Raw genomic sequence first — 288,358 nt, forward strand, 5'->3', positions numbered from 1 at the left:
CAGTAAGGTCTATTTAAAAGCATCCAAAAAGCACGATGTCATGGACCTTTAAGTCTTGCATCGCTGAAATACGTTGGCCAACCTACTAACATTATTTAAACAGCAAAAGAGGCTGACAGCGAAGCTACATTACGATTTTTTAATTTATTTATTTTTTGGCAAATATAAATGCTGATACCGATAGATTGGGAAATGCCTAAGATCTATCCGCCAATATATCGGTCAGGCTCTAGTATGTAGATCCTGTTACCCAAGCCACAGCAATAATGAAAAAACGTGTCAAACTAGTCTTAGGAGATCCCGATCTTTATTAGGAATCAGTGGGCTCGGGGCAGTGAGCCACAGACAGGGTAGGGAAGAAGAAAAGTACCAAGAGACAGACCAACACATTGTTGGTTGTGTATAGAGTTATTTGACTACTATAGTAAAAGTTCAACTGATTTGGTTTCATTCCAAAATGCTTCACATATTAGATAATGTTCATATTAGAAAATGTTATCTGGTTGATAACTATATGGAAACAAAGATGACACGGTCTCATAAACATAGCCTTTTGCAGGACATTATACTTTACAAGTTAAATACAACCCTAAACGGTTTGGTTCTCATAAAAAGTCGTTCTCTAGCTGGTGCTCAGTGTTTTTAAAAGGCTCCAGCTAAGCTTATCTTGCATTAAAAAAAAAAACATTCCTAAAGTCTGGTAGAGCCATTCATGGGCATTATGACTCTACTATGAATACTGTATGGAATTTGTCAAGTTTGCCATATTGTAGCTTTGACAACAATTATTTTCTTCAACAGCTTGCCTTCACAGGGAGACTTGTTTGGCAGGAAACAATGTGAATCGGTGTGTGTACACAGAAAAGGTTCATTTACATTAACTGGAGTGTGGACCAGGCTGTTATGGGGACAGGGAAGTACCTGTTAGTTTCACGTTAATCAGAAGAACAATGGCAGGTCGGCAGTGAGAGACTGAAGCAGATCAGGCCGGTTTCATCAAAGCACCGCATAGCAACATGTCCTAGTTCTACTGCCACATATGGATTTTCCCAGGAATTCCACTTTGCAGTAGGTAAGAAATGAACTCGTGTTGGGAAACAAGTTAGCAGTAAATGACAGTGAACGCTGCACGCCTTTCGTCACACTGTTTGATCTACAGTGAGCTCATCTCTGGGCAGGATAAGGTAGCACACTATTTACCTTTGATAGCATATTACAGTGGCCTATTGATTCTACTCACACAGGCCCATTCAGCAGCTCAGTCTACCTAAAGAGGTTCTCTCTGTACAATATGCCATACCAAATGCCCTTCACTTAAAAAAAAGAAAGAAAAAAGGTGTTCACTCTCAGTTTCATCCCACGGTTCAGTGATGTCATCAAATTCCCAGCATATCAACCAAAGCCATCTCAGTTGAGAAGGGAGTCAATGGAGGAAGAAATGTGCATAAACATGCCAGGACAAGACAATAACAACCTCAAGAGAAGGCGGCTCGACCAGCAGAGCTGCTACATGGCCGGCGTCTGTCAACGGCGTAGCCAGCATAGTGCTTCAGAGGGAAATGCCTGGCATTCAAACCATGCTTCTGATCAAGTGCAATCAGCAGCTACGCTGGCCCTCGCTGCCAGACAGGAAATAAAAGGCATAATAATAATAATAATCAGCCCCTTGCTGACTGACATCTAATCATAGTCAAAGTATAGACAGATTCATATTTATGGTGTCAATACATGCTGCAATACATTTAAAAAAAAAAAAACGTCACACAGGTAGAGCAGAACCTGTTTTACAGCAGCTGGTAACTGATAGAACTGGCATGCAACATGGTTTGATCACAAAAAGCTTGCTCACACAAAACACACACCCCCACAGCTGATATGAGGTCAAATAAAAAACTGACAGTGTACGGCCTGACACCTCTGTGATCTTGAGCGGGTCATCATTGAGCTATTCTTGGTTGTGGTGGCGGAAATGAGTCCTCTCAACTCAGCATAGGATAGTGTGCGGGTTAGGGCGTGATTTGTGTCAGGTCAGTGCAGTGAGAGGGGACGGGGGGGGGGACGGGGGGGGGGGGGGGGGCACGGGAGCAGCACGAAGCAGAACCCATCAGGTGTGCTGCATGCCAACACCTGGCGAAGAAGACCAAGCACTGGACAACACGTGTGAAATAGAAGGACGTATCTGGACAGAAGAATGCAGCTAACAAGACAGAGCAGTAGGAGGAGTCTGTCAGCAAACAAACGCTTCCTTCCACTGTCCCTAACAAAAACACACAGGAGATCTTGTCAGTTTTGGGTGTGGCAGGCAGGATATCGCATCTCCCACCAACTCACTCCCTCTTTCCTGTAATCAGAACCAGGGAGACGCAGGAGAAGAGGAGGGGTGATCAGGACGTTTCCCACTAGTCAAGCTTAGATTATCACTGACAGTGGAAAGCATTAGGCATATTGCAATTGATTTACAGGACTTTAAAGAAGCCCCCTTGCTCAGTTTCTGTGCTGCCTTCCCCAAAACATGTCCATGTGGGCAAAAACATAATTCCTTTCAAAACGTTTGTTTTAATGCATCACTGTGAACTGTAGTTGGAACCGCAGAAAAATCACAATTCACACTGTCAACGAGATGTAGTACCCCCATCATGTCTGACCAACAGAGTCCAGAACAGCTTCCAGGGTTTTCCTTACCATTATAAGTCTCAGGTGCAGCACCCGAGCTTAATGAATGTGAACTGTGGCAAAGAGCAGAGAGGAAAAAATTTTTTTTGAAAAAAGCATGCAATTAATAAAAAAAACTTCTCTCAGGTCTTGTGATTGTATTTGGACTTCTGTAACAAGTTTGCTCTCTGAATGCTATTTATTTATTTATTTATTTATTTATTATCTGCACTAGCTTTCCCAATGTTTTAGACACATATCTGATCTCATGAAACGGCGTATGTATGACACGCCAATTTGTTTTTAAGACGCATACTTAGCCTGTTTATCAACCCCGTTTGGCCTCCATATACTTAAATTACCTCGCATGTAACTTTTAACCGTAGCGAGTAGTATGAAAGGGCGAAAATCTGCGTAAAACCCAGGACTTTTACCCAGGAGACCGGGGATCGTGTCCCGTGTGTCATGTTTCCTAAACTCAAGAATCGCTTTCTTCTTGCAATAACACGCCAAGTGGCGTACATGAAATTGTCCGCTGTATTGAGTGTGAACATACACACAGATAGCTCCAAATGTTTTGGGGAACACGCCACTTGGCTTAAGAAAGTGGGTGCGAATGTTTATGCAAAGTCATGATGTCATGTTGGATATGGTGATAAAAATGGTCCAAAATTAGGTTGAATTGCATGTTTTCTTTATTGAAAAACATCACATTCTCGAGGAAAGAACCCAAAACCTTTCCACTAAATTATGCGCACCTAGGTCTTCAATGAACCTGGGGAAAACACTGGCTTCTGCAGGATAGCACTGATGGTGAGGGGGGTGTCCGAGCTCTGATGTTACGGATCAGGTCCCCGATTCCCCGGTGACTGGCTATGTCAGCGTTTGCTTGGATTGATAAAAAACTAGTGCTGGCAGTTAAACGCGTCATCAACGGCGTTAACGCAAACCCTTTTTAACAGCATCAATTTTTTTTTAATCGCAAGACTAACGTTCTTTTTGGCCTAGAAAACACCATGCGGGGCACTAGAGGCGGAGCACCATGCGGGGCACTAGAGGCGGAGCCCCATGCGGGGCACTAGAGGCGGAGCCCCATGCGGGGCACTAGAGGCAGAGCCCCATGCGGGGCACTAGAGGTGGAGCCCCATGCGGGGCACTAGAGGCGGAGCCCCATGCGGGGCACTAGAGGCAAAGCACCATGAGGGGCACTAGAGGCAGAGCACCATGCGGGGCACCAGAGGCAGAGCACCATGCGGGGCACCAGAGGCAGAGCACCATGCGGGGCACCAGAGGCAGAGCACCATGCGGGGCACCAGAGGCAGAGCACCATGCGGGGCACCAGAGGCAGCGGGCACTAGAGGTGGCGCACCATTTGGGGCACCAGAGGCGTAGCAACATGCTGGGCACCAGAGGCAGAGCACCATGCGGGGCACCAGAGGCTGAGCAACATGCGGGGCACCAGAGGCTGAGCACCATGCGGGGCACCAGAGGCTGAGCACCATGCGGGGCACCAGAGGCAGAGCACCATGCGGGGCACCAGAGGCAGAGCACCATGCGGGGCACCAGAGGCGGTGTTGAGGAACTCTTTTGCGGCTCAACACATCTACTAAACGCCACTGAAGTGACCGGGCTGTGACGGAGGTCTGTAGCGGCTTCAACAACTAGCATCCGCCGCTCTGTAGCATGGAGCTCCTCTTCGCTTTTTACCGCTACTTCACACGAAGGAGCTTGGTATGCTTCATTCTAGAGACCATGGGATGTTAATGTACGTTACTCACCAACAGGGGAAAATACAGGTAAGGTTGCAGAATAACGCTAAAATGATTTGAACTTTTAGTGAGGAACAAGTAAATTACCTGTATATGTGGAAACAGCTTTATCTCACGCATCCGTTTTGTTGTTGAATATATAGCAATAACATTTAGAATAGGTAAAAATGTGCAACTAATCGTGATTAATTGCAAGTTAACTATGACATTATCCAATTACATATTTTAATTGTTTGATAGCACTAATAAAAACCATAAGGTTCTTGTGAATATTGTCTTTTTTCATTAAGATTTCAAAATATACACTTACTGTGAGTGTCACCAGACAGAGTCTATCGCATTTTGAATGTGGAAAAAGAAACGTGAAAGATGTTGCTCCCAAACCACTCCTTGTCTTTAGGCTCTACATATCCAAAATATACACAGTCACCTGTCTCTCTGGGTATTTGCATGAATAATTGGCAAAATGCATGGGGGAGGGAAATAGAAGCATAAAAGAAATAATTGCCAAAGTATATGCACAGACACATTAGTCTCTATGTATGATCCTGCTACATTAAGAGTAGCTTTCTGTATTTATTTATTCTCATTTTTTGGGAGATTTGTGATAATTCATTTCATGCGTAACACACTCACATTTTCATGAGGTTTATGCTGTAAAGCCTGGTGAGCAACAGGACATCCTAAATCATTTCTACTTCCTATACCATCCCATTAGCGGACCACAGAAAAGGCTTATTTTCCCGCCAGCTAATGTGTTGCACATTGGGAGAGGTGAAACAGGAATCAAGTTAACAGTTAACAGCGCCGAACACAGCGTGACAGTCTGAACCAAATGCTCCGTTTGAAGTTAACAAGCAAGGTCTCGGGACATCTAACCGGTGCAAGGTTATAGAATCAACTTTCCTGTTGAAAAAATTGTTCAAAATCTGTCAACACTAACCATCTTGCATTGTTTGTACAACCAAGACTGGTATAACAAAAAAATCCTGCTTTTTCTCAAGCCTACTCCTCTAGAATAAAAGTGCTTGCCCCTCATTTGGGAGTGGCCATTATTTTGCCTCCATAACAGTCACAGGTGGACTTTACCATGCAGATGTAGTAGCACTAAATCTACTGAGAACAAAGGCTTTTTGTTTGGCTAGTCTTGATGCAGGTGGAGTTGGAAGGACAAGGCCTGTGTCCTTCAGTATCCTATCCAGTCCTAGGGGACTTTTTTTCTACCTGTGCTCAACAGTATTCAACTTTTGCCGGTCAAAGTTAATCATACTTTGATTTAAAAGAGATGGACGACTAAAAAATGTTAACGGTTTATTGGGTTGACACACGATGACTCACATGTTTAGTCACACATTTGAGTATTACAACTAAGCTAATTAAGAGTTAGCTGTAGCTTGATGTAGTTGAATGGGTACAATGTGAGTAGGGCTACGTAATGTAAATGTCTTTTTATTCTACGGGTTGTCATTTTGTTGTGAATTTACCTGAAACTAGCCAAACCGGTCAAAAGGCTTCTTCCTCATATATACACTCACACCCCCCTCCCCAACACACACAGATTACTCACGCTTGAAACCAGACCGTTGACTCAAAAGGGCTTACTAATGTACCTGCTGGGGAGACACACCTTGCTTAAGTTATACGTTTCCGTAATTATGCAACACTGCCAGGCAACTACTTCTCACCTGGGTACACACACCGAAACGCCACGGTTTGTTCGGTACGACTGACAGAATAGGTTACACCACTTTACTATAACACGATACTTTTCGCTACTGGACTCGTGCCTTAAAGCTAAATGAACGGCTTCAAGTTGCCATCATTATACCCAGGTGTGTGCTAACGCCTAACGTTACTTAGGCTAGTTGACGTAGTTCTCTGGGCACATTATTTACTGTTAATTTCCAGTATCCAGCGGTTAGCAAACCAGAAGACGCTTATCTAAACACTTGTACTTATCAGTGTTCGTACAGGAAAGAAAATGTCTTTAATGTTGGCCTCTTTTTTTTTTAGAACATGAATGACGAGTTGTTTCAAGTCATTCAGACAATATGGTAACGTTAAGGTACAGTCGGCATGACTGAAATTGAACAAGAAAACTATTAATGCACAGTTCAAGCTGTAAAACATAACGTTTGTGTGTTAGTGACCCCCCACGCATGCGTTTTGTCGGTGATATATGTCTATGAGATAGATTAGCCAGTGAGCAATTGGAAGAATTATGTCCAGCTAAACTAGCAACTTTAGTTAGCTTGAGTTAGAGCCGTTCAGGGGTCGAAGAAAAAAATTGGTAGCTGTGATGAACACGGTAACGTTAGTTTAACTGTTAGACAACTGGCTCGCAAGCAAGGAAACACCTGTGGGCGCCAGCTCCCAACCCCCTGTTTAAAAACAGCCTCCTCAGGTGTCCCCGTTACAGCCTGATGAGTCCACCCTGGCCTGTCGGGGGTTAGTTGGCAAGAGCCTCCCCTCATAAAGTGGAAAAAATTCCCAGACCGAAAGGGTACCCCCGGCCCAAAGCGACGCGATTGCCGAGAAATTCCAAGGGCCCCGGAAAAAAAAATAAAACTGGGACTGCCTGGTGCTTTCTTTTTTTTCCACCGCTGTGGTGGTAGCCTCGGTGTTTCCTGCTAGGCCAAACTTCACTGTTTTGCTAACTCCTCCCTTGTGATGCATTCAATGCCTTCAGAAAACCCCAAAACCGAATTTATAAATCCCGCCCCACTTCTATTCCCACATCGTCCATAAATCGGTGTTTTTTCACCATCATTCTATCTGAAAATATACCTACTATTCATATTTTTAGAGAAATTAAGCCGAACATGTTTGAGTATCCCGTTCTGTGTGATCTTTAAACTTGTCTAACCATCTCTGTTTTGGCCAGCATTTTAAAAGCAGCATCCTGGCAATAGCAACCACAATAGAAAACAGTGCGACATTACTACTTTTTATTCACATACAAAATTTAAAAATTTTGACGACATTATATCTGCTGTCCTATATCTTTCATTCATTTTGAACAGAGGGCCGCGATAAATATAAACAATTTGGGAAAAAGACTTTCCCCTTTAAAAAAAACCAAAAAGTAAGGGGATTTCTTCTTATCTGAAAAAAAACCCGTTCCTAAAAAAAACTTCCCAAATGATTTAAAGACCCCCCCCCCTAGTGTATTTTTGAGTTTATCGGAAATTTGGTAAATGGGATAATTTTCAAAAAACCCATATTTTTTTCTGGGCCCTTTTCTTTTCAAATGTTGTAGAGCGCTCCGTTTTAGCTACAGAGCTTCTTTCCTCTTTTTTGCAAGTCACACTATGCAGTCCTAAAAGGACACTACCATCAAAGCAGAGTATGAGGGCCCTGACAGTACCTAGGTAAGGACTACTAGCCAGTCAGAAGCAGAGTATGAGGGGCCCTGACAGTATCTAGGTAAGGACTACTAGCCAGTCAGGAGCAGAGTATGAGGGCCCTGACAGTACCTAGGTAAGGACTACTAGCCAGTCAGAAGCAGAGTATGAGGGCCCTGACAGTACCTAGGTAAGGACTACTAGCCAGTCAGAAGCAGAATATGAGGGTGTGCCCTGACAGTACCTAGGTAAGGACTACTAGCCAGTCAGGAGCAGAGTATGAGGGCCCTGACAGTACCTAGGTAAGGACTACTAGCCAGTCAGAAGCAGAGTATGAGGGCCCTGACAGTCTCTAGGTAAGGACTACTAGCCAGTCAGAAGCAGAGTATGAGGGCCCTGACAGTCTATAGGTAAGGACTACTAGCCAGTCAGAAGCAGAGAATGAGGGTTTGCCCTGACAGTACCTAGGTAAGGACTACTAGCCAGTCAGAAGTGATTCCACTTTTTTTTTTGACAAGCTGGCAAACAGGTCCGTTCCGTGGTCGTGTGGCGTGCTGTTGTTTACCTTTGTAAATTACGGGGCAAGGTGGAGGTCGGGGGTGTGGCCTTGACCAACTGCCACTTTAGTCGTTTGAAAGCTATGATGTCTCTCTCTCATGGGGGGGTCAAATTCTCTTGGCGTGCAAAGCAGAGAAAGGCAAGGTAACCTTTCCAGACCGGCCCATCTGAGCTTTCATTTTCTCAAAGGCAGAGCAGGATACCCAGGGTTTACACCTATCACCATTTCTAGCCACTGGGGGGCCATAGGCAGGCTGGGGGAACTCATATTAATGTTAAAAACCTCATGAAGTGACATTTTCATGCCATGGGACCTTTAAGTTTAGCACTTGAGTAAACATACAGTACTTAGTTACATTCTGTGTTTGATTGACCCTCCTATCTGTTGTGTTGTCTTATGTAAGGGGGGGGGGGGGGTAACTTAAACCTTCAGTATGAGCTGTGCAGTAGCAGTTTAGTATGTCTAATTTACCGACATTCATTGTCATAAATGTGCAGAGTGTGGTGCATTTTTGGCCACTATCAGGCTGAAGAACTTCAAATCAAGCTGACAAAAAACACACTCCTGATATTTTATTGCCCTACAATTTTTAGTTTATTGTATTTACTAGTGACCATGTACAATTTTAAACATAAGTGTTATCATTTGATGCACTGTACCACAGGCAAATTTACATCTGCAGTCCCCTGGCAGGGCCCAATAAAAAAAACACAAACACCAAGAAAAATGAATGTTCAGCTGCTGTGTTTGTCTGCTGTTTGCCTCTGAGCAGGTAGTGTACAGTGGATTTATTACAGCCTTTTCTGTTGAAACCAGGTGCCTGCTGGTGTTGGATATAGGTTAATAAAAAAGAAGCCAGAAGAGGCTAAAAGAGCTGCGTGGAGCTGCAGAGTTGGTGATAGTTCTCTCTGTGTTTATCACTCCAGAGAACCTTTTCACAGTACACATGTTCATAACAAAAAACTAATTTAAGAATAATTCCATTTAAAAAGTCTCACATTTTCTTTACTTGATTTATTCCCAAAAGAAGCCTGTATTTTCACAGTACACGTTCAGTCAGAATTATACAAACAGTTGCTACATGTTTTCTAGAAGATGATAAAGTATTGCATTAATGAAACAAACAAAATAATCTGACAATACAAATGTTACCAGACGTCAATGTTTTACTGTGAAGGCACTTTTCCCACATTGACAGAATGCTTTTCAATCAGCTCCAGTATGCATATCAGCAGATCATTTTAACTTGAATAGGGAAAATGAAGAAGAAACATCAGAGAGAAATGCCTGTAAAGAGGAATTAATCAGTGATACAGCAGAGATGTGTTGCCAGAGGTCAGGGCAGACTGAGAGCCCGAGCGCCCTCTGAAGGAGTTGTGACATAGAACGTCGGAGTTCCACTGTATCGCTCCTGTTACGGAAAGGACACACACGCACACGCACACGCACACGCACACGCACACGCGCCACACACACACACACACACACACACACACACACACACACACACACACACACACACACACACACACACACACACACACACACACACACACACACACACACACACACACACACACACACACACACACACACACACACACAGTAAATAAAACCACCATGGTAACTGTCAACTAGAGACGGTTCAATACACTTTTTAGCTTCCCGATACGATAACTGAACTTGTGTATCGGCCGATATCGGGTTAAGACATAGACATATTTTATTATGTTTTAACAGTTGTATATTAATAGCCCTGTATGGGTGTGATATGGTTGCTATCGTTGTTGTTAAACTCTTTGTCAGGGTTTCTACACGTTTCACCAAGTCAAAGCTAAGACTTTTTAAGAACTTTCTAAGACCTTCATGAATGAAATTTAAGGCCTACCTATATCACAACATCAAAAAAAAAAAAAAAGTCAGAGTTCGGTAACAGCAAGTACGTTTAAATGCACACCAGTGTGACAATATTCCAAATTTGATCATTTTCACAGTACTTCCCAGTTGGATATTCCAAATAAAGCCTTTTTCAGAACATAGCATTTTCTGATTAAGACATGTGGGTATCCTAGTATTATTCTGGTTTTAGAGGCATTCTTTGGACATGTAGACAGCTCCTTCAGAATCTGCGTCTCAGTCAGGGTTGGACTAGCCTAGAAATCTAGACGCACCCAGCGGTGCTCTGGTTGGTTGTAGCGCTATCCTATTGCGTGCAGAGGGAATTTGAATGACAACCGTTTATCCCGCCCCTCGGATTGAGCCCTGAAAGACCTGTAAACATTCTGGTTCCTTCATGAAATTAATTCCAAATCCTTGCTGTTCTCCAGGAGGACCGCCACTACAGTGCATTTAGAATAGAACATTTCCATAATACGCAACTATGTTTGAAAGCCCATTATATTACCTTTTATGTTTATTCTGTCCATTAGATATTGTGTGTAATTTTAGTTTTGGCTTTTTCCCCCCTTTCTTCTCTTTCATTAATTGTACCCTCTTTTTGTTTTAATTGGAGTATGCATTGAGGAGTGCCAAGATTAAGCCCCTCTCTCCATCACATCTTTTACTGATTATGTTTATGTTAATATGTAGTATTTATATATGTGTAAACCGATAAACTAAACTAAAGGCAATCCCTTTAACAGATAGATGAAGCCAACAATGTTTTAGATATCAAGGCTGAGAAGGTCTGTTACATCTAAATGTTACATGTAAATGTCAATATGTGTATATGACGTGTCAGCACTTGTAAATTGAACACAGCTTATTATTTACTGTTTTGGTAAACTCTAAGACAGAAAACAGGACACGGAGACCACAGAAAAATGGCATTATCCGTATCATTTTGCTTTCCAGATTAAAAGGTTAAACCTAACTCCAACTAACTAACTGGAGAAGTGGATCAGTTGTGATTAAAGAGAGCCAAACCACAGTTCTTTAATTTGGCGTGTACTTTAGCCCAGAGCTCAGCACTTGACAAGCCGAAGCGAGGTGCAGTTGAGAATTTCCGTGGGGTCGGGCGTCACCAGATCAACCTTAAACCCTTCAGCCAGAGACACCTTCAGCAGCTCCTCCACAAACCCCTGCATGTCGGTGATATCACACGGGTTCCGGTGCACGTTCACGATGTCATCCAACTGTGTGAGCTCGGTGTTGGAGACAGCGAGCCCCTGGTACCGCTGCTTGTCGTACTGGTCCTGTGGGAGTTCGTCGGGCCTTGGCACCCACTCCAGCTTCAGCCTGTTCTGCCTTGGATTGCATGGATGGGGGCTAGTGAGACCCCGCGATGTTCTGTAGGAGAAGTGCTCACAAATAAGGGCCAGGAAGGCTCCCCAGGTACAAAAGAGGTCAACGGTGAAGGCGCGCACAGAGCATGTGCGAAGCTCATAGTTTTCGGGCCCATGGCGCAAGTTAAAGTGGAGAACGCGAACCTGGAATGAGAGGGCAGAATATGCTGACAACACATTCTGCAGAGTGTACACAAACAAAGAACCGGTCTGTCCATGTCTCTGAAAGTGCAAGCTGACACACAAAATCTGTGAAAAGATAAGCACAGCTTATCCTCCACCTGATTCAATTGTCATACCTGGGCCCCTTATATGCTACCACGGTTCCCTTCAATCCTTTTTTAATGTACTTTTAAGTAATGTTTTTTAAACTACAGATACAGTGGGGAAGCTTGGTTGGAAACATAGATGTAGTCATATTTTCAACCAGACTCGGCATCAACAGGTTTGCTGTCCTTCGGTGGCCGCCATGTTGAATGTAAACAAAAAGTTGCTTGCCGTCGATCATTGGCCGTAGATTCTCTATAGTCATCGTGTTAAACCCCCCAATAGCGCGCCAGGTAGATAAGCCACTTTGTGATTGGTTCCCGCAAATTTGTAAGCAGGATAGAAAAATGTAAAGGTTACAGCCTGAGCTGCAGGGAAAAATCAAACCGCCGGCAGATCGGTCTAATCCATAGTCAATATTTAATCTTAATTAGAACTCAAACAATGGGCCTCATGCAAAAACATTTTCTTATTCTTATCCAAAATCTTTTTTGTTTAAGGTTTGCTTGTACAAATGTTCCATTCACCAAACATTCTTAACTGGACAAATGTCTTGTAAATCCCCAGTTTCACCCTCCTGTGATTTCATAATTTGCATAATCCTGGCCCTCTATGTTGCAATTTAACACTACCAGTTCCATTCAGCTTGGTAAGATTTTTGTGAATGAAACTTTACCCCAGGATCTGCTGTCAGGAATCAGCTGAATGAAAACAGAAGAAGTTTATCGATTCTTATGACAACGGTACAATATTTACTGATATCACAAAGTCTCCCACAATACAACGTCAATTTTGAAAACAAACTACACTTGATTGAATTGACGCTGTGTTCCCAGAGCAGCGCTGTACTGTGGGGGGACAGGAATAAAGAGGGACGGGAACATTATACAGTGGATGATGTCAGCTGTTATAATGAATTGGTTATGTTCCCCTGTCAGCGACCTGCATAAAGGCCCTGAGGCAGCTGTCGGAGTGAGAGGGTTTTTGTCTGTTCATGATGACAGATCAACCTGCTCCCTCCCAACTCGTAAAACACAAACGCTTGGGCAGTGGGTCTCAGCGTAAGACACCGACGCAAACATCTCCCTTTAGTGTCTGTATGGAACGCACCGGGCAGAGCAGCAGCTCGTCCACGGCACTGTTAGTTGAAGTAGCGTTAAAAGAGACAATGGTAGTGAGTCCTGCATTGAGGATTGTTTGGTGCCCCTACCAGGAGGTTTTAGCCAACCCCAAAGGAAAATCCCCAGTACCAAAAGGATAAGAATTGAGAATTCAAATTCAAATCCTCTCTAAATGTGTTAAAGAGCAATTCACCAAACAACCATTAAACAAGTATGACATAATTGAATATGAGAGCTAATCTCAGTCCAGACTCTGGCTGTACTGGACTCTCCTGATGATTTCTTTAAACAATAATATTATTTTAACCAGTTTTGTTAATTGGGGTTTCATTTACTCAAGCATCTATGTTTATCAAATTGTCAGAAATAACAATGCAAATGCATCAATTTCTGTCAAATAAGGTAAGAGACTCATTGACCTTTACTGTACACATCAAAAAGTGACACCAAGAGTCCCAATCAGCATCTCTCTCTATATGCACACACGCACGCACGCTCTTTCACTCCCCCCCACAGATTTTATCCTGTGGGTCTGAGGATTGAAGCGGTGACCTCCCAGTCACAAGCTAGTTTCTTTAACATCTAAGCCACCACTCACTAAAGGAGATTTTTTGCATCAATAACAAAAGCCAAAGGCACCTGACCAAGCGTTGCTTTTTTGACGCGATGGAGTGAGAATGTGTTGATCTGGACCACTCGTGAACTTTGGATGTACTTGCTTGTCGCAACAAGTTATCTTAAAGTACTTATACGTGCCACTGTAGGACACATTTGTGGTTCTTCCATGAGGCCCATTGACTTGATTGATTACCAAAATGATACATTTCTATAACTAAAAAAAAAACATACCTTGGAATCAAAATTAACCATTATCATGGCTCCTAGCGGCCCTCCTCTAAGGCTGAGAGGCATTAACGCCTCATAGCGGCACATCTCCTCCAGCAGGGGGCGTATCTGGAAGAAATCCACCTCTCTGCGCAGCAGGGCCAGCTCTGAGAAGCCATCCGGCAGGTCCAGGGAGCTGGAGCGCAGGTAGTTCAGAATGTACCTGAACACTTTACCATCACGGTCTATGAAAACATTCCCTCGGTTATCTCTAAGTACGGGGATTTGTCCCGTGAACATGGCACCCAGCATTGAGTCTCGGCAGCGGGTCAGAGTGTCCAGGGTTGTAGTGTAAATTTCTCCACCGACGTTCAATGACACCGGGTCCTGGAGGGAGTTCCTGTTGCTGTTGTCGTCCAGTGAGTTGAGGTTCAGCATCTTGGTAGCAAAGCCTGTGGCTTTTTTAGGATCCTGTGAAACCTTCTCTGAAGTTGTTATTGGGAGGACAAGGATCCTTCTGCTCTGCTCAGGAATGCTGAGGACTGAGGGGCTGTGGAAGTGCTTCTTTTGTTTCCAAGTGAGACTTGTTTTCTCTTGACAGTTAGCAAGCCACAGCAGTAGTAGCCAGGATACGGCCAAGTTAGGAAAGATGCGAGGAACTCTGCCAAGTCCGTTTCCAAAGCTGAAGATTTATAAACCAAAGTTTTAAACATATAAGGCTGATGCTCTTTTCCTTCTAATTGTTGCCAAGCAAAGATGTCATCCTTATAAATGCTGGCGTTTCCCAAGATTTTTCTGCAGTTGATTTGACATCTTTGTTGATGTGTCTTCAGTAGGATTCTGAGTCAGCTAACAGCAGGCCTACAGTCTGACTGCGCTAAAGCTGAAAGACAGCAGGGCCACAGTGACCAGACCGGCATGCTAAAACTGGACACTTCTGGCTCCGCGAGCTCGCTGTTATTCTCAACACACACACACACACACACACACACACACACACACACACACACACACACACACACACACACCACACACACACACACACACACACACACACACACACACACACACACACACACACACCACACACACACACACACACACACACACACACACACACACACACACACACACACACACACACACACACACACAACACACACACACACACACACACACACACACACCACACACACACACACACACACACACACACACACACACAACACCTTGACACGGGGGACTGGGCAATTTGTCAGAAATGTACCCCTTAAAGTGACAGACAGAAGACTGAGCTGCGCTTTTATCCCCCTGAGAACAAATGAACAATGTCCTCAGAAAACTTTTCATTACAAATACCCTTCGGAATGCAAAGATTTTCCAGGGAACAGAATCGTGAAAAACAGAAAAGGTAATTTCCCGACTAAATGGCAGCAAAAGTGACTTTGTTGCAGCGGCTGTATTATGTTGCAGGATGAGAATAATAAAGCTGAATAAATAAGAAGTCCATTAATAGTACAAATACAAACATGATGATATTAAATATGATTTTAACTAAAAGCAGTAGAGTGAGGTGAAAAAAAACAACAACACAGGCATATACAGTGTGAGAGGAAAGGTTTCAGAGATTTTAAAGATCATGTGTTCACAGTCTGAAGCATCAAGGAAATGTCTGATGAAAAACATGTCGCCCTTTCCTCATTTTTTCAGACTGACCTCATGTAATGGCGTATGTATGACACGTCAATTTGTATGCCATTATTGAGTGTTATCAAGACGCATAATCGCTTTTTAGCGTGTTTAACAACAACGTTTGGCCTACTTTGACTTACAATACCTTGCGATTGTGTGGGAATTTACGCCATAGCTAGTAGTATGAAAGTAGGCTTATCTACTGTGGAATTATGGAGAAAATACAGCATACCCAACATGTCCCTAGCTACTGTGAAATTATGGAGAAAAGCCAGACAGAAATGAATAAGTTCCAGAAAAACACAGGACTTTCACCCAGCAGACCGGTGATCGTGTTCCTTGTGTCACGTTTCCTATTAAGGAAACCCCGTTCATCTCAAAAGTCCTCTCTTGACATAGCTCAAAACAAATCACGCTCAATCTTGGTTTTACTGGCAGCTAAGTTGCGAGCTAAGAAGATGTTGAGGAGGCAACTTTGGTTAAGTGAAGGTGTATTTCCATCTATTTTGGTGAAAGCTAGTTAGCTAGCTAGTTTCCCTCATGGAACATTTTTTTTTTACAACTGAATACATATAGATGAGGTTTACTCCCAGTAGGACAGCATACATTTATACCTTCAACAGTGCGTTTACATGCAGTCATACTTGGGATCAGGCAATACCCCGATCGCTCAAACGCCATGTAAACACCATTCATGCCCCACTGGTTAAAGAGAATATTAATAATAATAATAATAACAATAATGCTTTTCCACACTGTGATAACAGTGTGTGAATGAAGCCTTTAGTTTTTAAATTGTACTAATTTAGTGGCCAGTTGGCTGGTTAATTAGCTAGCTTGCCGGATAAATGGCTCATTGGCATAGATCAACCAGAAGAAAAAGCCTTATTCTGAACAGATGTATGTTGTCAGAGCGCCACCTACTGTACACGGGGTGGAGTTACTCTGTCATTCTTCTCCGCATATGTATACGGACAGAACTGGTAAACCTGGCTGTGCGCGTATAGGCACTGACAGCATATCTGTTTGCATTTACCAGCTTTTTTTCAACTTTATTTGTTGATGATAATCCTGATAATTTACATACAGTACACATGATCTCTACAGTATACAGTGTCTGCATGCATGAAGGTGTGTGTGTGTGTGTGTGTGTGTTTTAACCTGTATATGGAGTATAGTCCTGTCAATAGCATGGGCCTGTAGCAAAGTCACAGTGCATCCACCGAATCCTCCACCGGTCATCCGGCTGCCAAACACCCCCTCCACCTCCATGGCTGCACACACCAGCTCATCCAGCTCCCTGCAGCTCACCTCATACAAGTCTCTGAAACGCGGACATCAAGGGGTTTTTAAACATTGTTTCTATTCATTTTTCATTGCAATTACAATTTTAAAACAACCATTAACCTCATTTTCCAAATGAGAGCTACAGTCCAGTAGAGCAGTATAGTCCAGTATAGTATAGCAAAATCAATACATTTCTATTCTGGCGGTTTCAGATTCAGATTTATGGAAACAACAGCAGCAAAATTATCCTAGGGTCAAGTGGCATGTTCCCAGACAAGATGAACATAGTTTTATTGATCACCTCCCACCAGAATGTTTTCATTTTGTCACACTCCCAGACACTCCTTTAGCCTCACTGCATTTAAAAACAAAGGTCAGGTATATTACTGTTGTATTTATTCAATTTAACAGGAGTTGTGGATGTCTGCAACAGCCAACTACAGAACTTCAAGTTACCACAATCTGTCCTAAACAGTGACTCAGGGTTAAACAGATATGATACTAATCCCCTTGTGTATGTGATACACAAGTAAAGTATAAATCTAAAGTATTTCTGATTCTGATACAGCTGCTTTAACATTACCTGAGGGAGTTGTGGCTCTCCACCATTAGCTTGCCAAACTCTTTGTAGGCTCCTCTCTTCAGGGCCTCCGCAGCTCGGACAGTTCTTTCTATCTCCTCAATCACATGACGAGCTCTTCGACAGGTTACATCATCCAGTCGGTCCCTTGCCTCTGAAATGACAGGGAAGGTCAAAACCTCACGCTACTTCAGGCTTCAATGGGCTTAACCCTTGTGTTGTCTGCCTGTCAACCATGAAAAAAACGTTATCCCTTTCTCTGACATTTTTGTCACTTTTTCAATGTTGTGGGTTCTTTTTTTATGTTTTTTCCAAAGTCATTTGATGTTTCTTATGTTGACATTTTCCGTTTATTTCAAAGGGCCATTTTTTTGTGATGAAAAAACAAAAAATTGGTCAAATTTGAACCGAGGACAACACAAGGGTTAAATAGTATTGGATGTTAGGGTTAGAAATTTAAATGAAGAGACCCTTGTTCATAAGGCTGATTATCCCTCCTGTTGTCCTTGGATAAAATTTGACACTTTTACAAAGTTTCTATATCAAAAATATGAGTTTCTTTCCATGAAATTGTCCAAAAATAACCAGGACAGCTCCATTCACAAAAACAGTCTTTGAATATGCACCAACATACGTCCCTCTGATTTTAAGCATTAGTCAAAATAATTTATAATTTCTGGGTTTTCATGAATACGTAAGTGTAAAACTAGCGGTAATTAGTTGGATTGAAGTTGGCTAGGAAGATGTAACACAGAATTGGGTGATAAACTTTATGCTTTAAAGTCAGGCGAAACAGACCGGATCAATTTCAACCACGGCTGATGTGAAGACAACACGAGCTCTAAACAAGCACCGGTATCTCTCATACATCATTGCTGCTTTTCACCAAAGGTGTAATCTGTGTTTAAAATAAATACATGAATCCTTTCTGATCACTGTGGGGTTCTAATTAGCTGCTAGGCCTGAACGATGAATCTAATTCCAAGTCCACATCGCATCGGTTATTTAAAAATCCAATATATCGGCCGATATTTACTTCGCCCGGACCACTCAGCCGCATGGAAAGCATCATGGACACGGGTCAGCTTGTGCTACAAAAAAACGCAGTGTCCGTCATCTGGAAACATTTTGGCATCAGAAAAGATGATTTAGAACAATATCAATTCATGCATCATCATCTCAATTTTATCAGAACACGAAGGCCCGGCCCACATAAGAGAGCCGTTCATATGTTGACTTTATCCATTGTTGTGTTGGTTGTACAGTAGAAGGGCATCAACGAAGCAATCCCAGAAGTGGAACGTTGTGGATATACTGTAGACTAGATTACATGTGATATATCTTGGAGAATGGATTATTTAAACCCAGCCCAACTAGAGGCTTAAGCTGATTTTCTGCCTACATCTAAAAAAGAAAATAACATTAAAAGTTTTTAATGAGGTCTTTATAATCAGTCATCACTGGGACAGAACAAGCCGTACGTCACACAAGATGAAAGGGCAGAAAAAAAGAAAGGTCAAGACAGGATTACATCAATGGAGTGGATCAGCAAAGGATTATAAAAAACATAATGTTCCCACCCTCCAAATCCTTCATGGTGGCATCTCTGAGGCTGTCTTTCCCCAGGATGGAGGCAGCCTCCTCACACTGTCTGCGTCTCATGGGGTACTCACTGCCAGTCAGAGAGTGTTTCACGTTGGAGTTGGTGATGAGAATGACCAGGCCTGGATCTGCCAGAGGGACAGGGGTGGCCTCCAGGGACCTGAGGCAAACCACAAAGAAGCACAAGATTGACAATGTTGGATGTAAATCAGGGTTTGTCCTTGCTCAGACTGGTCCATTCTGGGGGGGACTTTGCACGGCAGTCGGCATGAGTCCACGTACAGTAGAGGAAAATGGTCTGTGTTACCTTATTTGACAGAAGTCTATGCATTTACTTGTTATTTCTGACAATTTGATAAACAAAATGTACGTTACGCTAGGGCCAAGCGATTAATCGTTTTTAAATCAAAATCAATTTCAATGAATGCGATTAGCCAATCGTAGATTGACCGCGATTGATTGAATGTGAATATTTAGGTAAATGTTTAAAACCAATACTAATATTTGGTTAGCTAAAAATATGATATATCAGCCAATATATATATTTTTTAATATCCGGAAACACGAAACAAAACCTAAACAGATTTCCCTAACATTAGTTATTTATGAGTTCTCACTAAAATAATATAACAATTTGTTTTGTTATGTAACAGAGGAACACACACAAACCCACGCACACACACGCGCGCACACACACACCCACGCACACGCACACAAACACGCACACAGCGCAGCAGGCAGAGGCGGCGAAGAGAGAGATACCCTTTTCTCTTCAAGAGACTTGTTTAATTATGACATTGGCTATATAAATTAGATTTAGTATTTATTTCATACTTTTGTTGGTGTATTTGTTTTCTGCTTTTAACGCTATGAAGACCTTAGCCCTCCTACCAGTTCCTATTATTCCTATAACAGCTAAAGACGAGACAAAACAGTCATCTGGATTCAACCGAAGACTGCTGGATTAATCTACTCCCACTACCTGCAGTCAATGAGCAAAGCGTGGCCCTCCCTGCCGAGAACAGACACAAACTGATCCATAATGCCACAGGGTACACCAGCATGAGTGTGTTCTGCCTTCTGACAGGCCACTGCTTTGGACACCTTGTCTCCGTCATCTGAAAGATAAAGAAAGATGAAGAGTAAATACCAAAACTCCAGGCTCGTATTATAGCTGATGATCAAACTAAATAGTTATAGAAACAAAGCTTTAGGCTCTAATTAAGCGGCATTATGTCAACACTAATACATGTTGATCCATTGCCTCCTTGGCCTTTGTCATCTATAGAACAGCTGACTACTCATTTTAGTACAGCCGCTATTTTAATTGTATTCATTTTTTTCTAATAAAATATTTTGATTTAGAAGTTGTGATGCACTATGCATGAACCTGGTTGTAATTTTGTTTGGTGTAACAGATGGTTTAACATTATTTATTCCCTTTTTATTATTATTATAGTCACTGTATTTATAGGATAAATGCTGGAATAATGTTATATATTATAGGTATTGAGCATGTGTGTGTAATTCAGGCCTGTGTGTAATGTGTGTAATAACAGTGTGTTAACTGTAATTTACCCTTGTGGGATACATTATTTATATTATTAATTATTGCTGGAAATTCCTATCTATGTTCCTCGCATAAAGATATAGAGCAGTGTGGATGGTGTTCTATGTTATGACATGATTTATGTGTTACGCGGTGAATATTAATCTTTGAAAAAAACAAACAAATCGCAAATCGAATCATAATTGCAATATCTGGCTGTGACTATTCTGTTGAGCCCCAGCACAGACCCACAATTCCATACAGAATATTAGAGTCGGACTGTAATCCGATTCTGACCTGGCTGGAGTTGCTGCAGGAATGTATAGAAAGCCACCTCCAGTGAGGCAGAGCTGGACAGACCTCCTCCCAGGGGGACACTGCTGGCTATCACCGCCCTGAAACCTGGTACAGGAGGAGCTGAAGCACAGACACAGTACACGATGAATAAATATCCTGTGGTGTCCACCCGAGGCGGGTGGGAGAAAAAAAACTAAAAAATCAATTCAGAATTGATTTATTTTTCCCAATGAATGACCTAAATAGTTTCTGTTTATACGGTACAGCTGACGGCAACTTCATCCTATCCCTTACCAGCAAAACGGAGCAAAAGCAGTTCTACAGTTCTTTATAAAGGAAATAAATGTCACCATAAATGTGACTGACTGACATGTAATCTATATCGATGGCGTTCCACCTCTGGGATAGCTCCGGTGCCGGCGGAAATTCTTCAGTATGTCTGTCACCTTCCTGTTTCTTTGTGTTGGCGTTCTAACCTCAGGTGGATTTCTGAGGACTATGGTTACCTGGTCCTGAGATCTCTGCAGGGTAAATCCAGACAGCTAGCTAGACTATCTGTCAAATCTGAGGACTATGGTTACCTGGTCCTCAGATCTCTGCAGGGTAAATCCAGACAGCTAGCTAGACTATCTGTCCAATCTGAGGACTATGGTTACCTGGTCCTCAGATCTCTGCAGGGTAAATCCAGACAGCTAGCTAGACTATCTGTCCAATCGGAGGACTATGGTTACCTGGTCCTCAGATTTCTGCAGGGTAAATCCAGACAGCTAGCTGGACTATCTGTCCAATCTGAGGACTATGATTACCTGGTCCTCAGATCTCTGCAGGGTAAATCCAGACAGCTAGCTAGACTATCTGTCCAATCTGAGGACTATGGTTACCTGGTTCTCAGATCTCAGCAGGGTAAATCCAGACAGCTAGCTAGACTATCTGTCCAATCTGAGGACTACGGTTACCTGGTTCTCAGATCTCAGCAGGGTAAATCCAGACAGCTAGCTAGACTATCTGTCCAATCTGAGGACTATGGTTACCTGGTCCTCAGATCTCTGCAGGGTAAATCCAGACAGCTAGCGAGACTATCTGTTTTTGTTCCTCGACTAAAGCAACTTTTGAACGTACACGTGTTCCTTCCCAGAGCAGGTTTTTCTCCCATCCCGGGAATGCTGTGTGGACTAGCCAGACCCTCCTCTGTAGCGCTGTGGAGGAAGGTCTGGCAAAGCGAGACTATCCGACATGTGATGCGCATTCTTTGAAAAAAAAAACAATGTTTTTAGAAATGTCTCATGATATATTGTCTCTAGAAGTGCATTATTCAACTTTTGTTTTTGTTAAAGAAGGAAAAAAAAAAATCGCAATACAATACTAACGAAACCTCAACCGGGGTACGGTGCCTTGCTCAAGAACACCTGGCAGTGCCCAGGAAGTGAAGCGGCATCTCTCCAACTACCAATCCACACTTTGGTCCGTAAGGGGACTTGAACCGGCGACCCTCCAGTTCCCAACCCAAATCTCTACAGACTGAGCTACTGCCACCCCTTTTTTTTGTGTTAATCCTGTATTTGCATGATACCACTTCATTTGGCATACCACAGCACCTATGTAGAAATGGTCCTGTAGCTCATCACTGACGTACGTTTTATCAGAATTATTGGCGTTCTAATTGACAAATTCAGTGTTTTCCCCTCCATGATGGTCCAGAATGATGTTAACATGTAAAGTCAACACAGTAGAATAACAGTTTTTTTAAATGGGGTAAAAGGGTGCCAGGTACCCCTAAAGCTCTGATCCTAGAATCGCCCCAGATTGTAATACCTAAAAAACATAAATCCCAGGTAATGTTTTTATAGCTATGGATGCAGTCATTATTTAATTGTTTACCCCTGTAATGCTGTATCACACCCTTCACATAGTTTGCCCAGCTGGGTAACCCTGGAGACAGCGCTGATCCATAACTGGGCAGGCTGAAGTCCACCCTCCGAGGCTCATCAGCATCCTCTGTTGCTGTTACCACGGTAACATCCTGGCCAGAGGTTTGACTCCCTACCACCACAGTCACCAGGGGCAGCGCCTGGCTCACCAAACACAAAACACATGCAGCTGGGTGGTTATCCCTTCCCTCTATGTCAGAGAGGAAATACACACCTTAAAAGACAGGAAGTATAATGTTTTCTGCTTATCCCTTATATGTGGAACTAATAGTCCACGTGCCAATCTTCAACTTCTGCACTTGTTTAAGTGACCCACCAAAAGTACGGAAGACAATTAGGGCCACACGTGGACATTTATCTGAGTTCTGAGTTAACAGTCAGAATTCTGAGGATAAAGTAGTTTTATTTCAAAAACAACAGGTTGCATCCATAATCGCATACTCTGCACTACATCCTCAACATGTATACTATTGTTCAACATACTTTTGGGTAAATAAACAGTAGTGTGTATCTTTTTTTGGACGCACTTAGCTGTCATTTTCAACATCCCGTCCTGAGAGCCTCCTTGACGTTGAAGACATGTAACCACGGTAACCCCTGCCAACCTCCGCTGTAGCAGCATCATCAGATAACGGTTACATTACTGAAAGATGGGAATTAATAGACCAAAAAGTCATTTAAATATGTAAAAATGTAATTTAGAGCTGATTTGGTTCCTCTCCATTTGTCTGCTATGAACGTGTTCTTTACTACCGCATTGCATTGTGGGATATTAGGCCGCCGCAGTGTCCAGTCATAGCCTGTCTACGGAGCCTGTTCACTCCTTATTAAGAAGTCCCATTGTACCAAATTTGGTAAAAAGGGTGGAACTGCAACCAGTTTAGAAGACAGAAGTTTCCAGAGAGTGTAAGTTCTCCTCTTGTGGACATTGTCTGGTCCAGTATTACATACTGTAATATTTTACCGGAAATATTATGCAAATCAGGTACTTTTGTAACGTACTGCTTACATACTGTTTTAGCCTTCTAAATAGCATGTTAGTGTGGAATTTCAAATTTTGACTTTAACCTCACAATTCTGAAATTTCTCTCTGAATTCTGACTTGTGAACTCTGAACTCAAATACCTTTTGTCACCATAATTTCACCGTAATTGTCTTCCGTATCAAACAGGAGATGAAACTTAATATTTTAAAACTACTATGCTATTGTTACAGAGCAGGCCAGTCAGTGAGTAGGGCTGCATGATATGAAGAAATTATCAAATTTCAATTATTTTGACTGATATTGCAATTGTAATAGGATTCACGGTATTGGCGGGAATGGTCATTTTTGTATCATTATTCTCATTTTCATTAAAAAATATTAAATTCTGAAAAAATGAAAATCATTTATAGGATAGGAGGTCTGTAGGACAAAATATGTAAGCCGGGACATCTCAGCACCACAATAGTAATTCAGAATGGGTTGACACATACCTTACCTTTAACAAAAATTTGGATATAGCAGTCCTCCATATTGCGATTTCAATAAAATTGCAATTCATTGTGCAGCTCTATCAGTGAGTTGTTAACCCGAAATTTGGGTTTCTTTCAAACATATTGTCAAAGAAAAACAAAGTTGATGGTTCCATACAATGCTCTTCACAAGTTAATTAAATACTACTCTAACAAAATGTGGGTGTTATATTCAATTTTATAGCATTTAAGCAAAAAAAATATGTTAAACGAATGTTGAAAATATTGACTAAAAAAGCTTTAAAAATGCAAACAAAACGACAAAAATGTCGGGGTAAAGCAACAAAACATCGTAAAAAGTGACAAAAAACTCGGGAAAAGTGTCGAAAGAAAGAAAAGAATGTTGTACATTTTGACCCAAAAAAGACTAAAAGTGGCTAAAAGTCGACGGGAAGGTTAACATGTTGTGTCGTAATAACCATAGACTGTATATTATTAATATTAACAGTCTATGGTAATAACAACCCTACCAACAAGCATTACATTCAAACATAAAAGTGCCAGGTGTTTAAACCATATACCGTTAACATACAGTCTATTGAACGAGGTTTTGTGCTGAGTCATGACTTTACCATTGGAAGAACGTATCCCTGGTTGTAGTCGGTGTGCTCCCCTATCAGGTTGACTCTTCCGGGAGCACACACCGCCACCCGCGGAGCCTCTTCCCCGAACACCTGCACGTACAGACGGCGAGCAGCCGCCACGAGCTCGGCTACACTCGGACAGGAACTAGCCATGGAGCAGCAAGTTTGAAAACGGAGTTTATCAATGAAACATGCGCGCGAAACCCGCCCAAATATTTTAGGGAACTTACACGCTACCAAAACGCTAAGAAGCGGTTATATACACAATAGACAGGTTATTGTTATTATGACTAGAGACAGTTAGAGATTTTGACATGTCAGGAGATCTTTACTTCCTGGAGTTTTGGTTCAACTCATTTGATGATAGGCTCTGATTGGAGGGGAGACGTCACATGACACTATTGTCCACGTGAGTTTTCAAAAAGATAAAAAGAAAAGCATCGATGAATCACTTAAATCTTACCCCTAGCCTACTTTGGAGTGAGATGTTCATAAACGGCACTTGTTTCCATAAATGAACAGGATGAGACTAACAGTTTTAAGTGGAGTGGGTACGAGCAGTTGGATTAAAGTGTGGAGAAGCAAAGGGAGTGACTAGTGTGACTGAATGCGATTATGAAAGCAGTTGGACTGGACAGGTGGAATCAGTCAAAATGAATAAATCACAAAGAAGACGATCGTGTTGGTCAGCACTTTGATTTCTTTTACTGTTGTACATACAGTAGTATTTCTGGTTTAATAAATACCATTTAATACATGAATAATTGCAATGCACAAAATATATAATTCCTACAAAATAAAGCCTGAGCAGCACCATACGGGGACAGGGGCAATGACCAGATTTTTAGGTGGGGTGGCACAGGGGGTCCCAATAACCAGGGGCATAATGGATAGGATAGAACAACATGATGTAATTTTACTAAATAAAACATCACATTCACTATTAGTGTCACATGTTTTCATTTAAGTCAAATTGTACATCCAATATATATTGTAACAAATCACATTTCTATAGGCTCAGTCTGCTACCTTATTAATTGGTAATGTGACAAAAATGATCAATCATTGGAAAATTGGCAGATCAGGCAGCCCATGATAGTGCTGTGATCTAATGGAAATCACATGTCAGAATGACAGCACTCTGGCCCAATGGATTGCCCCCCCCCCCCCCCCCCCCCTTCTAGCCCCTCCCCTGTACAGTGACCTTTTTACAGAATCCTCATTATCATCAAGGCATGCTTTGGAAAGACAGTCAAAAAATAACAATATGTCATTCAGTCAGTGCACAGCCTCTTCGACATGCTACAGCAGTGGGTTTTTAATACTAGAAATCCAGCAAGAAAAGTAGGATCGAGAGAGGGTGATTTGGATTTTTTATACAAAATAAATATCTTTGGCAATACAAAATAATAGATATCTGCTACATCTTGATTCAGTCTTAAGAAATGATCTAAAAAGGCAAAAAAAGGGAACATACGGGAGCTGTGACAGAGCTGGGAGGCTAACCCCCAATTTTCACGGACTGCGGATCGGCTCCGTCCCAGCTCCACAGACCTTGATCCCACAGCTGTAAAATTTAAAAGTGTCATCTTGGCCTGGGTGTTACATCTGTGAGTCACTGTCATGTTTAACAGCTACATAGTTAAGCGACCAAAGAACAAGAGGCAAAGGGAAATGACAATGGCTACATCTACTGGCTGTTTGGCAGAGCTGCATTCATAAAATCCAGTGCATAAGTACATTAAAGAATGCTATTAGAGCTAAAAAGATACCTAGGCTGGGAGTCCAGCTAATATAAATACAGGACAGTTGATGCAAAAAACAAATATATATATATTTATAAGTGCATAGAGTACATCACAGAGGCTTAGTCCTGTGACACTATTCACAGACTTTGTGGCAGCTTTTGTAAAAAAAAAAAAGTTGCAATACAAGTTGCAATGTCTTTTGTATTTATATTGCAATGAAGTTGCGAGAGACAGTGAAAATCGCAAAAGAAAGTTGTGATTTTCTTGGTTTACTTCTTTAAAAATAGAATAATAATAGCGCAGAATAACAATCCTCTTGGCTGAGTTTTCCTAGTAACCAAACCAAAAAGGCTCAGGATGCTGCAAATGTTGGTATAATATGAAAATGGTTGGTGGATTTCAGACAAAAAAAATTACAATTTATTGAACTAATAAAATTTGTGAATTTGTAAACATACAGTATGTGTCAGTAGCTTGTTGACCTTGTTAATTTCCTATCCTGGCCTAAGCTGGGACACACATTCATACGGTTTGATAAAGTACTTCTTGGACATTAACTTTTCATTGCACTTATAATAACGAGCGTAGCTCTCTTTAATTTAGGTCATCCTATACAGCTCCCGTAACTGAGCAGCAGACGGCCGACTGGAACCAGCAGCAGCTTTCACTGACTCCAGCGACTCGAGTGAAAAACGTTACAGCGTTCATTGATGTTAAAATGTATACAGGTGTAAAGGACGGTCTGAAATGGATTTGGTATACGTGAAATGTTCGAGTCACACACGTCTCGTCTTCATATTAGAAACAAGGAAATGAATTTGGTGACGTCCGTGTGACGTCAACCTGCTCTCACTCCCGTTTGGTCATTGGCTCTCAGAGTTACATACCGCTGGGACTGCTGGGATTGGTTGAAGACGCGGGACACTACGGGACACTACTTCAAATTTGCAGGAAAGTTGCGGTGATTGGTCAAACCAAATTCACAGCGATTGGTTGAATTTGTGTTTATTGTCTTAATCGCGACATCGTGAAATCCTGGAGGGACGGATTAACCGTCAGGATGCCTTTTCTGTGGCCATCGTGGAGGTAATTAACAGAGAAGTCTCTAAAAGAGCATCCTGTGTTCTAAACACAAGTTAACACTTGCTTTGAGTGGGCCTAGCCACTTCTGCTTGAACAGATCATTCCAATACTTTTCAATGAGTAAAGCTGCAGTGCGTAGTTTCTGTCTCCCCCATGAGGAACTCTAAGTAATGACAATAAAATCCACGTGATACAAGCCTTCCGTGATCGCGCACCACCCCCACCCCTTCTCCACGCAGTTGCCAAAGGAGGACACGGAGGATTAAAAAAACCATAATGGACTCTTCAGAAGAGGTAATTATCAGCAAATGTCATTGCATAACGCTAGTTGTTGACCATTACCATACTGAGAAATCCAGACAGAGTTGTGTGGAGCTGATGGTCTTAATTAGCTTTGTATCAACTCATTTGGCAATGGCTTGAATGTAACGGATGTTCATTAACATAAAGTTCCAAACTTAAGCTTTAAATTATTGTGTTACCGTCATTACACAGAGATCACCTTTCATAAATAGGACACTTCAGATTCCTCCTACGGAGTAATCCTTTCTACACTGTAAGTGCATAAAGAAGCCACAAAGGCACTTTCATTTCCACTTTCACTGGACGTTAAATATCAATCCCTATTCTGAGGCCAGGGTCAGGTTTAGCGTCAGGATCTTGCGTTAGGCTTGTGAAGGAGCAGGCTTTACCCAGCTGGTAGTCCCCCCCAATGGGCTCCTCGCCTTGCATGCCCGACCGCTCCTTCTTCACACCATTCTTGCTATCAAACTCTGCAGTGATCTCAGCCAGCGTCTTGCCTTTAGTCTCTGGTAAGGTGAGCCCCAAAAACACAGCGGACACCAAACACACGGCCAAGAACGGCAGGAAGCAGAAGTCCCCCAGGCTTCTGACGATGAAGGGGAACAGCATGCCCACCAAGAACAGGCCGATCCACATACATGAGCCAGCTACCATGTACGCTGCCGGCCGCGCCGCCTGGTCAAAGATCTCAGCGGGTAAGATCCCCGTCACCCCTGCAGGGCCCAAGCCAAAGCTGAGAATGTAGGCGAACACACATGCCATACTGAGGTAGGCCATCTGGAGGTTTAGCGCAACGGTGAAGACTACAGTCCAGATGCACATAAGAGAGTACCCTCCCACAAGAAGGTACCTGCGTCCCACACGTTCAATCAGCAGATTACTCAGAATAGAGGCAATTAGCTCAGATGCCCCGGTGCCTATGGTGATGTATTGGATTTTCGCTGGAGGAATCCCTGCTGCGAGAAAGATGTAGTAAGCGTAGAAGTAGATGGAGTCATTGCCGCAGAGCATCATGGCACTGCTGGCTGCCATGACCGTTCTGAGCTGGCAACGCAGGTCGGGGTCTTTAAACAGGGTCCAGGGCCTCTTGGCTGAAGCTGTGGATCCAGAACCCAAGGCTGCAGATTTTTGCTGCTGCTGCTCCTGTAGCATCTCCTCCATCTCCAAGACCGGCGCTTCCCCACCCCGAAGCCGTCCAAGCGCCCGGACACACGCTTCCCTGTCCCCCCTGTCGATGAGAAGGTATCTGGGGCTTTCGGGGAACCAGGGTAGGGTCAGGAGCTGGATCAACCCTGGCAAAGCGTTACTAGCAAGTAAGTAGGGCCAAAGAGGCTCTGTGCCCAACAGCTCGGTCAGTCCCACAATCTGACCCAAGACGATCCCAAATGCAGTGAAAACAGCAGAGGAAAAAGCCACAGCACCCCGGAGGTGTTTGGGCGCGCTTTCCCCAAAGTACATAGGCTGGACGTTCATACTGACGCCCGAGTTGATCCCCACCAGGAAACGAGCAAAGAGGATCATCTCAACGGATTTTGCCACCCTGGAGGCCAGCACCAACACAGCACCAACAAACAGGAAAGAGTTGTTCAGAAGCAGCGAGTTCTTCCTGCCAAAGCGGACGGCCAGAGGCCCTGCTAGCAGAGCTCCTAGCAGACCGCCCAGGGAGAAGGCAGACACAATCAGAGTCCACATTAAAGTGACCTGAGGGGCCTCCAAGCTGATGCCCCAGCGCTCCATGTAGGTCTCATTGATGAAGCTCTGGATGTAGCTGGTAGGGGCGTTGATAATTGAGATGTTGTAGCCATACTGGAAGGTCCCTCCAATGGCAGCAGAGCAAACGGCCAAAGCAAGTGTCCTGTCACCGCCTGAGGGTTTGCTGGGTTCTTCTGGCTCCTCTGTGGAGTTCATCTGAAGCTAGGCTATCCCAGAGGGCGGAGAAAGCGCGTGTGTCCTTTCCTCTGCGTCCTACTGGCACTTCATGTCCCCTACACGCACTACAGTCAGCGTTAGCTTAACAGATAACTTTCTTGTTTAAATATATGACATTTGGACTCTCTGGTATTCTGTAACCAAGCTAGCGTTTCGCTGTCCTACGGGAAAGGGAAAATTGATGTCTAAAAGCCGGTATTAAATGTGTATTTCTTTTCCCTCAGCTTACTTGTCAGGCAATCTGCTTGATTGACACAGCCACAACAACCGAGCAAATTGAAAACACCAAGCCAGTGGTAAATTGTTGCCTATATTTAATATTACCATTAAACATTAAGATGAGATTGCACGGTCTACATAACTAACCAAAACGGGAAAACATAGCCTGGCAGACCATGCTGAGGAAATAAAATTACGCTTTCGCATGACTGTGCGTGCGTACGTCCTTTTTGTACCGTCTTTTGATTGGTTTACATCGAAGCAAAAACATTACGTCATTTCTATGCGACTGTCACTGTCGCGAGTAGGTGGAAAGATGTGAGTAAACGTTCTCTTAATACATCACTGCTTACTTAAAATTGACACATTTCTATGTTTTAAATAGCAACGCTTTAACGTCAGAGTCGTACTACAGTATGTTGTTTTTCACCATGCGCATCTGAATGTCAGCACAACGTAATAAGACAATATTAGCTTACTAGCTAATGCTAACATGGACAAGTGCATGTTAAGCTAACGATTACCGTTGTATCGTCTTTAATCCGCTTCGAGTGGATTGTTGTAGCATTTGGAGTTAGAGGAACCGCTTGAAGAAAATGCACAGCTGTATAGTCGAAATAAATGATGCAATAGTTAATTTTTGTTGTGCAAAGTGTTTACTTGACGTATAATAGTTTATTTATGGGACAAGTGAAGTTCTGGCGTTGCAATTTTGAAGATGACTAAATAGTCAGTTTGGAAGATTTGATGGTAAGACAGGTAGATAGCCTTTATTATTAGACTCATGGTCCATAAAATACAACACTATACATTAGTTACCCACACATCTATTCTTGCATTTTACGCATGAAAGTGTCAGATTTCAAAGTGTTGTCTAGATGTAACGATTATGGATGTAACGGTAAACCGCGATAAACATGTTGACATTAACAATTACCGGTTCCATTTAAAATATGGTTATTCTCGCGGTGTGTTACTACGGTGTTAAAGCCGTGTTTAACCCTTCAGGCGCACAGCTTAGCCTACAAAATAGGCGTTTCATGAAGTTGGTTTCATGGCCAGAAGGAGGAGATGACATTTGATGTTAAAAGTGGCACTTTTGATAAGGGTTTGCCTATAATTTTGTAATATAATGAACACTGTTACACTAGTTCAGCTTGTTTCGGCCTATCAGTTTTAAAACACTTTTAAAAATACCACGATAATACCGAAAACTGGGATCATTTTGGTCACCACAAGCGTTACATACAAATGTCTCAAATCCTGACGTTGTTCTCCTCCCTCAGGGCGCCTTCCCCAACAAAGAGAAAGGAGGATGATAAGAGTAAACAGCGAGTTAAGGAGAAGTCGGGAGCTACGAAAGAAGGAGCTGACAAAGACCGGGGCAGGGAGAAGAAACGCACCCGGCGCAGCGCGTCCAGCCAGAGCAGCAGGTCAGACGCCGCTCACGCAGACTACCACTAGATGCTGAACTGGTTCCAGTTTGCTGGTTCCCTGTTCTATTGGATGAAAAGGAAATGTTAGGCAAAAGGTGGTCTAATTGTGAATATCCAGATACTAACTAACCCTAACATCACAAAAGACACCGAGAGATCTTTTTGTGTTAGTTGAAAGAAAATGTCAGTAGAAAACTGCACTTGCTTTCATTTTTTTTTAATTCAACAAGCAATTTGTTGTATTTTAGCAGAATACTGAAAGCATTAGAGAGGCAGAACTGAGTACATTTTAATGTACTCGTATATTTTCATATAAACAGACCTTCTCTGTATTGTGTTCTATGTTCTGACTTTGACACAAGGTCAGAGTAGTGGAAATAAGGTGTATCCATCTTATTTATGGATGGACCCAACAGAAATTGGTTCAGCCTATGGCTGGGCAATATCAATATTATATCAATATCGATATAGGAGACTAGACATTGTGTTCGATATGGGATATCGTAATATTGTAATATGACACAAGTGTTGTCATTTCCTGGTTTTACAGGCTTTGTTCCAGTAAAGTGATGCTATTTTCTAAACTTACCAGAGTCAATTTAAAACCCTGGTCCTTACTTAGAGCCCTGCACGGTAAAGTTCCTCCCTACATCTCTGACTTAATACAGCTTCGTACTCCCACCCGTAGTCCGAGGCCAATAGGTCAGAGGCTTCCAAGCAGGGGCTCCTAGGCTGTGGGATGTCTTGCCTCCCTCTCTACGTTGTGTGAATTCTGTTGAATCTTTTAAAAAGCAATTGACGACTCTGCAATTAAAGCAGGCTTTATAGTTAGTTAAGGGGTTTGTATGTTTAGTTTTCTATTTTGTATTTAAATTTTCTTGTATTTTAATTTGTTGTATTGTATTACATTTTAATGTGAAGCAGTGTGTGATTTTGATCTGTGAAAGGTGCTATTCAGATAAACTTTACTTACTTACTTACTTCAGCCACTTGTTCCCATCCTATAATGTGGTCTCGTTAAGGTCCAGCTCCAGCAGCAGCTCCGGCTCCAGCTCCGGCTCGTCCAGCGGCTCCAGCTCCTCGGCCTCCAGCCACTCGGGCTCCTCCAGCCCCCGCTCCTCTTCCTCCTCCTCGTCCTCCTCACCCAGCCCTAGCCGCCAGCGGCACAACAACAGACGACGCTCGCGCTCCAAGTACGCGATGAGTCACTGCGACTTGTTTTTTAGAAAAATTAAGCAAGTAGTGAATCTTTAGAATTTATTCTTGTATAGCTGAGGAACGTATGAGTGTCTCACACTGCAGTCAGGGAACACTAGGAAATGTTCCTGATAAGAGTATCTTGTTATGGACTATGATCTTAAAGGTGTAAATGTCACTCTAGGTCAAAATCAGCAAAGAAGGATGACCGGGACCGACGGCGTAGGAGCCCCACACCCAAACCCACCAAGGTCTACCTGGGCCGGCTGACCAGAAATGTTATCAAGGTGAATGCTTTTACTACGGAGCCTCAGGCACATGTCTTTGAGCCGGTTGCTCGTAGAGATGCTGCTGCTTCTTTGCTGACTAACGTTTTTGTTTTCTTAAAGTAAAGGGAGTTAGCAGCCCAGCAACTTCAGCACAAGCTCACAAAGTTAAGGGGGGCTGGCTTTAAAGTGGACCAGCTATTTTCATTTAAGTGACAAGTTGCTCCTCCAAGTTTTGCTTTAGTGATCCCTCCCACACTGCAACCGACAACCACTTAGCTTTATGCAAATACTTGTGTGATGATGTCACTGATATGCAAATGAGCAAATTATGTCATGTGCACTCTAAACCCCAATGGAAAACCCTCTCTGATATTAGGAAATAACATTTTTTACTCACACATATAGCGTTAGTTACCAAAACCTGGCGCTAAAATGGCCCCGGTGCCTAAACGTCCGGTATCTACTGGACTGAACAGCAATGTGGATTTCGGTGCCCCTCAAATGCCTGCGCTTCTCTGCTCCGAAACAGACGTTGCTTGCAACAGAAGCATTGCTACATGTGACGCTAGTTAGCCTTCTACTTGGCAGCAGGTAACGTTTGTTTGCTGTTAGCCAGCAGCTGTATAAAATTGTGATTTAATAGTGCAGCCCTACTTGACAGGTGTAGTTGAGACGGGTGTGGCCCCTGCTCCCAAACCCCAAGTTAACTTCATAACTAGGAGCTGAAATGTTGTCTACCTCCTGTAAAAAGAAGCTAATGAGTATCCTGTTTCTATAAATGTGTCTAGATGTTTCAAAAGCGTTCTCTGCTGTGCCCTTCGCAGGAACACATCCAGGAGATCTTCTCCACTTATGGCAAGATCAAGATGATTGACATGCCGGTGAACCGCGTGCACCCTAACCTGTCCAAAGGCTACGCCTACGTGGAGTTTGAGACACCCGAGGAGGCGGAGAAAGCCCTGAAACACATGGACGGAGGTAAGCGCATTCACATTAACATGGAAGATTGAAAGTGAATAGATTGCATAAACGTTGTTTTTGAGCAATTAGGTAAGATGGATTAATAATTGTATAAGGCACTGTTGATGATAGGGCTGGGACGGTGATGCTTTGTCCCGATTCGATTCTTTCATACATGGGTGCTGATTGGATTTGTTTTGCTATTTTTATTCATTGCAATTCTAGACATCATATATCATGAGACATTTCTGAAAACTAATTGTTTTCAAAGAAGAATGCAATCTCAGTCAGTCAGTCTGACAATTATTTCATTTGTAAAGAAAGCACATAACATGTATTTTCTGCATTTTCTTTTTCCGCTTTGTTTTGCCAGGAACAGATGTGATGTGTGATGTGTTGGCACAGAAAATATGTAGGAAAAATAAAAATGTCCTTTCTAGTGAAAGGAATTGATTTAAAAAAAACATTGCAACAAAAAAAATCATGATACATATGAATTTTGGCTCAGCTCAGTTTACTTGTGCTCTGTTATTTCTGCATAACAGATCGTTGATAAGTGTAATAGGCCGTCACCACGGAAAGAGTTCTGAGCTCTATCTGTCTGGATTTGCCCTGCAGAGATTTACTCCTCAAAAATCCACCGGAGTTTAAAATGCCAACACAAAGAAAGCGGAAGGTGACGGACATCGGAAAACTGACTAAAAATTAAATTTAAATGGGACTGTGAACCAAAATAAGACAACAGATTGTAGTTCCTGTATTCATAACCAAAGCAGTAATTTCAGTAATACCGTTTCAATGAGGGAAAATTTGAAAAATGAATGGACTTCTTTTCAATTATGTCAAAAGGCCAACTCTTCAGTATTCTCCATTTCCTGGATGGTTTTTCTTCCAGGTCAGATCGATGGTCAGGAGATCACCGTCACAGCTGTGCTGGCTCCCACGGTGCGCCCTCCCCCCCGCCGGCTGTCCCCTCCCCGCAGGATGCCTCCCCCTCCACCAATGTGGCGACGCACTCCGCCACGGATGAGGAGAAGGTAAGCAGTGCGGTGTGAGCCCCGGGGCTGGGAATGGGGTAGCAGGGCTTGGTTTCGGGACCAATGAATGCAGACGATCCATTGGCTGATAGTTGTGGTTGTTGGGCTGGGCGTTACGCACTTTTTAAGGTACATCGATCAGGGCTACCCAATAGATTGTTTTTTTATTGTTAACTGTTTATATGCAGTGTTGTAATGTAAAAAGTACAAAAACTTTGCTTCTGTACTACTGTATCTGTACTTTTACTCCACTACATTTTCCCTAAGCATCTGAGTTACTCGTTGCTACAAAATAAAATCAGAAGTAATATGTTACACTGGAAAAAGGGTTAATTTTTGGGGAATAATTGCTCCCAAATTGCCAAGATAATGCAGGCTCCATTTCAGTTGGTGACCTAATGCCAAAACTAAAGAAGAAGAGGATGAACCACAATAACTGATAGTGTCATGGAAGCACCTGCTGCAGGTTCTGCTGCCATGGTAACAGACGACGCCCACCCCGACGACAGTGGTGATGAAGATAACACCTTTGGCCATAAAGTTCATAATGAAAGTTGTTTTACTTTTAATACTTTTAATTTCATTACCGAAAATTACTTTTGACACTGAAGTACAGTAAATATCAGAGACCTTTACCCAAGTAGTATTTTAAAAGGAGACTCTACCTTCTAGCAAAAGTCATTTTCTGGTTTTTTATGGATGTAGTTGGATGTTGCGACCCATTTCTTCCGTAAAGCCGTGCCGTTGCTTGCATGTCTCACTCTCTCCGGGCCTGCCCGCTCCCACTCGCTCACTGGCTCTCCTGCAGCATGGAGGGGACACAGAGCTGGTCCGCACTGCTGACATTTGCCTACATTTCCAGTTGTTATTTGCACAGCTGCATATTTCCCTTAGCCAAAGAGGATTGTACCAGTGTTTCTGCTGCGGCGAGAAATGTGACCTAAGACAAGATTACCATAGTTTATAAAAATGCAGCATAGTGACGAAACTCCGATCCCTAGGACCTGCCGATGAGCAGTTGAACCCTTGGACCTGCACTGGATCCAGTCACTGGGAGTAGAGACTCCACTCTGCAGTGTAGTGGCACACCTCACTGATAAACCAGAGCACTGTACGCTGGCAGTTGGTTTTATGATCAAAGAGGTTTTGTATCACACACTTAAGTCCATCGCACGCTACCTCACTCTCGTCTTTAAACTCCGTTCAGCCAAAAAATATGATTTTACCATCTGATTTTTGGTCCATATTGCCCAGCCCTAGTTGCTATGCTATTCAAACTATAATTGTAAAATGTGCGTTGTCCCCCCCCCCTTTGTTCTTTCTAATCTGTTTTCTCACTCCCTCTTATTGTCTTTCACTGTCCCCCACTGTAGGTCTCGGTCTCCACGGCGGCGCTCTCCAGTCCGCCGCAGGTCTCGATCCCCTGGTCGCCGCCGGCATCGGTCACGCTCTAGTTCCAACTCCTCCCGCTAGGGAAATAGGACTCCCTCCCCCTGCCCCCCCTTTCCTTTTCTCCTCTCTGGATCTGCTCTGCTGCTGTGTTCTATTGATCAGTGTGACCAAACCTTCCGGTTAATTATGAGCCACACTGTTATGGGTTTTAGCCAAAACAGGTGAATGGAAATCCACTTTCCTGTTTTAGGCACCCACCGTTACATGCTGACGTCATGTAACTCCCAGAATCCAGTCTGCGCTGTGTTCCGGTTTCACCGCCAGCAATCGCGCCCACTCAAAACGATGCTCCTGATTCCACTCTCCGCTGCACTAGAAATACCCAGGGGGCCTGTCTTTGACAGAGTCGCAGGGTGTTGCATAGGCCGGGCAGGAAGTAGAATCAATTTTCAAAATAAACAGCCTGTGCAGACTCCCCATCGGATGACTACACTGTTTCTTTAGACAACTAAAACACAGCCACAGATGTTTGATCCGTGTTGTTCTGAGCTGGACTACATGGAAGAAACAATTTAACTACGTAGACTACTTACTTTTATGGTAGAAGCACACACCTTCAGGGAAAATAACCCACACTGCTAAATCTGCGAGTCGGGCAGGCAAAATGCTCCACTTCCGAGACGCTCACGCTGTAGTACAGTATGAGGCATGGCTGACGACGGAACAGAAACACGGCGCAGACGGGGGGGAAATTCCGGGATTGTCATGAGCACATCATCAACTGGGATCACACAAGGGATTCTAGTGTCTGTGTTGTCATCTCAACCAGTAAATTGACAAATTACATTTAAAGTAAAGTAATCCCACAGTATAATACGGCCATCAGTGGTCTGGCAGGGGCCCAGATGTTCCTCCAGTGTAATGAATCACTATTACTGGCTGACAGATTTTAGATGGTGCTACTTGTCTTAATTTAGGTTTAAATCAGTGTACTAGGCTTTAAAACAATCTCCTCTGTAACCCTACTCTTAATTTGATCCTCCATTATCACTTCTCAGAGTAAACTACAAAGGCAGCTATACAAGTGAGTCCCATTAAGTTAAACACCAGTTAGCAGTGTGCATCTGCTTAATAGAAATCTGAAAATACAGTCATTATTGTATGGTCAGTAGATAAGGGTCAGAGGGTTATCGCACGGATTACTTAGCGCATCAGGATTTTACACTTTAAATCGTCCAGATGTTTGTGGTTTTAGTCTAACTGTGTCTTCATTTTTGGTTTTCTCCCAAATCATATTCATAGATGACTAAATGGCTGGGATTAAAGTTATGGCGTGACAATAAAGTTCATGATTTGAACTGTAAAAAAACAAACATATTTGTCTTTTTGTGACTCTAATACATTACACTAGTTTTAAGTGTGTGCGTGTGTGCTTTATGCTAGGCTAAGCTAACCAGCTACCGGCTGTAGCATCATATTTAGCTCACAGATACAAGCGTTTTTTATCAAACTCTGCGGCAAGTCATTGAATAAGCCTATTACCCCGAACAAATTATTTTCACGTTTAGGAAAATACCTGATCTAGGTTCAGTTATAAATTGAAAAACAACACTCTCAATTTGTGTCTGGATAGTGCTAAAATGCTAAATTCGAGACGCTCAACAGGACCTTGAAAGTTGTTAAACACACAATCTGCCCGACTCTCACCAACGTAACGTGAGGTCTTCTGACTGTGTTCTAGGACTTTATTAGGCGCCTTCACTGAACACACCTAAAGGGTGAGAAAAAAGATACACCTTTTGAGTAACCCCCCAGACACAGCGGGTTTTCCAGTTTTGGGAATAAAGAGGCGGGGGCCCCCCCACTTATCTTCAAGGAGGGAGCCCGGCCCAAAATAAAACAGCGGCTGTTTTCCTTTTTTCACGCCGTGGCCTCTTTAACCGGACTTTCTCCCTGAAAACCCAAACCCTTCATGTTATTCACTGCCCTTTTGGGATTTTTGGGCTCCCCAGAATGGGGTTTTTTATTTTTACTTAAAAATTTTTACTGACAAGAAACCCGTTTTTGGACCAGGGTTTTCTCCTCATTGGGGACTGTTCAAATGTTTTACCACCTGTTTAACAAGGTGATGTGGTCGGGCTCTCAGTCTGTACGGGGAAATAGCATCAGAAAGGCCCTATACATAAAACAATAAATACCATTCAAAAAGAACATGCTATATCTAAAAAATGAAAATGCGTTTTTTGCTTTCTTTTTGTATTTCTGAGCATAGGACAATGAAACAATTTTTTTAAAGGGGTGGGGGTAAAATACCAAAAAAAAGTAAAAAAAAATTTTAGAAAACAACCCGCAAAAAAGAGATTGATAATATATCTGTTTGCGGTGTCCCCCGTGTTACCGTCCAACGGGCCGGGGCCCACCAGACCCCACCCCCCTGCCAGGGACCCCAACAACGCCCCCTTTAAGAACCTGTCCACCCCTGTTTTCTCAAAAAAAAACCGCTCTCTTTGAAAAAATACCCATACGGAAAACGTTTTCTCAACAGCTTATTTTGTGGTGTTGAGCGGTATGCGCCCTCAGCGGTCCCAGCTAAAAAACAAGAGGCGTGAACAGAGCGAGGGGCCCAGAAACCCGGAAAAACCCAAAGATTTAGACTTTCTTTTTGCCCTTTTTGGGGAATTAAAATTCCAGCAGCATTTTAGAAAGAAAAAAAAAGGAAAAAGACAGTAAAAAGCAAAAAAATCTATAAAAAAATAAGAACGTTTCAAAAAGAAAAAAAGACTATCTTTATTATAAAATGTCATGTTGACCGGTTAATGATTAAGTGACCGGTTTTAATAGGTTTCTTTTTTGGGAATACATTTTTTCTTTCTTGCTGAGGGTACATGAGAAGATCAATACAAGAGCTGCACAGATTAATCAATTGGTTGTCAACTATTAAAATAATCGCCAACTATTTTAATAATTGGTTTGAGTCATTTTTAAAAAAAAATAAAGTCAAATTCTCTGATTCCAGCTTCTTTAATGTGAATAGTTTCTTCCCTCACTTTGACAGGAAACGTAATGTCTTTGAGTTGTGGACAAAACGAGACATTTGAGGATTTCATCTTTAGCTGAAGGGAAACACCGATCCACGTTTTATAGATCAGACAACAGATCAATTAATTGAGAAAATAATCAACAGATCAATCGGCATTGAAAATAATCGTTAGTTGCAGCCCTAATCAGTGTCTATGTCTAATGTTGTGTGTTGTGTCTCTTACCTGTCTTTTCACCCCTAAAGCCTTCGCACTAAGACTGATGAGCGGTGTGTGGACCCGAGAGCCCCGTGGCTCCAACCAAGACTCCGCAAGTTAGAGGAGGTAAGTCCGATTTCACAGCTTGTTCCTAATAATAATTCATGTTTTCATTTTCATTTTGTGATACCCTATAAAATAAGACTTCTAACTTAACTTTTCTTTAACCCCAGAGAGGAATATGTTGCCAAGACCTTTGGCAGCCACAAGGAAGATAACGCATCATGAGCTCCTATGCAGAAATATATACTAAATAAATAACATTTTCTTTCTTTTCTTTTTTCAAACAATTAAAATCAAATGATATAATCAAATGACCAATTAGTTACCCTTCTGAAAAAGGGAACTACCCTTATGAAAAAGGGTAACTAATCATTCGTTACTCTTTCAAAAACAGTAACTAATCATTAATTTTTCTTTTTTTATGTGTACCTTATTGTAAAGTGTTACCGTTAACAATGTCTTTGAAGGAATCTGAACTGTCTTCATAACCACGTATCTGATTGGCTTTTTACATATATCATAACAAAGACTTAAGACTGGTGACCCAACTAATCTAAATGTCCCATTGGCTGATTTTTGTGTGGATGTATATGATTGGTTGCCTTTTATATTTTTAGTTCTTTTTCTGCTCCATACCTACCCTATTTGAGTGGTTTTTGTAATGTTCTTTGTAAACGTATTGGTCTACCAATAAAGTTTTTCTGCATACTGCAAGTGTAACTTGAGTTTTAACTCTTCAGTATATACATATTTTACAGTAACCAGGTCCCAACAGTACATGTACATGAATTGATGATGTGTTCATTAGATATAACTTACTTGTCACAAACAAGCATTTTTTACCAACAACCCCCTAAAGGGAGGGAGCACTGACAGTCATTATGTAACCTCTCTAAACAGACAGCTGTGTTCCTCTTGTTCTGGTCTGCGGGGGTGTACATGTCCCCGCACATTGGCCTCATTTATACCGAGCACTTTTCCTCTGGCAAGCCAGACCTTCACTGTTTACTTCACTGACCAGTGTTGGATTATTGGCTCTCCAGAATAAGGTTATTTATTATTTACTATAATCAGATTTCTACTGTACAGAGAAGAGCATTTTGGGACCCAGGATGCCTTTCTCCTTTCACTATGGACTGTCTCTAATGTGTTTAACCATCCTGCTTACACAAGGTGAGTGTGGTCTGTCTCTTTCTATCGCATAATTATACAATCAAATTGAGCCTGGATAAAACATATTTTTTGGCATTTAGGACTTTAGGGGGAAGAGAGAGTGAATGACGTACAGGAGGGTGCAGCAGGTCGGAAATCAAACCTACAGCCTCTGCGTTGAGGACGTAGTCTCTATTTATAGGCACAAGCAGATATGGGGGGAGGGGGACTAGCAACATATACAATTTAGTTTGTTCTAAAAACATGTTCAGCCTGAAATCATCTTTAAAACTATGATTCTGTTTTGTGTTCATGTAGTGTGTCCTCAGTGTTACTTGCCTCGGCCCAGGAGTCCACCAGGACCCCGCCCCCGCTGCTGCATGGACGCCAACAACGCCACCATTAAGGAACCTGTCCACGCCTGCTTTGTACACAGGGAACACACGTCTCCTCTTTGTAAAATACACGCATACATGTAAGACGTATTCTCACACAAGCTTTATTATGTGTGTGTGTTGAGTCAGGTAGTGTGTCCTACAGCTGGTCCCGAGCTGACAAACAAGAGGGACGTGAACGAGAGCGAGGGGCCAGCAGAAACCTCGGCACAACACCAATAGTTCAACATTTTGGGAAATCCACGTATTTGCTCTCTTGCCGAGATTTACATGAGAAGATCAATACAAGAGCTGCACGGACTAATCAATTAGTTGTCTACAGTGAGGAAAATAAGTATTTGAACACCCTGCTATTTTGCAAGTTCTCCCACTTAGAAATCATGGAGGGTCTGAAATTGTCCTCGTAGGTGCATGTCCACTGTGAGAGACATAATCTAAAAAAAAAAAATCCAGAAAACACAATGTATGATTTTTTTTTAACTATTAATTTGTATGATACAGCTGCAAATAAGTATTTGAACACCTGTCTATCAGCTAGAACTCTGACCCTCAAAGACCTGCTAGTCTGCCTTCAAAATGTCCCCCCCCCCCCCCCCCCCCACTCCATTTATTATCCTAAATTAGATGCACCTGTTTGAGGACGTAGCTGCATAAAGACACCTGTCCCCCCCATACAATCAGTAAGAATCCAACTACTAACATGGCCGAGACCAAAGAGCTGTCCAAAGACACTAGAGACTAAATTGTCCATCCTCCACAAGGCTGGACAGGGCTACGGGGACATGTCCAAGCAGCTAACACGGGGTGTGTTTCAACCGAACCAGGAAAGAAAATATGCCTCTGCACTCAATTGGACAGACCTACAACCAAAAAGAGCAACGGAGTATGTGACGTAGGCCAGCTGATAAAATAAACATCTTTCCGATCGACGAGTGCCTTGATCGCGGTTCTCTGTTCCTCATTTGAAATGAATGCGCTGTCGATATCTTCTATATCTTCTATAACAGATGCAATGGCAGAATCTACACATGTCAAGTCTCCAGCGGCAGCCATCTTTGTTGTAAACGAATTCAACCCAAGCGCCCTTTGGTGACGGGGTTGATTATGTTACTGTTGATCATCTGTCCATCATCGTATAAAGCCCGGCCTGACAATCTGATTGGTCCGAACAGCTCTGGTTCGAGCATTGCTCCACAACGGATCACGTCCAGGCCGAACCTCCTGACCCCAGATGTTGTGGGCGGGGATAAGTTTGACCCGCATCCAGGCTACCAAACAACTACTCAATTGAGAAAAATAATCAGCAATGAAAAAAACAGTTAGTTGCAGCCCTAATCAGTGTCTATGTCTAATGTTGTGTGTTGTGTCTCTTACCTGTCTTTTCACCCCTAAAGGCCTTCGCACATAAGACTGATGAGCGGTGTGTGGACCCGAGAGCCCCGTGGCTCCACCAAGACTCCGCAATTTAGAGGCCGTAAGTCCATTTTCACACCTTGTTCCTATAATATTCATGTTTTCATTGTCTTAATTGTGATAACCCTATAAATAAGACTTCTAACTTAACTTTTTTCTTTAAACACCGAGAGAAATATGTTGCCAAGACCTTTGGCAGCACCAGGAAGATACCGATCATGACTCCTATGCAGAACTATATATACTAATAACAACATTTCTTTCTTTTTCTTTTTTCAAACAATAAAATCAATGATAAAAAATCCCAACGGTCCTAATGGCATGTGCATTGTAACAATCAATTGATGACTCTGATTAAGGCTCAAACCAAAACGTGTTGGTCTAACAATAAAGTTGTACTTCATACTGGTGTTACTGGAGTTTAACCTCTTCTGTATATAGAAAATAAAATATAAAAATTCGTTGAGTTTTCTGTGTTCAGTAAATATAATTTACACAAGAAAGCGGTGGACTTCAATCATTTTACGATGCCATCAGCTTGCATTTTAATATTGACCAATGCACCTCACCACATCTGTCTGGCACAGGCGTCAGCAACCTTCACATTCAAATGAGAGATTTTCGGCAAAATTTATGTGGAGCCGCAAAAAATATTTCGATGAAGCCTATTCAGTGCAATTTCATTTAAAGTGTCAAATTATGACAATAGAGTTGCTGTGCTCTGTTTTGTGCAGCAGTTCTGAAAGTTCACTCTCTTTCTTTCATCCCCAGCTGGATACTTTTTGAGCAAATGCTCTGTTCTGGAAATGTCTTTCAATATTACATTTTTGGATTTGGAATCCATAACTTGTCTGGTGTAAACTCAAGATCGCCATTGCTGTTTGGGGCAACAACAAAAAAAGTGGCCAGGGGTATGTGTAGCTCATGAGACCAGGTTGCCATGGGCTTGACACTATTTTAACATATTTTAGCATATATATGGAAATAAATATATATAATTTTATTACCCTCAATGGAGATGTACAATCTGACTTTGGGCCTACAATAATGACTCATTAATTAATTTCCTATAAAGTCCTAATATATTGCCTCAATTGGACAGATGTCTATCTAGCTTGTCCCTGGATTTACCCTGCAGAGATCGGAGGACCAGGTACCATAGTCCTCAAGATTGACAGATAGTCTAGCTAGCTGTCTGGATTTACCCTGCGAGATCGGAGGACCATGTACCTAGTCCTCAGATTTGACAGATAGTCTAGCTAGCTGTCTGGATTTACCCTGCAAGATCGGAGGACCAGTACCATAGTCCTCAGATTGGACAGATAGTCTAGCTAGCTGTCTGGATACCCTGCAGAGATCTGAGGCCAGGTAACCAATCCCTCAGATTGGACAGATAGTCTAGCTAGCTGTCTGGATTTTAACCCTGCAGAGATCTAGGACCAGTAACCATATCCTCAATTGGACCGATCGTCCTATCTAGCTGTCTGATTCCCTGCAGAGATCTGAGGACCAGGTACCCCTAGTCCTAGATTGGCCCTATATTCTATTACCTGTCTGGCTTTACCCTGCAGATATCTGAGGACAAGTAACCATAGTCTTCAGATTGAGACATATAGTCTAGCTAGCTGTCTGGATTTACCCTGCCGAGATCTGAGGACCAGTACCATAGTCCTCAGATTGGACAGATAGTCTAGCTCGCTGTCTGATTTACCCTGCAGAGATCTGGGGACCAGGTAACCATAGTCCTAGAGTTGGACGATAGTCCTAGCTAGCTGTCCTGGATTTAACCCTGGCAGAGATCTGAGGACCAGGTACCCATAGCCTCAGAGTTGACAGATAGTCTACTAGCTGTCTGGATTTACCCTGCAGAGAGATCTGAGGACCAGGTAACCATAGTCTTCAGATTGGACAATAGTCTAGCTACTGTCTGGTTTAACCCTGCGAGATCTGGGACCAGGTAACCCATAGTCCTCAGATTGGACAGATATCTAGCTAGCTGTCTTGGATTTAACCCTGCAGATGATCTGGGACCAGTAACCATAGGTCCTCAGATTGGGACAGATCAGTCTAGCTAGCTGTCTGTATTTACCCTGCGAGTCCTGCGGACCGGGGTAACCATAGTCCTCAGATTGGACGATAGTTTTGCTAGCTTTTTGTTTTTCCCCGCAGAGATCTGAGGACCGGGTAACCATATCCTCAGATTGGACATGGCTAGCTTCTGGTTTCCCCTGCAGGATGGGGAACCGGGAAAACCCATATCCTCAATTGGACAATACCCCTAGCTACTTTTCTGGTTTTACCCGCAGAATCTGGGGACCAGGAAACCCATAGTCCCATATTGGACAGTATTCTAGCAGTTTTGGGGTTTTACCCTGAAAAGAACCCTAGGACCGGTAACCAAGTCCTCAATTGGACAATATCTAGCTAGCTGTCGGGTTTTCCCCTTTGCAGAGTTTCCTGGGGACCAAAAACCATGCCCCCTTAAAATTTGGACAGATAGTTTTGCTAGCTGCCCGGGATTTCCCCCGCAGAGATTGAGGACCGGGTACCATTCCTAAATTTGGACAGATAGCCCGGCAAAGCTTCTGTTTTACCCTGAAAGGATCGGGGGCCCAGGAAACCATAGTCCTCAGATTGGACAGATAGTCTAGCTAGCTGTCGGGGATTTAACCCTGCGAGATCTGGGACCAGGAAACCCCATAGTCCTAAATTTGGCCAATATTCTGCTACGGGCCTGGTTTTACCCTGCAGAGATCTGAGGACCGGGAAACCATAGTCCTCAGATTGGACAGATGTTTTCCCTAGCTTTTCGGGATTTACCCTGCAAGATCTGGGGACCAGGAAACCCATACTTCAGAAATCCCCCTTTAATTTTAAAATTTCCCCAACACGGGAAAAAAGCAGAAGGTGACGGCACCGGGTAGGTTTCCTGCCAAGTGGAATGCCTTTGGATCGGTTATACTTTCAGGGGATTATGAATAAAAGTAAAACCATGATTTTTTATCCTTTCTAATAGTATCGGGCCCTACATCTGCCGGGTTTCCCTCTCTTTTGCCGCATGTGTTTTCTGAAAATTCCTTTTTTGTCTGATCTTTCTAAAAATGCCAAATTTTTGAGACGCAAAACAAAAATTTTTTGAAACTTTTTTGAACACACAATCTGCCCGCCTCTCACCAATGTAATTGTGGGGATCTGCCTTTTTTTCGGGTTTGGGAATTTGGGTTTGTCGAATTGAACCTACCCAACTAAACTAACTTTTTTATTTTGCCTTTTTTCAACTTTGGGAATTTTCTGTCCCTTATTAAAGTAAAAAAAGGTTTAAATTTTTAAATACAAACCTTAAATTTTCACACCCCAACCTTTTTAAAACACAACCCAACCGGATTTTTGCAGGCGGGGCGCTTTTGGGTTTATTCTGTCCCCCCTCCCCCCCCCAATCCGATATTTTTTCCGGGTTTTACTTTCTACTCTTTTTTACTTTTTTTTTTTTTTCTTATCCTTGAGCACCCCTTCCCTCTGTCCATAACAGGGTTCACCCAAATGTTTGTTCGTGATTTTCCACTCACTCTTCATTTTCCCTATTTTCCACATCTCCACTTCCTGCCCGGGAGACCTACGTACCTGGAACTACGGGTTTTAATCCAACCAAGTAACTTTTTACTTCAGTCCTGTATTAAAGTAAAAATGTTGAGGTCTTATACTTGGGGTTTTTTCATGCCCTTTCTATTTCTATTTCTGCTACTTTTCGGGGAATTATGTACTTTCTACTACTTAACCCAAAAAATTTTTAGTTACTAATATTACATGATAAATGTGTGCACAAAAAACACGGGGCATTTCCCTAAAAAAACCATAATTTAATATAAAAATCAAATACCCAACCACAAAACCCCCCCCGGAAACCCAAATTTTCCCCGCGGGAAAAATTTTTTAAAATTTAAACCAAAGGCTGGTAAATTTCCCCAGCCCCCTTCAGGCTAAAACGGGAAGTGCCAAAAAACCCGGGGGGTCCCGTTCCGATTCAATAAAATCTAATCGGGACCCCATATCAGACCGAAAGATACTTTATCTAAACAGATTTAGTCTTTTTGACTTCAAAATTCACATCACCCCACAACGTGTTTTCTGGACAAATGAGTTTTTAAATCAGACAAAAAAGGGGTTTAAAAATTTCCCTCTAAATTCGAAAACAATAAAGTTTATCAAAAACATCATTTTTAGTCGATTGGCCAATCGCTGTTAAATGGGCTGAGGGGGCCCGGCGTTTCCCAGCATCTCGGGGTCCGCCTTGGCCCCCGCAGTGGGCAGCTCGTTCGGATGACCAGGCCCGGGCGCAAAAACGATCCCCCCGGGGCGATCGGCCCCTTTGGGCATTTTTTAAATTTTTTTTTAAATCGGGGGGTTTTTTTATTGCTTTCGTTTTAATTTAAAGGCATTTCTACCCTTTTCACAATAAAACCCCGGCTTAAATTCATGGGGTCTTTTGCGGGGGAAGGAAACTCAAAAAACACCCATTTGGAACGGGAAACTGTACTGGGATTAACGCCATCCTAAAACTATCGAACCCCCGATTAAATCTACTTCACAGTTTATTTTTAAATCAAAAATTTATTCACAAAATTTCCATCCCCAGAAAAATACATTTGATCATATTACATGGGTTTTGCACAATTCTTCTCTGTGCCCTTTAAAATTTTCTCTAAGGCCCACCAAAACCCCCGGGTCCTCTTTGGAGCCATCCCTGGGCCCCACACTCCCAGCAGCCCCTTTTGGGCTTATTAATATTTTTTTGTAGGACCTGTTTGACTAAAAAACAAAAATTTTTGATATGTTTCACCCGACCCCACCCCTCGCCGTTTGGGCCCGGCGGCTGTGGTGGAGTAGCGGGTCACGGTTTAGGGTCTCTGTGTGCTTGGCTGGGAGGAGGATCCATCAGGTCTTTGAAACCCAGTTTGGCCAGGGGCTCCTTGGCCATCAGCTGACTGGAAAACACAACATAACAAGGAGACTATGGAGAAATGATGAAAAATGACAATTCTTGTTAAAAGGTAGGTCTTCATTATTCACTGTTGATTATTTTCCCGATTAATCAAGTACTTGTACCAAGTACTTGATTAATCGATTATCCAAATAGTGGGTGATTCATTTAATAGCTATCAACTAATTGATTCATCTTTGGAGCTCCATTTAAAAGAATTATTAGAGTGTGTTTAACTTTACAGAGTCACCACATCAGTATTATAAGAGGTGTATTAGGCTTTATTTTTAATGAGGTATTTACTTGTCCATGCGACATTCCAGGTAGTCTTTGGACTGCAGTCGGCACTTGGAGTTGTCGAAGCTGTTGTCTCTCAGGCATTTCATGAACCTCTCCTTGAAGGCTTTACACTCTCCTGAAAAGACACAACTCAGCATGAAGGTCCAGCCACGGATCATAGAGCATTAGACATTATTGCATGGCATTAGGGCTTTTCGATTATGAGGAAAATTATAATCACAATGACTTTTGTAAAAATGTTGCCTTTTTCATCAACAGTGAAAATGCTGTCAACTGTGAAACAACCCTTAACCCTCATGTTGTCCTCGGGTCAACTTGACCCGTTTTCCTACATCAATGTTCCTTTTAATTACACAAAACAGGATTCCACACAACGCTCTTTGGCAAGTACAAATATCTACTTTCATTAATTTTGGGGCGTCTTATTCAATTTTAATAGCATTTGGAGAAAATAACTGAAGTGGTTTTGAAATAGTGTTGAGTAAAAGTTGACATATTCCAGTCTGTGATTATCCATCAACATCCATTCCTTTAATTTTAGTCTGAATTATTCCTAATTTCTGCTTTTCTAACTCAAACATTAGGTATCATTTCCTATAAGTGAGGTTTATTGACCATAAATTCCAAAAATAACTATACAATTTCAAATAAGTTAGTGTTTTGTAGTGTTAAAAATGGCAAAAATCATTGAAAAAAGTGTTGAAAAATGGGACAAAACCTTAAGAAAAGTTAAAAACATCGATACAAAGTGTTGACTTTCCATTTTGACGGGAAGACAACACAAGGGTTAATACTTTTTATTCAGAACACAAGAGTTTACTTGCAAAACGTAATGTGCAAAATAATGTTTGGAGTCATTTGCAACGTTCTCTAAAGGTTGCAACGTTAAGATAACCCAAAACTAACGTTCCCAGAACGTTAAGAAAACTTTCCAATCAACTAACACACAACCAATACACAACCAAACCAAACCTTCAGGAAACGTTCCCGCAACCAAAAACTAACGTTCTCAGAACGTTAAGAAAACTTTCCAATCAACCAACACACAACCAATACACAACCAAACCAAACCTTCAGGAAACGTTCCCGCCACCAAAACCGAACGTTTCCAGAACGTTCTGGGTACCAAGCTGGGATGTAAATAAACAGTAATTTAGCCTCGTAAAATAGACTTCATTCAAAGTCGACAGAAACTAAATAAAACTATAAAAAGCCATTTTGGGTCGTCTTTCCACTTTTCCAACCATCACAATCTTACTTTTGGTTGAAATTAATACACAGTTTACCGATTTACGTGTGAAAATATATTGGCTCGAGCCACCCTAAAAGTGCTGTTTTTTTAAATGGAGTCTGGTGGGATTAGCGCTAGCTGTTAGCAAACAGTAGGCTGTATCAGCTCGAGTGTGCGCCTGTCATGTCCTGTAACGTTAGCTTTATTCCATTGTCGTCATAGTCTCACAGAACTGAGCAGTACACTGTAACGTTAACTCTAGCTATATTCTCAAAATTAAAATTAAAAGCACTATGCCTCCAAACTAATGTTATCAAGTGTGTTAACCTACAGTAGCCTACAGTCCATTTAAACTACAGCGGGGCAAACATGGCTGTCTGTGTCTTATCTCACCGAAATGATCCAGAGGGAACGAGCCTTTATCCGGAGCCCGAGGTTTAAAACTCTTCGTGCCGAAATTCATGGCGTTAGACATGATTTATTGGCTTTTAATTTTTGTTTGTAAAGCTGCGAGTCTTCTACAAACTAGGACGGCAACAGTCGCGTAAATATGACGTATTGTTTCAAGGCCGACCACTCCGCAAACAGACATCACTAGTCGATTAAATCGCCTTGATGATCCAAAATGATTGAAAGTCCCAATAACTTCACAAAGAAATGCAAATCGCCACCAAACATAACATTAGCTCGGTATAATTTACTAAATACTAATTGAATCGAACTTAATTGTGTTCTTTAGAAAGTAATAATCACACATGACACTTTTATTGTCCTAAATACCCTTAAATGGACTTCTGCAAACATTGTGACTCAATAATGAAATAATAACTATGCATGAAGGTTATGATATAAGGTAAACATGTACATTATGACATCATATGGCCCAATGATGATAATGATGCACCTTGATAGCCTAATATAATATATAGGCTACTAATTTTGTTTAGATTTAAAAATAATAGGCCTCTCATATATTTCCCCTACTGTGCATGAATTCAGTCTGAAATGATTTCTTGTTCATAGGCCTATTTTAAGTTTAGCACGGGTTATGGGTATGTCTAAATGTAGGCCTGTAGACCTATTGTTAAATAATTAAATGTGTTCTGGGAGTCCACCGCTGGATGTCTCACTTTCATAACATATGACAAGGGGTGGAGGGTGGAGAAGACAGGAGGGAGGGAGGAGGTGATGGTCGTGTAGTCTAGGCAGAGAGAGAGAGAGAGAGAGGAGAGAGAGAGAGAGAGAGAGAGAGAGAGAGAGAGAGAGAGAGAGAGACCGGCACCGGCTCGTTCAGTCTCTCCCTCTCCCCTTCAGACCGGAGGGGACAGACAGGTGATCGAGCCGTCCGTCTGGGTGTCTGATGTTCTTGGGGACGCTTCCTCCCACCGCGGCGAGGCTGGACGGATAGAGTCACCATGGCACTGGAACCGGAGGGGAACAACCGGCTCCTGCAGGACGTGCTGGCGAGACCGGGCAACGAAACGTGCGCGGACTGCGGCAATCCAGGTAAGGAACCCCCCCAGCCGACCCCGTGGTCTGATGCCGCCTGTGCATGCAGCTGCAGCTGCCCTAATGCATGTAAGATGCTGTGATTAGGGCGGGGGGAAAGGGGGCCAAATTGGTGCTTCAAAACCCAACAAGTCTGAGAGAATTTGGTCCCGATATGATGACAAAGGCCTGGCAGGACACATCTACCTGGAAGCTCCCATTTTTGCAGGTCTAATGCGCCCTAAGAGACTGGACTCTGGACTCTGGACTCAGTCTGGACCATAAAACACTCCTATGTGTGGCTGTATTTGTGAGGGTGCACAGACATGCTAACTATCCCCTTCACAGCCATTAGTGTGTGTGTGTGTGTGTGTGTGTGTGTGTGTGTGTGTGTGTGTCATCATGTTCTACACTGTCAGCAACACAGCTTGCTCAGTAATCATTGGTGTGTGTGTGTGTGTGTGTGTGTGTGCATTTTTGTTTTACACGTTTGTTTTTTCATTTACTATTTGGTTTAACAGGGTTATGAATTCTTTCTATTATATTTTTCTATTAAGCAGCTTCATCCTTTTCTTTATCTCTCCACCCCCACCACTCCTCTCTTCTCACTGAAATGGCATTATACCAGTGAGTGGCCACCGAGGCTCCAGTACGGGCCGTACGCCCAGTGTTTGGCGCTGAGCCCACCCAAGATGCCCGTTCCTTGGCCCTGGTTGCAGCTCCTCTGAGGACTGGCTGTTTGGGAGCAGCTTTCGGAGCCACGGGCGGTCTCGCAAAATTTGATAGCGTTGTTCTGAGCGGTGGACACTCAAAGAGGGATTTCATTTTGACCAGAAGGTGTTATCTCGTTGAGAAATGGTTCTCACCATGGTTGGTGTATGGGTGTTGACAAGCAGCTTTAAAGAAATTTGAAATTCCTATGTGGCCACAGTTCAGCCTTTAGACAGTTTGGCCACGCGTTATCGAAAATATCTCTACTATTGGATAAGATCCATCCATCCATCCCTCCAGACCCAGGACTAGGTGGAGGGGTTATATCTCCAACCTGGCCTGGGAGCGCCTCAGGATCCCCCAGTAGGAGCTGGTTGATGTGGCTCTGGAAAGGGAAGTTTGGGGTCCCCTGCTGGAGCTGCCGCCCCCGAGACCCGATACCGGATAAGCGGATGAAGATGGATGGATGGATGGATTCATGGTTCCCCAGAAGATTCATTTTTAGTGCCATATTCAGGTCAATGATTGCCCAATACTTTGGTTTATGACCAAATAGCTGCAAAATCAGATGACATTCCCATCAGCCTCAGTTGTACTTTGTGTGTAATGCTAAATAACACATTGTAGCATGCCAAGACCATCTTGTTCAGTGGATCTCAGCGTCTGATACTGACACACAAGGGACGCTTTAGCGTCCGTATGAGACGCATTAGGCTTTAAACCTAAGCTAAGATGACATAATATAAAAAGTGAAAAACAGGGTTAAACAGTGGCAAAGTTTGCATAGGGAGGAGGTCGGGGGTGATGGATGGGTCCGACAAACTCAGGAGACCGCTGTTCATGTCCTGTGAGAAACCAAAAGTCCCCATTGACGTATTTACACATTTAACGTAAGTTCACTACTTAAACATACGTAACTAACGCCTAGGGTTGGGCATTGTTTTGATTTGAACAATTGTGGTTCATATTATTTTCATTCATTCACACAAATAAAACCACACCAGAGCGCCGCTTACTGAGCCCCCTGGCTGTAAAAGCAACAAGTGCCCGGAAGTATGGTGGCCGCTATGGAAACAAAAACTTGTCTATTTTAAATTTGGAATAGAAGGTTGGATTCAAAACCAAATTTTCCAAATGATTCTGATTAAAAAAAACAACAACAACTGGAATCGTAGTTTTTGAAACTTTACCAAGTTGGGACCGGTTCTCGATGCCCAATCCTACTAACGTCACACATAGCAAACATACTTATTTGAACCCAAACCATGATCTTTTCCTAAACCTAACCACATAGATTTGTTGCCTAACCCTAGTCAAGTAGTTTTTCTGCATGAACCTAACCCTACCCTGCATGTTGGAAAAAAGCCGCCAAAAGCGTTCCTGACCAAGGCGTATGTGAAGAGTTGTTTTAATCTATATAAACTTTATATAAGCACTTTATATATTATATTCAGCCTGTAAGCATTGTCATTGTGAGCATGTTGTCGTGCTATCATTAGCATTTAGCACAGCCTCTCAGAGACGGCTGCAGACATGCATAATGCATGCAAGGTATCAGACTCTTAGTCTCGTTTGGGGATAATTGGCTCAATCCCTGAAACCATATGGCCTTATTTGACTTTAACTGTTCTGCAACGATCCACAGGGCCTAGAGGAAACATTGGCTCTGATTGGTCCCCTGCTAAGATTGTTCATCACGTTTGCCTGGCAGGCATGCCGCTTTCACCTTTGCAGTCATTACATAATCAAATTTCGCCTTGGTGAAGCGAAGGTGGGACAGACGGTCTGTGTTGAGCAGCAGTTGCCGAATAGTCAGAGAAGCTGGTAATTGCAGAGTGACTGATGGATCACGACTGGGGAAATCTCAGCCTGTGACGTGACTCATATATGCTTTATTTCCCCACAACGAGGGATGAGGTTCCATTTAGCAAGGCACGTAAACACAACTGCTGGCAAAGCTGCTTTGTGGTCAACAGCACAAATCAAACAGCTGCTTTCTCCCATTTTTGCATTCAAACGCTAGAGCAGGCTGCACAGACGAAGAAGTGTTAGGATGGTCATCCATCTATCTTTCTACATCCCTTTGCTAGCAGATCAGGCATTCCCAAGCTCGTAATTCATATCTCGTAATGGTCAAGATATGAATTATTGATGCCGGCTTGGCGGCTCCGTCCCAGATGGGGACAGGATCTTATCTTGGTGGCCTTTTCAGAAAAACATCACGGTTTCATTGCAGCTCAAAACACCACAAAGGATCTCCCACACGGCAAAATAAACAGACAATGTATTGTACAGGAGAAGGTATAAGGCTAATGTTACCTAGGCGACTGTAACAGGTAGCGTATGGCACTGTCATGGCTTCTGAATTACAGAATTCCTTCTTTACTGGTAATTTCTAAATGTATCTTGTCTAATAAGAATTACCTCTGTTTGTAATTAGATTACATTACATTCCATGTGTATATTTAAAACAAATATATATATACTGTATAGATACAGTATATAAAAATCAGGTACACCTCCACCAGTGGATTACGTGTAAAAACCATCCCCTCCCATAATGGGGGCTGAAATCCCCATCGGTGGTCAAACGATGAACAATTAGACGATTAAGGGTGTAGAAGATGAGAAAGCAAAATTCTCAGTATCCTTGCTATTTTCATACTGTATTATTTAAGACTGTAAACAAGGTCCAAGAGTCAAGATTCCTTTTATTGTCATTCAGCAAAACACAGAAACGTAAAGCATCAACGGAAGCATGGCTTCTTTTAAAAACACAAAGAAAAAACAGGATGATAATAAACAGAGCTCAGTGAAGAAGAAAACTGAATAAACCACTTCCAGCAGAGTGTTTGTCTGTGCGACTATGTGATGTACTGTAAATAGTATTGTACATTTTCATAGTAGGCTAAAGCATAGTCTAGTGGTGTTTGAGTTTAGTCTGATAGTAGCTGGGTAAAAGCTGTTTTTGAGTTGTGTGGTGCTTAACCCTACCTTAACCCTTGTGAGTTCTTCCCGTCAAAATGGAAAATGAACACTTTTGTTGACGCTTTCTATCAATGTTTTAAACTTTTTCTTACTTTTTTGTCCCTTTTTTCAACACTTTTGACACTTTTTTCAGTGTTGACCTTTTTGATGTTTTCAACACTACGTAACACTAACTTATTAACTTTAGCTTTCCAGTTATTTTTGGAATTTATGGTCAATAAACCTCATTTATAGGCACTTATACCTAATGTTTGCGTTAGAAAAGCAGAAATTAGGAATTATTTAGACTAAAATTAAAGGAATGTCCAGGATGTTGATGGATAATCAAAGACTGGAATATGTCAACTTTTACTCAATGCTATTTCAAAAACCACTTTTTCAAACGCTATAAAATAGAGATTTGTCCTTTACAAAGAGCGTTGTGTGGAATCAGTCATGTTATTTTGGGTAATTACAATTGGGTAGTTAAAAACAACATTGGTACAGGAAAACGGGTCAATTTGACCTGAGGACAACATGAAGGTTATGGAAGGAGGGAGAACAATAGAGGTCCCAATAGTCCTCCCTGCTGACCTCACCACTCTCCTCAGGGCTTTCTGTCTTATGCCGACCTTACACCAAACGACTTTTCAACCGATTCCACTGTCGCAGACAAATTTCCAATATCGGAATGAAATCAGGAGAGTCTTGCTAGCGTTAGGGTGCGCTCCCATCGTCTCAATCGTTTGGTTTAAGGTGGTCGTGAAACTCTGTCCGAGTCCGTCTTTTTCCCGTCTTGACGTTCCGACAAAATCAAATGTACGTTTTATGTCTTGGTGGGAAAATTGAACAATGTGCACATTGTCAACAACCAATGGTTGCGCTCCCTCCATCTCCAAACAGGAAGTAACAGACGGCCAGAGCCAGTGGGGTGTATAGCCATGGCGCCGCGCTAAGCGCTAAATTGGGAGAGGTGCCAATTTTCTTCCCTTCTGAAGAGTTTCACCCATAGGGAGTTTTACTGGCGGATAAACTAAGACCTCCTGGTTCTGCCGCCATTCATCCGTATGTACGGCAACGAATCTAGTTGTAGTCATCCAATGTGTAACAGTCTTTAACGTTAAATGGCTGTCTTTAGATGTGAGATGGTGTCAGACTTTAGTCTTTTAGTGGACGGTAGGCAGTAGGTGTTTGTGTTCACATGCCACAGAGAGACGCTGCTGGTCAGAACACCTTTTTATCAGTTCAGTTTCTGGGTGAGAAAACCAGTTTTAGTTTGGATAGAGGGCTGAGAATGTCAGGTTTCACACAATGGCTGGCAAGATCCCAATAGCACGACACAGAAAACAGTTCAGGTTCAGGATTTATTAAGCGGACCTCAAGCGTAGCAAGCCAATCCAGTAGGGCCAGCCAGACACGATCAACGGGATCAGAATGACAGAACACTGGCGCGCAAAACACGCTAGACAATCGGGTAAAGAGCTGAGGAATTGAAGCGGTGAACCGTACTGAAGGGCTGATTAGCTGTAGGGGAGCAGGTGAGTATCAGGGTGGGGCAGGCCAGGTGAAAGGATTCAGCAGGTTAATGCAGAGCAGGAGGGAGTGGCAGAGTCTGGAATGACATGACAGTTAATGAGACAAAACAAGAAACCGACAATGGAAAACTGAAGCCTGGCTGAACAAACAGAAACTGAGAGAAAGACATACATCATTAAATCTAACTGGCTAAATGTGGTTGTGTACGATTCTCTGCAGTTACCCCTAATCTTTCTTTCTTTCTTTCTTTCTTTCTTTCTTTCTTTCTTTCTTTCTTTCTTTCTTTCTTTCTTCCACTTGCAAACAAAAACCAATATAATATAAACCACAATAAGTGTATTGTAACACACCAAAACAGAAACAATAATAAATATAAAGGCATAGGAACAATATGTTTGAAACAAAGCCAAAGCTTGTTATTTTTTCCCACCCCTCCATTAACTCTAAATATCAGTCAAATGTGTTAAAACTAGCCAGCTGACATTATTTGCTATAGCTGACAAAGTGACATTACCTACGTACATATGCAGTCAGATATATTAATAATGTATTTTTCCCGGTCAAAACCAGTAGAAAAGTTTCCAACTATAAAAGCAATTGAAAGCTGAAGACCTCCAATGTGGCTGCTGCATTGCATCACATGACACCCCCGCTCTATACTGTATGTGCGTGTGCAGACTTACACAGTTTAGACATCATCACATGGTCACCAGAGCCAGAGACCTGGCTGTTCTCCCTCATCCCGGACTTATCTTTCCATAACAGATACATCAGTCATTAACCAGTCAGAAAGTCTGCTGGAATTGGTCTTAAAACACAAAGTGGCAACCGTTTGTGCTTTTTCAATGCTTAGTCATTCTTACCCCCCCCCCAATCTTTTTTCTGCTGGCGTCCGCAGATGAGCCCGCTGAGAGGCTGAGCCGGTAGCTCATACGCCAGGGTTTCTCTGGAGCTCAGCAGCGGTGTAGCTCTGCCCTTTGCTGAGGACATACAAATGAGTAATTCCCTCCAGAGAGAAGCCTCAGCAGTCCTCTGAGGTGTGAAGAAGTTCTGTGTTGAACAGCGGAAACAGCATGATGAGATAGGAGGGGGGGGTTAGGCTCCTATGACAACCCGCTCATAGTTTTCCAGACCAGTATTTCAATGTTTTTAACGGACAACTAGAGAAAACAAAAACGTTCCCGCCTGCGTAGCAACTCAGTGTCTTGATAAAAGATTAGCCCTAGCCAATTAAAGCAGTGGTAAATGTGTTTGTTGCATGCAAATTGAGACTTTTATTCTCAGGGTCCTACCTTCCCATAGATGTCTTGTTTTATTTGCAGAAATTCAATGTCTACTTACATTTGGAGGCATAGGTTTTTACAGCCATAGCACACCTACAGTATTCAACCTGTACATTAAATTGAAGGATTCACCTTCTGCTCAAAGCTAGCATTTTGTACCATTGCTATCCACTTAATTCCTATTCCCATGATACCTTGCATGCATTATGTAGCTAAATATGCACGTTACTAACCCAAGGCAACATCTTTGGGTTACACTTAGGCCTGCACAATTCGTGGGGGAAATAAGAATCATGTTTTTTTTGCTTAGAATTGATATCAGGATTCTCTACTCTCTGATTGTTTTGACCATGACAAAACAAATTGGCAGCACCAAAAAGATTGTTTTTGGCACCTATCACCAAAAGCCTGTCAACATAAAGGCTTCAATGAAGAGAAAGGGGAGCATCGCAGCGCTTGGGAGCACTTTAAAACCTAATTTATACAGTCTATGTTCAAAACTCACAGAAGAAAGTAGTGTTTGTGATGCAGTCGGCTCGTAAAATTAAATGAAAATCAAAGTCATTTAAAAGTTAAATCGTGAATCAACGTTGTGATTTTATAATGATTAATCATGCAGGCCTAGTTACACTCTCATCTCTCTGTAGTATAAGGCAAAGGTATGATTAGTTTGATGCGACTGGTTGTTTTCCCACATTCTTTATTTCCCCAAAAGCTTACTGCTAACTCTAACCCTTTACTGAACTAACCATTTACATGGAACCGAATGCACCGATCGTATAAAGCATCATGTCAAGTTTTTGCCACTGGCCTCAGAGACACAACTCAAAACTCAAATATTTTTAAGTTCACTCCTAGTGGTGAACTCTGGTACACTTTTTATGACACAGGGGAGGAAGATTTTCGTGCTTGATAAACATGCAATAAACCAACGTCTTGCTTTGTACTAACACCCTTGCACATATGTATTCACATCCAGTAGCTACACGGTAAAATTACAGTGTTTTAGCGTCATCCAACAGGCAACTCTGCTGGAGTAATTTAGGGTTCTGGTAAGTATAGTGGAGCAAGTCCTCAATACAATATAAGGGGCAATTTGAAATCAGCCCTAACATGGATAGGAAGCCACTGCAAGGAGGCTAATATTGGAGGTATATGGATAAGCCCAGCAACTGGTTAGAATCCGTGCTTAAAAAAGAGTATTCAAGTCAGAGAAAATGCCATTACAGACTGGTCAATATGTTACAAAAGCATGTACTTCAGTAGCAGTATCCACCATGATAATAAACAGTCTAATCCTCACCTACAGTGGTGAAAATAGGGAAATGTGGTGATATTATAATGGAATGGGGGTGTCGGAAGCTTAGTCAGTAGGGAGTTGGGTTGGGATGGGAACCAGAGGGTTGCTGGTTTAAGTCCCCATACGGACCAAAGTATGGTGGTGGAATGGTAGCTGGAGAGGTGCCAGTTCACCTCATGGGCAATGCCAAGGTGCACTTGAGCAAGGCACCAAACCCCCAACTAATTGGGGCGCCCTTCCATGGGCAAAATGACATAAAAACATCTTTTCCGATTCTATTTTGCTTGGAACCGCTTCCAATACGCTCAACAGACATCGGGTCTATTTCTAGCATGCACGCATTTTGGGCACGGCTCGAGCTGAGCCTGAGGCGAGCGGGCCACGCAGGCGGTGTGTGAGCTCTAACCTGTTAACATGGGATTCCAAATAAAAACGGACACGCCACGCTGCTGACACACTCGCGCAACGCATCCAGTGTGTGGCTGGCCTTGGGTATTTTTTCCAAAAGCAGAGGTCAGGTCACGCTGGAGTTAAACAAAAATTGAAGTAAGACTATAACCACTGCTGTAGAAATAAAGAAACTGTGCTATAGTGCCCATGGGGTTCAGCCAAGACATGAGAGGGTCCCAGCCTGTTCTGCCCGCCCCACTGTCTCGTCATTAACCCCCACCATGATACATGAGCTGCCATTGTAAAAAATGCCCCCTGATTCATTAACCTGGCATCTGCCCTGCAGTAACGCCACAGGCCCTTCTTTCTTCAACCTTGTGCAGTCGAATCAAAAGCTCTGTTGTCTCGTTACCAAACAAGCCCTAATAAGTTCTGCAAAACTTGACTTTTTTTCCCAATGTTTGCTCAGAGACGGAGCTGCAGCTCTTCTACAAACACCCTTTACGCAGGATGTAAGCACTGTGGAACGGGACAGCGTTGTCACACTACACGAGGAGTCTTCTACCTCCTGTCCGCTACGACTGTGCATCTGTTGTTCACAGTAATCCTGTTGAGAAACATCTTCTATGACCATGTAGAGGAAACCCTGTGTGTGTGCGTCTGTCTGTGTGTGTGTGTGTCTCTGTGTGCGTGTGTGTGCTAGTCTGTGTGTGTGTGTCTGTGTGCATCTGTGCGTGTGTGTGTGTGTGTCTCTGTGTGCGTGTGTGTGCTAGTCTGTGTGTGTGTGTCTGTGTGCATCTGTGCGTGTGTGTGTGTCTCTCTGTGTGCGTGTGTGTGCTTGTCTGTGTGTGTATGTGTGCTTGTCTGTGTGTGTGTGTGTGTGTGTGTTTGTGCGTGTGTGTGTGAGTGTCTCTGTGTGCGTGTGTGTGCTAGTCTGTGTGTGTGTGTCTGTGTGCATCTGTGCGTGTGTGTGTGTGTCTCTGTGTGCGTGTGTGTGCTTGTCTGTGTGTGTATGTGTGCTTGTCTGTGTGTGTGTGTGTGTGTGTGTGTGTGTGTGGTGTGTGTGCTTGTCTGTGTGTGTGTGTCTGTGTGCATCTGTGCGTGTGTGTGTGTGACTCTGTGTGCGTGTGTGTGCTTGTCTGTGTGTGTGTGTGTGTGCTTGTCTGTGTGTGTGTGTCTCTGTGTGTGTGTGCGTGTATGTGTGAGTGTCTCTGTGTGCGTGTGTGTGCTGGTCTGTGTGTGTGTCTGTGTGCATCTGTGCGTTTGTGTGTCTCTGTCTCTGTGTGCGTGTGTGTGTGTGCTTGTCTGTGTGTGTGTGTGCTTGTCTGTGTGTGTGTGTGTGTGTGTGTCTCTGTGTGCATCTGTGCGTGTGTGTGTGTGTCTGTGTGCATCTGTGTGTGTATGTGTGTGTGTCTTTGTGCATCTGTGTGTGTGTCTGTGTGTGTGTGTGTCTCTGTATGCATCTGTGCGTGTGTGTCTGTGTGTGTGTGTCAGTTGGTCATGCTACCACATTAATCTCCATGAGTGCTGTCTGCTTCTCCGCGAGGCCTGACTCAGACAGCGATGACCTCACCGCTGAATGGCTGGGTTGTGTGTTTTCGTGTCAGCAGGGTTGTGTGTAGGTGTATATGAAAAAAGGAGATGTAACGAATAAAAAAACAATCAAAGTGGTTTGATTTGTTTACATCGAAGCGCCAGCTCTAGTGCTTTGTCCTTCATCGCAATCCAGACTGATTAAAAGATGAGTTGACATTTATAAATGAAATATTGACTACCTGTCATGGGTTAAAAGAGATAAATCGAAGGAGGATCATCTAAAAAATGCCAGCAACACTATAGGGGGATGTTGTGCGCTCACATCCTCTCTCTGCAATATAAAGAACCCAGACTCTCTCTTTCTCTCTTCCCTTTCCTCCTCTCCTTGCCTTATTCCTCTCCTCCTCCATCATCTCCTCATTTCCTCTCCCATGCTGCTCCCTAGTCCGGCAAGGGGACAGAGTTGTATTTCTCTCTCTCTCTCTCTCTCTCTCTCTCTCTCTCTCTCTCTCTCTCTCTCTCTCTCTCTCTCTCTCTCTCTCTCTCTCCCTTACCCTCTCATATGATTCCCTTGAGAATTACACACTCTCACTCAGGGGCGTAGCACAAAATTCTGGGCCCTGTAGAAGGGCATTTTGTATGGGCTCCTCCCCACATCCACAGCTATTCATGCTAGCATATTTCCTTCATTCATTTCCATATATCCTTACATGTGAAACTTTTAACATATATTACCATGATACTTCCCCAGTGGATTTCTTAAATTAAGGCAATATGTTACTAACTCAGTACTGGACTAAAGATTTCAAAAGATTTCAAAGATAGTAGTCCATTTGACATCAATGCATGAGAAAATAGGGTCCAAGTTGAAAAAATACTGTATACACAGTATATATAATACCATAAATAACCACATATTTAATTAGACAATGCCTTTTTTGCATAATTAAACATACAAGTTCAGAAAACTTAATGTCTTAATGTAAAGAATCAACTGGGGAAGTTTCATGGTCATATTTATTAGTTAAATTATTTCCCCTATTCACCTGTGGTGTCCCCCTTAACATGCGCTGCAATGGGAAATTGGCATCACCAATTTCAGTATTTTTCAATACTTTCCATCTCTCGGATTTCTTAGGACTTTTGATGTGTTATAGAGGAAACGTTTGTGAGTAATAAACATTCATCAGATTTTCTGATTCACTCCTTTTTTGCTCTGGGAGGTTGTACTGGGTTTCCCCCAGTGCATTGAAAGCCTGGTGGCCCCCCGGTCTTACGTTGCCCCCCCCCCCCCCCACCAGGCCTAAGCAACTGGAAATAATTTGTTCATGTATTTAAAGACGTTTATTAAACTACATTTACAGTGGGGCAGCTCGGTTGGATACTTAGACATATATTACAATTTTCAAATCTCCATTTAGCCTTCAGCCTATGGAATCTGTTGTATAGCTTTTTTAACTTCCAAATTTTGCGATTCCATCCATGATTCTGTTATCACAGAAACTGGGCTCTACATTAATGTTGCCATCAGTCTGTGACTGTCCCGAGCTGGGCCCTCGTCCAAAGAGAAGACACTTGCCACTAGGCTGAACAACTTTTCAAGGGTAAACCCTGTTCCTCATACTGGAATGAGAAATTGTTTCACTTTTCTTTTTCTTTATATTTGTATATATACAACTGTCATTTATCGTTAAAAGTTAACTATCTTGGGCTCTTAAAATGCTTATTTTTATATACCCACTAAGCTTTAATTTCCACCAATCAGAGAGTTATTTCTGCCTTCAGTGCAACAAAAAACGTCTGCGTTCTCATATCTATCATCTCCCTCTCTCTCTTCCTCATTTTCTGACACTCAATGCTCTCTAGACTCTGGTTTTCTCTCTCTCTCTCTCTCTCTCTGTCACCGTCTCTGACATCTGTGACAACTGCATTTGCATGGACAGAATTAAAATCTGCGTGTGACTCAAAGAAATGACTCAGTTGTACCTTTGCTCAACACCCACAAATGTTGCTGCATCACGCTGCTGAGAGAGAAACCTCTTTTTGTCTGGCACATTCGGTCTGACTGCTGATGAGGCTGTGGAGCTGTAGTCAAAGGGTGTTTAGCCACATGCTCATGTTGGTAATGGGGATTATGAATGGGGGTAAAAATTTGAAAATTGTATGTATCTTGATTTTGTTTATTTTAAGACGATTTTTAAAGGGCCGTTTAAGGGTTAAGACTTGGTTTTAGGATTAGGGTTAAAATTAGGTTATGGTTAAGGTGAGGGTTAGGGTTAGGCATATAGTTGTGATGGTTAAGGTTAGGGTAAGGGGCTAGGGAATGTATTATGTCAATGTCTGTGTGTGTGTGTGTGTGTGTGTGTGTGTGTGTGTGGACCAGGTTTAGCTACATTTGTGGGGACCAAAAACTGTGAATACAGTATACTTATGGGGACCTGACAGCTTTGTGGGGACAAAATGCTGGTCCCCATAACGTTAAAGGGCTTTTTGAGGAATAAGACTTGGTTTTAGGAGTAGGGTTAGAGTTAGGTTATGGTTAGGGTGAGGGTGAGGGTGAGGGTTAGGCATTTAGGTTTGATGGTTAAGGTTAGGGTAAGGGGCTAGGGAATGCATTATGTCAATGACTGGTCCCCACAAAGATAGCCAGACACGACTGTGTGTGTGTGTGTGTGTGTCAGAATGTGTTTGAACTTTTCGTTTTTTTGTGTCCATATAAAGTATAAGATTGCATGGGACATACAAACGTGAGTGTCTTTTTGCATGGTGCATACAGGTGTACGCACCATGCAAAAAGACACTCTCACATTTGTTCTTATCAGACAGTCTGTTTCCTGTCTGGACGCTAAATTGGATTTTCCCAAAATCATATTTGGCTGCCCTGCTGTCCTTTATGAGCAGGGACACACTCAACCCGAGGCCCTTGTAATATTCGCTTTATTTACTTACTTACCTGTTACCCATGTAACAGCACCAGCATCAGCACTTCTCACTTATCGTAGCCTGAACCTTGAGCTGGTGTTCTCTTTGTTGCAGAGCTTTTATGACAAGTCTTTCTCACCCCTTCTCCTTTATCTCTCTCCAACTCCGCCACCATTCTCTCTATCGTCCTTCTGTGCCACTTCATTTCCTCCCTTCTCTCTTGCTCCCCAATCTCACTTCCCCTCCTTTCACCTCCATGGTTGTTCTCTCTACGTTCCCCCGGCTCTCCTTCCCTCCCTTTCTCTCTCTCTCTCTCTCTCTCTCTCTCTCTCCCCTGCAGAGCCGGACTGGGCGTCGCTGACTTTGGGTGTGTTTGTTTGCCAGGCATGCTCACTCCTTCACCGGAGCATCCCCCACATCAGCCGGGTCAAGTCTGTCCAGGACACGTGGGATGCCAGTGATGTGGAGGTGGGGCAATAACGGCTAAACAGTACATCACACTCACAACGCAACACTTAGAACAACCCTTACTTAACATGTCGGAAACATGTACACATTCTAAAGAAAACAGCACTTCCCCCTTCTCTTTGTCCAAATTCATCCCGCTTGAAGGCATTATAATTATCAAGTATAACAAGTTTTTTCCCCAGTGTGCAGAAAGGCAGACTGTACATGGCTTGTACAACAGACCTGGACCACTAGGGATTCTCAGCTATACCTAAGAGAAGATTTTAACCCAAGTAAATTGATGAGTGCCTACCTTTTCTTTAATCACTTGTACGTTCCACTTCATGGTTTAGTTTTAGGGTGTACGCCTAACTCGCTGTCTTGCGTAAAATTAGATGAGAAAAATGATACCATTCTCATATCTGGTACATACATCTAGCTTCTGATTATACTAGCTTGTTATAAATATTGGAAACAGTCAGTCTAGCTTGGTTTGGAGGTAACTAAATCGGTCTAGCAGTACCTCTAAAGCTCACTACTTCCCATTCACAAGGGACTTGGATTACCTTGGGACATTTAGTAAATTGTAATAACTATGGAGGTCGTCTGTGATCTTAATCTTGTGTGAATCTGCCATGTCTGTAATTTATATGGTACCACATTAACAATATTTTGCCAAACAAATCTGCATCACAAAATCAGTTAAAAACAGTTTAAAAAAATAAAAACCGATAAAACACATGAATAAACAGTTAAAAATAAAAACATTAAGACACATAAAACACAAGAATAAATGTTACAGTGCAGCATCAGAAATTAAACATAAAGAAATGAGCAGTCATTTAAAGAAAGGCTGCATCAAAAAGAAAGGTCTTCAGCCTTGATTTAAAAGAACTGAGAGTAGCAGCGGATCTGCAGGTTTCTGGGAGTTTGTTCCGGATATGAGGAGCATAGAAACTGAAAGCTGCTTCACCCTGTTTAGTTCTGACTCTGGGGACAGAAAGTAGACCTGTCCCAGATGACCTGAGAGGTCTGGGGGGGTCATAGTGTAGTAGCAGACCTGTCCCAGATGACCTGAGAGGTCTGGGGGGTTCATAGTGTAGTAGCAGATCAGAAATGTATTTTGGTCCTAAACCGTTTAGTGATTTATAAACTAGCAGGAGTGTATCAGCAGCGTTGGCAATTATAAATGTCTGACCGAGCCTTAAAGTCATATCCGGGGATAACGTCAGTACATTCGTGTAAAATACAGGCTTAACTTTTCCCTGTGTAAATACGCAGCACAAAACAAAAATGTGGGAGGGGGGATTTCTGAATTGCATGAGGTCCCCTGGTACTACTAGTCCTGTGTGAATAGGGCTTAACATGATATTAGTAGCTAAAACTGTATATGAGGTGTTTAGTATTTCCGAAACCTTAATACGAAACCACTAGTATGTGAATTACAATATGCTAACACTGGATTCTACATCCTCATGAGAATCCCACAATGCAATGCGGTTCAAATGGACAGTGACCAAGGCAGCTGTCTGACGTCTAAAACGCTTCAATTTACATGTCTGTTCATTCAAAATCTGGGATTTTGTCACCTGCGACCATTTGACGAGTTTTCTAGTAATTTAAGCATCATCGGGTGATGTTGATAGAGTTGAGGTTGGCATGGGTTACCATGGTTATCCGTCCCCCCAACCAGTGAGGAAGCTCTCAGGAGCCAACGTGGTAATAACAGCTTAGTGCTTACTGTTTGTTCTCTGAAAAATGTGTTCCATGACAGTACACATATTGAGTATGTAGTGTGTAGTATGCAGTGTTGTTTCAGCCAAACATCCCCTCTTTGTTGAGGGGTTTTCTGCCAGATGGTTTCTTGGGTGAGGCCAGTTGCTAGGCAACTAGTAGAGACTCCAGGAAGTTGCATTCATCTTCTTATTTAACTCCCAGCAAAACAATTTCAATACATGCTGGAACTATAACTTTAAGAAGGAATCTGTTTGGTTCTTGCACGATTGAGGCCCAACATAATGACATGAACTGGGGCCAAGTTCTTAAAATATGCATATTGATGGTGTGCAAATGCCAGTACGTTCAGCATACGTATGCATATTTAATATGTGAATGGTGTGAATATGAATACAGGTATGGGGTCCATGGTAACGCCACGGTTTAAAACGGTACCATTGTTTTTTGTTTCTATGGAAACAATCTTGTCTTGTCAATTTCTTAGCAATATGACAGATAATAAAGCAGGTATGAGGGAACAAAACAATGAAATAAAGGATAAATGTATGGATTATTTTTTTTTTGGAACCGAAGAAGCTCTTACTCATGCTGTCGCTGCAGATCTCCTTAAATCTCTGGCTGCTGTTTCTTTTCTGGAGATCAATAGGTTACAACAATGAAAGAATTTTACCTGGCTTCATATATAGCCAATAAGAATTAGCTAAAAAGGCTTTGATTGGCTGATACCAGGTCCTCTACACATCTCAAGCGCTTGTGCACCACAATGAAATCTTATCTCCTCAAGAACGTTGCTCTTCAGCTGACCCTGACCTCGGACCTCCCTTTGGAAGAACATTTCCTCACAGGGATCAATAAAGTAGCGTTCCATTAGTGAGACTGGTTACACTTTCCTCCAGTGTGTAAGAAAAAGCTGAGCTGTTGTGTGTCCCCCCCTCAGAAATACCGTATGTCAGCAAGAAATAAGACTTCTGTGCAAGATTATACAAACAAAACGAGCAAAGAAATACATATTTTAAGCTTGTTGTTTGTAAGACCCTCTGCTCTGCTGCGGAAGAGGGGCGTTGTCCCTCGGATGGCCCATGGCAGCGCTTTAACACCCCCACTGTGGGACAAAGGGACTTTGGGGGAGATGATGCTGACACGAGTCATGAGAAAAAAAAACAGAAGGTTGGAAATGTAGGGAGGAAAGAAATTGTTTTGTAAACCAAATTTGACTTAAGAGGAAAATGAGGTTGTACGAGGCAAATTGTAAGAATCTTTTTGTGGTATGGGGGGTGTTTGGAAGAAAAACCTTAAACACAAGAAGAGTACAGGATCATAAAACTCCCCTTCTGTAATTGTAGTTTTGGGAGACTTTAGACGTCATTTACAGATGCCTGCCTTTTCTGGTTGACACTTCTGGAGCTGTGGTGGTCTCACTCCAATATATCTTCTACATTTAAATGAGATACTTTTGTCACACAAAACAGTCACAATATTATTAATATAATAAGTCAACTCTAGGAGAAACTGGCTAAAACCATCTTGAAATTGGCACTATATTTTTGTTTTTAAAGACTCTTTTTGGGGGGTTTTCTCTTTATTTGATAGGGACAGTGGATAGACAGGTGGATTGGGAGAGAGATGGGGGATGAGGGTCAATACTCCAACCCCGGCCGCTGCGAAGGACTCAGCCCACATGGGGCTCACGTTCTTACTGGGTGAGCTACAAGTTGCCCCGATTGGCACAATATTTAACAGATATTGTCAAATGTTTCTAGGATGGGACAACTGAAGGAAAGCTATTGTGAACTCCTTGGAACCGTCTTGAGATCAACATTTCTTACATAAGCATTTTATTCAATCTTTATCAGTTGCTACATTTGTCCACTCTATATTACGGCTACCACGGCATTCAAAGGGATGTGACTGAACATATTTCATAGTTTCTGTATGGGCATGGGCCTGGAGGTGGACAAGCAGATGGATGTGTAAGAAATGAGATTTATCATTCTTACCTTGTGGAGGTGGGAGTATGCATGTTTTGGTTAATGAGGCCCGGGACATTTTATATGATGAAACTGTAAAGAGCAACAATCCTCGTCTCATTTGTTGTTGCTATGTAAATGAAGTTATCGTGAACATTTGGTTATTATGTTTTCGGGATGTCCGACTATACGTACGGTCGGTTGTCCGTCCATCCGTTGAAGGTTGAGGATTAAAATCTGGACTCACATTTGGACCATAACTCAAGAATTCATGTGTAAATTATGACGTACTTTCAAACAAATGTCCACAGGAAAGGATAAAATGATAAAATGATCACATTTCCACAGTTGGGGGGGCTGGGGCTCAGTGGTAGAGCGGTTGCCTGCCAATCGGAAGGTTGGTGGTTCAATCCCTGGCCCGGCAGTCCCATGTCGAAGGTTCCTTGGGCAAGACACTGAACGCTGAGTTGCCGATGCTGCGCCATCGGAGTGTGAGTGTGTGTGTGAGTGTGTATCTGATGAGCAGGTGGCACCTTGTACGGCAGCCTTGGCCACAGTGTATGAATGTGTGTGAATGGTTCCTGTACTACATAAGAGCGCTTTGAGTAGTTATTAAGACTAGAAAAGCGCTATATAAAATACAGCACACTTACATTTATACCCATAAGGTCAAAGTTAACTTCACTGTGGCATAATCTGCAAAACCATTTTTATGGCCATTATTCAACGGCATAACTCAGGACCAGAAGGGTACACATTTGGTCAGAGACTGAATTGCTGACACTAATCTTGGGTGCCCGATTTAAAACTGTGGTGATTGCATAGATCTTCTTTGCCAGGTTGAAGATGTGTGCGAAGCATTCATGTTTTGCCAAAAAAAACATAAAGTCTTCATTGTATTGTATGAGAGTGGACAGACATGGATGTAAACTGCAACTTGACTGATTGGCGGAGGCATACATCCGCAAGACGGGGATTTTAGTTTCATTGTCTTGCATATGCATATGCTTGCAAATCACAGTCTGGAATAGTGGGCATTTTACTAAAGGGAAGGCATACCTAATAAAGTGGACACGGGTGCAGAAGGGATTATTAAATAGCACCAAAATGTTCCTGCTTTGATGACACTGATATGATGTTGGGAATCTCATCCGAGATGTCAAATGCATTACATTTTGGCACTAGATGTGTCCCATGTTGATTTCCGTGACTTTCTTTAGAGGTTTGCGTTTCGGTTGAATTTTCTGCTGTTATCTGACCTTCACAATAAAGCATGCTGCATCCATTCCCAGAGCCCTTCAAAGGATGAGAGAGGCGTGTGGAGGGATTATCCTTGGATGAAACACACAATTGAGGAAAAGAGGGAAGAAGTCCCAATACAGTGTAGCCAATTCCACAATTTATCCAATAGCCGAAGACATTCTGTCATTCTTAACATTTGTTATTGTCTCATTTAAAGTTTAGCGATATCTTATTATTCCTATATGTAGATTTTCTTGAAATGTCATGGCTGCTGTTATGTTCTATTTCATAGCATCCTTAAAAGGGGTTGTTGTTTTTTATTCTATTTTATCAGATTTTATTATGAAGTGACAGTACAAGATGAAATATTCAGGTTATTTCTCTAAGACTGGAAAGATATAGGCTATTAATAGTACTATTATAGCTAGGATTGGGCATTTAGAACCGGTTCCAACTTGGATTCTTTTTAAAAATTACGATTCCATTTGAATTTGTTTTATCGGAATAGTTTGGAATCTAATAATTAACACACACAAGTTTTGGTTTCCATGGTGACCAATGTACCTCCGCAGCTTTTTGTGTTGCAGCCATGCAGCACAGTATGCTGTGATTAATAAAATCAAGCAACAGTACAAACATGGGCATGGGAAGCTTTTGTGTGTGTGTGTGTGTGTGTGTGTGTGTGTGTGTGTGTGTGTGTGTGTGTGTGTGTGTGTGTGTGTGTGTGGTTCTAAAATAATAAATAAAATGTTGCAAATGACAATAAACCCACTATTAATTACATTATCATAATGCAGTGTAACTACTTCAGCATGTAAATAGTGCCCCTAAAACACAGCAAGGGTGTTCAACAATGGCCATTATATTGAATCAACTGTCACGTGCTATTTAGGAGTAAGGAGTAAGAAAGCGAAAGGTAACGGACATCCAGCAGAAAAGAGAGAATTTTGAAAGAGAGAATTTTGGAGTGCAATACTGGAAGTGAAACGTCGTAGACTAAAGACTAGTCATCAACTGGCGGGTTAACAACTGGTAAAATGTGGTGTTAGATAAAATATACATGGCTTCTCATTCACCCTGAACATGTTAAATGCAGCCTTGTGGAATCTACTGCATATTCTATCAGACAGAAATAGTGAATATTTAACTGTGAACAGTATTAAGATGACGCAGTTGTGTTGTATGTCTCCCTTTCAGCTAATGGCGGCTACAGGAAACAGCGCCGCCAAGGCCAAATATGAGCAGAAGGTTCCGGCTTTCTACTACAGACCAATACACCCTGACTGCAAGTAAGTGCTGTTCTTTCACTTGTGACATTTTAAAACTTAAACACTTGCAACCAGGTGCAGCCTGTATGAAGCAGTTGTCTGAAAAGAGAACATATGTGCTAACTGAATTAGCCTACTTGCTAGTTAGCTAACAGATGACACTTTGCTTAGGCTAACTGAGCATAGACTAGTGTAAAAGACAATATTTAGACATATTCTAACAGTACTAACTTTACAACTATCTCTTTTTTTCACATGGTTATTAAATATTGTGTCTTGAGTTTTCCACTGTGCTTGTAGTGTGCCCGTTTTTGATTGGCATTGCTTACAGGAGCTAGCTGGCTAACGTTACAGCTAGTCTGCATGAGTGCCTTTTCCATGAAAGACATATCGGCATGTATTTCATATTATAAAAATCACATCTGTAAATAATAAAATGAATGATGGTTAAAGAGAATGGAGCCATGGAGAGCTGGAGATGGAGCCATCACTTAGCCTACAACGGAGAAGCTCCCCTGCTGCCCAAAAAGCATTTCCCCCCTAGACCACCACTATAATAGAGACGTCAGTAAAACTGTTGACAAGACAACTCAAACTGCAAACCACTTCCATTATTAATCTTTGTGTTGTGAAATTTGAATATATGGAGGTTTTGTATTTGTAAAACATCCCTAAAATATCAGTGTAATATGTATGATTTCAATGGTAACCACCCACTTTTTTCCCCATTCATTTACTCCATTGACGTTTTAGAAAATGCTGAGGCTAGGCCTATAAAGACAGTTTTAAACCGAGAACTAAGCAAACCAGCTACAATACATGAGATAAAACATTTTATTTGGCGCAATATAATTTTGACAACAGAAAAAAAGGCAAAGGTACAAGACTGTGTATATAAAAAATAGACTCCAGTGGTAGCAGCTTATAGCCGTTCGCTAGTCTGGCTATCACCAGACCAAGCTAAATCTTTTAAAACTGAACGTTAGTCTGGGGAGTCTGCTCTGTATATTCTCTGCAAAAGAAGCGTTATCAACAGGCATAGTTCAAATGACTTTGTATGCAATTGGGATAGTCCTTCACCAATCAGACCAACGATCCGGGGGACATACGGTAATGCACTTTGGTGGCCGCGATGTTGAATGCCGTAGCTTCTCCATCATCATTGTATTATCAGTTTGTGATTGGTCCCCGCAGATTTGTAACAAAATCGGGATAGAAGAATGTACAGGTTTCCAGCCTGAGCTGCAGGGAGAAATCAAATCGCCGGCAGACGGGGCGGGGTTTACCCATAGACCGTTAATATTAACGGTCTATGGGTTTACCCAGTCTAGTCGTTCACTATTTCGCATTAAACATTTCCTTTTTTTGTGATCAAATTATTTTTTATTTTTTTATTTAAAGATTCAAACAAAAGTGCAAATTGGTCCAGATACGGTATATAGCGTGGTCCAGATACGGTATATAGCATGGTCCAGATATATAGTGTGGTCCAGATACGGTATATAGTGTGGTCCAGATACGGTATATAGCATGGTCCAGATATATAGTGTGGTCCAGATACGGTATATAGTGTGGTCCAGATACGGTATATAGCGTGGTCCAGATACGGTATATAGCGTGGTCCAGATATATAGTGTGGTCCAGATACGGTATATAGCGTGGTCCAGATACGGTATATAGCGTGGTCCAGATACAGTATAAAGCGTGGTCCAGATAGGGTATATAGCGTGGTCCAGATACAGTATAAAGCGTGGTCCAGATAGGGTATATAGCGTGGTCCAGATATATAGTGTGGTCCAGATACGATATATAGCGTGGTCCAGATACAGTATAAAGCGTGGTCCAGATAGGGTATATAGCGTGGTCCAGATATATAGTGTGGTCCAGATACGATATATAGCGTGGTCCAGATACAGTATAAAGCGTGGTCCAGATAGGGTATATAGCGTGGTCCAGATATATAGTGTGGTCCAGATACGATATATAGCGTGGTCCAGATACAGTATAAAGCGTGGTCCAGATAGGGTATATAGCGTGGTCCAGATATATAGTGTGGTCCAGATACGATATATAGCGTGGTCCAGATACAGTATAAAGCGTGGTCCAGATAGGGTATATAGCGTGGTCCAGATATATAGTGTGGTCCAGATACGGTATATAGTGTGGTCCAGATACGGTATATAGCGTGGTCCAGATACGGTATAAAGCGTGGTCCAGATACGGTATATAGCGTGGTCCAGATATATAGTGTGGTCCAGATCCGATATATAGCGTGGTCCAGATACGGTATATAGCGTGGTCCAGATACGGTATATAGCGTGGTCCAGATATATAGTGTGGTCCAGATACGGTATATAGCGTGGTCCAGATATATAGTGTGGTCCAGATACGGTATATAGCGTGGTCCAGATACGGTATATAGCGTGGTCCAGATATATAGTGTGGTCCAGATACGGTATATAGCGTGGTCCAGATACGGTATATAGCGTGGTCCAGATATATAGTGTGGTCCAGATACGATATATAGTGTGGTCCAGATACGGTATATAGCGTGGTCCAGATACGGTATATAGCGTGGTCCAGATATATAGTGTGGTCCAGATACGGTATATAGTGTGGTCCAGATACGGTATATAGTGTGGTCCAGATATATAGTGTGGTCCAGATACGGTATATAGTGTGGTCCAGATATATAGTGTGGTCCAGATACGGTATATAGCGTATCTATAGCGTCTATTAACATTGTTTCACAACCTTGTAGCTCGTTGTCAGTCTACCTCGGGTGGTTTAGACATTATGGCTAATGATCAAAATCCATATGGAGAAAATAAATTGAATTTTCACTTCCAGAACCACACTGTTCTATACTCTACGTGTTGACGAGAAAAATGGTAGAAACATTAATGCACATGTGCTGCACAATACAGAATCAAAAAACCGAAGCCGGAAAACCTTTTCGGCTGATGCGCTTGGTGACCAATATTCATTCAATTGTTAGGGTGCCATCTTTTAGTCTACAGTTCAGGTTCTGTATACTGTATAATGCATCCATACTATAGAGTCGGGTTCTAATTATCTGTGAGCAACGCCTTTAATATTACACAGTCCTTTTACTTATTGTTAATAATAAAGAGAAATATATTGATTACTGCTGCTTTAAAATCTTATTTCTTTATGTCAAATTGGTCCTTGTTTGAGCTTCTACATAAAAAGATAATGCTGAATACTGCATGCTGATGAGTGCTGAAGTGAAGCAAACACTATGTCGTGCAGTGCGGCATTCCTAGTGTGAATGAAGACATACTGTTTCACACCTCTAACTATAATGTCACTTAAATAGCACTTCCTCTTCCTTTTCGTGTGTGCAAAAGGCCTATTGAAAATATTCACACACCCTTGTGGATTTTTCATGTTTTACAACTTTGAACCACAATAGATTAATAAAGGTTAGGCCTAAGCTTTTTTGAAAACCTTACAGTTCTGTATGCATACCTTTGAATGTCATCTGGAGCTGCTGTATAGTTTAGGCCTTTTTGTACCAAGAAACATACTTGTTTGAATCCGCCTCTAGGAATACTTTGCCTTATTTTCTACTTTTTCCTACTTCATACATTTTGGTTATAAAGCAGATGTAGTGACTTAGATTTTCTTAGACATTTTAGGCCTGTCCATGCATCTATCTTTGCAATGCTGAAATGAAACTAAGTCCAAATTTGAGGTACCTGTACTTTACTTGAGTCTTTTATTTTCTCACCACTTTCTACTTCTACTCCAATACATTTTAGAGAGAAATATTTTACTTTTTACATTAATCTGACAGCTTTAATTACTTGTTACTTTACAAATTAAGATTTTTAAACACAAAACGCATGTAGATTATTAAATACATTTTATTATAAATTAAATTATCCAACGATGTATAGACCTACAAGTCCAGCTAAAATGTTAGCCGATTAAAATTAAAGGGTAACGTCCATTTTTTTTCAAACTGGACCCTATTTTTTCTATGTTTTTGATGTTTTTGTGGCTGATGGGAACAACAATCTTTGACGTAGTAGTAGTAAAGTAGTCGGCAGCAGCAAAAACAGCTAAAGTTAATAGTGCAATTGTCTGTCAAGGTGCAGGGAATTGAGGACCCAAACGCAGGAGATTAGGTAGGCAGTCAGGAGAGAGTTTATTAACGAAAAACAGGGAAAACACAAAAAAGGGATCCAACATGCAAAAAACAAACGACACAAGGAGAACAAATCTGACAAGAGACAAAGGGAACACAGACACTAAATACACTGGGTAAGGCCATTACCTCCTGATGCTGATAGAACGCTTGTTTGGAGCTTGAAGGGGGGACTGCAAGGTTAGGAGAGGTAGAGAAGAAATTGAGAGGGATTGTTGGCATGGTGATGTGCTGACTGTTGCCATTTGGTTCTCCTCAAAGTGAAGAGGAAGAAATTATATGCAGCTTTGGTAGACACTGTGGAAACAGAGTGTTGTAGAAAGTGAGTTCAAAGACTACTCCGTTATTCAGTGTAGTCAGAATCCTAAAGTTAACAATAGAGATAGTGTTCAAAATAGAAGAATAAAAATGAATCAAACATAACGCTCTGCCATTGTAATAATCAATACCACTCTTATATGTGTGTGTAATAAGAAGCTACAGCCGGCAGTCGGTCGTTAGAGAGATGGTCATCTTCAGTCTGTCGTCACAGTTGCATTTTTACTCCTACAAATGTATAAACACAGCTAATACACTTATTAAGTCATAGTTGACTTAAAGTCCCATTTGAGTATCCAATACTTTACCCTGCAGGGACACACCACCATGTAGGATCCATGGCACAAGAAAGAAAAGACACACACATTTTTTTTCAATTGCTAAAACACAATTTTGCAAACTAGGTTGGTTTTATCAAAATTCTTATCAGAACTTCACAAAACTACACATCCAAACTGCAAAATACCTCATATATCCTGCAAAATGAAACACCGCAACCTGTATAGCATGATGAAAAGTTTTGTGCACACAGTGACACACGCTTCATTCATATTACCAGATTTTTGTCTTAACTAACTGCACACTGTTTGGCTTAATGAAAAGCACTCTCATCTTTAGTATTCCTTGCCATACTACTTAAATAGTTCAAATTGTAGAAGATACTCCAGATTGTTCACATGCACAGAAATATTTGCAGATACACACACACACATGCTGTTGAAACATTATATTTGTAATTTTTCACCAAACAAGTCAGTGCAACATATGCACCGCAGATATAGTTACATTGGACTGAACGAAAATATGCTCACAAAAAAACTGTAAACTGAAAAAGAAAATTGCAGAAAAAAATGTGCAGGAAATTAATTAGGCATCTAGCTCCACAGCTGGGTCTTCCATTGTTGTTGAAAAAACACAAGGTGCTCATCTGTGGTCTTTTCATAGTGCTCACTTCATGATTGAAGTGGTACTAATTAACCATTGAGGTGTTTGGCCAGGTGGCACATGTATTGGCCAATTAGCTCGCGTAATGTCATTTCGAGTGGCAGTGTATTGACATGACAAACATGTGACTTATGTCAGATTGTTGTGTCTTATGCAGAGAACTGTGTTCAGTGCATTTAAAAAGTGGCATTTTTCAAAAGTGTGTAAAGCAGACAATGTGTTTTGACTTGAGAAGAGATTTTGCTCTGTGATTGCGCTATGCATGTCATTTTACTGTGTTAGCAATTGGAAAAAACTATAATAATATATAAACAATCCCTCATTTTTTTATATTCACTCATTTAACATGGCTAGCTCCTCACAACTGTATAATTACTTCTCTATAGACTTAGACCTAGATTTCTCTTTATTGATCCTTTTGGGATGACTCCTGCGAGGAAATTCCAGCAGCAGTTTTAGCAAGAAAAAAAATAGATAAAAAAAGACAGTATAAAGACAACAAAATAACAGTAATAATAAGAAGAAGAAGAACATTTGTCAACTAAAGACAAAAAAGACCACAAATTATTATCAAAGTGTCAGTGTTGAGTCCAGTGTTAAAGTGTTAAAGTAAACAAGTGACCAGGTATTAATGTAAATCCAGATATGTATGTATGTATGCATGTATGTATCTATGTATATGTACTGTATGAACATATGTATGTTTGTACAGTACATATACATACATACAACATACATACATACATACATACATACTATCCATCTGCCTGTAAGGCCATATCATGACATAGTGTACTTACTGTAGGTCAAATATACATTTTTTTTTGCCTTGAAACTGGCATATTCTTTCCGTTTCATAATTTTTGTGTAGTAAAAAGCGATACTGCATAGAAGAAGGTTTCATGGTTGCAGAAGAGGGCTGTTAGTGGGTGTGTAACTGATGTGAAAGCCAACTCTGTGTTTTTCTCTGTCTCCAGGATGCTGAGGGAGCAGTGGATCAGAGCCAAGTACGAGAGGAATGAGTTTGAGTTTATCGAAAAGCAGGAGCCCTACTCTGCAGGTACTGACGAGTTTGTTTGGACGTCCAAGCTGATTTGTTTCTGAGCTGAAGCGACTTTTAAGTCTAAGCTAACCTTAAAAGTTATCACCAGCAAAAATATTTCTTCAGTTCAGTTTGTTATGCTTTCATTTTGCGGTATTTTCAGTTGATTTCTGTAATTAGACTGTAAATATAGCGCAATATCTTATATAAATCATAAATTTCTGAATACAGAGACACCAAATAATACCAAATGGAAATGGTGTTACCATGTTGCTACATGTCGTTATCATCAATGTCTCCTAATGTTGCAAGCTGCAATTGAAACAAAAGAAGAAATTCTGTCATGTACCGATTTTTTTGTAGCTGTTAAAGCATTTTCCCAGTTAGAAGTATAGACTCTCATAGATCCTTTGAAAAAATAAAAGCAAAACTGGATGGTGTCTTGTTGTGCCAATCTTGCGTTTTTTACCCGGTGATAAGCAGAAAGTTAAACTCCTAGAGTTCAGTTATCCTAAAACATCCATCACTGACTTTAAAACATAAATTTTAACCCTTCCTTTGCCAAGTGGTTGAGCATGTGTTGGCAGTTTAAAGCCCTTCTGTTGTATTCAAGCGGCGGCACTTTAATTGTCAATGCAGGAAAATAGAGGTGCCATAAAACAGTGTGTTTTGGTTGGTTGTTTGCTTTGTGTGTGTGTGTGTGTGTGTGTGTGTGTGCGTGTGTGTGTGTGGGCATGCCCACCTGCGTGTGTGTGGTGGATGAGTGTGCGGTATTTGTCAGAATAGTGGATGTGTGTGTGGTGTGTGTGTCAACTAGTATACATTTCACGTCTTGTTGAAGATAGAGCTTTCTGATTGGCTTGCAGTGACCTCATTCGTTTATTGTTTCAGTGGAGAACCGTGCACACACACACACACACACACACACACACACACACACACATGCAAACAGAGTGTAATCATATGACTCATTCTGTCATCTATATTGTGCGTTCATGCTCTCTTCATCACTCATTGTGATGTGCATGACGTGTGTGTGTGTGTGTGTGTGTGTGTGGTGTGTGTTGTGTGTGTGTGGGCGGCTGAGATTGACTATTGGCAGTAACCTGGCCTCCACAGCGGCCAATGTTAATATCGACCCAGTATGCAAAGGATAGGAGGAAGAAAAAAAACATCAGGGAGGAAAGGAGACAAGGGTGGAAACAAGGAGGGCTATTGATCGATGAGGTAATGCCCATGTAGGTAAATGGTTCTTGTCAGAAAGTCACCGTCTCACACACACACACACACACACACACACACACACACACACACACAACTACAGAGCACAATGAGTGCAGAGGACGAGAAGACAGAATAGAGGTAATCAATGGCCTTATGCATTTAATAAGGAGAATGTAAAAGAGAGCAGTAGATTACAGTAATTGTGTGTTAGGGATCACTCATAATACTGTGAAGTATCATATTTTAGGTGAACAAACACTTCAAGAGTATAATACTTGAGATGTCCCCCCTATTCATTTTGTAGCTCCTTTTTCATCCCTTACTTGTCATTTTTAGTGCAAGTTTATTCTTTATTCTTAATTGGTGCTTATTATGAAACCGTCTGGATAACATCATAAGTCAAGTGTCTAACGTGTAAAGGAGTCACCTGGTTATGCTAAGACGTCTTCCTCCCATTAAGGGACAAAAATATATCCAGATTAAAAAGAAAAGACATCACAGTGTGACGGAAATAAAAGAAAAAAGACAGAAAAGGAGTCTGTGTAGGCAGCGCTTTTTACCAAAATAGATTTTAAGAAGAAGACATTGCAGGCTATAAATAGAACAGCATATCATTAGCATGGAAAGGGAAAGGGATACTACTTGGCCTTTATAGACAATAAATGTCTCCGTCTCCTCATGCTGCATTTCCTTGCTAAATTCTTCTCTCTCTTGTCTGTTTGCCTCTTGGCTGTTGTGTTTTCTCTCTCTCTGTCTCCGTTATCCTCCTCTTCTAAATAAGATTTCCAACGATCTTTCATTTTTGCTTAACTTGAGTATCGTGTTGCTCCGACCAGTTACATCTCACCATTTAATCTCTCATCTGCTCCGATGTTTGTTTTTCCGTAACAGCCTCCCGACCTCAAACACTTTTTTTCCCCTCCCTGCCCAGGGTACAGAGAGGGGTTTCTATGGAAACGAGGAAGAGACAACGGTCAGTTTCTTAGCCGAAAGTTCATCCTGTCGGAGAGGGAGGGGGCGCTGAAATACTTCAACAAGCAGGATGTAAGCGAGATGATGCAGCTGATCTTGAAGGGTGCATGCAGCAGAAACACATCACATTGGTGAAAGCCAGCAATACTCTGGAATATGAGACTTCTAAGTCCTGTGTTTCATGTCTTCCTTCACCCAAGGCCAGGGATCCCAAAGCAGTGATGAAAATTGAGACCCTTAATGCCACCTTCCAACCAGCCAAGATTGGCAACCCCTGTGGCCTGCAGATCACCTACCTGAAAGACAACAGCACAAGGAACATCTTTGTCTACCACAGTGATGCTAAGGTACACTGTCAAACACACATACTTTTGAATTATACCACAGTATACATTGCCCATTGCCTTTAAAAAAAAACTTCCTTAGTGCTCTATACTAGTGATTCCTAAAGTGGGGGTCGGGACCCACAGGGGGGTCGCGAGCCAGATAGGGGGGGTCGCAAGTTGATTTCCAGAATAAAAATTAAAATTAAAAACCATAAAAATGGCATATGTTAGCCATGATTTTAACACAAGATAAAACTGTTGTGTTATTTTGTGTTGTCAACATGCTTGTGTTTGCATTGTGTGCAACGGCGTGCGCCGTTGCACACAATGTTTATATACATTTATAGTGGGGGGGTCGCGAGTCACTTGCACCGTTACGTTGGGGGTCGTGGGCTGAAAGTTTTGGGAACCCCTGCTCTATACATGCAGTGCCATTCTTCTCATACTGGATCCTCCATGTCAAGTCTTAAGCCCACGGTCAGGCAGAGCTTTTTCGCAGCCGTTTTGTAACTGCTTTCAATGACAATGAAACTTTTTGCTCCTTTTCTTTTGTGTCGCTGATCTGGCGATCGCGCCGGGTTTTTCTCCCCCCTCTACGCCCCTTGCATTTTTTCTGCAGAAGTGCTCTGAACACCTGGAGTTGAAGAAACTCTCGGGGCAGAAAAGCTCCAGACGTCATTTGCGTTTTGTCCCATTGTCCAATTGGATGAATCGAGAGGTAGTTGCCTAGCAACAAATAAGAAAAAGCAGGCAAGCCGCTCTCCTTTTTAAATTGTAGGGTTCAACAAACACTCACATTCACACACAATCCCCCCCAAACGCACACGCTGGCTCGACGCACATGCACCAGCATACACACCAGCGCACAAGTATAAACGCCAGGCCGCTTATGTAGGCTACGGCGAAAGCTGCCTGGAGCCTCTGCAGAAGCATAAAACGGCCTTTAGGTTTAAATTCAAAGGTGTCTTCATCCACATTCAGGGAAAAGAGGGACTTTAAAATTGGAGGGCTGTGGGAAAAAAGATCTGTGATTTGCTACAGTGTACACAAGCAGTATGGATGTGAGGAACCTCAAACAGCTTATTGCTAAAAGTCAACCCTTTTCCCTTATAGGCATTGTTTCATTTCAGGCTCAAAATTACAACACAATAGAAAATCTGTCTGCACTATATGTTTAATGGGAAATCTCTTTGTTTTAGCCAGTTGTGTTGCATTTTTTTTGGCTCATTTTTGTTAAATGGATTTGAATTTAATCATAGAAAATCCCCCACATCCGCCCCAGCCTTTACCTAGCAGTGTGGGACTATACCTTCCCCTGAGGGAGGGGGATTAACGTCACGCCCCCCTCCCTGCTGTGCCCAACATGGTGCTTCCTTGTGGGGAGTGATGAGGTCAGAGCCTAGACACCAAATGTCAGAGGTGTACATATTCACATGTTGATCCACACGAGTTGACTGAAATACCGATACATGCATCCTTGTTATTTTGTGTATCTACAGTAAAGCAGATGGTTGAATATATGTATGTTGGTTAGTTTGTAGCCCAACCTTAGGAAATTATGTGTAAATACACCATATGATTTCTTGTCATTTAGCAGTAATGATAGGAAATTCAGATGGGTGATTTGGGCCTGTACACTTACACTCGTTTATTTGAGTTTTTTAGAAATCGTTTCTTGATTTATGTCGATTTCATGAACAGAATTATAAACTTGTGCCATTCTTCATTTTAAACCTTTATATCAGCATGTGCGTGCATTCTGACATTTCAGAGAGAGACAGAGAGAGGTAGAAAGAGTTCATGATAAAGGAAAAGCTTAGAGAGAAGATGTTAGTGGAGCATGAGGCAGAGATGGCGCGGCTCCCCCTGCTGGCTGAGTAGTGCTACTGCCGGCTGGGACAGAGGGAGTTCATTGGGTTCATTCAGTGCCACCGTCACTCTTGTTGTGTGGAGTTATCGACAGCACCACAGCATCCACACAGCACAGAGGCCTTCAACTACACCGTACTCATGCTATTTACTGTATTACAAACTATAAACCTAAAATCATACTGTGAAGAGCTACTGTGTGAATTCCCAACCAGGACATGTTGCCACTGAGTGTTTTTTTTGTTTGTTTTTTTACAGGAGATGGTCGACTGGTTCAATGCTATCAGAGCGGCCAGGTTCCACTACCTACAGGTGGCCTTTCCTGGTGCAAGTGACGAGGAGGTGAGGAGGAGAGGGGGGCAGTTGCTGCTTGTATTTAGCCGCTACAGAGCTCCGGGACGCCGGCTACCAGCGCCAGTTGTTTAGCCGCCAACAGGTGACTGTGAGCCGGATACAGGCACCGCCAGATGCTGGTCCTTTCAGGGGCCGTGGTAGTGGAGTTTAGCCAGGAAAATGAAGCGTCATGCAGCGATGACAGTCAAGTTTAGGCCTCAAAGGCGCTGTGTTTTCCATTGAGTATTCAAGTGCATATTTACGTAAGTGGCACTATATCCATGGTATTGCAAGGGGGATTTCATTCTTGAATGTTTTGTTTTGTTGTGCACAATTAAACCCCCTCCTGCTTCAATATTGATTTCTGTCAATGGTTGACATGTGCATCTCAATCATTATTTTTAAAGTTACATGCATGCTTTTATTTCATTTCATTCTCTTTTGTATTTTCTTCTCCAGCTGGTTCCCAAACTGACCCGAAACTTCATGAAGGAAGGCTTTATGGAGAAAACAGGTCCAAAGGTTTGTAATGGGGTCTCACTTGATCCTACCACCCTTACAAAGTCAAGTCAATAACAATTATGATATTTCACTTCAATTTTACAGTTACATTTGCTCTAATTCGACCCCATCTCTGCGGGACGCTTATAGTGTTATATGTTTTTTCTTATTTTCTTATGTCCCAGCATGTTGTTTGTAACTGTTGACGTGAATATTATGTTTACTATATTATGTTTTCTGAATGTCAAAAAAGATCACAAAAAAGACTATTAGCAAGCAATAATAATAAAAAAATTAACATATAAAGTAAATTTTTACTTTTATAATAAAAAAGTACATATTTGAAATGGAGCAATGTCTACTTGCAACCCATTGAGTTGAAGAATTGTTTTTGTCTCTGAATGTTTAATTAGAATAATTTAGATAAATTAATTTGAGTAATTGAAGCCTGAACTGTAAAAAAAAGAATCTGATATTTTACAAGAACAAATAGATTAGATTAGAGATTAGGGATTAATCAGAAATAATGGATCATTTGGTATACCAGAAACTTTGTTTTTTCTTTTCTTTACTCTAAATCAACCCCTCAAATCTATCTTGTAAACCCCCCCCACTCCCAGTTTGCAAACCAATGCAGTACAGAACATTTAATACCAAGACGAGGACAGTATGAACAATATTTATTCGTAATTTCATTTATTTTATGTGATGTTATTTTACTGCTCATTTCACTTATGACTATTTTGGGGTTTTTCTTCAAAATGTAATTGTGTCTCTTGGTCTGCCACAGCACACAGAGGGCTTCAAGAAGAGGTGGTTTACTATGGATGACAGGAGACTCATGTATTTCAAAGACCCCCTGGTAAGTAGAGCCCTGCGCCCTCACGACTGGTTCTGACTGGTCACCAAAGCGTTGGGTACACCGAGACACCGTGCGCGGACCCCCGCAGGTGGCAAGCGCACACGCTACCAGCATGCACACACAGACATTTATGCTCAACGCACTTTTTTTGTTGTTAGTTTGTTGCAATATTCTCCAAAACACCAGAGGGCGTACAAACAAAATAATCTGTAAATAACCAAGCAGTAGTAGAGAAGATGAAGAGAGCGGGAGTATTTTTTGACAGGACTGTTAGGTAAGAAAGGGGAGCGAGAAGGGGAAGACATGTAGGAAATTGTCACAAGTTGGACTCAAACCCTTGACCTCTGCATTGAAGCGCAAACCTTGATCTATATGTGCACCTGCTCCACCACTGATCCAACCTGGCCACAAGAGAGCGGTAGTAGAAGGAAGCAGGCTGCCTGGCAACAGTAGTAAACCCATCACTGTTAAACACTGACATGCCACCAAACATTACGTTTATCTTCTCTAATCATTAACATGACTGTTGGAGCATCTGGGTAGCTCAGCTGGGAGAGTGGGCGGCCATATATATATATATATATATATATATATATATATATATATATATACACACACACACCCCTCTCTCTCCCCTTTCATGTCTAAGATGTCCTATACAAATAATGTCCTAGAATGCCAACATGAAAATGACTGTCTACCTGCAACACTGTGAAGAACACTCTTTCCATGAGGTTGTTTTTTAGCTTTGCTAAAAAATGATATTTCATGTTTTTCATGTTCACACTCTCCAGCAAAATGTCCAGTTAGTGTCTCTCTCTGACCACATTTTAAGGCCGTTTGACTCACACCCTGTCCAATCGGCTGTCCTAACCTTAACCACCTGAGATCAATGCCTAACCCCAACCAATCAAGCTGCTATTAAGGGGCGGGTCTTGACGTGGCCTTAGTAGGACTCGTAAATGTGCCGCCCCAATCATAAATGAAGCTCTAGTCTATTCACAGGACGTCTTGTATCCGTCTGTGTCCCAGGATGCCTACGCCCGCGGGGAGGTGTTCATCGGCAGTAAGGAGAACAGCTACACGGTCCTGTCCGGCCTGCCCTCTTCCACACAGGGCTACCACTGGAACCACGGCATAACCATTGTCACGCCAGACAGGAAGTTCCTGTTTGCTTGTGAAACCGAAGCTGAGCAACGGGATTGGATATCGGCCTTCCAGAGGGTCATCAATCGACCTATGAGGCCGCAGGAATACGCAGGTGTGCGAAATATTTGAATACTGTAGGGTTGAATTTGCATTAAGGTAATCCTTTGTTTATGTTTCTATGTTTAAGGGTACCCTGTGGAGTTTTCTGCTCTTTCAGCAGGTCACTGTAATTTAGGAGCATCAAAAACTAAATAATTATTCCTTCTAATAAAATACAGATGTTTGAATATATTGGAATATCTATTTTTGAGCATTATGTCCATAAGACGATAAACCAATACAACGGGAGACATAACCATTTGCACCATGTATTTTAAAAGATATACACATGAGGTCATTGTGTCCATCCGATCCTTGTGTATGTGAAGTGCGTTATGAATAAAATGTATTTCAATTATTTTTATTATATCGTATAGTTACAGGCGATATCTCTGTATGCCTGGTGGGAATTTCTTCGAATTTGGAATTAATGTCCTCTTGAACTCAAGGATGAACTGATTCAATATCCGAGATCAAAGGTCAAGGTCACTGTGACCTCACAAGTCAGGAATTGTGGGTTCAAGTCCCATCTGGGACTTTTTTTGGTGGTATTCTAACCTCCGGTGGATTTCTAAGGACAATGGTTCCCCTGGTCCTCAGATCTCTGCAGGGTAAATCCAGACAGCTAGCTAGACTATCTGTCCAATCTGAGGACTATGGTTACCTGGTCCTCAGATCTCTGCAGGGTAAATCCAGACAGCTAGCTAGACTATCTGTCCAATCTGAGGACTTGTTACCTGTCCTCAGATCTCTGCAGGTAAATCCAGACAGCTAGCTAGACTATCTGTCCAATCGAGGACTTGGTTACCTGGTCCCAGATCTCTGCAGGTAAATCCAGAAAGCTAAGCTAACTATCTGTCCATCTGAGGCTTGGTACCTGGTCTCAGATTCTGCAGGGTAATCCAGACAGCTAGCTGACTATCTGTCCAATCTGAGGACTATGTTACCTGGTCCTCAGATCTCTGCAGGGTAAATCCAGACAGCTAGCTAACTATCTGTCCATCGGAGTTTTCTGAGATTCTTTAAACCAAGCCTTTCCTCCATTCCGGAATGCTGTGGACTAGCCAGACAACAAAAAAACAAAAAAACTTTACGGGGTACCTTGTTTGGTCGTTCCCTATATAGTTCACTATTTAATAAAAACTATATAGGGAGTAGTGAGTGAGTGAATGAGGGAACGATTGAACACTGCTAAAGTAGCAGCTTGTTGCACTTCAAACAACACACATTAAGTGAAAAACAGAACTCTCTGTCCGTTGTTCTGTGTAACGGAAGCTTTTCCTGTGTCTCTGCAGTGGAGGCCCATTTCAAACACAAGCCTTGAAGACTGCAGGAAGCCACAACTCAGCTGGACCGGCCCAGTCTCATTCAGACCTGAGACAATCCCAATGTGTGACCAGAGACCGGGGGTGGTGGGACCGGAGGGATGAGAATAGAAGAGAAAGATTGACTTGAGCCCAGCTAAGTGTAGAAACATCAAACTCTTAACAGGACTGAAGGCCCACCATGGGGTGAAACGTCTGTGATCAGAAGCCAAAGGGTAGATGATGTCATCACTTATGCGCCTACCAACTTATGTGCTACACATTATCATCCTACCTTTCCTCAGCCATGCGGACCCTTTCCCTGCAACCACCTTTTTCTCAGATTCCGTCTCGTGAATGGTTCATTCTACCTGTAATCTAATGTAATTATGTAATCTAGAGTCATTTCACTGGTTGCTTAACAGAGACATTGTTAATTCATTGAATGTACAGTTTTAATGCCAGTGGCTTACCGTGTGTGCGCGTGCAGTTTTCGTTGAGGACGCTGTGAGGTCGAGCCTCGGGCACTGCGGAACCTGAACCTACAAAGTGCTGTTAACAACAAATATGCATACAAAAAAAAAACCGCACACACACAAACTCTCAGTGATCACCGTAGCTGTTAACGTAGCTTGAGGTGGCTGATCTGGATCCAGACAGGCTTCTTTTACAACCTCAGTCTGACAGCTGTTCTCCTATTTATTTGTACTGTTGAACATACTGAGTCATCGTAGACGCGTCGTTGCTGCTCTAAAGGATTGTAATGTGACAGGATTGTAATTTTTACAATACTTCTACTCTACACCTGTTTTATTTTTCTCATCTTGTTTTAAAGACACTTTGTTGTGTTGACCTTTTAAATCACAGTGAGCGTTTGTTTTGTCATGAAGAAAAAAATCTTAACATGAATACAGATGAACCTGAAATCAAGTGTTTGAGTCGTCCTCAGTGTTTAGGGTCTCTTCTTTGGGACTACAGCAGTGTTTGAGTCGCGGTTGCCTTTTAAATTATTCTGATGACGTAATGCGCAGGTTGGCTGCCGCTTGTTGTTTGGACCTGCCCCTACTGCTAAAACAATATCCTAATCACTGTACATATTGTGCAAATATGACACTTTTCAACTTTAGGTAGGTTAAATTAAGGATAATTCTGGTTAATTATAATTTGGGTTGAATTTTCATACTTTCGGCCCAGATTCTAATTGGTTAAAGGGGACAATATGTAAAACACACCTTGTCTGTGTTTGTGCACATAAATGTGGGTTTCTGGAGTCCCTACAAACCCTCAAACTGTGAAGTAAGACAACCCAATCAGTTTTTTTGTGGGCTGACTAGATCAAAATGTACCGCCCCCTATCTGAGTGACCTGTGTCCAACGTCTTGAGAACTACATTTGCAAAGGCGCGCCATATTTTTCTAGTAAGCCAATCCGAGCAGATTGGGCTTTTTAGGAAGGGGTTTTAAAGAGACAGGAGCTAAAACAGAGCGTTTCAGACTGAGGGTGAATACAGGTATATTCGGAGAAAAACAGTTTTTTTATTAACATTAAAGAGTGTAAACATGTTATAGTAGAAACCCAACTTACAAGTTGGCACCTGAAATGAGCAGGATACGTCTCCTTTAAGTTCAACAACCCAGGTTAGCTTCGTGTCTCTTGCCTGGTCAGACTTGTAGTGACGCCATTCCCAGAGCTCAGATTTAATTTTCAACACCCAAGTTAAAATAAATGAGAATCATCCTTTAAAGCCCCTGAAGAATTCCGCATATTTTTACAGCATGGGCACTGTAAAGGATATGCTATAATAAAAAGTGCAGTTACGTCTATTTCTTCAGCAGATGGAGCTCTTCTGTTACCTTAAAAGGGATGGTTTTTTTGTTTTTGTGTTACTGGACAGCAATGCGCCCCGGTGACAAATTGAAGGAATAGGTAAAGACTTTAATAATAATAATAAAAGACTACTTAACTGATTGCACTCCCATGACATTGTCAGACTCACAATGGAAAATAAAAAAGTATAATAATCGATGCTGCAGAACCAGGATTATCATCAAACAATTTTAAGCAGGTCTTAATTTTCCTACGTCCATGAAACGCTGCCTCTAATGCTCAATGGTTTTTTAGTTCTTTCTTTCTGTCGCTCGTCCAAAGATAATTTGCTGTATATGTACAGATTACTACAGTATTACTCTGTGTCGCTTTTATTAACTTTAATAATTTGATTTACTTTGAAAGTACTTTTGTGACACTGTATTTCAGTGTACTTTTATGTTATGTTTACTGTATGTTGTAAATTTCATTTATAAAGGTCTTAAAAAGTCTTAAGTTTGACTTGGTGAAACCTGCAGAAACCCTGCTGTCAAAACCTGGAACCTACATTACCCACAATGCAACTCAACCTCAGCCAGAGAATCAGGTGTGCCATTCCACAGGCGCAGCCCTCTTCAACTTGCCTCCCTTCCTCGCATCCTAGTCCCTCCCACCGAGGAGGCAACGGAGAAACACGACAGAATCACGGGAGGAGAGAGGCAACGAGCAAATGTGTTGTAGAGCTTTCCTCTGAAGCGTCACGTGAATTTGTCCGCTGTTCGGGCGGAGTTAGCAACTCCTTCGGCTGCACGGCTTCCTCGGCTATAGCTCCTCGATCCTCGCTCCTCGCTCCTCAGGGCAGAAATAAGAGCTGTGAGACGGCCGTCACCGAGGAGAGACAGAACAACTTCCGGTTCAGCCGAGGGCTGAGGAGTTATCGAATAAGGGCCATGAGATGCAGCTTTAAATGTCGCTAACGTAGCCTCGACATGCAAGCAAACACCCAAGATGAGAAGCTCGTCTGGGAAGCCCACTTCTTTCTGATTTCACACCCCCAGGTTCTTTTCCTAGTCTTCAGCTATAGCTGATGCTGTTCCACAGCATCTCTCTGAAGCCCCCAAAAAAGTATTTTTGCAAATGTTTTTTTTCGCACATGCAAAACCTTTTTTTTTTTTTTTTAATATGTTGATTGTTTGCAGACTCAAGAAACAAGATATAAGAGCTTTGACTGGGATTGATCTTCCAATTAAACTCGTAACAGGCGCCAGGATAGCTCATTTGGAAGAGCAGGCGTCCATATATGGAGGTTTAGTCCTTAACGCAGCGGGCCCGGGTTTGACTCCGACCTGCAGCCCTTTGCTGCATGTCACCCCCCCCCTCTCTCGCCTTTCATGTGTTCAGCTGTCCTGTCAAATTAAGGCCTAAAAATGCCCCCTAAAAAATAATAATACAAATACTCTCAACAAACCAGCAAATACATTTCCCAACATGTTGAACGTCATTTTTTTAAAGATTTTTTTCGGGGGGGCCTTTTTCCTTTATTATTTTAACTGTGGATAGACAGAAAAGGGGGATGACACGCAGCAAAGGGCCACAGGTTGGATTCAAACCCGGGCCACTGCAGGACTCAGCCTACATGGGGGCAAGCGCTCTTACTGGGTGAGCTAGAGGACGCCTCTCTGAATGTCAGTTAAAGGAAAATAAAAACAAACTTGGATGAATGAGTGTGGACATAATAAATTGTTTCCATGCAGAAGTCACCGTGAAACACTGCAGAAGGGGGCAGTATTTTCCCAAGGACCGAATACTGTTCTTTAGTTCTACATTACAGTAGGTGGCGCTCATCAGTCACTTGTGAAGGAGATCCCCGCGTGTCACACTCCGGTCTGGTGGAGCTAATGTCACCTGATGATCTCGCCACTCTTACACAAACTTCCACATAACATGACGGCCAGACAGAAGGAACATTGATTTACCCATAAGGCCCCATAAGGCCAGTGGGTAAATCAATGTTCCTTCTGTCTGGCCGTCATGTTGTTGTTGGCAACCAGGTTGTCATGGTAAATGTTCAGACAAGTGAGCCACTGAGCTGCAGCAGGCGGGTCGGACACGCAGGAAGTGTTTAAAAGCATGTGGCAGGTCAGCTTGTCAGGTCCTAAAGATATTACGCTACTGGGAAGGTGCCGGCACGTGTAGCAGACGCGTTTAACAGTAAATCTGCTGCAGTACACAGTACTTTAGACAGAATATAGTCTCGCATTGCCAGGCCGTCCACACAGCATTCTGGGATGGGAGAAAAATGTGCTCTGGTTCATACATTGCTGCTGCAAAAATAGCCACAGGAAGGAACTTGTTTTGGTGTAACGTGTAAAGTCGTGCAACAAATACTCCGATTGGACAGATAGTCTAGCTAGCTGTCTGGATTTACCCTGCAGAGATCTGAGGACCAGGTAACCATAGTCCTCAGATTGGACAGATAGTCTAGCTAGCTGTCTGGATTTACCCTGCAGAGATCTGAGGACCAGGTAACCATAGTCCTCAGATTGGACAGATAGTCTAGCTAGCTGTCTGGATTTACCCTGCAGAGATCTGAGGACCAGGGAACTATAGTCCTCAGAAATTCACCAGAATTAAAAATGCCAACACAAAGAAAGAGCAAGGTAACGGAACATCCAAAAAGAGAGACATCAGGCGGAACAAGAGCAATTCCGGAAGTGGAACGTCATGGATATAGATTAGCCTGAATACTGCAGGAGTAAGTTCTGCTTTGGTTACTTCTATGTTTGAACATTACATGTTCTTGCGAGTTTAGAAAATCCCCTTAGAGTGTAGGACATGTTCTTTAAAACTCATGAAAACGCTTTAGACCAGGGGTCTGCTTACCTCGCTGGCCACTGGACAGAGGCTAAGAAGCCTCATCCTTAGCCTCGCTCCAGTGGCTTTGACAAAACAAAATGATATGGAAATGAATAACGGTTCTTCTTAAACATATTAGTTTTAATTTATCATTGTTGTGGGGTCAAAGTGGATTAAATGGTCAAAAGTGCAATAAAAATGGCGACAAAAACTCCACTTAGGCCTATTAGGGATGTTGATAGGCTAAGTTTTACTTACTAGGCTGTTACCTAAATTCTAAGGCTCATAATATGTTTTGCAGCTCTAAACAGATTTCATTTTTGGCGCGTGTGAAATGGCTCTTTTGAGACTAAAGGCTCTTGCTTTAGATCATTTTAAAATCTCATTAGTCAGACTTGACTCGTGACAACAAGTGAAAGCTTTTTTTTTTTCAAGTCAATGGAGCATTTCTTGTTACAGTGCATGAAAAAGCCCCAGCCCAGCTGTCCTGTCCATCAGGCCGTGCAGCCCGACACTCCAGCCAGGGCCGGGACTGTGAAATCAGCTAATCTCTTCACAGGAAACCCAGCAGGAGCAGCTGTTGGACTGGAAACCGACTGGAAATGCAGCAGGAGAGCGGAACAGGCCCGCAGTAGGAGCGAGGAGACCAGATATGAATCCATTGTGTCGGCTGAGGGTTGGGACTCTGACCCAGGCATTCCTTCCTTTTAGCAGCCTGTCGCGTTGTGAGCTACAGTTTTCTGATTTTTCTACAGTTGCAACTAGGGCTGAATAATTTGGGAGAAAAATATATCTAATTGTTATTTTTCTGTGGTTTGCGAATACATTTTTTTATCTGCATGTTGCACCTTCTAAGATCATGTTTTCCACTGAAAATAGGACATTCCTTTAAACTATCTGGGTTACATTATTACAGCATGTATCTTGTGAAAGAAAACAGTAACTGTAATAATGAAAAGAGAAATACAAATTGTTAAAACGAATATTACACCAAACATTCAACTAAATATTTTACATTCCCTTTATTTACGATCAGCCCGATTAGTTGATCGCATTCTTTCATATTGTGATTTTGATTTGTCTTTTTTCAACGATCCATCTTTCAGCCCCAGTTGCACCTGATGTAGTCTCGCTTTGCCAGACCCTCATCCTAAGCGCTGCAGGGGGGTCTGGCTAGTCCACACAGCATTCGGGGATGGGAGGAAAACCTGTTCTGGTTTAATGGCATTTCTTCCAACCAATCAAAATTGCCATGGGCGGTGCTAAGCTCCTCACTGAGCCCACACCTGTCACCTAAATGTGTGAGAAACAGAACAGTATTACGGAATAACGTGTTTACCGTCTCATGTGTTTTTGTATAACGAATATGATTACAAAAATGGGTACACACCATGTGCGGATGTTTTATGTTTCAGTTTCCTGTTTTATTTTGTAGTATCTGTTTCTTTCTGAGTCGTGTCTTGCTTTCCTCCCTGCCTTGTGTTTTTCCCGCCGCCGCTGGGATCGTCTGCCCTGATGTGTTCCACCTGTTCTTCAGGTACTAATAGCGTCAGTCTCTATGTAGTTACAGCTTATATATGATCATCAGATGAAAAATGATTCAGTTTTAGAAACATTTAAAAGTTACATATAGTCACTTTAACTTAAACAGTGACGATGTGTCAAAGTTGCGTCCCCAACTTGTTTCAGCTGCACTTATCAGGAAGTGCAGGTCAAAGGCTTAAGACTAAGCTTAATTAGCTGGTAGTTACCTTTAGGACAGAGCCAGGCTAGCTGTTTCCCCCTGCTTCTAGTCTTTATGCTAAGCTAAGCTAAGCTAAGCTAACAGCCTGCTGGCTGTAGTTTCACATTTAGTGGACAGACACGAGAGTTTCAATGTACTCAGCTAACGTTCGGCAACTATGTGTGTATAAGTATGTTTCCCAAAAATGTCAAACATTTGCTTTAACAGACAATATTATTTTATCAGGCTGCTGGGAAACAATCATCAACACTCATACCCTACATTAATTAGAGGTCGACCTCTGAGTCCCTATAGGTGAAAAGATTACACCTTCTTGCTGGCAAAAATAGTTTTTTAACAGAATGATGCAGAACCTTCACATACAGTACATTATGCACTATAAAAATGCACTATTAAAGGAAAAAAAGGGAATAAGCTTCAGATGTAATGTAATGGAAATGTAACACAGTTGACTTTGGATCCCATCAACGTGAAGGTTGAGAGTAAAGAAACTGTTTTACTCAGCCAGTACAAGTGGAAAAACTGCTATTAAACCTGAAACTCCCTGTCTTAAATAGGTGCTACTCACATCCCAAAATGTCATTAGTGTGGGGTTTAAATGGAACGTTTTAGTGTCCAACGCAGGTTTAAAAGCCATGCCTCAGTGCTTTTCACTCAGAAAACGCTCAAAACACTGAATCCTAGTCAATCTTGGGAATTTATCTTTGTAAAAAAAGGAACAAATGTGGGCACCTGGATGGCTGGTACAGTGTGTGCCCATATGCAGAGGCTCAGTCCTCGAGGCAGTGGTCGCAGGTTCAGTTCTGACCTGCGGCCCTTTGCTGTATAGCAATTCCCCTTCTCTCTCTCTCTCTCTCTCTCTCTCTCTCTCTCTCTCTCTCTCCCCTTTCATGTCTAAAGCTGCCCTACAGAAGGCCTAAAAATAAGAAAAGATGTTTAACTATATAATGACCCACAATACTGTATGACGCTTTGGCCAACAGATATCAGTCTGGTCAAAATCTTTAAAATTAACATTCAAGTCATTGAATCGCCAAATATTATCTTACAAGTTGTCAAACCAGCCCTGTCTCAGTCTGAGTAGTCATTAAAGTTTGTGTCCATATCCCCATTTTTTGTGGGGTTTTCTGCCTCTTCAAGGCCTGGAGAGAGTTTTGTAGAGAGGCTGCTCCCAGCCAGAGGGAGGACTGTGTGGAGGTGGTGCCAAGGTCAGGCTGTAAGGCCTGCGAGACGAGTGAAAGTACGGGTACTGATACAGACCGGCAGGGTACCCTGGGAAGGCGCTGAAGAAACTGGAGCTTTGGAGGTCAGTGTAGTCAGATTGGTTGATGGAGGAAGGGCAGACGCCCGAGCCGAGGGACGCGTACTCCGGTTGTGGCGTTGGAGGAGTGGAGGAGGAGGAGGAGTTGCTGTAGTGACCTGGGCTCATCTGCTCAGTTTTAATCTGAGGTTTTTGGCTGGTGTCCTCGTGGAGCCCATGCGCATCACGACTGCAAGAGGAAATTGGCATTCCAGTGGAAATGCCACTTTTGGGTGTCCAGGTATGGGAGTGGGAGTAGATGCTGGGCAGAATGAAGGACCCAGAAGGGTGGTTATGTCCGTGGCTGCCATCTGGCGGGGTTAGAAGAGCCGAGGCGTGGCTGTTGGGAGGGAGGTACTGGTCCAACTCGTGGACGTCAAAGCCATCGATGGTGCTGATGACGTCGGTGCTGAGCTCTGAGATGTCCAAGTTGCTGAAGTCGATGTTCTGCCGGCCGCTGGCAGGCGCGGGGCCGGTGCTGCTGCTGTCGACAGGCCGCGGGGCCTCGTGTTTGGTCCCCATGTGGAGGTCATTGTTAGGGGTGGCGGGGGGTGTTGGAGGCCCATGAGACTGACCTGGGAATCAAAGCCAAGGAAGCACTAATCAATAGGGATGGAACAATGCACTCATCTCACAATTCAATATGATTTACAATTGCAAAAACAACAGATGTGTGTTATTATCAAAGTGCAACTGACAAAGTATTTCATCTTAAATAACAAAAACAAAATACAAATTAAAGATTAGATCCCACACCAAGATAAGTAAATAAATAGAAAAAGAAATCTTAAAATAAATAACGTAAGAAGACGTAGTGACAAGTGAAATCACAAGCACATTACGCCCTTGGTTGTTTCACAACTACATTGTGACTCATTTTTCATCTCAACCGGTTGAATCTTAACATATTTATATCGACTTTTAACCAATTCGCAATGCATTGCTACATCCCTACCAATCAATATTTTCACGCTAAAGCACTAAAGGTCAAAAAGGTAAGCTGCAACAGATGCCCTAATAAAAAACGTATTAAGATCGTGTGTCACCTGTCCTGTCTGGATCATAATGATGGTGCAGTTCCGCTGTTCCAGCCAGTCTTGCCACCCCTGGTTCTGTCTTATACAAGTCCTGCTGTTGCTGCTGTACCGGTCCGGGTCTGCAGTCCCCCTGTCCTGGTTTGGGGTTCTTGCGTCTCCGAGGCTGGTACTTGTAGTCCGGATAGTCTTTCTTGTGCTGCATCCTCAGCCGCTCGGCCTCCGCAACGAAGGGAAGCTTCTCTGTTTCAGAGAGAAGTCTGAGGAAGAGAGGAATTAGGTTGATAAAAGGTCCTTTTAAACACTAGTAGCAACATTGGAAATACAACAGATGTTCATTCCAAAATGGATACACATGTTGCCTTATGTTCTGCGTTCAGCACCGGAAAAAAAAACACAAGTTAGAAAGAATTCTCTAAAACACAGGACAGGAAATGACAAATTAGAAACATTCTTATTACTTCACCCAGGGACATTTTGTGCATTTGTACACATCTACTCCAATACAATTCCAATGGAAATGATGTACTTTTTACTTCACAATCTGACAGCTGTTGTCACTTTACAAACAAGATACATGATCACAAAAGTATGATGCAGTAGTTTGAGATTAAACTGCAAAATAGTGTACAAAGTAGTTAAGGGTCCCACCTTGACAACAGTAAAATGCTACTTACACAATAAGGCATTATCAATACTAATCCAATTTAATAATAAGCTATACACACTGTCTATTTTCAAGATGAGTACTATTACTTTGATACTTTATTACTCGCATTTAGGCTACTTAAGTGACATTATCAGTGGTTTTTGTATTGCACATGCAGGAAAAAAGTAAATGAAGACTCTCCCGTGTATGCTTTATGAGTTAATTAATAGTTAGTTGTATTGCTGTCATTTTATCAGAAGAGTTGTCACTTTTTTTTTAAAGTGGAGAAACCAGGATTTAGGCTTGGGAACAGTGGTCTTTAGACATAGCTGCACACAACACTATCTGCTCCTTGGATCAGGTTGAGCCTCTCTAAAGCTCCAGCACCCACCGCCACAGCTTGCCCAGCGTCTTGCTGAGCTCCGCGTTGTGAAGATGAGGATACTGGTCAGCCAGCTTCCTCCGCGCCGCCTGCGCCCACACCATGAACGCGTTCATCGGCCGCTTCACGTGAGGCTTGCTCTTCGGCCCTTTCTCCCCGTGAGAGGGCATCGTCACCAGCGACCAGTCGTAGCCTTTCAGCACTTGGGACACCGCGTCGCGGATGCAGGCGGGGAAGCGCTCGTCCTCCACGCCGCTCTCCAGTTGGTGCGTCATCCCGGGCGGGCGCGCCGCCTCCTGTGCTTCGGACCCTGATGGAGAGGTCGGGGACTCCGAGCCCGATCCATGCTGGGACATGGAGCTGTCGCTGCCTGCTGGACTGCGCGGGGTGTCTGCCGGGGACCGGTTCTCTTCTGTCATTTCTGGGTAGGTAAAAAAAAAAAAAGTTGCTAAGTGGCCTGATTCCCGGAGAACTCTCCAAGTGCGTAAATGCGCACGGCTCTGGAAGACTGTTTCACCCCGGAATCAAGCCTAAAATCCGAGTGAAATCAGGAAAAAAAAGCTTCTTGCCTTGAATCAGTCCTTGCTGCGTCCTCCGCCACAGCCAGGCAAAGTTTGTTTAATTTTCTTTTTTTCTTTTTTTAGAACTTTAACTCTCTTTATTAGCGACTTGCATCTCTCCTCCCTCCTCCCCTCGTTGCCCATTGGCTTCTAAGTTTTACCATCCCGGTTCCAGCTGGTTTGGCTTTACAAAGGAGGAGGAGGCAGAGGGATTGGTGACATCACATTTAGAAATTACATTTAGAATTTGAAACCCAAATGGATGATGGTTCTATTTAACGCAATACAGGTTATAGATCCTCTATTATTTTTCCAAGTTCAGATGCAGAAATGTTAAGTATTTTTATTTGAGTATTTTTAGGATATACTTCCTACTCACTATAGGCATACGCAGAGACAAATAATTTCTACTTATGTGGCCTAGATATAGCCTATATGATGCTCGTGATTTTAAAATGAATAAAAATGAGTTCACAATGATTGATCGACACAAAATGCCGACCAATATAAACATTACAAACTTCGTAAGCTAATATTGAAAATATAATGCTATTATTATCATTATTATTACTATTATTATTATATTATTATTATTATTAGCCTGTTAATTCGTGTATTAACAAATCTATTACATCTAAAGTTAGTAATAACGTTTCACACTTTATCTAATGTAGGCTATTCAGTTTTTTTAACTTCTTTATTGAGAATAAAAATATACAAACAAGGCATATTAACAACATTCACTTAAAAATAGAAATGTAGCTTTTTCCTCGGGTCGAGCACAGAAACAACAAAATCTAGGAAAAGGCTATCTCAAACTTAAAGGTCTCAATTAAAAAAAAAAAAGTAAATAAATAAAACAACTTCCGCGTTTGTTTGAAGTCACGTGACCGTGCAGCGCGTGAACATGGCGTCCACCGGTGGCAGTTCGACGAGCTCCGTGAGGAAGAGACGTGTCGACGGCAGAAAGACGGAGGCACAGTGTCCTGACGGCGGCGGGGGACATGGAGAAGACAACGGCGGGGACACGGAGACAGAGAAGAGACAGCAGTCGTTACGAACCGGGACTTACTGGCTCACCCGGGTCGTGCTGCTGCGGTCCGTCGCCTTCATTTACCGTAAGCATGTAGGCTGGTCTTGAAACTTCTTCCAAAAGACATTTGGAGGCAATATTTCGTCTGTAGTCGACGTTTAAAATGATAACTCTCTGGTTCATAGTCTCTGTTTAGTGTTCTCGTTTTTACACAGTCTGTAAAAAAGTGTTAGCTAGCATTGTGGAGTTGTCTTCATTTGTAGCCTTTAAAGTTAACATTTTGTCTGTCAAATGTCCAAAATAGCATCACTAACTAAGTACATTTACTCAAGAACTACAAATTCTAGGTACTACGTAGTCTTTTCTTTTCCTGTCACTTTCTACTTCTACTCCACTGTACTCCACTCTTTTTTCGACACTACCTATGCATTATATTTATATTTTATATTCTTATATTTCGTGTCGACACTGTAAAGGGGTTGCTTCAATCTCGTTGCACAGGTACTGCACTTGTGTATAGTGTATAGTGACTATTCTGCATTTCAGAGGGTATGAATCTACTTTTGGAATTCTATAAATCGATTTTGAATCGGTTGAGCTTGAATCGCAATACGAATCGATTTATTTATTTATTTTTTTTTAATTTTTTTTTGCACACCCCTACCTGTTAGGGCTTCCCGATATGAGGAAAATATGCATAACGTTGCTGAATATAGCAATAAGGATTTACTAATCGTTAGTTTGCTAACTACTACTCACACTACTACTAACTACTACTTATTAAAGAGTACTCGGCTCTGCATTTCTGCTGCACTCAGTCCAACGGTTTGCTTCTTGACAAGTGAAAGGAAATCCTTACCAACATTTTTTTATTGAAAAAATGTAACATTGAATAGAATGTAAAAGACAGCGTTGGAGTGACAGTTCCATTTTAAAGTCCAGTTTTCTACTGATATTTTCTTTCAATTAACACAACCAATCTCTTAATGACTTTCGCGGTATGTTGCAGCCATTTGCGATATGTTTACTGCGCCTGATGATATCGCGACCACCATTTATGCAAAAAAATAAAAAATGCAATATATTGTGCAGCCCTGTACTGGTAGAGTACTATTGTTGATGTTGTTTGAGCGCTGCAAATAATTGAATTTGGATTACCTTTTGTAGTAATACCTCAATGTAAAAGTTCTTACTGAAGTAGAAGTACACACTATTGGCAATAGAATATAATAACAGTATCAACAGTACTCACTTGGTAGACAGAATGACCAATTTCAAAGTTTTATGTTTATTACTGATCAGGGAGTTTTTCTTCTGCTTTCAGTATTCCGCTAAAATACCACAAATTGCTTGTTAAATTAAAAACTAATTTGAGGAAATCATTTCCAAATCATGAATAAAAGTCAGCAAAAAAGTGACATTACATTTTATAAATTAATATTTTAAAGTGCAGTTTCTATGCTGATATTCACTTTCAACTAACATGAAAAATCTTTCACGATGTGTACTTTGCGCCACTTGACATCGCTATGGTGATTAAAAATAAAACCGACATCTTGTGGGCGGCTGGGGCTCAGTGGTAGAGCGGTTGCCTGCCAATCGTAAGGTTGGTGGTTCGATCCCCGCCCCTGCAGTCTTTGTCGAAGTGTCCTTGGGCAAGACACTGAACCCCGAGTTGATGAGCAGGTGGCACCTTGTACGGCCGCCCCGGCCACAGTGTATGAATGTGTGTGAATGGTGAATGTTTCCTGTAGATGTAAAAGCGCTTTGAGCAGTTGTTAAGACTGGAAAAGCGCTATATAAATACAGCACATTTACATTTGTGCAGCCCTTCCCCGCTCTGCATCAAATCGATTCAGGAAAGCATTGGCTATACCCAGCCCTAGCATTGAATCCCTTTTTGTGTTTTTCACCTTCATCCCCTCTTTTCTGTAGTCGTGGCGTTCAGCGTCGCTTACAACCAGAACAAGCAGCTGATAGGCGAGCACGGCCTAATGCCCTGCAAGAGCTACCTGGAGAGCGTGAAGCGCTATGTAGGAGGGAAGATAGGCATGGCTGCCTGGGCGTACACACCCTCCATCCTCTGGCTCTTAGACTGGAGCGACATGGATGCCAACCTGGATGCCATTGCCCTGGGGGGGATGGCACTGTCTGCGTTGGTCCTAGTGACGGGAACGGCCAACATGGTTATCATGGTCACACTGTGGGTGCTTTACCACTCCCTGGTCAACGTGGGACAGCTGTGGTGAGTCTAGGATATATACATACCATACATACAAAATAAATGTGGAATGTTTGATGTCTGGGCTAGACTAAACTATTTTTTTTTTTTAATTAAACTTCAAAAATGAATTTGTTAACATGATCACCATAAATATGTAGACCAGGGGACACTCAAGCAGATTTTGTAAATTCAGGATAACTGATAAAAAGAGGCATGAACTAGTCTAATCTGTGCATCCTGGCTTGATGCGTTTCGCAATGGTCAAGCCAGGCGGAGGAAGAGCGACTAGGTCAAGCCAGGCGGAGGAAGAGCGACTAGGTCGAGCCAGGTCGAGGAAGAGCGACTAGGTCGAGCCAGGCTGAGGAAGAGCGACTAGGTCGAGCCAGGCTGAGGAAGAGCGACTAGGTCGAGCCAGGCTGAGGAAGAGCGACTAGGTCGAGCCAGGCTGAGGAAGAGCGACTAGGTCGAGCCAGGCTGAGGAAGAGCGACTAGGTCGAGCCAGGCTGAGGAAGAGCGACTAGGTCGAGCCAGGCTGAGGAAGAGCGACTAGGTCGAGCCAGGCTGAGGAAGAGCGACTAGGTCGAGCCAGGCTGAGGAAGAGCGACTAGGTCGAGCCAGGCTGAGGAAGAGCGACTAGGTCGAGCCAGGTCGAGGAAGAGCGACTAGGTCGAGCCAGGTCGAGGAAGAGCGACTAGGTCGAGCCAGGCTGAGGAAGAGCGACTAGGTTGAGCCAGGTCGAGGAAAGAGCGACTAGGTCGAGCCAGGTCGAGGAAGAGCGACTAGGTCGAGCCAGGTCGAGGAAGAGCGACTAGGTCGAGCCAGGCTGAGGAAGAGCGACTAGGTCGAGCCAGGCTGAGGAAGAGCGACTAGGTCGAGCCAGGCTGAGGAAGAGCGACTAGGTCGAGCCAGGCTGAGGAAGAGCGACTAGGTCGAGCCAGGCTGAGGAAGAGCGACTAGGTCAGCCAGGCTGAGGAAGAGCGACTAGGTCGAGCCAGCCTGAGGAAGAGCGACTAGGTCGAGCCAGGCTGAGGAAGAGCGACTAGGTCGAGCCAGGCTGAGGAAGAGCGACTAGGTCGAGCCAGGTCGAGGAAGAGCGACTAGGTCGAGCCAGGTCGAGGAAGAGCGACTAGGTCGAGCCAGGCTGAGGAAGAGCGACTAGGTTGAGCCAGGTCGAGGAAGAGCGACTAGGTCGAGCTAGGTCGAGCCAGGTCGAGGAAGAGCGACTAGGTCGAGCCAGGTCGAGGAAGAGCGACTAGGTCGAGCCAGGCTGAGGAAGAGCGACTAGGTCGAGCCAGGCTGAGGAAGAGCGACTAGGTCGAGCCAGGCTGAGGAAGAGCGACTAGGTCGAGCCGGGCTGAAGTAATTTGGGTAGATGTGCGTTGATGATTACTGATGCTAAAACGGAGAATACGCATTGTACATACTTTATACAAAGTGAGCAGCAGCTTCTTGTGGAAGTATAATCACATGAAACACAATCTTTGTAAAAAAAAAAAAAAAAAAAAGGAAAAAAAAGAATCATGGCCGCTGTAGTGAGAAAGCGAGACAGACGATTGCAGACCGACTGAATGCATAGGCAGCCTAAAAATATAAATTAACGGACCACTGCTTTGAATTGGAACTGTCATAATCATGTTCGTTTTAGCAAATGTCAAGTGGCTCATTGAATGGTTTCAGTTAAGAGCAGTAGTTGGTAAATGTATATTTTTAGACCATCATTCAGTCGGACCGCTATTATCTGCCACGTTTTTTTTCACGTCTGTTTCCTTCTTTACATACTATATGCTTTGCTCCCTTGTATATATGGACATAGAAAAGAAACACTAAATAAATTGGATTCTAAAATCTAGAAACTATAAAGATAATTGATAAATATAATGCACACTGTAAACATGAATGTAACAGAGTATTTTCTTCGGTTATTTCCCCCCCCCCCAGCAAAATATAAGGTCAACAACCATTGAGGTGTTCTCTCCCTGTTGGTACATTAATGGACAGTAGTCTACACTTTATAGTTATTGGTCCAGTGAACTAAGACTGTAATGTGGGAGGATTGTACAATTAGGATATATTCTTAAAATTGTACAATCCTCCCAAATTATAGTTGTTAAAGAATACAAAAGATCTATCTACAAAAATAATTTAAGGTGCATTGTTGCACTATAGAAACACACATGTACAGCACTTTATGTATTGCCTTTAGTAACTGACTTTTCTCATTTTAAACACATTTGGCAACTTTATCAGCCTTTTTTTTAATTATCTCAACAACTGCAGTAATATATTCACCAAACTTCTAACAACAATATGCATAACAGCAGTCTTCATACAGCGAGTGAACAGAAAAGGCTCCAGCAATAACACATCCTGGCTGTTAGCCTGGTCTCGAGCAGGCTAGCGTTAAAGAAGAAATCTCCATGGTAACTTAGTTTCTTCTGTTTTTGTGAAACCATGTCGAGGCTAAATTGAGCCAGGATAACTGGGAAATCCCGGCTTAATCCTTTATCTTGGATTTGTGAAATATCCCTCAGAAAGGGGGGAAATCCCACAGCAACACACACACACACTCCTGAAATGTTGTGCTTCCATGCCCTCATATCTTAGTTATTTTTAAAGCATTAATCAGTATTTTATACATTAAACAATATGAAAGGAATTACTTGTACTGTATTTACGAACCCACAGAGCATTATCAAGCAACTTTGCAGCTGTCCTCAGCTCCTTGGAGCCTTGAAGTTAGATTTCGGCTCATTGTTTTGGGTTCCTGGCCAGAACTCTATCTTCAACATTGTTTCCAGCATTCGCGGAAGGCAGCTGTTTCATTTTTTTTCACCGAAAAATACTGAACTGCACCCTAACCATCCAGCAGAAAACAGCAGACACAGCCAGAGACGAGCTGGGGAGCATGGTGAAGCCGTTAGCAGCTAAAGAGCCAGATATTTTCTCAGTAGTAGTGGAGGACAAGAACGTTAATATTTGACTTCCATTCATCAGGTGGACAGAGACACGACTCCAAATGATTATTTTGTGTCGGTGTTTCACCAGACACACCCTTGTCAGAGACATCTGAACGTGCTAGAAAATGTAAACACACAAAATGTTTGCTTAGTTTCTTTCATTTTCCATAAATAAATGAGAATATTCTTAAGAAGACTGGTTTACCATAACAACTTTTATATGCTTATACAATGCCAGTGTTGTATTTCCAGCTTGTTCTGCTCAAATGCAAACCAAAACAAGGAATACAGTTTAAGATAAATGTCAGATGTGAAAGAATTCCAATTTTTCTTTTCTCTTTTTCTCTCTCTAGGTACTCCTTCGGTAAGTGAACTTCATCGTTAACCGTCCCAGTTTTCAAACCTAACACAAAATCCAGGACTGCTTCCTTTGTTGCCCCACATCAGTAGAAGAGGTGGATCTGAGACAAAGCATGTATGTAAGACATTCCGGTTTGGATGCCATCTTAGTTTGTTCATGGTTACATCCCTCAAACCAAACCTGCATGGGACTGACCTTTTGACACATGTGATGTATGGATTTAGATATTTCAGACTGGTGTTTGTAGAGTAGAAATGGACGTTTTTTTTTTTTCTAATAAGGAAGCTATATCTATCCAATCCTATTATTTCAGTGGAGGAGGATTTGGGGAATTCATCTCAAACAATTAAAGATAGATCTCATTTTTGGAAGTATGCAGCTGTAGAGTCATGGATCATTCTGGATTCCGAGTCACTCTCGACTTTCTCTCGTTTCCCAAATAGTTCACACCCAGTTGTATGGGTTTAGAACTCAGCCACTGACAGACAGTTTACTGATGTGCAGTACTTTGCCTCCTTAGTTTGTGAGCCCAGTAAACTGTCATGAACATAATCATAAAAGGGAGGGTGGGAGGGGAATATTGAAGAAGGTCTAAACAGTAGCTTGTATGTAGGGCTCTGCCAAGATAAGTGGCAGCTCTGTGATTGGTAAATGACACTTTGAATTTAGTGACGCCAGGCCAATGTCTGTGGTTTGGAGATGGGGTTTCTGTTTCTCTCATAAAAAAAATAAAATCTTTTCCCCCCCCCCCTACTCTCACTGTTTTTCTCCCTTACTCTCTGTTCTCTTTTGGACCGATTACCACCCTGTAGCTGACAGTGGAGCTTAACGTCTGCAGACTAATCTCTGATTGTTCCCAAGTCTAGACAAAAACCAGAGGCCAATGGTTTTCCCTGTTAGGGGGCCTTCAGCTCTGGAATAGCATGCCTGGCAGACATTGTTCAGTTGCTTTTTAAAACTGAAAAACTGAAAATTACACAAGATCCTTACACGGTCCTCTGGAGCTTTTGACCATATAAAATGGTCTTCTTCAGTTGTTGCCAAACTGCAGAACTCAAACTCACACATTGGCCGCCTGCCGGCAGGCCAGCACATCACTACAGTGTCCCTTCTCTTTGTATAAATACAGATGAGCAGCGCGGCGTTTGTGGTCTACGCAGTTTCAGGTTTATACAGGACTCTCTTGAGATTAAGTGGGACAATGCAGCTATATTACCAGATGATATTAATGGCAGACCAATACATTCATGATTTCATTTTCTTGTTGCTTGTCCTTCTGTAATAAAGGAAAGTTTGTTACTCCTTAATATGTAGGCCTAATGTTTTTTTATTATATCTTACTTTGGTTTCATAACCTTTTCAATTAGTCTCCCATCCCTGGACCACTAACGTGGCCTATATACGTATATAGTGGCGTTTACCTTCATCACACAGGGAACACCACAAAAGCTTCATCTTTTTATTTTGGTGCTGTCACTTTTCAGAATAAAAAAGAATATTGTTTCACATATCTGCTCACATTATGTATTTAAGTCACTTTTTCTTTGTCCCTTTTGATTGTTCTGTATGAACTCTAATTGTACAAAGATGTTTAGAATTAGACATAGCTTATAGAGATTTGTGCATACGGTTGTAAAACATGTTCTCAAGTTGTGAATAAGGGTTTGAAATTAGGCCTAGTCATTAGGGTCCATTTCCCGAGGAACATTAATTCTCACTGCTCACTTTTAAAGCAAAGGCTAAATAATAACAATACATTTTATTTATATTGTGCTTTACATGGTAGGCTAGTCAAAGACACCAGCACATTTATCACAAAAACAGAAACATTAAACTAGCATATTTTAAAGCAATTAAAACACAGTGTAGCATACAACTTTGTAAAAACGTGGAGTGACTAGTAGGCTAAGTAGATATTTTGACATCCTCACACATTCAGTCGGTCCTCTATAGTCTGTTGGGCTTTTGCTCTCCGTTAGATAACAGCCGGATTTCCCTTTCTGCATATTATATGCTTCACCTCCTCGTTATTTTCCATATTATGCTTCACCTCCTCGTTACTTTCCATTAGAAGCTGCTGCTCATTGGGTGAAACATATGGCGCATGTGTCTTCTCCATTTCTGCATCAGTAAATCTGTGATTGATACCGTGGTCTATTTGAGAAAGCTGTGAACGTGCACTTATCCCAGCTATCTCCACCTGGCTGGACATAGCTCCACCTGTTCATCCTGGTTATCTCCACCTGGCTGGACATAGCTCCACCTGTTCATCCTGGTTATCTCCACCTGGCTGGACATAGCTCCACCTGTTCATCCTGGTTATCTCCACTGGCTGGACATAGCTCCACCTGTTCATCCTGGTTATCTCCACCTGGCTGGACATAGCTCCACCTGTTCATCCTGGTTATCTCCACCTGGCTGGACATAGCTCCACCTGTTCATCCTGGTTATCTCCACCTGGCTGGACATAGCTTCACCTGTTCATCCTGGCTCGGCAAACGTGCAACCAATTAAGCTGCGACAAGCGGATCACACTTAGTCAAGCTGCGCTTTTTCAGTTTTCCTGGATATCTTTATTCTACTTTCGTGCAACAGGCCCCTGGTGTCTGGGCTGAGCTATCATCTAATGTTACCAGCAACCACACTGGAAGTTTAATCACTGAGGGCTAGCAGCCTGGCTGCAACTATTTGCTATTTGTCCAGAATATTTCAAAAGATGACCCCCAAAAAGTCAACAGCCCATGTCGGCTCCATGGGAAGAAAATAGAAGACATCCTCGCTCACCTGCAAAAATTTCACTTGTCAATTAATGCAATACCGAAGACTTCACATTATAAGATTATGAATACAAGCACTTAATAAACTAAGATTATGCTGAAATACAATGAAATAAGTAGTTTTAATAACATACTTTAGAGGAACAGTCTCTAATCTGCAGTTCATGTTCTCTGGTTAAGCAGTGGGACTACTGGTAATTGAGCTGTTTAACAGCCGAGTAGTCAGATTACTTCTGGATCTTTTCCCGGACTGCATGTCCTATTAACTTCCACCACCTCATATTCTAGTGTTTGATATGAACAACCCATAGCCCACAAATTTACTGTTTGTCTATATTTTAGTGTCCTGTGTGTAGATAATTGCATTAACTGTAGTTTGCTCTCTGTGACAAACTGTACCTTTTAATTTAGAGGAACCACTTTTTCCCACACAAACGATACTCTGATGGTTTTTGTCCAGGTTGGGAGAGTCTGCTGTTGGAAACAGGATTTCTGGCCATTTTCCTCTGTCCAGTGTGGACTCTGTCCCAGGTCCCCCGCCGCTGTCCCCCCTCCCTCATCTGCATCTGGACCTTCAGGTGGCTCATTGTTCGCATCATGCTGGGAGCTGTGAGTAAAACACTCTTCACAAAACAGGGTTTGCTGCATCTCTGGGGCCACCCGGGGGAGAAAGGAAAAAAGTTTGACAGGAAACAAATAGCAATGAGATTATTTTTGGATGATTTTTTTTTTGCATAGAAAATTCTCATAGTGGCACTTTAACTTGTCAAACACAACCAGATCATGTTGATTGGAGTTGACTTAGAACCTGCCTCTTTCCTAAAACCCATTCCCTACCCCCAGCACCCTGATTAACGCATTTCCTGTCGGGAGAACCTGAACAGACATTGGTGATATTCCTGTCTAGGAGGAAACAAATATTGTAAATTTAAGCAGAAAGGCATGCACTGTACATACACACACCTGGATACTTCCAGCAAGCCAACATGGAGAAATGAAACCATTTTGCAAGATTATAATTTCCTGGCATATTCCAGTGTTTGTCCTCCTGATTTTAGTTTGTTACTTTTGGAGCCATGTTTTGCTGAAAAACCACTGCCAGTATTTGGAAATCCAACCCAAATATATGGTCGGCTAAACAACGTGTCTGGTTGTTTGACAGCTTCCATAGTGAATTTTAGACCACCGGCTCAGTTGTATCTGCCAATCAGGGCAGTTGCTGCAAATCCTGCTGAGTTTTTCCTGTCAACACAAGGGGAACGACCTCGGCCCCGTTTCCCTGTAAAGACCTCATTTCATTCAGCAATGTTATATGCCGAGTCCCTACAATGTTGAGGGTTCTGTTGGAAATTCAGATAGCAACCCAGCTGGCCTGGATGCCAGCTGACCTTAGCCCCGCCCACAACATTTAAGGTCGGGAAGTTTGGGCTGGACTAGATCCATTGTGGAGCAATGCTCAAACAAGAGTTGAGTTCCGTTGACAACCATGTGTCGCTTAACACACGTCACATACTCACTGCCCAGTAAACCAGCATCAGACTCATATTCTGACTAGAATCTGAGAATGACGACATCAGGCTACAACCCAACAACACCTAAACGTCTGTACACAGAGTTGGGGATTTTGAAAAATGTAACTTAAAAAACAAACAAATCATTTATGTTTTGCTGGACTGCATTTATGTTCTCAAGCTGTGGTCAACCTTTTTCAAGTCACAACCCCCCCCACAATTTGTGACCTCCCTGACATCGTGAAAGAGAGCTGCAAACAGTAGGATTGGGCATCGTTTGGTCCCCCCCCCATTTCCAAGTTCTCTTTTAAAATTGTGGCTGGTGCCTAAACAGTACCTGATACTTTAATAAAAAAAAAAGTTTATAAAAGAAAGAAGAGCCTTGACCAACTGCCACTTTGCTTGTTTGAAATCCATGATATCTCTCATATATATACTCTGTCTAATCAAATCTAAGGATAATTATTGCTTTGGTCCCTAGGACATTTTCAATTATCTTATTTTTAATATACTAAATGATTAATGAAATAAAGAAAAAAATGTCAGATTAAAAAACAAATGAAAATAATCTTTTGTGGCCCTAATTTGTTTCGGCACAATATTCACTTAATCAGTTTGTCATCAAATCTAAGGATAATTATTACTCATGACAGTTGCCTACTATTCTACTTGTTTCCTACTTTGAATTACAACCACCATCATGCTTCATTGTTCAATAGATATTTCATTATTGTGTAAATTCTGCTTGCGTTTCTGCTGCTTTTTATTTTTGAGTGGGTTCATCATCTCTGGTGACATTAGCAGAAGGCGTTGATGTTACTCTGTCAGACTGTGCAAAGTATTTAAAGAAGTCACCATAAACTATTATCTATAAACTAATATCTGCTGAGGAGGTCACTTTCAGCCCAATTGAATCAAATGATTAGATTTAGGCAATTTTGAGATTGAGATTTGGGATTTTCACAATGAGATTTTCCTTTTATTTTGTAATTTATAACCGTGCTTCATTCAAGTGCTGGTAAGAATGTAAGACTTCTATAAAGTTTGGCACTTAGTCCGAAAATCCAGTCCAGACGTCAAACAATAAACGGAAAAGTTGTCGCAGAGGCTACGTTTTTCTATCAGCTACTCAGCTCTGTTTTTTTTACCAACTCTGCGTGAGATGTTTTGGGAAAACATAGATTCCAAAGTGTAAGGAACGTTCCTAGGAATTCACATTTGCATATACTTCACAGTGACCAATTCACTACAGATGACATGATTATACGGGGTGAGAGCCCAAGGTGTTTGGAACTACCATGAGCAAAGACGCCGTCACACAGTGATTTGTTTGTGCGCCGCTCAGCAGTGTGAAGGCCAGTACGGCTGCCACGGTCCCTCAGTGTTTGATCCCCCCCGGTCACACTCGTTTATTTATCTGACAGCCGGTGGGTCCCCACTGCTTTGCGTCTGCTTCACAGTTTGTGCTTGTGAGGACAACATAGCTTAGCACACGCTTTAAAGAACCCCTGAGCCAAAAGAAATTAGCGGAACATGGTGTGCATGAGCCCACCCGTCATGTTTGTTTAGTGTGTTTTTGGACGTGACTTAGAAATGTCCCAAATTGATTACATGAGGGGCATTCTTTTCCCCACATCATTGTACATGCTGTCATGGTGGCATATGCACATCAATATTTTCTAAATGCAGTAAGATGGGTATCTTGTACTAATACTGGGGATGGGCTAATGTGCTTTTACCATTACTGTTGTTGCATTTTCCACTTATTATCCTTTTTAACCAACTGTTGCAATCATTTCAAATACTCTTTTAAGATGTCTTTCTTTGGAACATATAAACAGTTTTGAGAGTGTTGCGGAAAGCTATCCCATTTATTCAGAAGGAATCAAACGCTCCTGTTTCCTTGGTTACGTATGAAAATAACAACAGACTCCGCTAAGCTACATAAAGCACCACCTTATAAGGGAAGTAGGCTATATAGCTCACTAGAACAAACAGAACTTCCAACACACACGCACACACACACACGCACACTATGCTGAACAAGAGTGTTCACATATTTGCATATGTAGTAATTAATAGATTAATTGCCTTTATTACTGTGGCCATAAGCAAACCTAGATGTGTTCAACATACCCTGCAAATTGTGTTTGGACATTAAGCAGCTAGTGGGATTTAAGCTTGTTTACTTCAGCAGCCTATGTGGGTAATTGGCTCCAGAAAGTGTGGCTAATGGGATCTGATAGGACCATGTTAGCTCACAAACTGTGAAATACAGTAAATATTCTGAAATACAATTAGCCGTGTTTACATAAGGGCTGAGCGGAGTACAACTGATTCATATGCGGCCCTTTTTAATTTCCTTTTCTTTACAAATAGATTAGCTTGAGGTCAGCCTGTCACCCTCGGTCCACATCACGATAGTTCTTCATTTTTTAAAGGCTGTCTTCAAATTAGTGCTTGCCAGACCATCCTCCTCCTTTATTGGCATTTCTTTAAACCAATCACAGTCATCATGGGTGGTGGTAAGCTCCATACGGATCCGCTGCATGATAGCCTCAGGAAAGAACTTGTTTTGGTGGAACATGTGTATGTTCAAAAGTAGTTTTAGTCCACCAGTGTTTAGATGGAAGGTGACGGACATCCGCTTGTTGAAACACAACTCTGACATTTTTACCTTTTGAGTTAATATTGTGAAATGTTTGCCAAACGGTTACTTATTTGTGTAGTGTATGACATGCGTAGTGTATGACATAGTCTTGCGGTCTGCCAATCTGGGTCAAGGGAATACAAATAATGCGGGTCTGTGCGGGATGTCCCTCTGACCAATCAGGGAGCTGCAGTGTTTTAACTCCACCTTATGGGCTTAGACTTTATTGACAATGTTTCATTTCCGGGATGGTTCAGGTGCCGCTAGAAATTTCGACGGATGTCCCCAATCTGAGGACTATGGTTCCCTGGTCCTCAGATCTCTGCAGGGTAAATCCAGACAGCTAGCTAGACTATCTGTCCAATCTGAGGACTATGGTTCCCTGGTCCTCAGATCTCTGCAGGGTAAATCCAGACAGCTAGCTAGACTATCTGTCCAATCAGAGTTTTCTGAAAAAACAACTTTTGAACATAAACGTTCCATCAAAACCAGTTCCCTCCCCCAAGTACCAAACACTATCCACAACTGTTGCTAGTGTAAAACCAAAAAAAGTTGAGAAAAGTCTAGCGGTGCCATGCAGTGGAAGAAGGGCATAAATGAGACCCTGCTGTGGTGCTGCCAACATGGTTCCTGTTGCTTTCTTTTTAAAACCCTCTTTTAAATTTTTGATTGTTGGGATCCAGGGTAAATCTTTGCTTTGCCAGTCTCGTCTATTAAAATCGTGCGGTTTACCTCACGTCAAATGCATTTTCGTCCGTCTCAGCGTACCTGAAAGACAGACAGAACTTGTGGTCTTTACCTCAGCTGTTTTGGAAGAGGGGGGGGAGGGGGGGAGTTCTGTTTTAGCAAGTCAAAGTACTTCTCACCAGGACTTATTGGTAGAACATGCTGACAGAATATGTCTCGGTCTTCTTTTAGTGAGACGTTGATGGAGAGTTTACCCTTTTTTTGTTTTTACATACATTCTGAGAGTATTGAAATTAGTATTTGTTACTCTCAATAAAATGTCAGTGTTCTTCCTGGAAATTTTCCACACCTGGAAACGGGTTAATTCACATTAGTATCCTTTCCCCAGGGCTCTGAACGCTCCAGGCAGACTGCTCTGATTAGGTCTGAGGTCTGTATATCACGCTGTAAAGAACTCGTGACTGAATTGGACTGGATCCTCTCAGCAGCCAGCATCTGCAGTCAACAGCCACGGCTCGTAATCAGAGGGAAATGTCCTGCTTTTTCTAAATCTGGTTAGAGAAGTCAGCGTACAATTTATTCCGCATTCCGTTTGGTGTGAGAGAGTGAGAGGTCAATATTGACAGTCCCGTGTCCTAGATAGCACCCTATTTACTTAATTTGGGGAAAAAACAGAGGACACATTCCTCTTGTGAAAGTGTACTTGCATGAACCTTAGTTTTATCATGTATTCAAGTTTTGATTACTGAATTACATGGTGCATTGTAAAGATTTGAAAAATGTTCGGATGGATGTCATGTGCTCCTCTATTGAATATATATTCTGTATTGAGTTGTCCGATGATGTACACATGACCATATTATATCATGTCCTGCGACAATCATGGGCTTGTTCCTTGGGCAAGTTATTTGCTCCAGATACTGCCACATCTGTGTGTGTGAATGTTTTCGTATGAGTAGGTTGCACCTTTTATTGCAGCCTATGCCACCAAGACTGGAAAAGCACTATATAAATCCAGTCCGTTACCATTCTACTAATAATGCACAATTATAACAATGACCATCAATCTATCAGGGTTGTTTGTGTGCTTTCAGATACATTCCATGACACTCTTAGTTTTTTTTAGTAGCGCGCATACTTGGGATGTTACCAGAACCGATACTACAATACACCTTCCAGTTCTAAAATGATGAAACACCAACGATGCCCTTTTTTTTTTTTTTTTTTTTTTTTTTAAAGGCACCGTTAGCAACGATACCAGTGTTAGCAGCATCGGTGTTGCGCCACTTCTGGAACTGATGGGGGCAGTATATGCTTCAGAGTGCCCTTCTACATCAGATTCATATCTTTCCGAAAAATATGAACAAGAGTCATCTCCACCTGACCTAAAAAAATGGCATGTTCGCAGCATCGGCAAGCCTCAACTTTTTGCACCGATCAAATCTCACGTAATCTAAACCCAAAGAAAATGTATTTGTTTTTTTCCCCTAATGACGGACAGTCAATCTGGATAATTGGTTAATCTGGATAAAAGTTCTACAGCGTTGTTTGTGTTTGTTCATATTCCCCCACAAAAAGTGTATTTTTATTTGACACACTGGTATCGGATCGGTACTCGGTATCGGCCGACTTGCAGGGTCAGGTAGCAGAATTGGTATCGGAACAGCTCTTATTTAAAGTTGTCATTATGTGCTGGGAAGTACTGGACTGACCCACTGCACTTCTTCCCTTTCTTCTCTTCATTCCTTTTACTTTGTCCTCTTAATTCATTTAAGTTGTTCAGCTTTGATGTTGTTAATTATATGCAGTACAGACTGTTATCTACAAATGATCATGCCTTAGCTGTCTGCTCTATCTTGCCAATCTTTGGATTTGAATTATTTATGAGGAGAGGTTGATGCTTTTATAACTCCCGGTGCCTTCAGTGACCGTCAGCCTACAGTTGTGTGCTTTTGCCAAACCGTGCTCCCCTCATTAACGAGGACGAGGGGGACACCTAATCAGGTTTTATTCCCTTTGATCCGTTTCAGCTAAATACGGGATCTGAGTGACTGACTGCAGTTTGTAATCCGTTTTTCTAATGCACTGTTGATCGTTGCTTATTTGACTTTTATTTACAACAGCACCAAGTACAGTGCATCATAAACTGTAACATGTTTGTGTGTTTTCGGTCTTTTTCAGGGACTCATTAAAATCAGAGGTGACAAATGCTGGAGAGACCTCACCTGCATGGACTACCACTACGAGGTGGGTGTAAACAATGTTATTGTGTATATTAAGCTAGAGTGACCCCCCCACCCTTTACAGTGAGATTTATAAAACAACACTGTGTCCCTTTGGTCTCTCTCCCCACTTCTTGCCTGTCAAGGTATTGTGTAATACAGGTAGACTGACATGCTGTGTAACCAATCACAAAGGCAGAATAAGAACTGGAAAGGCCCTATCTTGCACCTGGCGCAAAGCAAAGCCTGACGCAAGTGTCTTTGCTAGTATAAGACCGACAGAGTTGTCAAATTCCCATCCAGCGCCCACGCCGTTTAAATACACTGTCTTGGTCTCGTCTCGTTGGGGTTGAGTTCTGTTAACAGTTCAGTTGCGTTCCGTTGCTCTGATTAGTTATGAGATTATGTTATGAATAATAATTTTTTCTGCAAAAGAAAACTCTTTCGGGGGGAAAAAGAAATCTGCAATATATGCATATGATGTTTTATTTTTATTGCTGCAACAACAAACAAAGAGGACAGGGTGGTTTGCATGAGTGACAAAGGAAATAAGAGAAACTAGGATACAATCTCAAGGCTCTTTGAGTTCTGGGAAGAGCAGTGCAGAAAGCATCACACAGCAGTGAGCCCTCATGAAAACTATCAAAATACCAATTTAAGAGGGCAGTGCATCACAGACTAGGCTCATTTTTTAAATCATTCTTGTCGGCAGATTGCCAGTATAATTTAGTAAATTTCCCAAAGGCCTGTTTTCATTGATAATCTTAACATCTGAAGACTGATGCAGTTATGCAAAGACATTGAGTCATCCTGGCCTTCTCTCCTGAACTCACAACGGGCTAACCACACCAGGGCAACACATTACAGGAACCGCTGTCAGGGGTTTCAGTAAATCAGCCTCTTTTGCAGACCGTGAGGTTGTGTTTGTTTTTCCCCTGTGGGACGTTCAACCGCTCTGACCCACACCGCTGTTACCAAGCCGCAGAGGGAGAAGGGCCGTCTTATGTAATTAACATAGACAGGAATACACTGGCTCCTATGGGACAGGATGACTGGAGATGACACTCAAATATCAAGAATACAATATACTGTAGATACTCACGCAGTCTGTAATACAATGGGAATGGAGGCTGGACTGTAATCCACTGGCTCCCATGGGACTGGCTAACTTGTGCAGAGATTATAGCTAAAGGAAGGGAAACAGAAATGATATACCCCAAACAGGAACTGTCGCAGTTTCTGGCTTTTTAGTTTGGAAAAGAAACTGCATTTGATTTACTGGTTCACTGCATTGTAAATGTGCAGTCATTTATCCCTCTACTCTTAGTTCCCAGGGTTAGGACAGTTTTAGCATAGCTAATGCCATGGAAATCACTGAGCCAGTGATTGTCAACCCGTGGGGTTTTAAAATGATAAATGGGATAAGATATTTTTTTCCACTACTCTAATTCATCATCTCCATTTCTTGTAACATATCAAACGGTCTCTGTCCTCTCTGATAGTGAATCATAAAAAGCGGGCTGAACAGGGGAAGCATTCTTTGGCTGAACCACTGTGCATTATGTAGAACATGATTTTATGTCACAAAGTCAGTGCTTTTTCTTTCTTTTAAGGGATTATAAACCAGGGGCTCTCACATTTGTGACGACTGAGCGCCAGTTTCCTTTTTCCTTAAGATAATGTTTTTGGGGCCTTTTTCTTTATTAGATAGTATAGATGGATGGGAACGGGGGTGAGAGGGGATGACATGCAGCAAAGGGCCGCATGTGGAATTCAAACCTGGGCCGCTGCCAAGGACTGAGCCTACATGGGGCGCTCAGACTGAGTGCCCTTTTAGGGAGACAGTATGTGATTGAGTGCTGTAAAGGGAAAATGCCGTTGCGAGTTGTACACTGAAATCGCTAACTTTGGCTAAGAGCACTAGCATACATGACAGAAAACTATTCCTGCAACACTTGCGTGGTGCCACTTGTTGCCATGCAGCCAGTATCTTTCTGCAAGCTGCCATTCTTAACTCTGACTGAGGCTGGTAATGGGTCTGCTAAATGTTAGCTAGCAGCTCTGTGACACTGTACTCAAGCACAGTGGCGCTTTCCTTTTTTGCGGTTCTTTTTTGTCCTTGTGCGTCTCTGTTATAAATCCAGCTATATATCATTGGGTGTCTACAGGGTTTTGTGGGGACAAGCTAACAGACATTTGCCTAATTAAACATTCAGCAGGTACAGCAACAGTAGCATGTTCTCCTGACAAATGCAAGTCCTGTAATCAGTGATGCAATGATGGATGCTTTTGCAAACAATTATGACCCTCCTTTACGCGTGCAACTACATTTCATCAATTACACTCGTCCTTAAAATTAAGATGTGTACGATCCATGCGTGGGCAATGGCTAACAAAAGTTTTATAATCTCACTTTTAGCTAAACTCTGAATTCAACTCTAAAATGGGAGAAAATGCTTGCAAAGGGGATTTTTTTTAGTTACATGGTGACAGGTGTTTAAAATGTATTAAATCATATTAAAATGTGGACCTTATTCCGTTCTGGGTTAGTTTCTCTGACCTGCTCCAACCTCAGCGGTCAACAGCCTTACGGACACACACACACGGACACACACACGGACACACACACGGACACACACACGGACACACACACACTCTACCAGAAGCCTTATTGACCCTCTCTGACACACTGCTCTCTTTCAAACGTGCAGATCCCCTCCTGTCCTGACTCCCCGGGGGCTGTGTAGGTGTGTTTCGGCGTAGTTGGTGTTGTGTTTGCTTTGGTTTGTGTGCTGTAATGCAGCTTGCGTGCAGGCCAGGTGGGGTTGTTTGGTTGTCTGAGGTTGCAGGCTCCTTGCCTTTGGATTTCTATGGGTATTTAGGTAAGCTACAGGTTAAACAACCCCCATTTTTTCTTCTCCTTCCATTCCATAAAAGACTAGTGTGCTAGTGTCTTGTTCACTCCCCCGCCAACCTATTTCTGTGCTGTGTTTATTTTTCACCACCTCACCTGACACTATTTGCATGTTGAGCAGTTACACAGTTTGCATGCGACCACCACACACACACACACGCACACTTAATCATACAGTTTGTACACAAACCCTGCACAACTCTGTATGTGTCTGCTTTTTTGTAGGTGGGGTTGCCTTCATTTAAATAAATGTTCCACCTCTATTTAGACATGGAAATGTTTCCCCCAAGGTGCTCCATACCAGGCTCAGACAAGATTTTAGTGCCAGTCAAGCAAAGAAAACATGCGTTTCAAAGAATGGAAGAAGTCTATTTTTAAAGAAAATGGTTGATACAAGTATGAACATTAATGGATTCATGGAACAAAAACCAATTGATTAGAAGTCACGTTTTATCTTGATGCCCCCTTTTTTCTGACAGGTCTGCTGCTACTAAGCCTCTGGTATCGTAGTCTGGAGTAGAGCTGTAATCGGGCCTTAAAAGTCAGACCCCACAAGGCCCGAGACCGACAAGTACATTCCACAGCTTTTTAAAAGCTTGAACCTGTTTACAGCCCAACATTATTAAAATGTGCGCACACACAGCTCGTGTCAAGAATGAGTCATTTATACATAACCTGGCTCATTATTCTCATTATGCATATGGTCAAAAGTTTTCCACACATCACACTTTTTTTATTTCTTTGTCGCTGCAACTGAAATGTAATTGCCAGAGCCAGAGGCCAGCCTCCGTTTCACCTCCTCAGCATCCATTCTCGCGCTAATTGAAAAGCGTCACCTGACCACTCATTTACCGCGCAACCTGGAGCGCAAGCCGGAGCCTGTGTAAAATTATAGAAATGATTATAAGATATTATACATCTTCAAAGATAAAGATCTTCAGCTCTTGTCTGGAGCTCACATTTCCACCTTTGTCTTTGCTCCTTTTCACCCCCCCCAGACCCAGCCAGTTCCTAACCCAATGTCCTACTACATGCATCACTTCCCATGGTGGTTCCATCGCTTCGAGACATTGTCCAACCACCTCATCGAGCTCATCTTCCCGTTCTTTACCTTCTTGGGCAGACGAATGTGCATGGTCAACGGAGCCATCCAGATTCTGTTCCAGGTATCTCACACTCTGTTCACCAACTCACAGGAGCATGTGATAACAAACACTAGTGCTGTTGGCATCTTGTGGGGAAAGCCGGTATTAGCCATAGCATTATTATTATTATTGCATTAAACCTGTTTCCTGGCCTATTTAAGGTGATGTTCAATTCCATTAATCACTGTTTTTTTTGCAATGTATGTCACTGTGCAATTGAATTTCATTCGTGCATCATTTGCCATTGGCATCAGAGAGCTCATGTTAGTGTAAGTCAATTTTGCGTGGTTCAAAAGAAATCCGTACTCCCAGTCCACATGTTGGTTGAACTGCTTATAATGCCCCATCATACAAAAGTGATGAAATAAAATCAACCCAGCAGTTGTTTAATTATAATATTGTGTGTGTCTTTTCACTTTGTCTTGTCTTTTGTGCTTCATAGGTGGTTCTGATAGTGAGTGGGAACCTCAGTTTCCTAACTGGCTGACCATTGTTCCCAGTCTGGCCTGCTTTGATGATGCAAGCCTGGGCTTCTTGTTTCCCTCTAGAGGTGGAGCCAAGAAGGCAGTGCTCGAGATACAGAATGAGGATGCAGCCGGGCTCACCCCCACTCCCACCAAAGGTACTCAGGCGCTGTGTTCACAAAACACCCTAATGGTACGTGTCCATATAGTCGTTTGTTTCCCCGCTAGTGTGCTGGCCACCAACAGTTATAATTTTTTCAAAACAGATCATAATGGAGCCTTGTTTGGAATATAAAATTATGTTTCTAAAAACATTCTATGCATGAAATAAGCTTTGCAGATGCTAAATCTATCTTCAACAATCATGACTCAAAGCATTGCATTGAATTGCACAGCTGCTCCCATAGACATAAATGGGAAGTGTGGAAATGACTCGGATAGTAAACATGTACTACAAGGCTAAATGTAGAAAGTGAACTTCATCCATCCATCCATCTCTTTAAATGTGGGATGTAGGGCTGGGTATCAATCAAAAATTTTCGATACCGGTACCAATACCGATACCTTTACTTCGATATCGGTTCCTGAATGATACCTTTTTCAATACCAGTTTTATAATATCAATTCTGAGAAAAAGAAAATTACACAACACAATAAAGTTCAAATCTTGAGTTTTATTTTTAGCTCAGATTTTTCCATTCAAAGTACTTCTCTCATATATATATATATATATATATATATATATATATATATATATATATATATATATAATATACATATACATATACATCAGAGTCAGAGGCTACTGTGAGGAGAATATAAAAATAACAGTGAAGATAAGGTTAGCTGTTTAACCAGCTGACCCAATGGATAAGCATATTTTTACAAACATGGACAAAGTATTGTCTGTAAATGTTAGCTTTTGATTTAGCTAGCTACGCAGCAATAGAATAAGGTAACTCAGCACGATGCACGTGTTAAGTTGCAGTAACGCTAATAAACATAAACTTGCCTGTTGAAATCCCAGACACAGTGCCGTCCTCGGTACTCTTTGATGAGGCGGAGTCCGGTGGGGGATGTTTTGAATCACTCGGAGTCGGCTCTGGTTTTGCATTGCCCACGGGCGGCTGAGAGGAGGAGGACTGCGCAGGCTGCGCTGGCTGCGGTCCGCTCTTCTTGCAGTCAAACACTGTGCAACTTTCCGCTCTTAAATTGATCCCGTGCACTATCAGGTGCTTCATCAAATTAGTCGTGTTGCCAGCCTTAGCAACAATGTCTTTTTTGCATATATTGCATTTCGCACTGTTGGCATCAATCTTAATAAAGTGAAGCCACACTTTTGATGTAGGTGGCATTTTTAAGCGGTACAACGATGCTCGCAACCAGTTCACAACAGATACACGTGAACCCCGTCTGTTGGCGTAACCACGTATGTATTTTTCCTGGGTGACGCAATCACGTTTAACGTTACAGCCAATCACCGAAACTTGGCACCGAAAGACGAGGCATAATTTGATACTGTGTAAAACCGAAACATTTCGGTCGGTACCATTTAAAAAAAAAAAAAAAAAAACGAAGTTTGGTACCCAGCCCTAGTGGGCTGTCAATTGATTAAAATATTTATCGCAGTTAATCGCACAATTATTCATAGTTAACTCACGATTAATTGCACAAGTTTTTAATGCTCTCATCAACATGGACGCAGACAAATATGCTTGCTTTATGCAAATGTTTATTATTATTGCAACAGTCTACAACAATGACAAATACTGTCACTGTTGAAAGTTTGTTGCTTGCAGAGTTGTCCAGGCGTCTCCGTTGTTGACTATTCAGCACGGCGTGCCTGTGGCGTCCAGGCGTCTCCGTTGTTGACTATTAAAAACGGCGTGCCTGTGGCGAGGGGAGGAGGGTTCACTGCGTCCGCCGTATGCCGGGCCAGCAGAGGGGATTCTGAGACTCGACGTACTCCGGTGGCATTCAAAACACCCTTCTGCTTTATGCATTTCTTCCAAGGAGCTTGGTTTCTGCTAGCCATCCACAAGATTACTGCTGCAACGCTTCATGATTTTACAAACTAAGGGGCAGCACGAGGACCAAATCACAGAACACGTTAATCACGCATCAGGAACATAAGTGGTGTTCAAAATGAATTTACCTAAATCTCGTTATTATCACGTTAATTTTGACAGCCCTACTTCAGTTCAAACTTTGATACACACAAGAGGTCCAGAGACTCTTGTGGCGACATTGGCATCTCAGTAACAGTGGATGGTAATAGGTACAGGAGGAAGGGAATTATGGAAGAAAAGGGGAATTATGGGAAGAAAAGGGATTAGCACTTGGACAGCTGAGAAGCTGGGAAAAGGTTGACATATGGTTTATTGGATTTTAATGTTATGTGGTTCTATTTTTTACAATACAGACTCCTTAAAATGTGGTTAAAGCACAAGTGGCCCCTCTCTAATTGGTCTCATTGGACCTATTAGTGTCTTTGCTTTATCGTAAGATGTGGACTGTAAAATAGGTGTTTTAATCATTTCAACAGACCCAGAAGGTCTTTTAGTGTGAAGACTTTTAGTCGGATTATGTTGATGTGTTTAACATGCGTTGGATAAGCAGGCGGACGCAGGTAGGAAGGAAGGAAGTGATGTGGACTCAGCCAACATGTGTCTGCACCAGCCGTCCCATGATCTCACAGGTCAAACCTCTTCCACTGAAGTCCCCATACACACAAATACATATTAGACTTAAACATTAACTAGCACTAATCCTGTACCAGGAAACATGTTGTCCTCCGTAAATGATGTCTCCCTTTCTAGGCCTAACACTAACAAATATGTCACCTTGATTTTGGCTGTAATTACAGTTTTTCTCTCATTTTGAGATCCAGGACAACTAAAAGCATTTCTCTAAAAGTCAACTAACTTTAACTTGTAGTGTGACTGTTTCTGCACTACAGTTGTACTGTTACTACACTGCACATTTCTGTCTATATGGTTCATACTGAATATAGCCGTATTTATTCTGTTTTTCTAATAATCCACTGCATACTGTATATCTAAATTTTTCTGACTGCTGTTATTGCTACTACATTGCCCATATCTGTACATGATGTTCATACATTTTCAAAATATATAGCCATACTTATTCGGCTCTTATAATGTAACTAATATACTGCTCATATTAATATTTAATTTATATACTCTGAAACACCTTATGTAAGTTCCAAAAAACAATCTTAAAAAGAAAACTGCTCTATATTTCCTGTCCTGTCTATACTTGTATCACATTGCACTATTCTGCTCTTTTTGCACTTCTGGTTGTATCCAAACTGCATTTTGTCGTCTTTGTTCTTGTACTCTGCACAATGATAATAAAGTAGAATCTAATCTAAAAATAAATGCTCCATCTGCTCCTTTAGGCAAATCAGGAGCGACTTCATCAAATCTGTCTAAGAGCAGTGTCTAAATATAGAGTAACGAATTATCAAGACTGGTGTTTTTCAGGCTAATTTACTCGTTCTATGTGTGTGAGTGTTAACTTTATGTAGCCTCTCATTGCCAAACCCTATCCACAGTGCTGTGGAGTAAAGTCTGGCTACACCACAGATGCATTCCTGAATAGGAGAAAAAAAAAACACTCTGCACTGTTTGCATTTCCTTAAAACTACGCTCCGGACACGAAGAAGGTGGCTCTGCAAAGAAAGTCTGGGGAAGGAACTTGTTTTGGTAGAACATTAGTACCCGCAAAAGAAAACACCACATACAATATGAAATGAAGATGGTTACACAATACCAAAAAATGCAGTAACGTGAGGTATTTAGCTGGAGACATGGTTTAAAATAATTTGCTTTTACCAGTATATCGCTATGTGTACTTTGTCCATAACAATACTCTCCAATCCCAAACGTTCCAGTTAGATAGGAAATGCCGTGAAAAATACTCTGTAAATCTCTACAATCCTTCCCTGAAAGAACCGAGCAATTAATTTTTCAGCCTGTAGCTTGCTAGCTCAAAGGTTGTTGCGAATGCATTTTGAGAACGGCAACACACAGAGGGCGGAATGTGAGGGGCCTCTTCCTTTAAATGTTGATCCCGACTATACTCTATGTGATGCAGGTATGTGGATGCGTCGGGTGATGAACATCGCTCTGGGCATTCTGATTGGCTGCCTTAGCGTTCCCGTGGTGATGAACCTGTTAAGCTCCAAGCAGGTGATGAACACCTCCTTCGACCCGCTGCGTATCGTCAACACCTACGGGGCCTTTGGCAGGTACGGTACAGTCAGGGCTCTGATGAGATCCGTGGGTCCTTAAAACAGTCTTAACAAACTGCCTAAATGTAAAGGTCTTAACATGTTTTAAAAATGCACTTTAAAGATGGTAAAAAGCACCCGCACTTTTAGATCTTGCACTCTCATGTTACGTCTACAGTTTTGCATTTGTATACAGTACATCAACCCAGCAGCCTTCGACCCTCTTTCCCCCCTCGTACAGAGCTTTTAGTTAGCATTTAGTTAGCATAAGCTTAAAGCTATTCTTCCTGGGGTCCTGATATCTGTCTTGTGACAATGCAATTTGCAACATCACATTAAACACAACACACACAGAGACATCATTTCACATTACACAGCATTTCACAAAATACAAATCATATTTAAAATTGACAGCTAACGCAATAATCATAAAAAAAGGAAAAGACATTACGCTATTCCGGATGAATCTATTTTAAGCAAGAAGAGATAACAAAGAAGCCCTATAACAGACTTGCTACTAAATTAATATTACGCACCTCTGTCCAGCATTACCAAGGAGCGCACCGAGGTGATATTCCAGGGCACTCTAAGCCCGGATCCCAAGGACCCTGAGGCGCTTTGGGAGGAGTACCAGTTCCTGTGTAAGCCTGGGGACCTTTACCGACGGCCGTGCCTCATAACACCGTACCACTACCGGCTGGACTGGCTCATGTGGTTTGCCGCCTTCCAGGTGAGATGCTGAACAACTGCAGGAGACAATGTACGGAGGGAAGTACACAACCAGTCTCAAAACATAATAACTTGTCTTCATATATAGGATTTGGCTGATTTTGGTGCCAAAACTGATTTTGTGTCAAACTAGGACTGGGTACCAAATACTTTTTAGGCTGAATTGCCTCCTTGGTATCGAGTATCGAAAATGCCTCGTCATTCAATACCCAATTTCAATACCAAAGGAGCAAATTGAGTATCGTGTAGGAACCGTTATTGAAGTCACAATATAAGTATCGGATATCGAAAATTCTGTAACGATACCCAGCCCCAGCCAAAAGACAAATAGAGACATTAGTAAATGATGTAAGAATTCACTGCTATCCCTTTTTATCTGGTTTACCAGCACATATCACTTTATTTTTAGGGCTTGTGTGCCAAAAATGAGTTGTGGGCCTCAGCCGTTGAGGACTGCTTGTGGTACTAAGTGTTTCTAGCCACTAGGGTGCCAATGTCTCATGTACTTACCTCAATTAAATACATTGGCATAGTATATCTTCTGTCAGCCTCCATATCTTTCTCCTTGTCTCTTCTGGTGTTTATTTTCTTATTGTCTGCACACCTGTCCCTCTTAATGCCACACTCTGTCTTTTGCCGTGGTCTTAATTATTTTGCCTCAGAGCCTCTTGCTACAGTACATTCCCGCCTCAACATTTGTCTGTGTGTGTGTGTGTGTGTGTGTGTGTGTGTGTGTGTGTGTGTGTGTTCCCTCTCCCTTACTACCTCCTTTCTAACACCCTGTCCCCATGTTTTCATCCAGACCTACGAGCAGAGCGAGTGGGTGATCCACATAGCAGGACGTCTGCTGTCCAATGACAGTGCCGTCCTCTCCCTGCTCGACCACAACCCCTTCCAAGGCAGAGAAACTCCCAGGTAAACCCAGAGCACACAGCAAAGACCCTTATACTGTATGACAAACATTTATCAGCATGACGCGCTTTATGTTGATATCAACTTCATCACAGCACATCGTTTTAATATTAAAGATCCAGCTCGTGTTACATGAACATCTGTCATCAAACGTGCGTTACTCAAACAATCCCATACTCCCCATGAGTACTTATTCTCTGTGTTAGAGCCCCCTCTGCTGCAGCAATACTAAATCTGAATTATGTTTATATATGTTCATATGTTGCAGTGCCATTGAATTTGTTAGGACAATATACTGTATACCTCTAATGAAAAATAGTAATAGTATAATTATTAAAATAACTGTTCCACCATTGGGATGAAGGAGTGAAGTGCAGCACATCTGGCTGATTTTATTTATGTAACCTTTATTAAAACGGGTAATCTCATCGCACTGTGGGCTGGAGAGAAAATATATTTTTAATTGTTTTGTATGTCTGGCACATATTGCAGAATCAATAATAAAGTTAACTTTCAAAGGTAAAAGTAAGCAACAATTCCAATAAAAAAAGAATTCCATTGGAATTACACATTTATGAACCCATTCCAAGTTGGAACAGGTTTTCGATGCCCAATGATCCTAAGGATCCAGTAAGGAGTCTTAGCGCTCCGTGATGGACATCGTCCAACATCCGCCATTTGGACGTTCAGAGACGAGACGCTGACATTTAAAAGTGTATTTGTTTCATGGGACTACACTCCTTTTGTGTCCTGGTCCTTCTCAGGTGGGTTCGAGGGGAACATTTCAGGTACAAGTTCAGCCCGGCGGGCAGCAGCAGCGCAGCTCAGGGGAAGTGGTGGCTGAGGAAACGCATCGGAGCCTACTTCCCTCCCCTGGACCTGGAAGGACTCAGGGGCTACTTCCAGTCCAGGAACTGGCCCCACCCTCACATCCAACCAAAAAGGAGCTAAAACCTTGATCTCGGACTACAGGCGCTGAGGTTGGAAAGACGTCAGATTAAAGTCGTCTTCAGTGGGATGCTGCTGCGGTTGAACTCAGGTAAAACGGACCAAGGATGCCTTCAGGTTTATTTTAGATTGCAATGTTTCCTGAAGAACTGTGTGATAAAACCTGAAATCAAACATCTTGTTACTCCCAAACAATGTGATACTTTTCAAGGTTTCATTGAGTGAGGTATCTGTTTCACAAATGAGGTGCTTAATTACTGTATTTTGCATCTCATTAAACAACCTCAGTGAAAGTGTATATCAGTATTGTTTTTGATTTTCGACTAAAATACCAACATTAAAAGAGTTTCCTTTTTAAATTTAGTTTTTTTTTTTTGCATTTGAATTATAATTTATACTGTTTATTGATCCCCAATAAGGGAAATTACTATTTAACCTGTGTTTGTTAGTAATCACTACACACAGGCCTGAAATACACACACGCTCATGACCTAATCATGCACAAATGGAGAGATGTCAAAGTAGGGCTGCTGCCAGCTGGACCAGCGCCCTGAGTGGTTGGGGGGGGGGGGTACGGTACCTTGCTCAAGAGCACCTGGCAGTGCCCAGGAGGTGAAGTGGCATCTCTCCAGCCACTAATCCACACTCTGTACTTTTGGTCCATACGGGGACTTGAACTGCCCCCCTATTTTATTAAGGTAGAACAAATGGTTCTGCTGCAGTTAGGGGGACCGTTAATCTCCCCCCCCCCAACAATATGATTGTATTTCAGACTTTAACAAAAACATTGAAGGAATACTTCACCCCCAAACTAATAATCTGTATATCAATTACTCACCCAATGTTACCTTGAATTCTTGAAAACGGTGAACGAAGAATCCAAAAAAGGAGAAACACAATTACAGCGACAGGGTTGTCGTTCATCAGGGCAAGGTCAGATGAAAACTATTCCATTAATATCTGATGAGATCACATTCAATCAATTCAAATCAAATAAGACCCAAACATTTGTTTTTGTGAAGTAAATTAAGTTTGGCAAAGAGTTTCCATGGCGGTTTATCTTCGAGGTCCAGCAACTCTCACCTCCCCAGCTATAAACACATAAAATATACAATTATAGGATTATATATAAACAAATGAAAAGATTTCAAAAGAGTTAGGCTATCATATCATTTCAGTTTAAGGCTGAGTTTCTAACAGACATGTAATTCTGCATTTCAGCATTAACATGGTGTTCGAAAACTACTAACTGAGATGAAGGAAAACATAGAAATGCAAATAAATTAATATAGCAACAAGCGGCGATTCGCAGGTTCAAACCTTTTTTCTCAATAGTGAATTCAAACTCTTCAACCCTTCAGACCCTCGGATGACTGAGCTTCTCATCCTCTCTCTAAGGCAGTGATTCCCAAAGTGGGGGTCGGGACCCACAGGGGGGTCGCAAGCCAGAGAGGGGGGGGTCGCAAGTTAATTTCCAGAAATAATTTTTTTTTTTAAACGATTAAAAATAGCATATTTTAGCCATGATTTTAACATAAGATAAAACTGTTGTGTTATTTTGTGTTGTCAATATGCTCGTGTTTGGATACACCTATAGTGCATGCGCGGTTGCGGGCAATGTTTATATACGTTTTTAGTGGGGGGGTCGCAAGTCACTTGCACCGTTACTTTGGGGGTCGTGGGCTGAAAGTTTTGGGAACCCCTGCTCTAAGGGAGACGCCAGCCCCCCTTCCTGAGAAAACCCATTTTCGACCGCTTTGTAACATTTAAGTCTAAAAAGGGCTTCTTTGCACCAGTTAAAAAAAAAAAAGGTTAGTACAGGGAGATGTTTCAGTGGTGTCCATTTTGACACTTGCCGGACACAAACATGTCTCTGTGGCTCTCTGGGAGGCCAGACAGGAACACAAAGAGGCCACTAGATGGAGCTGTTCTCCAGGGTGTTCATTCTAACTTGTGTTTGTGCATCCCTCACCCACAATCACCACTTCAGCCGCATTTTCCACAAAGATGTCCAACCTGCACCTAGGTGTGGTCATGTAGGCGTGAATTACATCCCTTCCAAAGTTTTCCAGCCCCTAATGTGCGTGAGGAATTCAAAAGCACAGAAGATTGCCCACAGTGACTGTGCGTATGCCCGCCAAATATTTGTCAAACTTTTTTCTGGCCAAATGTTTCTGCAAAATGAATTGTAACACAGTTTGATTGTTTTTCCTCCTAACTGGTCCAAGCCTTCACTGACTTTTGTATGTCTTGATTGAGTTTATTTTTGGCTTTGGATTCTACCCATCTAGTGAAGATATTTTGCAAAGAGCTGCCTGAAAAACAGAATGCAACGTGCAGTGCATCTTAAATATGAATTATGCTAGTCGTTGCCTAGTTCCTTTCCCATCTCCTGTTCCATGCGAAGAGCGAGTCAGACATGTATTGACCTCCTCATGGTCCAGTTCAAACAGCAGATGGAAAATCACTCGGCAGTCTTATTGTTGGCTCTGATACCCAGAACCAACCAAACCATCTGTCTCTACTGATGAAAAAATAAGAAAATGAACCTGGTGATTTGTTTGCGTTTGTGTGACACGGTGAATCTGTCTTTTTGAAGAACGAGCATTCACACGTTATTGACGGGGGGGGGGGAAGCGTTTACTGTGCCTGTGAACTCCCAACAGCCCCACAGTGGCTACAGAACTACTTCGACTCTAGCTGACAGGAGCTAACTGGCTAGCATTGTTGAGCTTGCTTGGGGAGAGTCTGGGTCTTTTGTAAGGGTGATTGTATGGAGAGCGTGTCTATGATCCCACATTTCTAACAAATAGTTTTTTTTCCACTGAAAATAATTAGGCCCCATGTTCCCACATTTCCTTTTTCATAAATTTGTATTAGATTTTACCCCCCATTCTCCCAATTTGGAGTTAGGGGTTATACCCTAACCTTGATTTTAAGAAAAATCTTTGAAATGTGGGAACATAGTTCTGCTATGCTAGTGTACTGCTTACATTTTTCTGTTCCCTGTATCTTTCTTTTATTGTCTGTAAAGCGACCTTGAGTGCTTAGAAAGGTGCTGTTAAATAAAATGTATTATTATTATTATAGGGCTGACCCCGTTGTATGAGGCGCTTCTCCATAGTCAGTGTATTGGCTACAGTAGATCGTGGTCGGCCCCCCCCCCCCCCCCCCCCCCCCCCAATTTGGAGGGTGACACAGAAGCTTTTTTCAATGTGCAGCGGCTGAATGTGTTTTATCATCCTAAAACAATATCAGTTCAATATGCTATATTTTGAATGTTTTCCACTGCTTTACCTCGCAGTCAGACTGACTTCATGACGAATAACCGCGACCGCTAAATTGTTCTCACATTTCATTTAAACAGACTCCTTTGACATAAACATTCATTTAAGTAATGGAGGAGGCTGGTGTGCTGCTGCCTTTCTCAGTTAGCGTAGTTCAGCTAGTTCCTAACCCTTTTAAAAGACTCCAGTGTCACAATTACACAAGCACATTGTCAGATCAGGGCAGCGATGGAGCAGGTGAGAGGAAAAATGGAGGAGAGCAATGATAGAAATAATGGCTTGTGAAAGGGTTATCTGACGGCAAGGTCAAGCTGTGATAATATTTAATATCAAAGGGTTGGTGACTATTTCCAATGTACATTTTTTTTAATATAATATTTGAAATGGTCTGGATTTTACGACTTATGAATAACAATGGCTAACAATAGTCATGTTTTTTTAAATCGGTATGATAGCATTAGGGGAATGATTAATGCAGTAAAATGACTGTGGGGTTAGACGGAGCCCCAAGGAAATGCTGCTGTCAAATCTTGCTAGCTTTTACCAACCCTGCCTTTACACTGATATTGTTTATAGGTTGTCCTTTTTTAGATGCTTGATTCTATCTGCTTCTCCAAACTGGGGGCGTGCAAACGGCCATCTGCTGTAGCTTACACACTGACAATTGATAATTCCCTGATACAACCACACTTCAAAAGATCCAAATTAGCCCTTTAAACTTTGGTGCATAACTTTTTTGTATTAACCCTTGTATCATTGTTTGCTAAAAGAAAAATGATGCCGTTTATTATTTCTTCTAACTCAAACTCATTGGCCTTGGCTCATTTCCTGTGAAGAACATAAAAAATATAATAACTTATTTTTAATGACTGCACACGGTACGGAGGTTAAGTTTTAATGATTTAGCTTCACAATTTATTGTCCCATTTAGAGAACTTACACTGTTCACTGATGGTTTCTACATTTTTTTTTTTTAATCCCTAGAGCTCCACAAATACTGTATGTGCTTTCAATAATATGAAGTCACACATTGTTTGAAGTGTAAATAAGCAGCTAGGTGGGATCTCTATTTTAACATCAGTGATGTGTGTGTGTGTGTGTGTGTGTGTGTGTGTGTGTGTGTGTGGTGTGTGTGTGTGTGTGTGTGTGGTGTGTGTGTGTGTGTGTGTGTGTGTGTGTGTGTGTGTGTGTGTGTGTGTGTGTGTGTGTGTTTTCTCTCCTGTTTGCGGCTCATTGGTTTTGACGATGCACCGCTCACACAGCATGGGCCATTTTAATAGTCTCCTCATCAAATGTATCTGCATCCTGTGTCTTGTGTCCCCCCGCCTTTGGACTGCAAATAAATTCCCCGGCGAATCGCTTTCTTGCACTTTTATGTGCTTCCGGATTATCCGCTGGATCAGATTCTATTTGTGCTCTTATTGTGTAACAGACAGCAGACTGTCTCATCTCTACAGCTCCAGTTTGGAGCAGGCCTGTTGTCCTCTGATATAATATTAATGTTGGCGAGGCAGCAATGCTCAGACTGGTCAGACTTTGTCAGTTTGATTCCCTGCTGGGAACGCCTGGACGGTACAAGTGAGGGAATCGCATCACAGCTGATGTCTTCTAGTTGTACTGGGCAGCTCTCAGGTGGGAACGTTTCCCACTAAAGGAGATTGTTGCAGAAGACAATGCTTAAGTGGACAGGTCATCCTCTGTTTGTTGTTCCACAATGCTTTGTGGAATATGTATCGTCACAGGGAACGCAGGTTTGCTTGCTATTTAAGGTAAAGAGCTCTATGACATAAGGAGTGAGTCATGATAAGCCTCTCACAGTGCTGCGGAATAAGGTCTGGCTACACCACACATACATTCCAGGATAGCAGAAAAAAACACTCTGGGTTGTTTGCATTTCTTTAAACCAATCACAGTCACTTGTTTTGGTGGATCATTTGCCAGGCACAGTAACCATAAACAAGGCAGACATTTTAGATGTTCCAGAACTGACCAACGGGAACGCACTCCCAGGTCATGTGACGATATATGCCTTGTGCTTTTACTGGGCAGAAAGTCCATAAGGGACTGTTAATTATTTTCACGTGGTGCATTTTCACGGGGGTGAGACATGTCCTATGAATGAAATCATAGTGAATCTGCTGATGATCTGGGTTGCGTGATACTTCTGGGATGTTAGACCATACAGCATGCCAGTGGAGATCCATACCCAGGCCTGGGTAATCACATGCCCAGATCCTCTCAATAGGAAGGGCAGAGGGGCCAGATATCACTAAGAAATGATAAAGCCTTCATACCATACCACAGTTTTTAGGCTGCACAGTAAATAACCTCCGGATAGGATGGATGGACAAAGATCTCTGCCAAGGGACACCGTATGCCTTAAGCGCTAATAAAAGAAAGAGTAGGAACGTGGTGGATTGAATGCGTTCTGCAAGTCAGAGAAAGGCAATAAGCCAACCTCTCTAAAAATGTCTTTCAGACAATGAAGTTCCTCCTTATTCACACTGTGGGGCTGTTACTGGCCTCCCACCAATCAGGAGGGCTGTATTATTGAATAAAGGGGAAAAGCTGTGGCAGTAAGTTTCAGCCAATCTCCAAGTCTTGATAAGATGTGAGACAATGGGGCCGAAGCGTAGCTGGCACTGTTTGTTAGAAACACTGGCAAAGAGAACGTCATGGAGGGACCAAGGCTCTGTCATAGCACTCTCTAAGGTACGCCGACAAACAGACACATCTGGGTTAAACCAGGTGAGGAGGGGCCTCAACACGAAGGACCAGAAGTTATGTTTGAAGTTGGGAACCGAAAGGCAACCCTCCTCTTTCCTCCTCTGTAGAGTAGACATCTTGAGTCGCAGCCGCTTACCTTCCCAGATCATTTTGGATACTACTGATTTGTAATTTACAACATGGAGGGGAGAGAGGTAGCATAGAGCGCACAACATTGACCCTGGGTAAAACATTATTTTTTGCCACTGAGATATGGGCTTGAATCAACATGGAGACCTATCCATTTTTCCATATCCTTCAATATGGAACCTCAATGCTGAGCCCGAGACACTCGCCCACGAGTAAAAAAAGAGCCTCTGATTCATAGTTTTGAACCATACGAGCGATTTACTCACTTTCGGTTTCGTTTAAATCCTGACGTTTTCGGCTTTACGGCGGTCTTTTCCGGGTCTTTCTAGCCTCTACAGGGGATTTTCTATCCAGCCTGGAACTTCAGCCTCTTCGGGCTTTAAATCCATACTGTTATATCCAAGATTGATCCACTTTATATCCATAATTCATCGCGTTTTGGCTCATCTCTGCCGCTGAATCGTTCGTCTAATCTCTCATCTCCCGCTCTGTGTCTGTCCCATCTATTGTTTCAGGAAGTGCATGCCCATATATGGGAGATAAAGGCACCCCTCTTGTATGGAAGGCCAGAGGGGACAAAAATGCCTATATACTCTATAGAAGGCCAAATGGTGCACTATTTAGACACATATTTGCTTGTATAACATTGCTGTGGGTGTAATATCAATAAATATGACATTATTATGTTATTATTGGCATAAGTAAATGTCATGAGAGCAAAACGTCTTGACTTTTTGGGAAAAAATGCATGTATTTTGTCAACGGTATAATTTATAATGATTATTTCTTCACAGTGTGACTCCCAAGACATATGAGAAGTGTTTTAGAATGGAAAATGGCTTAGGTTTTACTTATATGTCTGTGATATCAATACATATCTGGAAGATTCATTTATTTATTTATTTATCTTTAAGGCCCTACAACCATTTTTAACATGCAAGTGACCTCACTGCAACCCAAATATTCCAATAACCCAGTTTGTCCTAAAAAAATGATGTTCATATCTTGATTGTAGACAACAGGGTTGATGTTTTACAAGCTTTTTTATAAAATAAATCCAGACGGAAATTAAACTGTAAAAATGGCCTCAGGGCCCCCAGGGTTAAATATATAAACTGATTAACAATCGGGATGGCGGACTTGAAATTTGCCTTAATTGGGTGCTCATATTTATCACCCAGCCTTTGTCCCAGTTGTCAGTACTTTCCCAGAGTCCTCTAGTCCTGTGTAGTGTGGCTAACCCCCCCATATTAATTTCACGTTTGTACATCTATATCCGTGGATTGCGTTCGTTTGTCTGCTGCTTCCATGTCTGTACTACAGCTGTTGTGCACTGGATTTGCATTTTTACAGGTATAAATGGGCAGTTGATTACAAAACACACATTCCGTCACGGAACGGAAATTTCAGGAGAAAATACTGGCTTTAACATTGTTGTCAGAAAACACACATACATACATTTAAGCCTAGCATGTTACATTAATATCTGATGACACATTGTGATCATTTCTTGATTACATACAGTAAATATTACATATTACACCTTTTAAGTCCCACATTTTACGGCATGCCTGCTGAACGCCTGCCGCACGTGTGCACCATCCATAACTGAGCGGTCCGGATACTGGGTAGAGGGATTCAGCCTTCAAATTGAAGGTGTCTGTGTCTATGTGATGCTTCCCCTGCACCTTTAAAAGAAAAGTACACCCTAAATTAGAATTTGTCATTTCTACTACACTGTAGAACTTGTTTTTTGTCATTATACATTTGCCCCAGTCAGTCTCTCCTTAAGATGAACAGTAAAGTGAGAAATGATGTGATCTACAAACAGATCCTGGAGGTGCCCCCGTAGAGTACACTGTGATGGGTACTGATTCCAATCTGATTTGGGTTGAGTATTCAACATTGTTCCCCCCCCGAATTACTCACTCAGTGTCATCTAATCTTTTAATAAATCATCAAAAATGTCTGCGTCACATCATCACTTTGAGGAGTGTTCTCATTTCCAGCTTAAACAGACTGCTTTTGTTGGCATCAATTAATGTCCACATAGGGCTGGGCAATATATGGATATTATATCAATATCAATTAAGGCTAGTCTTCAACTCTGGAAATTGTAATAGGACACATGCTGTCTTTTCCTGGTTTTACCAGACTGATCTAGGCTAGCTCTTCTATTATTTGCTTTTTACCCACAGCCATATCAAAGTTGAGGATTATTATATATAAAAAAATCTCATTGTGTAAATATTTCATAAAAGCGCCAATCAACCCTACAATATCGCGGCAATGTTGATACATTTGGTCAAAAATATTGTGGTAGCCTATATGATTTTCTCCACATCGCCCCAGCTCTAGGCCTACAGTATTGTAACAGACTGATATTTCTTCAGGTTAATATGTCAATATTAACAGTATCACTGTTTACAGGCAGGTTAGTGATGTTGAGGTAAACTGAGATTTCCTCCGCTCAGTGAAGTTAACATGTGAGTTTAGATGCTGTGAACCATGTTAACATGTCCTCTTCCTATGGGAGCAGGCTAAAGCGCGCGAGATTATCCACCTGTAGTTGGCTGAGCGCTGGGGGGGGGGGGAGAAAGAAGAAAGACTGTGGTAATGGTTAGTTTTTGGAGACTGGGAGCTAGCTAGTGGCTAACGTCAGGTAGTTGACTGAATTGTTTTTGGCGTTGGCTACTGCCCACAGAAGCCTGTAGGCTATTCTGGTCAGTTCAAAAAAAAAACAACAACAACGTTACAGTGTATTGGAAATGTAGCCTCCGTTATTTATTTCAGTGTTAGGGTGGATTTTCCCTACAAACGCATCGAAACAACCATGCCTTCACGCGCTCCCAACATCACACTACGAGAGAGGGAGGAGTGAGAGAGAGAGAGAGAGCTGTTTACATTGTGAACCAGAGCTTAGATGTATCCAGCGACACCACCGGGACAGCAACTGGCTCGCCTTATGGCCACTTTGTGTCCGTTGAACCGCTTCTAACCGACAGCCATGATTTAGACACGCAGGTGAACTTCTTTTCGCCACTACGCTCTTCGACCACAACTCGAAAAAAAAGTGTTTTAAAACGGAAAGAACCCCTAGTTTTTAGGCTCTCCTCCGTTTCTTTATTCTTCGACCTTAATTGCTCGGAGCTTATTAACAGGTTATCACAGTCATTATGTCCAGGAAGAAGGGAGTGAAAGGCAAAGGGAACGCCAAGAGCCCCAAGGCGTCGCCGAGCAGCGGGAGGACGGGGAAAGGTCTGGCCGTCGCTGGCGCTCCATCCTCCGGACTGGTGTACCCCAGCAGACCGTCCATCAGCAACAGCGGGGAGTTTTACGACATCGCCTTCAAGGTAAGCCGACCGCAATGAGACGTTCAATCAAGCAGACAATTAGAACGGGAAACGGCCACAGGTGCGAGGTTTGAAAACGCCTTTCAATTCCCACTTTAAAAATGAGGTTGAATCCCGTGTTGTACATATCTTATTGTTTCTTGGAAGTTTAACTTCTACTTGTTTACAATGTTGTTTCAAATTATTCTAAGAAGCAATGAAGGTGTGTTTTAAGGAAATGACTGAAGCACTTGTAAGCAGCAGCATGTCCATTATAACTGTCTCTTCATGACATGAAAGGTGAGTTAGCTTTTCCCATTTTGTCATCTTCTCTTAAAACGTTGTAGACGTGTTCATGGACACATGGGCGTAAATCAGGGGGGGGGGGTAAAATTTCTGAGGAGCAATTTTTGAATGGGAAACAAACAAAACAGCCAATATTTGTAGAGGACATGTGGACACAGAGGAAAGCCTTAATACTATCATTAGTGTAACATGAAGACTTTACCAATATCTTTCTCTTCAGTGTTTCTCTTGATTCAATTAAATATTCTTTAAAACCAATTATAATTAAGTTTACAGTCAAGTCACAAAAATACTATTATTTAAAACGTGACTTATTTTTAAAAAAGTGCCCATATAAATTAACTACAATGCTTTTGTACACTTGTTAAATTAGCCACTGGTAAAGCTCATCTGCTAACCCTGACAGACACATACCTCCAAAAATATGAATTAAGCTCAACACACTCACCTGAGACTCTACACCTGACTGTCCCTGGTCTCCCGGGTCCTCAGTTCTTTCTGTCTCCTTTGCCTGTGACATATTGTTAGTAAGCACCCACAAAGTGTCTTGTACTTATTGTACTTATTGTTCTACTGAAAAAGGGTCTTATGTCTGTTTTTCATTTTATCTGGGCAACAATAACACAAATCTTCAATGTCAGATGTCTAAATGTGAGTTAGGTTCATAGGGTCACCACGCGGTCATATTATAATTAGAAAATGATCAGAGGATAGATATGTAACTGCAGCAAGGCCACTCTTATCAGCCACTTAACATCACATAGAGCAAAACAACTGTAGATCTTCAATAATAACTCTAATATCAGTTCACACCCAATAACATCAGGCCTATTGCCCTGTCAGTTATAGTTGGTGCATTTCTATTCAAGCTGTCAAACAAGCTAGGTAACGTTAAAGGTAAAATCCCCGGCTCTGTAATTCAATCATGTTTAATCCCAAAAATCCTCTCGCATGTATAAAATAAGAACTGCATATCTGTATATTGGCCAACAGAAGCATTAAGTGGTGTACGCCACAGCTGTTTAATTGTCCAGTGCAATAATGTGAAAGGGGGGGGGGGGGTGTTATGTATGAGCCCATTTCCCAGCAGCACAGGAGGAAGCTTTTTGTTTAGCAGGAGTAGACATAATGACAAAACATCTGGCTGTTAATACACAACATATTCCAAAATGCACTAGCCAATTTCCCCTTTCACTAAAACCAAAACATGAATTTTTTTTTAAATTGTAATTCGTCAAAAATTAAAGTAATCTTTGACTTGTTAGAATGCTAAATAACAATACAGGAAGTCAATCCTATCCTTTTTGTTTGTGTTGCTGTACAAGTAATTGTCTCAGAAATAATTGCGATTAACAATGTTATCTCTTTAAGTCCAATTCAAAATTATTTATGTATTACTTTTTCAAACAAATACAGTTTTACATGAATCCTTGGATATGTCTTTTGGTTGTACCACTGTTATGTGACCTAGATAATTTAATAACACAGGTACACAGGTATGAAGTAAATCACGCCTCTATTATTTTTTTATTTTAAAACATTGTATTTTCCTCTTAAATGAACATAAAATCAACAATGCAATTCAATTTTTTTTTCATACTTTCTAATCTTAACTAGAGTTATCTCAAGACACTTTACAGATAGTCGGTCTAGAACACACAAATTAGTAATTTACAAAGACCCAACAATTCCAATAATTCCCTAGAGAGGAAAAACTCCCTTTTTAGGGAGAAACCTCGGGGGTGAGAAAAAGAATTACCATCCCCAGTCAGACCTCTTAGGACCTTAGCTAATGTTAGAAATTAAATGTGGTTAAACAATAACAGCGATTGCGTCAAATATTTGCGATTTGACAGTTATGTAGTAATTGTTACAGGCCTACAACACACACACACTCTGTAGGACCATTATAATGTCGTAATGTTGCGACCCGTAAAGAATGTCAAAGTGCTGGAGAATAGAAGTAATCATCTCAGTCTTTTAATATTCTTTTATTAAACTTTTTGTCTTGTTTTACTTTTCCTAGACTAAATCGAAATGATTTGAATTTGATGAATAATTTGACAGACGAATCAGTAACAAAACTAATTATAAGCAGATGCACATTGAGAATATGCAAATCTAAATTCTCTTGTGGGTGGCAGCTGGTATTAATTCTGCATTCTGATGAACTATTCCTACGTGACAGGCTTGTCAAAACCGCTGCTCTGGGCTCAACTTTGACTTTATAGACACATCCGTTGTGTCACACATATCAAACACAATGGCCTTTTATGTCACATTATATCCCTGCTTATATCAATTTTAGGGTTGTCAGATGGGGAAAAAGGGAAACAAACTCTAGGTCCCACATATCTCTCTGTCTCTCCATCCATCCCATTGGTCTGTACAATCTGCTCTCTCCCTCTGGAGTGAGTGTGACGCTCTGCTTCCTCTGTAGATTAGAGTTTGGGGAGAGTGTGTGTGTGTATTGTGTTGCCTAAACTTCTGTGTATTTGTAGATACGTTTTCACCCGAGCTGTTTCCCTCCCCATACCTCAAACGCCTTAACAGACACAGGGTTTCATCAAAGCTCGTCTGTCTGTCTCTGTCTGTCTGTCTGTCTGTCTGTCTGTCTGTCTGTCTGTCTGTCTGTCTGTCTGTCTCTCAGGTGATGCTGGTTGGGGATTCAGGGGTTGGAAAGACCTGTCTGCTGGTTCGCTTTAAAGATGGAGCCTTTCTTGCCGGGAGCTTCATTTCCACCGTGGGCATCGACTTCAGGGTAAGCACGCTCCCGCTCAGAGGAAAAGTCTACAAAGCCCAAAATGAAGGTGTATTAATGTTCTACGTCTTTTATTGTCTCCCTTTGGGAGAAAGGAAATTGGCTGCGTCACAACCAGACAACAAATGATATCAATGAAACAAATGAAATATAACCGTGCAAACATCAGCCTCAGATCAGATGTTTTTATCATGGCTGCTCACCCAACTGTGTTCTTCATCGGCCCCAAGATGCAGCTCAATGTAACTGAAAGATTGTAACGTGTAAACTTTGACAAATCTAGTATGGCAGTCATGTCATTGTTATCCTTAAAGCTGGAGTGTGCTTCTGCAGAGATACATGTCAACGACCTATGGTTACCCATAACACCCTTCTCTGCACAGGTTTGCACATGAGCCGATCAGTACCCCTCCCAAATCTCAACAACACGTAGCCTGCGTTCCAATACCCATACTCCCATGTTCCGTTCAATCAGGACAGTCTTCATTAGAATGAATAATCCATTTTTTTTCAAGTGCATAATTTCAAGAGTAGTGAAGCCATGATTAGATCTAGAAGTATTTTCCCCCGGGGGTCTAGACACTCAACTCGGACTCAAGATGCGAGACTCGTGACCACTTTTCTATTTTTAGGAAACATCTAATGAGCTGACTGTATCCTATATCCTACCTATGTAACACCTAATTCTACCTCCATACATGAGAGAGAACTACAAACAACATTCATCTAAAGCTTTGGCCTTTAACATTTGTGTTGTCTTCCCGTCACAATTGAAAATCAGCACTTTTGCTGATGTTTTTTAATCAATGGTTTTAACTTTTTTTCTTTTTTTTTTTTTTTTTTTTTTTTTTGGAATAAGACACCCCAAAATTAATGATAGTAGAGATTTATACTTGCCAAAGAGCGTTGTGTGGAATCAATTATGTTATTTTGGGGAATTAAAAAGAACATTGATATAGGAAGATGGGTCAATTTGACCCGAGGACAACATGAGGGTTAAAAACGTCAGAAAAAGAAACTTTTCTCAGACTCAGAAAGATCAAGCAAGATCTGGTTGGCGTAACACCCACAGAGTAGAAGTCGTTGGAGAGAGATAAGAATGAATGAGTGAGTAAAGGGAGTCTTCCTTCCTTTTTTGCTAAGCATCATTCCCACGCACTCGCTCTGATGCTGGTTAGAGGTTACTACTGTAGGTAGTACACTAGGCATGCTAACATTTGCCGCTTATATTTGAGTAGACACATTTTTAGGCTTAATAAAAAGACACCAGCCTCCAAACTACACTGCACAAGGCTTCAGCATGTGGAGAAGCCCAAAGCCTTCCGTGCCTAGTTTTAGTTGCTAGGCTATGATTATCAAAAAAAAGATATTCGGTATCTGTTTGTGCGTTAACACAGCACACTCATGTTTCCCAACATGGTCGTGCGTCAGTCTGACAATTTATGTAAATAATGAAGCTTAAGACAGATGGAGGAAAAATACAATCTGGAGGTGGTGACTAATAACTGCTGTTTGACTTTGAACACTTCCTTTTGGCACCATACTACACTATACTGATCATAAAGAGATTCATTTAGGCTAACGGGGCAACTGGACGACATGGGTACTTTTAAAATCCACTTTTATCGTCCTTTGTCTCCGTTCTATATAAGGAGGTGCAAGGTGTTTAAACCCTGGATCCACCTATGGGACACAACGCATTTGAATTGTATTTAGATAATTACAAAGGTAACTTAAAGGGAGGTTATTTATTGACGCCTTATCCTTTTTTTTTCACTGCTAATGGCTAACCTATTTTCCGATTGTGCTCTGAGGGAAATTGCAGTGTCACTTTAAGTGTCCCTTTTTATATATATATATACTTAAAGTGTCCCTTTAAATGTCACAGCAGTGGCCTAGAAGCAGTGGCCCTTTCAGTCTTTCGCTGTCTTGTTGCTCCCCCAAAGCAAGTTCACTATAACTGCAGAATCTGACACAGTAGTGTGGCAAGACCTTCCTGCAGGGAGGTGTCCTCGGTCCCGTTTCACCCAGGCTGTCATCCACATCCACTTCCAGCAGAACAAGTGTAAGAAGGTTACGTTCCAGGATATTAGCCGTGTGAGTGCTGAAAGCACAGTGTGGATGCAGCCCAGCAGGGCGTCTCAGGATGTGTTAATTTACACCCGTAGCACAGATGGGAAGCCGCGTAGCCAGCATCATATCAGCTAACAGTAGAGGTAAAAATACGATCAGCAGGATGTACAAAACAAGGAATCACATGCTGCTGTCCTGCGGCAGTGACTGAACTATAGCACCGCGGTGTAGGCTACAGCAATGAAACACCCGCAGCTCTGTTTAGGACTCAAGAATACTGAACAGTCTGTGTTCTATTCTCTAAAGCATTGTGTTCTAGGTCTTAAATAACAGGTCTTACTTTTCCAACGTTCATGTAAGGTTGCCTCTATTGCTCATGAAACGTGTTTTATTCTGTACTTTTGTAGTTCTTTCTTTGCTGGTCCAATTATAATTTGCTGTAGTGTATGTACAGATTATTATTATTACTCTGTGGTTTTTATTCAATTTAAATACATTTATTTACTTTGCAAGTACGTTTGTGACTCTTCATCCCGTGATATACTGTAGGTCTTACATTTCATTCATAAATATCTTTAAAGTCTTACATTTGACTTGATAAAGCCTGCTGAAACCCTGAAGAAGAAGTACTATAACAGTAGAGGTAAAACGGCCTTCATAGAGGAAAGTCTTTGTAGTCGTTGCAGTAAGAATTGGTCAAATCACTCCTTTAAACACTCTTGAGTATATTAAGAATGCACATCCAAAAACGTTCACAGCATCTGGATTAGAAGACTTCAGTGTTTGCCTGACAAAGGCTTAGAGGAAATCTAAATCTACCCTAATGTGAGATGTTTGAGTCACACACCTCTGGTCTTCATGTGAGAAACAAGGAAATGAATTTGGCGAATTACGTGTGTTGCGTCAACCCATTCTCACTCCCGATTGGTCGTTGGCCTGTGGGACTGCTGGGATTGGTTGAAGTCGTGAGTAACTCAGGTTAATGGTGAGATTGGTGGAAAAGTTGCGGTGAGCTGTCAAAATTGCAAGTTCTCAATTCCCGGGGATTGATTGAAGTCCCGTGAATTGTTCGCAGCATGGCAAAATCCTGGAGGGACGGATTAAATGTATCGGTACAAAATGTGGCTGCTTTGTCTGTTTCTGCCCTCCATTGTTACTCCAACACTTTACAATTATTACACAATTATGGGTCATTTCAAAGCTACGCCATTGAAGATGCAAAATGACTCAGGCGAGCTGTGTACTAAGGCTCCGGTGATGTGCTTTTGTCCCGATTTGATTCTTTCACGATACATGGGTGCCGATTTGTATTGCTGTTTTCATTTATTGTGATTCTAGTAGTAGAGTAGAGTAGTAGTAGTATTGCAATTTGATAGTATTAAGGTGAATAATACACTTCTAGAGACAATTTATCATGAGACATGATGAGCTGGAAACAGAAATTATGTAATCGGCGTCAGCCGTACAATTTTCAAACAATATTCAGGTGAATCAGTAAAAATGAAAAATATTGATTTTAGGGAAAATCTTTCCTTTGGCTTTTAACACCAGGTAGAGTGATGATTTTATGTGTATACCTTTACCACATGCCGGCAGTTTATTTTATTATACCTTTATTATATTTGTGCTCTTATTGTGTTATCTATTTATTCTGTATTATCATTTTGTGCAGCACTTTGGAAACCTTGTGTTTGTTAAAATCGTGCTATATAAATAAAGTGGATTGGATTGGAAACGAAAATCATGATACGTAAGATTTTGAAATGATTTTCCCACCCCTACTGTTTACCTGTTTCAGCCTGTATACTAAGCTAATCTGTCTCCTGCCTAGCGCTTCATATTTAGCCTACAGATAAGATAACGGTATACATCATCATCATCCTCAGCATACTTTTGGCTAGAAAGTAAAAAGCAGGATTAACGTATCCTTACTTTCAAGGTCTAAAAATCTAATAGGTTCTCAAAATGATCTTAAAACAACAACACACACACACACACACACACACACACACACACACACACACACACACACACACACACACTCACAGTCACACTTCTCATCTCTTTAATCTCCTGCTCTGTATATATATTTTGATGTCTACAGCTCTTTGTAGCAGATCTGTTGGTCGGTTGAGTATTTTTAGAAACTTGAATATCTGCGCCACTGAGACTGAAGAACACTGGCAGTCTTTTGAAGTGAGTCTGCTTTGTCAGCTTACCTAATACAGGATAAGCACATTATGTACATGGTAATAATTTAGCATGGTTTCTACATCAGTATGCACTTTGTTTTGTGATAATTGTGGAGAATGATATTGCCACAATGAGTGGAGTTGGTACTTCACTGCTAGAGGCTTGTGTAGTGGATGTTACATGCAATGATGCTATTTTTAAATAGCAGCAGCCACTTCTCTGTGTTTCTTTAGAAAGAAAAGGCAGTGGACAATCAGAGTGATCAACATGTCGGGGTTAATCATTTGCTGTCGTGAGTGCCCCATGTAGAACAGATGGAACACACACACACGACTTTGTAAAAATGTCTTTCTGACCACACGTTGTCTTTTTCATTCACCTACCTTGAGAAAGACCATGTGTGATGGGAACTTTGACAAGCTGCACATGACTGAAATTCACCCCACAGTGCATGTGGCTTATCTTCTGTGTACAATAACCCTGGCTACATTTGTTTTGTTGAGTTACAGTAAAGAGACGGTTCACCACAGCATTATGTACATAATGACGCACAATGGCTGGCTTTACACTGTTTGGAGATGTGGCAAATGGAGACCAACAGCAAGAAGACTTGCCGGCAAACGAGGAAGATTCCTCAGAGCTGGTCCCGACTGCCTCCAGCTGTCCTGTTGGCCCTACATTAACTGTGTCTGCAACATGTTGTCACTCTGCAGCTTTTTGGCATTAGTGCCCACACTGTGCCCTCCAAACATATTTTCCTCTTTTTTTTTTTTTACCTCTCTAAAAAGAACTACAACTTCCCATTGAGTGAAAGTCCTTTGCTTTGCTTGTTTTCCTCTCTGATCATGATGTTGATTATGAATGGATATTCATTTGGGGCGTTTCTGACTATTTAAGGGCAGTTGTGGGCGTGACATGAAGCCGGCAAAGCTGCGCCACATTTGGAGTCAAATGTGATTTTTATAAAGGGAAACCTGCGTAGAATGTGCGTGTGCACGCTTTGTAAAACCGAATATTTCTGTGCGCACCCTAAATAAAGCCCCTGGTTGTGAGCAGTTTCATGGAGGAACAATTGTTTTTTCTACCAAACTACACCAGCCAACCGTATCACAGCGCACTAGGAAGCGTAGTAATGGATGAGAGGCTTCTTTTTTTTTTTTTAGATAATGCAAGTTATTTATCAGTCAGTGTATGTTAAAACATTACTTGTTCTATTAAAAGAACTGGCTCTGGATATCTTCCAGGGTCTCATGGATGATGATCTTTAGCATAATTAATGGTGTATCGCTTTCAGTGGCAGGGGGGTGATGTCAAAGGTGGCCAGCTTTAACCTCTAGTCCAAATATCACCTCTGGATCCAAAAAACAAGATGGCATAGTCCACAAACCAGTGGGTGACATCACAGGCTACGTCCACTTCTTTTACACAGTGTATGCTTGCAACATACTGTACAGTGTGAATTATCTTCACTAACATGTAACAGAAACTGTAAACATTTCTCCTAAACTACTCCCCCAAAATAGTTTTCTAAGAAATGTGAGACATGGCAGTCCGCCTCTTTTGTGCATTTTTCTTTGTGCCCATGGTTAGATTTGAAGAAAAATATGCTTATGGCACAAAACTGAAAGAGGTTGGTATTGCTTCTGAGCAAATAGAGTTAAAGCTTTCAGCTTTTGTGGAGATGGCAGATGGCAGAAGGCGTTAGGGGGATCATAAAGAAATCACTTTCAACATGTTTATCCTCTCCCGTAAAGACAAAGAGGAAAACACTTGGTGACAGGCTGCTCCGGAAATTATCAGAAAAATGTCACATTCCTTCTGAATGATTAATTTGAAGGTCTGCAAGTATAGTTTCCTATAGTTTACAATGAGATTTATGAGATTTGAGAGGCAGTGAAACTGTTCCCCATAGCTCCTTGATTAGTCTGGCTGCCAGCCACAGTAGATTCTCAGTGGATGTCTTCAAGACTAAAATGTTGCAGTGAACATGAAGCTGGTGAGATTTGCGCTTGCTTTACCCGACTTGGAAGCAACAGTGTTCATGGGAAATGTGTCAATTTTAGAGCTGGCAATTACTACTGGTGTGAGATAGAAGGACCTTGGTCCGGCAATGGCTCACTAATTAAATCATTTGGTAAGATTTAATTATATCTTTAGCACGTGCACTTAGAAAACTCTTCCCCCCACCCCCCCACAATACTCCAAAGTGAAAGTCAATTGTGTAGACTGAATTGTGTGTCCGTTGACCCCCCCCGTGTATCTGCGTGTACATCTACTATCTTCTATAATTTTTTATCAGCCCCCCCAGGAACAGTGCTCAGCCTTTCTGCCATTACTTCCCAGTGACCACTTTTAATTGCAAGGGAAAGTCCCTCTGCGGCCCAGACAGGATTCCCCCCATAGTCCACCATTGTAAAAGAGAAGTGTGTAAAGCTGCTCCCAGGACACTTCCCACTGCAAACAAGGGCAGTTATGACTATTTCTATTCGGAAGATTTAATCCATGGACTCGGACAGGCTGAGTAAAGCGAGTACTGTGCATATTAAGTGGGCCCATGTAGCACTAAACCCCGAAAGCTTAGAAACTCTTTTTGGCGTTTGTGTATTTGGCGTTCCGCCTGGAACGCTGGTCCTGGTCCTATATTACATCCATGGTGGACGTACAAGTGTAGGCACATGTGTGTGCCTGTTAGACTGATGCTCGACAGACTGTAATCAGCCAGCAGAAGGACTGTTGATGGTTGCAGTCCCTCAGTGGCCCCACAGGCTCCCCAGGCTCCCCAGGCTCCGGCCATCGATCCTAGAACAACGTTTTCTTTGTGGCTGTGAATCATAACTCCCCTGGTTGAGACTGAAGCTGTGCTAACACTGAAGGCAAATCTAATGACTTCTTCTAAAATATCCTTATGCGTGACTGTCCACTTTATAATTCACTGACCACACTGGACAACATTGGTTGCCATAGTAACGGTGTATAGGTAACACCAAAGGCAATTCTGCCCTACAAAGGCTAAGTGCAGCAACAATGCAAACAAAGAAACTGAGAAAAAGGCCTTTAAAGTTGTTGTTCCTGCCAGTCAAACATGTTAGGGGTAGATTAGTGGTAATGCATTTATGTAAAGCCATTTTTTACAGAGAACAACATGTACGCCCGATGTGACCTTTGACCCCCTAAAATGCAGCTACGGCACTCTGCCTTTGGATAACCTTAAACAACTAAAACACTACTACAAAGGCAAAGTGCAGTATCTACCACGTCAATGTGTTCATGCAACTTTCTTGTTTCTTACATCTTTTTTTTTTTTTTTTAAATGGCTTTATTGATGTTTGCGAGTTGTAATGTTGAAACTGCTAACTAGTAGGGCTTGTGATGACAATCTTTTTATCACAATGCCCCTTTCATCACAAAGAGAATTTACTCAGTAAGAAACTGACTTTAAAGAAATTGTCTTATCATAATTTCCCTAAGCATCAATACCATTTTACACAAATAAATATGTTGGGTTTCATTAACATTTTCATTAAAAAAAGAAATTCATTCCAGAACAAGGTTGCTTTAAAAACTCACAAAATTAAAACAACAAGCAAGTTGTGAACACTAATAATAATACTTTGACGAGGGGGGGTGGAGTATTGGCATTAGCTGTGTGCTTGGCCATTTTTTCAGACAGGACGTGCTGCGACGTGCTGTCACTTTGGCTGTGTGTGTGTGTGTGTGTGTGTGTGTGTGTGTGTGTGTGGTGTGTGGGGTTGTGTGTGTGTGTGGTGTGTGTGTGTGTGTGTGTGTGTGTGTGTGTGTGTGTGTGTGTGTGTGTGTGTTGTGTGTGTGTGTGTGTGTGTGTGTGTGTGTGTGTGTGTGTGTGTGTGTTGTGTGTGTGTGTGTGTGTGTGTGTGTGTGTGTGTGTGTGTGTGTGTGTGGGTCTTGTTTCCGGTCTAGCTAGATCCGGTGGGTGTTGTAGTTTTCTAAAGTTACTAGTTGTTGCAACAGCATGTGAAAGAAAAAAAGCTACTAAGTTTGCTAGCCCTTAAAGAACATCAAAATATTGACGCCGTTAATAATGCGTTTAACTGACACAACTATCAATAATAATAATGTATAGCCAAGACTTTACAAAGCGGTGATGGAAATTGGCAAACTGCCAAGGTTTTTAAAAAAAAAAAATTTATCTTTCACGAATTTCCTTCAGTTGATCTTGACACAAATGACTAAAACCTCCAAATGCTCTTAAGTTAAAATAAGAGCAAATGAAAATCAAACTTCACTTCACTCCAGTACAGAATGGATGATTAGCATCATCAGGCTGTCAAAAGCTTTCCGTCTGTCTGCACCATTGTCTCTTGCTGCTCTTCTTGTCAGCTATAAATAAAGCCGTGTGCAGATCCACTTCAGTATTCATGAATAAGCAAAATGATAAAACACACTCATGCTAATAAGCCGCCACGGGACAAAGTCAAAAGTTACATTTTCTCTACTCTTTCATTCCTCTTCCCTTTTATTCCTATTTTCCTCTCTGATGTAGGCTTTCATTTACATTTTATCTTTTGAGTTTGGTAAAATGCTCTTGTTATATAATATGATCCAAGTTTGTTAGCAGTGGTGTGGCCCAGTAGACCTGAAGACCTGTCAGCAGATATACAGTTGACTAAAGCACTAACAGGGGAAGGGGGGGCGTGGTGGTCTGCTTGGTTTTACCTTTTCCCGTTTTGCGTCATGCGACTCCTCAAGTGCCTGTTGGGCTCCCAGGAAACCGTTGTTATGGGCCTGTAACCACGACAATGGTGCAAAGCGTGTGGAAACCATGCCTACTAGATTCCTCTTGCTTTGGCTGGCAGATGGCTTTTAGGCTTTTTTCTTTTTCCCCCTGAGCTTCTGAGTTGACTGAGGTCCTCAGCTGGGGACAGGGACGTTTGGTTGTTTAGTTGTACACAGAGCACGCCAGGACCAAAATCTGCATTTGATGACCCAATTTCCAGATGGATTTTAAGACCATTGAGGGCATTTCTTTGCTTAACACTCTCCCAGTTCAATGCACTCAGAATGGGGAGCATTCCATTTCAATCCCAATCCTCTGCTGAAGGCCACAAAACGGCTCGAGTCCGGGTGGAAGTCAAGATGTCACACGGAGACAGTTTGTTCAATGAAAACATGACGAGACATTAGGATCATATTAGGGTCAGAGCTACCATTTATTTAAAAAAAAAAAAAAAAGTTTACATTGCAGAATTAAACTCAAATTGCACATGGTGAGTTGTTTAAGGCTAATTGTGATAGAGATATTTTTGAATGTAATAATTTTACGCCAAAAATATAATAAACTGAGGTTGTTTTTGTACTTTCTCACCAGACTTAAATAGCGAGTAGGGCTGCTCGTCTATGGAAAAAGAAATCTTAATCACGATTATTTTGGTCAATATTGAAATCACAATTATTTAACACCATTACAAATTGACTTTTGAAAAGATGTTTGCAATTATTGAATTAAAAAACACCAAACAGAACTGTAAAATTTTCTTTAAGACTTTCCTTGTTTGAAAGTTTTTTTTTATTCATTCAGGACACAAGAAAAAATAAGGGTTTACTTGAAAACATAACGTGCAAAATAATAATTTCTCTGGATTACTCTGTGATCGGAAGTAGCTGAAATCATAATCGCAATTCAAATTGAATCCGTTGCGTAGCTTTGTTAGGAAGGCTTTGGACCTGCATTTAGACAGCCATGCAGGAAGATAATCTATACATAAAACATATTTCACATTTAAATGAATATGGAAACTGTAAAAGGAAAGATGTCAGGATGATGGAGAGTCAAAGTGTGGATCTTTGCGGTGGTGTGGGAAGTTGGCACACCTGTTTACACATTCAGCAGACAGACAGACTTAAGCATTCCTTTAGAGTTGTTTGTGTCCACCTGAAGGATTTTAATTGCACCATTCAGGCTTCCATTAGCGCTGCGTTAGTTCTCCACTAACTCCTGAGGGAAATCCCTGAATCTTTTAGCTGCTAAATGCTTCACTATGTTCACCAGCTTGGCGTATATATTGGTGTTTGATGATGGGCAAGTAGCATACAATGAGGTTACCAGAGCTTTTTAAATTGAAAAATAAATTGCCTACTGCTGCTGAAAATGAGGTTGGTGGAAGCAGTGAGTCCTGAAACAAAAACAATCAGATTGGGAAAGGCTAAAAAGAAATCCTTAGTATTAAAAGGGCAGTTCAACCCCAAATCAACAATGACCAAGTCCTTATTTTGTTGTAGCCATTGTGATAGTGTCATCTGCACACATTATATCCACACATTTAATGTAACTATTGTGGCTTCTCTTACCTTTTTAAGGCTATTTATCAATCTAAGTATCACCCGTAGATAAGTCTGTCTTCTCTCTAATACCATGGAGCTAGATGACATCGGTGTTTGTATAAAACTGAACCACAATGTCTCTTTCCAGAAATCTTGACTAATCAAGATAATCCACAGACATGGTTGTGAGGAGTTTCATGTAGGAACTATTTTCTTTCTACCAAACTACACCCACAAAACATATCACCGCAGAGTAGAAAGCATTGTTGTTTATTGCAGCTTTGAACTAGGTGATGTATGGTTATAATAAGGCAATTAAAACAACTTAAGCTTAGAGAGAGATAATGTTCAGGGTTGAATTTTTAAAAAAATCCAACGCTAGTATGACAGGATGACATAGTAGACCAAACTACACCTATCCAACAGCCCAGCCATCCCACTCTTCATTCTGATCTCCTACTATAAGACATGAGCTCCCTGCATTAGAACTACCTACCATACACTAGAAGACTAAGAAGAAAAGACTAAAGTCTGACACTGTCTCACACCTAACACTAAAGATGTCATCATACAGCATGTAAAGACTGGAGATCTTGCAGAGTCACAATTTGCAAGACTGGAAGTAGATTTATTTATTTTTTTTAAAATGCAACCAAGATAACTTAGATGGTCACTTAAGGGAACGTTTGCAGATTTTCTCTAGACTTTCTGTATTTTCTGCAGTAGTACCCAGAGGTCCTCGTCTATCCGCCAATAAATCTCCTGGTGGATAACGCACTTCAGAGGGCTCGAAAATCGGTGTGTAGCTGTGTGTGGCGCCATAGCAACCATAAACAACACAATTTGTTGCTGGAGGGAGCGCCCTCATTGGTTGACAATTTTAACTCCCCTACTAAGACTTAAGATAATGTCAAACACGCTTTATTTTGTCGGAACGTCGAGACGGGAAAAAGACTGGCTCATGAGCACCTTCCACCTGACTATTGAGGCGACGGGAGCGTGCCTCAACTCTAGCAAGACTCTCATGATTTAATTTGGATATTGGAAATTAGTCTGGGACAGTGGAATAACTTGGAAAGTCATTTGGTGTAAGGTTGGCAGTGGCATAAGATGATTTATGTCTTTAATGAGAATCCTCCTGCGTTCTTTTCATAGAGTTGGGAAAATGCACATCTGGTAGATGCCCAATTATGTAGATGCAAATCCACATATTCATGCCTTGCAAAAAAGCCGACCACACTTCTCATTATCTGTCCCATACACCTTCTCTCTGCCGGGGCAGGGTTCCAGACTGCTACCTGGCAGTCCTTCATGCGCCTGTGAGTGCATTAGCTTGACACGATCTTTGATCAAGTTGCTCAAATGTGTTTAAAAAAAAAAAGAAAGAAAAATAATTTAACTTTGAGAAGTCTGCTGCTGCCCCTCCGGTGACTGTCGTCACCGGTGAAGACGGTGTTTATTTTTAGAAATGTTAAAGCAAGCAGGTGAAAATATATCAGAACAAATCGCTGTCCACTCTAACAACGCTGTGAGTGGGCAGTATGGTTTGCCCCTCGCGCTGCTTAAAGATGACTGACGACGTTCCTGTATGTGAGTGAATTATTTAAAGATGGATGGACAGAAGTTGTCAACCAACTTGTTTGTTTAAAACCGTGTGAGGAAAGAATTGGTCTCAGTCTGTAATTTGTCACATTCATGGGGAACAAATACACAGCTGTATTTACTTCTGTCCTCCTCGTCTGTGTTGATGTCGTCTGAATTTGCTGCTTCGGCTCACCAGTGCACAGCTTCACACTACGGTTCAGTTCTTTCATTTGGTTTCATCAAATGATTTTCACAGAGTTAACACAGTGAGCTGTCAGGATGTTAACCGAGGCCTTTAAGGGGCATGAGGGGCAAATTGTATCACAATTCCTCCCATTCAATACAAATACCCCAAATCAGTCCATAAGAGAAGAGTTCAATTATCTCTTAAATGGGAAACAAGATTATTTTTTGTCAATATTAATTTGTTGAAGCATGGGCTGGAAATGCACGCAGAGAGACTGAAGCATGCCTGGACGCAGCGAAAGCCCAACAAGCTGGTATCAACACCCGCACGTTGCCCTCTAACCACTCGGCTTCTAAGGCACTCCCGGAAAAAAAGGTTTATGTTTGAATGATCACGTAACAATAGATGTGCATGCTTCCGACTGACATAAGTACACAAGATAAACCAAAAGAATCACAAACGGTAAAAAAAAGTACTCCTTTGACCAAATTGACAAAAGAAAACAGAAGTTTGTGTGCACATAAAAAAAAATTTTTTTTTGACCTTTTACATTACCTGCGTTTTATGGTATGTTTTCAAATATGTCTAAACAGGAGAAAGAAAGCAATAAACATGAAAAACACTGTAATAAGAAGTATTTAATATGCAGTTATGTTGCAGATAATGATATGACAATTCACGGTTGCTGGTTGTCAGAGTTAGAGGGCACGTTTTCCAGCTTGGGAGGTTTTCAAGAGCTTGGCAGTCAGAAACCTGGGAAGCATCGGAGCAAGCGATGGAAAGCTTTGACACGGTAAACAGAGCTCAAAGATGTACTGGTGCATCCCAGCCCTCGACGCAGGCCAAGATCACGCTGTAGGTTGGAACTGGTATTGATTGGTATGAACCACAGAAGACTCAAAGCTGAAAAGGAATGGTTTCTTAACCCTAAAGTTGTCCTCTGGTCAAATTGACCCATTTAACTATATCAATATTCTTTTTAATTCCCCAAAATAACATGATTGATTCCACACAGCGCTTTTTGGCAAGTACAAATCTCTCCTTTCATTAATTTTGGGGCGTCTTATTCAATTTTATAGCATTTGAAAACAAATTGAAGTGGTTTTGAAATAGTATTGAGTAAAAGTTGACACATTCCAGTCTGTGATTATCCATCAACATCCAGTCCTTTAATTTTAGTCTCAATAATTCCTAATTTCTGCTTTTTTAACTCAAACATTAAGTATAATTTCTTATAAATGAGGTTTATTGACCATAAATTCCAAGAATAACTGTAAAACTATTTAACAAGTTAGTGTTACGTAGTGTTGAAAACCTCAAAAAAGTGACAAAAATTGGAAAAAAAGCGTCAACAAAAGTGTTTATTTTCCAATTTAATGGGAAGACAACACAAGGGTTAAGGAAGCGCTCAGTATGCAGATTACCAAAACTAATAAGCGTTAAGTATCAAGTCTATTCTCAAGTATCAATATTCACGCATGTAATTTTTTTAGTCTTTGACGGTCCATTTGTCAAACATTGTGGCGTCTCCCTGAACCATCTGAAACCACAAACTTAAAACGCATATGTTGGATAGAAACGTCAGACTGTCCTACCCTGAAAAATACCCAAATAAGTTGATTGATCAAGCAGCAATTACAACCTATATTTACGTTTTATATTATTATATTGGTGGCGCCCACTAGTGGCCGTAGTAGTTATGACGGAAGCAAAGCAGGAAGTGAGGTGACAAAGTATAAGAAATTGTATAATATAAAAATAATTACAAGAGCAACAAGTGAGGGTGTAGATTGTGGTGGGTCAAACAAACCGGATCGGGTCTGTCCGGTTTGCAGCAAATTTTAGTTTTTACGGATCACAGTTACGTCACATTCTGCATCACCTGCATAACCGGATTTAAAATAGTGTCTGATGATCAGTTTTGTAAAATTTTCATTGAAAAATATTAAAATCTAAAAAATGATTTATATTGTGATTTTTGCGAGGATCTTTACTAAACAAAGATTATTTTTTTTTTAGTCTGTAGGATACAATTTTTAAGCTAGGACTTCTCTGCAGCATCACAATTCTTCATTCAGAATGGCTTGACACATATTTTGCCATTAATAAAAATGGGGCCCCACCTGCAATAATAGATTAGAATATTATAGATTTTTATGGAAAAATCCCCCAGCCCCCCCCTATTAGCCCAACTGAAATTCTAATGTCAGATATGCACACTGGGGTGAAGTCTAGTCAGTACACACGGCCCTATTCCAGTCTCATTTGCGATTTGGTCTCAAATGAGGCCTTTTACATTTTGGGGATTACCTTGACGAACCCCCAAAGTACATACACCATGTTACAATTACACAGAACACTAGCAGACCTATACGCCAGCACCTGCACGCGGCCTGCATGCTTATTCATAGACTTGCAGAAACGGATGTTTAAAGAAAGAAAGCCGGGTATGCAGTTTCATTAATCAGCAAACTTCTGCTCGGAAAGCTTTAGTGCACAGCGGTCAGAGTACCACGGATTAACTGGATACAAAACCGCGCCAGAAATGGACCAGTACTGAGTACCAGCACTGATGATTTTGCTTCAACATGAGTACCCTTAATCTAATTGTTAACAGTATTGTTAATAAGCCGTATTTCTACCTAATTTCCCTCTCCAAAACCACTTCAGAAGAGTAACGTTAGTCACAGCGCTTACTTGCTTTGGAGTTTGTAAAGTATTAAAGTTGAACAAAGAATGGTTCACATTAGAAAAGATTTTCAGGGGGAAGAATAACATCCTCCATCAATCCTGAACGCATCCTATAAATAGATACAAGTCAGTTTAAAGTAATGTTTGCCTCACCTCTGCATCCACAGTTAGCAATAGCTTGTTCTTAAACGTCAGCTAGGACTGCACGATTATGGCCAAAATGTTTATCAGGATTATTTTGATCAATATTGTGATGACAATTTACAGTACCATGATTAGTCATTGGCTTTAGGGACAGAATATTTGTATGGAACATTAAAATAACAATAAAGAAAATAAAATGTGATGCTATGTTCCAGCTAATAGACACATCTTTTCGTCAAGAATATGCGGTGCGAGACCCGACCATTCGACAATTTGTTGGGTAGGTCTTTGGTATTTAATTTTGGGATTTGGAATTAGTTTTTTTTTGTTTGCCTTTTTTCTTCAATAATGTCAAAACATTTTTATAAATGAATGCCTTTAATTAAACCAAAAGACACACATACTGAATCAAAGTGAACACAGAATCGGACACGTGCAAGGCTACCACTGGCTGAGTCGAGCTGTTGCTTTAGGGCGCGCGTTCTGTGAAAAACTGACTTTTTTTATGGCTTTTTTACAATTTTGTTATTTTATTGAATTTTAAACTGGTGCTCACCAAACAAATTGATTCATTATTACCTTTTAAGAGTAGTAAGAACTGTATCCTCTTCGCCATGTTGTAATAGTATTACACCAGTCTCCCACAGCACAGGACAAAAGACAAAAAAGTAAAACATCGTAACCTTAAAATGTTATAACACAACATAAATGTAAAGAATGATTTACACCTCACACTGCCACAACAGCAAGTACCTTTTTCACCGCTGAACTCAGTGACATAGGAAAGGGTATTTGTTGTGAACAGTGAGTACTCAAAGCTCTGCCATGCCCATCAACCTACTGCTGAAAATAGTTTGTGCAGAACTCTGTCAGTGCTCTGCAAATCACTGCTTCTGTACTTTGTAGCTATAGCAACATCATATGTGCCCTTCAATCTGTTTCACTTGTAAAAAAACCAAACATTTGGTTTTATTTTAACCATAATTATTATGATTGATTGACTTTCAGTTCAATCATAATGGGAGGATATAAACATATTCTGTTATAATTTGACAAAAGTATGCACTCTACAGTCATGCTTTTCTGCTCAATTTAATAAACTATCCAAAGGGGTACATTTTATTGACTTTTTTTTTTGCAAAGGGCTTATGTGTTTTACACTGGAACACAGTTAAGTGTATCGAACATAATTTTCAGTGTTTCATGATTTTCGCTTACATTGGCTGTATTTTGATATGCTTACTGAAAATAGTGAAAATAAACTTACGTCACAACATCCGTTGTGAACTGCTGGAGTAATCGTCGGGTCCAGTAACTCCCTCCACCTGGGCTGGTTGCCGGGCAACTGGTCCCCACCAAGAAAGAGTGAGACACTTAGAGTGTTTTCACACCTGTAGTTTGTTTGCTTTGGTCCGACTCAGTTGGTGAGTTTGTGAACTTGGAGCGATTTTCCCCTCGCTCGGTTTGGTTTGGTTTTGGTTTCACACCTGGGAAAATCCAAGCGTACCAAAATGGATCTTTACAAATCACGCAAGAACGTCCACTACTCTTATTGGTTGGATGTTTCTGGGGGCGGAAGCAAGAAAGTAAAAACAGGAACAAGGTTGTGCGTTTTATGGACTAGTGCATATGTCTTGCATCTCCATGGTCAAACCAGCTCATTTCCCTACGTCTGCTCTGACTACAGGAGACATTAGCTCAGACTGCTAAACCCACCTGACTACAGGAGACATTAGCTCAGACTGCTAAACCCACCTGACTACAGGAGACATTAGCTCAGACTGCTAAACCCACCTGACTACAGGAGACATTAGCTCAGACTGCTAAACCCACCTGACTACAGGAGACATTAGCTCAGACTGCTAAACCCACCTGACTACAGGAGACATTAGCTCAGACTGCCCAAACCCACCTGACTACAGGAGACATTAGCTCAGACTGCTAAAACCCACCTTGACTACAGGAGACATTAGCTCAGACTGTTAAACCCACCTGACTACAGGAGACATTAGCTCAGACTGTTAAACCCACCTGAATACAGGAGACATTAGCTCAGACTGTTAAACCCACCTGACTACAGGAGACATTAGCTCAGACTGTTAAACCCACCTGACTACAGGAGACATTAGCTCAGACTGTTAAACCCACCTGACTACAGGAGACATTAGCTCAGACTGTTAAACCCACCTGACTACAGGAGACATTAGCTCAGACTGCTAAACCCACCTGACTACAGGAGACATTAGCTCAGACTGCTAAACCCACCTGACTACAGGAGACATTAGCTCAGACTGCTAAACCCACCTGACTACAGGAGACATTAGCTCAGACTGCTAAACCCACCTGACTACAGGAGACATTAGCTCAGACTGCTAAACCCACCTGACTACAGGAGACATTAGCTCAGACTGCTAAACCCACCTGACTACAGGAGACATTAGCTCAGACTGCTAAACCCACCTGACTACAGGAGACATTAGCTCAGACTGCTAAACCCACCTGACTACAGGAGACATTAGCTCAGACTGCAAAACCCCCCTGACTACGGGAGACATTACTCAACTGCAAAACCCCACCTGACACAGGGACTTACCGAGCAAAACCCCCCTGCACAGGGAACTTACTCGACTGCTAAACCCACCGCTACAGAGCATTTAGCTAACTGCTAAACCCCCTCTACAGGAACATTACTCAGACTTTTAAAACCCCCACTGACACGGGGAACTTAGCTCAACTTTTAAAACCCCACCTGAATAAGACTTAGCTCAACTTTTTAAAACCCACCTGACTACAGGGACATTAGCTCACTGTTAACCCCCGACACAAAACTTAGCTCGACGTTAACCCACCTTACTACGGGAACATTAGCTAAATTTTTAAACCCCCTGACACAGGAACTTAGCTAAAACTGCAAACCCACCTGACACAGGGACATTAGCTCAGACGCTAAACCCACCTGACTCCGGAAAACATTACCAGAGCTAAACCCACCCACAGGAACTTTACTAAACTGTTAACCCCCCTACCGGAACTTAGCTCACGGCTAAACCCCCTGACACGAACTTGCCAGCTGCAAACCCCTACTAAGGAAAATTTCTCAACTGCTAACCCACCTGACTACGGGAACATTCCCCGACTGCTAAACCCACCTCTACGGGAGACTTTACTCGACTGTTAAACCCACCTGACTACGGGGAGACTTGCTCAACTCAAACCCCCCTACTCCGGAAATTAGCTCAGACTGAAAAACCCCCTGACTAAAGACATTACTCAGACGCTAACCCACCTGACTAGAGCATTTAGCGACTGGGGGAGTTTTTTGGGGGGGTGGGGGTTTGAGTAGGGACAATTTCTCCCCAAAAACAGGGATTGATTGCTTGTTTGTCCACTTTTGGTGCCACCAATTTTTGACTGCCGCGTTCTCACCTGCCCAAAACGAACCGCACTTCGGGGAAAACACACTTTTGTTCCCCAAAATTTAAGGCTGTCGGGTGAAAAATCAGGTCCCCTTATTAAGACCAAGGACAAAACCTGAAAAAAAAGCTCAAGGGACTGTTTTTATATTTTGGGGCCCTCAAGGTTCCTTGGTGAACTCCTTTATAAAGTCTTTAAAAACCCAATAAACCCAAAACATTTCAGATGAACTTTAGGTGGAATCCGTATGTTTTCAAAAGTGGTAATACTGCACCAGTTTTTGGGAAACGCACACATGCAGAACTTGTTGTATAACACAACGCTTGCGTGTGTGTTGACCGTGTAATGCTATTCTGGCTACTCCTTTATCACAGCGCAACACAGCCTCTCACTACTGACCCTGAAGAATAAGGGATGAACAGCAAAGCTGTAGAGTGGACACACAGACTAAATGCATGTACTCTACACACACAAGGAAGCAAGGAAGCAATTAACGGCATGACTGCACTTACAGAAAAAAGAATTTCTGATGCCCGAGACACCCTTTCATTTATATCTTCACTTCTATCAATTCATTTTCCTCCCCCCCACACGCGCACACACATTTGCTGCCTTTTAAGCTGTATCTCTGTTTCTCTCCCATTCCATCCTTGTTCTATCGTCTATAACTGATGACAAATCAGCACTGCTCAGTAATCACAATAATCAAACTCTAGACTCCAAGAAAATGAAGGCAGAGTGGATAAAGCAAGGCAACAAGATGCACTGCTTGGAACTCATTTATTCTCCAGCCTTTGATTATCAGTAACACATTCTCTCGGACAAAAACAAGCCAGGTAGGACGGCATCTGGAAAACCGCAGCCCTTTAGAAAACTCCCTCATCTTTGTCAAACCACAGAGATTACACAGTGACTATTCATCAAGCTGTCAGGCCCTACTTTCTTTACTAAACAATATCAAAGCCTCAACGAAATGCTGGAATATCACGCTGTGCTCCTAGAATACTTAAAACAAACTAAAAGAACTGGCACACTGTGTCCTTTTTAAATAGAGAGAGATAACACTTGGGCTTAAGCAAAAAGAATTAAAACCCAGTGAGATGTATTGGAAGAAGGCGACATGCCCTAATAGGATTCCCTGCCTATTGATGGGATTAAACTATCATGTCTGGGCAAGGATTGAATGGTCTAGGGGTGTTACATGCTGTACATTTTTAAATAAGGGGATCTGTTGAGGGTCGGTTTTACAGCCCGCAACTTCCCGGTTTTGATTCAGTGTCACTGCTCTCATCGACCTTGTTTCCAGTTGCAGCAGACAGCTGCTTTTCGCCAAAAAGCTCTCATGAACCAACTGCTCAAATGGCAGACGGACAAAGTTTGAAACTAGCGGCAGGACACAGTGGAGCCTTTAGATGCTTCAGAGCAGTGTTCAAATTAACACCGTGGCTTTCAGGGAGCCCTATGGTTGGGGATTGAGAGGCTACTGTACACATGCATGCACATTCATGAATGTGCCCGCCTATGTGCAACAATATACACTCCATACAATTTAACAAATAGAGTTAATATTTAGTCTGGGACAACTAAGAAACAGAAAATAAATAATTCACCATTGCAATGTTGTTTCTAATTGCTCTCTGCCAAGAAACAATACAAATTCCAAGGCACAGTGGATAGGCAAGGCTTGGCATTACTTTAACAGACCAGACCTGTGTTACATCCCATGACAATCATGAACATGCCCACAGCTTCAAATGTTAGTCGGTAAATATAGCAAGATAACTTTGTCAACACCCAGTGCACCATCATACGGTATGCAATTCCTACTTAACCGTTGGTGCTTAAACGTTCCGGTCCGTGGTTGAGAAGCACGTGGGAGACTTTGTTTTGGCCCTGGAGGCGAAGCTTACTTCAGAGCTAACCCCTTCACTTTATCCTGCATTTGGGAAGCAAGACACAGAAACCTTTCTTGCTCTTGAGGAGCTGCAGTGATATTTCTTAGCTCCCCTAAGAGGCTTTCATACAAATGATCATGCCGCTAATCACAAAGCACCATTAAGTGTTTTTCTCTACCATTGAAACCATGGAGAAAAAACGTACTCCAGTGCTTTAATTCTCAATACCTACTGTATATGAGGAACAAAGACTGCCGACTTTGTGATTACCCTAATCGTTGTAATGGAGGCCCATAAAATACAAATGGGCTTTGTTAGATTAGCATGGATGGAATATCATGATATAAGTCCCCATTCAGATTCTTTCACTGCAACAGTGAGTGCTTTCCACTGGGAACGTGTGTAAAAGCAGAGGTTAGGGGAATGTTAATCCTCTCGCCTGAGATGGAAAGAGAAGACGAGCAGCACAGACCAAGCTTTGAAACGGACGAGTCAGATTCACCACGGTTGGCTGCCCCCGAAACTAAATCTATGTTGAGATTTGTGACAGTGACACAAAGAGGGAAAGAGAAGGAGAGAGTCCCCATGGGTCCATGGCTGTCCAAACCTTAAGCCAGACTTCTAAGAGACAGCCAGAGAGACATACAGCTAGACTAGTCTAGAGAGGGAAAAGTTGGTGTAAGGAGGGAATGGAAGGACAAGATAAAGAAAACGGTAGGGGGATATTCTTGTATCGGGAGTTTCCATTTTGTGAACGGCAACACAGTCTCACTACTAGCGCATCAAAAACAGATGCTTGGTCAGGGGCCTTTGGCGTTTCTGACGCAAAAAGTCTCCTTTAGATTCTCAGACAGACATGGGGGGGGGCTTTTAACTTTCCAATGTAATCCCATCTGTGATGATATTGGGCGCTCTGGGTATCCCTTTGGCGTTAACGCTTAGCTTCAACATCGCAACGTCCTGATGTGACTGTCGCGCATGCGCACATCGCAATGTCGATGCTAAAAGCCAATATCGTTCAGCTCTACGTCATACTACGTCATCTGCTACAGCGCCGTGGTTAAACTGCAGGTGACGGTGCGTCCCATACAGACGCTCACGGGTGCCTTGTGAGTCAGCACCTGACGCTGAGAGCCACTGACCATGCGTCAGTATTTGACGAGGGAGTGGGAAAGGCTTGTGAACAGGAACACCGGGTTAAAGATTTCAAGACTTGAGCGACAGATGGAGCGGCACGGATATTACAGAGGTCAGGCCAGAGCACAGCATGAGGGAACAAGAATCTGGGGTGGGCGGGAAAGTGGAAGAAAGGAGGCTGAGCAGGGAAGATGACATTTTGAAAGGGAAGCTGGTGGTTATGAGAATACAAATAGAAAAGCACATACAGGAGAGAAATAGATTAGGAAGATGAAGTAGTGAGAAAAACAGAGCTACAGAGGGTGATATATCCAGGATTAGCTAGTCTTATTGCCAGTTGCAGAGTGTGAGCCATTCTGTGCCAACCACTGCAACATGATAGGAGGAGGAGGAGGAGGAGGGGTTAAGAAGACTAGGGCTTGCAAATTACAATAGGCCGTGGCCTAAGAAGGCTCAATGTGCATTTACCTAAATTAGGCAATTTCCGTTGACCGTGTTAACTGAAATTGATTTGTAACCTATTGGACCAGCCTTTAACCAGTTTATTGAATAAGTGTTGACTGTCCATTTGGACAGCAACTCTCTTAACTTAGCCAAAAACATGAACCTACAGGAAGTGTACCACTCACTCGGCTGCCTTAGCATTCAGTATGAATTATCCTTCAAACCTTCACATTTTATTTTCTATACACTATTCAGTCTTTTTAGGAAAATGATCCTGAACGAAACTAAGAGTCCACAGCCACTTTGATAGCTTCACTAAAATTATATCCATCTGGTAAACAGTTTGGTCCAAGGTGAATTATAAAGGGCCTTCATACTCCATTAGAACAAGAGCTAGATAAGACACAGTCGTATCTTGAGCTCAATGCTAACATCCATCCAGTATTTGTTGAGCTATTTTAGTGTGGACCGATGTGGATAGAAAGCCTGAGCCATGATAAACACCATGACGAATAGATAAAGAAAAGTGTACCACCTACAGACCACAACTACGGCTGTGTCTCAAATCGCGCACTTCCCTTAGTGCACTTACAGAAGTACACTTCGTGCACTATGTACTGTCTTGCATAGTGCGTAAATTTTGACAGAGGAGTGTTGTCTCAAATGGCGCACTTCCATGTGCACTTACCGGAAATGACGATCACATTTCATCCCTTCTTCTTCTGTACAATTGGGAATTTCACCAGGGAGAGCATTCCAGTCTGCTGCTGTGTTTCGCGAAAAAATTCCTGCTTTGTTTTTGATATTTTAACAACAATAAATGTGATATATTTATTTGCTCCGTGTCACGCCAGGATGACGATTGCGACACCGCCGTCATGTCACCCCCCCCCATTAGCTTCAAACAGTACACACAACTGTATCGTATTATTCGTTCTTGTTACTGCACTCTTATTCATTAATTATACCCATTCTTTGCAGTCCACTCTTTTAAGTATATACTTATGTTTCTGCTCTAAAAATAAGTAAATATTCATTAATTACGTTACTGTTCATTTTAATGCTCAACGGTTTCATGAGGACATTGTTGCCCATGAATAAGACTGTTGTTATGAAGCATTACCCCTTACAACTTACCTAATAGACAAACCATCATTACATCTTTTATATAGTTGTATTTTTGTTCTAAATGGTCTTCATACAGTGACAATACAATAGAGAAAGCAGAGGGAACAGAATTGACATTTTAATAGACCCATTCCTTCATATTCATTATATGTTTGCTACAGTCATGCAACGTGTAATACAAAAGATAACAAAGTTAAATACTTTTAATATAATTTTATTTAAAAATGTGCTTGTAGTTCTGCAGGCTCCCCCCCAGGCCGTAGCTAGTCTGATGGGGACAGGGACATGAGGGGGGATTCCAGACTCTCCAGGGGATCCTTCTACGGTCTGATGGCCATCGTCACCCCTAAATGACGGACCTCTATTCCTCGTTTGTCCCTGAAGAGACGGGTTATGCAGGATAATCATCAGGGGGAGGCAGTATATACAGGATATACATCAGGTGGAGGCAGAAACAGTGGATACGTTTTAACATTACGCTACTGTTAACGTTACTGGCTGATTAACAGCTGATCGCTGTTTCGCTGAGCTAACGCTCACGTCGGATTATGTACAACTTGTTAAGATCATATATCTAACACTAAAATCGTCTACAATGGGACAAAAGTTTAACACAAACAACAATATACTACAACACATGTAACGTTAGCTTATAACTTATTTGCCAATATGGTTAAACTGCCGCTGTTAGCTAACTAAGGTTGGCTTGCTAGCACGTCAAATTACGGTACTAATAAACGTTATAATTCGTGGTACAAAAATGATTATCAACTGTAAAATTAACCAAATATATATTTACAAGTGGCTTATATGTATAGCAAAAAGACTCACGTTCAACTTTGTATTGCTCCGTCGGTCTCGCTATCGCGTCTTCGGCCGCCGCTGTCAAAAGTTTTTCAACGGTTGTTAGCTCCGCCCCTTCCGCTACGTAGCCAAGATGGCGACCGTTGAGTGTGGAAAGTGTCCATCGATCTACACTTAACTCTGTGACCGGTTTGAGTGCACCATCCGGGTATTTTAAGTACACTTCATTTGACCGCACTTCGACAATGTGAACGCACTATGTACTCAAATAGTTAGTATTTAGTACAGAAGTGCGCGATTTGAGACACAGCCTACATCTACAGGAAGTCCAAGAGAAAACCATCCCAATGCACGGATTATCTGTCAGTGCATTGGACTGACAGATAATCTGTGAAAGTTCTGTTAAAAATATGTTGCAGCAGCAAAGCATAGTAGGTGTGAAACTGCTTTAACCCTGGTCAGTTGCTGCACTGCTGTACACAGTCCCCCAGTTAATGATAAACCAGAAAACAAATATACATGCATCTGTCTGTCGTGTGCTACCTTTGGTCTCAATGTGCTTTCTTGTTGACTTCTGGCTGTGTTGGATTTCCAATCAAGAAGAAAAAAAAAGTCTCTTTCCTCAAGACGACAAGGCTAACAGAGCAGGCTGCTCCTACGGTTTGACAGGTCGGCGTGTAGCCCCGCCCTGATGCATCCCCTGCATTATGGTCCATTTCAAATGAAATGGGACCGCAATTTACAGAATGAACATCATGCTGTATTAAAGAAGACTTGCGATTGAGACCATAACCTTATTAGGAAAATGTTTTACTAATAAATCAACTGGGAAGCAAAGTCCTTTTCTAATAGCCTTCTATAGAAACAGACTTCTTTTTGAAGCTAATGGAGTTGCTGCCTGCTGGAACTCAGATGGAATTGGCATCACCTTTCAGGGCCGGAAGAGGCCACTTGGTTACACCACACATTGCAACTTCTGCGTCCAGAATTAAGGTTTTATCAGTTGGTTTTTACACTAGCTTTTTGTCGGATAAACTACCACGGCCCCTCAAAGGACCATCCTCGGTTAAACTCAACTCCCAACTGCTGCTGATACGCGCGACAGCTCCTGGAGCTCTGTAGCCAGCGTCACATGACCAGCCTAATTGGTTGGAGGTTGTCTAATTTTGTAGGACATCCTATGAATTTGATGTGCATATTTTTTTTCGCATGATATCATACAAACCCGTCAAAGAGAACGCATTGTTTTATTAACTTTCGTGCAACAATGACGCAGTGAAGAGAACAAAGTTCCAAATCAAAATCAGCTGGGTGCATTATGTTGATTTAAAGTGTGATTTAATTCTCCTCTCGTCGGTGAAGTCGTCCATTAACCATGTTTCTGTGCAGTCTTTGTTTCTCTGACAGAGGGCCAAAGTGGGTGTTCATGCTACAGTGCTTTATTTGAACCCAAGGCCAGGGAGAGGAAATTACTTCCTTTTTATTTCTGAACTTTGGATTGCACTATTGAGCACATCTGTCATTGTCAAATAAGTGCCCACAGTTGTTCCTCTATTCATCTATCGAAGAACCACTCCGTTTTCTTTTAATTCGTCTTTACCAAAAGTCGTGTTTCCTCCTGAAAATTTGAAGAGTCAGCATACTGAAATAATAAACTCTCATTAAGTCAGTGCTGATTAGACAGTGTGCGTGTTGCGTGTGCGTGTGTGTGTGTGTGGTAAAAACTGGCTGGCAGGTTCACTGTTGACCTCCCAATAGTGAAGTGGTAGCCCAGAAGGAAATTAACAGCAGCTGAAAACCAAATGCTGATAGTTTTGTTTTTGTCGGTAAAGTTTGTCTGAACTGCTACTTTTCCCCTATAAATAGCTACAGTAGAGTGTCAAATTCAGTGACACATCAAATGTGTCAGAAAGATGGAGTTAAAATAACATCATTAGTGCTGCATCTGAAACGGATTGGTCAATACCAGCGAGTCAGCTCTTATTTCTTTGTGGGTTGTTGAGATTTCTGGTAATAAAAACAGCAAGTGGTTAAAGAATCAATAAAACTTCACTTCAGTGTTTTCAATGCCAAGCAAACAAACAAAGGAATAGCATTCTACAGTAACAAGTCTTTTACATGAAGGCCAATACAGACTGCATTGATGAATACATGTGACACTGGAGCAGCAAATGTGCCTCTCGATGGTCGACTTCCAGGCAGTGCTGCGACCCTTGACTTCAAGGCACCCAATCCCCTAACCCTAATCTTAGGCAACGTTGAGGGCTTAAAACACCAAACACACTGCCATTTACTGTTTCTCAAAGCATGTTATCTAACTATAAATAAAGGTGTGTGAGTGTGTCTTTTAAATATCTCAAAAACATTAAGCTGATCTATTCAACACTTGGCCGATGCTGGGTTCCCAATGACCTCGGCGTTTGGAATTTGGAGCAGTTTGGACAGCGTTGAATATAATTATGAATAAAACTAAACGCCCACCCAAAGGCTGAGGGGGGGGGAAAGAACTTCCATGTCCCTTTTTCAGTTTTGCAACAATAATGACGAGACCGCGTCGTTAAACGCTGACTGTGGCGATATCAACATGCAATGATATTGATGAAAAAGAACACACTAAATTATATATTACAGCAGCAATACAGGAGGACAAGCAACTAGCCTGTTCCAAACAGGACACTGCACTAGTAGAATAATAATGCAGTATGTATGATGGGACTTGTTTTTGAGTTGGAGGACTTTGAGTTGGAGGAATGCTCATATGCATTCAAAGTCAGTGCGAGTCAGGCTGGCAGGTTGATTGACAGATAGCTTCGAGGTGTCCGATTCTTGAGGCTGCTAATGAATAATAATGGTCATTTGTCAATAGCTCAGTATTGTGTGTATGTGTCAATGTGTTAATTCGTACTGTGTGTGTGTGTGTTTGTGTGTGTGTGTGTTGTTTGCATGTACATTTGTGTGTGTGTGTGTGTGTGTGTGGGGGGGGCAGTATATGGGTGTCTTCACACTTTAACGTTCAAAATCGTAAACAATGTTATTTAGTTTAGATATTAGGATGTATTTCTGCCACCTGCCACTGCTACGGGCACTATTTTATGATACACTCCCGTGGGTTGTATAAGAGGGTTCGGAACAAACAACACATGTCCTGTTGTTTGGAGGACTTGTTGGAATGATGGTGTATGTCTGTGGGGCCCTACAGGTACATACTTGTGTGAACATTGAAGTATGTTTACATGCTTTAGAGGTGCTCTAAGCGATGTCACGCGTGTTTTAGGCCACAACATTTTGTGTCACATAAGGCAAACATTTTCTCACTATCTGCTAGCTGCCTGTCCCCAGAACACACTGTAAAAAACATCTCACTATCTGCTAGCTGCCTGTCCCCAGAACACACTGTTAAAACATCTCCTCACTATCTGCTAGCTGCCTGTCCCCAGAACACACTGTAAAAACATCTCCTCACTATCTGCTAGCTGCCTGTCCCCAGAACACACTGTAAACACATCTCCTCACTATCTGCTAGCTGCCTGTCCCCAGAACACACTGTAAAAAACATCTCCTCACTATCTGCTAGCTGCCTGTCCCCAGAACACACTGTAAAAAACATCTCCTCACTATCTGCTAGCTGCCTGTCCCCAGAACACACTGTAAAAACATCTCCTCACTATCTGCTAGCTGCCTGTCCCCAGAACACACTGTAAAAAAACATCTCTTCACTATCTGCTAGCTGCCTGTCCCCAGAACACACTGTAAAAACATCTCCTCACTATCTGCTAGCTGCCTGTCCCCAGAACACACTGTAAAAACATCTCCTCACTATCTGCTAGCTGCCTGTCCCCAGAACACACTGTAAAAACATCTCCTCACTATCTGCTAGCTGCCTGTCCCCAGAACACACTGTAAAAAACATCTCTTCACTATCTGCTAGCTGCCTGTCCCCAGAACACACTGTAAAAAACATCTCCTCACTATCTGCTAGCTGCCTGTCCCCAGAACACACTGTAAAAACATCTCCTCACTATCTGCTAGCTGCCTGTCCTCAGAACACACTGTAAAAACATCTCCTCACGGTCTGCTAGCTGCCTGTCCCCAGAATAAACCACGGTCTCTGTAGACAGTCCCTTAGTGCACCTTTTTAATGTTCAAAAAGCACTATATTCTCATTCTGCCCATGGCTGCTGCCCCTGTATGAGACTGTCTGAAATACCCTGGTGTTAGCATGCAGAATTGCCCCTGTATGTGTTATATAATTGGGATTTAAATACTGACGCATTAACACAAGGCAGTATTTTAATGATGTAGCTAGTGTCGGGTGGTTTAATCCATAACGGTGCATTGAAGATTATCATAGATTTTGTAAGTACTGTAAAATATTAAACTGAGTATAGCTGTTAGCTGTAGTAAGGTATTTGCCCTCTATGTAATCTAAGTTGGATGTGGATCAAGGTGGCTGCAGGCAGTCATCCTTGAGCTCACGCTGAATCTGTTTGGTTGTCTGACCACAGAACTTAAATGATGTTCTTCCAAAAATGACAGTGGGACTGTAGCTCTCTGGTGTAACAGACGGCTGTTCAGTTATCGTACATGGAGAGAATAAAAGACAGTAAACGTTTTCATTGAGAACCACTTTTATGTTTTTGAACTTTTTTGCTCTTTCTCAGACTTCCTTTCTACTGGTCTCTGCTTTCATTACTTTCGGTTATTGAGCAGCTGTGGCTGACCTCATCATAATAAAAGAGGATGGAAGGGAGAGAGTGTGGGGGGGAAAAAACAGAGTGACGAGTTTGAGGGGACAATGAGAAAAAGAGTGGGGATAAGAGAAAAGATGGAATTGAGTTATTGAAAAATCCTTACCAGAGCGGCCATGCATATTGGTGCTTATAAGTGTGTGTGTGTGTGTGTGTGTGTGTGTGTGTGTGTGTGTGTGTGTGTGTGTGTGTGTGTGTGTGTGTGTGTGTGTGTGTGTGTGTGTGTGTGTGTGTGTGTGTGTGTGTGTGTGTGTGTGTGTGTGTGTGTGTGTGTGTGTGTGTGTGTGTGTGTGTGTGTGTGTGCTCTTATCTTCTCAGGATCTGTCTTCATCTGCCCGCTAACAAAAATGTACGCAAAAAAACACACAGATTTAGCGTGGAACTCCCACTTCTCCACCTTCACATAGAGCTTGTTCTCGAGTAGTCTCTGGAGCACCTGGCGGACATGGGAGACCCGGTCAGCCGTGTCTTTCGAAAAAATGAGCATGTCATCAAGATATATACATTTACAAAATGGTTCAAAAAATCTCTGCGCACATCATTAACCAGACTTTGGAATTTCACAGGATTGTGCCCGCATGTCGGCTGTGCCTACCTGCCCGCTGTCCTTCACGTGAGGAGCACAGTGAGATCCCGTGGATCCACGCGACTACGCAGGCAGACGAGACACTCCTCGTGTGAAAAGCCCTTTTGGTCAAAATTTTTGACTTTAGACATTCACTCCCAAAATAATAAGAACAATAGAGATGGAAAAAGATGGTGTAAAAGGTGATGGCTAGTCCTATTGACAGGGTCAAGTCAAACTTCATACAGTTTGCCTATGTTGTGGGATGTTGAAAAAGGATGTGAAGACAACACAAATGTAGATAATATGATGAGGATTTATCTAAAACAGATCTTACTCAGGATGACTACACAATATCACTACATGTACAAAACCATAATTTCCTGTAATTCTTTAATTTCTTCAAACCGGCTTCACCTATCTTCTTCTGCTCATCACAGAAAGCTGATAGATTTCCCATCAAAGCTGACACCATTCTGCTGGATGGTGTTGTGGACTCTGTTATATAACACACAGCCTACACAATGTTCTGCTAACATCTTTACTCCGGTGTAAAGTAAAACATTAGTAACACTGTGTGTCACCGTAACACTCCAGCTGCTTCCATCAGACGTTAACACAGACATTTCGGTTGTGGCTCTTGCATAAAAAAGAACCAAATAAACGGCTTATTGGCTACAGACTTACAGTGATTCTTCATAACCCTTACTGGTTACTTATAATGGTTGAAAGCTTTGAAACATCTGCTCCTAGGCAGCTGAATAGAGGGGTGGTGGTGGAGCCAAAGTGCAGCATCAAATGGATTTGGACTGGCTGTCATTTATACTCAACTCCTCCATCAGTGCCAAACATAAAACTGTTTGCTTGGTGCAATTTAGCATTATGGTCACCATGTCTGTTTAAAAATACTGAATTACTGTAGATGGGAGGGATGAGTTAGCATGGCTTACCCCAGGAAATATCTCTTCCACCATGTGCTGGCTGGCGGGATGGATGGGTGGGTGGAAGCCCACTTTACTGCAATGTTGATAGAAGATCACTGCTGCACAGTACATTATACCTCTTTGATTGGTTAACCTCTAAGGTGTTTGTGGAAATTTTTCTCGGCCTGTGCTCAGTGCAGACACTTCTTTTGGCCACGCCTATGCGCTCTGGGAGTCAGTTGGGCATGGGGGGTTCTGTGGGCCTGTTGGTGGCGCACTGTGAGGTCAGCAGGGCTAAGACCAAGTGGCCTTAACCTCCTGACCCTATTGGTGAAGGGTACATTGGTGGCCTGCATTTTGGTCTGACTGACGGTGGAAAGGGAATTTAAGGACCTGGCTTTGAAACCAATCAATTTATCTGCCGTTGATACTGGGCCAACAGGTCAGATGTTTGCCGACTTCTTTACTGCTTGTCTTGGAACCCAAAATGTCTGATGCAGTTGTATGACCAACCATCCCTTTTGGTGAGTGAACTATAAACTGCTATTCCTGTCACATTCATCTTTCCTGTTGTACCAGATTCTTTCCAATATCAGCAGTAGAGATGTCTGCCTTCTCTCCAACATAAGGGAACTAGGTGGCACTCAGTATTGTGCTGCTCAAATCGCCAAAAAAATACATTACATAAATATATCTTGTGCCTCATGTCGGTTACACTCAACAGCCATGTCTCTTTCCAGAAATCCTGACCCGGTTACTTAAATAATCTACAGAGCTGGTTGTGAGGAGTTTCATGGAGGAACTATTTTCTATTTTCTCTCATGGACCAGAGACTCGTCTTTCTCAGCTGAGCGTTTACTGTAGCTAACTGAAACTGCTAGCTCATGTAAGCTAGCTAACGCTACAGCTAGCTGGCAGATATCTCCATCACTGGTAAACTCGCACTAAAATAATCTAGATTGTTAAATAGTATACTACAGTTAAGAGGAAAAATATATATTTTTGATTTTGGGGCAAACCTTCCCTGCAAAGCCACGAATAGAGCAACATGCCTTGGTGGCTGTTCTGATCAATGATTGTTTTTGCAGATAAACAAATTGTTTAATTGGTCTGGTGTTCTTGATTTCTTGCACCCCCTGAACTGACACAATGGCTAGTATCACTCTCACTAGAACCTGAATCTGCTTATGCAGTAGAACAGGTTTTCATATTTCTCCCCACAGAGTTCTCAAAGCATGTGATTGAATTGCAAATTCTGTGGTCTCATCATCCGGTCACACAGTCTAGGCACGCTTAGCATCTGCATGCTAACATTTTCCCATCCTGTTCTCCTTTTATCCCAAAAGACTGTGGAGCCAACACATCATGTGTCCAGGGCTTATCACCATCCAGACTCAGACACAGCATAATAGACATTTATGTGTGTTGGATTTCAAACCATTTCACAACAGGATAACAAGACATGTTCAAAATGCAAAGGAAAACTGGCAAAGGTAGAACTGCTCTCCATCTAGTAGAATAGTGAAAATGATGCAGGAGCTGCTGCCATTTGGTGTGGGTGTGACCCATTCTTTGAACTTTAATGCTTTACAAACACCAAAATAGGAAAAAAAGAGCTGTGACTACACTTCTGAAGTGATGTTTGAGAGGGAAATTAGGTAGAAATACGCAGGATGACTAGCATGACACCATTGTATTCATATAATAATCCATCCAGGCTAAAGTGTATGCCAGTGACTGCATGTTGCTTCCTCTATATTTCAGGTTGTGATTGACTAGCGGGGCAAGCTTGTTAGTTTGATAAATTGATCAGACCTGCAGGTCACGCGCACTAGCAACAAACTCTGTGTATCCAAGAACAATTAAATCAGTGGAAATGACGTTAGACCAGACACAGACTTCTGTAGTAGATTAGTGTAAAGACGAACATTTCCAGTGTCGCGCCTCCGAACCGTAACGTTAGCTTCTTTAGGCTAACTATATTAGCTTCAGCCTGGCTGGTAGCAGCTTTCTCACTTCCCATAATAACCCCCTTTGGACTAACGTCACATACACACGCTGCCCACATGGTTATCTGTCTTAAAGGGGAAGGGTCGGCCGGTAATCATGTAAAAGGAGAACGGTGGAAGTTTACTTTTCTATCAAGCAGCAAGAAGTTTTGGCGTCAAAATCGCAGCGTGTGATGTGACTATTGCAATGCCAATGCTAAAACACAATATCGTTCAGCCCTATTACTAACCCTAACTGTCCCGTTGTTGTGCCTCATGTCGGTTACACGTACCCAGAGCGTCAAAAAGTGACACAGAGTCCTGACCATAAAGTCTAAAAATGACGCCAAAGGACTAGACGCTACAGAAGACTTTTTTGGGTCGGTAAGAAATGTCAAGGCACCTGACCAAACCTCGCTGGTTGATGCGCTGGGTGTGAGAATATGTTGACCCCAGGCATAGAAGCTCATTTACTCTGGCCTCTGGAATGTTTTCAGTAGCTGTTTTTAATCACTTGTATCAAGTGTTTGCCACTTTCTTACTTCTTTGTTCCTATTGCCTTGCTTTCAATATCTGCAATTCTGTTTTTGTATTTTGTCTTTCAGAATAAAGTAATGAGCATTGATGCTATGAAGGTGAAACTGCAGGTAAGAAAAACAATGTACTGTATCTCTAAGAATCTTTTAGTCTCTGCTTGAATTCTTCAGAGTCTGCTCTCATTTTGTCCAATATAAGTTCTATTAAATAACAAATCACGAGCAACTGTTTTTCCTGGCGTACACACAACCCATACATCTTCACTGCCTGCTGTGGGAGGGCGAAGACGCCCAAACGATGACTTAATGAGGCCTTAGTTAATCTCTTTCAGTCAATTAGCCTGCTGCTCTGGCTGACTGAAGACACTAGAGGGAATTACGGACTTTCTATCCGGTGATCAGACCTGAAAGTTATCAGCGAGAGGAAGACAGATGCCGATGAAGCCTCGTTCAAGAACAGCATTAGATACTGAGTTTTCCCCTCAATTACACAACACTCACGCTCTCCCTCCCTCCAACTCACTCATCTTTAATGGATCTGTGTTCATCCATCACTCTGATTTCCTGTGAATGAGCTTAATGAAAGTTGCAGGCATATCTCCACTTTTTAACTTTAAACTTGCAAAACACAATGGTTAAACTAAAGCAATCCGGTGTGATACGTGATAACGTTTTGATGTCTTTGACACCCTGCTGCTATTTTGACCAACCTTAGAATAATTATGCATTTTGAATTTATTTCATGTGGGCGCTATAGCCATAACATAATTACATTACCTCAAGGTGGGTGCGGGACCTAAGGGTGAAGGAGTGCTGGTAGAAATCATTTGAATAAATCTTTTCAGATTTAATCAGATGACAGCGTGCCTAAATTTGGTGGTTTCAGGGTAGTAAGGAGCCCTGGACGTGACAGGGATGGATTTTTTTTTTAACAGTTAAGTTTAAATGCTCCATTAACTGCAGTCAAATAAGCCATTGTTTGGATATTGATGAATAACAAAGAAGGATTCACATTACAGCAACCATAAATCAGACAAGCCTTGTAAAATATGTGACATTACTAAAACTTTCATCAATGTTTTTACAATGCATTTTAAGGTAACTTTCCCTATAAATTTATGGAAGAGTAAAGTGCAGTAAAATTACTTCAAATCTTGAATCACTCCTTTGAGAGTGACTAGAGAGTACGTGAGGAACGTGATTTGGCAAAATATCATTTTTTGCAGGTGTTGAAACCATATTTTCCTTTTTTGTACTACTCTTGTTGGATTACCCTGCAGTAGGACTACAAATATGTCACTCAGGGGTCAGTAAAAGCCTGTTAGAGAGATGGTTTCGATCCATCCACTTCTGGGTTAAGGGTTGAGCACGCTTCGGCTGCGCCTCTGCTGAAAATCACCCCGGATGGGACACAAACCCACACATCCCTGGCTGAGGAGGCCAGTCCTGTTCTCCATTAGGCCACTTGGCCTTTACATCCCACTGACTTACCAGTTCTGGGAATATCCTATGAATGCCACTATGAAGCCACAATATGGGAGGAAAAATGTGTGCTTTTAAAAACACAACAATGGCCCCTGATTCCACCGTTATGGAGCCCCGGAAGGGTCAAGGCGAGGATTTTTTCAGGGTCAATTTTTGCATTATGTTTTGCATTACCTCGCAACACATTTCTTCTTCCATTTATTCTGAGCCTTGTGTCTATTTCCACTCAGCTGCCCAGCGCAATAAATCACCTTGTTGTATTTTACTGGGAATTATGCTGATATCGACCTTCTGCTCAATGTGCACATTCAAATCTCATATATGCAGCTTTCTATTAGCGTTACAAAGAGACAAGGTTAGTTCAGAGACAACAACGCGAAAATACAGCCGTTACTGTGGTTACAATCAACTATGGTTACAACCCTTCCAGTCGCCTATATGTTCATTTTTCTACCTGTAATGTAATCCCGGAATATATTAAACTATAGTGTGCTATATTCCTGTACTGTGTGGGACAAATCCATTTAATTACATAAGATTTACATCAACAATTACATCATGGTCTGGTGTCTGCATATGGGCTGAAAGGGAAGTGTGAAGCAGCGGCCAGATGTGAAATAATGAAGCAGGAAAACAATGACAGAGCAAGTGTACCAATGGGGGATTAGATAAAACTGTAAATGCCCTACATAACAACCAGTCATTATTACATACTCTGCTATTGTGAACGCATGCAATCCAAAGCCCAGAGGTGTTAGTTTCAGTATTGTAAGTACAATGAAGAAAAATGTGACGATGTCAGACCGTCGTTTTGGTCTAACACAATCCTGTTTGGCTGCTTAGCTTACATTTTTGCATTTATATTTTCAAAGCAACCCTTTTAATTAAATGCAGAGTCACTTTGACCACAGCACCACAAACACCTCTTCAGCATGGGTAAAAATCATAGACCGTTAATATCAATAATATACGGTCTATGGTAAAAATGAGCTTTAAGAAAAGTGTTTATGAATCAGGTAAAAAAGTTGGCTGACAGAGACATGCTCATTTTTATGGTATCTGATGTTAACGATAACCCTGTTCTTCCCTTCTAGATTTGGGACACTGCTGGACAAGAGCGTTTCCGGAGCGTCACACATGCTTACTACCGCGATGCTAACGGTAGGATCCCCTCGTGAGCCTGTTTTGATTGTGACTGACATCTTCCCCCCCTACCTTACCTATCTTTTAATTTCTCCTGACACAGCCAGACTGCGTGACCGATGGTTCATTGCCTTTGTTTTCTTCAAACGTACAGTTTTAACCCTGTTGCCCCCTCTTTCCTGATGGTATAGCAAAAAACACCCAAACGCTGCAGGTGATTTGAAGTGTGTGTGTGTGTGTGTGTGTGTGTGTGTGTGTGTGTGTGTGTGTGTGTGTGTGTGTGTGTGTGTGTGTGTGTGTGTGTGTGTGTGTGTGTGTGTGTGTGTGTGTGTGTGTGTGTGGGTGTGTGTGTGTGTGTGTGTGTGTGTGTGTGTGTGGTGTGTGTGTGTTGCAGTGTGTTTCTTAAGCGAGAGCCATAACCATTGGGTGGGAAAATGAGCCCGTCTCTCACACAGCAGTGTGGAACAGCTATGAGAAATTCCTGTGTGTACTTCTAAGTTTGTGTGGTTGTGTGTGTGTGTAGCAGTTATATCTCGATAACAACCCCACTGAGCACAGATAGAGGTGGGCCTCAGGCCAACCTGAATGAGCAGGCGTTGCAGAACAATGAATCCATACAGCTGTGAACAAAATAGCACTGTAATGGGTGGCTGTTGTATATGTGATCCCATTGTACCTATGAGCATGAGTGTGGATTCCATGTGTGTTCAGGTTTGTAGAAGTGTGAAAATGGCTTTTGAATGGGTGATGTACATAATTGTAATTGCATGCATGTTTGTGAGCGCGTCGCTGGCCAGTTGCCCGGTGTTACTCGGATCTGTCAGTGCAACAGTTTACCCTCGCTGATCTTTAACAAGGCACCCAGGGAGAGCCTCGGGCCTGCGAGTTGTCCGTCTGTTACTGTCTTTTAAATTAGGCTCATTCAGTCTTGGGGGGAGAGGAATCCGCCCCGATGCAGCTGTCACAAAAGCGGTCAATTCTAGTAGACGGTTTTTCCGTGACTGACTTCAAAAACTAAAGATCTGACAATTAGAGGGCTCTGCCTCGTTTCTGAGCATCGACAGGTAGAAGGGAGCAAGTCCCATGTCTTAAAATAGACTGAACAATTTGCAGTACCTTGACAGTTAGTCTTGCATTGCCAGACCTCCTTCCACAGTGCAGTGGAAGAAGGTTTGGCGAGTACACACAGCATTCTGGGGTAAGAGAAAAACATGCTCTGGCTGATAAATTCCATTTATCGCACTGTTGTGGCAAAAAGAGAGCTGAGCCAGAAGGCAAAGCTCTCAATCTACCAATTTTAATTCCTACCCTCACCTGTGGTCATGAAGGCAGGGTCATGGCCAAAAGAACGAGATCCAGGGTACAAGCGGCCAAAATGGGTTTCCTCAGGAGGGGGGACTGGCGTCTCCCTTAGCGATAGGGTGAGAAGCTCAGTCATCCGTGAGGAGCTCGGAGTAGAGCCGCTGCTCCTTCGCGTCAAAAGGAGTCAGTTGAGGTGGTTCGGGCATCTGGTAAGGATGCCTCCTGGGGGCCTCCCTAGGGAGGTGTCCAGGCACGTCCAGCTGGGAGGAGGCCTCGGGGAAGACCCAGGACTAGGTGGAGGGGTTATATCTCTTACCCTGCCTGGGAACGCCTCGGGATCCCCCAGTCGGAGCTGGTTGATGTGGCTCGGGAAAGGGAAGTTTGGGGTCCGGAGATCGTATAAGTGGACGAAGATGGATGGATGGATGGATGGATTCGTGACATCCAACAGAATTTTCGGCAGAATGAGAGCAATCCGAATCCATAATTATGTAGATTTACATTTTGTTTTCTAGATTTTTTTTTTATTATCATTTTCCATCTCCTCATAAAACATTAGCCAAATCCTGGGCTCAGTTACAGATATTCCTTTGAAGACTCTCACTATAAAACTTTGACCTACCATAGCCAAAGTTTTCTGCCACCGAGCAGTTCCACCGGCATCTGCTATTAGTTGAGAAAAAGATTTGAGCACATAAGGTGCTAAACTGAAAAGTCACCACAAGTGACAATGTAAATGGAAAGTGCACAGGCTGCCAGCAAGTGGAACTTCTCCAGTCTGCCGGTTATGTGTCTACCAAAATAGAATCTTCTACAGCAAATGAGTCACAGTCCATCGTCACTTCTTATGAACACATGTCTGCTTTGTGGGTTGTTTCTCTCTCTGATATATATATATATATACTGCATCACCCTGTATTTAATAACTCATACCTGGCATTAACCATCTGATGCAGAGAGTGAGTAAGAAAAAAAAAAACCCACAGCACTGAAAGATTGGCAGCAAACATTGAGACAAGAGATTTGGGACGTTCCTGCAAAATTGCAGTTTCAAAAATCTTGGTCTTATCTTATCGTAGTCTTGGCAATCGTTCCTGTTACATTGCCACTGTACACAACCTGTTAATTGCTCCGATGTGGAAAATGCAGTATTATTTCCAAAAAATAAAAAGACAAAAAAAGAAAGTAAAATAGGGAAAGGTGGAGAAGTCAATCATACAAGTTTTTGAGAAATGTTAAAACCAAAGTAAATGTTAAAATCACTGCCCAGCCGTTGGGACGTTTGTGATCCAACTTTGACCTACTTCGTGTTAAATTTAAAGTACTTTTCGCAAATTCAGGGGGTGGCGCAAGGTCAGCTATGGTATAGTCTATATCAGCAACGTTTCATTTCCAGGATTGTTCCGGTGCCGCCAGGAAGATTCGCTGGGTGTCTCTTATTTCGGCCGGAGGTTCACCTTCTGTTACCTTCTGATGTCCGGTACCTTCCACTTTCTTTTTGTTGGCAACTTAAACTCCGGCAGATTCATGAGGACTATGGTTCCCTGGTCCTCAGATCTCTGCAGGGTAAATCCAGACAGCTAGCTAGACTATCTGTCCAATCTGAGGACTATGGTTCCCTGGTCCTCAGATCTCTGCAGGGTAAATCCAGACAGCTAGCTAGACTATCTGTCCAATCTGAGGACTATGGTTACCTGGTCCTCAGATCTCTGCAGGGTAAATCCTGACAGCTAGCTAGACTATCTGTCCAATCTGAGGACTATGGTTACCTGGTCCTCAGATCTCTGCAGGGTAAATCCAGACAGCTAGCTAGACTATCTGTCCAATCTGAGGACTATGGTTACCTGGTCCTCAGATCTCTGCAGGGTAAATCCAGACAGCTAGCTAGACTATCTGTCCAATCTGAGGACTATGGTTACCTGGTCCTCAGATCTCTGCAGGGTAAATCCAGACAGCTAGCTAGACTATCTGTCCAATCTGAGGACTATGGTTACCTGGTCCTCAGATCTCTGCAGGGTAAATCCAGACCGCTAGCTAGACTATCTGTCCAATCTGAGTTTTCTGTTGCACGACTAAAACTACTTTTGAACGTACCAAAACAAGTTCCTTCCCAAGGCGATTTTGCAGAGGCACTGTTGCTCTGTCTGGTCTTGCTTAATAGCACTTTGACAGGGCTCAGGAGGCCAACTGGCACCTCTCCAGCTGTCAGTCAACACTTTATACTTAGTCCGTTCCAGGAGTTGAAACCCCAAGTCCCCAGTGACTGAGCTACTGCTGTGTGCCGTGCACACATAGTTTTCCCTTAATTGAGGGAGTATACCAGTGTTGGTTATACTTGCTTACAGTTTACCTCAGAAAAGTGGATAAAACAGTCTGGTTAAACTTGTTTAACTGTCCAGTTGATTGTCTGATGCTCATTTCTCTTGCCCCATTAGACTTTGTTATAGCGATGCCACTCCACAGTGGTACAGTGGTATTATAACTGATGGAAATGATGCGCAAAACAAGAAGATAAAACCCAAGTTGTAAACCACAGCTCTGCTTTAATAAGCTCTTGCTTTATCCTCCACTTTCAGCCACTTAAGCATGCTATCATGCTCACTAGACATGGGCCCGTTGCCACTTTCAAGGTATATCGCGGTTTGAAAATGTCAAGGTTTCAAAACCACTAACAATTTCTGTCCTGCTGTTTCTACAGTATGAGTAGAGAGAGTTTAGAGAGTTTAGTCATGTGTCTCCCTGCCAGTGTGCAGAGTATTTTTAAAAATAAAATACCTTTTTTTTGTTCTAGGGGGAAAAAAAATAAAAATCTGACCAATAAGGGATTTTTAAGACGGATACAAATATTTGGTTATTTAAAAATCCATATATTGATATATTGGCCGATATTTAAAGAAAAATCCCAAAAACTGATTTCCCTTACATTAGTTATATGGAGTTATTTATGAGTTCTCACTGAAATAATAATTTGTTTTGTTGTCACAACAGAACCGAGGATCAAAATATATTAAAGATCTGATAAATAAAATGTATAAAAATACAAACTTAAGATATAAAACTTAAAGTCCTTTGAACAAAAACACATCAACAAAAAAGAAAATCAGTGTTGCCAACAGGGACGTTGTAGAGTGTCCTCTGGTAAACAGACTATGCAACACCAACATTCATAACACGGTTGACCGTCCGTTTTTATTAAATATTCAGTCATCATTTATAATAACAAATAAATGATTCTGCTGAATGAATATTTACTGATAGATCGGGAAAGGCCTTATATCGGCCCACCGATAATATTGGCCGGCCGATATATCGGTCGGGCTCTAGTTTTTCTTTTTTTACCCAGACATTTAAAAAGAATAATACATTTTAAAGCTTTAATTGCGGTAGTGTGAAACTGTGGTAATTTTGCTGAAGGTTATCATACCGTCAGAATCGTATACTGGCCCGTGACTGTTGCTCAAGATAACAGTGCTTGCATGCTGATGTTAAACAGGTATATTATTCACCATGTGATCTCGAAGTGACACTTTGCCCCTAGACAGCTTTTGTTTATTTATTTCAGCTTTAAATCTTGACTGTCATTAAACCCTTAATGAGAGAACAGGAAGATCCAGACAGTCAGTGCTAATGAGCTGCTGGCTGCAGTGAGATCTGCCTGGCTCATCTGGTGTAGCCTCCACGGCGCCGCCAAGGTCCAGCTGGGTCCAGAAACCAGTTTTTTTTTTTTCTTCCCCACCTGTCCCCCAGTGGAGCTGACAGTTTTTCATTCCCACAGCATGGCGCAAACACCACAGGGTGCTAAAAAAGAGGTGGGAAAGCTGACAGGAGAAAAGTGCAGGAGAAAAGTAACAAAAGCCGTAGACAGGAAGGAGAGGGACAGCGATGTCGAATTAGAGAGGATATTGAGAGATTGAAACCTAATGCAGGCCTGAGTGGTAGAAGGTGAAATATGGAGACGTTTTAGGTTAGATAAATTTGATCAAATCAAGAAATGAAACTAGATATCCAGAGGAACAAAGTAGTCAGACCGGTTCATGTATTCTAACAATTAGTGTTCAAACTGGCAAGGCTGGCTGAAGCTGGAAGCACTGTAGACAAGAAGCAACTAATCAGCTAATGTAGAGCAAGAGAGCAGGGATGATAAAAGGCTAGAGAGAAGTCATGCACAGCTTCGCATAGAAGCTCGTCCTGGAAAGAAGTGGCATTATGCCTCAGTAGATGGCAGCGCCCAGTAATGGGGAAGAACGAAGAATGGAATTCCTGGTTGTTAAGAGTGCTCAGGTAATAGAAGAGAGAGAGAGGAGAAGAGAGAGAGGAGAGTTGCTTTAGTCCATTCCCTTCATGCACTTATCCTTTATGACAGAGATATTCAACAGGGGGTCCGTGACCCCTAAGGGGTTCTCAAAGTTAGTCCAGTGGGGCCGCCAAATTAAGTTTATAAAATCATGTTTTTAAACTTTTTTTCAAAAATTAGTATATCACACGTCTGAAAATATACATCAAAGGTCCCATGGCATGAAAATGTCACTTAATGAAGTTTTTTTAACATTAATACGCCTTCTCCCCCAGCCTGCCTATGGCCCCCCAGTGGCTAAAAATGGTGAAAGGTGTAAACTGACCCCTTGGTATCCTGCTCTGCCTTTGATAAAATGAAAGCTCTTATGGGGCAATCTGGAATCTTGCCCCATATGAGGTCATAAGGAGCAAGGTTACCTCCCCTTTCACTGCTTTGCCCGTCCAGAGAATTTGGCCCCGCCATATGAGAGAGAGAGAGAGATAGAGAGAGAGAGAGCAGTTGGTCAAGGCCACACCCCCATGATTGTATTCCTAAGGACTCATTCAGTCAGGTAAGTCTCTTTGTAACATAGATGTCACATTTTCAAATTATGGACATTTCAGCTTGAAATGGAACTGCTCCAATGTCCTTTCCCAATACCTAATTGCAGAAAAAAAGACCCAACAGGATGACTTGAAAGGAACAGAATGACAGAGTGAGTACATTTCATGGCCCAGGTAATGGCTGCCTTACACATGACCGCTCCAAATGGTGGTGTATGATTAAAAGGGTTGTTCAGGGGTGTATTGTTTAGAACGAGGAGCTTTGGCTGCTTCATATCCCTGTAATGGCTTTTATCGCCTTCTCTTGGGGTGAGGAGGGGGTTGTGGCTTTAAAGCCACATACCAGTTTTGTATTTATTAGTGCTGTAGAGGTGTGGATATTTAATTACGTTGAATATTTATGTCACTGTTACCAAATTAGAAAGTAACTGGGGTGTATGGAAATTGGTTCCCTAATATAAGACAGCATTTTTACATAAACCCATAAACCCAGGTGTAGCAAGAACATAGTCAGTACAACCACAGTCTGAGCAGCTCCACTGGAACGGTTGGAGGTTGATGCCCTTGCTCAAGGGCACCTCAGAGGGAGGGTCAAGCGCTGCTCTTCCACTTTCCCCACCCAGATTTTTGTCGGTGTGGGGATTGAACCAGCAACCTCACGGTCATTGCGTCTCTAACCTTTAGTTAGTTAGTTCACCACTACCTTCTATATGGAAACCTAAGTAGGAACCAAGATGAAACATCAAAGTAAGTGTTGTTTAGCCCGCTAGACACGTGCATAAGAAATCAAATGTCTAAACAACTAAATTGTTTTATTTTCAGTATTCTACAACTCCAGCTCCCATTATGTGTTTTACAGTGTGCAATGGCTAAGACTCATTGGCATTGTATAGGTCAGGGCATTGTGTTGTGTAACGGTCTGTGTATTCATGCCAAACCTTTACAGTCTAGGGTCACAGTCCTGTGCACACAGCCGCATGCACAATACAGATTGATGCACGTTATGTGGAAATAAAGTTTACAAGGGCCAGTTCCGAGACCTTAAGATCTAGAGGTTGATTGCTGTGCGAGTCAGTCACACTATGGCGAGCACAAATAAAGCGCTGGAGCTTGTGAGGCCCGTCTCCCTGTCTGCTCCAACAGAACCTGAGAGAGAGTTGTGTGTAAGACAGGGACGGTGTGTCAGCGCTGCTCCACTGTTGGAGCACATTCGACAGCATCACCCACCGGGACGACAAATGTTTGGAAGCTTACAAAGTCTAAATATAGCCAAGGTGTACTGCAGAAATGTCTCAAATGTTTTTTCCCAAGAGCTGGTAGGACTAGAAAAGTTCTTCCTTCTCCCTTTGAACATGAACATTATTATTTGAGTTGCTTATTTGATGTTTATATGTTGCTGAGGCTCCCGTCTGTTTTTTTCAGTAAATTGACATGAAAAAGAACCTGATGACATCCACCAAAAGCTAATGGGAACTGTGGTTCCAAAACTTGGTTAGACCCCTGGTGTAATGGAAACCGATTACCAGGAGCAGCCTACTACAGGTTCTTCTCATGGTATGGGCAGTGCTCTACAAAAACCCATCACTCAGTCTGGGTTTCTTGGTTCCGAGTGCCACAATGCCCCCAACATGGCAGAAAGGAACTACAGTGGCTTGAGAAAGTTTACACACCCAGGCTAAAGTTGATTAATAAGAGGAATAGAAAATCATCATTTGGAAATTGATCTTAATGCCTTAATTAAAAAAATGGAGGAAAATCCAACTATTAAGGACCTTCTTTAAAATACAGGGGGCATAAGTATACACCCCCCTATGTTAAATTCCCATAGAAGCAGGCTGATTTTTATTTTAAAAGGCCAGTTATTTCATGGATCAGGATACTATGCATCCTGATAAAGTTCCCTTGGCTTTTGGAATTAAAGTAACCCCCCCCCACATCATCACATACCCTTCACCATACATAGAGATAGGCATGGAGAACTTTCCATAGGATCATCTCTCAATCTAAATCAAACCAGCTATTAAACTAACTGAAAGAACACCATGCCAATCTGTATGGTGAAGGGTATGTGATGATATGGGAGGGGGGGGTAGTTTAATTCCAAAGGCCAAGGGAACTTTATCAGGATGCATAGTATCCTGATCCATGAAATATCTGGTCTTTAAAAATAATAATCTGCACACTTCTATGGGAAATTAACATAGGGGGGTGTATACTTATGCCCCCTGTATCTTAAGGAAGAAAATGTATTCATTCACGATACATTATTCATTCACAAAGAAAATTGGTGTCCTTAAAAGGTTGGATTTTCCTAAAATAAAATTTAATTAATGCAGTAAGATGCATTTTCAAAAGATGTTTTTTTTTTTTTTTTTCCTCTTTTTATTCAACTTTAGCATAGGTGTGTAAACCTTCTCAAGCCACTGATAACAGGAAGTACCCAAGAACATAGAGACTTGAGTGACAAATGAGAAACTATCGGGCTCACCGAGACTACATCTGTTGCATATTAAATCAGCATCATTACCTTATTATTCCTCCGCTCTGCCTTATCCCATGCTGCCTGCATCATTTTTTATTCCCTCTGTTCCGCGTTCTTGGGTCACTACTTTAATCACTAATGAGCGACTGGAGGCCTCACTCAGCAGCAGCTTGTGGGGGCGAAGCTTGTCCTGTCTGAGGCAGGAGGAATGGACAGCAACAGAGGGAACGCTAATCAAGAGTTGAGCAGGAAAGTATGAAGGGACTGAGGGAAATGATAGAAGAGAAAAAAGGTAGATGGATGGAGAATAGGGAAATGGCAATTGGAAACAAAACGCTGACGGTACTGCATATTAAAACGGATGTGCAAGGGCAAGCCGAGGCTTTATTCTCGAGCTCATCAGTGTAAAGTGAGTGGAGAGAAGACTCAAAAATAGGGCTGCACGATTATGGCCAAAATGATAATCACGATTATTTCTGATCAATATTGAGATCACGACTATCACGATTATTTGTTGATTTTAACCAAAACAAATTGTAATGTCACATAGGCTATTTATAACTGCTTTCCCATCCGTATTATGCAACATTCTTCTTATGTTGAAGTTGTATGTTGTACAGACATACAGCTGCAACACATGGAAATGAAAATTAGCTATCTGAAATGAATAGCGTAGGATGTATTTAATAAAAAATAAAAAAAATAAAAATCTCCTTCCCTTGTTTTCAACAATAACTGATTAAAAGAGCTAGGGAGAGAGGGGGGGTGCTACTCATAGAAAGACGGCTGACTCATTATGAATGGGTCCAGCACGGGTTGAATGACGGGTCAGTGAAGTTACACACGTTGTGTGTATGAAATGCTGGGGGGGCTGCGCGGAGAGTAAGAGGAGAGAGCCAAACACAGGCACAGCTTTACAGAAGAAATGTGTCATGTAAAGCAAAATTAAACCATATCCATATAAAAACAATGCATCGTTTGTGGAGAGGCAGCGGATTCGACCTAGAGGAAAAATATTACTTGCTCCCTAGAGCCCTGTGAGCTAACAGACACCAACCAGCACCCTAGAACCCTGTGAGCTAACAGACACCAGCCAGCGCCCTAGAGCCCTGTGAGCTAACGGACACCAGCCAGCACCCTAGAGCCCTGTGAGCTAAATGACACCAACCAGCACCCTAGAACCCTGTGAGCTAACGGACACCAACCAGCACCCTAGAGCCCTGTGAGCTAACAGACACCGACCAGCACCCTAGAGCCCTGTGAGCTAACAGACACCGACCAGCACCCTAGAGCCCTGTGAGCTAACAGACACCGACCAGCACCCTAGAGCCCTGTGAGCTAACAGACACCAACCAGCACCCTAGAGCCCTGTGAGCTAACAGACACCAACCAGCACCCTAGAGCCCTGTGAGCTAACGGACACCAACCAGCACCCTAGAGCCCTGTGAGCTAACAGACACCAGCCAGCACCCTAGAGCCCTGTGAGCTAACCGACACTAACTAGCACCCTAGAGCCCTGTGAGCTAACCAGACACTAACTAGCACCCTAGAGCCCTGTGAGCTAACAGACACTAACTAGCACCCTAGAGCCCTGTGAGCTAACAGACACTAACTAGCACCCTAGAGCCCTGTGAGCTAACAGACACCAACCAGGTAGATTGGCTTTGCAAAAAAGCCCGGAGTGTTGAATTGAGGCATTTAAAAAATTGCTTGACGCAAATTTGTGTGTGGGAAGCCAAAATCGTGATTTAAAATTTGATTAATTGTGCAGACCTACTTGAAAGGGTGTGTGTGTGCGAGCAAATGTATCTCCCTGCTTATAGCCTACTCTCCATAGAGCTTATTGTCTATACACTATAATATCTATTTCACATGCTTAACCTGTTCATTTCTCTTCACTGTTATATCGGGAAGAAAGCGTTTTAAATATTAAAGCTCTCAGCTGTCACTGCGCCTGGAGCATTTAGTAAACGCTTGTCGTCGTGAGTGATCCACCGCTTTCAAAAATGGAGACCGTAGAAGGGAGCCCCAAGGGTTGTGCTTAGCTAGGAGAAGATGTAGAAACGCTGATGGTGCTGGGACTGTCACAGGAATAATGGACGTGATGGAAGGAGGGGACGCTGCTCGCCTTTTGAGACGCTCACTCACATTTTGGCTTTCTGTAACATCAGTGCAGGAGTGGCAACTTGCCTGAGGGGACAGAGTGAAACTGATCAGTCAGATATCACACACACACACACACACACACACACACACACACACACACACACACACACTTTTCAAGGTGGTAATGGAGCATAAGAGGGATTTTCATGTTTAGCTGCCATTTGCAAGTTGACAGAAATATTCAGGCAGGATTTTTTTGTGTGCTTTTAAGTCAATCTGGGAAAGTCACCTCTGAAACCCAACTTAATTTTAGTCACAGTAGCTAAAGTACATAGGTTTTGTCAGGTAAATGAATAGTATGAATATGTAATGAATAGACAAACATTTGGGGAAATATGAGAGTAATACTGTAGACTAAATATGAAGCTAAGGCATCAGGTGAATAGCATAGCTTAGCACAAACACTGGAAGCAGGGCGAATCAGCTTGCCTAGCTCTGTACGTTTTTCAAAATAGCTTTATAAAAACAGCAAGCCATGGTTTTTTACAGGGAGTTATGTGCTGAAACATTCACTAAGAAGGCCTATGTGTTGGCACGGTCCAACAAGTTTGCCGCAGCCTGTATGTAAAAGGAAAATATAAGTGGAATTTTCCTTTCATTAGCCACGTAAACAGCTTAGTCGGAATATTGTCTTTTTTCGGAATAAGGGCAAAAAACTGAATATTATGTGCATGTAAATATAGTCAGTGTTTAGTTCCGAACATATTCCTCCATAAAATCAGAACATGTGCTTTTTACCCTTTGGTTTTTGGTATGTTTTGTACAAACAACATACAGATATCTTGACTTTAGCTTCAGATTGAGTGTACAGACATGTAAGTGCTATCAGTCATTATTGATACAAATTATCATCAGAGAGATGGTGGATGGAGGTTCTCTTAATGGATCACTTAACTCCATCCCTTCCTACTAATAAATAATGTAAATCGCACAAAAGATTTCGGATTTAGTGTCTGGGAACCGCTAATGTCTGTACATACGTGTACTGTCATAGCATGTCCTGAAGATATTCCACAGAATAAAAGAGAGGTTTGAGCTGCTGGTAGTGCTAGAGTCGGGATCACCAAAGTTCGTAGAAATCACCTCCTGGGCAACATGGACGTCTGTTTAATGTGTCATGTTTGTTCAACAGTTGTGGAAATATGTCAGTCTGGACCAACGTGGTGGACCAAATGAATAACCAATCCTGCCTAGAGCCATGGCAATTGCATTGGCCAAGTTTATGTTATGTCCTTAGACAGGGATATGGTTAGGTAAAGTACATTCTGGCTGGTAAGGAAAGGGAAAGTTCATGGTCAGTTTGACTCGACTCGGCCCGACTCGGCCACGCTGCCCCGTCCTCCATTTTCCATTGCAGATTGAGTGCCGACTCCTGCGTGAAACGAGCGTGGCTGGTCGTCAAAGCGACGCTACAGAAAAATGTTGCGACACATACAGAACTTTGAAGGCGTGTTGTTTTTGATTCTCAGTATGTGGCTGTTGCCACTTCCCGAAGACACATTTTGTTTCAAAAGAAGCTGGAGGCAAAAAAGGCTGGCTAAACCTCTTACAAATGGCAGGTTAGCAATGATGATGCAGTGATTAATGACAATTCGCTCGGACCCATCAGTGGTCTGCAGGTTTTCACGTTACCTTTTGTTATCGCCTCAGCTTGCTTGGAATCTCAGTGGAGGTGATACAAAAAAAAAATATTGCTAGAACAAATACTTTTTCCATAATGGAACAACAAAGTCGAGCAGATGCGAGTTGAGCAGGTGCCATGTAATGGAAAAAACGCCATGAATGACTGCAGGGTGTGGCCTTTCCGAACAGACATCAGTTTCATAATTAGGTCATAATTTGAATGAACTATAGTAAATCTAGAGTATACCCTGGCTTCTGCCTTTTGCTTATCAGAAAACAGCCATTGATTGTGCCAATAACGGCTGTTTTAGACCACTACTGCACTTTGTATTGGAGGACAGTTCCATAAATTCTTCCCTAAATATTTGTAGTTTGTTGCACAGCTGCGTTTGGTCAGCAGATGGTGCAGTTTAACCCTTAGAAAACTAAAATGAGTTCTATTATTTTATCATGTTGATCATGTTTTTTTTTTTGCCCTGCACAAAAGCTTAATCGCATCATCAACCCAGTGTGTGTTTTCACCCCACTTCTAAAAGACAGCCATTATTACCAAAACCTCGAAGAATTTTATATTGTCAGTCTCTTTCACTAGCATAAATTTGTCTTCTCAAAGTGGTTTTGTCTCCCAGTTTCTTGGTGAATATATAGGTCCATCAATCAATATGCCTATCTTCCTTTTCATGGGTAACCTTTTTGTCTTCTGCCTGTATCTCCTGCCCGTCTTTTCTCACTATCGGCACCATTTCCCGTTTAATTGTCTCTTCCTTTATGTTAAAAGGTATTTCGGTCTTGTATTTCAACCACAATGTAACTGCCCGTGATGACAAACCTCTGTACTGCAGTCTGTACTGCTTTGAGAAAGTTCTCTAGCTTTGTCTGTCTTCTGCGCTTGGGAAGAGGTAATTGGATTAGTGGGGGGTGAAAGAAAGCAACTTATTGTGGTTTACTCTGGTTTTATCGCATCTGATCAACACAGGAGCCATGCGAGAGGGAATTAAGTAGTGGGACAGATCATTCTGTCTTTTTTGCTTTTCTTTTCTACCTCCCTCTCTTCTATTCCCCCCACTCATTAAATACCCTTCACGGACTTGTCTGGCTGGAAAAAACAAATTGGATTTAATCCAAAATAGATTGGTGAAAATTCGGCCACGGTAGGGGTGGGGGTGAAGACACAGTGGATAGGACACATGCCATTAGTGTGGGAGACACAATGTGTCCCTGAGCAAGACGCTTAACCCCTAGTTGCTCCAGAGGTGTGCAACCTCTGACTTACTGTATAGCAATTGTAAGTCGCTTTGATGAAAGAGTCAGCTAAATGTAATGGGTAAAGAGTGTGTGTGTGTATGTGTGTGTGTGTGGGTGTGTGGGTGGGTGTGGGTGTGGTTTTAGGCATGTGTGTAGTGATCTCTAACAAAAACCAAGTGCAAATTGTTATTTCCCCACTGGGAATCAATAAAAAGCATAAATTAAAATCATTATCATTATTAGGCCACATCTACACTACTGTGTTTTGAATGAATATCTTTTGCTACGCTCGCGTTCAAAATACTACGGCATTTCCGAGGCCCTGAAACGGAGACATTTGGTAACACTGCTGCCCCGTTTGGTTTGAAAACCCTTGGGTTGCTTTGGAATCTGGACGGGCCCAAACGGAGACCTATGGGAATGTCAGTCAGTCTTATCGGTTAGGTTTATAAACCTTTTGAGTAATCGTCATCGTTGGTCCAAGCAAATAAACCCCTGCTCTTACTTTTCACCATTGTTGTTCTTTCTCCAAAGTATTTTCTGGAGAGTTGCTGTGGAGGTAATTAGCTTAGGGTAATTATTCCAAGGGAAACTTGATCCGGCTGCGAAAATGTGTTACTATTCGTTGGTGTTATGAGTTTTTCTGTCTGACGGAGCTTTTTTTAAATGCACACCCTGCAGGTTGTGCTAAAAAAAAGAGCTGAGGTGAGATTATCTTGCAGCATGATGCAGTTAAAGGTAATTAGAATTCCCATGCGTGGTCATGCTATCAGGTGTGACACAGCTGCGGTGGTAAATGTTGACGCTCAGCACTTTGCTCAGCTGACAGTGGACGACATTACGGAAGTCTTTCTTCATGGATTTCTCTTGTGTAAGATCCAAAAACTCGTGTTGAACATCACACAGTGGAACCAAGTTTTGACACAAATCGCTACCAGATGAATTCTAAAGCAAGAAACTGGTCGGATAGAAGAAGTGAGGGACCTGAAATCAACATACTCATGAATGCTAGTAAGACTAAAGAGATGATAGTGGACTTGGGGAAGAAGAAGGGAAGGAACTACGCCGCTCCTCCTCCGAGGTGGACGGCTTTAAGTACCTTGGTGTCTAACCTCACCGACAGTCCAATTTGGGTGCCAGTGTTGTAGTACTCAAGACCGGTCTCAAGACTCCATTTTGAGGGTCTCGGAATCAACCACATTATTACTCGATCTGTCTCGGTCTCTGATGAAGAGGATTCTGGATTTCATTTCAAGAGCGGTCAAGACCACAACTCCAAAGATATTACTAAATTGAACGTGTATCATCTGATTTGTATATTGACATCATTACTAGGATTGGATGTTAAATATCCTGCTTCAAATGGATCTAATAACTTGACTCATTTCTAGTTTGAAATGCGTTACTATTAACCCCCCCATTCCCCGCCACAGCTTTATTTGTTATGTTTGTCATGCAGGGATTTATCACAACCTTGAACCCCATTCATGTCAAGTCTTATATAATAACCACATTACTGCCTTTTTCAGGACACTCATGATCTGGGATTCTAAAGCAAAAAAAAAAAGAGAAGCGGATTCTTATCCAGTGGTTTAATGGCAGCATGGCACTAACACTAGTCATGATCAGCGGTGATGTAGTTAGTCACAGGCTGCACTGACACGACAGACAACAGAACAATCTGCACTTAGCAGTGAACACAGTGACTTTATGGGAAGACGTGTTTGGGATTTAATGATACTGGTGTATTGGCCGTTTGGGGCCTGTGCCTGCATGGTTCCCAGTCTTTTCTTCCTTTCTTAAGCTATGAGCACTGTTCAGTCAGTCGTGTGACAATAGGAATTGTTTGTGGTGTATGTGTTGCAGCATGGACCGTATTGACTTTTGAATCTCTTTGTGTGTCCTCCCTGACGTATTTTCCTCCAAGGACAAATGCCACAAAGTCTGACAGAAACAGCTGTCCAGAACTGTTTATCATAGCAGGTCCCAGGTCGAGACAATAGCCCGTCCAAAGAGACAAGATGCTCTTTTTTCAGCTAAGATAGAATGAGCGGTAAAGAAAATTGACACAAAGAGCAGATTCAGAAAGACGTAACGGCTCCATCATGTCTGCCTGAGAAGATTAATTGTAATGCTAAGATAAGACTGTTTTCCAAACGAGGTCTTCTTTTCTCTAGGGGGGACGGGTTATAAGGTAGGAGACTACTGTTGTAAGGTGGCAAGACGTTTGTCACTCTGTAGCTGATGTGTGCATTCTGAAAACCGTTTTTGTCACTTGAATGTTCTCTGCAGGAAAAAATGAAAACTCTTCACTGAAGACCAACCCTTGATTCAGTTTGCAGCCTGTCTTTATTTTGTTTCAACAAAGTCTCACTTCCAACAAATTCCTCTCTCGCTGTACAAAAAACGTCCACGTCAGCCAGACTAACGTTTAATAAACTATTGCCCGTTGGGTCACTAAACTGAGAGACCAGAATATAACCTGGTGGCCGCCGTAGTGAACTTTGGCCCCTCAACAGACTCAGCTGAGCCTGGCTCGGCTGCGGCTCATCTAGTGATTCGGCCAGTCCCCTTTTTTCCGTCTAGCCGTCATACATCCAGCTAGCGATGTGGCCCGGGCATGGGAAGGAGGGAGCCCAGTTCAGCCGGGTGAGACTGGTGGGAGTCGAGCTCAGCCTTAACCAGTATCCAGGACGGCTGGAAAAATGGACGCAATCTCTGGCAAGAAAACAAAAGAGCCAAGAGCCCTGGCGTTGATCTAATATGTGTCTCTATACGATTGTATTTGCATGTAGGGTAGACAGCAATCAGTTTTTGGCGGATGATCACATTGATCACCATCAATCAATGAGCCTTGTAGTTCTAGGGATGCAGCAACTCCCGCCCCCGCTGATGTCCTACGCATGTGTTGGGACACACACACACAGATATCCTGATTTATAGATGGATAAACGGCGGATTGATAAGCCCAAGCATGCTCCCCTGAACATTCTATTATCAAATAACTCTGTGTGGTTTATTGTGGTTTATTATAACCGGTTTATTATAACAGTTGAGAACAGGATCATTTAAATGTTTTTTCCTCTCTCTCCACAGCTCTCCTCCTCCTCTATGATGTCACCAATAAAGCATCCTTTGACAACATTAGGGTAAGAACAACCACACTCAGACTAGTCTGTCATCCACAACCCCCCCCCCCCCCCCCCCCAATCTTTCTTTCCTTCTTTGATATAGCTCACTGCTGTTGGAATTCATTCATACCACATCTCTGGGTTGGTAATCATCACCGCTCCATGTAAAGGAGTTTATCTAAAGTATCTGGGTGGCCTTCCTGCGAGGGGAAGGTAAAATGGAGCATGAAGTGGACACGCGGGTAGGTACAGTGTCAGCAGTGACGTGGCCATTGTACCAGACCGTTAAGGTGAAGGCCTTCAATCTACTTTCCAACCCCTCACCCACCTTTGGCCATGAGCTTTGGGTAGTAACCAAAAGAACGAGATTGCAGATTCAAGCAGCCAAAATGAGTTTCCTCTGGGGGGGTGGCTTGGCTCACCCTTAGGCACAAGGTAAAAGAGCTCAGATATGCTGAGGGAACTGGGAGTAGGATTCCTGCGCCTTTGTGACCACGTTAAGGCGGTTTGTGATTTGGGTGCACTGGACGGATTATATATCTCATTTTGTTTAGGAACACCTCCGAATCCCCTGGCAAGAGCTGGAAGACGACGTTGGGCAGATGGACGTCTGGACTACCCAGATATAGGGCGGAACATTTAATGGAATGTCTTTTATTATATAAACAAGATTCAGGAGTTGAATTTAACTCTTCATACCAGCAATACATTGGCTGCTTGCCTGAATAGAAGGGTGTAATAATTTGTGGATGCTTGAAATCACTGTTGAGGAAGAAATTCAATGCCACTTGATGGAATAAAACATACTCACACACCCTGTAACATGGACATAAAGTTGCATGTTAATGCTGCTGCCTGTTGGACAGCTCTGTAGATATATGTTGCAGTGTTTAACACAAATGATGGGTTAGCATAAACCTTTGGACACCTACATTGGGATTTTGCAAGACTACTACTTACCTCAAATTCTGGCACAGAGTAGTGCAACATCCAATCTTGTATATTGTTGAATGCTTCCCCTTCATGCTGCATCAGTTAGAATAGTGCTCACTAAAAATCTCGTGTGTGTGTGTGGTTAAATACAAAAGTTCTAAAAGTAATGAGTAGAAGTGCCCATATACTCATACTCACAGCAGGGATGGGATGACAAACGATGAGGACAGTAAGAGAGGAAGACCACGGGGGCAACAAATGATTCAATCAGAGCTCACTTTTTTCCGCCAAATGGAGCCATCTCTTTGTAGTCACAGACTGCCTCAGCTCCCACTGAGATTTTCCTGCCATTTCCTGCGTCATTTGGTGCCGCTACCCTCATCCTTTAAACGTGCAACCCTCTCCTTTGATTAATGCAGAGAGGAGTTAAAAGCAGAATATGTGCATTAGAAAAGTGTTTTTCTCACACACCAAGGATAGGAATGACTCCATAGCTGTGTGTTAGCTTTGATGCATTTACATCTAAAGACTGTGTGTGTGTGTGTGGCTGTGTGTTTGCGGGTCTGCCTCTGTGCGTGCTTGTTTGTGGGTATGCCTGTGTAGGGTGCCTGTGGGACCTCAATGTGCATGTGCGCTAGGCCTGTATGATATTGGAAAAAATGTTTAAAAAAATATAATATAAACATATAAAATATTATGCCCCTCCACATCTTAACCAAAGGTTCCTGAACACTGTTCCGGATACTTCCATCCCACTTTAGCACCGTTTTATTATTACAGGGGTTAGCGCAACAAGAAAACATAAAAGACAACTATATATGACTAATTACCACCAACCTTTTAAAATATGTTTTACCAGGTTCAATCTTTTATCAACTTTTATGAATTGGTAAAAAGGTATAATCGTCAGAATGTTCATTTTTCAACACAAAGCAGCGCAGTGTGTGTTCTTTCAGCCTCATTTCACAGAACACAGCACTGTGGAAGCTAATCCCATACATCTTATATTTATCCACATTCCTTACCAAGACATTTAGCCTTCAACATGGGAAACTAATAGAGCTCAACAGCTTAATTCTGAAAGTTAATAAAATAAATCTCTCTAATTACCATCCAAGGCAGACTGGCTACGAGCTCCGAGGTTGTGAAACCAAGGTTCATGCCCCTGTAGAAACTAGAAGTTTGGGATATCAACCTTGAGAGAAAGAGTTTTATTTGATGGATAGATACTACACTACCCACAATCCTAGACTTAACAGCCACTTTTCTGTTTGGCGGAACTCTCTGTTACCATGGAATTTTTTTACTGAATCCACGAACGGCTAGAGCAAGTTTCTGCCACTGATTGATGTCTACTGCTGTTTTTAAAATGCTTTTTTGCGCAAAATCAAATCTATTATGGGGTACAATTTATCTTGTAGCTGGTTGGCTTGGTTCCAGGCTTAAAACGTTTTATTTAAGCATTTAATGAAATGTCAATGATATATTTAAAGGGGAACACCACCTCTGGAACCAGAGCTGTAATGTTAAAATGGAAATACAATAATGGCAGTAGAATAGTTTCAGTTATTGTTATGACAACTACAGTATGCACTGTATTATGGTTTAGGTCTGTCACTGCATTAGATGGAACACCAAAATTCATCTTTAACGTTTCAGAAATGGGTCCTTGGCCTGTGTGCGCTGTAGTCCACCTTGTTATCCAATGTTAAAGTATGAGCTTGCTGCTTTGCTGTTAGGACTCACTCTACAATAGGGTGGCATACTTTGTCCCACAGCCACAAATGGCACAAACAGGTCATGGGTCTGTGGATTAGTTAGTATTCCTGAGAACCACAGGAACATCTCCAATCACACTGCCAGGTATCCCGGGATCCATCGGAGAACACAGGAACAGGAAGGACTGCGGGTCATTTGAAATTGGAAAGCCTGTTCACATGATTGAACCATGTGAGGAGAGGTATAGATGGAGCATGTACCGGCCGCACACACACACGTTTTGCTGATCGATTTTTATCTTAATTTGAATTGATGAAGCGTTAGCACACTCTGTGGTCGCTGCATTGCATTTCTATTATTTCACTTGTTAAATCTCAGAATCTGGACTCTGGAAATAAATCTCCCTTATGCTGACATGAGTTTTCTCCTCCAATGTCCCTTTTGTCATTTGTCTTCATTCTATGTGGTATTAATCATGTCCTGTATACGTATAAATCCTCCACCCTGCCCAAGTTACTGTACACTTCGAATATTTCTTTATGTATAAGGATGTTATTCCATCGGTATTATTTTTAGTCACACACAGCAGTATTAGCATAACAAATAGGCTAGATTGAATGCTCCAGAGTAGAAGCAAACTCTGTTGTGTGTGTGTGTGTGTGTGTGTGTGTGTGTGTGTGTGTGTGTGTGTGTGTGTGTGTGTTGTGTGTGTGTGTGTGTGTGTGTGTGTGTGTGTGTGTGTGTGTGTGTGTGTGTGTGTGTGTGTGTGTGTGTGTGGTGTGTGTGTGTGTGTGTGTGTGTGTGTGTGTGTGTGTGTGTGTGTGTGTGGTTGTGTGGTGTGTGTTTGGTGTGTGTGTGTGTGTGTGTGTTTGTGTGTGTGGTGGTGATTCTGGTCCACTGCTTCGTGGTTTTCAGGTGCATGTGTGTGTGTGTTTTTTTCTAGGTGGTGTGGGGTGTGTTTTTCCTCTGATTTCCACTCCTTCAATCGGAGCTGTGTGGAGTCCACTGGCTGATCCAGTCAACAATGTGTATTTTCATAGGTTTGTGTGGTGGGGGGGGTTAGGTGCGTGTGTAGATGGCGTCCCACCCACGCAACACTTGTAAATTTGTCACTCGTTTGTCAAGAAGACTTAATAGCAGTTTGAAGGAAACCCTGTATGGACCCCCCCGCCCCCCCCTTGGCAAGATACGCTTGGAACGCTTCTTGTGAGCAGCAAGTCTTTAATTCTGTTTGAGGTCTTCACCCATTCCTCGAAGTCTTCCAGTTCTTTGAGATTTCTGGGCTGTCTGTCACACACCTTTCTTTTAAGGTCCATCCATAGATTTTACATTATGTTGCGGTCAGGACATTGTGAAGGCCATGGCAAAACCTTCAGTTTACCCCTCTTAATGTAATCCCCGTGGATTTTGAGGTGTGTTTAGGATCATTATCCATTTGTAGAAGCCATTCTCTCTTTAACTTCAGCTTTTTCACTGATGCCATCAAGTTAGTGTCCAAAATTTGCGAAAATTTTATTGAATCAATTTTTTCCTTCTACTCGTAAAATGTTTCCTGTGCCACTGGCTGCAATACAACCCCAAAGCATGATTGACCCCCCCCCCCATGCTTAACAGTTGGACAGAGGTTCTTTTCATTAAATTCTTTGCCCTTTCTTCTATGTACCTTTGCTGGTTCCGGCCAAAAAGTTCTATTTTAACCTCATCGGTCCACAGAACTTGTTCCCACAATGCATCAGGCTTGTCTATATGTTCATTTGCAGACTTCAAACGCGGATTCTTTTGAGGACGTAGAAGAGGTTTTCTTCTGATGACTCTTCCATGAAGACCATGTTTGTACGAGTACCTCTTTATAGTGGAATGGTGTAGCACAACTCCAGTGTCTCCAGGTCTTTCTGGTGGATCGGGCAGTCCAACGTGGGTCTGGACTTGCTTTTCTCACAATCCTGCGAGCTGTTCTGTCTGATATTTTTCTTGGTCTTCCAGATCTTGCTTTAACTTTCACTGTTCCTGATGACGACCATTTCTTAATTACATTCCAAACAGAGGATATATATATATATATATTGGCATCTGAAAACCCTTTGCTATCTTCTTAAAGCCTTCTCCTGCTTTGTGAGCGTCAACTATTTTCAGTTTTCTAGACAACTGCTTAGAAGAAGCCATGGTGCTGATTGTTGCGGGGGGGTCAGATGAGTCTGGGCATTTAAAACCTTAAGATTGACATCACCAGCCGTATTTCCCTTTATGCATATTATATGCTTCACCTCCTCGTTATTTTCCATATTATGCTTCACCTCCTCGTTACTTTCCATTAGAAGCTGCTGCTCATTGGGTGAAACATATGCCGCATGTGTCTCCTCCTCCTCTGCATCAGTAAATCTGTGATTGATACCGTGGTCTATTTGAGAAAGCTGTGAACGTGCACTTATCCCAGCTATCTACACCTGGCTGGACATATCTCCACCTGTTCATCCTGGTTATCTACACCTGGCTGGACATAGCTCCACCTGTTCATCCTGGTTATCTCCACCTGGCTGGACATAGCTCCACCTGTTCATCCTGGTTATCTCCACCTGGCTGGACATAGCTTCACCTGTTCATCCTGGTTATCTCCACCTGGCTGGACATAGCTCCACCTGTTCATCCTGGTTATCTCCACCTGGCTGGACATAGCTCCACCTGTTCATCCTGGTTATCTCCACCTGGCTGGACATAGCTCCGCCTGTTCATCCTGGTTATCTCCACCTGGCTGGACATAGCTCCGCCTGTTCATCCTGGTTATCTCCACCTGGCTGGACATAGCTCCACCTGTTCATCCTGGTTATCTCCACCTGGCTGGACATAGCTCCACCTGTTCATCCTGGTTATCTCCACCTGGCTGGACATAGCTCCACCCGTTCATCCTGGCTCGGCAAACGTGCAACCAATTAAGCCGCGATGAGCAGATCACACTAAGTCAAGCTGCGCTTTTTCACTTATCCTGGATATCTTTTTTTCTACTTTCTTGCAACAGGCCCCTGGTCTTTCCAGACAATGATTGAGAGCAATCCTTGACACTGTCAAGTCTCAGCTTTCTAAAGGTGGGGGTGGGGTGGGGGGTGCATGCTATAAATTCTGCAGTTTGCCCAAATTTTATGCAGACGCAAGTTTTTGAAAGTGTAAATGATGGAAAGAAAATGTAACTTTTTGTGACATATTATACTGTTTAATCTGTCATTTGATGCCTTTTGGAGATTTTTCCATCTTTTCTTGGCTTCTATATGCACATTAATACACATTTTTACCTGGGGTGCCCAAACTTTCGAGCCCCGCTGTAAGTCATGTGAATAAATTTTACTTCATACGCCTCAAGTGAAATATAATCTTTAGATAATGATTTCACACGTAGGGAACAGCGGGGTTAATTGGAACAAGGGGTGATTGTAACCTCTAAATCTTCACCAATCAGAAACAAGGAGAAACATGAAAACCAGTATGCATATGATCTTTGATGATCCCTCCCTGCCAGAGGAAAAACTGATGTCTCATGCTTCTCAAAGTTTTTCTGCCAAGTCATCTTTTCACATCTCCACATACTGTCTTAACCTGAAATGTCTATGATATAAAATCTGTCTAGTTTTGATGACCATTCTGTTGTCTAACCTGATATTTGTGTCAAATTATTGTTACATTTACTAAGATCAAAGTACTTCTTTCACTGCTGCTCATGTTTGACTTTTTATGTTTTTCAATCGGCCGACACATCCCAATACACAGAAAGCAAATGGTAAAGATGCTAAAGTGATGAAATAAAGCAAAACAGATTGCAGTTGTATGAAAAAGGTGCATATTAGACATTTGAGCTTTAGCCCATATGAGTGCATGCGTGTAGCACACACAGTTCTCACCATATACATGCACATTCAAGTCTACTGCATCACACTGGTCTGTATGTGTGCACACACACTGATGTATCCCATAGTGTGAATCCATTAGCACCAGGGCCTCGGGGTGAAGGCTGGAGAGCATCCAGATGATAAAGAGATGGAGACACTCTGCCCAGTGCTTTCCATCACTCACTCACTCTCTTATTCTCTCTTCTTTCTCTTCACTCTCCATACCATCTGTAACCATGACCACAGCCAATGCTGCTTTCCATCCGCCCCTTCTCCGCCTCTATTTAACTTCATCTATATTGTCTGCTGCCTTTTTGTTTTAGTAAGTCCGTTTAACATTTTATTTTTTAAGAGCAGTGCATTTGCAGTTAGTCTGATAAATGCAGACTATCATAGTAAAAACACGGAGGAAACAAAAATAATGAATCAATTAATCATCCTGCATTTGGCTTCAAACCCTTTCAGGCATTGTTACGTAAATGGCCTGGCATTTTAATTTATAGGTCTTATGTAAAGATAAGCCCTGAGCCAGTTCTACGTGGTCAGAATGACAATTTTATTAGGTTGGAATTGAATCCTGTGAGATCACTGTAAAGGCTGCTTCAACACAGAGAGACATTAAACACAGTGCTTACACTGCCTGTTTTCAAGAGCACATGTATGTTATATAACTTAGTTACAGAATAGTTATCTAGCAAATGTAGGCTTCTTATTTCAACCCAAACTGAGATCTTTTGCTAAACCTAACCGTGTTTTGTGTGTGTGTGTGTGTGTGTGTGTGTGTGTGGTGTGTGTGTGTGTGTGGGGTGTGTGTGTGTGTGTGTGTGTGTGTGTGTGTGTGGTGTGTGTGTGTGTGTGTGTGTGGTGTGTGTGTGTGTGTGTGTGTGTGTGTGTGTGTGTGTGTTGGTGTGTGTGTGTGTGTGTGTGTGTGTGTGTGTGTGTGTTGTGTGTGTGTGGTGTGTGTGTGTGTGTGTGTGTGTTGTGAGTGACAGGAGGGATGCCTGGGAGCGAGGTACTGAGAGAAATATTAATCGTTATCTAAGCCCCTCTCACAGCAGGGAGGCTTTGTGTTCAAAAGATCCCACAAAACAAGTAAAGTAGGAAATCAATGTGAGGAACACCCGGTGTCAGCTGGCACACGGCCAGCTCAATGGTAAGCTATGGAGCAGAATTACAGCGTGTTTCAGCAATACAATTTATGTCTTGAAAATATACCCCGAGCCCCTCTTAATGTTTTGTCAAGTTAGAAAAGGTCAGAGCTCTCTTTAGTTAAGATGCTAATACAACGTTGGTGCAGAATGAGGTCTATGTAAATGTGCTTTTCTAGTCTTAACGACTACTCAAAGCGCTTTTACATCATACAGGATACATTCACCATTCCTACACTGTGGCCGGGGCTGCCGTACAAGGTGCCACCTCGGGGTTCAGGGTCTTGGCCAAGGACACTTCGACGTGGGACTGCAGGGCAAGGGATCGAACCACCAACCTTCCAATTGGCAGGCAACCGCTCTACCACTGAGCCACAGCAGTAAATAGGTTTTAAAAAGGGTCATTAACACACTGTTAATAACACAGCCATTTCTGCTGAATATAAAAATAAAAAAACTTTAAAAAATAAGATAATGTTCCTGTTCCAGATGGGATGAAAAACAATTGTCTGGATTACAATTTAAAGCTATGGTTAATTTGAAGTGTCACCCAAACACAAATCACACACATCAGAAAAGCTTTAGTGCCAACCTATGCTACATCATTGGTAGCATGTTGTTAATGTGATATCCTATGTCCTTTTTTTTTTTTTACTGTAACTCCACCATCCTATTGGACTGCAGATGGAAATTAGCTCTTGGGCTACAATCTGGCACATTTACGTGTACTGTTGTGCATGTTCATCAATGTGCATTGTCCTGAATTAATAAAATAAATAAATAAATAAATGAATAAAAAATAGCCAGTCAGAGCAGTCTGTACTGTTAGCTGGGCTGACCATTTTTGCAACAACAAAAAAATACTCCAGTGGTAAAACTTTTACAGATAAAGCCAGCCGTCTAACCACACCTTAAATACGATCCGGCAACAAACCTACAAGTGAGAAGAGGGGGTTCTGTACTAAACATGATAACGTAACCACTTAATCTGTCAACGGAGAGGGATGAAGCTTATCTTCGGCTGAACTTTAGAATTCCTTTTGCCACATTTTACCACATTGGTTTTGCATCAATTGATGACCCACATGGACATCAGGAACAATCGCCGACCATAAAACAACTTTAGACGTGCATATATCAACAGGTTAGTATTCTGATGTAATGCCGTGAAAAAGAAATCCAAACCCGGCCTTCACCCAATAAATGAATGTTGTGTTAGAAATCTATTTCAGACACATTGGATCATCTGTAAGTTCTTATGAATCACAATAAATTAGACTTACTAAAACAACAAGAAAATAGGAGGCTGGCTTCCCATGAAAAGAAAAATAATAATTTCCCAACACACCCTCATACCAACATAGTCGTTGATGAATCTCAGTGCCATTTTTTTTTTTTGATTAAGCTGCCGGGACACCAAAAAGATGAGGTGAACAAAAACAGTTGATTGGCAGAGGGAGAGCGCCGATACTTTGCTCACCGAGGTCCTTCACCAGTAGAAAACCAACGCTGCAAAAACAGTCTCCAGCTCTCTGCCTGTTTTTTTCAGCAAAATCAAATCATGTTTGTCCTCCTTCCTCCCTCCTCTCGCTGCTTCTCAATCTGTCTCTCTATTCTACTCGGAGTCATGAGCATATTTGTTTATTTTCTCCGTCTACCCAGCGATATCCCACCTGCCCTGACATTTTCTTCTTCTTTCTGTTTATTTTTCATTATTTTCTCCTTTCTGTCGATGCTACATATCTCTAAAACCAAGGTAGCGTTCGCCGTCTTCTTCAGATAACGAGGGCATTTGTCTTTTTCAGTTTTAGTCAATTTACTTTAAAACATTCCCAGCGACGCAGCTTATCAGACAGGAGGCAAAACGGCTTGAAAGGGCCAACAGGCCTCTCATTAATATGTAGAAGACAAGGAGGAGGAGATTAAGATGTAAAAGACTTGTGGTAGTTGAATGCTAATTGTTTATTCAGCCTTTCAGGGGTTTTGATTGAAACTTTAATGGCCCCATCTGTAGTTGGCTTGTTGCAGTGTGTGAAGGACCTGGAAAGAGTCCACAAACATGCACACTCACTCCTAATTTCCACCAGGTGCAGAACGGCTGCGGAGCCGCTCCAGGATGATGGCGGAGTCACTAGGTTTCCATTAAAGCCAGTGTGTGTATTTCCACTGACTTCGTCCCAGCTCCGGCGGTCCCCAGCCCTCCTTCCCAGCTTCATCCGAGGCTCCTGAAGTTGCTGTGCAGGCACAGCCTATCAGTGCTTTATCAACCTATTGAACGCACTTTTAAAAATACTATGATAATACTGAAAACTGATCAATTTGGTCACTATAACCGTGAGGTAAAATTTTCATACCGTTGCATCTTGTGTGTGTGTGTGTGTGTAAATAGAGAGTGTGCAGCAGGCTAATAGGTGTCAGCTGTTCTGCCTCACTCTGAAGGAGGAAGAGCTCTCTTCTTCTTTGCCTTTTCATCTTTCCTCGTCTGGTTCCTCCTCAGAGTTGAAGTGCATCCCACCCTCTGATTTGGACTCCTGAGAATTCGGCTTCTTTTTATTACCTTTCAAGCTTTAGCTATTAATCACTGAGTTTGACAGAAAGCTTATATCTGAGGGTTCATTCCCACCAAGCGGGTCTGGAGCGTTTGATCTCGGTCTTTTAAGCTCTAAATAAAACCACTAGCATGCCCTAAAAGTATTTTGTGGGTTTACCAAACCTACCTATACCTGCACTCAGTAATCCTTACTGTATAGAACTGATTGGGATTTTTGTTGCCATGTGTAAAGTCCGTAACTGCACATCCCTTCCTAACTACAAGTTGAGATGTTCTTGCACCAACTTTCTCTTGGGGATGGTGAAAATGTAAAATGTTTTGTTGAAAGAGACCTCCCCTGGAAAAAAAAGAAGCTCTGTTGGTAGACAAGGTCAGTATTGGTGCCTGTATGGATCCAGTATATCAGATCACTGTCAGTAGTTTGTTTTGAACTTTCAGTGTATCCTCTACACTGCCTAAAGCAGAACACTGGAGTCTCCTGGACTCATCTACAGCGCTTCTGCCATTAGAAGGGTTTTTTTTCCCAGTAAAGTTCACCATTATGAACCTGTAAATGAGCAGAATATGGGCGCTTTAATGTAAAATTGTCGGATACAAACAGATATTGATGTATTTGTAATAAGCTTATAAAAAACACCAATATCAACCTAGCTGATCATATATCGATAATGTTACCATTGGTTGTTATGAAAAACGGGTCACTTTTATTGTGCGTTAAGTGTTGTTTATGCATCACAATCTATTATGGCATATGTCGAAACCAACCTTCTAGGAACAGCACTGGTTTGTGATGTCATTTTGGTATAGTGGACACTCTTGGCAATTCAGGATCACAATCCTGGCTAAAGGGAGGACTGTAAAACCATAAAAAGCAATTACTGCTTGTATTCTTAAAGGGTAACCGCCATTATTTTTCAACCTGGGGTCTGAAAATGTGCATACGGCATTTCCCACGTAAAGGTTGGGATTTATAACAAAAACAACTTGACTAGAGAATGTGCAGTCCTCCACGCAAACTCTGACCCATGCATACGCACGTTATGGAGACATGCGAATTGGCAACGCAGATGGTGACGTGGTGAACTGAAGTCAGACTTCAGAAAGTAAATGTTTTGTTGTCGTATTACTTAGAATTCCTCATGGCAACAACTATGCATGGTATAAAGGATAGCATCAAATACCCTGCCAGTAAGTAACTGCTGAACACACTGTACACAACTAAATATCTGTCTTTAATACTGTGCATATATCAGCAAATGTCAAAGGATGGAAATACAGCCATTAAGCTCTTTCCATAATTTTGTCAGACACAATATTGATCTGAGTCTGTCAGTGGCAAAACAAGCACTTTTGTGAATGTAAATTGGCCATGCACAATTGCCCTATTAATTTCCATTGCACCTTGTTTTGCTCTTGCCGACTACAGAAATCTCACTTAATACTGGACCAACGTCAAAGACAGTTGGTCCTAGCCGTGATTTAGATACAAAAACATAGTAAAACAGGGTCCAGGTTGAAAAAAAACGTAGTTACCCTTTAAGTCATGGGGTTTGTATTGCAATTTGTCAGTGTGTGAATTTTTTAAACATTTATCCAGTTACTTTTATTGAGTTTCAGACCTAAAGAAATAGATATTTTGTGAAATAATTCCTCGCTTTTTAGAGAGGATTAGTTCAGTGCAAGGTTTAAATTTCTGATTAAGATTGGGATTGGATTTCAGTTAAAGAAAGATAACCAACTGTAATTCATGCAAGCATAATTTCTTCATTCTTTGTAGTTCTGTAGTCCATATCGACAATGTTTCATTTCTGCCATTGTTTAGTTGCCGCTGGAAATTCCGCTGGACGCCCCTCATTGGCCGGATGTCCTTCTGCTTTCTTTGAGTTGGCTTCAATCCGATGGATTCATGAGGACTGTGGTTAACTGCTTCTTAGCTCTCTGGGCAGTAAATCCAAACAGCGAGCTAGACTATCTGAGTTTTCTGTTGCATGACTGAAACAACTTTTGACCATACACATGTTCCACCAAAACAAGTTCCTTCCTGAGGATAATTTGCAGCACCATTGCTCCCTCAGCGCTTAGTGCGGCCCAAGACGGTTGTGGTTGGTTTAAAGAATAGCCAATAAACCAGAGCAGGTTGCTGAATGCTGTGTGGACTAGCCAGATCCTCCTCAGCAGCTCCGTGGAGGAAGGTCTGGCTATGTGAGACTAGTAGTTCAGCAAATGTAAAATTGAACCATGGAGGAAATATAAGATGCAGAAGCTCGAGATTTGCATGCCCACGGGCAGGGTGTGTTATAGAGTGTGTAGTATCTGCATGTCTTCATGTGTATGTATGATGATCTGTGGTCCCACTGCTCACCTGCCTGCAGCGTTGCTTTAAGCCTACACTGCAGATCTCTCTCCACTTGGATCAGAACCCTGCAGCTCATCTCAGAGGACCAAACCCAGATTTTCACAACTAACTCCAGCCAAACTTCTGTCTGCATCTTTGTTACTTTTAACTCATTCTAGAACCTTTACAGATATATTTGTACTGTATCCTGCTGAAATATGATCAAATATTTCACTGTGAAAGATATTTTTGTTTGGTAAATATAAATAGAAGGCAATGTCTGATTTGGTTGCATTAATGAGATGCGGTTAAAAGCTCTGAAAAAACTAAATAGACCTTGAGTTCAGATGTTTTTTTCAATCAAATTATCCTATGCCAATAATTAACATTTATGCTCAAAATACCATATTATAGTTAAACAAATAACCATTTTAACAACGTCAATTTTTTGAAGGCGAGATTAATGTTCTTAATGTTTTTTTAGTAACGGTAGAAAAACTACAACACCACACCAGATCTAGCTAGACTGGAAACAAAACAACAGGCATGCCTCACACACGCCGTTTGGGCTTGCGAGCTGTCCAAAGAGTAGTAACATACCTGCAGACTAGTACTAGTTTTGTTTGGGAAAATGTCATCCATGTGACTTGTGTAGATCTGAAGAGTTTTTATTTGTGAGGAGGGGATGCTAATACGACACCAGTGCCTTCACGGCCGTTATCTTCCGGACCGAATAGTAGAGCGGTTTTTGCTGCCTTGTTGAGATGCCACTTCAATGCCTTCGCTTCTCTCTGGTGCTCCGAAAACAGACATTAGAGGGAAGTGAAACATCGCCGCACGGGACGCCAACAACAGGCTGTAGCTGCTGTCTGAAAAACACAGACTCAGCCTCGTGGTCCATTCAAAGTTATTGTAAAATACCGTTTTCCCATCCAGTGGTTGCTTTTTTTTTTTTTTTTTAGATCAATTCTTTATTGTTTATATTTTTTGAACAGACAAATACAATTGAACAAGGTGCTCCTTTATTTATACATAGATAGGCAGGCAGACAGATGGATAAAAAAGAGCATTCAAATGACAAAAAATAATGGGACAAAAGGAAATCAATAGAATAGATAAAAATTGATCACATTGATTAATCACGAGTTAAATATGACAATGTAAGTATCCATCCATCCATCTTCATCCGCTTTATCCGGTATCGGGTCGCGGGGGCAGCAGCTCCATCAGGGGACCCCAAACTTCCCTTTCCCGAGCCACATCACCCAGCTCCGACTGGGGGATCCCGAGGCGCTCCCAGGCCAGGTTGGAGATAAAATCTCTCCACCTAGTCCTGGGTCTTCCCCGAGGCCTCCTCCCAGCTGGTAGAATTTTGTTGCATTATGGGAAAATGGAGGATCCAGTGTTTTCGGAGCGTGAAACCTAAATACTGTCAGGACATCTCGGCATCGTTTGCTTCAATGTTTTGACCATTCTTTTTTCATCTGTCTTTCACAAATTGCCTAACCTTATGAAACAATAATTAATCACTGAAGTTTTCCATTCAAACCAAGAACCAATGACAACCAAGTCAATTTATTAGTTATTGAAAATATACTGTATATATTTCCAGTTTAATCATTTACTGGCCTTGGCTTTACCACAAAGTCAAATTTTACATTTGCATGTGTACTAAATCAAATACTCATTAAATTACAAGAACAATTGATTGGAAATACACAATTGGAAGGACACTGTCACCATTTTCCTTTTAATAGTACCAAGTTACAAACTTGTCAGAAACCTTCCCAATTACCCAAACAGCTCCTTTCTAGGAGAGGAATAGAAAACGCTGTGACCCCTACCCATTGGTTTAGTGTCCTGCAACCTGTAATTCTGTCTGAACTTGTTGTAAGTCTGCAAACCTGGGCAGAGGCAGACAAAGGCAAACAAGTATTTGCATGGCCTTTGGCTGCTACTTACTAGCTTTACAACGATGTTTTGTCATTTTCTTATGGATGCTCTCCCTGGTCCTAATTGTAAATTTTCCCCTGCTGTTGCTGCTGTAAAAACACAGTATGTGTCTGATGAGCATTACTTGGCATTTGTAAGACTTCTATTGTTTGTAGTTGTAAGCAGTGTTTTCCCAGTGATAACAGAGTTGTGTGTTTTGCTATGTTCCCGGTGATTTCCCTGTAAGCAGCTGTTCCTTTGTGATTAGATGTGCTGTAAACTTTAAGCTCTTGGCTGTCTTATTTGACGGTCCAGATAAGCAGCCAGATTCTCAGCCCTTTGCACCTGTGTGAAGTCAGCATGCTCTATCAGTCATGTTGCACTAGTCTCGCACTGCCAGACCTTCCTCCACAGCGCCGCTGAGGAGGGCCTGGCTAGTCCACACAGCAATCCGGGATGGAAGAAAAACCTGCTCTGGTTTATTGCCATTTCTTTAAAGGGATATTTCACTGTTGGAAAGATGAGAATGTCTTTAAATTGAAGAGTCACAAACTCAACCAGCGTTTAGCAGTACTTGGATAAAAGGACCCCATTTCTGCTCCTGTCTCCACAAGTCTTACCCGCCAGAGCAGCATCTGCTCGGAAGGCTAGCAGGCCTGGTAGCTAGATAGTCCGGGACACTGTTGTTCAGCCATGTTTCCACAAAAACAAAACCGCCGGCGATGTCCCCTTACCCGGCTAGAGGCGTCAGGAGACACCGCTGGCTGAGATGCTGGTCTCCGTAGCAGGCAAAGCTCACGTAGTGTCGAGTTCCGTCTGCAATAAAGTTTCCTGCATATTCTCCGATCTGTACCTATGTATCAAGTTGGTAAACGTGCGGTAGTTTTGATGCACATAATTGTTGTGAACGTTTGTTGCTGTAGCTGTAGCTTAGCTCCAAGGTGGCCGATATTCGACTCGTTTTGGCTCGCTTTGGCTTGCATGGGGTCCAACCCTCTATGGGCGGGTTGAAAACATGCTGAACTAGCTTGATTGTATAGCTGGTTTGTAGTTCACAGCCACTGGGCAAAAATCTCTCAGATGACGCAAAATGACGATTTTTGAATCATCTGAGTTGTTTTTTTTCCAGATACACAATGCAGAGATCTCTCGTCTCAGGGGGACATGAGGGAGGGAAGCACCGTCATTTGAAAATACTACAGAGTTCTACTGATAAAAAAGCTTAATGCTAATCAGTGAAGTATCTCTTTAAATCAATCACAATCGTTTTGGGCGGGGCTAAGCGCCGGGCAGAGCCATGGTGCCGCTGCAAAATATCCTCAGGAAGGAACTTGTTTTGGTGGTACATGTGTAAATTCAAAAGTTGTTTTAGTCGTGCAAAAAAAAACTCCGATTGGACAGATAGTCTAGCTAGCTGTCTGGATTTACCCTGCAGAGATCTGAGGACCAGGTAACCATAGTCCTCAGATTGGACAGATAGTCTAGCTAGCTCTCTGGATTTACCCTGCAGAGATCGGAGGACCAGGTAACCATAGTCCTCAGATTGGACAGATAGTCTAGCTAGCTGTCTGGATTTACCCTGCAGAGATCTGAGGACCAGGGTAACCATAGTCCTCAGATTGGACAGATAGTCTAGCTAGCTGTCTGGATTTACCCTGCAGAGACCTGAGGACCAGGTAACCATAGTCCTCAGAAAGCCACCAGTGTGACAAACACATACATTACCAAAAACCATAGTGTCAGTTTTTATTAAAGGTGCAGTAGGTAGGATTGTGAGGATCCAGGACTTAGCCAAAAATTTAAACTTTGACAATTCCTTAGTCCTCCCCCCTTTCCACTAAAGTTCAAAATGGTCTCCTAAACCCCTCACCCCACAAGGGAGAATGAATGTGTGTGCATCTGAACCGGGAGCGGTGGATTTTTACAAATCACACTGCAGGCTGTAGGTGGTGCCAGAGGAGCCAGATTTTTTTTTTTAATTACCTGCTTCATGTCGTTCTACTCAAACATAGGGTCAGTTTCAGCAAATATGACAGAAAGTTAGTTTTATAAGTCTTACCTACTGCACCTTTAATGATGTATTTGACTAACAATGATGGAAAAACAGTAAGAAACATCCAACTCATCCCACTTAGAAAACTTTAACCAGTGTTTTTACTTTTATTTGACAGAAGGAAAGAGGATTTATTTCAATAATCTCATATCTGTTATTATAAGTAACCTACAGTCAACAAAACACATCAGGCAAATTACACACACTGTACAGGCAAATATTCAGTAGTTACTTAAAGGGACATATGATTTATAACCTCTATTAGTTGGAATTGCAACATACAACAGAGAGAAGTTAGCCAGCATATTAAAAATATATAAGTACATTAAAAATATACACCATGATATCCTAAATATCACAATATGTTTGACCAAATATACATCAATATTGATATTGTGGTGATATTGTAGGGTTGAGCATTGGTGCTTTCCAAAATATTTACACATTCAGAGTTTTGATAAATAATCATCAATAACTTGGATCTAATGTCTAAATGAGTAAAGGCAAATAATAAAACAGCTACAGTTGGGTAAGTTCACAAAATGACATCAATTTACTGTAATGCAGCCCAACTAGGAAATGACGACAGTTGTCATATTACGATATTAAGATATCCAAAATAAGACAATATGTAGCCTCATATAATGATCAGTCGTTGATATATTGCCCTATGTCCCACCCCCAGCCCATACTGTATGTACTGTAATCTGTACAATAGCTGCTGGTAGTTAGCGGTGTTGGAGGTTAAAGGAGTCTCCTCAGCCAGGGAAGCGGGGGTTGGTCCTCTCCCTGTCACAGCCGGTGTCCACACGCAGCCCTGCTGAGACAAAGGAAATGCTGTCAGTCCCGACTGGCACTGGAACGCCTCTCGTCTTCTCTCAGCTCGCGGTAACGGAAATCAATCAAAAGCTAATCAGGGTGAAAGGTACTCAAGCATCTACAATTAGATCTTCTAGTGTCCTATGGACATGTTAATACTGTTTGTGTAGAGAGGGGACCAACAATTATTTCAGTTGATTGCATCACTTTATCACCACGAGTTACAGAATATCCTCTGTTGGCTGCCATGTGGAAACCTTGTATGTCCAAAACTGTTACTTTTCAGGAAATTAACAAAAGGCGAGACTGTAAACGTTTTATTGAGCTATTTACTCACCAGGGACAAAATCCCCTTCTCACAGCTGAGCTACATTCAAGATGGAGTTAAGAGGTTTCGCTGTCAGTTTGAGGATCTAATGGAGTTACAAGATATAGTCACAGCGCTTTACTTACTTCTTTTCGTTGTTAAAATATTTACAAAACCCACAGACAGACATAATGGGTGACCAATAGCAATGATTTATGAACAAAATATGGAGATACAATGTTTTCTTGTGCATATATTATTTCCACTCTACAGTGATGTTCTATGACAAGTTATTCTTCATGTTTGTGTTGAAAAGAACTACGCTCATGCACACCATAGGGCCTGCAGTTTTTAATCACTAACGAGCACAGTCGGCATGTCCGTCTTTGCCTTTTTAACGACATTCCCTTAGCAGTATTTGTATTTTGCTTCAGAGCACCAAAATATGTGAGTTAATAATCCTATATCATAATCTGCACATAGGAGAATGCCCAAGACCCTCCCACAAGTTTACCTACTTCTCACTGTAAGTGCAATGCTAAATTGCTGGATTACCCCTTTAAAATGAACCCATAGTAGAACTACATTGTGTTTTGCAGATTTGTGTAGGTGTTACTCTATATGTTAGTCTATATCTACAACGTTTCATTTAAGAGTTTGTACTGGTGCCGTCAGAGGATCCGCCGGATGTCCCCCCACCTTCCGCTTTCTTTGTGTTGGCATTCTGAACTCCAGTCGATTTGGAAACATCTTTGAGCGGCAACCGACAGTCAAGTTCTTGATAATTTATCTCTTTTAAAAAAAAAATGTTAAGGAAATTTCTCATTGCACACTTCTAGCCATTTTAATTCCAGAGCTCACCTCTCTACGTGCAAGGAATGGATGTTGATGGATAATCACAGACTGGAATATGTCAACTTTTAATCAGTACTATTTCAAAAACACTTCCATTTGTTTTCAAATGCTGTAAAATTGAATAAGACGCCCCGACATTAATGAAAGTTGAGATTTGTACTTGGCAAAGAGCGTTGAGTGGAATCAATCATGTTAGTTTGGGTAATTACAATTGGGTAGTTAATAAGAACATTGATATAGGAAAACGGGTCAATGTGACCCGAGGACAACATGAGGGCTAAGAGATTGTCATGAGTGTTTACCAGTTATCCGAGCATTCAGGCCGCTGCGCTCCTCCGCCCGGTGTGTAGGTTTGGGCTTTATAACTCTGGTGTAACGGATTTCCCCATTGGCTGGAACAGGCCTGCGGCGTTGGTGTGACTGTGCCATCAGTTGTGCTATTTGTCTTGCCATGGCGGTTTTCTCTGGAACAGCGGGCGCTATTTTGCGCGGCCGAGTGTTCATCTTCACCTCCTCTTCATCCCCCCCGCCGAAGACATCGTCGGACTCATCCAAAAGGCCCACGGCGCGGAGATTCACGGCGGAGAGCTCCTCGAGCGTCACCACGGGCAGAGGGCTCGCCAGAGACCTGAGGAAGGCCGAGGAGTCGGAGTGGCGGCGACGGGACGGCTTGGGCCCGATGGGGGGTTTGGTTGTAGACGAGCGATCTGGAAGAGCTGTGTTGACTGACTGAGAGTTAGCAGCAGCACTGGACTCAGGTTCATGATAGATGACAGGGAGGGGGATCTGCAGAGACAGCCTGTTAGCGCGGGCCCGCGGGGAGGCGGCGCTGGACTTGGGACGCAACTTCCAGCCTCGGGGGTCGTGGCCGGTGATGACAGATGTCTGGACAGGGGGGGGAGAGAGCAGGAAGAAGATGAGGAGGAGGCAGAGGAGGATGGGTGACTTGGTGAGCCACAGACCCCGATGGGGGGGCAGGAGTTGCGTTTGACTGAGTAACGGGAGGCTGTGTGGGGTCGGAGGAGGGAGACTCCACGCTGAGGAGGCTGGGGTTCCTTCTTGTTTTGGTCACAACGATGACGGGGGACGTCCCACACCTGCAAAAGTCGGCTGACCATCGCCGCTGATGGGTACGTGCGGCACCGTTGGAGACTGAGACGGAGACAGGTTTCTCTCTGAGGTCCTGGCTGTGTGTGTTGATGTGTTCCGGTCTGTGTCTGCTCTTGCGGTCTCTGTTCTGTGCTCTGCCAGTCCCAGGGTTGGATTCAGACACTTTTTCACTCATCTGGCCACACGTAGCATAGCTACCGTTAGCACGGGCTGGGCTGGCAGGGCTGTTAATAGCAGCGGGACATTTGTTCATCTTGCGTGGAGTCTGTCAGGGCTGGTGAGCGCTGATAAACCTGTGAAGAGAAACGTGTTAGTGAGAGGACGGAGGGTGGGTCAGGATGTTTTCATTTTAAAAAGAGGAACAGGAGACGCCCATCTCGACTTCTTTACTAAAGTTTCATGTTTCATAACCAACATCCTTTTTTGAAAGGACATTGTTGAACGGAAAACCCCCGGTTTTAATAAAAAATGCATGGCATTTATGTTGTTGATGAGCTTTTAGCTAAAATGCATAGCTATCATAATTGTGGTGCAAATGGACATTAGTCATATGGTCAGCAAACTGGCTCACTTATGTTCTTTTACACAGCTATATGTAATAATAATAATAAAGTTGGCCATCATTAACAATAATGTAACATAAGCTAACCATACCAGACCAAGTGAGGCTTTAGCAGCATTGAGTTGTCACATATGAATTCAGCTTTACATTTCTAAAAAGACGTGTTATTTCTTCTCTCAAAAGTTTCAAAGTCTTGCCTTAAGTTATATAAAAAAATCAGTTGCTTTGAACATACTTGAAAACTTAAAAACCACAGACTTAACAATGAACGCCGACATGTTTACCATGTGAATACCCTTCTGTCCACAATGTGAGCGTAGAATATAAAACCTTGTTTACCTGCAGAGCTGTGTTGATCCCAGTTCCTAACTCTGGACTAATCTCTTTCTTAATATCACACTCTCGCTCTGTATTTCCACACCCTCTCAGGTCTGAGCACAGCTTCCTCAAACTAACGGCCAGAAACCCATCGAGTGTGTACACACACACACACACACACACACACACACACACACACTAGTCAAGGTTGATTAGCAGCTGTACTTTTAGAAAAACGTGAAGTAAGAGCAGCGTGGGAAAGTGTTCATGAGAAGCACATTTCAGATATGAACAGGGTTTAACCTGTGGCTGGTTCATTAAAAAGGTAAACCAACAAATCATAGAGGACTTCTTCTCCCACACAGTTTATTTAATTCTACTGTGTATTATAACCATGTGGCAATAAAAAATCCTGAGGCTATAGCGCAACTTGTGCACTTATGGTTAGCTCCTAATTATATAATGTTAACTTTTATTCATACATAAATATATACATTTACAAGAACTTGTATCCAATATTTTCAGCTCATTTTTTATTATTATCTCATGGTATCTTATAGTCAATGGAATTCTAGATAAATTTACATTTATTTTATTATTACTATTATTATTATTACACTGATTTATATTTATTTAATTGCTCCAGTACTATCAAACATGTATTTTATCACTTTTAGCTCACAAAATAAGCTCGTTGTGCTACACAAAGACAAGTGTTTGAACTTGAACTTTACCCCGTTTTTGACCAAATACATATTATAAATGAAACCTGTCCACAGTGAGGTCTGAGCAGCCACATCCTAGTTTATTAGGGGAATGTTGCGCCACGATGACTTTTTTGGTTTTTTGAAAAACAAATTTGGGCTTTTTTGCAGTTTGCCAGTGGGGAAAAGGGAGGGTGGACGACATGCAGCACAGGGCTTCAGGTTGGAATGGAAATCCTAAATGTGGTTTTACCAAAGTAAACAAGATACACCCGCATGTTAGCATTAATATTGGGTCTATGTTAGCATGCTGTTCTTAGCATTCAGCTCAACACACAACCAATGAACAGCCTCAAAGACTGCAGAAGAAACTTTTTTTAAATCAGTGGGAGCAAGGTTTATGTCATGACTTCTGGGGCATGTGGAGACACATTGGTACTACTAATAAGCTAATCTGTATTGAAAAAAACCCACAAAGTCCAGAGAGGTGTAGCAACTATGCAAATTAGGATTTGACATTTTCATAGTGACTCCAGTGACCGCTGCAACACTGTCTATAATTGATTTGATAAACTTCTTTTTTGGCATCGGGTGCCCTCTTGTCACATTTCTAAATTGTTTGCAGGCCCTAAGGAAGTACCGGGCTGTAAAGCAAAAAAGTGGAACTACTTAATCCCTTACTCTTACTACTACAACTCCCAGCCCGTCACTTGATGCCAACTGACATTTACCCATGGCAAAAGACAAGTCTGCAAGTCAGTTTATTGAGCTTCACAATCTCTACGAAATGACTCGTACACAAAGTAGCCGGCCAGCTGAAGTCTCTAGTACACCTGCTCTATGGGCCGCAGCAGTGGTGGATGCAGAACCTGACAGATGGGTGGGCCTGGATTAAGTCAAGTTGGGCCTGAACCCTAACTCTCCAGGGTGTTCCGAAATCAAAGCAGTTGTCCTATATCCAGGAAATTAAAAAAAAAACAGTTTTGTAGTTGTGAGAAACTTTCAATCCACCAGGCCCCAGTGTGCTGGGACCAGTGGTGTAGTCTATCGGGGAAATAATGCCTCTTGTCTGCGAGTCTCCTGATAGAGCTCGACCTAGCTCACAATGGGGTGTGTGAAGGCGGACAGGCTGGGCGGCGAGCCAGCAACCCCGGCAGGCACCGGCCGGCTGTCACGTCAGACTGTGGAGCTTCTGAACTCTGACACAGACTGACCAAATTTGCAATTAGCTGTCAATTTTTGTATAACGGCACATATTGGAGCAATACAGTTGATTTCTTGCATAAAAAAGTCTGAGAAGTGAATTTAGGAATGAAATGGCAGACAAACAATGTATAAAGTTTCCAGTTGTTGGCCATAACACCAATCCATGGTTGTTGGTATTGTTGCAGCGCTTTGCACACCAACACACTGTGAATTTCTGATTGGGGGGGCCAGCTGTCAAAGTGCCGAAGCAGTGCCGATCATCCAGGCAATTGTATACACGGTTTTGGCTCCATGATGGCTTCATGCACCACTGATCAACTTTAATAGGAATGAATGGGGTCCAGACTCAAACGCAACATCCAGTTCTTATGATACTACCGTGGTTGTTTTCTGACAGCTAAAAATAAGCCCCCAGCAAATTGATCAAGTTCAGTAGCCCCTTTATAAACCCACGGCCGTTGATTCTGCCTCATCAGGCTCCCTTTGTTCAAAATGTGGTGGTTCGACACAGTCAAGTGTCAACCAAAACCTGCACCCAAGCTGGAAATCAGACTGCATGTCACAAGCTAGTACATGTAGACCCCCAAACACGTGTCCTCCTCACATGCTGCCACATGCTGTATAACTTCTAACCCTCAACAGTGTTGACAGTGAGCCTTTTGAAGTTTTCCTCACTTTCAGCGCAGACGTTCCTGCTTTCACTTCCCCCTAATCCACCCACAGGCCGCCGAGATCTTCCAAGGCTGCGATATTAATTGGCAGGTTTGCATGTTAAGAGTCAGGGCTGCTAGGTGAGCGCCCTGTACATTAATCTCTGTGTAACGAAGTGATGTAAACCCCAGAGGAGGCAGCGCAAAATACAGTAAACCTGTAGACGAGAGGAGGGATTACCGCTGATCCGAGTGGTGTTCGTCCGAGAGAGATTGAGAGGAATGTGTGAAAACGTACGGTATGTGAGGAACTGGCAGAGAGACCTGACCTTTCTTTGGCTGTTTCTCTCGATAGCAATAAAATATGTTTCCCCCGCCAGTCAGAAGCGATCAATACGTGCTCATTGATGCTTGACATGTTAACAGCAGCAGTCTGCCCAGCTGGTTTCCACTTATTTCTGGTTTTTTATGTGCACATTATGACTCTCGGCAGCCTTTTCTCATCTAAAAGTCCGGATCAAAGTCCACCAAGGTTTATGTTTTGTTGTTGTTGCATTGCATACATTTGATCTGAGACGTTTTGCTTTTACACTGCAGACATCCAAGCACACTATTGAGCTATAAATGACATAACTACGTCCTGTCGTTATTACATACATTAGCTGCGTTTCCAGAAACTTGTAATCACTTGGTTTGTAGATGGGCTTCCTGTCCTCTCCTATCTCTCTCTGGTTGTCAGAATTCTTTCTGACTGCTGCTCACCCTGTGCTACCGCAGCTCTTATTGTTTTGTTGCGTTACCCTTACTTGGAGAAGCTACAGCATTTATTCAGAGACAAACTGAAACCTACACTGTACATTTACTACCACCTAACAAGGAAACTTCCAACGTTTCCTCTGCTGAATCCACCGCTACTTCCGCTCACGTACACACTAAGCTATTCCTGCAGGGAGCTACGCTTCTCTTATGACATGATGCTAGCCTGTCAGACTTTTGGTCCGAAAGTCCAAACCATCCAAAACAATGCTTGGACCATGGTTCAGTTTGATCTGGACCAAAACCACATCTTTCCATCAGATCAGATTTGGGCTGTTTGGTCTAGACCTTGGTCCGGGGGAGGTTTCAGACTAGTTACTTTGGTTTTGTTCAAACTGAAAAGTTCAAAAGTATGGACCAAACGAGGTAGATGTGAAAGTCCCCTAAAACACAAATACTAGGAACTTTTCAATACAGGTTGCTCTATTACAAAATTGATAAAGATGAACTGTAAAATGTTTACAATCTTGGGCAAAAGTTACAAATTTGAATTGGGCCTAGGAAAAAGTCTAAATGTCTAAAGACGAAGGGAATATAGACATGTGCTTAAAAAGGCAGACTCCATCATGTCTGATAGTTCTCACCCCCTTCATGCAGAACTTAAGTTGCTGCCTCTGGTTCCCGCTTCAGTCAGCCATCAGCCAAAACTATCAGATAGAAATTCTCCTTTGTCCCCTCTGCTGTCTCTCTGCTTAACTTTGGAAAGAATAGGTAACGTCTGCACATAAGGCACACTTTGAACTCTTAATGTTGTGGTATTCATTTCCCCATCTGGTCTGATCCTGTATTTTAGATCGATGTTGTCGTCTTTGTTGTCTTGTACTGTATGTCAGCTTCTTTGCTACTGCAGCAAAACTAATTGCCCCTCAGGGACAAATAAAGGTCTTGATCTTGAACTTGAAATGGTTTATAACAACACATTCTCACTCCCAACTTGTTACATGCGGACGCTTGGCCAGGACCCCTTGGCTTCACATCTTTATGGCGTCATTTAAAAATGTGCAAGTTAAGTTTAGGCAACAACACTACTTTGTTAGGTTTAGAAAAGATTGTGGTTTGGATTCAAATAAGTATGTTTATAAGTACAGTACACATGTAAGTTAAGATAAGTCAACTTTTTGGACATGAACAGCGGTCAAAGTCCTGTGTTTTTTGGGTTTTTTTTTTTGGGCCCATCCATCCACCCAGTCCTCCTCCCTATGTATACTTTTGCAGTCATTAGAGTCATCTCACAGTGCTCTATGTCTTCTCACAGCACCACTGTCCAAAGCCTAGCACGTAGTACAGAAGCTAAAGGGTGCATTGTGCATCAGTATCAGACACTAAGGGCCACGGACCAAGCTGCCATATTTGACCGGTGTTTTTTAAAAGAAAGAATATAAGGTCTAAAGTAAGACAAGATTACAGAAATTGGGTTGGAATGTCTGAAGAGGAGGAGGATTTCTTTCTTTTAATCTTAAGTAAACTGAGATATTTGCTCACACAGAAACTGACTCAGCAGAGAAGTACAGTACAGCTTTGTGGAACATGGAGAGATTTAAAGCCTGATCGCTCAGGTTTGGGAGCCAAATTATGGAAAAAACCATCAGGGAAAAGCTCAGAGATCCAAGTCTAACAGCTGTTCACACGATTAAGGTTTGGAGGATTCCTAGAACTATGAAATGTCCCACATTTTGCTTAATTCTACACTGAAAAACAAGGATGGAGTTGCAAAATAGTTCTATGCCATCTAGGGGTGACCCTAAATTGTCGAATATTTGATTGAAAGAGCCTGATTCCACTGGCAATTTCCCAGTTAAATCTTCACAGAGGAGTAAAGTGGAGTAGTAAAGTTCAGACCAAAGATTCAGGATGAGAGGAGTTAAAACTTGTTGCTGCTCGCAACGAGCCTGTCTGCAAGGTTCTGAAACTGGTGTATGATCTTAATAGAACAACAACTCTTGTTCTAACTTTTGACTTTTAGGCTTTTTGTAGCTGGATATATCATTTGTTGCGTCTAAATCTGAATGTGAATAACCTTAGTGATAGTGAGAGACTTGCTACAGCTGCATTTCTAGTGGAGATGAAACGGCGAAAACGTTTGATTCCTCTGATTCACTGCTTTGTTCTAACGCCGCTCCCTCTCTTAAGTCACTCTCTAGCTCGCCCGACCATACACCGTGCTCGCGGGGGCTCCGTCCAAAACCAATTGACTGGCCGACAGCTTCTAACATAGAAATAAAACGTATTATGGATCACTTTTTTTCTCCAATTATGAAAGGAGGATCATGGCATTTTGGCTACATGGGGGGGCTTAATGTCTGATATCACATCTCGGCCTAGAACTACCTGTTTGCTCCAAATAGTATACAGCCTATTATGACATAAATATCACCATATTGCTGGAAATAAAAATGTGAAAAAAAGAAGCTTTTAAAAAATCTCTTTAAATCCAACAACCCCGTGACGGATTTAGTTTTCACTTTACATGATCTGGGACCGACGGTAGCAATTGCATTTGCCGTCCTCTATGATTTGTTATAACACTTCATAAAAGGCTCTCTGATGAATCTTTAAATATCCTGATTTTGTAAAGGTTTTCTCACTTTCATAGCATGTAGAATTGGTTTTGTTGCAAAGAATGTTATGCGTAGGGTCTCAACAAAAAAAAACCATGATGTGATAATTTTCTGAATAATTTCAAGGCCATCTTTTTTACAGCTTCCTGAATACAATTGTAATGTTGATGAAATGTCCATTTTCCTCTGTCATAACATCCTCACCTTCCTGTTCTCGTCCCTCAACGCGGAGAAGTGCTCTGACACAATCTTGATCCTCTCTTTAACGCTGACTTCACTGTTGCATAAGCTCTCCATTTTATTTCAAGTACCTCCATCTCACTCTTATCCAGGCTTAGCACCAGAGTTTCTGTCAGTCACGCTTCTCTGTAACATTTTACAAAATAGAAACACAAATCCTGTGATTTTCTGTGGCTCATTCTTTTGTATCTTTACTATGTGAAAATTCATTTTATTGCCAAATAAATTCTAACTTTTCAGGATTCTTCATGTATATTGGTTTGAAGTAAGATTGGATCTGGATTGCATCACCTACAAATGCGCACACAATACAATATCTGCCCAGAGATATTAATGGGCAGTAATTACCATAGCTGAAATGATTTCCATAATGGGCTACAGGGATAATTAGAAACATTAAGCATTAGCTGTAATGTGAATTATTGTAGCCTGCATATATATTCCTATTTTTACTACTGACAGATCGTCATAAGAAGACATGGGCATAATGTCAAACTACATGTGGACATTTTGTAAATAAATTGGTGTTTCTTACACATACCTTTCCACTTTTTGTATCTTTTAACTACATTATTTTGTTTTTAATACATTTTATTAGTCTGGATTATAATGGAGTTTTGAGTGCATCATGTTGAAGGCCTTTACTCAAGTTGTACTTTAAAATTAGGCTGACTTCATGAGACTTTGAGTTTCTAAATCATGATTTACTTTGGCAAGTTCTTGTTGCTAATTGTTGGACATAAATTAATGAACCACAGTAAAGACTGACCTGTCCACTACCAATCAGGTCTGGTAGGACTGCAACCATTTTTTCTTTCTACATTGATCATCTTGTGTAAGTCGGTTTCTGAGCTACTCAGTGACATCACTGGTCATTTTTAAAAGGTTGCACGTTTGCTGTAGTGAACTACAGACAAGATTGCTATGATAAGTGTACGTAAGACGAGAATCAGAGTTCTAAAGACTCCCAGAGACACTGTGGGCGTTTTAACCAAGCCAGGTAAAAGAGATCCATCTCCTTTGTCACCTGTTGCTGTCTCTTCTTTCCCTTCCTTTCTTTTCCACTTTTTTGGATTTCTTCACCACTCTGTGCTCTTTTTCCGACTCCAGGCATGGCTGACGGAGATCCATGAGTACGCTCAGCAGGACGTGGTCGTCATGCTGCTGGGCAACAAGGTGAGACCTTGTTGCCAACACTGGGAGATGGATGGACAGATGGACTCAGAGGGTGGGAGGGAGGGATCATAGCTGGAGAGTTTAGAGATGGATTAATGGATGTGTCTTGAAGGAGGGAAAGAGATGTAGCTACTTTATATGTATTGCAGACTGGATTTTCAAATGTCCGTGTTTAAATGGAGTGTTTACTGGTCATTTCAACAGATAGGCTATCCTGTTGGTAGAGTGGCAATAGATCAATTTATCAAAGCTTAACTAATCCCTATTTGATATTTTTTGTCAAAGGTGCCCTGCCACACAAAACCGTTTTTTACTTGTATTTTTTGAAATATGTTAGATCCATGTGTGTGTTATGTGGTGAATGTGAAGATGAACTGCTCCCTCCTCTGTCAGCTCTAGCTACTGAAAAGAAATCAGAGGAGAAATCAGACCAATTACAACAGCTGGTCAGTCTGATGTCATGTTGCCTGAGCTCATTACTATTCATGAGCTCGCCCAGTTGCACTAGGTAAAGCAGCTTAGCTGGTTGAATATTAATGAGAACTGGCCCAAATGAAGCTGAGTCTTCCTGCAGGCTTTCTATACCACGCTAGAATGGCTGGAAACAAGGTAACCAAGTTACAGAGTCCATGGTAGAACTTCAGACATTACCACAAAGTCATGGAATACGTGTGGCAGGGCACCTTTAACAGTGTCTCAAATGACTAAGTGTAATATGAACAGGGGCCACCCACAGAGAACTATCACCCAGCTCAGTTCCATGGAGCTGAGCATCATTAAGCTTTCGGGTTTTGACTGGACCGTTTTACTTCACCAGGTCTCTCGTCAACCTGGGTTCCAGTCTCAGCAGTTAGCTGTTTTCAGTAAATAAGCTCTGAACAATTCAGTACATGCAACCTGCTCAGCTCTAACTGGCAAAACGTTACAGCAACTAGTTGCTGAAAACTCTGGGTGAATGTTTAGCTGAAGAGCTATCAGATGCTGATGAGACCAGACTGAGGCATTGATGGTGAGCGCTAGGCGGCCTAATACACAACTAAAACTAAATGCTGTTGCTCTGTGACGTCTGAATGGATAAACAGGCAAAGTTTGTTAACACGTCCTTAATATCGACTTTGGCATTGCTGCTCCTCCACCTTGTTTGAAGCCACTGTTTTCAACGGAGAAAGCTTTGTTAGCCGACCGGACGCCCCCCCCCCCCCCCCCCCCGACCACCAGACAGCAGGCAGACAAAGTTAGGGACCAGCTGGTAAAGGAAGTTGGGCATTTAACTTCAGCAGCCTAAAAAGCCATAAATTAATTCTCATAACATATGGTACAAGCACAAACAGAGAGACACACAACATGCTAAATAGATCCCACTAACTAGTCAACAGGAAGAGAACACAGGCAACTGTTTGCTAGAAAGATAGCTCCAACAGCTTTGTGAGGCAATAAAATGCCAGATGTTGTATTCTTAACCTCTTATGGAGCTCCCATTAATCCAGTAGAATACAAAAAGCTATTTAGTAGTTATTTATGTGACATTTATGTCCAAATTATTTTATTGAAATGAAAAAATTCCAAAGTTAAAGCAGCAGGTAAAACATGAAAAACGACTAGCTATTGAAATGTATGCCGTATGAGAGGAAAAGTGATGTAAGTGTCAAACATGGACAGCAAAAAGCTGTGAATTCCACGAAAACAATTACCCACACTCCAGACACTGTGTCAGTGTGAGCTACAGTTTCTAAACTGATATTGCGCGTCCAATGTGTTGTAGGTGGACTCGACACATGACAGGATGGTGAAGCGAGAGGAGGGAGAGAAGCTGGCGAAGGTGAGCTTCACAATGCACACACACACATTCATTTTGACACATGTAACAAGGATTAACGACCCGATGTGCTCTGCCCACGCATCCACGTGGACACCCCCCCATGTAGCTGCTGTGTCTTGATTAGTGTGTGTAATTACGTAATAATGGAGGCTCATAATGTTGTTGTTGTTGAGGGAGGCTCGCTAACTTAATTGTCCAGGCCGATTGGCTCAGATAAGCTGTGAGAGGCGTGTGAGAGTAAATGTGAACAGAAGTGGTAGGGGAAGGCTGTAATATTGATATGAGTACACACACACACACACACACACACACACACACACACACACACACACACAGAATGAGAAAACTACACCTGGGAGCATCTTTCATTAATTACACACTGTTTATTTTCTTTCTCTGGGGAGAAAAATAGTTTTTTAAAGCCAGAAATCATCCACCAAAATGAGGGTAAAATTATTGTTGTTCATTATCAACCCTTCCATCCCTCCTCTGGTACTTTAAACTGGAGCTGGGGCGATATGGAGACAATCAAATATCACAATGTTTGTGACCAAATATATTGATTTCGATATTGCGGCAATATTGTAGGTTTGACTGTTGGTGCTTTCAAGAGATTTACAAAATGAGATTTTAAATAAATAATAACTGATGTAGATATATAAGTGGGTAAAGGCACAGTGAAGGATATTAGAAGCTCTTTCCCGGTGATGCTGAGCGTTCCTGCGCAGCCTCCACCTGAGCTTGATGACGTAGATGTGACGTGAGCAACCTGTCTGAAAGCTGTAATCCTTCTGGTAGCTGTGCAAGAGAAATCTGGTCGTGGATAAACGCTAATTCATATGAATTCACTTACTACTCTTACTTACCAAAGTATTTCCAATCCATCAAAACGTTGCCCCCCAATTGCCAGCGAGCTTCTACTGCCTATCCAAAGCACTTTGAATTGCCCTGTTGCTGAAATGTGCTATACAAATAAAGCTGCCTTGCCTACACGGTAATTTTTCTACTGTGCGACAGAAAGTGGTGCGGTTATGACACAATCGTGAAACAAAACTCTCATTAATATGGTCCTGGGTTTTGTGTAGTTGTGTGTCCTGTCTTGTTTGACTTCCTGCCTCTCTGGTTGTCTGGATGGGTTTCACCTGTTCACCTCGTGTCGCCTGTTTCTCATCACAACTCTCGCTACCTCTGTCTGCTGTCAGTTCATGGTCCTACTTTGTAACGGGATGTTCTGCCTGTGCCATGTTCCTGTTATTTTTGTTATTTTTTTTTTACTGCCTGCTTAATCGGTCTGTAACTTTGTTTTATTATTAAATCAACTCTCCATCTTACCTCCTCCTCATTTCTTCTGCGAATGGGTCCTAACCTGCTAATTCTGAAAACATGACAAAACCATAATTAATCTGGAACCTAATTGTTCCTATCATTGTCAGACATACAAGAGTGCCAGGTCCATGTCTCTCTCTCTCTCACACACACACATACACACACACACCACACACACACACACACACACACACACACACACACACACACACACACACTTTAATGATACATGTTTTTCCGTTTCTCTGTGCAGGAGTTTGGAGTGCCCTTCATGGAGACGAGTGCTAAATCTGGACTGAATGTGGAGCTGGCCTTCACTGCAGTGGCCAAGTGAGTCATACAGACACACACACAACACCCCAGTGTGAAGGGGCGCACAAACCGAGCACACAAACTCTCAAAACTTTTAAAGAATATGTAACTTTTTTAAGAAGCTGTTACACAATGGTCCTCTTACAAGTCTTAGCATAAACACACCCCTCCTCAGTTCCACTGATGGTATGCCCCGACAGTCTTACATGATTACATGATTGTGGTGGCTAATTTAAACCAGTGCAGTGCATTTACATGTAGTTTAAAAACTTTTATATTTGGTTTAAGAAAATACCCTGGGTACGTGTGTTTCATTGGCTAATCCTTCTTAGCTGAACTTCAAACTGCTCACTGCTGAAAAACAACAGACAGGACAAAATGTTGCGTTTACTGGTAAACTGGTACACCTTGAGACCGACGTATGACCGACTGCTACTCTGTTGAGTTGTCCTCCCGTTACTCTGTCCTCTGTGACTGTCTCCATCTAGAAACTAAGCTGCACGGTGTGCAGGGAACCACTCTGACTGGCTCATGATCAGACAGGGGTTTACGGAGCGGTAGATGGGCTTTGCAAAAAAGCCCGGAGCGTTCTATGAAATGACGCATTTAAAAAAATTGCTCGATCACGCATCGTGGGAAGCCAAAATTGTCATTGTGATTAAAATTTGATTAATTGTCCATCCATTAAGAAGTATTTGACTGCCACCACATGCTGACATGTGATATTCTATAATGCAAGAAAGCCAGTGCAGTTTGAATTCTGCCTTTGTCTCCACCTATTGTTAGTTAGGGTTAGCACCTCCTCATGTGTATTATCTCTGTCTCTTTCTGTGTCTCTCTCTCTCTCTCTCTCTTCCTCTCACACACTCAGAGAATTGAAGCACAGGACCATGAAGGAGCCCGATGAGCCCAAGTTTCAGCTGCAGCAATACGTCAACAAAGAAATGAGGACTGTCGGCTGCTGCCGCACGTAGACCACGTCCTATGTGTGTGTGTATCCGTGTGTGTGAGAGAAAGCAGGTACATTGTATTAGAGTAGTAATTAACCGGGGAGGTCTGGGAATTATGACGTTTGTCATTGTTTGTATCAACAAATGTACGCATTGGGGGTGAGAACAGGTTGGTATCAAAGGTATGGACAGTTAGCTCTCTCTCTCTCTCTCTCTCTCTCTCTCTCTCTCTCTCTCTCTCTACTGACCCACCTTTTTTCTGCAACTGTGAATGTAATATATAACTCCTATCTACATGCTTGCACATACAAATGCATGCACACACCTACACACATACTACTACTTTCATCAGCATGATGTACATATTTTAAATGTAATTTTAATTTTGTGCCCTGGAGCTTTGTAGATTGAACATACCTGTCTTGTTGAAACAAGAAGAACATAGACCCAAATATGTTGAATGTTAAATAGATCTGGTTAAAGTGATAGAAATGATTAGATCTTAACACGTTTGTACAGAAGCTATTGCACCTAATGTAAGCTGCCAAATGGCACTGTGTGCTGTTTATGTACAGGATATCATATGATAACTGTTTTTTAATACTTGTGATCATGACTGTCATTATACTGATGTGTGAAATCTTTACCTTTTTACAAACAATAGTTTGTTTGAATCTGTTATGGGAAACATTTTAAACCTACCTTAGTGACGAGTAGACCATATTAAATGTACAAAAACAAGATCATCAGCAAAGAGAGGGACTCTAATCAGAGTTTGCTTCATGGCATGAAACGAGTGTTCCGTTCTATTATAGGAAGAACTTTTAGCAATCAATCTTTTTTGAGAAAGGGAAAGTCCCTTAAATGTCCCGTGCCGGGTGGTCCATTACGGGGGCTGGGCCGCCATTCCTCCGGCAATGCCTGTTGTGAAATATGTATGTAAATGAAAAAAGGTTATTGTTGTGTGTATGGATTTCAATTGTTCCTTTCCTAACTCATTCATTACTACAGAAACACGCTGCCTACTGGGGGAAATGTGCAGCCAAGAAATGTTGCCTATGGATTTAGGATATTTTGGTCTGTTTGTTCATAGTGCTCACATTTTACTATATATACAGTATATATATATATATATCTCACTATTAATATTCTTTTCTGACTAATAATGACATTTTTAAACAAACATGGCAACACTGCAGCAGCTAGAAGGCTACTTGACCCTGCAGGTCAACCTGTTAGTAGCAACATGGTCTCGCATCGCCAGACCTTCCTCCACAGCGCTGCCGAGGAGGGTCTGGCTAGTCCACACAGCATTCCGGGATGGCTGGCTTGTAGTTCAAAGCCGCTGGGCAAAAATTCCTCCGATGACGCACAAAAAAAAGTTTTGATGATACAAAGATTTTTGTACCATCTGAGTTTTTTTTTCCAGACAAGCAATGCAGAGATCTCTCGTCTCAGGGGGACATGAGGGAGGGAAGCACCGTCATTTGAAAATACTACAGAGTTCTACTGATACAAAGCTTAATGCTAATCAGTGAAGTATCTCTTTAAATCAATCACAATCGTCTTGGGCGGGGCTAAGCGCCGGGCAGAGCCATGGTGCCGCTGCAAAATATCCTCAGGAAGGAACTTGTTTTGGTGGAACATGTGTAAATTCAGAAGTTGTTTTAGTCGTGCAACAAAAAACTCCGATTGGACAGATAGTCTAGCTAGCTGTCTGGATTTACCCTGCAGAGATCTGAAGACCAGGGAACCATAGTCCTCAGATTGGACAGATAGTCTAGCTAGCTGTCTGGATTTACCCTGCAGAGATCTGAAGACCAGGGAACCATAGCCTTTCCTTAACAAAACTTCCAACAATATTGATTTATTCAATACTTCCAAAAATCTACTCCATGGTCAGATGAAGACAGTGGGTTGATGTTAAATCCTCCAGATAAAGCTAGTAAGTTGACTTTAAATTAAGATTTGTCACGTTAATTATTGCTGATTTGAGGTAGATGATCTATTATTGTAAGTACACAGTGAATTTTCAACTTTACACAATATTGTCTAAATGTCTTAAAATGCTACACCAAACATTTGATTTGTTTCCATTCTAAATGTAAAATATCGATTCCTATATTAAATAATCCAAACTCAAAGAAACCTACCCCATGGTCCGATGAAGACGGGAGCTGTGGATGTAACTTCCAATGAAGCTAGTTCGCTGACTTTCAGTTATTGAGCTTGACATTTTTCTCTCCAATTTAATTTTTTTGCCAATTTCAGATAAGAGAATATATGTATCTCCCCTTTTTGTAAGTACAAAGAACATTTTCATCTGTACATACTACAGTATGAATGTCTAAAACTGCAACACCACACATTTGTATTTAATTCCTGATTAAAATGCTTTAAAATGTCCAAACAATGTTAAATAATCATGAACTTAGCGTATATGCAAAGTGCCGGTGTTATACGATGAGATTTGACGGAACCCTTCTCACTTGTTTTGTAGTTACATGTTATTGTTACTGGATATTTGCTGAACTATGGCATTTCACAAGAATTTGTATATTTTTTGTTTTATCAAATGTGGTTTAATAATGCTGTCTGCTTCTGTTTAAAATAAGAATTGTATCGTGAAATACAATCAATACTGATTTAATTTGCTGACACTGTATGGGTAGACTAGTAGACTCTTGACATACAGATTTTAAAATAGATTTTCAGTATAAACCCAAAGTTATTAATTCATTGCTAACTTGTAAGCTGTATACTGTTCTGTTGTATCCGTCTCCAGTGGTAACAATAAAGAATCAGTGAACAGAGAAGGAGTTTTTATGTGTGGATCTACACCGCCACCATCTGGCCATCTTGATATTACAACATTGACATGGCTGGTTTTTGTATTATTATAATCTTTAACCAGGAGAGAAAACTCATTGAGGTTAAGAATCTCTTTGTCAAGGTTGACCGGGCCAAGACAGGCAGCAGCTTATCCAAAAAAACATGTTACTGTTACAAACGTTAATAGAACTAAAATAAAGCAAAAGAATTCATGTTACAACAATTTAAAACAGCCAGTTTTGTAACCAGGAAAAAAATATTAAACACTGACACCAAGTCAAACAAGAGTCTGCCTCCATTTCTTTTATTTTGCATTTAAAAGCATTTACTGAGAATAATTCATTTAAGTCAGAAGGGACTGGTTGTATTTGTGCGAAACGATGCAATATATAGATGAGATGATATCTTATTTATCACAACACCAGGTAAGCATTTATGGGACAGTTTACACTGCCTTTACCTTAAACTAATTGAGTTATCTAGCGTCTAGGGTTGGGTCGATTCCAAGTGGATTTAGTTTGGAGGCCGGTTTCTCGTACTCCCCTCATGGCCCTGAATAGTTTGAACATAGAACTCCGTACCATACACAGCCTGCACCGAGTCGGGCTCCATTTACACTGCTACGTTTTGGTTATTAAGTGGAGTTTTAAGCCAAAAGCTATCTCAGCTAGAATTGCAGCATGACTGTGATTCCTAAGGTTTTCACCTTCGAAACAAAACAGTCATTCAGATCATTCCTGCCTCCAGAAGTGTTTATGATACCTGAAACGTTGATGTGTATGGAGGTGGGAGGGGGGGAGCGGAGACAGCGAGGCCAGGCCGCTTTAACCTGGAGGTCTGATGTGTAAGGGTGTGGGTGTGGAACATCAGGGTCATGTTAACATGTTCCCTTCAACAGTGAGCCTTGCTTTAATTGGTCTTAAAATGTCTGACGCCGTGATATTTTGTAACAGGGTAGAAGAAAGGGAATGAGGAGGAGGAGGAAATGCAGTGACCAGCAGAAGGGTCAACATCACACACTACGGGAGGAACAAATGTCACACAGGTAGGTAAGAGAACACCATGACATTTTTAAACATTTTCCTTCAGTTCCGTAATAATAAGACCTTTGGAGATGAAGATTATTGCATTTTTTGGGACATTCAAAGCACCGGTCCTTATGCCAAGCAGCTGGAATTGGAAAGAATCTTTTAGAAAGCTTTTAATCAGGGAGGCATGCAGACCCAACGTGAGGTTGGTCGGTTTCAAACCTGCGGCTGTAGGACCTGGAGCTCACCGCCAGTGTGACTGTTAAAAAGTGTGTATCAAATCAAATCAAAATTTATTTATATAGCACTTTACAGCAACCAGCAGGTAGCAAAGTGCTTAACAGAATGAGTAAAATCACGACATAGAATAGAAAGAGTGAACATAGAAAACAGTCAAATCAGAAAAGGTCACAAAGAAACAAAAGAATGAAATTGTCACACCACTGCTACGAATTAAAAGCCCCACTGAACAGATATGTCTTGAGTTTGGACCTAAAAAGAGCCACATCTGTAACAGTGTGAATATCGGGGGGGGACTTGGTCCAAAGTCTCGGGGCAGCAACCCACCGTTTATACCTGGACCTTGGGACTTCTAAAACCAACTGATTCGAAGCTCATTTTAACACAATTACTAATCTGCTTATCAAATTTCATGCTGCAATCAGAAGTAACCCCCAAGTTCTTGACAGCTGATCTAGGGTAAGGTGCCAGAGCTCCCAAACTCAGAGCTGGAGCATTCTGCGTGCCTGGAGTACTGAAAATAATACACTCTGTTTTACTTTCATTCAAATTAAGAAAGTTGTCTGAAAGCCACAACTTAATATCAGTGGTACGACACTGTCATTTGCTTACATCATTTAAAGGTATTTATTTAGAAGCAGGCTGGCTGGTTAGTTGGCTAATGCTTGCATTGCCACCCTGTGCCCCCCCCCCCCCCCCCCCCCCCCCCTCAGTAGCCCCGCCCCTGAGCTCTAGCCCCCATTTGAAATTTACAGGACAACAATTACAAGGCCCCCCAAGAGAACAAGCATTAGGTGTAACCGCGGCGATGAAAAACGTCCTTTTATTGTTTTATTGCTCATCTTCTGTCCACTTTTGCGCCGCCTGGTGTTCTCTCCTTCTGTTATTGTCCCTCGCTGTGCATGGAAAATAAGGTTCCATGCACACATGATCAACACCGTGTGCTCAGACAGGCTGTGACTCAGACTCTGACTAATAGTTATTCCAATGTCCAAAACCATGTTCCAGTCTGGAACAGTATGACAATATATTAGAAGGGGGGCGATTTGAAGCCCATGTTGACCAGAGGCCTTTGATCCGATGTGAGTGGAAGGCCCGCTGACCTGAGTTTTGTATGGTGACTGTCATGCAACTACACTTTTACTAAACTTGAATTCATTTAAGCGTGAGTCCTTCTCTTATCACTTATAACCTTTGGTATCCAACAAAAGGAGTGTGTATTTTCTGCTGCCGTATTAGCACAATGTTCAAAATGTACGGAAGATGATTAGGGCCATGTGTGAAAACGGTATTTGTGAATGGACTGTTCTTATATAGCACGTTTCTAGTCTTAACAACTTCTCAAAGCGCTTTTACATTGTAAACACACAACACACACACACACACCAGGAGCCTCTCGGGGTTCAGTGACTGCAGGGCCAGGGATCAAACCACCAACCTTCCTGTGTTGTTATTCGAGTAAAGACAGAATTCTAAGAATGAAGTTAGTATTCCACCTTTATGAAGCCAGAATTCTGAGAAAAAAGTTAAAATAGCCCCCCCCCCCCCCACACATCATTACATACCCTTCACTATACATAGAGATTGGCATGGTTTTAATTCAGTTAGACTAATAACCAGTTGGATTTGCATTGAGAGATGATCTTATGGAAAGTACCCCATGCCTATCTCTATGTATGGTGAAGGGTATGTGATGATGTGGGGGGGCTATTTTAATTCCAAAGGCCAAGGTAACTTTTATTAGGATGCATAGTATCCTGACCCATGACATAACTGGCCTGAAGAACATTTATTTATTTACAATACATTATTCATTCACAAAGAAAATTTGTGTCCTTAAAGGGTAGGATTTTAGCAAATTTTTAGCTAAATTTTTTAATCATTTTCAAAATTTTCTAAAGATGATTTTTTTATTCCTCTTTTTAGTCAATGGACATGGACATGTAAACGCTGCGATGCCTTTGGTTGTCAGCAGGGGGCGCACTCGCATCACAGATGTCCTGAGTGCAGCCACAAGCAGTCACTGCTGTTTTTATTAACATGAGATGGAAGGAAGAAGGGTTTGGGGGGGGGCCAGATGAATTATTTCAGTACAGCTAAATGCGTTGTACAGTACGGTTAAGTGACGCCCTGTCCCTGGTGACAGGTCCGATTAAAAGCACCACATGAATCAGTTTTTGTTTTTTCCTTTTTAACAGTGTTAGGACCATGTTGTCTTCTTGTCTACTGTGACTTTGTCCTGTGTCTTTCAGTCCCTCCACTATAATCAATTTGCCCTGACCTCTCTCTGTTTTCGGCTTGGTTTTGTCCGTTAGAAGAACTGCAGATTGGTCAGAGAGTGTTCACCGTTACCATACAAAGGAAACTTGGGAAGGTCCTGCATTACATAGTCTAGACCACGTATAGATCAGTGGTCCTCAACCTGTGGGCTGATGTTACCTTTATGTTATGATGAGGGCTCACAAGGACACATGGCTTTGGTTTAAGGGGGTCAGACAAAAAAAAGGTTGGGGATCCCCTTCATGATCTGGTAGTGTAACAATATCCAGTTTTAAGAGCTTGATAATCTTGGCTCATATTGTGCTCACATGGAGCGTTTTCATGAGTATTGTTATTAATAATACAATTACCACAATCAAGCTGACAAACAGAGAGCCTTGGGGCAGGGACCTGCTCCAGATTAGGAACAGGGGTTGGTTTCTTGGTTCAGGGCAAACATTGTAGCTGCTGTGTGTAGTCTGTCTATGTGTTATGGAACATCCACAATTTTCAGCGTGTGGGAGATCAGGGGTGGTCAATAGGGGTCCAAGCAAATCTTTGGCCTTGGATCCCCGCCGTGCATAAAGTACACCAACAAATTCCACACAGAATTGATCTCAACTGGAGGGATGTAACTATGCATCGAGAATCTGTTAAATCAATAGAAATGTGTAAAGATGAAAACCCTTTTGAGTTTGTTGTTTTGATTTCACTTTTTTATTTTCATTTTTTTTAAATTTCCATCCACAAAAACGACAGGAAAGCAAAAAAAAAGGGCCCGGGTCCTGGGGGGACCAGGATCCCCCAATTTGTGAATGTGTGCGATGGAGGTGAAAAAGGGGAAAAACCCACGCCCTATATGGCACTTCTCCCGGGGCCCCGTCGTTAAATTAGCGGGGCCCATCTTTTTAAAAAACCGGTTTTCTCCCGGTCATTAACCCAAACCCTGAGGGCCCCGAAAAAAAAACCCCGAGGGCCTCTCCGGGGATCTGGGTCTGGTGGGCCCGGTGTAACTGCCCTGGTTGCCAAGCAGTCCACTCTACTTTCCCAAAGTAAACCGGGAAAAAACCCAAACAAAGCCCTGGGTTTGTGTGTGGGGGGTTGTGTGTGTGTTTTTTGTGTGTGTGTGGGTGTGTGTTGTGTGTGTGTGTGTGTGGGGGTGGAAAGAAAGGAAAACCTGGGGTGTGATGTGTGAGAGAGAAGAGAGAGGAGCGTGTGTTTGGGTGTTTTGGGTGGGGTGTGGGGTTTGTGTGGAGAGGGACAGAGAGCGGGGGGTGTGTGTGTGGGTGTGTTTGTGTGTGTGTGTTTTGTGTGGGGGAAAAGGGAGAGGGGTGTGTTGGTGTGTGTGGGGTGTGTGTTTGGGGGGGAAAGTGAGACCCTTTTGGTGTATGTGAGATAGACAAAAGGAGAGAGGAGAAAAGAGAGAGAGAGAGAGGGAGAGAGAAAAGTTTTGGGGTGTGTGTTGTGGTGTGGGGGGGTTTTGTGGGTGTGGAGAGGGAGGAACCCTGTTGTGTGGTGTGTGTGGAGAAAAGGAGAGGGGGTTTGTGGTGGGGTGTGTGTGTGGGGAAGGAGGCGGGGTTTTGCGTCTTTGTGTGTTTGTGTGTTGGGGTGTGGTGTGTGAAGGGGGAGCGTGCGTGCTTTTTCTTGTGGGGGTGTGTGTGTGTGTGTGTTTTGGAAGGAGAGGGGGGTTTGCGTCTGTTTTGGGGTGTGTTGTGTGGTTGTGTTTTGGGGAAAGGGGAGAGGGCCCGTGTGTTTGTGTTTTTTGGGGTTTTTTGTGGAAAATGTTGACAAACCAAAAAATGAAATCCCAAAAGGGCATCTACAGGGGGAAAGGCCCCAACAGGGTTTAAAAAACTAAATTTTTTTTTTTTTTAATTTTTAAAAAAAAATTGTCCTGCTTGATGAACCAGCATTCCTTACTGACTTAAAACAAACCCCTGAAAATTTATAGAATAGAGTTTAATTATCAGCGCATCAGACCCTTTTTCTCCCCCAATTTATTTTTAATTTTTTTAAATTAAAAAACAGGGACTTTATTGTGAAAAAAAATCCAAATTTTGTCCCTCAGGGGGGGCTTTCAAAATTGCAATATATAAAATACTATTTATACCACAGCTTGACTGAATACTGGTTATCAATTACTGAGAGATGTGCATCCATATTGCCCAGAATGCCCAGCTAATCAACATTTTAGATTCAATAATCATGAACTGTTGCATAATTCCAGAGTTGTAACTAAACCTTGAATGAGAGACTAGATAATCATTCTCTTGTCTAATCGGGTGCCGTGGTCTGGACTGGTCCCCACAGAGCTTTATGCGAATTGTATTTTGTGCACATGCATATGAACGCATGTTCACACATGACATGGTTATCTTTCCTGAGCCATGGCCCATTGCCAATAATGACTAATGACCATTAGCTATATTTAACGCTCACTATAATTAATGTTGATGTGGCTGCGAGACAGACCGCCAGACTAGAGGGGGACGCACTGCCAGCGCATCAGCTTAACACTGGAGTGGAGGGAACACGAGTTTACTTGGTTGTTCCTGCATTTTACTTCCAGGGTGTGTGTTTTCTTGCGACCGGATATTTCCGCTTTGTTCTCTCATTGAAGGACGGAGACTTTGCATAATTTGCCTATGCAACCTGCATTGTAATCTCTGACCTCTGACCTCTGGTAGTCAAACAGCCCTAGGTCCTCCACTTTAACTGTGTACAGTCCCCGTCCACCCAGCAGCCTCCCTGATGTTATGATGATCCCTGGTCACAGTGAGTGCAACAGCCTGGAGCAGAACCACGTTATACACCCCCCCACACTGAGCTCGGTGTTATTTATAGGATGCGAGGGGGATCAGAGAATGGGTACAAAGAGAGGAGGAGGGGGGTGGTCTTTTTGTTCTTGATGTCTGGCTTTTGTTGTTGTTGTCATCTATCTGTCTGCATCCTTCAGAATCACTGGCCTTTCTTGCAATATCAACATAATTACCATATGTTACATCAACAGAATGCCCTGCATCCCTCGATGCTTTAAAACTTAAAATGTTTATGTCTATACACTCTGTAATATGCTATTCCTGTTGTATTACAACATGTCAGGGAAGCGCTCAGATTACATTGAACTAAATACATTCATTGTTTCCTAATATATTCTTTAATACATACTTATTTTAATGACTCATTCATGTGCTGCATCTGTTACCTGCATGTTTCTTTTAATCATGTTTTTAATCACACTGTAATGTAACACCATATTATAGATTAGATTGGACTGGACTGGGATAAATTAGACTCTGTGTGATTGGGTCAGGCTGAAATAGATTGGGCCACGCTGACCTGGACTGGACTGCATTTAATGTCACTTTGAGTGGACTACACAGAACAAGACTGGACTAGACTGGATTGGAATAGATTGGATTGGATTTAGATAGATAGATAGATAGATAGATAGATAGATAGATATTTGTTTATCCCAAAAAAATGGGAAATTAGGGTGTTAGTCTTGCTTTGCCAGACCTTCCTCCACAGCGCTACGGAGGAGGGTCTGGCTAGTCTACACGGCGTTCTGGGATGGGAGAAAAATGTGCTCTGGTTTATTGGCATTTCTTTAACTCTTGTGTTGTCCTCGGGCCATATTTGACCCATTTTCTGTTTTTTCATCACAAGAAATGGCCCTTTGAAATAAGCTGAAAATGTCAACATTAGAAAAATCAAATAACTTTGGAAAAAATATCAAAAAAAGCACCCACAACATTGAAAAAGTGACAAAAATGTCAGAAAAAGCGAAAAAAAAAGACAACACAAGGGTTAAACCAATCGCAATCTCCTTGAGTTGCTTAAAACCTTTCTTTTTAGTAAACTCTGTGTACATAAACAATGTTCTCCGTGCTGAGTTCATGTGCAGAGCCCCTGGTGATACTTCCAGCAAAGTTTCATGTTGTGTCGAGCCTTCTTAGTGTTTTAAAAATAGGGATTTTGAGGCTATCATAGAAGTGCCCTTAGGACTCCCATTCAAAAAGCCATTTGACCGAAAAATGAGAATACTTAACTTAAATCTTAAAAGTGACGCTTCTGTCCTAAACATGCTTTTAACTTGACTGGACTTAATTGGAATTGATTAAATTGGATTTAACTTGAGTACACTATCTTGTATGATATGATTGAAACTAACTGGACTGGCTTAGATAGGATTTTATTGGACTGGATTATAAAAGGCTCCACTGGATTGGTCTACACTGAACTAGATTTAACTGGATCATGGCTGGGTTGGATAGATTATATTTGCTAGACTAAACAGGGCTAGAATGGACTGAAGATGCGGACAAACATGGATGGATGGATGGATGGATGGACGGATGGACGGATGGATGGATGGTGTTCCAGTGTTTGCAGTGTTTGTTTGCAACACGCCTAACGGCCTTATTTAAATAGATTGATTTTCAGTGTTGGGAATAAACACTTCCTTAATCTTTACTGGTGTGTGACTGGGCTGACAGTAATGTGGGTGTGGCAGTTGTCATTTGCACATGTGTGAATGGAGAAACATTGGTATCTATATTTCTGTGTGTGTGTGTGTGTGTGTGTGTGTGTGTGTGTGTGTGTGTGTGTGCGTTTGTGCGTGTATGGTTTGTGTTGTGGAGACGACTGGGTTTCCAGTTATGCAGGCGCATTAAGATAAGCCTCCTCTCCATTCAGCCGAAGAACGTCAACAAACAGTAAGGAAAACGTGCCGCGGCACACACACACGCACGCACACACACACACACACACACACACACACACACACACCACACACACACACACACACACACACACCGTTTCCATCTGGTATTAAAATCCGTCCTGATTGATCCAATCAGAAGTGGACAGTGCCTAGTATGTGTGTTTTCACCTGGCAGTACAACGGATCTCCAAAAAAAAGTCATGTTGGCTCATGGTTGTTGAATTACTGCTAGACGACAGTGGGCACAATTGGAGTCACGTGTGCAAAACTCTAACTCCAGTCTGGCCAGCAGCAGTTCATGTGGACCAAACCAGTTTGTTTTTCATAGCTTGAACTCAGTTTTCACACCTCTGCACACTCATCCCATGACTTTAACCACAATGTGCACAACACTGGATTTACAGCACTTTAACACACTGCCGACACACCTGTTAACTACACATTCACAACAGTCTGGTGCCTATCAAACACAGCTGAAAGCCTAAGCAGGTGTCTTGTTTTAGATTAGTTAGTGAACACATGCGTATTTATATAGAGAAAGCTCAGAGAGCCTTTTTTGGACACAAACACCAAATAAGAATAACACAATTACACACTGTACCATTTGAGAGAAACAAGTAAAAGAACTGAGATGCCAATATGTCCAGGTCAGATGCCTGAGGTCACATACACACACATTAAAAACAAGTGAAAAACACAAAAATGTTGGATTTCCTGTTGTTGAGTAAGCAATGGAGGTGAAAGCCATGGAAACATCACATTCATTAGTAATTAGAGATGATGCAGACATCCAATGGGATGAAGAAAACTTGCAGCATGATGTTAGAGAGGGGCAGAATTAGTCACACTATTCTTTGTTACTGTTGTGTAGCTGTAGTTTTTTTCCCCAGTATTTCTATAAATGACTAGAAAAAAATACTATAGTGAAGCAGACTGCTGATTTTCATGCCTTCTTGTTTACCTTACATAAAAATTCCTTTCTTTAAAGGATCTTTTGAGTAGTGTGAAGTCACTTAAATTATAGAAAGATAAAAAGCAGTTTCTGTCTCTGTGACTGACGCCAGTGTTTTTACTCAGTGTGTTGTGAGGGACAGTGTGTGTTCTCTCAGTGAGGATTGTTCTGGTGCTCTGAGCCTGTTTGGAGCTGTGTGTTGAGAGTTGTGTTGCTTGGTTGAGTTGTGATGCAGACTGTAGTGAGAGGTTTGGACATGTGGCTTCAGCTGGGCCAGTGTCGTTTAGCACAACCAAACAATGGGGGACTTTTAGAGATAGACGAAGAAGAAGAGATAACTGTTGTTGGGATTTAGCACGATATGAATAAAATTGATTTGAATATAGTTAGGGAGTGAGGAGTCGCAGCGTCCGCCTAACCCGGCCCACCTGCTTCTCGTCATAGTTGTCAGATTTCTCTATCATATAATCAATAATATAATAAAACTAGAGAGAGACAGGGCAGTACAGCCTGACCAGGCTCCTCTCTTTACCCTGTCTCTCTTAGTCATGCAGTAACAGTTTTAGACAGCTAAGGGACTTCCTTTGACCCACTGAGCTCCTCTCTTCTCTTTCCATCTGTGTGGACCAATGTCCCAGAAATGCGTGTTACTACCCTAGCTCTGGGGAGTCATTCCCCGGAGTCCTTATGTTCTTTTACCCCCAGCATGTTTCCTCGGATCAGGGAAGCTCCAAAATCATGGTAGCAGCTGTCGCCATGGTCCCGCTACATTTTCCCTGTTACATCCTGCTACTTCCTGCTGTGCCCTGCTACGTCCTGCTACGTCCTGCGGTGCCTTTTAACGCTGCACGGTGCCCTGCTATGCCATGAACTACTACAAAGAACTACTACAAACTACAATTTTTTTGTGACTGTTACCATTGCCACTCTTCATTTTAGCCCCAACTGGTCGTCAGACACCGCCTGCCAAGAGCCTGGGTCTGGGTCTGGATCTGGGTCTGTCCCAGGTTTCTTCCCAAAGGGGAGTTTTTCCTTGCCACTGTGGCCCCGTTGCTTGCTCTGGAGGAAACTACTAGAACTGTTGGGTCCTTGTAAATTCTGGAGTGTGGTCTAGACCTGCTCTATCTGTAAAGGGTCTTGAGATAACTATTGTTATGAATTGATACTATAAATAAAATTGAATTTTATTGTGAAGAAGGTTTAGGAAATGAAACCTCTCTACTGTTTTCCTTTCTGTTTCTTTCTGTTGTTACTCTCCACAGGGGCTCCACTTCCTAGCATTGGACTTCCGGTGGGCTTGCTACTAGAGGTAATCCATTTCTTCCCAATGACCACTGCCAGGCTGCACCCTCCTACAACCACAATAGCTGCACCTGATTGGCGGGACACTTGACTCGTGGGCTTTGTGCTCCTTGATTTCAAAAACAGATTGACATGGCGGATCATTTGGATAGTTAACCCTAACCCTGACTTTGGCTTATTTTCCAAAAATACTTCAAGTCAATGTGTTTCTGAAAGCATTTTATGCGAGAAATAGGCGACAGAGGCTACTTTAATAGATTTTCGGGTTTTTTTGAGAGATGGCGAGTCAAGCTGGACGCCCCTGATTTATATGAAGTAGCCTGGATCTCAACTTCATGCAAATGAGGAGTGGTCAGGAGTGGCTGCTTCCATGCTCAAAGAATGGGAAGGGCAAAAATGGATGTTGCCAGTGGACACATACCACCAGGCTGTTAGGTTTCTAAAACAGCTATCAGCAAAGTTGTGACGTAAGAGCAGGAATGTCTGCAGCAACAGCCTACACACTGGTGCGTTTGAGGACATTTCATGAAACTTAAAATAAGGTCAGTGGCTACCAGCAGCTGCCTTTTCCAGGCAACAGTGTGGAACAGAGCTCCAGCACAGGAACAAAAACAGTGGCCCATCTAAAACACACACTTCACTCTCAGTGGTTTCTTTGACAAGAATACTTTGAATGATTATGTAATTCTGCTCACTGTTGAGTAGACGGTCCTTAAAGGTATTGTAAGTGATGTACATCCAATACAGCTTTTGTCAAACTCAGTGAATGTCGCCTCATGGTCACCTGGCTCTCTATTTTCTGTGTGCGCTTTAAAAAAATTGCCGTTAATACACAGCCCTGGCTGTGTAAATGGAAATCAACAAACTACCACAAAACAATACGCCAGCCAATCGGCAACAGGCGGCGATAGTTGGTGGGGTGGGGGGGGTCAGCTCTGTGCATTGCTATGGTTATTGTACATAAACTAACTAGCTCACAGTTTGCAAGGCTACGGTAGATATGCATAGCCAAAAGAAAAGGACGAACGCAGCTACTTTTTTTTTTTTGGATATGAGCAAATATCACAACGCCTTACTTTTCAAAAAGCTGGCTGAAGGAATGAAAGTGGAAGCACGCCGCCGTTGGTGGACAATTTTGAAGAAAGAAAATCCTATTTTTGTACGGCTACATGTAAAACTTTTTTAGAGCCATGTTAACACCTTAGTCTGAATATTGTCTTATTCGAAATAAGGCCAAAAACTGGAATATAATGTGTATGTAAACATGGCCAGGGAAGGCAAGTCAGACTGGAAGACGTGGATGCTGCACTGCAGGGTTCGTGATTTGAACGCGTTGGTGATATCATGTCTGTGGCAGCAGGTTTTTAGAGTGATTTTGCCATTTTGGAGCATCAATCCTGCAGTGATTACCGAAGATGTTCAGTGTAGAGATAGTAGGGCATGATTTCATGGACACTATCTTTAGCCCTGTGCTGTACATGTTCTGCATTTGAGAAGGATTTGGTCTGTGGTCAGGATGACGGTGGAGTCATGGTGTATTGTCTGCAGCTGATGAGAGAGCAGGTGAAGGAGTGATTGCATTAGCTCGTATAGCCATCGGGCTAAAAATGATTCATAAAGTATAATATGCCTACTGAATAGATAGAGAAATATATTTGCCCATTTTAATCCCCATTTAAATCCTTTACAGCCTTTTTCATTAGGATTTGCTGTCTTTTAATTCTTTGTTGTGTTATTTTTAGAAACAATCCGTTTCCATTCCCCGATTTCTACCAAATGTTGTAAATAGCTGGTAGAACACTACACTATCTAAAGGAGAACTGTTTACAAGGCCTTCGACGTGTCTCACAGGGATATTAATTGTCTTCTTCAAACTAATTTTTTTGCTATATTAGTAAGTAAGAGAATATGATAATATAGTATACATGTTAGTAGCCTATTTAGTGAGTCTAAAAGGCTGCCTGGCTCCTGATGGCTAAAGGTAGAGGGTGGAGCATGGCTGTCCTCTAGATGTCTTGTATGGTAAGCAAGTGACAAGTCTGTAAAATAAACTGTAGCTACATTTTGTACACAGTATACAGCTTATGTTAGTGGAATTTGGATGAATCAGAAGGTTATGGCATTATGTTTGTTGTATAAGTGCCTTAGATTGCTAAAACATAATTAACATTAGCTTACTAACAGCTGACTTGTACTCTCTGGTAGACGTGTGCTAAATAATGCTTTGCTAAATCTTAAATGTGCTCTGTCTGTAAGAAAGGATGGAAGTGGGCCATAGTGGGATGTTGCTGGTTATTGTTCAGATGAGACAAGAGACAAATCAGGAGGCTAATCACGTGATTTCTCTCTTCTCTGTGGGCCGGGCAGTCAAAGCCAAACGATGTGAATGGCCAGTGTTCATATGAAAGACACATAAGTGGGCCAATGATGGGATCTCTTGTCTCTTTGTGGGCCTATACAGCCCGTTCAACCCACACAAATAGACTGGCCCACAGGGAAATCTCCCGGTATTCCCAATGGCCAATCCATGCCCGGTTGGCTCTGATATCAAACTCAAGGATATAAACCATTCTCCTGAAATGAGCTCATAGGTCGAGGCCTCATAGTCTCAGGGGATTTTAACTATTTCCCAAAAGCCAAACTTTCTAAGGAAGCCAAAAGTCAGCACACATGTCAAGTCGTTCTTTACGAGAGGCCGCCACATTCCCTTCGGCTTGTTCACTTCGAGTCCAGCCTGTCCCGGCATGCTGCCAACGGGCGCCACAGCACCTGCACCGTCTGCGGTGAAAAATCGGGTAGATGAGATTGAGAGGGTGAAATTGTCTTGACTTGCTTTCCAAAAGCCAGGTGTAAAAATGTGACATCATCGCAACCCAGCAGCTAGACTTAAACCAGGAGAAAGGTTCAGGACATCCAGTATGGAGCCAGGTCTCACAGCCCTGCACAGCCGAGTTGGTTGCATTTGTGGCACCCTCAGAATAAACAGCCAGGATAACGTTTAATAGAGGAAATAGCCACAGTTCAAGTGTGACATAATGCATTCTCTATCACCTTACCCTAACCTTAACCATCAAACCTAAATGCCTAACCTTAACCCTCACCCTCACCCTCACCCTAACCATAACCTAACTCTAACCCTAACCTTAACCCTCACCCTCACCCTAACCATAACCTAACTAACCCTGATCCTAAAACCAAGTCTTATTCCTCAAACAGCCCTTTAAAGTTGTGGGGACCAGCATTTTGTCCCCACAAAGCTGTCAGGACCCCATAAGTATACTGTATTCCCAGTTTTTGGTCCCCACAAATGTAGTTAAACAAAGTACACACACACACACACACACACACACAAACACACACAATGCTCCTCTGCTAGCGCTTCCCTCCACTGAGCGTCCTGATATGTTGAAATCAACAAGAAAAACATTCGTCATTCACCATACAGCTGGAGATAGACGTAGACACAGCTCGGGACTCTGTTGAAATGGGAATCACAGACTGGAATACGTTGCTGTTCACAGACCCCAGGGTCCTTTTACTTCACCTCTAGATGAGTTCCCATACGAGCATTTGGCTAGTTGTCCCACATCAATATAAACAACACCAGCTCAAAAGATAGATGGATGGATGGATGGATGGATGGATGGATAGATAGATAGATACATAGATAGCCTCTTTAACCCTCATGTTGTCTTTGGGTCAAATTTGAACCGTTTTCAGTTTATTTTTGTTTTTTTGTCACAAAAATTGGCCAACAACATAAGCGTTACATTAAAAATATAAAAAAAGCATACAAAAAAGCACCAAAAACATCAAAAAGAGCACCCACAACTTTAAAAAAGTGACAAAACTGCTGGAAATAGCAACCAAAACAGAGGTTTTTTTTCACGTTTTGATGGGAAGACAACACAAGGGTTAAAGCAACCAAGTCATGAGAATCATGGGAAATTTATGGAGGTTCAATATGTCATTAAGGTTCAATTAAGGTGCTCATATTAGATAGATAGATAGATAGATAGATAGATATTTATTGATCCCAAAAAATGGGAAATGACGGTGTTGCAGCAGCACGTACATTTGTCACACAACACAGAATATAAATATAAATGAGATACTAGAAAAAATATACATGCATACAGATATTCTGCATGTTCAGGTTCATACCTGTATTTAGAGGTTGGACCAGAATAGGTTTAATTTTCAAAAAATTAAACTGGACTACAATAGAGCTGTTTGGAGCTGTGTTTTCTGTTGCCCCTTTTGGGGAAAGGGGGGGGGGGGGGGGGAGGGACTTTGGGCTTTTTCACCTAAACCTATAACATGCAGAACAAAGAAGTATAAAACACTATAAAGGAAAAGGAAAACGCCAGACAGCATAATATGATGCCAACTAGACCTAAGTTAGAGAAAGATGATGGTCGTAGTTCCACAAAGACGGGATGGAGGGTCTGGCTGTGAACCACTTCACACAGACATGAGACAGAATCTCCATCCTGGATCCAGCTGCTGCAGGTACAAATATAGACTGTTGCCATAGCAACATATACAGGTGTCTGGCAATCACGCTGATGGAGATGTATGATTATAGAGACTGTGTGTGTGTGTGTGTGTGTGTGTACTTTAGCTCTTCTCTTTCCTTTTATGTGTCCTCCTCTTCCTCTCTTGCTGCTTTGTGTTTTGCAGACAATCATGGATACAGATACTGGGTGAAGACCGATTAAAGAAACTCAAAAGAAATATAACATAACATACGGATAACGGGATATTACCTTACTTCTTGGTACCCATATTCACATTTCTTTTTTGTATTTTGACAGTCCATTTTATTGATCTGTGCAATATTTTTTTGTGATAAACCATTTTATTTTCAAGAAGAACAGTTACTAACAGTACACTGGGACATAGGTCCCAGGACCAAAAAAATTAATTAATTTCAAAATGTAAAAACCTCCGAGAGGGAAAACGGGAGGGAGACAGAGCAACACATGCATAAACAGACACACACTCTAATGAGCAGAAAGTGGTAAAATATGGAAGTTGGAACTTTATAAAACAACTTTTTGACAAAGTTGGGCCAGGAGTTACACCTTAAGCCGCCATCTCAAGTCCAGCCGATCACGTGACTCCCGATCTGTGCAATACTATTTGTATTAATAACTGTGCAATATATTTATTATCACAACTTCCTGTCCTTGTTTTATGATGCAACGTTGAATGAATGTGGTTTGTCTACGTGGATGCGTGCAATATAGTTTTTATTTTACGCACCGCTGTAGACCTCTGACACACAACCAGCTACTGCCCCTTGGATTTTATCAATCTAACGCGACTTTTCACATTACAGCGCTTTACTTATGGGTAATATATGATTTATTGGTAAAGAAGCATTGATCACTTTGAGGGGAGCGATACCCCTGAAAAACCAAAGTGAGGGAGATCACCACAATCATCAGCAATCATCCTCTAAGACCTTGAATGTCTGTAAAAGACTTTTTTGAAACCTGGTCCCAGGGTGAAAACAAATTTGAAAACCCCCCCCTTGCGTCTTTGTTTGTACGATGAAGCCACACCCTTGCGCATCACTGATGTCATCGCCACACCCCTTGACCTCTAGCCCTCGACCTCCTATCCTCTTCGACCTCTTATGACGACGTCTCAATGACGACAACAATGGCGGACTGTATGATTGTGTTCCTTCTGGAGAAGATACTAAGCCTATCAGGGTTACCAGGGCAAACTATACTGCCTGGTTGTATACCGTGCGCTGGCTTTATGTTCTCTTCTATTTGTTGGTTCATTTCTGTTGCAGAAACAGCGCCATTTCTAGGCCTGGGGTACCTGGGACATAAAGTGTTGAGTCATTTACAAATGGATCTGTTTGGACGCAAATATTCTTGAAACAATGCCAGGGAAGATGGGCGGAAAAAAGATGGTTTTGGTATGTGTTGATGTGGCCTTAATTAGCTTTGTATCAACTCATTTGGCAATGGCTTGAATTGACGTTCATTAATATCAAAAAGTTACGCAAAAAAGATCGTGGTTTGGATTAAAACACACATTTCCTGGGTGAAAGTCTTTTGTTTTTCTCCGTGAAGCGAACTCCACTCCCTGGCTTGAAGGTCCTGTGTTTATGACTGTGAGGGACCAAGCTAGCAGGCACGAGGAGTCACTAAGGTACATTTTCAAAAAAATGCTAAGTTTTTATTTACAAAACAAAACAAACAACTTTTCGAAAAACAGAAAATCCTGGGCCCATAAAAGAGGTCAACTTAACAGAACTTTAACTCAGGTAACATAATCAACAGACCTCCATACTGAGACACGAGGGAAACATATATAGTGGCTGACAAGGCCATTCTGACACAAAGGGGGGGAATAGACTAACACCATAAATAACCAAACCACAAGAACTACAACTTATCTTAACCCAATACTACCTAATATGAACGAAGGAGAAATTGACCAAATAATCACAACCAACTATAAATATAACAAAGAAAGAAACAACTCAAAAATAAAATCCTCTGCCACCCCCATGACAAGGGGAAACATGGTGCAATCCAATTATCCTTTCCCCCATTTAAACAGCTTCCAATCAACTGGAGGTCCTTTTGTCTTTCTGCCAACGACCCCCAGCGGCAACTTCCCCGGAACTGGCAACTCAAAGGAAAAAGGTATTATTCCACAAATTGTAACTTAAAGATAATGAACCCAACATTAGCTAAATTGACAAAGTAAACTAAATGTGTGCACCTGAATAGAAACTAAGTCAAATAACTAATACACAGTTTGTTAAACTAAATGTGTGTCCAGTTATTTATTTTGTATACTGTGCTCAAAACAAAAGAGAGTTACCACCATGAGTTGTTGGCCATCACAATGACCCACCCTGACCTGCTCCTATACAGAAGTCATTGGGGTGCATACAGCAACAAATTGCAGTACGTTTCGTAGCAAGATGAATGTACGGTTCATGAGAACAGCCTGGACATTGACGTGACTTTTTACATGAAGCAATACAGAGCACACCCTCACATCTCTGTGCTCTCCAGTAACCTGAGTCAGTGTGGGATTACTCTGTGAGAACACCGTAAACCTGTTAACCTGGAACACAACACTGCTGGGATTCAAGTATCCATCACTCCACTGAATATGAAGCACATATTTCGTGTAGAGTTTCCAGCAGCCAGCCATTGCATCATGGCAAAGCGTCGCTTTTGAAAGAGCACCGAGTACGGAACACTTGAAACATGAAAGCGATCTTTTCCTCCTCGATGTCTGGCTGCTGTCAGTCTGCATCTGCTGAATGTAAAGGAAATCAACCCGGCTGGCTCGCTCTCCCCCGACAGGAGACTGGGTTTACATTTTTGACAGGACAGATGAAGACATGACAGGGGAGAGGGGGAGGGAATGACGTGCAGCAAAGGGCCGCAGGTCAGAGCCCAACCCGGGCCCCCTGCGTCAAGGGGCCAACATCCTCTATATATGGGCGCCCGCTCTACCAACTGAGCTACCTGGGCGCGCCAAACTAATCTTTAACCCTTGTATTGTATTCGGGTCAAATTGACCCATTTACAATTTATACTAAAATGTAAATGTATTTTATTTATATAGCACCTTACATCGACCGATAGATGAACCAAAGTGCTTCACAACAGATAAAACCACAGATTTAAAACCACAACACACCACTAACAAAGGTACAATAATGAATGAGAAAAGTAAGACAAAGATAAAAAAATAAAATCAATATAAATGTGCCATCCCATTACTAGGTACCAAACGCCACTTTAAAAAGATGCGTCTTAAGTCTTGATTTAAAAAGGCCCAGGTCAGTAACGATACGCATCTCACTGGGCAGCTCATTCCAGAGCTTAGGTCCAGAAACCGAAAAAGCGCGGTCCCCCCAGTGTTTCAGTTTTGACCTGGGACCTTCCAACATGAGTTGATTAGATGACCTCAACGTCCTACCATAATTACAAATAGTCAGCATGTCTAAAATGTAAGATGGGGCAAGGCCATTAAGAGCTTTAAAAACAAACAATAACATTTTATACTTAATTCTGAAGTGTACCGGAAGCCAATGGAGAGAATAAAGAATCGGAGTACTAGAAGAAAAAGTTACATTTTTTTCTACCTAAAAATCAATGGCCTTACCTTATTTTTTTGTGATAAACATGTATTCCTGACTCAATTCAGAAAATTATTCCGGATATGACCACAGACGGATACAAGAGGGCCCCGAAACTGAAGACAATAATAATTCTCCCTGTAAAGTGTTCTTTAGGGACTGAAATGTTACATTATTTTGTAAGAATGACTTAACAGATATTGTTGACTATAAAGGGCTGAAATGATATAGGCTTGCGTTCCATTTTTAACATTCAAACATACTTGCTACTTGACTTTAAAACGCAACAAAAATTAATAATAACAAAAAAACCAAGACCCCCCCCCCATCATGCAGGGTCATATATGGTACAAACAAAGTAGTCTAGACCCTTGGATACCCCTCAAAATGATATGTTGTAAATTTAATAAGAGGAAGATGTTAACTTCCAAATAATCCACATATTATGTTGACCAGGATCTTGTTCCCAGAAGTTAAAACTGCACTTGATGGATGGAATAAGTATATATATATATATATATATATAACGTGAGAGGTGCTGCTCGTTGTTACGAGCCCACACAGAATTAGGATAACACACTGTTGTTTTTAAAGCTTGTTAGCATCTTTCAGCTCACTGTTTGGGTTTTATGACGTCATCAGTGCCATTTCCTGCCCCAGCAAGCACCTGTTTTCACAAGAGAAGCTCTAAAAGCTCTCTCCGAGCTCCCGGTCCAGCACCTAACAGCAGACAAACAACTACAGGGGAACACAGTGGAGCAACAAGCAGCTATACATCCAGACACTTCCCTGAGGAAGTGGTAAAAAAAAAAACAGAGTGTAAATAGAAGTGAAAACTATTTGTCAGGAGAACATAGAGCTTTATAGTGTCCATCCACCGGTTGCTATCCTAATTAAGTGATATCGAATAAAAAATGCCTTATGGAAACAGTAAAATTTGATGGAATTTCACGAATATCGACTCAAAGGAAATACATTCGATCTCACCTGATTTTCTCTTGATCGATTTTCGGCTCATGCGATAAACGCTGATGGACACATTATTTGCTGAATAAATAATGAATTGCGATTTAAGTTTTAGGTCCTTTCATGGTTGTAACCCGCCACTAAACAATGAAGAAGAAGTTGTAGTTCATTTCCCCCAGTATTTCCGCTCTGTGTGCACACATGGGGGGGGGCGTCAACAAAGACAGACGGAAGTGGACGGACGAGGAGACGAGAGACTTTCTTAATTTAATTTATCAGGAACTCGCGAAGGAAACGGCCGACAAAGGTTAGGACGAGCCGTGGGACGCCCTGGGAGACAATGGAAGACGCTCAAATAGAGAGACATGTCTCAAAAAAAGAGTCTCGCAGCGGTGCCGGAGGGACAACAAAAGACAAGTTGCATCTGCATCGTCATAGCGATGTGTTGATATCGTTGTTGTTTAATAGTGTTTATGGCGCATAAACACTATTACAACTTGTCCCATATTGATCATGTGTTGGTAGACGGGATCCATTTTGTCTAGAAAAACTTTATTCGCAAATGTTTGTTGAACGTTGTGTGATTCAGTGCAAAAATGAATGGAAACACCTTAAAATGTCTCAAATCTATTTGATATGCCAATTTGATCACAAAACGGCGTCATGTGACGTCATCACCACAGGTTTCTATCGGCTTTAAAGCCGTTAAATGGAAACACACTTTCACCAGCTTTGTTCACATGAGTTTTTTTTACCGAACTTATATATAATAATCAGATAATTTGAATAAGATAATTGGATCGACACAAGGATGGGAACTTAGCTTGTGGCTCCAAATGAATGCTTATTTTCCTCTCTGTTTTCTAGATGTGTAAATACTACTTACACATCATTTACATGTAAAATGCAGGTTTAATATCGGTCTCCTTGTCCGTGTTTTGGGGCTTTTATGCTGTTTGTTCCAAGAAAATACCATATAAGGAAATAGCATGACTGCATTGACTATACAAATAGAATGAGCCTGAAAAACAAAAACAAAAAGTCACCATTCTCTGCAATGGTCCAAATGAAAAAGTTGCCACATTGATTTGAATGGCAATTTCCTTTTTTATTCTATTCCTAGGATGTCCCACATAAGTTCATTTCAAGGAAATAGTTTGTCTAAGTTATGTACAAGCTAAACATGATGGATATTTTGTTCCACAGAATAAAAAAAAAAAAAAGAACATGTGAACCTTATAAAATAATTCTGGTAAAGGATATTAAATCTTCTGCACAACAAATAGTTCTCAGGAAAAACCTTTTTGGTCTTTGTCCAAGGAATGTCCTATTGGACTTTGCAGGTCTGTGTGAGGTCGCGATGACTTACAGCTCTTGCTCTCAATTGGTCATCACTGACTTAATAAAATGGTCTTCATAGCAATAAATATATCTTTCGAAGTTGATGTGTACTGTAAATATATGTTATACTGTATTACACCATTGGCTGGGTGAATACTGGATTCTGATTGGCTGATGGGTTAACAAATGATATAGAATAGAAATCGAATAGAATGCCTTTGTTGTCATTATACACAAGTACCTGTGCAATGAGATTGAAGCAATACCTTTACAGTGTTTACACAAAAATATAAGCATATAAAATATCAAAAGTCAAAAAAAGGTACAATGTAGGTAGTGCAGAGAAAAAAAGGGGGGGGGGGGGCACGTGCAGTCCGAGAGATTAGATTAGATTAGATTATACTTTATTTATCCCACGACGGGGAAATTCTGTCGTTACAAGTAGCAGCATAGCAGCAACAGCAAAAAAAAAAAAAAGAGAGCAACTGTATGCAGAGATAAGAATGGCTTGAATACACATTGTGTGAAAGGAGAGAAGTATAAAACAAATAGATAAATATTGCACTGTTATGAAATTACTGTGGAGTGAGTCAGTGCATGTGTGAGTTCTGGGTGGTTATGGCCTTTGGGAAGAAACTTCATATCTCATCAATATGAAGAGGCAGCTACGGTGAAAAAAATGTATCGTAATATCTTGTTTACAGCACGCAGTGTGTTACGGGACGTGACAGGACGAGGACCTAAAGGCAGAGTCGGAGCAGGCGGGTAGAACTTCAAGAAAAATCTTTATTGTAGTCCACAAAAAAACACAAGGGAAGGCAAAGTCCAAAACACAGGGAATCCAACGAACATCAAAACAAAATGCAGAGCAGGGCGAGGCAAACACAAGGGATATCCTAGGGAAGTACTCACTGGGAAACACGGACGGAAGGAGCAGGAAAACATCAGGACCGCGGACGCACACAGCATAACGGGCTCGAGGACAAAACAATGATGCAGCACTAGACACAGGGAACATGGAGGTTAAATACAAGAGGTAATGAGGTAAATGAGGAACAGGTGAATGACATTAGGGCGGGGCTGGACAATCAGACGAACAAAGCAAAGCTAGACAAGACAAAACAAGACAGGAAACCAAACCATCAGAAATAAAACAGGAAGTAGAACAAACTGGCACAGGGAAACACAAGACAGAACCCGAAACACACAAGACCAGAGAGAAAACAAAGACCAAAGCACAAGGAGGCCAAAGAAAAGGGGAAAATGAACCCAAACAAAACCCCCAAACCACAACAGAGTGTAGTCCTTCAGCGCCAATCTACTCTGAATGGTCCAGGATATTGACTTTAAATCTTACTAGCATAAGGTTAGCTTTATGGCTAATAGCTGAACCAAAGGGCGCTATGAGCTGAGCAGACCATACATATCTCCCGTTGCCAGGTCGTATCCGAGGTCCGTCCTATTTCCTGGAGCAGTGAACAACACTTCCCTTGCATAAGAACCTCATGGGGTGGGAATGGTTGTTTCAGGTATTACTTAAACCACACGTGTTACCAGAGAAAGAGTTATTGTTTGAAAAAAGAAACTTTAGATTTTGATTGCAAAACACATGAAAATACAGATTAATTGTTTGGCATTTGAACAGAAGAGACGCAAGTTGGAGTGGGCAGCTGTCCGACTCGTAGCGGCCTTCGTGTTGTCCTGGTAATGGACACCTCGTTGGACATTAATTCAATTAAATTCTATTTTATTTATGTAGTGCCAAATCACAACAACAGTTATGTCACCGCGCTTTTCATAAAACAGCCGGTCTAGACCTTTCTCTGTGATGTGATTAACCTTACTCACATTGTATGATATTACATTAACTGGACATAGGGTATGAAAAGCATCTGCGCAGCTGTTTTACAACAGAAACGTTACAATGTGTTTATATATAAGATTTCCTGAGATATGAAATAAATCGCTGTAATTTGTGTTTTGATTTCGGACTGTACAGTCTGTCACTGTCACACAATCACTGGTCAGAAAGTCTCTCTGAGTAAACTAAAAAAAAAAGCTAATCCCCAAATCAGCCTCTGACAAAACAGCAGGACTTATTCCTTAAGCCAAACATCACCGTCCTCAGCAGAGTCATTGCTATGGCCACCATTACCATGGCAACGAGGTACATATCGCTAAAGCAGCATGGTCCGTCCTCATTAAAGATGAAGACTAAATGCGAGCATGAGCTACTTACAATTCATGTGATGACCACATGTGTCCCCCTTTTGACCTCTTTTGTCTCTACTGCACCAGCTCTCAGAAGTATGGTAAGAAGTGAGGGGTTTGGGGGGTGGGGGTGGGGGGGCTAATTCTAAAATATAACTCTTGCTCTCTCTTTCTGTGCCCATTTTTTGTCGTTTTATCATTTTACCTGCAGCCATTTCTTGCACCAGACTGTCAGTTCTGGATCGTGGTGTCTTTCTCCATCATGGACATTTGGTTCTGATCACTTGCCTGCATACAAATCATGAATAATGCTTTTCCAATTAAGTATTCACATGCAAATGAGGCTAATCTTGTGTCATAAGGTTGTCTTTGTTAATGCCATACAGAAAGGCTGAGCCTATAGCTAGAGTGCACAGGGAATGGACATGCAGTGTGTGTCCTTTCCTATTTGAATATACATTATGGAACTGCATTGCCACTTTGCACATTCATATTGAATTGTTTTCATAGTAACCTTTGCACTATGCTCCACATTAATTTTTTTTTATTGAACTCTTCATTGCACTCATGCCTCTATATTGTTTCTGTTTAGAGCATGTATATTTTAGTGTGTATATAGTGTTTTGGTTGTTTTATGTGTAAGCACATTGTGAGCAACGATGCTCCAAAGAAGAATTCCTTGTATGTGTCCTCATACCTGCAAATAAAGCTGGTTCTGATTCTGATTCTGAATGGAAAAAATGCAAATCAAAATGTTTTCCATTTGAATAGAGACACAAAAAAAACCATGATAGATTGAGCTTTTAAAGCATGTATGACAAAACTGCAATTGCAAAATGCGTTGTCATTTAAATAAAGAGGCCAAACATCTTCCATAACTATATATTTAGTTGAGCAAAAGCATAATAACTGTTTGGAGAAAAACAACACATGCAAAAAAAAGAATAACAGTAGCAAGTACAGAGGAGTCATGAAGTAATGTCAGATATATAAGATACATATAAGCTACTGGTCATAGCAGACCAAGTATGGCTGAGTGATTTTGTCCTATGTGTACTTTAGTGATATACACCAAGGAGCTATAATTTTGTCTAGAAAAAAAATCCTGGGAAAAAATCAGGCTTTTGAAACTCACTAGGAAGCATGCATTGTGTTTGGAAACAAAAACTCCTCTGCCGGCCCTCCTCACGTTTTCTACCGCTGCAGTGATGGAAGACAATCAGCAAAGAAAGTGACCGCCATCACCACGAAAGAGCTTTTCCACAGTACCAAGGCAGTATGTTTGAATGAAAACGTGCGAGAGGACAGGCCAGGGAATGAATAGACAGGGCTACCAACATAAATATATATATAAACTTTTTTAAGACTTCATGGCATCAGGCCCGCACAGGATTCTAATAGAGCAACAAAAACTACAATAACTACAACTTGAATCACATGCCAAAGAAAACAAGCAGAGGATCTATTGATTCTGGATCTTCAAATGCCAAAGTGAAGACGTCAAACTGAGCAAGCACTTGTTCAAAACCCAGCTATTATAGTCTACCACGAGGTAGAAGTACACGTGAACACAGACAGCAGTATTGCATCCCACCCACACGCAAGATGCATATCCAAACCTATAATATTCTCAAAAGGTACACCCACACAGTCAATGAGTTCATTCTCTTCCAATTAGTATGGTTAATGAAGGCAAACATCAAAGCAGAAAGTACTGTGTGTTAAAACTCAGCGTTCCCGCAGTAATGAACGACAAAAAGAAAGACGTGCAGTCCCAGACTTATTTTATGTGAGGAAGATCTTCTAAGGAACCATTGGAGACACTGAACATGCATGCCACAGTGCACCTGTGGTCGTGAAGTTTGTAATTTCGACTAATAATCCCTCCAATTTTGACTAAAATACCAGATGGTAATGCCAGACATGCAATGCCAGCAAATGTGTAAAAGATTCTCAGGAATCCTGTCATGGCCGCTGCTTCATGATGGCAGAAAACACAAAAATCAATCATCTGCTTGTGGAAAACACCAAGAGGATGCACAGTGGATACAAGAAACCAAAACCAAGTTAGACAGAGAACATGTAGCTGTACTCCGAATGTGTGCTTGATCATGGCCGGTCAGGAAAGCTTCAGAGACTCAAGGAGAAAATGATGGGAAAAACTCACAGTCAATGGTCAGGATGTAGAAATAGTTGAAACACACAAGTATTTTGTCACTATAATCGTTAATAAGCTTACCTTTGAATGTAGTACCAATATCCTGTTGCTACGTTTGAGGTTGACAGGTCCCTTGATGACTTTGTTTTATAGATGTTCTGTCGAGTCAGTTTTTTAACCTTTTCTTTCATCTGCTGGTATGAATCTCTCAATTTAAAACAGAAGAATTCATTGACGAAAGGTGATCAGGGTCTGTAGCAGCATCCCGGGTACTCAGCAGAAAAGTCTGTCTGATTTGTAAAACAGTTGTTAAAGGAAGCCGAATCCAGCTGCTCAGCTTCAACAGGATAAGGTCACATCAGCTTGACCCCAAACATGCATGATAAACTTGGCCTTTTTAAAATTGTTAATTGGAATTAAGTGCAATTTGTTTTTGTTTTTTTGGTCTTACATGTTTGCTATTTATTGTTGTTTTTGTATTGAGCTTGTGTGGTCACTGCTGCAAAACTAATTGCCCCTTTAGGGAAAGTTCTAGAGTAGTTGACCTCAGTTGCCAGCAAGCCTTTGTCCTCGCCATCCTGCCCCAGCCCTCAGGTCCCTCACCATCCTACCCAGCCCTCAGGTCCCTCACCATCTTACCCAAGCCCTCAGGTCCCTCACCATCTTACCCAAGCCCTCAGGTCCCTCACCATCTTACCCAAGCCCTCAGGTCCCTCGCCATCTTACCCAAGCCCTCAGGTCCCTCACCATCTTACCCAAGCCCTCAGGTCCCTCACCATCTTACCCAAGCCCTCAGGTCCCTCACCATCTTACCCAAGCCCTCAGGTCCCTCACCATCTTACCAAGCCCTCAGGTCCCTCCATCCCCACAGCCCTCAGGTCCCTCACCATCTACCCAAGCCCTCAGGTCCCTGACCATCCTACCCAGCCCTCAGGTCCCTCACCATCCCCCCCAGCCCTCAGGTCCCTCGCCATCTACCCAGCCCTCAGGTCCCTCACCATCTTACCCAAGCCCTCAGGTCCCTCCCATCTTACCCAAGCCCTCAGGTCCCTCACCATCTTACCCAAGCCCTCAGGTCCCTCGCCATTCGCCCAGCCTTGTGCCCCACTCGTCTCGTTCCCTCCCACCTACCCCCCCTCATTTCCTATATCCCTATGTAGCCCTCATTGGTCCCTGTACATACCAACACCAAAGCCCTCAGTCCCTACATCACTAAAAGAACCCTCAGGGTCATCACCATCTTAACACCAAGCCGCGTTTCCCCAGCATCTTCCCGCCCTAGGTCCTTGCCAGTGAAAGCCTCACAGCCTTGTCCACCATCCTACCCCACCTAGGTCCCTCGCTTCCTCCCATGCCTCAGGTCCCTCGCCATTCTGCCCCAGCCCTCAGGTCCCGCCATTCTGCCCCAGCCTTGTGCCCATCACTCTGTTTCTTGGCGTTCACCTCCCCACACCTCCTTCCCTATTATCCTTTATATAAACCCTGATTTTTGTTGAGTCTTGCATTTGGGTCCGTTCTGTCTTCTACATAACACAAACATGTGGTTTTACAGAATAAGCCTTTGAATCAGAGAAATGGCAATTAAAATCCCTACAATTCAAAATCAATAAAAAGTATTTGTAAAACGTCATCATGTTGAGTCGATTCTGAACCAATGAGCTGTTAAATCAGCTCAGAGGCCGACGTTTCCCCAGCATGCTTTGGGCCCGCCTAGGTCTTGCAGTCAGTGAAAAGCAACTGCACAGCCTGTGTCTCAAACCTGCGGCCACCTTGATCTCGTGAGGTTGTTGTTGTTGTCTATGTGTGCATGAAGTCAGAGCGAGTCGGGATCAACGGACACAAATCTAACAAGCATACACACACGTGATCGCCGGTGATCGAGCTTAACTCTGACTCCGCCTACTCATCGCATGTGGCAAAGACAGACAGGTTAATGTGTCATAAAGACAAATTGCCATCCTGTCTGTGTCAATGTTTGTTTTCCCTCCTTGCTGATCCCTGCAGTAAATGATTTCATTGGAAAAGTACATTAAGACTGCCATCCAGAAATGGAAATGTAATAATACAGTATGGAACATCGAGAAATATACAGATTCAGGTTCTACAATAATGTATCTACAAAGATTATATATGTCCATCAGTGTATACGCAGTGTAACTTTAAATAAATAAAACACCATACCGATTTAGCCCTCCCCTTAGCTAAATGAATTTAATTTAAGTTTCTTTGATTTATGTTCAAACTAATTGGGTCTAGAATAGAAGCATTTGACTACACTGAGAGCCTTGCTGAGTCTTCTTTCAAAACTGTACTTATGAGCATCATTAATAATCAGAGACCATTCACCCGGCTGATGTGGGCGCTCTCAGCAGCACTGGGATTCACTTTGTGTTATGTAACAGGAACTCAACATTGATGGCAAGGGTATCATGCTATGTGTCTCTTGAAGCTCTGATGAACAGTAATGTTTGTCCCCACTTTGTGATTCAGAACTCTTAAGTAATCAAGACATGGTTGGTTATGTCTCATGTCAGGTTATGTAAAAGCTTTGTTACTCCATTTGTCTTCTTTTGTTTGATTTTCTCTTCTTTCTCTTTTATTTCTATAAGCAACACATTCTAAGGAACAGGTTTGGATGATATCATCCCAAAAGTATGCACACCAATTTGTATGGTATCCTACAAAATTACGCATGTAAATGTACCGGCCAGCCATGAGTTTTCATGAAAAAGAGAAACAGAAAAGGAGGAAAAGGTCTGAAGAATATTAATTTTAAAAAGAAGTTGTATTACCAGAAAGGAAGATACGGAAGAGGATTAGGGCCACTGGTGAAAAATGTATGTGAGTTCTGACTTTTTTCTCAGAATTCTGAGATTAAAGTCAGAATTGTGATTTTTTTTCTCAGAATTCTGACTTTTTTCTCAGAATTCTGACTTGTTTTAATTCTGAGATTAATTTCAGAATTCTGACTTTTTTCTCAGAATTCTGACCTTTTTCTCAGAATTCTAACTTTTTTAATTCTGAGATTAAAGTTAGAGTTCGGACTTTTTTCTCAGAATTCTGAATTTAATCTCAGAATTAAAGAAAAAAGTCAGAATTCTGAGAATAAAGTCAGAACTCACATACATTTTTCACCAGTGGCTCTAATCCTCTTCCGTAGGAAGACGAGCCTTGTTAACATCGGTGAGGCGTTTCAACCCCGCAGAAACATCCGTGATTATGAAGGAATGAATGCGGATGAGGGCTTATGGACAAGTGAGTAATAACGTCAGCTTCACTGTTTCACTGTCTGCTCTTTTCAAAAGTTCAGTTCACCCTCGTCCGTTCGCTAGTGTTTGTGATGGATGAACAGCAGTAGTTCACTAGGCCACGACCTAGCTAACCTCCATTCTGACATGTTTCGTTTTCCACTGCGTGGTATCTGCTCGACTCGCCTCGACTCTACTCGCCTTTTTTGGTTTACTATTACAAAAAAAAAGTCCCTGGGACCTGCTACCAGGTTTTTTAGTACTACCTCAGTCGAGGTTCCAAGCGAGCTGAGGCGATACCAAAAGGTGACGTGGAAACCTGCAGACTGCTGATTGGTCGGATCACCGCGTTTTTAGCAGACAAGAGTGCGGAGTGTGTGTCCGGAACAAACGCGACATTTAAAAAAAAAAAAACTAGCCAGACACCGACAGATTATCTACTCTCTGCACTATTCTCACTTTTCAACTGTAGCTATGGTGACCAGCCACGCTGAGGCGTTACTCAATCTGCAATGGAAAACGAACGCAGAGTGCGTCGAGTCGAGTGGAGACGAGACAAGGCGAGTGGAGGCGAGTCGAGCTGTTACCAGCAGTGGAAAAACGCCATTAGTCTGCAGAGATACTAGCAGAAGTGGTCGCTGTTGCAATGCGCTCGACATGCATCTGGCTCACCAGAGAGAGGGCTCCTCTTATACAGCTGCAATCAACGTGGTGCACAGTCTGCACACAGTAATAAACCCGTGGAATACACACAAATTACAGTGCATTACTTTTCATAGCTCCAATTTGGGTATGGACAAGAACAGCCTGTTCTAAGACTCCAATGGTTGTACCTTTGTGTCAAGTGAGAGTTGATCTGACTCTGTGGATGCTCTGCCTGAGCTCCACTTCCAGTAAGCTATGTATCTAATAATAAGAAGGCCAAACACTGAATGTTAAGTGTTGTTGGTAGGAATGAGCGATTAGGTGACTAGTGCAGATAGAAAGCAGTTCTAAACAAAGGCAGCTCAGACCGCATAGACGGAGACGTTTCTGAAACTGTACTGACAGCTGCTCTACATGGAACTTCTAGTACCTTGAGTCAGTTTGTGCTTTTGACAATTTACCCCACAACATCTGTTTTTCGTTCAGATTTGGCCAAGGATAAGCAAAGTCTGATCTGCAGAAAGGTTATCTCTGGCTATGACACAACATAGTAGCCCCGGGAAGTCTACACTGAGCTTGCACAAAATGTTCCTTCCTTATCCTTTAAGACTTTGCCCTTTTGATGGATTTCAGCGTGTTCTGATTTTGAATAGGACTTCACGCTGAGAAGTTGAGTCACTCTTCTGAATTTGAATCCAAAAATTGTTCCAAAGGCTAACACATGTTTCCTCAGTAACCAATGTAATTTTCCAACCACAAACTATATCAAGGTGCTTGTTTCCGGGGGGGGGATGCCTTTCTGGTCCACATATCCTTGCCTCGGCTGCAGGCCACAGGCACCACCAGATGACGGCCCCTTTCAGGATTAGCATGTTTTCATGCTAATCAAATGGGTCTCTAGCTTGAAACAAGGCATTACAGTTTGCGTGTACAGGCGGGCGCCATCTTGGGAAACAGTCATGTGGGCGTTTGTGGTTCGACTGGACATGACTGTTTTCCAAGATGGTCCTGTTGAAGTGTGGTGCCATTTTGAGCCTTGTTAGTAATAATAATAATAATACATTTTATTTAACAGCGCCTTTCTAAGCACTCAAGGTCACTTTACAGACAATAAAAGACAGATGCAGGGAACAGAAAAGTGTAAACAGTTATAATAATGACAACAACACAAAATGACAGGAACAGTGTATTATAGTGGTACAAAATAGCAATTTATTTGACTTCCTCCAGGCCCAATCTACTAGCGTGACAAGGTGAATGGTGGTTTGCGCTAGCTTGTTTCAAGTTACAGACACATTTGATTAGCATGAAAACAAATCATGTGTACATGTGTTATTAACCATTCTCACGAACCATTCATGAATACAGAAAGTAAAGTGATGTAATTCCTATGTATTCCAGATATTTTTTATTGAATGCACCACACTGACTGCTGCTGTATAGGAGCGCTCTGGATGGCTCGCCAACTTTTTGTTGGCTAAACTTAACTGTAACAGCAGCATCCAAGCTCTGAACCTGGCTTCCAGTGAACGTTTGTCGGCTAAATTTAACTTAAAAAAACTACTTTCTATATGTGGCTCTAATGAGAAGTCCCACACTGCAAGAGCACAATTGTGTCTCTGTCCGGCTCCTTTTCCCTGCAGAAAAGTGTCCCCCTCAGTCAACAGGGACGTCTGCCACTCCTTTGCCATGCACACAACACACATATTCACTAAACCACTACTGACGTAGGTATGTGGCATACGTTTTGCTTTCAGCAGTCATATGTTTCCAACTTAGTTTGTCAAGGAGGTGCAACACAATTGTAGCATTTCAAACGGCTCACGCAATGTCTTTGCATAATCGGAACAATGTGTTTGTTTGTAAGTGGTTGTCACAGGTCGCCTTGCCTAGAAAGATTAAGGACAAAAGGAGGATCTTTGTGTGTGTGTGTGTGTGTGTGTGTTTGTGTGTTCGTGTGTGTGTTTGTGTATATTTCATTTTCAGGCCCATGGCAGCCAATGAGAGATTTTTGTAATGTGTGCTAGAAAAAGACATGTGGGAGGTAGCAGTAGGAAGAGACATGCTTCAGTGAAGTCACTGGCTGGAAAGTCAATGTGTGTAAGTGAAAAATCCAGTGACTTAATATTCAGTGAAAGTCATTAAGTGAGTAACTGAATCAATAAGTGAATCAAGTCATTAAGAATCAAACGTCAGCTAGTTAGCAGGGGAAATAAAATCATTACAGCAAGGGAAAAGCATAGTTAATGTGTTTGTTTTGGTGCGTATTTGTGTGTCTAAAGCCCTATTCGCACAGGACTAGTATTATTGGGGGACCTCATGCACCCCCCCCCCCCCCCCCCAAACGTCTGTGTGTCATACAGCGCATTCACACGGGATAGGCAAAGTCTGTATTTTACTCAAAATTACTGACATTATTTTGACAAAACTTTTTATAATTTCCATTGAAGCCAATAAAACCCTGCATTACAGAAATATAATATAATAATATAATATAAGGACTTAGGATCTGTGATCCTAGTCCCATGCGAATCTACCAAGTAAACATTCCACCCAAATTACCCACCATGCAGTACTGTATTTTGCCAAACGCAGAGGTTGTGTGGTAAATTGCCATTTCACCGTGATTCGGGGGTGTATTGGCTGTGTCGACGATTATAAATGAAAGTTTTGGCAGAGCCTTGACATCATGTCCGAGGATGAGGTCAGTACATTTTACAGAAATACGGACTTTGCTTATCCTGTGTGAATGCGCCATGTGATACAAAGGGAGTTAGGGTAAGAGTAGTCGACCATATATCCTTTAAGTTCTACTTCCAGGATTGCTCCGGTGCCACAGGATATTCCGTTGGATGCATGTATTTTCCATTTCCTTCCACTTTCTTTGTGTTGGAATTTTTAACTCTGGTGGGTTCATGAGGACTTGGGTGTCATTTATGCATTTTTGTTACAAGATCGCAGATGTAAGGGGAACACGACCTAGGGAAACCAGTTGGTGTGGAAACCAGTAGGGGTAAAACACCGGGTCAGTAGCCTAAGGCAGGCTAATTATTGTCTTGGATAGGCTATTTATAATGAATTGAATCTCTATACAGCTCAATAAATTGTGATGGATTCAGTTAGGTGTGTGGTGGTTGACTTTGGCTGAAAACTTTACTCTGGAAATTTGTCAGCACCCCCAATTCAAAACATGTTCCCGTGGCTCTGTTGTCTCCAATCCCTGAATGCTGCGTGTGGTTAGGGTAACCCTAGCCTTGGTAATACTGGTCCCGTGCAAATAGGGCTTAGATGGTTCTAACTCCTCCACCAAAGACCGACCGGCTAACTGATGTTCCCTTCTCTCTCTGCATCCCCTCTGTGACTCATTCTCTCTCTTAGATTGGCAGCTGAAATGAAAGACCTCTTCTCCACCAGCCTCAGCGCCGCTACAGAGGCCTCGCGTTGACAGACTCATAAAAAGACTATGATCAAATTAGAAAATCATGTTAATCTCCTTTCCTGGGCAGACGGAAGGTAGCCTCCCACAAAGAGGTGACGCAAGTCTCCTGGAAGTTGAAGCATTTTTCTTCTCTCCCGTTCATTCTTAAAGGCAGAACATCTCTGATGGTGTTCAATGAACCAGTGTCTATGTTAGGCGTCCAGACTTTTTTTTTAACAAGGACTGCACTCCAAAATCTACCTGAATCATACTTTGTTAAATATGTAGAAGAGCGCTAAGAGCTGGGTGATCAAATTTCAAATGTCTCAATATTTTTTGACCAAATATCTCAATATCGTCATTGTGACGATATTGTAAAGCGGACAATTGGTGCTTTCACAAAATATTCACACAGTAAGATTTTGGATAAATAATCATCAGTAAAGTGGATGGAATGAATACGTGGGTAAAGGCAAATAATAGAACAGCTAGAACAGTCTGGTAAGTTCATAAAATGACTGGAATGAAGCCTGTAGCACCAGAAAAAGACACTTGTGTCATATCATAATATTACTATATACAAAATTTAAGACAATATCTAGTGTCACATAGCAATATTGATATAATAGTGATATATTGCTCAGCCCTAAGACTGCTACATTGACTTTCTGTTCAGTTTTATGGAAAGGGTCATTTCAGTTTTGGCTTATGACTGATCATCGCATGCAGGCTTTTTATTTTTTCCTTCTTGTTAATGATCTCACATGGATGTGTGCAGAAGTCCCATCGTTGTCATTTCCCATCAGCCCACTGCAGCAATCACACGGCAGTCATCAGCTGGATCGATCCACAGCGGCGGGGGAAGTCTTTGTTTACATGCAGAGCTCAATCACAGCTCGCCTCATTAACACTGCAATGGAGGGGGGGGGGGGGGGATGGAGGAGAGAGTTTATGGAGGGAAAGATGGAAAGAGGTATGGGAGCAGAAATGGACAGATGTGAAATTGTGTGATGAATTAGTCCAGGGTTTTGGAAAGAGAGGCAAGGTGTCACATGGTTGAAGTGTGACTTTTAACAAGAGTTGAATGTATTTCTTTACGGGGGGGGGGGGGGGGGGGGGGGGGGGGTTGCCAACAACATGCAGACAGAGATGGGCTTTTAAAACCAACTTCATTTGTTGGAACTTAACACAGGTCGGCCAATCCGGTTCAAAGCCAGCTCCCTTGCGGCCTTGGCTGTGTCAGGTGTCCTCCCTTCGATGCTTCGAGTCTCCAACTAGTTGCTTAAAAGGTAGTCTTGCATTGCCAGACCTTCCTACACAGCGCTGCAGAGGAGGGTGGCTAGTCTACACAGCATTCCGGGATGGGAGAAAAACCATGGGCTGAAATACGTGCCACCAGAAACTGAATTTGAATAATTTATATTTGAAATAGTATTGTTAATGTGAATCATTGATTGAAAAAACTGAATCTGAATCTCAACTACAAGTAGCGGCTGCCTCCTCACGTGTAGCACTCAGCTTATGATTCACCCCCCCCCCCCCCCCCCCCCCCCCCCCCCCCCCCCCCCCCCCCCCCCCCCCCCCCCCCCCTCCCCACATAGCATCCACCCCCCGGCCTGCAGCAGACCCTGGGCGCCACGTGTTGCGCGGTGCCTGGCTCCGTCCCCTTCCAGTCTGCACTCTCACGATGTCACCGGACCCCCGACCCTCCGCCCGCTCACAACCAGGCCCCTAAGACAGCGTCGCGCCTTGGGCTTTCTGACGGCTTTGTCCTCTGCATCCTAACCCGCGTCTGTGAGCCCTGATCCTCTCCAGGCCCGTCACTGCACCCTGCCGAACCCTACTGTATTTACCTATTGCTCATACATGTACAGTGAAGGTTGGCCCGTTCTCTACTGCCTGCTTTTATTACTGTCCTTTTAATTATGTCTTAAAATGTCCTATTTACGCAAATGACTGTTTTGTTGTGTTTAATTGTCGCTGTTGCCAATGCACCTGACACTGTGACATCAATGTGTACAGTACATGCTCTTTATTTCACGTTACACATTACATTACACAGTACTGGTGTGTAAGTCATTGCAAACATGACTCTGATGAACACATATGACAGTCAAAATGCCTTTGTTATTTTACCAAAAATCCTACAAAGTGCCTTGGATTGTTTTTGAAAGAGACGTGCATTTTCACAAAATGGACTAAAATGACAACGTACGAAGGAATAAATTAAGCCGTGCCACCATCGCTGCAGCAGCAGGTAGCGACTTAATTAACTAGACTTTTGCTGTTTTTGATTACTCGCCAACCGGAAAGAGGAGAGTGCAGCACACGCATCAACCAAAACATCCGTTACACATCATCAGGTCGATTTGCATAACCCAGGCCTCTTCAGCCTGGATTAAATCAAACCCTTGAATACATTTACACATCACTACACCTTGTTGGCAAATATTACGTCTGCAAATATTACTGTAAGTTACAGTCGCTGGTATGTAGGGATCAGTGTGTTCTCTGCGTGAGGTAATTGGCGTAAATTAGCTCTTTGCGTAAATTACAACAGGGGTGACCACACAATTATTGGATGAGTTGTACAGTACCAAATAGTGATGAGGTTTATGATGACACATCATCATCTGGGCTAATTCAGTTGAGCTGACGACAGTAGTAGCGGGGCTGTCCGATACATGAACAAGAGGGGGATCTTTATTGTTTTGTTTGATAGATTTGCTATGCTTATCAATTTCCTGCCCTGCGTGATTTGATTCCATATTGAGATGGATTGCAGGGGTGTGACGAGAAAAGCAAGCAAAAGCTCATTATGGCACTGGGGAAAGAGAACAGAAATAAGATGTAGCTCAGGTACAAGATGCAGATGGAAGGAGAGATGGATGAATGAACGGGTTTATGGATGGATCATTGGTAGCGGGCTAAATGGAGGGATGGATTGGTAGCTAATGATGCTAAATATGAATCAAATGACCGACTTCCTCTATACGACATAGTTGCTTCTATGCAGAAACCTAGATATATAATTTTGGAGGCCATACTACTCTGGGTGGAAATAATCTCAATGTCCAACCTAGTGCAGAGCTAAATACTCACAATGTAATGTTGTATACTGAAGCCTATATATCACACCTGTTATGACTTTTGAACAGATTAGAATCATCACATCAATCCACTGATGCTGTATAAGGACGAGCGTCATGGACTGGTAGCTGTAGAGATGCCAGTTCACCCCCCCCCCCGAGAACTGACACTGAATGAGTGTTGATTCCAAGTCCTCTGTCCGTTTCTGTTATTTGCGTTCATGCGAGCCGGTGTGGTTTTGAATAACATCAGGCTTGTTTTTCATCTGTCTCTGATGGTTCAAAGCTTTCGCTAGATAGTGAGATGGAGAGATTGTGGGAAGGCAAACCCTGCTCTCCCCGGGTCTGACTGGAAACAGGAGCGAAAGCTGGAGGAAATGATGTCGCTGAGCTGCTGTTTTGATACACAGTGTTTACCTGTGAAGAACACCATGTGTGTGTGTGTCTGTGTGTGTGTTGAATGTGTGCACGTGGCTATTTGGCTGGGTGTGTGATGTGGGCCTGGGTTTTCAACTGTTTTGTTCACTATGAGAAGCTACTGGCACTAATACTTTAAGAATAGAAAGAGTGGGATCATTGGTGAAACTTTGAGTAAAATTTGTGCAATTTTGCATTTTATTTTCATTCATTCATTGAATTCCCATGGGATATGAACACTAGCAATAAACACGTGTCCATAAAGAGAGATAATCACTGGGTGCGGAAAAAATGCAGCCCATGAATTGCATCAAAAACAGAGGAAGGTGTACTCGAATGATCCGCATTATAATTTCTATTTAATAATATAGCAAAAGTGTGTGCAATTACATTTTATGATGGTCCTTTGTGTGTGTGTGTTTGTGTGTGTTTGTATGTGTGCGTTTGTGTGTGTGAGTGTTTGTGTGTGTTGTGTGTTGTGTGCATGTGTTTGTGTGTGTGAGTGCGTTTGTGAGTGTCGTGTGTTTGTGTTTCCGTGTGCATTTGTGTTTGTGTGTTTCCGTGTGTGTGTTGTGTGTTTGTGTGTGTGTCCGTGTGTTTGTGTGTGTGTGTGTGTTTGTGTGACTGTGTGTGTGTGTGTGTGTGTTTGTGTGTGTTTGTGTGTGTCCGTGTGTGTGTGTTCATGTGCGTGTGTGTTTGTCTGTGTGCGTTTGTGTGTGTGCATGTGTTTGTGTGTGTGCATGTGTTTGTTTGTGTGCATGTGTTCGTGTTTCAGAGTGCATTTGTGTTTCTGTGTGTCGTGCGCGTGTGTGTGTCCGTGTGCGTGTGCGTGTGTGTGTGTTTGCCTGTGTGAATGAAAACATAACACACATGGTCTTCCTGTCTAATCCACGGAAAAGTAAACACAGTCAGCTGTGTGAATGTTTAACTGTATGTGTGTGTGTGTGTGTGTGTGTGTGTGTGGTGGCTTTATGTATCCTGCATCCGAACAGACACTGTGGAACTGACAAGTATTGCGACACATTTAAGTGTGTGGTGTGTGTCTTTGTGCAGCCACTTGTGTGCAGGTCCACCTTTATTGTTTTTGGTCCTGCGTGGACAAATAGACACATAAAGGAGTAGAATGTCTTCTTTTTCTTCTTCTTTCTGGGTCCGACGTCTACAATCCGATAAATACGATGCAATTTAGAACGGCCCGGCCTCTCTACACATCACTCTCTTTCTCTAAGAAGGAATGGAAGGAGTCACTGCTGCTGGGACGGTACAACAATGACTTCCTTTGTCAACTGTCATATAACATACTGTACATGACATCCTTATGCCGCTCTTCCTTTCATGTCTCCTTTTTTTGTCCCATATTCTATTCATGACATGTGAATGTGAATGTAACACGTTTGTTATGTAGGAAGAGACTGAGGAAGACTGAGGAAGGAGATGACAATACTGACACCAAACAGATACTTTAATGTTCAAGGCCAGTGTCATTGTTGCACTAAGGGGTTTGAACGGATTAAACGTACAAGATAAAATGCGTTAATCATTGCGCTTTATAGGATTTAGCTTGGACAGAGCCAGGCTAGCTGTTTCCACTCTTCATGCTAAACCAAGTAAACAAGCAGCTGGCTGCATAGCTACATATTTAACGTTCGGACATGACAGCAATATTAATATTTTCATCTCCCTCCTGGAAAGACAGCGATTAAGCGTGTTTTCCAAAATGTCGAACTGTTTCTTTATGAAATAGGAGCCTAGATTTGAATTGTGTATTGGCAATTGCTCAGTTAGAGCAACATAATGTTTGTGATGCGTTCTGAGGGACGTTAGCAGCAGATTTAGAAGGAAGGACGGGGACTATTTTCCCAACCAGATGTTTGTAATGTCTCAAATGTTGAGTTTTCCACAATGCTATTATAAAAAATATATTATTTTCAATTTTAACTTGTTTTCTTCTTTTTTACCCAGAACGTGCTATTAAAAAGTACCTGGATCAGCAGTACCTTGAGTCACTTATGGCCTGATCACAATAAAATGTATAAGACAAAAGTGTACTAGTGTATAAAGGTGTGCACATTAAACCTGCAATGTTTTTGGGTGGCTTTTCTGGTTGTGTTTTTGTACCTTGACGAATGTATGTCCAATATTCAATCTTCTTGTAGCTCTGTTTTTGGTCTCCACCATCTCCTCAGTGAAATATCTGGCTCCTGCTAAACTCTTCGTTTTGTCTCGTCTTTCTGCCAGAGCAGGTAGGACACTTTTTGGAGCTTTTTTGAGGCTAAACCTGACTTTTCTGCTGTCACATTTGCATTTAATGACAGAAGACAGGATCTTAAGCAACAGGATAAAGAGAGGAAGGAGCAAGAAAGAAAGGGAAGATGGAGGAAAGAGTCTTAATTTCAGCCATAATCTTCACTTGCTGGCTCGATGGCATGCTTCTTGGATTTGACATGTTAAGAGTTTTGGCCAGCCGGCTGATGAACGGTAAGTGCACTCAATCAGGGAGATGCAAGGCGTCACTGCTTAACCCATCCACTCCAAACAAACAGCGGGGGGTGCAAATAAGGAGTGAAAGGAAAGACGAATGGAAAGAAAGGAGGACTCAGCAGACTGTCCAACTAGCTTGCACCAAATCTGAAATCAAAATTTGTTCTTAATACTTCATCGGCGCTGTCTCACCGTCACATTGTCTGCTACAGAGTGCAGTAGGAACGACTCCATGGAATACAGGCGTAACAAACGACCCACTGCCAGGTCACTGACACACTGATCAGCATTCGTAAGGTGCTTTGCATCGACTATTTACGGTTAAAAATGGGTGTGTAAGGGCGGGACAAGAGGCTGATTCACGCACACACTTTTGGGTAATCTGTGATTTATAAAGGGAACATTGCTTACAGATGTTCGTATGCATGGTTTAATAAATGACATGTTTTTGTTGTGCGCCATTTTTGGCTTTTGGGGTACACTTTTAGTAAGGATCCCACACAGTTTTATAAATGAAACCCCGATTTTTAACTCCCAACCTCCCATTCATTACCACCTCGCCCACACCTGACTCTAAATTAAGAACCGCACCCCAGCACCTTTTCAATTGTGGTTTTAATGACTTTTATTAGCCTTATTGTCATCATACACATGTGCAATACCTGTGCAACAAGATTGAAGCAACCCCTTTCCAGGGTCAGCAAGATACGTAAGAGGATACGCAATATTTTTCTATACGCAATATACATTAGCACTTCAGAACACACAGCATAATGCAATGCATTGCCATGTATTTATTTATATACTTAATCATAGTTGTACCATGTCTGTGAATAGTCCTTTCATGAGCTACTCTCCATGCCTCTTCCTCAGGGACAAGTAAAGTGATGTGAATTGGAAAACAAGATTGCAAAAAAGTAGATGGAAAAATAATATAAAGAGAAGAGATGAGAGACAAGAGGAAGTGTATAAGAGCGAAATACCAGGATTAAGATATCAAAAATATAAGAGGAGAGGAGGACTTGATCAGAAATAGAAACGGAGAGGACATGATAAGAGCAGGGGGAAAGAGAGCAGGAAGAAACAGGTGGAAGAAAGAAAGAGAGCATATACTAGCAAATAATAATGGGGCATTCATGCTATATGTAAAGAGAAGAAAAAAAGGAGGAAAAATAAGAGACGGGAAAACATAGAAGTAGAGAGAAATAAGGGACAAGAGAGGGAAGGCAAAAGGGGATAAGAGAAGAAAACGGGAAAATCCGAGGAGTGGAAAGAAGAAATGAGAAGGTAAAATGGAGGGAGGGGAAAAAGAGAAAACAGGTTAAAGACAAGAAAAGTAGGGAGAAGAAAAATTACAAAGAGGAGAAAAAAGAAAGAAGGGATGTAAGAATAGAGAAACAAGATTAGATGTAGAGGAGGCAGAGGGATGATATATTTTCATATGATTTCATGTCAATCAACCAGATTTGTTAAATTAAAATGAAGCTGTTTAATAGCTGAGGACAGTTGAAATGTCATGCTTGCTGGCGTGATGAGCTTTTAAAGCTTTTGAAAACAACTCCCAGTTCAGTTTTATTTATAGGCTACTACATATCTTTAGTTATGCCTATATATTGCTTAGAGTTTTCTTAGGCCTATAATACTGTCAGCCAGCAGAGGTCGCTGTGGAGAAACACTATTCATTGACGACATGGAAGAAAACTAATGCAGGAAGAAACAAATCCTACAGGTTATCATGCGTTCCAGGAGGTTCAACCGTTCAGGATTTACGTTCATTTCTGGGCGAGAACATCGGCTGCCTGTGTAAAATCCAAAGTCATTGCTTGAATTCAGGGGATTAGGCTATGAACTACATCTCCCACGATGCACTGAGCGGGGTTACAGGTTATCAGGACTTGCGTTGTTGTCCACGGGAACTGCACCCTTCTTTCACCAACAAAATAAGAACCTTGCACTTAATATTGTGCAATATTCGGTATCTAAGCAACACATGTATGAGGGCTGTGGGTCTGAGAGTGGGCAAACAGTGCGCACGAGCGCTGTTCCGGACGAAAACCCCGCTGGAAATAATCAAGCTAGCCTGCTGGACTGCTGCGGAGGACTCAACAACGTCGATTATTCGAAGGTAAAACTAAAACGGTTGAATACGAGGCTGGTCTCCATGTCTAACTTTCACGTGAGGTGGTCTAACGGCTCAGAAAAGCAGCGAAGGTCCCGGTTTGGAGCCGAGCCAGTCGGCTTTATCGATTGCAAAGTGAGCTTGTGACAGACCGGAAAAACACGCAGTCCATCGATTTTTTTCAAAATAAAAGCATGTTGTTCTGAAAACCCACAGTAAAGAAATGTTGGCGCCGAGCAATGCAACTTCAACAGAACACAACACGAGAGTAACTTTTCTCAAAAAAACAAGTCACAAAATGTTCATCTCTAAATTCATACTTAATAAAATATATAAAACAAATAGGCCTACGATGTGCCACCAAGAGAAATATATCATATTTCTATGATCTCCCTGCAGTGAAGAACAGATGCAACTTGTGATATGCATAATTTCATGTATTCACTGGTTATGGTTTTAACCCTTATGTTTTTTTTTTTTATATCCAAAATAAAGGAAAATGTTGGAAAGAGCAGTGAAATTGATTGGAAAAAAAATCAAAAATACAAAAAAATACAAAAACGGTAAAAATCAAGAAAACGTTGAGATAAGGGAAAAAAACGTTTTCATGGTCAAAGGGAAGCGACTTAGCCAACTAATTGTTGCAGAGATCCAGCAGAACTGGACAGTCAAATGTCTAGCTGTTGTATCTATACCATATCTGTAACTTACCTTCGTTTATTCATTTTGATAACACATTGGCACAAATACTTCTGTTTGATTTCATCAGTCCAACGATGTAACAGACCCTGCAAAAAGCTTATTTTGAAAGTAAGGATAGAGCCTGTCAGATATGTAATATTTGTGGCTGTTTTTCCCTTTTGGCCCCAACACTGTGATATAAAACACATCCAACATTCAAAGCAATCTGAGGTCATCATCGACTTAAAAGACATCAGGTGGTGTGCATAAGACTGACATGACATTGTCGTTTTTATGACATGACACCTATTATGAAGGAGTAATTTTGACTCAACACGACATGAAAATAACGAAGACAACAATCTCTGTGTTATGACAACTTGACATTGAACAAGACAATACAACCTGTCAATGTCTTTGTCATAAACATATATTAATGTCATGACAAAGATATCTCGGACAGTGCTAACTTTGCATTAAAAGTGTCAAAATTTACCGAATGACACTTAATGACAACAGTCATTAAGTGTTATAATAAAAGAGACTTCAGAGCAGTATAAGGGGACCACTAAGGTCTATATAAAAGAGACTTCAGATACAGTATTAGGGACCCCTAAGGTCTATTAAAGGGGACTTCAGATACAGTATTAGGGGACCCTAAGTTATATAAAAGGACTTCAGATACAGTATTAGGGGACCACAAAAAGGGTCTTAAAAGAGACTTCAGATACAGTATTAGGGGACCATAAGGTCTATAAAAAGAGACTTCGATAACAGTTTAGGGGCCACTAAGGTTAACATAAAGAGACCTTCAAAACCAGTATTAGGCCCACTAAGGTCTATATAAAGGGGACTTCAGATACATATTAGGGGCCACTAAGGTTACAAAAAAGAGACTTCGGGACAGTTTTAGGGGACCATAAGGTCTATAAAAAAGCTTCAGAACCAGTATTAGGGACCACTAAGGTCTATATAAAAGAGACTTCGATACAGTATTAGGGACCACAAAGGTCTATATAAAAGAGACTCAGAACAGTTTAGGGGCCACAAGGGTTCTACTAAAGGACTTCAGATACAGTATTAGGGACCACTAAGGTCATAAAAAGGGGACTTCAGTACAGTATTAGGGCCCACTAAGGTCTATATAAAAGAGACTTCAGATACAGTTTAGGGACCACTAAGGCCCTATATAAAGAGCTTCAGTCAGTATTAGGGGCCCACTAAGGTCTAATAAAAAAGACTTCAGATCCCGTATTAGGGACCACTAAGGTCTATATAAAAGAGACTTCAGATACAGTATTAGGGGCCCACTAAGGTCTACTAAAAGAGTTTTCAGATACAGTATTAGGGACCACTAAGGTCTATATAAAAGAGACTTCAGTACAGTATTAGGGACCACTAAGGTCTATATAAAAAACTTCAGATACAGATTAGGGGCCATAAGGTCTATATAAAAGAGACTTCAGATACAGTATTAGGACCACTAAGGTCTATATAAAAGAGACTTCAGATACAGTATTAGGGACCACTAAGGTCTATATAAAAGAGACTTCGATACAGTATTAGGGACCACTAAGGTCTATATAAAAGAGACTTCAGATACAGTATTAGGGCCCACTAAGGTCTACATAAAAGAGACTTCAGATACAGTATAGGGACCACTAAGGTCTATATAAAAGAGACTTCAGATACAGTATTAGGGACCACTAAGGTCTATATAAAGAGACTTCAGATACAGTATTAGGGACCACTAAGGTCTATATAAAAGAGACTTCAGATACAGTATTAGGGGCCCACTAAGGTCTACATAAAGAGGACTTCAGATACAGTATTAGGGACCACTAAGGTCTATATAAAAAGACTCAGATACAGTATTAGGGCCCACTAAGGTCTACATAAAGAGACTTCAATACAGTATTAGGGACCACTAAGGTCTTATAAAAGAGACTTCAGATACAGTATAGGGGCCCACTAAGGTCTATATAAAGAGACTTCAGATACAGTATTAGGGACCCACTAAGGTCTATAAAAGAGACTTCAGATACAGTATTAGGGACCACTAAGGTCTATATAAAAGAGACTTCAGATACAGTATTAGGGGCCCACTAAGGTCTACATAAAAGAGACTCAGATACAGTATTAGGGGCCCACTAAGGTCTAATAAAAGAGACTTCAGATACAGTATTAGGGGACCACTAAGGTCTATATAAAGAGACTCAGATACAGTATTAGGGACCACAAAGGTCTATATAAAGAGACTCAGATACAGTATTAGGGGCCCACAAAGGTCTTTTTAAAAAGAGATTCAAATACGCTTTTGGGGACCACTGTCTACAAAAAAGAGATTTAAATACAGATGGCCCACAAAGGTCTATATAAAAGAGACTTCAGTACAGATTGGGGGCCCCCAAAGGTCTATTAAAAAGAGCCTTCAAACAGCATTAGGGGACCCCCTTCATAAAAAAGAGATTAAATTCATATTAGGGACCCAAATTTAAGACCAAAAGGTCCCATGCATGGGAATTTTTAAATTAAAAAAATAATTAAATAAAAATTTAAAAAAACAGCCTTTTAAAAGGTCAAAAAAAAGCGATAAAGACATGTTTTTGCACAACCTTTGCGTTTTCCAAAAATCAGCAAATGTAGGGGAAACGGGCCCCCAAAAAAAAATGATCACCCAACCCTAACCCAATGGAAAGGTATTTAAAGGGCCAACATTTTTAAACCCTCATTTTCAATGAAAAAATGTTTTTATTTTTTTGTTTTTTTTCACCTTTCCCAGAGGACATGACGCCGAGGGGGGGGCTCCTAAACCATCAATTTGGGGATCCCTTTGTAACGCGTGATCGCACATTTCAACCCTTGCGGAAATTGGTAAAATACCCCAGATACCTAGCTATGAATATTTTGTAAACCTCTTGTATATTTTACCTATGTAGCAAAGGTACAATTGTAAAAATCAAAAAATCTAAAAAGTTAGCCCCTATGAATGAAAAATTTTAAAATTTTCGAAATGATATTCCTAAATTGATTTTTTGGTTGGATACCAGCAAATTTCCTATAGCATACTTGTATTGGTTTGTACAGGCAGCTCATCGTGTCTTCACCTTTTTCTACCCGACTTTGCTGAAACAGCAGTCTGTTTTATTGGCACGAACAACAGGAGCACTGCTCCTGCTTGAGGCTGTGAGCAATCAGCAGGCACTTAGCCTAACAAGCTAATTAGATCAAATTAGATCAGATTTAACTTTATTGTGATTGTGCAGAGTGCAAGAACAAAGACGACGAAATGCAGTTTGCATCCAACCAGAAGTGCAAGAAGAGCAGAAAAGTACAATGTGATACAAGTATAGACAGGACAGGAAATACAGTGCAGTGTAGACAGTAGTGTACAGTTGGTTTACAGAAGGTGGTTTAGAGTATATTAGCAGTTACCTTATAAGAGAAGAATAAATATGGGTATATAATATGAACAATGTATGAACAACATGACAGATATGGGGTAGTAGCATTGACATTATAATAGTAGTAAGAATAATATTAATGTAAGCAGTGTATTATCAAGAAATTTGACTCAATGATTTATAGTAATCAAGTTACTCAAGCAATCGTTTCAGAGCTAGAGCATGTATTAAAAACACAACAAAAAATGACACTGGACATTTTATATCTCCAGCGGTTAACATTTTGGGAGAAACCAGCTGGGAACTAGAGTTTTAGAAGCTATAGCTTTGAAATTTGCCGTTCACTGTCATTGGCTGTTGAGCCGTCTTTGTGAAATCAAAGAATCCTGTCCCCACAGTGTCTGAGCCGGACATAACCGCCCCTGTTGTCTAGCACAGACAATTATATTTCACACATTTATCAGATATGTTACCTTTATCTTTCAGGGTCTCGATCAGGCAATCGGGACTGATTATAGCTAATCTCTAAAAGACTAAACATCGCCAAAAATTGCATTTTAATATGAGGCGATACAAAAATGTGCGTGTTTGGGATGTCTTGATTGCAATGCACTGTAAGAGAGTCAGTTTAAACTTTACGGAGACAACCAAATTAAATTTGGACTTCTTATGAAGTCAGATTTTCTAGTTTTGATTTGTGTTTATATATTAAGAAAATCACACATATTGAACAGGTGATTGTCAAAGGGTGCGACCAGAGGCCATGAAATGGTTGCCAATTGACTCAATCAGGTTGCCAAGAGCAACCGGGCAACTGGCTACTGTCGATCTCTGGATCGTAGTGATGGGACGTCCTATTGGAACTTCTGCCTGGACCAGCTGTAGACGGTCCAGGCAGGTGAAAAGGCAATCACGATGGGAGCCTGGTATCCAGATATGATAACTTTGCTAAGCTGTAGGATCATTCTGCTAGAATTGGCGTAATTTACTTGAAATGATGTTTCATATACCATTAAGTCATCACACCTGCACCGCCTGGCAGTACCCTTTCTCATCATGCAATATCTCTCTCCTGACAATGAAGAGCCATGATAATAAAGTAATTGTCACTGAGGTGCTCTTGGCCTTGCACAAGATCCCAAATCTCCCTTTTTGGGCTTTTTGCTAGAAGCAGAGCATATGGGTGAAGCAGAGCGGTGAGAATCTACCGCTCCTTGTCCACGGAGCTGTTCATTCTCTCCACCCCCCCCCCAAGCTGCTGCAGGCCGCTCCGCTTAACATCGCTCTGTGCTTAGTCTCGCATTGCCAGATCTTCCTCCACAGCGCTGCGGAGGAGGGTCTGGCTAGTCCACACAGCATTCCAGGATGGGAGAAAAACCTGCTCTGGTTTATTGGCATTTCTCACCGTTTGCTCCAAAACAGTGCGTCGTATTTTTTAGATAAAATGCATCCAACCTCCTTTCATTCCAGGATCTTTGCCAGGAAAATGTCGGCCTGATGGCAGCCAATGCTCGCATAAAGGGAGGGCGGGCGCCGGTCATCTGCATGTACTTGGTGGGAGTCAAATATGGCGGGAGATAGGCACTCAGTACTTCAGTCCAGTTTATCTTCTGACTGAATGAAAAAGTGGCTGTAATGGGAGGTGTTCAGGCAAAGACAATTAGGACTGATGGATCTTACTTAGAGAAGCAGGTGAAAAAAGATCTTTTTGTCTCATTTGTTTGAGCTACAATGCCATATTCCTGCAAGGTGGGAGTTTTAAGGATTGTCACCTTTTTAGAGAGCAAAGAAAGAAACAAAGAAACAGACACATTCAATTTTTTAGCATTTCATTAGGGCACCAACTTGTACATTTGCCCAAGTAATATGTTAATTTATGGGGATGACATTTGGATGAATAGTAGTGGTAAAGCATGCTTCTCACCATTTTTCTTGCACATAAGGTCACACTGTCGCCTTGTTTCATGGCACACTGTGTGCTGCATGTGCTGTGCCGGTGCCGTGCTCCTGATTGTGCTGAAGGTTTGGCGTGTTACCGCTCAAAAAGGCTGAAACGTTTCATCTTGAACCATAAGGGCACTCAGAGAGAGCAGACCTCCGCCAAGGCCAGGCCCTATATTCCAAATGTTGACACAATCCGCCCCGTGAAACATCAGAGAAATTCAGCCATTGATGTTTGAGCCATCAGTCAGACTCAGATGAGGAGTCCTGCAACCGGCGCCTAGCGGACTCACCATCTCCCCGTTTGGCTATCTTTGAAATATCTACAGATAGCACCACGACAAATACCATGCCTTTACCTCTCTACTCGCCAGTAGTCTATTTAAACCTATGTTAATGCACCACCCATGCTTAAAACCATGTTTTGTGATAGATCATATCATACTTGCACCTTTACTACTGTAGCAGAGCACTGTGCTTAACTGTCTGATTTTCTATGTTTTGGGGATGAGGAACTGTAAACACAACAACAGATTATTTTTCATTTGCTGCATTTTCTCACGTTCAGCATGTGCCGTTCATCGCCATGTTGGATAAAGTGAAAGTCACTGTCCTTACCTTCTTGCCCGCAACCTCAGCAATAAAGTTTTTGTAGTCCAGTGCGCTTTCGTGTCGCCGACATTGTTTCCCCCGTCTCCTTCTTCCTCACTTGTGCTCTCGCACGGCACGCCAACGCAACCATGGAAGTAACGTAACATCACACATGGAAAGAAAATATTTTTTTTATTTTTATAACAAACCAGCATTTCATTTTAGATCATATTCAGTGGCATAAAAAAGAAAATGTCCTTTTACACTTTCTGTATACCAAAGGGATTTCCCACCCCTGCTCATGCAGAGCCACTAGGGTTGGAGTGGGACAGTCCCATGTAGCTCTCCTCCTTCAGCCTGAACACATTACCCAGGTTGTAATCAAGTAGTATTTCATGGTGTATTCGGAACAGTTGTCCTCGGCCGTCTTCCCTGTGCTCCTCCTCTTCTCTGGCCCTTTACATCATTTGTCTTTCACACGTCACTTCTGCACCATTTTCCTCTCTTTGCCCCTTGCTGTTGCATCCTCTCAGTGTGCCCTTCTGCTGTCACTACCAATGCTATTGTCATAGCGGGGTTAGTAAATCACATTGTTGTATTTTTCATGTATGACCAAGTCTTCCCGCCCCCTCTTACCTCAGATACACACATGATCTCCATGAATTTCTTTTCTATGCATCCAGCATCTTTTATCCAAAATTAGCGTGTATATGCATGTTTAAATACGTAGGTCAACCAGCAGATTCCAACTCCTTTCCCATACCCAGTAGACACGTATGCCTCTAAGTTGTTTTTTTTGTCGCTGTGTCATGTTTCAGTGTCACGAACGTGCTGGAAAACAGGGTTAGTAAACAGCAGCATGGAGGCCAGTGACACTGTTAGAGTCTTATTGATTACTATTACTCATTGAGCAATTTGGAATGATGTCCAAATATGTGGAGACATGTGTGGAGACAGACTGCATGTGTGGAGACAGACTTAATTTAACGCCACGATGACATAAGTCAAAGGGTTATTAGTGTCTTTCCCTCTCTCTAACCTTCGCGATTAGCCTGTTCCTCTGAAATGACTTATTTTTGTAGACTTTATCGGATGTATTAAACAAAGTGAGTATTTCTGCCTCAGCTGTTGTAGAAGATATGCACAGATGCAGACCAAAGGTGTGAGTCAATGGTGAGGTATTTACCTATGACTGCTGTAGTCTTGTATACATGTGCGTTCTATTTTCTGTCTGATTTCTGATTTCAGAGCAAACTAACAGTCTCTGTGCAGGAAGGAAGATAATAAAGCTAGATCATAATAATAAAGATAATAAAAGTAGATCATGCACATCTTTGCTTAGCGGGTATCTCCCCCCTGTCGGTTAGGATGATGCCTCAGTCGTGTCTCATTTTCTCCTCTCTCTAGACAGCTACAGGTAGGCCCCTGTCCCAGACTCTCCACATATCTTTAACTGTTCCAAAGCCAGATCTAATGAGATTAGATTGGCTCTGGGGCTGCATGAGATAGATGTCACAGTGACACTGAGGTACTGGGAGGAGAGTGGTCAGTCTGTTCTTTTCGTGTTTCATACACCTCCTTAGGCTGACATCCCAGCTGGATTTGCGTGGACAGGACGGTTAGCCTTTAGATAAAAGGACATGGGAACTAACTGTGTTACTAGAAGATTGCAGCACAAGCCTTATTCTGCTGGCCTTCAAAATAATGCTCCGGTGCAGCATTAATGGTGTCAATAAATGTGTAGTTTAAAAATCAATGGAAAGGTTTTAAAGTGCTCATATTATCCTATTTGTGGCTTTTCACTCTCCGTTATAGTGTTATATATCTTTTTTGCGCATGTTATAAGTTTACCAAGTGAAAAAGCCCAAAGTTCCCCCCCGCAAAGGGACTTACCATGTCCAACAGAAAACCCTTTTCACAAACTCCGCTCTACTGTGGTCCAGTCTTTACTCCTGTGACAAACGTGCATCACTTTGTAACACTGGTTATAATGCGTTATAAGGCTAACAGTCCCGCCCACAACGGGTTCCTGAAGTAAAAATACAATGCAATTTCTCCATTGACAATTGGAGTATAAGCCATAAAATGGTAACCGCCGATGGCGGACTTAAAACCAGCTACGACATGACTAAGCGTTTGTATATGCCAAAGGTTCACGGGGCACCAACCTTGTTTTGAGATATGTGTCTTTGATTCGCAATGTCTTGGATAAGGACTTCATTACCCACAATCCCACAATTCCACAGTGATGCCTCTGATTGGTGGAACTCATGCTTGTGAGGAGGGGGGCTGTCGGTACCCGATCTGTGAGCGTGTGCAAGATGTTAATCTTGTTTTACGAGGATTTACCGAGGGGGTAAGCCTCTCCTCGCTACGCGTAGCTCCCATGGCGCCATTTTAATGCTACGAAGCCATCACCCGCCATTAGCATCCCATTGACTCCCATTCATTTTGACGTCACTTTGACAGTGAATAACTTTACATCTGAAGCGTTTAAAGACTCTATTTGTCCATTGTTTATTTCTGAAGAAACACGACAATGTATAAAAGGCTCCGTTACCTTGTTTCCCACGTTATGGCTCCGTAGCAGACGTTTTTGTAAAAATAGGCTAACGATTGTGTCACAACCAAGCGATTTGCTGTTGCATAGTCGACAAATCACCGTATTGTCAGGAGAAGCTCGCAGACAGTTTAGATTTTCATCAGCTGTTTAAGTTTAATTACTGATGTTAACTAGCATGTTAGTTAGCAGTAATTAGCCTCTGCCTATGTTATCTCCTAACATATACCTACCTCTCCGTCTCTGCTGATTGGGAATGATTGAGATTTCTCTTGCACAGCTACCAGAAGACTTACAGCTTTCAGACAGGTTGCCCATGTCACATCTACATCATCAAGCTCAGTTGGAGGCTGCGCAGTAACGCTCAGCATCACCGGAAAAGAGCTTCTAATAGACTTCACTTTAACTGTCTAGGACAGGGGTCTTCAACGTTTTCCAGGCCAAGGACCCCCAAACTGATGGCGCGATGGAGCGGGGACCCCCTAATTATATATATTGTATAAAATTGTGTTATATCAAACTGGTCCTATAGTGCCATGTGTGCATTGATGACTGAAAGACATCTTCTGCCTCCATTTATCTGTTCACTACAGTGTGTTGAATTCATGTTAATGTGCATTTAAAGACATTTCAATTAGTGGAAAAAAATTGCAGGGGGGGGGGGAAATAAAAAAAAAGTCTAATCAACCAAAACTTTCGCGACCCCCATGCAGTACCTCCGCGGACCCCCTAGGGGTCGCGGACCCCTTGTTGAAGACCCCTGGTCTAGGGGATTTACACTACTGCACAAATCACCATCTGTTCCCACGCTTCTCACTCTGTCGCTAAAAAACACAGAGCTCAACACACAGGGTGAAAAGAGGAGCTGAGGCAATGTGCAGTACAACTAAAATATGGTGTTTTTTAAGAATTAAACCACATAAAGCTATTCTGGTACAACCTAAAAATAACCTAAAAATAACTGCAAATTGGAGAGAATTTGACTTGATGTCTTTTCTTGCTTTCACCAGTGTCCCCTAACCCCCTTTTCCCCAGTCTATATACGTCTGCAGTTGCCAGGGGATACTTGAGACTACTCAACTAATATTAAAAAGCAATTGCAATTTTGTTGAAAAAATGAGTCGGCATATTGAGTCACAACTGAAAAAAACATTTTGTGATCAAGAGTGTCTAAAAAAATAACCACAATTTGTGACACGTTTTCCATCACCCAGCAGTGGTTAGTCCACAAGTGAGGGTGGAATACTATATGTTAAAGTTATTATATTTTTGATTAATCATTTGATTTTGACCATATGGCCTCAGCAATAAACAAGCCATTATTTGTCTTCGAGTGCCGTTTAGTGCTCTTCCTTTTTTGTCTTCTACATATAGTATTTTTTTTTTTTAAAGATTCAATTCAGGCACTGTTTTTGAAAGTATAGTTTTAGCGCTGGTACCAGAAAAAATAAACCAAACAATACCCACCCCCAATCTATTTAATCTACCACTCCTCATCTCCTCTCTAATTTCTAGATCCTGAAGGTTGTGCGTATCTTGCTGTTCCTAGGTCTGTGCTCTTCACTGCCAACGACTACTTCTGTCATTTTTATTGTGAACATGATAAATAAAGAACCCTGAACCACAAATAATCGTCTATAGCCACTTAAAGTATTGGATACATGGTAAAAAAACAAAGTTGAAATGATTGAATAAATGGTTGAAAAATGTATTGAAAAAATATCCACCTGTACAGTGTAAAGTAACATCCAATTCATAACCAATTCAAATACAGATTCCCAATTACAGCGACGACTATAATTTGCAATTACAAAGACAAGAAATCAAGAGCAACACCGCATGAAATCACGAGTGAGTCAGCAGATTAGGCGAGGCATGCAGGAGTCCTAATTTGACACTCCTGATGAAATGGAACACCTTTTCCTTTCTCTTTGCTTCAGCCCGTCTAAACACAGACCGCTCATTCAGCTGTTATTGCTCTGCCCAAGGCCGAATTATGACCCCCCCCCCCCCCGAGCCCCAGATAAGACCCCTGAGAGCTGGAGCAAAACATAGGAGCCCTACATCGCTGACGCTATGCATGCAGCGCCTAATCTGCTGACTCACTCGTGATTTCATGCGGTGTTGCTATCGATTTATTTAATTGCAAACGTTTGGTTATAGTCTCTGCTGTAATTGGGGCTCGAAAGGATATGTCTGCATTTGAATTGGTTTTGAACTGGATGTTACTTCACACTATACGGGTGGATATAATTGCAATCATTTCTTTTTATAAAATTGAAGAGCTAACTATTAAATCATTTATCCAATCATTTCAACTTTTTTACCAAAGGGCTATAGTCGATATTAGATAGATAGATAGATAGATAGACAGATAGATATTTATTGATCCCAAAAAAATGGGAAATTATGGTGTTACAGCAGCAAAATCAGTCACACAGCACAGAATGTAAATACAAATGAAATACTAGGATACAATATACATACACACAATATACATGATATTTCCAGGCTCAGGGTTCTTATCTATCAGAAGTAGTTGGTAGTGAAGAGCACAGACGAGGTGAGGAGTGGTAGATTAAATAAAAACAACTCCTAACACAAAGGAAGTGTAAGAAGTGACCAAAGGGGGAAAGTGCAACGTGATGTCAGTCCGACCCTGCAGTGTATCTCTGATTATTTACAGAGTAAAGGGTGGGAAAAGAGAAAAGGGAGAATAAAAACAAACATGTGCAGAGGACGCACATCAAGCAGCTTAATAAAGTGTAAAAACTGAGGTGGAAAATAAACTGAGGGGACAAGTGGAGCAGTGAAAAGGACAAATGAAAACAAGCCAAAACTCAAGAAATGGATATTTTATTTAAAAAGTGCAGAGTAAAGGGGGGAAATATTAGAGAAAGATTGCGAGTGTAAGAGTGAAAGGACGTGTGATGAATTGCTCATACTGTCAGTGTGTCATTACGCTGATGTCAATGAACTTTGTTTCTTTTACTTTCTGTTAAAGAACTTTATTCTGAAACGGAAAAAATTGACAACTACTGTTGGATTTCTTGTGTCAAAGTTCAGACAGTAATACAGTAAGTATCCATGGAGGTTATCATGATATCTTGGGACTTACAATCCTAACCATATTCACACGTAGAATGAAGATAAAGTATCTGTATGCTTTTTGTTTGTAATGAAACCCATCAGTTTAGCCATGGCAGTTTCTCGCACAATGAAATTCAACAATCAACTTTCATTTTATTTTCATGGTCTGACGCATGAGTGCTGCGCACATGGGACCGTAAAGTCTTTGTCTTAGAACAAAATTAACAGAGTTATATTTAGCATAATTATTAACAAGACTGCGACAGCTGAGGACTATGCATTATGCTGTCAGAGTTCAGATGCTGGTGTTGTGTGTGTGTGTGTGTGTTGTGTGTGTGTGTGTGTGTGTGTGTGTTGTGTGGTGTGTGTGGGTGTGTGTGTGTGTGTGTGTGGTGTGTGTGTGTGTGTGTGGGGTAGTTTAGACTACAAGTGACAAAACACGTTGTGAATTGAATGTTTCTGCCAAGCCTGAGTTATTTGGGGGTCTTGGTTCAGGGTTCAGAAGGGACAATTACTTTAGGGTCTTTAGACTTACAGTCAGACAATTCTTCTTATTCTTCTTCTTTCTCCTTCATGCTGTAACGGATGCTGGTAACTTTAATTTCCTTGCGGGAGTCATCCCAGAAGGATAAAGAAAGCTAAGTCTGAGTCTAAGTCTAAGTCTAATTGAGTCGGGCCGGGCAAGCCGGCACAATTCGGGGGAAAATATCAATCACGATTTGTTTAGCTTAGAATTGATATCACAGTTTTCTGCCACGAATGTTTTCTCATGAAGTGTTATCTTTATTCCACAAACGAACCATGACAAAACAAAACAAATTGGCAGTAGCAAACATTACTTTTCGGCACTTATGGCACATTACGCATCATCAGCACAAGCCTGTAAACAGAGGCTTCAATGAAGAGAAGGGAGAGAACAACACCTAATTTATACAGTCTATGTTTAAAACTCACAGAAGAAAGAAGTAGTGTTTGGCGTGCGGTCGGCTCGTGAAATAAAAAATTTAAAAAATATATAATTAAAATTATTTCAAAATTTTTAAAAATAAAAATCGTGACCAGGTAATCGGTTTAAAGTTCATAAAAATTTAATTGTGGGGGGTAGGGGGGGAAAAAAATATGATTCTCCCTTTAAAATTTTTTCCCAAAATAAAAAAAAAAATATAATAACGCTTTTTTTTTCATTGTGTAGGGTAAATATATATAATATATAATATATAAAAATTTTATTCAATGTGGTATTTTTTTCAATTCAGTAATGGTATTTATTTGCAAGTCATTTTGAAGGGTTTTTTGTCATATTTTTAAATTTGTGACGGTCTTGAATTGTTTTGAAATTTGTTTTAAAAAGGTTTTAAAAAAAGTTTTTAAAAAGGGTTTTAAAAGGGTCTTAAATTTGGGATTTGGTAAAACCGAAAAAAAACCTGGTGCCGGCTTTACCAGGAATATTTTTTTCTCTCTCTAGTGTTTCTCGTCAAAACCCCATCAAAACCAGTAACCCTGAAGCGGACGATGAGAATGGCTTGACCCCCGTGCGGAGATAAAGCCCCAGAAAAGCGGACTTAGTTATTTTTATTTAAATGTAATAGTATTTGGGGAACAGGTAAGGACATTCAGATAGAAATTTCAGACTCCCTGAAGAAAACAGATTCACTCATTTTTAGGGTTTTTATCATTGGGTCAATTACAAGGGGGGTCACCTAAAGCACCCCCCGTGTGTTTGTGTGTGTTGTGTGTGGTGTGGTTTGGGTGGTTTGGGGTGTGCGGGGCGTGTGGTGCTTTGTTTAACTTTTTGTGGGGGCCAAAAAAACGGGAGTCCAGTTACTTGGGGCCCCACGCTTTTTGGGGGGCCAAAATGGGACCCCACAAATTAAGGAGCTTTTGAGGGTTAAAAAATTGGTTTTAGGATCAGGGGTTTGAAAAATTTTTAAAAATTATTATCTTTTTACCCTCTGGCCCCGACCTCGCCCAGAGTAAAAAAACCCCCGATTTATGTTTAATAAATTTTTAACCATAGAGCGATTTTCTCCTTTTATTTGTTGAATCCGACGTTTTCGGGGTTTGCGGCGGGCTTTTCCCGGGTCTTTTAGCCTTACAGGGGGTTTTTTACCCGCTGGAACTTCAGCCTCTTTGGGGGTTTAAACATATTTTTTTCCAAGATTTATCCACTTATCCAAATCTCGCGTTTTGGGTCTTTTTTTGCCGCTTTTTAGTTTCCGTCTCTCTCTTGTCTGCCTGTGAGTTTAGGAAGTACATGATTAGGGAGATAAAGGCCCCCCTCTTGAGGGAAAGGGCCCAGAGGGGAAAAAAATGCCTATGACCAGGGAAAGGGCAAAATAATGAATTTTAGAAAACAATTTGTTTGTATAACTTGTGTGGGTGTAATATCAAAAATAGACATTATTATGTTTTTTATTGGGCAAGAAAGTAAGAAGAAAAACGTCTTGATTTTTTTGGAAAAAAAAGAGTATTTTGTAAACTGTAAAAATTATAAGATATTTTTTACAGTGGACCCCCAAAGACATAGAGAAGTGTTTAGGGTTTTACTTATATTTGGAATCAAATATCTAAGATCCCTTTTTAAATTTTTTTAAGGCCTAAAAACCCTTTTTTTAAAGGCAAAACTATGCCCCCCAAATATTCAATAACCCCGGGGTTTGTTTAAAGAAATATTCAATTATTAAAACCCGGGGGTTTTAAAAAAATTTTTTATAAAAAAAATGCGGAAAAATTAAATGTAAAAAGGTGGAAGGGTAAATATTATTTATGGTTTAAAGGTAGGGAAGGGGTTTTTTAAAGGGAAAAAATTTTTTTGCTTTTAAGGTTTGGGAGGGCTGGGGAACTTTTCGGAGGGTTCACCGAAAGATGTGCCGAACGTGTTTGTTTTAAAACCAGGAAAAAACCTCGAAATAAACCAAGGGGGAATTAAAATCTTTTTCGAAAAGAAACCAAACCAGGGGGTTTTTTGAATCCCTTGTTTTTTTTTTTTAAAAAAACCCAAGGATTTTAACATTTCCCTCAAAAGAAGATTTTAAAAGGCAGCCCGTTTTTTTTTTAAATTTTTGGGAAGCCAAATATCTTAAAAGTACAAAAAAGAAAAAAAAAAGGGTCTTTCCCGGGCTTTTTGCTCCCCGATTTTTTTTAAAAAACAGAAAAACAGGGGAAATTCCCTTCTTTTCAAATTTTTTTTCTAAACGAGAAAAAACAGGAGCGGATTTCATATACTTTTGAGGGCCTTTATCCCTACCCGTTCAAATTATTTAAAGGCCTTCTATTTGATTCTATTCCCCCAAAAATTAAAATTTTTCAATTCAAAATAATTTTAATTTTTGCTGTTTTACAAAACAAAGACTTAAAATCGGCAACCCCCAAAATTTTGGGGGAACAATCTGGACCCAAAAAAATTGTGGGGGGTTAAATTAAAAAATATAAAAAAAAGCCCTGTCAGGGCCATTGTTTAAACAAAACCCGGCCCTTAAAAAAATATTTGAGGAAAGCCCATTTTTGGCAAAACAATCTTTTTTGTCTGCAGAGAAATTGATGCCTAAGGAAATTGGTTTATTTGAATTGTGTGGGGGACTCCCATTTTTTTCTATTTTTTTTTCGCCCCCCCCAAAGAATTTCCTTAAAAACCGGGGTGTTGTCGCCAACCCTGTGGGCCAACTCTTTTAATGGTGTATGTCGAGTTTAGGTAAGAAGCCTTTTCACAAAAAAAAAAAAACAAAAAAAGGAAATTTTTTTTGTTTTTTTTTTGACCAGTCTTTTGATCCCCCCCAAAAATTTTTAGAAACCCAGAGAGATTTTGACATCCCCTGCTCATTTGAGTTGAAGGTTTTCAGGGAGATCTTTGGTGCATAATGGGCAGATCGGGTCGGTAACCCTTCGCCCCCGTGGAGGGGGAGTAGAGGCAATCCGACATTCCCAAAGAAAGGGAGCTTTGGGGCAAATTAAACGGTGGTTATGGAGAGCAAGATGAAATATAGTTTTTTTTGGGGGGAATTGTGGAACAGAAAGGTCCGGGATGGGAAAGGACGGACTAAAGGATGGACAAAAGAAAGGGAGCACAAATTTTAAAAAAGAGGGGAGGTGGCAAGGGCAGGGAAGCAGGTGGAAAACTCAGGAAATCAATGAGCGGGAAGACCGGGAAGAAAACCTAAAAAAAGGCAAGACGAAAAAAAAACAGGAAAAAAAACTACAGAACCCCGGGGAACCGGCCCAAAACAAAAGATGGGGAGCACAAGCAGGCAAAAGGGCCAAAAAGGGGAAAGAAACCCCAAAAAAAAACCCCAAAACCCAAAAAATTTTTTTCCCCCGAAAGAAAATATAAACCCCAGGGTTTTGGCCCTTAGATACAACTTTGGGAACAGGATTTTTGTAAAGTTTTATACAGTTTACCAATTTGGGGTTTTTAGTCTGGCCCAAAAGGGAGGGGACGAGGTAAAAAACATGTTTTGTTTTGAAAAAGGCCTGGGGGGAAAAACATAATCTGAATAAAAAAGAAATGCTACGGAGCCGGGGCTGATTTCCTTATTTCTAAAGACAACATTGACCCTGGACCCATAGAAATCATGGTAAACAAAAAGGCCCGTTCCACCCTTTTTTACCATATCACTTTTGTTGTTTTTTAAACGGCCCCAAATCTGCCCCACGTTTTGGGGAAAAAAAAGGTCCAGAAATCCTAAGATATTTCAAATTTATATTTTTTTCGGAATTGAGGAGGATTTAAAAAGGGGTTTTGCGAGCGATTATCTGTCGAGTTCTTTTTCACTTTCCCGACACTCCAGGACAGCACACCCTGCATTAATGCACGGGGCGGGTGGCTCACCGTGCCGTGTAGTGGTCCTCCCAAACAGCTGACATACAGGGGTCAAAAACCAGCTGTTGTTTAGGCTAAAGAATAAGTCAAAGTAGGACCAAATTTCATTTTGGCACGCAGTATCAATGAGGCAATATAGACTTTGAAAAATGGCTAACTATCGCAAAAACACTGAGATTTGTTTTGTGTAGTTGAAAGTAGGCCGGGGGGTAAAATTCAGGGGCGGGGGTTTTCCCCGAATTAGATTCTATCTTCATTATTATCTATTCACACTTGGTATGGCTTTTAATGGCAGACTTAACAGTGAAAGGCCAAAAGTTTGTCCACCTTTAAAAACGTTTTTCCTTTATTTCGCCATTACATTGTAGATGATCACGAAGGAATCAAAAAATAAATGAAACATGGGAAATTTTATTATTTAAAAAAAAAAGGGAAAGAAACTAAAAAAATTTCTAATTCTAGTTTCTTTAAAGTAGCCCCCCTTTGCTCTGATACTGCTTTGCACACTCTTGGCATTCTCTGGATGAGCTTCAAGAGGTAGTCACCTGAAACGGTTTCCCAACAGTCTTGAAGGAGTTCCCAGAATGCTCAGCACTTGTCGGCCCTTTTGCCTTCACTCTGCGGTCCAGTTCACCCCAAACCATCTGGATTGGGTTCAGGTCCGGTGACTGTGGAGGCACAGCACTCCATCACTCTTCTTCTTGGTCAAATAGCCCTTACACAGCCTGGAGGTGTGGTTGGGGTCATTGTCGGGTTGAAAAATAAATGATGGTCCAACTAAACGCAAACCGGATGGGAGGGTACGCCGCTGCAGGATGCCGCGGTAGCCATGCTGGTTCAGTATGCTTTCAATTTGGAATAAATCCCCATTATTGTCACCAGCAAAGCACCCCCACACCATCACACCTCCTCCTCCATGCCTCACGGTGGGAACCAGGAATGTAGAATCCATCCTTCCCCTTTTCTGCGTCGCACAAAGACACGGCGGTTGGAACCGAAGATCTCAAACTTGGACTCACCAGACCAGAGCCCAGATTTCCACTGGTCTAATGTCCATTCCTTGTGTTTCTTGGCCCAAACAAATCTCTTCTGCTTGTTTGCCTCTCCTTAGCAGCACATATTTTTTTATTTTTTTGTTATTGTGTTTTTGTACATAGGAATTTAAGTTTCATATCTTAAGTTTGTGTTTTTATACATTTTATTTATCAGAACTTAGAACCTCTGTTCTGTTGTGACAATAACATAAATTATTATCATATTATTTTAGTGAGAACTCATAAATAACTAATGTTAGGGAAATCTGTTCATGTTTTTTTAAACGTATATTTGCCAATATATGAGATTATCAGATTTTTAAATGACCAAATATTTGTATCGGTATCGGCCTTGAAAATCCTTTATTAGTCGGTTTCTAATTGAAAGTATAAAACTGCAATTGTAACTGTTATTATTTTTTTAGTGCCATTTTATGTTCAATTGAATTTTCAATTTGTTCAATGAAAGAATGTTGTTTTAAATTCAACATGCAATGTGTTGTATTGAAGCGTAATACTGAAAGCAGCAGAAATGCAGAACTGAGTACACTAATTTATCCCAAGTAATATTGCTATCGTGATATTTAATATTATCGCGTATTTTTCTTGAGACCGTGCAAGCTAGTCCAAGCTGGAAACCTTCACACTGGAGGGACTGAAAGTTACCTTAACTCAAGGCACTGCACCAAAGTACCACACACATTGTATTCCAAAAGTAACATTTTGTTCAGTCACCAGAAAGTCTATTCTTGGCGTGTGGATAGGGACGTGTTGAAGATGAGGTGAGATGCTTTTAGCCGTATTTCACCCTTTTTTTTGCTGCTTAGATGTTCTGGGAAAATCAGATATCCGAAAAAAAACCCTTTCAATGAGATGTCTTTCTTTTGTCTTGTCCTGAAGCCCATTCAAGGGCCTGTATCTTTGATTTAAAGTGGGTAGATGGGGACCCAGGAGGAGCCTGTTACCTAAGCTATGATTGAATTTGTCTTAGAGAGCTGGCGTTTCTCACTGTACTCTCCTCATCCCTGCCTTCTGTGATTTCCATGGCTTGATTGAGGATTTGAAAACAGCATCAGTAGTCTGTCTGCAGAACAAAACACGCACTATTTGAATTGCTTAGCGAGTGCCCAGTGTTTCATCATGTTGGATGGTCCTTGGGATGGTGCAGTCTCATCTCTGCTTCAGACCAGAGCGTACAGGCACAAATGGCCTGCTAATGTGGATGGTGGGCCCTGATTTGTTATGTAATAAGATATGTTTCTGGGTTTTGTAATTAAGACACGTGTATTTCTCTAAATAAATCCTTCAAGAAGAAATAAGTGTAGCCAAAAACAACAAGTGCATAGTGTGCCTTTTTGGAGTTTGCATTAGCCCGTGCATTGTCAAACATTTTAGGTTAATTACAAAACAACTTTCTTAAGTCAGGTACAGATGCACGCAGAGAATGAAATGTTCCCATATTTGTTCGATGTGCCTGCATTCATATTCCGATGAGTATTTTTATTGCAGAGCCATAAGTACATAGCACTTTGTTGGACACTAAAATATAGCTATATTTTCTCTTCCCGTCATATATGAGTAGTGAGCACACTGTATCTCTTCCCAACATCTTTATTTAATTTCCACACAGTCTCTTACTTTTAGCTTAAGCTTTAAGCAGCATTGTAACCTAAGGCATCTCCTCGCTTTTGATGTTGCTGAATTTTTTAACATTCTTAACATAGCGTGAAATTACACACACAAGCTTGCCTATAAAAAGTCTGCCATATAAGAAATATTGTGCTAGAGTGGCCAGTAGTTGTTTAATCACCAGCTGTTTTCAGTCAGTCTGTAACCTCTTCAGTCTACAGCTGTTCAGGCTGGAATCCGTCAGTTTCAAAAACGAGCACCTGCTCTATGAATAAATAAGAGAGGATGATGGCATATAAATGCGCCGTTATATAAGGTGTCACATTTGTATTGCTACATCAAAAAGCATTATGTCATCGGATCATCTCTGCATTCACAAAATTGTTACCTGCAAGGCTAATTCCTTCCAGCTCCAGTGTTGTTAACGTTCTGTGTCTCTCTGGCTCGCTTTGTCCCAGTGTCCCACAGAGCAGACTGTAATGTAATCAACATTTGGACGTAACCTCGGTGTGAGTCACAGAAGAGCTTAAATTGTTGGGCTTTAATTACACAGCAGTCTTCTTCACTTTGGCATTGAGACAGAGAGGACATAGGGATGAAAGAGACATAAGGAAGAAGATGCTGGAAGCTGTAATGTGCCTTAAACCCGCATTCTATCGAATTTCCAGCAGGTCACTGGTTCCATTTCAATGGAAGTCTATGGAGGAATTACCCTGCTTCTCACTTGATTTACTACCTGGGTAAACATATTCACAATGACTTCATGGCCTTAGTTGCTACTTTAAGCCTTCTTCAGTTCAGCATGATGTTCATTTTTTAAATTATGGCCCAGTTTGTTTTAAAATGAACGATGTTGTAGCTACCACTACCAAGCGTTAGCTGGTAACTTAAGGGAGGTTTCACACTCAAAAGTTCAAAACAGCAGGCCACAAATCAATGGGTGATGTCGCTGCTGCCACCAGGGTTTCCACAGGAAAAAAAAAATTATCAAAATAGTCGTAAATACTTTTAAATTGGTCTTAATTTTCCTATGTCCATGTAACACTACCTCAAATGCTCATTGAAATGTTTTTTTTTCCGGTGTAGTTCTTTCTTTCAAAAGTCCAAATATAATTTGCTGTATTACGACTACAAATGAGACCAACATGCAAGTAGGGCTGGCTACCAAATTCAATACTTTTCTTTAAAGGCCTTGCCATTCAAAACTGAATTTCAATACCTAAAGAGTCTTCTACCATGATCTTGTAATGTGTGTGTAACATTCCACATTGTATAGACAACAGGAAAAACTACGTTGCACACAGAGACGGGGCTCCCGTAGTAGGAGCTGAAACATAAATACACAGATTTGTGTCGTAATATGTAATGTAATGTTTTAATTTCTTTATGTTTTGTAAAATTGGTACCGAATAAAGTATTGTTTAGGAAGCAGTGTTAAAGTCACTGTATTGGTATTGAATACTTTGGACGATACCCAGCGCTACATGCAACTTACTGTATATTGCAGCCAATCAGCTTTAGTGTTATTGGAGCGAGTCTCTTCCGTATTGTACCACAGACAGAAACTGATTTCATGGGAAAGTGAAAGTTTAGCGATATTGCTTGAAAAAAGCTGAATTTAGGACATGGTAAAAGACAGGTGGGTATGTGATCCCCCACTGCTTCTTATGGAAGAACGCAAACGAACTGGGAACGTTGGGTGGGCAGGTGGTGGAGTCTCATGCAAAAAGTGAGAACCGTCTTACTGCTGAGAGGGGTCTCCAGCCAACGACAGCCATCAGCCAGTTGTGTTGCAGCCAATGTTTCTGGCCTTTGACATCTACGTATGACATTGTTTTTGTGGATGTGGTTATATAGCTAATAGCTAATTACTGGTAGCCGGAGAGGTGCCAGATCATCTCCTGGGTACTGCCAAGGTGCTTTTGAGCAAGGCACCAAACCCCTAAGCCTTCGCCTTTTCATGTGCAGCCCCTCACTCTGACATCTCTTGGGGGGGGGGGGGGGGGGGGGGGGGGCGGTAGCTCAGTCAGTAGGAAGCTGGGTTAGGAACCAGTGAATGAGTTAATGGTTAAGAAAGCCTTCCTTTTAAACACCATGTACAGCTTTTGGTCATTTTAATTTTTTTTTCTCTATCCTTCCTCTCCTGAACATAGAAACAGTGTTGCCATGGTAACATGTGTGTCTATTTTTCAGTTTTACAGTCCATCAGTGCACTTCCTCTGCCCACGGTCATCCAGTCATTTTGAATCCAACACGGTCACGGTCAACTCTTTCAGTCAGTAATGCCACAGGCGGATGAGTTCACCATATCATATAACAGTGGTTAATTGTGAGCACTTAGGTAAGCTGTCAGTACCTGTAATATATGCACGGGGCAACTTGGAGAGCAGAAAACTGTAAACAAACGGCTGCTTTAGCTGTTTTTGCAATAAGAACACTATAATTTCCTCTGAACAGACACAAACAGCAGTATCTTTTCTCTGTCGCCTAATTGCCACATATTGCCACAAGTTCAATATTAATTAATTCATAATTAGTTCAATATTGGGGTGGCAGTAGCTCAGGCCGTAGGGAGTTGGGTTGGGAACCGGAGGGTCACTGGTTCAAGTCCCTGTATGGACCAAAAAAGAAGGGAGTGTGGATTGGTGGCTGGAGAGATGCCACTTCACCTCCTGGGCACTGCCAGGTGCTCATGAGCATGGCACCGTACCCCCCTCCCCCCCAACCGCTCAGGGCGCTGGTTCAGCTGGCAGCCCCCCCACTCTGACATCTCTCCATTAGTGCATGTACAGATCCTGAGCGTGTGTGTGTGTAGTTCAGGACTGTGTGTGGTTACTAACAAAGTGTGGACACAGAGTGTAAATTGTAATTTTCTCATTGGGGATCAATAAACAGATTAAAATTAAATTAAAATTAAATATTCACGGAGGTTTATCCTCAATCATTTTTCATCAGGTTTGACCATATTTACTGTGCAGTGCAGATTTAAGCTTCAATTATTTTAGCCTGGCGTAGCCAGACTAAGGCCATGATCGCACTTCTTTTTTGACAAGAAAAAGTTGACCACAGGGCTTTCGGAGTTGCAGCCGAGAGCGTCTTTAGTTGCTGACAAAGTGAGAGTGGAGACTCTCTGGACTAATGAAATGTACCAGAGTCTGGTAGGACCAGGCTAGATCCAATCCGTGACTCAAAAAACGTCATCCGATCCGTGAGATCTGGTATCCATGGGACCCCTATTTGATGGGAAATAGTATCGCAAGCCGTTACCTGTGTTTCATTATTAAAATGTGTGGTATAGTTACATAATAAATGAATAACTCCAAATGTAGGCAGTTTAAAACATCCAACCATAAGCTGACGCCTGGTTGCCGAGCCAGCAACCACTTAGAAACGTTAATTCCGGGTCAGGGAGCCAATCAGCATGCAGCTAATTGCTATTGTCACTCAATATTAATCACAATATGAAACAAAATGTGACAACCTTTGTCGATAACCTGCATGGAATATTCGCTGCTGAAAAGCACAGAATTTATAAGCTCAAAAACTGGAATTCGGTGCAGCCCTTAACACCGTCATCTCACGACCTCTTGATGCTTTCTGTCCTTTGTCAGGTGTCGAGATGGGAGCATCGGACGCGGGCCCTCTCCAGGCTCTGTGGGGGCCCCTACCTGGCCTGTTACTGCCTGGGCTTCATCATCATTCTGCTCAACGTGTACCGAAGCCACAGGTGAAGCACACACCTGTCTCCTTTACCCTGCTATTTTTTCTATCCCTCATTCCTGTCAAAATTAGCTCAGTTACTTTCCCCATTCCCATTTTATGAAAAGCATTTTTGATTAGCATCAACACATTATTACATGATTAGCCATAGCACTTTTGCGTCATTGTAAATGACTTTAGGTGGAGTAAGACTTATAGTGAGACTTAGACTCTAAGTTGCACATTCTTGGATTCCCAACTTGTATATATTCAGATATTTGTTCTTGTATTTTATCCTATTATTATTTTAAGTATATTGTATGCATGTATATTGTATCGTAGTATTTCATTTATATTTATATTCTGTGCTGTGGGACTGATTTTCATACTGTAACACATCTATCTATCTATCTATCTATCTATCTATCTATCTATCTATCTATCTATCTATCTAGTAGGGCTGCACAGTTAATTGTGATTTTATCGCAATATGGACTAGTGCAAAATCCTTCATCATACTGGCAATGCACCAAGGTACCAACGTGCCTGTCTTTTAAAGGGAATGGGAGAGGACAGTCTGATTGGTTTATTGCATGTTACGCCCAAAACACACCTATGATTAAATTAAGAATGAATTAAGACACTAAGTACAACCCTTTCGAACCATGCGCCTGGCACACGGGCATGAGTTTTGGAGGTGTGTTGGTTGTTGCGTGTTTGTTTTCGGGCCCCCTCTGAAAAGCTTTTTGTAGCTTATTTGGGGTTCCCATTTCATGCGTCCTGTATATGATTGTTGTGCCTCATGGAATTGTGTTTGAATGTACAGTGATGACGTGTGAAATAAAAACGAAACGAAAACGAAAACACTGACCCTTTTTTCACCATGCGCTTAGATCATTAAAATAGGGCCCTCACTCTCTTCCCCTTTCACCCTGTTTCTCTCTCAGTTGCCCTACATCTTATACTTCTTCCTATTCTTCTTTCTTCCACCTCTGTGTTCTCTTTTAGTCATCCTCGTTAGTTTCTTCCTCCCCTCCTGAACTGTGCCTACACTTCTGTGTGTGCCAGTGTCACCCCACGCTGGCCATCACCCTGCACCCAGTGGAAGTACACTCCCACTGGGGAGCGAAACGGTGACA

At 41.9% G+C, this 288,358-nt stretch overlaps 9 protein-coding genes and 4 long non-coding RNA genes across 15 annotated transcripts in view; 6 read left to right on the forward strand and 7 right to left on the reverse strand.

Annotated features, from left to right (window-relative positions):
* Nucleotides 1–9,290: 9,290 nt before the first annotated feature.
* Nucleotides 9,291–25,200, reverse strand: galk1 (galactokinase 1). The gene is made up of 8 exons (XM_032502252.1): nucleotides 24,844–25,200; nucleotides 22,707–22,896; nucleotides 20,829–20,948; nucleotides 19,965–20,100; nucleotides 18,961–19,142; nucleotides 17,384–17,534; nucleotides 16,675–16,837; nucleotides 9,291–9,735 (listed from the first exon to the last, which is right to left on the reverse strand). Exons 1-8 carry the CDS (start codon nucleotides 25,006–25,008, stop codon nucleotides 9,661–9,663), a joined length of 1,182 nt encoding a protein of 393 aa, XP_032358143.1. The 5' UTR covers nucleotides 25,009–25,200; the 3' UTR covers nucleotides 9,291–9,660.
* Nucleotides 25,201–25,535: 335 nt separating this feature from the next.
* LOC116671205 (solute carrier family 2, facilitated glucose transporter member 11) lies at nucleotides 25,536–30,090 on the reverse strand. Its single transcript, XM_032502251.1, has one exon. It carries the CDS (start codon nucleotides 29,895–29,897, stop codon nucleotides 28,296–28,298), a length of 1,602 nt encoding a protein of 533 aa, XP_032358142.1. The 5' UTR covers nucleotides 29,898–30,090; the 3' UTR covers nucleotides 25,536–28,295.
* A 297-nt stretch (nucleotides 30,091–30,387) lies between these two features.
* LOC116671207 (RNA-binding protein with serine-rich domain 1) lies at nucleotides 30,388–37,276 on the forward strand. Of its 2 annotated transcripts, none has more exons than XM_032502253.1 (7): nucleotides 30,388–30,455; nucleotides 31,424–31,570; nucleotides 32,596–32,766; nucleotides 32,955–33,057; nucleotides 33,864–34,017; nucleotides 34,895–35,036; nucleotides 36,410–37,276. In XM_032502253.1, exons 1-7 carry the CDS (start codon nucleotides 30,421–30,423, stop codon nucleotides 36,507–36,509), a joined length of 852 nt encoding a protein of 283 aa, XP_032358144.1. In that variant the 5' UTR covers nucleotides 30,388–30,420; the 3' UTR covers nucleotides 36,510–37,276. The 2 variants fall into 2 exon arrangements, with proteins under 2 accessions (XP_032358144.1, XP_032358145.1); XM_032502254.1 differs by having other exon boundaries at nucleotides 30,394–30,455; nucleotides 32,602–32,766.
* A 10,271-nt stretch (nucleotides 37,277–47,547) lies between these two features.
* On the reverse strand, nucleotides 47,548–49,771 carry cox19 (cytochrome c oxidase assembly factor COX19). Its single transcript, XM_032502260.1, has 3 exons — nucleotides 49,590–49,771; nucleotides 47,969–48,080; nucleotides 47,548–47,669 (listed from the first exon to the last, which is right to left on the reverse strand). Exons 1-3 carry the CDS (start codon nucleotides 49,669–49,671, stop codon nucleotides 47,576–47,578), a joined length of 288 nt encoding a protein of 95 aa, XP_032358151.1. The 5' UTR covers nucleotides 49,672–49,771; the 3' UTR covers nucleotides 47,548–47,575.
* A 661-nt stretch (nucleotides 49,772–50,432) lies between these two features.
* On the forward strand, nucleotides 50,433–86,038 carry LOC116671492 (arf-GAP with dual PH domain-containing protein 1). Of its 2 annotated transcripts, XM_032502820.1 has the most exons (11): nucleotides 50,433–50,702; nucleotides 63,670–63,797; nucleotides 69,920–70,011; nucleotides 76,405–76,487; nucleotides 78,625–78,737; nucleotides 78,866–79,012; nucleotides 81,119–81,202; nucleotides 81,653–81,715; nucleotides 82,485–82,556; nucleotides 83,589–83,817; nucleotides 85,100–86,038. In XM_032502820.1, the coding sequence occupies exons 1-11, from the start codon at nucleotides 50,612–50,614 to the stop codon at nucleotides 85,126–85,128; spliced, it is 1,131 nt and encodes a 376-aa protein (XP_032358711.1). In that variant the 5' UTR covers nucleotides 50,433–50,611; the 3' UTR covers nucleotides 85,129–86,038. The 2 variants fall into 2 exon arrangements, with proteins under 2 accessions (XP_032358711.1, XP_032358713.1); XM_032502822.1 differs by lacking the exon at nucleotides 63,670–63,797 and having other exon boundaries at nucleotides 50,483–50,702.
* Nucleotides 86,039–91,904: 5,866 nt separating this feature from the next.
* Nucleotides 91,905–95,572, reverse strand: sox8a (SRY-box transcription factor 8a). Its single transcript, XM_032503098.1, has 3 exons — nucleotides 94,889–95,572; nucleotides 93,861–94,108; nucleotides 91,905–93,389 (listed from the first exon to the last, which is right to left on the reverse strand). The coding sequence occupies exons 1-3, from the start codon at nucleotides 95,296–95,298 to the stop codon at nucleotides 92,650–92,652; spliced, it is 1,398 nt and encodes a 465-aa protein (XP_032358989.1). The 5' UTR covers nucleotides 95,299–95,572; the 3' UTR covers nucleotides 91,905–92,649.
* A 746-nt stretch (nucleotides 95,573–96,318) lies between these two features.
* Nucleotides 96,319–123,582, forward strand: lmf1 (lipase maturation factor 1). The gene is given in 12 exon segments (XM_032502614.1): nucleotides 96,319–96,557; nucleotides 98,408–98,717; nucleotides 102,007–102,017; nucleotides 105,252–105,400; nucleotides 111,821–111,886; nucleotides 115,774–115,941; nucleotides 116,363–116,393; nucleotides 116,396–116,542; nucleotides 120,504–120,657; nucleotides 121,186–121,369; nucleotides 122,171–122,283; nucleotides 123,045–123,582. Coding segments are annotated over 12 exon segments (1,731 nt in total). The 5' UTR covers nucleotides 96,319–96,346; the 3' UTR covers nucleotides 123,232–123,582.
* On the reverse strand, nucleotides 118,056–118,639 carry LOC116671384 (uncharacterized). The gene is made up of 2 exons (XR_004327255.1): nucleotides 118,268–118,639; nucleotides 118,056–118,197 (listed from the first exon to the last, which is right to left on the reverse strand). It is a non-coding gene; the product is annotated as an uncharacterized LOC116671384 (long non-coding RNA).
* An 8,546-nt stretch (nucleotides 123,583–132,128) lies between the features above and the next one.
* Nucleotides 132,129–223,027, forward strand: rab26 (RAB26, member RAS oncogene family). Its single transcript, XM_032502681.1, has 9 exons — nucleotides 132,129–132,724; nucleotides 135,660–135,770; nucleotides 168,591–168,632; nucleotides 171,101–171,167; nucleotides 187,903–187,955; nucleotides 215,739–215,804; nucleotides 217,567–217,623; nucleotides 219,203–219,279; nucleotides 220,133–223,027. Exons 1-9 carry the CDS (start codon nucleotides 132,548–132,550, stop codon nucleotides 220,233–220,235), a joined length of 753 nt encoding a protein of 250 aa, XP_032358572.1. The 5' UTR covers nucleotides 132,129–132,547; the 3' UTR covers nucleotides 220,236–223,027.
* Nucleotides 189,914–211,888, reverse strand: LOC116671427 (uncharacterized). The gene is made up of 4 exons (XR_004327270.1): nucleotides 211,834–211,888; nucleotides 200,641–200,646; nucleotides 198,449–198,453; nucleotides 189,914–189,923 (listed from the first exon to the last, which is right to left on the reverse strand). It is a non-coding gene; the product is annotated as an uncharacterized LOC116671427 (long non-coding RNA).
* Nucleotides 217,822–231,914, reverse strand: LOC116671426 (uncharacterized). The gene is made up of 3 exons (XR_004327269.1): nucleotides 231,768–231,914; nucleotides 230,449–230,454; nucleotides 217,822–217,831 (listed from the first exon to the last, which is right to left on the reverse strand). It is a non-coding gene; the product is annotated as an uncharacterized LOC116671426 (long non-coding RNA).
* Nucleotides 231,915–267,676: 35,762 nt separating this feature from the next.
* LOC116671627 (uncharacterized) lies at nucleotides 267,677–275,540 on the forward strand. Its single transcript, XR_004327313.1, has 3 exons — nucleotides 267,677–267,874; nucleotides 271,700–271,708; nucleotides 275,529–275,540. It is a non-coding gene; the product is annotated as an uncharacterized LOC116671627 (long non-coding RNA).
* Nucleotides 275,541–286,663: 11,123 nt separating this feature from the next.
* pemt (phosphatidylethanolamine N-methyltransferase) overlaps nucleotides 286,664–288,358 on the forward strand; it is a 22,822-nt gene continuing 21,127 nt past the window's right edge. Inside the window, exons 1-2 of the mRNA XM_032502823.1 lie at nucleotides 286,664–286,678; nucleotides 287,132–287,247. Of these exons, the coding sequence (XP_032358714.1) occupies nucleotides 286,664–286,678; nucleotides 287,132–287,247 (131 nt within the window). The remainder of the gene's footprint in view (nucleotides 286,679–287,131; nucleotides 287,248–288,358) is intronic.

This window comes from Etheostoma spectabile, chromosome 21 (genome assembly GCF_008692095.1).
Source record: "Etheostoma spectabile isolate EspeVRDwgs_2016 chromosome 21, UIUC_Espe_1.0, whole genome shotgun sequence".
In the NCBI taxonomy this organism is placed as follows: Eukaryota; Metazoa; Chordata; class Actinopteri; order Perciformes; family Percidae; genus Etheostoma; species Etheostoma spectabile.

Excerpts from the sequence above, each read along its gene's own strand:
- cox19 (XM_032502260.1), bottom strand. The coding sequence starts at position 49,671 with ATGTCTAACGCCATGAATTTCGGCACGAAGAGTTTTAAACCTCGGGCT. Across the intron at positions 48,081-49,589 it reads GTTCCCTCTGGATCATTTCG|GAGAGTGTAAAGCCTTCAAG; the intron begins GTGAGATAAGAC and ends GTGTCTTTTCAG. Across the intron at positions 47,670-47,968 it reads CTGGAATGTCGCATGGACAA|TCAGCTGATGGCCAAGGAGC; the intron begins GTAAATACCTCA and ends TGTGTTTTCCAG.
- LOC116671207 (XM_032502253.1), top strand. The coding sequence starts at position 30,421 with ATGCGACTGTCACTGTCGCGAGTAGGTGGAAAGAT. Across the intron at positions 31,571-32,595 it reads GCGTCCAGCCAGAGCAGCAG|GTCCAGCTCCAGCAGCAGCT; the intron begins GTCAGACGCCGC and ends GGTCTCGTTAAG. Across the intron at positions 32,767-32,954 it reads AGACGACGCTCGCGCTCCAA|GTCAAAATCAGCAAAGAAGG; the intron begins GTACGCGATGAG and ends ATGTCACTCTAG.
- sox8a (XM_032503098.1), bottom strand. The coding sequence starts at position 95,298 with ATGACAGAAGAGAACCGGTCCCCGGCAGACACCCCGCGCAGTCCAGCA. Across the intron at positions 94,109-94,888 it reads ACGCTGGGCAAGCTGTGGCG|ACTTCTCTCTGAAACAGAGA; the intron begins GTGGGTGCTGGA and ends TCTCTTCCTCAG. Across the intron at positions 93,390-93,860 it reads TTATGATCCAGACAGGACAG|GTCAGTCTCATGGGCCTCCA; the intron begins GTGACACACGAT and ends TTTGATTCCCAG.
- LOC116671492 (XM_032502820.1), top strand. The coding sequence starts at position 50,612 with ATGGCACTGGAACCGGAGGGGAACAACCGGCTCCTGCAGGACGTGCTG. Across the intron at positions 78,738-78,865 it reads AATACTTCAACAAGCAGGAT|GCCAGGGATCCCAAAGCAGT; the intron begins GTAAGCGAGATG and ends CCTTCACCCAAG. Across the intron at positions 81,203-81,652 it reads CTGGTGCAAGTGACGAGGAG|CTGGTTCCCAAACTGACCCG; the intron begins GTGAGGAGGAGA and ends TTTCTTCTCCAG.
- galk1 (XM_032502252.1), bottom strand. The coding sequence starts at position 25,008 with ATGGCTAGTTCCTGTCCGAGTGTAGCCGAGCTCGTGGCGGCTGCTCGC. Across the intron at positions 20,101-20,828 it reads CCTGCAGCAACTCCAGCCAG|ATGACGGAGACAAGGTGTCC; the intron begins GTCAGAATCGGA and ends TTTATCTTTCAG. Across the intron at positions 19,143-19,964 it reads GCTTTGCTCATTGACTGCAG|GTCCCTGGAGGCCACCCCTG; the intron begins GTAGTGGGAGTA and ends GGTTTGCCTCAG.
- LOC116671205 (XM_032502251.1), bottom strand. The coding sequence starts at position 29,897 with ATGAACTCCACAGAGGAGCCAGAAGAACCCAGCAAACCCTCAGGCGGT.
- rab26 (XM_032502681.1), top strand. The coding sequence starts at position 132,548 with ATGTCCAGGAAGAAGGGAGTGAAAGGCAAAGGGAACGCCAAGAGCCCC. Across the intron at positions 187,956-215,738 it reads CATCCTTTGACAACATTAGG|GCATGGCTGACGGAGATCCA; the intron begins GTAAGAACAACC and ends TTCCGACTCCAG. Across the intron at positions 215,805-217,566 it reads TCATGCTGCTGGGCAACAAG|GTGGACTCGACACATGACAG; the intron begins GTGAGACCTTGT and ends AATGTGTTGTAG.